The sequence below is a fragment of the Armigeres subalbatus genome, chromosome 3 (assembly GCF_024139115.2).
Source record: "Armigeres subalbatus isolate Guangzhou_Male chromosome 3, GZ_Asu_2, whole genome shotgun sequence".
Lineage (NCBI taxonomy): Eukaryota > Metazoa > Arthropoda > Insecta > Diptera > Culicidae > Armigeres > Armigeres subalbatus.
The window spans coordinates 108,585,417-108,873,774 of record NC_085141.1 but is presented as its reverse complement, the minus strand read 5'-3'; the positions used below and the strand labels follow the sequence as shown (position 1 = coordinate 108,873,774).

The 288,358-nt window shown below is 39.6% G+C and overlaps 14 protein-coding genes and 2 long non-coding RNA genes across 28 annotated transcripts; 8 read left to right on the top strand and 8 right to left on the bottom strand.

Moving 5' to 3' along the window:
• Nucleotides 1-14,956: 14,956 nt before the first annotated feature.
• LOC134226118 (ribosome production factor 2 homolog) lies at nt 14,957-16,877 on the bottom strand. The gene is made up of 3 exons (XM_062706685.1): nt 16,688-16,877; nt 16,403-16,618; nt 14,957-15,866 (listed from the first exon to the last, which is right to left on the bottom strand). Exons 1-3 carry the CDS (start codon nt 16,705-16,707, stop codon nt 15,095-15,097), a joined length of 1,008 nt encoding a protein of 335 aa, XP_062562669.1. The 5' UTR covers nt 16,708-16,877; the 3' UTR covers nt 14,957-15,094.
• A 3,732-nt stretch (nt 16,878-20,609) lies between these two features.
• LOC134225779 (RRP15-like protein) lies at nt 20,610-21,693 on the top strand. Its single transcript, XM_062706134.1, has 2 exons — nt 20,610-20,770; nt 20,833-21,693. The coding sequence occupies exons 1-2, from the start codon at nt 20,734-20,736 to the stop codon at nt 21,672-21,674; spliced, it is 879 nt and encodes a 292-aa protein (XP_062562118.1). The 5' UTR covers nt 20,610-20,733; the 3' UTR covers nt 21,675-21,693.
• LOC134225778 (RAB6A-GEF complex partner protein 2) lies at nt 21,665-24,958 on the bottom strand. The gene is made up of 3 exons (XM_062706133.1): nt 24,734-24,958; nt 23,503-23,735; nt 21,665-22,966 (listed from the first exon to the last, which is right to left on the bottom strand). Exons 1-3 carry the CDS (start codon nt 24,859-24,861, stop codon nt 22,107-22,109), a joined length of 1,221 nt encoding a protein of 406 aa, XP_062562117.1. The 5' UTR covers nt 24,862-24,958; the 3' UTR covers nt 21,665-22,106.
• A 981-nt stretch (nt 24,959-25,939) lies between these two features.
• Nucleotides 25,940-26,544, bottom strand: LOC134220062 (uncharacterized). The gene is made up of 3 exons (XR_009981757.1): nt 26,413-26,544; nt 26,186-26,339; nt 25,940-26,128 (listed from the first exon to the last, which is right to left on the bottom strand). It is a non-coding gene; the product is annotated as an uncharacterized LOC134220062 (long non-coding RNA).
• An 8,779-nt stretch (nt 26,545-35,323) lies between these two features.
• LOC134223480 (ATP-dependent RNA helicase bel) lies at nt 35,324-60,485 on the top strand. Of its 3 annotated transcripts, none has more exons than XM_062702625.1 (4): nt 35,324-35,473; nt 35,651-36,014; nt 55,598-57,803; nt 59,360-60,485. In XM_062702625.1, the coding sequence occupies exons 2-4, from the start codon at nt 35,970-35,972 to the stop codon at nt 59,479-59,481; spliced, it is 2,373 nt and encodes a 790-aa protein (XP_062558609.1). In that variant the 5' UTR covers nt 35,324-35,473; nt 35,651-35,969; the 3' UTR covers nt 59,482-60,485. The 3 variants fall into 3 exon arrangements, with proteins under 3 accessions (XP_062558609.1, XP_062558610.1, XP_062558608.1); XM_062702626.1 differs by having other exon boundaries at nt 35,353-35,473; nt 35,898-36,014; XM_062702624.1 differs by having other exon boundaries at nt 35,393-35,578.
• A 5,485-nt stretch (nt 60,486-65,970) lies between these two features.
• LOC134225782 (uncharacterized) lies at nt 65,971-67,324 on the bottom strand. Its single transcript, XR_009983322.1, has 2 exons — nt 67,288-67,324; nt 65,971-66,855 (listed from the first exon to the last, which is right to left on the bottom strand). It is a non-coding gene; the product is annotated as an uncharacterized LOC134225782 (long non-coding RNA).
• A 292-nt stretch (nt 67,325-67,616) lies between these two features.
• LOC134225775 (golgin subfamily B member 1) lies at nt 67,617-100,636 on the bottom strand. 3 transcript variants are annotated; one of them, XM_062706129.1, is made up of 10 exons: nt 100,419-100,636; nt 92,009-92,544; nt 91,622-91,780; nt 90,735-91,559; nt 90,598-90,673; nt 83,320-83,705; nt 73,794-73,895; nt 73,172-73,705; nt 72,341-72,703; nt 67,617-68,537 (listed from the first exon to the last, which is right to left on the bottom strand). In XM_062706129.1, exons 2-9 carry the CDS (start codon nt 92,423-92,425, stop codon nt 72,584-72,586), a joined length of 2,619 nt encoding a protein of 872 aa, XP_062562113.1. In that variant the 5' UTR covers nt 92,426-92,544; nt 100,419-100,636; the 3' UTR covers nt 67,617-68,537; nt 72,341-72,583. The 3 variants fall into 3 exon arrangements, with proteins under 3 accessions (XP_062562113.1, XP_062562114.1, XP_062562115.1); XM_062706130.1 differs by lacking the exon at nt 100,419-100,636 and adding an exon at nt 100,172-100,354; XM_062706131.1 differs by lacking the exon at nt 73,794-73,895 and having other exon boundaries at nt 100,419-100,634.
• Nucleotides 69,164-70,277, top strand: LOC134221872 (uncharacterized). The gene is made up of 2 exons (XM_062701041.1): nt 69,164-69,497; nt 69,562-70,277. Exons 1-2 carry the CDS (start codon nt 69,164-69,166, stop codon nt 70,275-70,277), a joined length of 1,050 nt encoding a protein of 349 aa, XP_062557025.1.
• LOC134225781 (uncharacterized) lies at nt 70,218-72,334 on the top strand. The gene is made up of 2 exons (XM_062706136.1): nt 70,218-70,742; nt 70,860-72,334. Exons 1-2 carry the CDS (start codon nt 70,505-70,507, stop codon nt 71,225-71,227), a joined length of 606 nt encoding a protein of 201 aa, XP_062562120.1. The 5' UTR covers nt 70,218-70,504; the 3' UTR covers nt 71,228-72,334.
• A 6,772-nt stretch (nt 100,637-107,408) lies between the features above and the next one.
• Nucleotides 107,409-108,381, top strand: LOC134227225 (actin-related protein 2/3 complex subunit 3). The gene is made up of 2 exons (XM_062708575.1): nt 107,409-107,650; nt 107,765-108,381. Exons 1-2 carry the CDS (start codon nt 107,645-107,647, stop codon nt 108,293-108,295), a joined length of 537 nt encoding a protein of 178 aa, XP_062564559.1. The 5' UTR covers nt 107,409-107,644; the 3' UTR covers nt 108,296-108,381.
• Nucleotides 108,382-121,359: 12,978 nt separating this feature from the next.
• On the bottom strand, nt 121,360-142,974 carry LOC134225777 (cell division cycle 7-related protein kinase). Its single transcript, XM_062706132.1, has 2 exons — nt 142,591-142,974; nt 121,360-123,366 (listed from the first exon to the last, which is right to left on the bottom strand). Exons 1-2 carry the CDS (start codon nt 142,712-142,714, stop codon nt 121,772-121,774), a joined length of 1,719 nt encoding a protein of 572 aa, XP_062562116.1. The 5' UTR covers nt 142,715-142,974; the 3' UTR covers nt 121,360-121,771.
• Nucleotides 142,975-143,784: 810 nt separating this feature from the next.
• LOC134226156 (zinc finger CCCH-type with G patch domain-containing protein) lies at nt 143,785-145,635 on the top strand. 3 transcript variants are annotated; one of them, XM_062706744.1, is made up of 3 exons: nt 143,814-143,881; nt 143,941-144,052; nt 144,119-145,635. In XM_062706744.1, the coding sequence occupies exons 2-3, from the start codon at nt 144,002-144,004 to the stop codon at nt 145,613-145,615; spliced, it is 1,548 nt and encodes a 515-aa protein (XP_062562728.1). In that variant the 5' UTR covers nt 143,814-143,881; nt 143,941-144,001; the 3' UTR covers nt 145,616-145,635. The 3 variants fall into 3 exon arrangements, with proteins under 3 accessions (XP_062562727.1, XP_062562728.1, XP_062562729.1); XM_062706745.1 differs by having other exon boundaries at nt 143,841-143,859; XM_062706743.1 differs by having other exon boundaries at nt 143,785-144,052.
• Nucleotides 145,636-155,379: 9,744 nt separating this feature from the next.
• LOC134226969 (FK506-binding protein 15) lies at nt 155,380-160,833 on the bottom strand. Its single transcript, XM_062708120.1, has 4 exons — nt 160,736-160,833; nt 160,514-160,670; nt 160,220-160,450; nt 155,380-156,905 (listed from the first exon to the last, which is right to left on the bottom strand). The coding sequence occupies exons 2-4, from the start codon at nt 160,573-160,575 to the stop codon at nt 155,519-155,521; spliced, it is 1,680 nt and encodes a 559-aa protein (XP_062564104.1). The 5' UTR covers nt 160,576-160,670; nt 160,736-160,833; the 3' UTR covers nt 155,380-155,518.
• A 1,130-nt stretch (nt 160,834-161,963) lies between these two features.
• LOC134226970 (cytochrome b5-like) lies at nt 161,964-174,619 on the top strand. 2 transcript variants are annotated; one of them, XM_062708121.1, is made up of 5 exons: nt 161,964-162,023; nt 162,088-162,227; nt 162,319-162,407; nt 162,690-162,761; nt 174,429-174,619. In XM_062708121.1, the coding sequence occupies exons 2-5, from the start codon at nt 162,114-162,116 to the stop codon at nt 174,511-174,513; spliced, it is 360 nt and encodes a 119-aa protein (XP_062564105.1). In that variant the 5' UTR covers nt 161,964-162,023; nt 162,088-162,113; the 3' UTR covers nt 174,514-174,619. The 2 variants fall into 2 exon arrangements, with proteins under 2 accessions (XP_062564105.1, XP_062564106.1); XM_062708122.1 differs by lacking the exon at nt 174,429-174,619 and adding an exon at nt 163,019-163,432.
• A 4,617-nt stretch (nt 174,620-179,236) lies between these two features.
• On the bottom strand, nt 179,237-259,981 carry LOC134224635 (fizzy-related protein homolog). Of its 4 annotated transcripts, none has more exons than XM_062704072.1 (6): nt 259,849-259,981; nt 253,273-253,819; nt 239,292-239,544; nt 188,728-188,961; nt 188,511-188,645; nt 179,237-181,576 (listed from the first exon to the last, which is right to left on the bottom strand). In XM_062704072.1, exons 2-6 carry the CDS (start codon nt 253,386-253,388, stop codon nt 180,884-180,886), a joined length of 1,431 nt encoding a protein of 476 aa, XP_062560056.1. In that variant the 5' UTR covers nt 253,389-253,819; nt 259,849-259,981; the 3' UTR covers nt 179,237-180,883. The 4 variants fall into 4 exon arrangements, with proteins under 4 accessions (XP_062560056.1, XP_062560058.1, XP_062560057.1 ...); XM_062704074.1 differs by having other exon boundaries at nt 253,273-253,790; nt 259,849-259,979; XM_062704073.1 differs by lacking the exon at nt 259,849-259,981 and adding an exon at nt 259,679-259,798.
• An 880-nt stretch (nt 259,982-260,861) lies between these two features.
• On the top strand, nt 260,862-287,852 carry LOC134225129 (uncharacterized). 3 transcript variants are annotated; one of them, XM_062704933.1, is made up of 7 exons: nt 260,862-261,026; nt 261,072-261,935; nt 274,367-276,242; nt 279,020-279,184; nt 284,977-285,662; nt 285,728-286,140; nt 286,209-287,852. In XM_062704933.1, the coding sequence occupies exons 1-7, from the start codon at nt 261,024-261,026 to the stop codon at nt 287,611-287,613; spliced, it is 5,412 nt and encodes a 1,803-aa protein (XP_062560917.1). In that variant the 5' UTR covers nt 260,862-261,023; the 3' UTR covers nt 287,614-287,852. The 3 variants fall into 3 exon arrangements, with proteins under 3 accessions (XP_062560917.1, XP_062560918.1, XP_062560916.1); XM_062704934.1 differs by having other exon boundaries at nt 260,863-261,026; nt 261,099-261,935; nt 274,364-276,242; XM_062704932.1 differs by having other exon boundaries at nt 260,863-261,026; nt 274,364-276,242.
• Nucleotides 287,853-288,358: the final 506 nt, after the last annotated feature.

The window sequence follows — 288,358 nt, the reverse complement described above, 5'->3', positions numbered from 1 at the left end:
ACTTTGAGTACTGTTTATTACGCTTTATAATACATCATTAGTATAAAGAAATCAATTAAAAGTACATAAATAACGACCTGATACTAGAATGTTTGGCATTGATTATTCGATTTTTGAAGGTGAACGATCGTAATGACTTTCGCGAACTTTGAGTAATTGAGGACAATCGAATATTTCTAACTATGTGAACAGAGCTCGGTAAAAAAATATCCCCAATAAAGCAAACATATCATTAACTTAATTAGATTAATTCATGGACAATACACTTAGTGTTTTAACAATGTTTGGGAGATAGATAATTAAATAAATCTTAATGCAACAATAAACGGGAAGGTGCAGTATGTATAAAAAAAAAACAACGGAATATATACATTGGTCCTGAAAAATAATAATACATTATATTTTACGTTTGATGACTAAAAATATTAGAAAAAAAAATCAAGAGAAGTACAAAACAGTCGCTAAGAACGATTCAAAGAGTATTCTATAGTATGTAGTTTGATCAAAGATATTGAAACAAAAACAAAAGTGTATAGATGGGGAGTAATGTAGTGATGTATAGATGGTTGGATAATTGGATTAAGAAATATGGTACTAAAATATATTTACAATGTGATTGAAAAATGGATTTAAAAATACATAGATACCTTTGAAAAAATAAATAATAGATGAAAATGATCCATCCTTCAATCATCAGCCATTCAACGAATTTGGATGAGTTTTGAAGGATGATTCAATAAGCCCAAGCAAAATATGAATGGGAGATTTGGATACCTCCGGTCACAACAGTACTGTCTGAAGCAACCATGGCCTGTAAGGACCTGGGTCAAGTGGAAAGTGATTTCCCCATGGCGCCTCTTGACCCACGTACCTATCTCCGGTATCAACCTATGTGTCCATCTACCCTTAGTGGAACTGTCCCACGCACGCTGCCATTTGACCATTGAGGCCAACCTGACAGTCAGTCCTGCGGATGCCTCTCGTGCCGCGCATTTCAAAGCACTCTATGTCTTCACCGATAACGATGTCAATAGGCATCATACCGGTGATGATGTGTGTGTGTGTGTGTGTATGTGTGTGTGTGTGTGTGAGTGTGTGTGTGTGTGTGTGAGTGTGTGTGTGTGTGTGTGTGTGTGTGTGTGTGTGTGTGTGTGTGTGTGTGTGTGTGTGTGTGTGTGTGTGTGCACCAAAAGTGCGAAAAGTTTACCTCACTTTTTTGGTACTTATCCTCAACCGATTTACTTGCAACAAGTTTAAGGGTGCTTGGTGGCCTTGTGTCACTGCTTCTGCCTCATAAGCAGGAAATTAAGGGTTTGATCCCTGGCCCTTTCCAATTTCCTATTAGATAATTTCGTTAATCATATAACTTAATCTCTTTGCAAATCAAATTTTCATTGCTAGCAAGTATGATTCTAAATATAGAATTGTTATAAAAAGCTGCCTGTTACACGTAAAAAAATAACCTTATATGTTATGGCAAAAAACCATTCGAAAATACTTATACTCTTCATTATGCCACCTAATGAATGATCCCATATCAAAAAGTTAATAACATTCATAAGTTAATGAAAAGTATAAGTTTCCGATTGTATGTGACTAATGCGATGTATAAGCTTTTTCTTATACATGTCATTAAGCGCCTGCTTTGGCAAAAAAGTATTAGAAATATTAATAATAAACAACATTAAATTTTTTTACGTGTACTTAGTAGCAGTAAATAAAAATGTAAAAATAGATTGGTATTCATTTGTACCCGCATACGAATGCTATATACGGTCGCTATGCTCGTGCAGGCCTCATACAAGTAAGAATGTGTGAGGTTAATGTGCGGGTAGCGATGGTGTGGTAGACGTGTGCGTGGTATTAGAATCCAATAGCATTCAAATTCTAATTGTAAAAATGAATCCCATTAGAATTCACTTTAATACTTTCTCATTACTCTAGTACTTCTAATTCTCATTCATATATTCCTATCCCATAGATCGCATCACTTACCAAAGTGAATCCAGATAATATATCCCTTCATACTAACACAATATCCTATCCTAAGACTATCGTGGAGATGCAGAGGTATACTCGGTCTCTAGTAGCAACGAGAGTTGAACTAATAATCCTTCCTTCCCTTGATGACCGTAAGGACGTGGCCGGCGCCGTAATTGACTTAGTAAAATGCATTGAATTTCCGAAATTTGCACATTGAGAATGATAGCTAAACCCAAGCTCCATTCAATTGGTTCCCTGTGCAATTTCGCAAGTTCTAGTCAATCACGGAGTAGCAACTACGAATTGTACGGTTATCCTGCTCATGCTCAACCGATTTACTTGCAAGTTCAATGTGACGCGGAATCCTGTCGTATTGTTTTCTATTGAAAATTTGAAAGATCGGACTATGGGCACAGAAATTATGGCCAAAATACTTTGTGTTATAAAAAAGCGCGTAGAAAAGCCTAGCTCACTTTTAATGCACTTACCCTCGATCGATTTACTCACAACAAATTGCATTGAACGCGGAATCCTGTTCTATTATTTTCTATTGAAAATTGGCCAGATTGGACTATTACCTTAGAAATTGGCCTTAATTTTTGCCTTTCTTGTGCAACAAAGTTGTACCGAAAGGCTATAATTTCTCTTCGAAAGCGAACTATCGGATGCTTCCACACTGATACACTTCCCTCCCTCTTCATACGGGAGTTTGGCAGAAGGACGGTCATGAGATTTATATCATAACAAATATTGCCCTCCGCTCGCTTGATGGGAATGACATTTTCGTTTTCTTTTTGTGTAGTCGGTGCTTCAGTTTAACAAACATCCAAAAGTAATATCCTTAAAATATATGACTAGGTAAAATAAAACAGGGGTATGTACGTCAAAACGATTGGAAAAGGATAAAAATTGTCGAAATTCTTATTAGCATATTGTAGATCAAGTTGAAAACCGAACTGAGGTCTCGCGACAATCGCATTTTCTGGCATTTCCGGATGTTGCAACTGCATCGCGAGTGGTGGGCATCTATGCCATAGTCGTGCACTACTCGCGATGCGGTTGCGACATCCGGGAATGGGACAAAATACGATTTTCGGTTTTCAACTGGATCTACAATATTGACCAATGGATTCAAAGGTCGGTTCACTTGCCTATTTCAAACGTTCCCTTTTCCTGCAAGGTTTGCCAAACTCAATAAATGTTTGGTAGATTACCTTGTTTTTTTCTCCTTGTCTATCAAAACAGATGTCAAAACATCGGAAAAAGAAAGAGAAGTCCGAGGGAAACAGCAATAACCACGTGGCAGACTTGGCAGTTTAGACAGATTTTACTATGAAGACGGGTGTGAAAATGAAAACGGCGATTTCAACGACCGTTCAAGGAGCAACTATTTCGAAGGGTCGGGTCCAATAGGGAAATCCACGTACAATACACCCCGCATGACGAAAAACAGCATATTAAATGGTTCAGAATCATTATTACGATGTGAGATAGAGCGTCACATTTTACGTCACAGTTATCAAATAAATTTCAGTCGATTCAACCGTAACTACTCAACATCTCAACATTACCACTAAATGTTAATATATTACGCATCTCGAGATAAAATAGAATACTGCGGCCACTAAACGGTCACTAAACACAACAGAGTCAATGAAAATCTCACCCACCATATGCACTTGCCATGATAAACACTCTCCATGATGTACTCAGTGACTCCGGTTGCCTCTCACTAATACAATCGAACATGGTTTGACATTGTTCTCTGTTAAACCTCTATAAAAAGCTGCATGTATCCGCAAGTAGGCTCCTCCAAAGCGACCGTGTGCCACTCAAAGCGCACAAGCCCAAGTCCTGGTGTTAAGGTTGGACGCTGAACAGAGCTGACACGACGGCCCACCGACGAGACAGGAGGTTTGTGCAGACCCAATCAGCCGCCTTTAGAAACAATCATTACGAACGACATAGAAGATAATACCGACTCGATACAATCGGCAACGACCTAGGCGACGAATAAAGGATCACGAATGGAAGCTTGGACCATGGAATTGTAAGTCGCTAGACTTCGCATGTTGCGAAGGATAATCTACGATGAATTACATCTCCGCAACTTCGACGTCGTAGCGCTGCAAGAAATCTGCTGGACAGGACAGAAAGTGTGGAAAAGCCGGCACCGAACGGCTGCCTTCTACCAAAGCTGTGACACCACCGACAAGCTGGGAACCGGCTTCATAGTGTTGGGCAAGATTTGCCAACGCGTGATTTGGTGGCAGCCAAATAACGCAAGGATGTGCAAGCTAAGGATAAAAGGCCGTTTCTTCAACTATCCAGTTTTCCGCGAGCAGTAATGGCCGCCAACTTTCCTGCTGGTTAGTCTCTGATTTGACGTTTGTGGAGGTCAACTGCACCCAATGAGCTAGACTTTACTAATGTCGAATTCGTTTTTAAACCTGGGTCAGTGCCAACCCGAACTCGGAGTAAAAAAAACATTTTCAGTTCCATCTGTCATTGAATATGTTGGTGTGTGTAGCATTGTGTTTGTTTTGATTCGAAACATATGATCACCCAAGCGGACTGACAGTGCGTTGGCCGCGACTAATCATATCATGATAAAAAAGTACTCGCACTGTACGGTATTCTATGATCCTGTGCTTTCACCAAGAATTCCGTCAATCGTCTAAGATGAGTTTAGTACTTTCCATTAAATTCCACTACGTTTTATTATCTTTGCAGATACGTGAAGCCGTCTTTCGTGTCTCGTACTTGACTCGATTTCTGGAGGAATTCCTGAAGGAATTCGCGGAGGAATTCCTGAAAGAACTTCCGGATGAATTACTGAAGGATCTTTCGGAAGAATTCCTGAAGAACTTCCGTAGGAATTCCTGGAGAAACTTCAGGAGGAATTCCTGGAGGAACTTCCGGAGGCATTCCTGAAAAATCTATCGGAAGAATTTCTGAAAGAACTTCCGGAGCGATTTTTGGAAGAGCTGCTGAAGGAACTCCTGAAAGATCATCTGGAGGAACTCCTAGAGGATCTTCCGGTGGGATTTCTGAAGGAACTTCCAGAGAAATCCCTGAAAGAATTCCAACGGAATGCTTGGAGAAAAATAAATAGTAATTTCTGAAAGAGCTTCAGAAAGTATTCCAGAGGGGTTGTCTGGAGGAATTCTTGCAGGAATTTCCATAATAACTTCTGGAGCGACGTCCAGAGAAAGTGCTCAAAATATTTCTAGAAAAATTACCAAAAGAATTCCCCACGAAGGAATTCCTTGAAAAAAATATGCCTGAATGATGTATGCCTGGAAGACATCGTCATGGACTACAGAATATTCCAGAAAGCATAACAAGAAGATTTCTGGCTGAGTTTTCGAATAAAATCCTGAAAGAACGCATAACTATCACCAATCGTAAGATAGTTCGTGGAGCAGTACCAGGCGGGATTTATGGATGAACACTTTACCATAGACCAGGTGTTCGTCGTACGTCAGGTATTGCAGAAATGCCGCGAATACGACGTGCCCACACATCATCTATTTATCGACTTCAAAGCCGCATATTGCAGCGTGGTGTGTACGTCAAGCAGTTTGACGAACATTGACTCCGCCCCCAAGGAAACGCTTTGGTTGCTGCTTTGTTTGAACGTGGATGAAGTTGTTCGAACAACCATTTGACAGTTGGCGGCTCGGTTGGAGAAAAATAAAACGGTTTGATTATGGTTTGACTTATTGGGGGCGGAGTCAGGGTTCGTCGAACATGTTTGAGCATTTGTAGTGAAGTTGCACAAACTCTCATATATGTTTGATGGTTGGTGCTCAAGTTGGTCGTTCGTGTGTGATATTGTTGGTCGAATAAATTGATTGTTCGTGCCGCTGTTGGTAAAACTTGATGGATGTTTGAATAAACGAGAGGTGGGTGGCGTCAATGTTGGTCAAACTGCTTGATCGTGTGTACTTTTCATATGATACAATGGATACAATCGATCGGGACCAGCTATGGCAGCTAATGCACGAAAACGGATTTTCGGATAAACTGATACGGTTGATCAAAGCGACAATGGATCGGGTGATGTGCATAGTTCGAGTTTCAGGGGCAATCTGGAGTCCCTTCGAAACGCGCAGAGGGTTACGGCAAGGGTATGGTCTTTCGTGTCTGCTTTTCAACCTCGATTTGGAGGGAGTAATACGAAGGGCTGACACGAGTGGTACGATTTTCACGAAGTCCGTCCAGTTATTTGGTTTCGCCGATGACATTGATATTATGGCACGCAACTTTGAGAGAATGGAGGAAGCCTACATCAGACTGAAAAGCGAAGCTAGCGAAGCGGATTGGACTAGTCATCAACACGTCGGAGACGAAATGCATGATAGAAAGAGGCGCAGAGGACAAAGTAAGCCACCCACCACGAGTTTGTATTGGTGGTGACGAAATCGAGGGGGTTGTAGAATTCGTGTACTTGGGCTCACTGGTGACCTCCGATAACGATACCAGCAGAGAAATTCGGAGACGCATCATGGCAGGAAATCGTACATAATTTGGACTCCACAAAACGCTCCGATCGAATAGAGTTCGCCGCCGGACAAATCTGACTATCTACAAAACGCTTATTAGACCGGTAGTTCTTGTGTGGCAGTGAAATAGTGCTGATATGAACTATGCAAATACAATATGCAATTGCTTTTAACTTATCGCAGTAGGCCATGCATGAACGTTAACTGAAAGTCACGCCAACAACAATCGAAGCAATCGAAGCCGTTGATCAGTCATACGAAGTGAGTGATCAGAATCAGGAGACTCCCGCTTGCCTATCACAATAATAAACTCCACATTTGGCGATCCTGCCGGATTTTTTCGCACATTTTAAAATTACTTTTTAAAGAATCTGCAAGCGGGGGTGTCCATGATTGAATCGTTTGGTTTTCATTGCTGATTGTCACGCGAGTGAAAGTGAAGTGATGGTGAAAAAACAATGTTATTTGTGGTGCAGTGCAAATTTTCACATAATTAGGGTGAAGTAAAACAAAAAAAAGCCTACAACTAGTTAAGTTGTAAGCTCACCTTGCGCATCTAGTTATCCCATTGTATGTGGAACCCAGACTAATGCGACTTAGGGGCCGGGCAAATGCGATTTGAAGGTAACAATTCATCAATATGCGGGACCTTTGCTCATGGTATGTATGGCTTTCCAATGCCAGCAAATCAATCAACTTCTGAATACGTTTCACTAAAATCTGTCCTATTATGCGTGATGTTGAAAATAAGCGTTAAGTTTGAATTTAAGGGTGAAACGGTGAAAAATGATATACAAAATATTTCACTAAAATCGTCACAATCTTTTGCACAAAGATTATTGTAGGATCTATTTTTTTCGTTAGTTAATTTCCAAGCCAAGTCACAAGAAAATATTTGTTTTCGTCTATTGAAAAAGCAATGAGGAAAGGAACCCAGAAATTGCATCAAAAAGAGTCAAAAATAATTTTGTTTTTAAGATTTTAATTAAAGATATTTTAATCTATTTCTTTCGTGTGTGGGCTAACAAATGGTTATTGGCTTCAGCTGCTTTTGATTTTGAGACGAAGAGAACTCGAGAGAGACGGATTCGGGTTATTAACATAGAAAATAGAGTGGCGCATTGTTGAAAAAAAAAACTCATTGCCGAGTAGAAAATGAGCAAGAGCAAGAGGTTATTTTGAGGAGCAGTAATAAATAAGCATCAAAATTCACAACATTGTGCATCATTAAACCCGAGCTTGTGCATCGCAAAACAAGAGCAAGTCTATCTGTTCATCTTTTTCTTGTGGTATGTCAATCACTTACACTAACATTCAAAACAGCCTCCAAGAAGGCAGCATTTTACTGATGATGATTTTATTTTACTCGAGGAGTTTTGTCAAGCCTAAGTAGACGCAGCTTTCTTTGTATTATCACTAATGAGAAAAAAAAGAGTAAGAATTTTTCTTACTAATGGGTGAAAAGTTCAAGCTGTTTGCATTGATCAATGTTTTTCAACTTCTATTTAAGTGAAATTTTTATTAATTCTTAGGGTTTTTTTTTATTGGCCAGCGTCAATCAGTCAGTAATCGTTTAGTGTAGATTCAATCGATAAGTTATGCATAAGGTGCTCAGTGCGACTTAGTGTTGCTTAGTTTTGTAATGAGCGCGAGTGGTGCTCGCATAAGGTGCTCAGTGCGACTTAGTGTTGCTTAATTTTGTAATGAGCGCGAGTGGTGCTCGCATAAGGTGCTCAGTGCGACTTAGTGTTGCTTAATTTTGTAATGAGCGCGGGTGGTGCTCGCAGAAGGTGCTCAGTGCGACCAAGTGTTGCTTAATTTTGTAATGAGCGCGAGTGGTGCTCGCATAAGGTGCTCAGTGCGACTTAGTGTTGCTTAATTTTGTAATGAGCGCGAGTGGTGCTCGCAGAAGGTGCTCAGTGCGACCAAGTGTTGCTTAATTTTGTAATGAGCGCGAGTGGTGCTCGCATAAGGTGCTCAGTGCGACTTAGTGTTGCTTAATTTTGTAATGAGCGCGAGTGGTGCTCGCATAAGGTGCTCAGTGCGACTTAGTGTTGCTTAATTTTGTAATGAGCGCGAGTGGTGCTCGCATAAGGTGCTCAGTGCGACTTAGTGTTGCTTAATTTTGTAATGAGCGCGAGTGGTGCTCGCATAAGGTGCTCAGTGCGACTTAGTGTTGCTTAATTTTGTAATGAGCGCGGGTGGTGCTCGCAGAAGGTGCTCAGTGCGACCAAGTGTTGCTTAATTTTGTAATGAGCGCGAGTGGTGCTCGCATAAGGTGCTCAGTGCGACTTAGTGTTGCTTAATTTTGTAATGAGCGCGAGTGGTGCTCGCAGAAGGTGCTCAGTGCGACCAAGTGTTGCTTAATTTTGTAATGAGCGCGAGTGGTGCTCGCATAAGGTGCTCAGTGCGACTTAGTGTTGCTTAATTTTGTAATGAGCGCGAGTGGTGCTCGCAGAAGGTGCTCAGTGCGACCAAGTGTTGCTTAATTTTGTAATGAGCGCGAGTGGTGCTCGCATAAGGTGCTCAGTGCGACTTAGTGTTGCTTAATTTTGTAATGAGCGCGAGTGGTGCTCGCATAAGGTGCTCAGTGCGACTTAGTATTGCTTAATTTTGTAATGAGCGCGAGTGGTGCTCGCATAAGGTGCTCAGTGTGACTTAGTGTTGCTTAATTTTGTAATGAGCGCGAGTGGTGCTCGCATAAGGTGCTCAGTGCGGTTTAGTGTTGCTTAATTTTGTAATGAGTTGCTTAATTTTGTAATTTTTTAATGAGCGCGAGTGGTGCTCGCATATGGTGCTCAGTGCGACTTAGTGTTGCTGAACCTTTCAATGATCGTAAACTATATGTATTGAAATTGATAATAGGTGAATTAGTAAAGCATCTGTTTTGACTAAAATGGCAAACATGTGCGTTGATACTCTGTGAGATATGCCAAACTCAATTCAACAGGTCAAATCTACGGTTGAATATTATGGATTTTATTCTCAATTCGGTAGAGAGGAGGCAATAATTTAGTTTTTGCTGGATCGTGTATATGTGTTGCTCGTTGATTCAGTTAAGAGAAGCGTGATCCCCTGTTAAGGAATGTGATAACAATACGGATAATAAAAAATAAATAAATAAATTTACACAACACCCAGTGGACCAGTGGAAAGCTTTTCACTTTACGAAAAGTTTTCTCCTTACCGGGCGGGAATCGAACCCACACTCCACAACACATGCGTCTAGACGATTGACGTCGCTAACCGCATGGCCACGAAGCCCAAAACAAAATTACAGTAACAATAATAATAATACCATCATGTGTCAAAATTGGTACAGAATATTCTGTCAGTTTCATACAACTGCACGTTCCAAACGAGCAGGAGACCTGTCAAACGTGAAACAAATATGTACTCTTCTGATAGGACTGTACCCTAGACATTACTCACAACCAGCGAAAAAAACGGACATTGAAACGGACCTGAATTTCGAAGGAAGTGACAGCGAAGAGATGAAAAAAAGAGGAATCGGGTAATCTGTCATGTGCTGGCCGAGCGTGTAGAAGAAATAAATTGTAAGTCTTCGAATTCAACCTTTACTCTGGGAAACTGGCTTACGAACACGTCGGACAGCAGGAGGAGAATGTTACATATCAACAATTGAAAAATAAAATCTCTAATTGTATATTCCCTAGATGCTTTAACGTAAAAATAAAATCTGCGCCAAACTGTTATACTAGATTTCACATTCGCCACTGGTTTTTGTCTTGCCACTGGCGTTCGTGCCACAGTTCGTTCATTCGTTATTGCCTAAAAGACATTGGAAAATAATACGTGTTGAAATGTGCCCAAGCTACTAGATATTGTTGTCGAGTAGTAGTAGTATTTTCCATGGACATAGTATAAAATAAGTGAAATACAGAATTACACCTTCTTATATTAAAAAAAAACAAAAAAAAACCTGACAAGGGGGGGAATGTGTGGCAGTGAAATAGTGCTGATATGAACTATGCAAATACAATATGCAATTGCTTTTAACTTATCGCAGTAGGCCATGCATGAACGTTAACTGAAAGTCACGCCAACAACAATCGAAGCAATCGAAGCCGTTGAGCAGTCATACGAAGTGAGTGATCAGAATCAGGAGACTCCCGCTTGCCTATCACAATAATAAACTCCACAGTTCTCTACGGACACGAGACCTGGACAATGCTCGTGGAGGACCAACGCGCACTGGGAGTTGTCGAAAGGGAAGTGCTGCGTACCATCTATGATGGGGTGCAGATGGCGGACGGTACGTGGCGAATGAACCACGATTTACATCAGCTGTTGGGAGAGCCATCCATCGTTCACACCGCAAAAATCGGAAGACTGCGGTGGGCCGGGCACGTAGCCAGAATGTCGGACAGTAATCCGGTAAAAATGGTTCTCGACAACGATCCGACGGGAACAAGAAGGCGAGGTGCACAGCGGGCAAGGTGGATCGATCAGGTGGAGGACGATTTGCGGACCCTCCGCAGACTGCGTGGTTGGCGAAGTGCAGCCATGGACCGAGCTGAATGGATAAGACTTTTATGTGCAGCACAGGCCACTCCGGCCTTAGACTGATGATAAATAAATAAAATAAGGGCTGAAAGCCTGTTAGCTAAATTTTTGAGCACCCCCACTTTACATTCCATGCATGTTCATCCAACATGCCACTCTTGTTTTACTTTTCGTAATGTATATTTCCCTTTTTTGCTAATACATCAGTTCATTCCTATCGTTCGTGACAAACGGTCGTACATCGATGTACTCTCGAATCCGAAAACACCCCGATAGTAGAAAATACAGTCCACTGCTTCCGGCATGCGGACAAAGCCTTTCACGGATAGATTCGTAAACTCATTAATGAGTAAAAATTTAACCATTTTTTGATCTTGTATTGGACTGTCAGAAAATGAGGAAAATTTGACAACTTGAAATGGGTGAAAAAACACCCATTTTGAGAATGGTAACCAACTTCAAAAACGTTTATTTTTAAACCCATAAATGGGTGAAAAAAGTCTTTAGAAGTTTTTGTTTAAAAATTAGCTGCCTGCTGCATTTCGTGGCGGACAAGGTTTATTATTATTTACTTGTACGCGGGAATCCTGGAGAAACTTGAACGTAAGTAATTAAAAACATTTTAAATTGAATGTCGATAGCCTATATATAGTTCGTTGTTTTAATTAATTAGGATCTAAACTGATGGAAGTGCATCTTCGACAAAACCACGATGAGGGTTGCCTGGGATTACCTAACCTCACTTATGTCATTAGTGTCATTATATCAACAAATAGCTTATTAGAATGTAACGATATGTATTGTGAAATAAATAAATGAGCTTCAGCATTTCATTTGTCATACTTATCTTTAAATACGCAAAAAAATCCCATTTTTATTATTATTCTCCAATATATCTCCGTTCTCAAAAATGAGAGTTTTTTACCCATTTTCAACAAAAACCGGATTCTAAAAATGGGTAAAAATGCTACATTTTTTGACACATATTGCGTTTACTCATTTATGAGTAAAACGTGTTTTACTCATTAAATGAGTAGATCCACTTATTCTTCAAAATGAGGGAAAATTTACCCATTAATGAGTTTACGAGGTTCTCCGTGTTTATAAAGACAATAACAATAATAATAATAATAAATTTCCGTGGGGGCAATACAATTTTGCTTAGTCACTGAGTAGATAAAATTTAGCGTGTACGATTTTCGTTTCTTTTCTGAGTTCGTTCTGACTTCGAATTCTGAGTGGAGACTGAAAGATGTTTTCCGCCTCAAATTACGGAAAAAAAGATTCTCCTTCGACCCAAAAACGCTTGACTTTGTCTCATCGAACTTGCAACTGAAACTGAATGTCACTATTTGGTCACTTTTTCTGCAGCTGAAAGTCACTATTCGGTCCCTATTTTCGTCAGCTTTGGTCACTAAAGTCACTATTTTGAGCGGCATCGATCGCTACCAGCCCTGAAATGGACTAAGCGTTAATCCAAGCAAATGCTCGGTGATTACTTACACCAGGAGAGTTCAGCCAATATCATTCACGTACAGTTTGGGACATGCAATTCTTCAACGAGTAGATAACGTTCGGGATTTGGGCGTAATAATAGATCAGTCACTGACATTCAACGACCATATCAATGGAGTCATTAAAGAGTCACTGCAACTTTTTGCGCTTATCCGACGGTTTGGCCGTGATCTTACCGATTCTCACGCAATCCTAACAATATATACCGGGCTCGTTATGACTAAACTGGACTTCGCGAATGTGGTGTGGCGGCCCCAATACGACGTACGCATTCAACGGCTGGAAGCAGTACAGCGGAAGTTTTTGAAATTTGCTGTGAGAAATCTTGGATGGAGAGAACAGTTACCGGAGTATGAAGATCTATGCTCATTGGTTGATTTCGACACCATCAATAGCAGGCACAAGATCGCTGATATAGTGTTTTTCTGCAACATCTTGAGAGGGCGGATCAGCAGTCCGTATCTTTACAACCGGCTTCACTTCAACACTAGTCCGGTTACTGTTCGTCGTCGGAGAGCCTTTGATCCTCCATTCAGATCGAAGAACTACACGCAGTATGAGCCAACTAGTAGGTTCATGAATGATTTCAACAGACTACAGGATGCTATTTCCACAACTATGACAACAGAAGTGATTCGTAATAAGTCAAGATTATATTTAAGAGGACAACTGTAGTAGGGGCAGTAGGGGCAATATGAACATACGGGGCAATATGAGCCACCCTCAATTTGAGCTTATTGACAAGTTTTATCATGTAAAAGTTATATGATCTTTAAGAGGATGCTCCACATATGCATCAACGTGAAAACCGCATTAAAATTCAATTCAAACATGAAAATATACTTGAAAATGTAAATTTTCACTGCATAGGCAAAATTATTATAAGATTTCAAGTTTATAAATAAGGTTTTGACACAAAACTGATTAAAATACAGGTCAAAAATACACTTTAATCAAAAGATATATTAAAATTGAATATTGTGCACACATGTTTATATTGATACAAATCTGAATTTATCATAAAACTTTTTTATCCCAAAACCAGTCTCTATGGGGCAATATGGGCATACCTGCATAGAACAAGATATCTGGCCTTAAAATGCGAACAAGTTCAAATGTCAGTAGTCAAATACAAGAATATTATCATATATGTAAGATTCATTACGGAAAAAATACAACAGCGCATTACTGCGATAGAAACAGAACAAAAGACCATTGACCAATTGAAATGTGGCTATTCAAACGGTGAGGAGTGGCAAATCAGTTCAGTCCGCTGTTGTGCAGTTTTTTTTCATTTTATTTGGTATGGAATACTCACAACTGTTGTAGGAGTATCTTATTCTTCCATATTACGATACTTCTTTCTCCTAAATAAAGGTTTTGGAAGGGTGGCCCGTACTGCCCCAAATGGTGGCTCATATTGCCCCGTATAGTCGGGAACACACATTGAAATCAATACATTTTCAAAAGTGCATTCCAACAATTTCCAAACGCATTTTTCGTCATTCATCGACGTAATATGAAAGGTAACATTCTCTAGTATAAGTCAACTAGGGTAAACTGACCAATAGTGGACCCCTAACCAATAGTGGACCCTCCAGCCATTTTTGCATTATTACTGCACAATGTCAACATTTCGCTATGAAATTCTATCGGGAGAACCTACCTTACAGTCCTATGATTTTATTACATGCGTTGGAAATGCTATAAAAAGTCAAATTAGATGATTTTTTAAAATTCTATAAAAAATAAACACGAGAGTGTCCATTATAGGAATATTTTGGGGGGTCCATAATAGGGAAGAAGAACGTCCCGAAACGGGACATGAAAATCAAGTGAAGTGTCGACTATAGGGAAGCAATTTCCTATTATGGACCCCCAGGGGGTCTACTATAGGGCGAATTCAGTTAGACTTTAAAATGTTAATTTCAACGAATAACGTCGTGTATTCGGGTGTTTTATGTATGTATCGTGAAGAGGGGATGCAGAGCTTGTTGTTAGATATCAAGCAGAGTTAATATTTTGAAAATTTCTAAGCCGTTTGACAGGAAGAGCAAAATTTCGCTACTAGGGGGTCCACTATTGGGCATTTTACCCTACATTTGAACGATGCTTTTTTGAGCTTTTCAGCGCTTTTCGGAACGATTTCCTTAGGTGGCCCATATTGCCCCGATCACCCCTATGTGTAACGTTAATTTTGTGTATAATATTTAAGCAGGGTAACGGGCTTACAGCCTATAGTCCAATAAACCAAACCAAAATTCACCATTATACACATGTTAACTAGTTCGACAAATGCATTCAAGTTTACATATTCAAATAAAAAAAGCACATTTTTATCAATAGTGAAAAAAAAGTAGCAAAATACAGTCTCAACTCGCTAGTAAATGTTTTCTTTCAATTAAGAAAATGCCCAAATCATCTGTTTTTGTTAAGAAGTTATTTCATTCTATTATATAAATTGTGAGCTTTTTCTTATGAACAAATTAAATTTTGTATGTATACCATTCATGAATTTCTCCAATAAATCAAGCTTCTGAAATGTACACATTTTTTCATACTTACTCATCGCTATCTACATCCATTCCTGGTCCATCGCTGTTATCACCCATACCATCCTCATCATATTCCTGATCTGTTCCTTCCCCGGCTGAGCCGCTCGAGGATAGGCGCTTCTTGTTGGCACGATCTAACTTTTTCTCCTCGGCCGACTTCTTCAAACCCTTCATCTTTCTGGTCTGGATGGCGTTGATGTCCTGCTTGCCGACGTGCACCCGACCATGAACGTTGCCCAGTTCATCCCGCGAAACGTTCTTTCGTTTGGCCACCTTCAGGATCGCTGGCTGCTTCATGGCCGTTTTGAACAAATCCTCCGAAGCTATCTTTGTTCGTCTGATAGACAAATCCATCGATGGTCCCATTTCTTGCAGCTCAATTCGAGGTGTTCTTTGTCCACTTTTCTTCAACTGAATTCTGTAAGAACGCATCAGAATCGACAAATCCTCGGTAATCGTAAAACTGATCACGTGCTCAATGCCTTGTAATCGCATGGTAGAAACGTTGTCGATGTGAAACATGTCCAACAGAAGACTGCGTAGGCGCCGCAACTCCTCCGTCAACTTCCATTTGTAGCCATTAAACACGACTACTGGCTTGACAAATGCGGAGATCTTCTCGTTTTTAAAATCTTGCAGGCTTTTGAAATTAGAAATGCCGAGTTCAACCATATCCAGAACCTGTTCGTCATAAATTCGCCCCAAGATAAGATTATTCGGGCGCTTCTTCGACGACGAACCAAACATGAAAAGGTGACAATCATTTGATTTGGCTAATCTGGAAAGTTATTATTCAATTATTTCCAATAAAATCCCAGATTATTTTTTTCTTACTCAAAATCATGATCATAAATGTTTTGTCCACGTCTATGCATACGTAATTATACAAAGGTTCTTCAGTTAGCTTTGTGTTGGGAACAATATATAGAGCATTAAGAGTTCAATTTGGACTTTCGGTCCAGTTGATTCGCAAATTTCGGTAAAATTGCATTTTTTTAACAGCAGAATCATTAGTTTACAGGTTTTCTGTGAAGCTCATAGCACAATCTGTAGAACGGTTACCAAACAATGCTCTACCACGCTCTACTGTTGAGAAATCGGTGAAATCTGTAGAATACTATAAAACGAGTAAACTGTCTTCTTTTTTAGTACTTCAGGTAATTCCAATTTTGTTGGCATGCCTGTGATAACTGCAAGATACCGTCCTACTTAACCACGGATACAAAACAAGTTTTAAACCACGAAACGGACGAAGCGTTTATGATCATCGTTTTTGATTTCGGGAAACCCTCTGCAATGCTACGGGGAACTTACTGCTCTAGCGGTGTCGCATCTTCGAACAATGTGACGTCGTTATTCCTTCTCATCAGCCTCACCAGTGGTTTTTTCAGCAGATTGAAATCCTTGAGCGCCTGTCGAATTTCGTTCGAACATTTCCGACCTTCCATTATCAGCGTTTTCTTGGTATTTTCGATGGTTTTCGGTTCACGTTCGTCCAGAAACCGCTTACCCCGACGCGTGGCTGGCTTCCTGGTGTAAATGCATAACATCATTAAATATTGTTTCAACAAACCCAAACTTGAATTGAGCAAAATTTACTTTATTCTGGTAGATGCCATATCTAGGCAAGAGTTCCAATCAAATCAGATTTTTTTCAAATACCTAATTCTAATAAATTGTACGAATTCTATAGAACAGAAATTCAAAACAGCACTGAAACACGTTGTTTTGAACTTTTTCTCGCACTGAAGCTGATGCGAACTGCGGTTGATGATGGCTGAAAAGAAAGTGATGATGACAGCCGTGATTTCAGTTTAGTGGAGACTCACATCCAACGAAATGCCAACAGTTGAAAGAAAAACGCACTTCAATACACCGCATATTTTTCATTGGTGTGAAACATTTCAATTGCCGTTAAGCTTAAGGGCCACTCAATAAATACGTCAGAAGTTTGAGGAGGGATCGGAGGAATACAGGGGGTGTAATTAGCTGGTTGTCAAACTGAAGCCAAAATTTTCTATTGTGCCGGAGCCAAACATTAAAGATTGTGGTTATGTTCGTTTCAGATCCTACTATTAGTGAGACCATCGCTACAATCACACTTATTCTCTTCAATTATAACAGATGCGGTCTACGTATGGTCCATGATTATGCGGGATATCTTATGTAGATATTTTTGGCAGTGAACTAGAACTGAAACTACACTCAAAAAAATGTTGCGGTCGAAACTACCATTCCGAGGGTTAATTTTAGAATACGCACCGACGATTTTCAGCAGACAACAAACCCGTTTGATTTTACCATGCGCGCAGTAAAAATCAACTGTGGTCCTGGTAGAATGTTGTTGCATGAGCTGAATCAGTGGTGAATTTTTCCGAATGCGTGGTTAATTTAACTGAAAATTTGTGGTTGTTTTAAAAACATGGCGTAGTCTACAAAATAGTAACCGTTACCATGGAATTTTTTTTTGTGTAGCAGTGCGCAACGCAGAGTTGCAATATTTTTTCGAGCACTTTTTGAAACTGATTTGCAACTGCTCGACTGGTTTAGGCCAGTATCGACTTAAAAAGTAGAGAGGTTAACGGAATTTTGTTCAATACCGTGGACCCCCGATAATTTGAACGGTACCTCATTCAAATTAACGGGGTTCATTTTTAATTTGAACTTCTGGTTACTCTATTAGCATCAGAAAAACTGGTTTCTGGCTGCTCTCTTTGCTGGTTTGTTTTGATTCTGCATTCCGTTTCACGATGTTCCATTTTTCTTTTCTCGATTCCACGTGTTAAATGACGTTTGAACCATTTTTAATTTGAACGATGTTCAAACGAACGGGGTTCAAATTAAAAAGTGTTCAGATTAAAAGCGGTCATATTAACGGTATTACCAAGAGGAATTTTGACAACTGATCTGCATGGAGCAAATTGTCACTTTTACTTACGGAATAATCGAGCAGACTATTTTTCCGAAAGTAAAGTGACAGCTCCCATTACTTTGCGTGGGAACCTTTTACAAATGCCAATTTTGTTTTTTGTTCTTTTCATGTGGATACTGCTGTAAGAATTTTGTTTCGATTCTTTACTTTTCCGATTCAGTGAACGGAATTTAACATGTGATTGAGATAGAAAAAGAAATTTCTTTTGAACACGATATTGTGGATTTACTTGACCAATGGATTCGAAGGTCGGTTCACTTGGCTATTTCAAACGTTCCCTTTTGCAGCAAGGTTTGCCAAACTCAATAAATGTTTGGTAGATTACCTTGTTTTTTGCTCCTTGTCTATCAAAACAGATGTCAAAACATCGGAAAAAGAAAGAGAAGTCCGAGGGAAACAGCAAAAAGCACGTGGCAGACTTGTCAGTTTTGACAGATTTTACTATGACAACCGGTGTGAAGGTGAAAACGGCGATTCCAACGACCGTTCAAGGAGCGACTATTTCGAACGGTCGGGTCCAATACAATGCGCCATTTTGCTCCCGACGCTAGCGCTTAAATCTTTTGGTCGGTGAATGCTATAGGAAGACATTCAGTCGGTCATTTAATTCAAGTCTTGATCAAATGCATGGCATGTGTCGCAAGTATGCTTATTATGAGAGTCAAATGAATTTGATGAGAATAATAATTTTAGTATGAAAAGTATGAAAGTATGAAAAATGACACATACATTTAAGGGGCCAATTTTCTTGCGTGTAGGGAAATCCACGTACAATACCAAACTTTTGTTGTAAATATGGCCTGATTTGAAACTGGAATGCAACTGAGTTTCAAATTTATTTAATAGTGTGTGGGCCTGTTCAAATATTACGTAACGCAAAAAACGTTGTATTTGAGAACCCCCCACCCCTCGTAAGAATCCGTAACAATTTTCAGAATCACCCCCACCCCTATGCGTAACGTGTAACAAATACAATATTTTGAAAAATATTTTTTTTAAAATATATATGAAGGGCAGTGCTAAAAATAATTATCTATTGTATATTTCATGCGTTTTTGGGGATAATAAATATATTTTGAAAAAAAAAATAATATTTTTTCTCTATGCAAACAACTTGTTACGCGTAACAATTTTTCGATCGACCCCCACTCCCCATATTTTGCGTAACAAAACGTAACAAAAATCAAATAGTCCCCCACCCCCTATTGCGTTACGTAATATTTGAACAGACAGAGAAATGTTAGTGTGTTTTGTAAAGACTAATCATTCGAATCTCGTAAAAGTGGATGATATCTAACAGATTGGACAGTTAGCCCATATATTTTATATCGAATTATCCGTTTCCGTCGCCGTTCCGCTGAATTGCGTAATATGAATGGTGTATACCGTTCAAATTATCGTGGGTCCACTGTAACAGGTTTTCGTGTCTAAATAAATAATAATAATAAATAAAAATAAACAAATTACAAATTTCAAAAAAAAAACAGCTGGTTTTAAAAAAAGATGTTTTAGTCACAAAGATAAAGATTGTCGCTTCGGTTCCTTTTGTTCTGCTGTCCGAAACATGTTGGGTACCGAACTGTCAAATCGTATGTATTTTTCCTTCGTTGATATTATTCAGCACAAAAGATATTTTAGTTATTTACTAGATAAAGATTGTCGCTTCGGTTCCCTTTGTTCTGCTGTCCGGAACATGTTGGGTACCAAGCTGTCAAATCGTATGGATTTTCCTTCTTTGACATTTAGCTCCCCTATATCCTCGCAAGCAAAAGATGTTCCGGACAGCGACGACAGCGACAATAGACCTGTGCAGGAGTTCATGAAATTCACTCACCCGATGGATTTTGACATTTGAGCGGGTCGTCTTCTCGAACAAAAGTTCATTTTGTGTTCATTATGCGACCCGCTCAAATGTCATAATTTCTTGGGGGAGTTCATTTTGCGTTAGTCTATCTCTGGGTACTGCGGATAGAGCCGCTTTTCTGCGCTCAAGCGAGCAGAGGGATATTTTGAAATCACTCCCATAAACAAAATTATTTTGCAGTTACTTGGCTGTCAAACATTTCCCGCTCTTCGAATTTCTCTTTCCACGCTGCATGAGAGCGCACAAATGCGCTAGACTCTACATGACTTTACGATTGTTTACATACATTCATGCTCCGATCAGCTGCTGAATCTCGTGAAATTTCGTAACGAATGCTTTTTAGTTGCATTCCCACTAATTTTCCACTCGAAATATAATGTGAGAATATTTGTTACAAAGAATACAAAACTCAAACAAAGTTTATTTTTATTTTTTCCCAAAATAATAACAATACTTCTCAATATTAGATCAGAAACGAACATAACCACAATCTTCAATGTTTGGCTCCGGCACAATAGAAAATTTTGGCTTCAGTTTGACAACCAAATCGATTCTATCCGCACCACCCAGGTCTATCTTTATCTTGTGACTAAAATATCTTTTCTTATAAACGTCTATACGGAAAAGGCCTATTTATATTACCCCCCTGCGTAATAACATCATCATCATTGCATGCTTTCATCATCAGTAAGGAAGTGAACCACGTTTGTTTGGTTCATGATGAAACCGAGACAAAAAAGAAGAAAAAGGAAAACAATCAATTTGCTTGTGCTTCACACGTGCGTTCGTATGCTAACTGCGTTTTTCAAAACTGATTTTCTGTGATTAGTGTAATTTATTTCCTAAATAATGACGGCTAAATTGAAAACAAATAAACAATTTCATGGTAGGTTAATACGTTTTTTGTTTGAAATGTTATTCGCACGGTTAATTTTCAAAATCCTATAGTGTCTCATCAGGAGCCAGACACCGACAGTGCAAGTGATCAGTCCGACAACGATGACCAGCATATGTCCGATGAGGAATTTCCCATGTCGGATGATGACCAGATGCAAGCAGATTCCGACGAAGAAAAGAATCCTTCGAAATGGACCTTGACGCTGGCCAAATACCTGAGAAAGTCAGGAGAGGTCCAGATTCTTTCGAAGGCTGTTAAAGAAGCTGATTTGGAAAAGAAGCGCAAGGAAGAGAAACCTACCTACAAATTTGAAATTGTTGGAGAGCAAAAATCAAAAGATGCGGGGGATCATGGCCAGGATGAAAAGCCAGGTGATCTGGAAATGACGAAAGAGTTACTACGCCAAAAAGCGTTGCTCAGGAAAGAAAGACAAAGGGACATTTTGGGTCTACGAATCAAACCCTCGGTAGGCCAGTACGAGCGAGAGAAAGCGTTGAAGAAAATCGCTACCCGAGGAACTGTTCAGCTGTTCAACGCGGTCCGGCAACAGCAGCGGGATGTCAGTAAAAAGCTCGATGATGCCGGAAAACTGGAATATAAGCGAGATAAAGTACTGAAAAATCTCAGTAAAAAGGAATTCCTGAATGCGCTAATGAGCGGGCCCCGGGCAAAATCGGAACTGGTTGACAATCTGGTTAAAAAGGAAGAAGTCAAGGATGAAATCAAATCGGAAGAGGAGTCTGATGATGACGATGATGAACCCAAGTCAACGTGGGGAGCACTGAGAGCGGATTTCCTAACAGGTAAGAAATCAGGCTGGGATAAGGCGGATAGCGATAAAGATGGAAGTTTCGGCAATTCCGACATGGATGGTGGTTCAGATTCAGATTAAAGTAACTATATTAATTGTATTTAGCGTTTTTCAGTTTGCATAACTTCTTCGAAATTGTCCCTCTTCTATTAGCATAGGCTCAACCGATTCAAATACCCCATTTGATTTTGGGAACACAAAAGATAAATATATTTTTAATGTTCAAAAATGCATATATGTACTGCGTACTGTAGTCTGATTCAAGTGTGGTGCAGTTTCGACACTGCCCTATTTGGGCTGTTTTGCTTAACATTTTCAGTACGGTTCGATTTTGGCAACATGTGCTGTGTAAAACTGATTTTGAAAAATTTTGCCTAATTTTTCAGTTACCAGCACCTATTCTTATATTCTCACCAAAAATAATGATGTATGATTTAATCACAATATGCGAAGAAATGGGGAGTATCATGGAAAATCAAATGGGGTTTGAATATTAATATTTGGAATCAGATCCTACTTTATGTTTAACGTAAATGTTCCACTAGCTTGCGGGATCTGAACGGGTGCTGTGGGGTAGATTGTCACCGGGAGATTCCAGATCATGGTTTCTATGGAAATATCTGTAGGCGCTTGCCACTCCAGCGTATCCTTATTGGTTTCCATATTCAGCTCATCGTTGGTGCTGGTCACGAATTGAAAATGGAGACGCCACCGTACATCCACCAGGTCAGTTTCGAAGGTCGGGGTAACGTGTAATGGGATGGATATGATCATCTGGGTTTGTAGTAAGCCAAGACATACCTCGTGATGTTTTGTATAGTTTGTAATGCGTCCAACAGGGACTGCAACATTGTTTTTATCTTGCCCAGGTAAATTTGGTTGTTCCATCGGTTTCGGATTTCTCTTTTTTATGATTTCCTCACATTGCAAAGTAACCGAAAGTTGCGCACATTTAACGGTTCCGCAACTAAAATCCAGCGTTCCAACAATGTCCTCTCCCAGTTTGTAAATCGGTTTGAATAAGCAAAATCGACCAACTTTGCCTCTTTTATTAGAAATCAGATAGAAGTTCGGCCTCCTTCGTGCAGTAATGTTCTGGAGATAATGCAAAGCGTACTCAATTTTTGAAGGAGCTTTTTTTCTTTCTATGAATGGATTATTCGGAGCAAGGTCTTCGTTGGATTCATCATTCAATGTGATTGCCTCATCGCTACAATTGATGGGCGGTAATGGAAGCACACGAATTGGAATATGCAATGCTTGGACCGTGGAACCAACGCGTTGAGTGGCCACCGTTATCTTGTAGTAGTATTTTACCATCACTCCTCGGTACGTTGGTGGGGTATTTACAGATAATGTTTCGCGAAAAATAACTAAAACGTAAGAAGAATGTTAATATAATATCACTATTAAAAATGTGCGTTATACAAAAAGTAAAAGAGACAGCACCTCACACTAAGGAACATAGGGCTAATTGAAGAGATCGCATTATTTACGACGGCTTTTTATCAATTTGGTAATACCGTTAATACAGTATCCTCTGCCAATTCTCTCTCTGCATTTACGTCTTAATGATACTAAGCGTGATATATAGTTTGTTAGCGTCCAAAAAAGGTTCATGTGTTAAAGTACTCTCACACTTCAGGAAAATTTTTCCAGAGGATTTTCATACGTATGTACTTTAAATGGTGCCGGTGCCGAAATTTTGTCAATCACACCCATTTAAAAATACAATGGTACACAATCCAAGAACAAGATTCCCGATGCATGAGGCTATTAATGTTAAGTGCGTCTATAGATTACTATTTATAGTGTGAAGCATTAAAGTCAAAACATATTCTTAGCCTTTCGTAAATTTTAAGCTTGTTTAATACTGTCTTTATACTAAACGACATCGATTTGCGCTTACATTGTCTGGATTCCCCCGGGGATAGACGTAGGTCGCAAAATAGGATTCTAGGATCAGTGGATTTTAGTACTTCTCCTTTCAGTTGATTGCTGGCGTTCAGGGATGTCGAACCGCTAACATTCTTATGCATAGAAACCACCGTTTCCGAACCAACACCACCACGATCCTGAACGGTGGAATTGCAATAGCAATGGATTTGTACTGTTGCCCACGCCAAATTTTCCACTATATCACTGCAACGATAATTGAGTTGAATTGTAAATTAATTTTCTGAAATTATTGCATTTTTTTGGAATAGTTAGTAATTGTTATCATCTACAAAAATAACTAATGGTTAGGTCTTTTCTTTGTTCAATAAGTCTTTAATTTGACAGTGTTTATACAGTGGAGGAAATAAGTATTTAACATTTTCACTGTTTTTTTTATTCAAAATAGTCATGTTTGTGGATCAATATCTTGATTCCAATCGATTAGGTTGGTTTTATTTTTTGTCGTCCAGCATAAAATTACTTGAATTTTAACCCAATGAATGTTATTTGTATGCGGTTTTTTTTTTTGACGTTTTACCCCTAACGGTCATTCACGTCTGATGCAGTTTTGTTGCTCATATGGAGCTCCATATAAAAGTGGTGCACGTTATAATTATTTTGCGCTGAAAAGGTCATAAGCAACAAAACTGCATACAAATTCATTGGGGTAAAATTAAAGTCATTTTAGGCTGTTGTCGTCCAATAAAACAATCTAATCGCTAGGAATCAAGATATTGATCCTCAAACATGACCATTTTACATGGAAAACAGGGCTGTACGGTTTACTTATTTCGGGTGGTGTACCTACATGGAAAAGTGAGGACATTTTTACGGGAAAAGATGGAAATTGGCGAATCTTCTGGCGAGTCTTGGGCAGTTGTGAAGAAATCTATATAATAGTTGTAGGTACAATACACGCTGTAAACATATATTATTTGGAATTTTCAGAGCACAGTCCAGCTAGTACCACATACAAATTGGAAAATTGAGTTGGAAACTCAATTGGATTGTCTATAATTTGGCTAAGAAATATGCAGATACCTTGACCTGATTAGAAGCTAAGTACTACAGGCTAACATATTATTCAATCAATTCAAATGCAAGTTTCCTTGACCAGATTTGAAGCCCTGACTAACAGGCTATCTAACTAGGCTTATTTATACGATAAAGGTAAATTAAAGTTAAAATTTTTCATGTTGTACCTATTACTCTGGCTAATTTTGTGTTCGGGAAGGGTAGGATTTGTGAATGTTATCAGGCACTCCACTGTTTCTCCGCACAAGAAAACTGCACTTTGATCACGTATTAGCTTTGCTGTAATTTCAATCATCTTTACAATAAAATTCACACAAATTTATTTAAAGGGTCTCAATCACAAAAGCATTCATGGATGTCTGTAGACAAGTTTTATTTTGATGACACGTCGATTTGATGATGATAATTGACTACGCCTGATGATTGAGACAGTCATTTTCTATCATTTTCATTATGCACTGAACCAAAACTTCATCCTACTGATAGGCCTTTTCATGTGACACTGCCGAAACTGAACTTGATGCATGTTTACAACTGCTGAACAATATTTCAAGCAAAATTTTTCAGAACAACGTATGTAACAAAAGTAAACAAAACGGGGTTTTTAATACAACGTGACAATCACACGTGGCTTTATATAATACGCATCGATTTTACTGATTTCAGATCTTAAAATTCTTTAATTCGATCTTTTTGCGAATCGGCGTATGTAAAAATTTCCATTTTTGAAGTCTCACTGTTACATACGTCGCTTTAACATATGGGAACTGAGAGCGACCTATGTAACAAAAAAAGCAAAACAAAACAAAACTGCAGTTGCGTCAATCGTGCAACTATGGAAAACCGACCAATGTACACCGACGTACGTGTAGCATACCGGTGTACACAGAAAGAAAAATCGTTATTGAAAATAAAAAAACCGTTGGTTAAAATAAAAAGTTGCGTTGGTTCTTTTTCGTAGAGAGTAGCGAATGTTCAAAATAAAAGTGCTTAAACTTTTATTTCAAATAAGAGTTTAACAGTCACCGTTTCTCCAGAATTAAAAGTTTGTACTTTTAAAAATAAATTGCAGAACTGTCAGATCAAACATATTGTACTATGATAAATAAAAGTACATGATATTTATATTGAAAGCTCTTACTACTGATGTTTTTAGAGGGAATTTTTCGAATAAAAATAATTCATTCATACATAAATTTTGAAAAGGTTGTAGGCCTAAAGCGAAAGTATTTCCACTTTCTTTTTCGCCAAGTCGGAAAAGAAAATCGAAAAAAAAAACTTTTGGGACCTACGATCTTTCTAAAATTGATGTTTGTATTAGTCTGGCAATATTACAGAAACAGTAAATATTTATTACACAACACTTCATTTTTATATTTTTTTTTCGTTTTATTCATTTCTCACGGAATTGCCTTGTGGCTGGTGTAGATCGCCTGACCCGAGGCCTGACCAATCAATTCTGCTGATCCGAAGGCACATGCTGCCAACAGCTTGGGCGAGTTCACCAAAAAACTGTCCCTCGGGGTAAATAGTGTCTTTGCTGTGATTCCAAATGGCGTAATCTGATCGCAAATAATAAGTTATTAGGCGATTCATTTGGGCGTATAATTTATACTCACCTATATAAATCTATATAAATATTGTTCCGCCAAACAGAAAGGAACTCAATGAAGATGTGTCTGAACTTAATTTACAAGGCCATCATTGACACAGTCGACATCGCCAATGGTGAGATTCTCATAGCTCCACATCATATCTGGGGAGCTGCAATGGCTGAAATATAATGCATCACAAGTTTGACGAATCAACTTTGGGAGCGTTTAATAGCAGCTGCAATGTTACTCACCTCATAATCACTGTAATTATGTATATAATTCAACGATAAGCGGGCTGGAATTCATTTTTACTTTCTATGTGAATCAAAAACTAAATATAAAATTGTTCACAAGAGTGCAGGTAAAAGTATGTCAACAAAAATATTTCATTTTCTTTCGATTTCGAATAACCTGTCACGGTGAATGATATTTTTTCCACATTGTATGTTTTGAAAATAAAAGTTTAAAAACTTTTTAGTTCATAAGACAAATTTCAAAATTTGGATTCAGACCCGATGAAAAATATGTTTGAATTAAACAGATAACTTTCGATTCCAAAGTTTTAACTTTTATTTTAAAGAAAAAATATCACTTTTTAAAACGAGAGTGCAATATATTTAATAAAATAATGTTTGTTCTTTCTGTGTATGTATAATTTTATCGTTTTTCACAGTGAATTTGAATGAACTGAGCTTTGCTGTGAAGCACGCTTATTACGTGTCATGTAATGATGCATGCCAGCGGAAAAAAGTATTGAAAAAAGATTTAGTTTTAAAACAGTTTTAGAAAAAGTTTTGCCAACTTTCTGCAAAGGATTTCTCGAATCCTTATAATTGTTACATACGTCGTTATGAAAAATTATGCTTGATTTATTAGTTGGTTGAACATCTGGTTGCGAACAATGTGCACTAGTTGCGCAATGATGCGCTATAAGTTGAACGCGAATAAAATCGATTTTCGCGAGTTCGAAATTCGATTTTCAACTGGAATCATAATACAATCCCATTTAATTCCACCACTTAATTGTACCTTGACAGATACGTATTTCGACCTCATCAGTAAGGTGATGTAACCACATGTAACTATGGTCACAGCGAAACAGACGTCTCACTCAACACATGTTCCATCGTTCACCTTTTCACCGATGGCTTACTTACTTACTTATGGATCCTGTACACCTCCGGTTGTGCAAAGGGCCGACTTGAAAGATCTCCATCCTGAGCGATGCCCGGCTATCGCTTTAACCTGTTGCCAGGTTAGATTTCGGTCGACTTCTTTTATTTCTTTATTGAGGCTTCGCCGCCATGAGCCTCTGGGTCTGCCTCTGCTGCGATGTCCCGCTGGGTTCCAGTCTAATGCTTGCTTACAGATTTCGTTTCCGCCCCTACGTAGAGTGTGGCCGACCCAGCCCCACTTCCGATCCCGAATTTCTGTTGCTATCGGCCTCTGGTGACAACGACGATGGAGCTCGTTGTTTGAGATCCAGTTGTGAGGCCACCAGGCCCGAATTATATACCGCAGGCATCTGTTAATGAACACCTGCAGCCGTTGAGTGTTCTCCACTGATACACACCATGTTTCGCTAGCGTATAACAGCACAGATTTCACGTTAGAGTTGAAAATTCGTATTTTGGTGCGTTCACTTATCTGCCTGTTTTTCCAGATATTTCTTAAACTCGCAAAGGCAGCCCTTGCTTTCTTGATCCGTGCGCCTATGTCGATCTTGGTACCGCCGTCTGACGCCATTTGGCTACCAAGATATTGGAAGCTTTCAACATTCTCCACTGGTTGCCCGGCTACTGTGAAACTGGAAGGAGTCACCGTGTTTACATCCAACGATTTGACTAAACCTGCCGAGGAGGAGCGATCGGCAAGGTCGTTGAGCTTACTCTGCATATCAGAGCGCCGTTGCGCGAGGAGTGCAACGTCATCCGCCAATTCGAAGTCGTTTAGGTGCTCCATGGTTATAGGCTGCCATAACAGCCCGCGGTTTGGTTCACGGTCAATCGCATCTACCAGAATCTCATCGATTACGATGAGGAACAGTAACGGTGATAGAATACATCCTTGCCTCACACCAGCTACGACCCGCATAGGGTCGGACAGGACCCCATTGTGCAGCACTCTACACGAAAAGGCCTCGTACTGTGCTTCGATGAGGCCGATGATTTTCTCAGGAACCCCCTTGCGTCTCAGGGCGCCCCACATATTCTCGTGATTGAGACGGTCGAAAGCTTTTTCGTAGTCAATGAATACCAAGTAAAGGGACTCTTGGAATTCGTTAACCTGCTCCAAAATGATGCGGAGCGTGACAATATGGTCCACACAGGATCTTCCGGCACGGAATCCGGCTTCCTGCCGCCGGAGAGTCGCATCGATCTTCTCCTGAATCCTAGCTAGGATAATTTTGCACAGAACTTTGAGAACGGTACACAGCAACATAATGCCTCGCCAGTTATCGCATACAGTCAGGTCACCCTTTTTGGGCACCTTCACTAAGATACCTTGCATTCAGTCGACCGGGAAAGTTGCGGTGTCCCAGATATTACGAAATAAACGATGCAGTAGTTGAGCGGATGTCATGGGGTCAGCTTTGAGCATCTCGGCTGATATGCGGTCGACCCCTGGGGCTTTATTCGATTTCATGCTTTGGATGGCTGTTTGAATCTCTAGCAGTGATGGAGCTTCGGTATTGACACGTGTTATACGTCGGATCCTAGGCAGATCATGCCGTGGTGGTGATGGCCTGGTTGGCACTTGAAAAAGTTGTTCGAAGTGCTCGAACCAGCGTTTCAGCTGGTCAGTTGGGTCGGTCAATAACTGATCATTCGCGTCTTTCACAGGCATCGTTGCATTCATCTTCGCCCCGCTTAAGCGTCGTGAGATATCGTAGAGGAGGCGAATGTCCCCGGTTGCGGCGGCTCTCTCTCCTTCGTCGGCCAGAGAGTCTGCCCACGCTCGCTTGTCCCGTCGACATGAGCGTTTTACTTCCTTCTCAAGAGCCGTGTATCGTTGACGGGCTAAAGCCCCAAACGCAATACAACGGAACGGCGACGGAAACGGCAAATTTGACAGAAAATATATGGGCTAACTGTCAAATTTTCCGTTTCCGTCGCCGTTCCGTTGTATTGCGTTTGGGGCTTAAGACTTTGGCTCCTCTGGTTTTCGATCGCTCTATCGCGGCTTTGGCTTCTCTTCGCTCCTCTATCTTCCTCCAGGTCTCATCGGTGATCCATTGTTTTCTCTGGGTGCGTAGTTCGCCCAGATTGTTCTCGCTGGTGGCGATGAAGGCATTCTTGATGGCGGTCCATTGGTCTTCCACGCTGCCACCTTCCGGAATATCTGCAGCACGCGTCTCCAGTTCTTCAACGAAGGACCGTTTCACTGTGGCATCTTCCAGTCGGCGTGTGTTGAATCGTCGTCCACCGATGGCGCTTCTATCGATTTTGCTTGTGTTTGACGTTTTCACACTACCATCATCTGGTTGCCGATTTTCCAATCACAGTGCATTTGGTATTGGACGATAATGTTTCATTGACGATGATTTTGATTGCATTTTGTTCGAAGTGAGACGTCTGTTTCTCTGTGCTATGGTGATCAGCGATTGTAAATTTTTCACTCAGTTCAGTATAATACTTTTTTAGTAATAAATGCGCTTGTACTAACTGCAGCTGTAACTGAAGACGGGTGCTGTTCGTTTGAATTTTGGTAACTACGACCTGTGCCAAACAATTACTGGTTCGTGAAGGTTTGTAGCATGTGGTTGTCAATGATCTACCACCGAAAAAACAGAAAGGACAGAAGCATGGATCGACAAGGACGAGCGTGCAGCCGCTACTATTGGTTACTTGGTGGAGATTAGCCAATTGCAACTCATCAAGAACGTCCGTCTGCCAGAGAATCGTGGAACATCCTTCATGACTATCACGTGAAGCAAACATCGGCTGGTAGAGTAGGTTTATTGAAGCGCATGAGTCGGTTAGAGCTGGAAGACCAAGGTAGTGTAGAAGAACATTTGATCACAATGGACGTGATGTTTGACAAGCTGGCGAAAGTAGGATCCCGAATAGAAAATACAATAGAATTACATTAAAATATCATAAAATTACAATACATTTTATTTATGAACAATCAATTCTATTGTTCTTCTATTGTACCAATTAATTTTCCTTATTATTGTTCCAATAAACGCACAATAAAATCTATTGACAGAAAAATGTTGACAATAGAATTACAATAAATTCTATTGTAATTGCAAAAATTTGTTCGAGAAATAAACGATTTTTGCCTTTCTCGTACAACAAAGTTGTACCGAAAGCAAGGGGTGTCTCACAGCTATCGATCGCAGCGAATATCAATCGAAATAAAGTCGATTTAAAGTAAAGTGCTGTTTGATCAATATTGCAACACACCTTCTATGACATTGAACTGAAATTTTTGTCCAAGCAAGCGTGGTTTTTCGCGTTACCAATAACATCAAAAAGTTGGTTATTGATCCCTCAACAACAACAAAAAATGGGTAGATCTTCTGAAGTCACAATTGTTCATTACATATCAACTAATAATAGATTTCCTTCTTATTTCAGACATTATTGTAACTGGAATAAACAGTAATAAAATGCGGTCTTTCGTAGCTCATTGGTTCACCAGATTCGTATTAGTTACAAAGACTGTTAAAGCATGCACTAAAGGACAACATAATCCCATGCGAAGATGATTCACAATAAAAACCCACTAAAGCTGGGGTGTTGGCGTTTCATCGGAGATTAAACTCTTGCAAATGAGTCACTTGCAAATGTGATATTATTTTATTGTCGGACTTCAGATTTTAATAAATATAGCACGAATTTTGTATTCGAGACTCAAGTTATTTATAAGCTCTAACATTGGTGGAAACTCTTGGGTCTCTTGTCTTTCCATGTGCCAAATCGTCTTTATTCGAAAACATATTTTCATTTTTTGAGTTTTTCTTTAAAATTTGCTTACACAGCTTTGATACTAAACGTATGGCATATAACGTGTGACGTAGTTTTGGACGCATCCACTAACAAGAAACTAGGACATATTCCTGCTACTGAAATCTGATTTAAACTACTGAAAATGTATAGGTATAATATGCCGCAAATTTCAATATTTTCTCTTTTTCGATGTACCTAGTTGATCTATGTTTCTTGAATAGGCAGCGATGGATACACAGCTTTTGCTAAGTTAAGCGATTAACGACGACTATTTTATGTATGTCTTTGTTCAAAATAAATGCTCTCTCGAAACACAAATTCGGGAATTCTAAAGAACTATTTATAAAGAGTAGGCAACCATCAATACTAATTTATATAAAATATGCAATGTAGGTACTTCTCAAGTTTAACTTGGGTTACCAAATAATTTTCTTGTAAGCATTATCTATAAATGAAACGTGTTTACTTTAAAACTGTCATCGTTCGATGTGACAGATAATGACGTTACGTTGCTAAAATCAGCAATAGCACTTTTAATTGGTTTTGATTTACATCGAAATAAAGTCGCTTTGGTTACTTGGTTAATTTTCAGCAGATATATTCAATTTAATCTATGTGAGACACCCCTTGACCGAAAGGCTATCATTTCACTCTGAAAACGAACTTTTTACAGGAACATCTGATAGTAAAGTTTCTTATACCATTCGACTCAGTTTGATGAATCGAGGTGATGTCTGTGTGTGTGTATGTATGTGTGTGTATGTTTGTGTGTCTGTATGGTCACTTTTTCAACCTCAAAAACTCACACGATTTTTATGTACTTAGACTTAACTGATTTTACCGCAACAAGTTGCATTCCGCAGAGCCACTCTTCTAATTTCATGCTATTTAATTTCATCAAGATTGATTAATGCGTCCGCAGCTGACAAGGAAAATGGTTTAGGCAGTTTTCCATTTTTTCCCATATAATCGGGACTACGAGCATTGAGCAGCTACCATGCTGTAATATAAATTACGTTTGCTCAATGGGTTAGAATCCTCGCTACGGCAATATCGATAACGCTAACGCAACGAGCAAAGCTTTTCAAAGCTTGTAATGTGGAACGTGTTGAACACGAAAACTAATCGACGAACAACGTACGCGCTTTTAAAGTTAGAGCCGACTCGATGATGTTTATTGCCATTATACTTTATCGGAGCATTCGCACCAACACAGTTGTAAGTTTCATCGTTGGCAACAGAAATTGCACTCGATAACGACACGGCTCGTGGGCATGGTGGTGTTTGCGTTTGTTTTGTGTCATACATTGGAAGAGGAAAAAGAGGGGTTTCATTGATGCTTCAACATGCTGTTTGGTTTGGGTGGTGTGGAGTAATGGTGAAGTTTGGGTGATTTCAAGGGCAAATTGGAATATAGTTTTCATTTTATACATCTCCTTATTTCCATATTATATTATGTATGCGGTTTTGTTAGTCTTCTATTTATATTTAGGAATCGTTCAAAAATGGCATCGGAGCCTTGGCGAAGGGGGGTGGGGGTGTCGTTGGTTGAATAATCTTAAATGTATTTGACGTCATATTTTAGTCGGCCTTGAGAGTTATTGGCTTAATTTTCAAAATGTTCGTGTACATTTCACTCCGAAATCGAACCTTTTATAGAAGTCTTGGAGACCCATGATGTTACCCGAGATGTTACCAACCCGACCAGTTAGTCATAACAATTATATCATTATGTGTTACAAATAACAATACTTGAAATAATTTCTCTGTCAAGAATGAATGAAAGAAAATTTCACGATCGTCATAACTTGATTATAACATATTGTATTCTGCTTATTTTACAGAAAAACAAAATTGCCAACATTTTTGGTAGGGTAACTGTACCAATTTTGGCCATGTTCCTAATTTGGCCAGTTTCTCGAATAACTCCAAAACTCGCTCCAAAAAATAAAGCAATTTTTGCGGATTTTATTAGCTGTAACAGGAGATATATCCCTTACGATTCTTCGCTATGAAAAATGATCGAAATTTTTTTGGAAAATATGCACTTTTCAGGATTGGTCAAATTAGGCACTAAGGTGGCCAAAACCGGTACACTTCCCCTAGATAGGAATTGGAAAAAATGAAGTTACCACCTTTAGTATATCTTGATTTAACCGAGAAAGGCATCGTCACCGCTAGGTGGATTAATTTGGTTTTTTTTTTGTTACGGTAACTAACAACCCCTATTTTCTATTGTAAAACTTCCATTTACAATAGTATTTATGGTGAAAAACAATATTCCTTATTTTTATTCTATTGTGAGCAACAATAGAGTTTATTGTAATTACAATTGATTTTATCGTATTGTTACAATAATTTCTATTGTAATTCTATTGGACTTTTTTATTCGGGATGTGACATGGCAGATGAGTTGAAAGGTGCTTTCATACTGGCTAGTTTACCAGTTTGATTACATGCATTGAAAATGCTATAAAAAGTAAAATTAGTTGATTTTTTACAGTTCTATAAAAAATAAACACGAGAGTGTCCATTATAGGAATATTTTGGGAGGTCCATAATAGGAAAGAAGAACGTCCCGAAACGAAACATGAAAATCAAATGAAGTGTCGACTACAGGGAACCAATTTCCTATTATGGACCCCCAGAGGGTTTACTATAGGGGAAATTTAGTCCGACTTTACAATGTTAATTTTAAAGAATAACGTCGAGTATTTGAGCGTTTTATGTATGTATCGTGAAGAGGAGATGCAGAGCTTGATATTAGATATTATAAATTCAGTAGAAAACCGAATTATAGCCGCTATCGAAATTGGATTTTTCTCACAATCCATACGTTAAACCTAATTTCGGAAGTAGTGCGCTGTATAGCACATCACCAAATGAAAACAGCGCACCACTTCTGAAGTTAGGTTTAACGTATGGATTGTGAGAAAAATCCAACTTTGTTAGCGGCTATAATTCGGTTTTGCACCGAATTGATAATATACCGGATTATCACGTCATATGACATGGGATAGAAAGTTTTTTTTACAAGCAATAAACAACGAAGGGACGGTATCAAACTTGCGGATGGAAGAGAGTTGGTGTTTATCGGAGTCGGAGATGGTGTCCTAATCGGCATAGGTGATGACGGCAAGGCAACTAAAGTGAAACTAAATGATGTTCTCTTTGTTCCCAATTTAAATGCTAGTCTCATTTCCGTTAGATTGGTTACCGCATCGGGAGCTAATGTTAGGTTTGGATCTAATCATTGTTTTATTGATAGTAAACGACAAAAATATTTTGTTTTGTTAACTCTGGTTATTTTTTCACTCAGTTCAGTATAAGTGGCGTTGAAGTGGCGTTTTTCACTAAGTTCAGTGGCGTTGAAAAAACGCAGGTGTGCATCGGTGCGGCGACGCTGTGTTAGGGAAGATCCATTAATTACGTAACGCAAAAACTGGAATTTTTCAACCCCCCCTCCCCCCTATGTCACACTTTTTGTATAAAGCTTCTAAAAATTTTGTATGGATCGTCACACTTTACTCAACCCCCCCTCCCCCCTCTAAGCGTTACGTAATTTATGGACGTTCCCTTACCGCTTTTTCCCGATGCACACATGCGTCCTTTTAACGCCGAGGTGTAAGGTACCCTTTACTTCTTCCTTCCTGGGCCGATGTCCACGTAGCGGTTTTTCACGCTGCGTGCATGCCGCGTTCACGCAAAGTAAATACCCAGCATAAAATGGAGTAATGCACACGTAAACATACCTTGCGTGGGCGCGGCGTGCACGCAGCTTAAAAAAACGTAGCGGTTTTTTAAGCTGCGCCCTGAAACGGGCGTGGTACAGTCGGGATTCGCTGGTTGGGATCTTAATACTTGGGTCACTTTTTAGTTGGGCCTCCGCTGGTTGGGCCATGGCCCAACTAAAAAGCAATCGTACGTCAAAATTCAATGTAAACACGGAAAACGGGATTGGGCATCACTGGACATCATTTGTGATGTTCAAGTCGAAATACACGTGTTCAAATGGCTGTCAGTTGGCCCAACTAAAAAACCGAATTCGTTAGTTGGGCCGAGGTCGTGACCCAACCAGCGAATCGTGACTGTACATAACTCTTCGAATTGGTGAAATCGGCAATATTTTGAACTCAAATTTTAGGGGAATTTCTGTCCGTGTAATCCGATGTGAAATATTTCACTGGAATGTGATGCGGCAACGTTTCATATTACCAACATTAACGATACAATCGTACAACGAACGCAAAGCCTTGCAAGTAAACTACGACCGGCCCTGGTGCCACCCATTCCCTTTGGAGAAAACTCCGAACAGTGCATAAGTTGGACGAATTCGTCATAGAATTCTTTTGAGGTACAAATTCGCGTTAAAACCGTTTTGCCTGGAAGCAGGAAGGCCAGCAATTTGTGGCAGAAGTGCTGCGCATTGCGCGTGTGATATTTGCAGTAACCGGAAGTGGTTAGAAGTGCCCGAAAATCGGGTTCGAAGTTTGTGAAATTGAGACTACCTTCAATCGTCTTTTTTTTCTAGTGCGTGGAGTGTTGGAAGGAAGAAGAAGAATAAGTATAGTGGGACAGCTGAGAAGAAGAAGAAGAACAAGCGAAGCGAAAAAAGAGCTTTCATTGTGTGTGAATTGAGAAATCCCAAGCCCTGCAAGTTCATTTCGGTCAATCGATAGAAAGAACCGCTACGGAATAAAGTGTTCCCTGGTGGCCTCAACCGAGCCAAGTGAACTTTGTCGAATTAAAATAAGACTTTAATTTGTGATTCCCGTCAGTTTTATAGCACGTTTCACTTCAGCATCGCAGGAACGCAGAAGACAAAAAACAATACGAACGCTGGTAGTAATATGAGTAATGCTATTAACCAAAATGGTACAGGTCTAGAGCAGCAGGTAAGTGTATCTACATTTTTTTACATTTCGGATTGTACTCAAACTTGCGATTAGTGGGGGGAGAAAGTTGCACAATTCTAACCCGATTTCCCTCTTGGTGCCTTCCAATTCCAACTGGATGCAAGCCAGTGTTGCTAGTTTATAACCAAGCTTTGTTGGAAAAGTATGTTACTAATCTATAATAGGGTGGATCCAAATTTCTATTTATAATTGAGTAGTCAAGGAAGGGGTACATAGAGGCCCCTACGCAATACAGCGGAACGGCGAAGAGTGAGCCAATATATTTTCTGTAAAATTTTACGTTTCCATCGCCGTCCCGCTTAATTGCGTTTGGACCTTAATGGTGCACACGAAAGGCTTAGAAAGTGCAAATCTAACATAAGGTTGGAAAAACAAACGGCTCGCAAGAAACAAATTTAAATGCTAGAGGGCGATCCTTGTTATTGAATTTAGATTTATTTGGAAATTTCATTTTTTACAATTCAGCACGAGAAATTTGGCAGCATAAAATAGGACACGGCATTATTTATTGCTATTGGTTATTAGATGTTGCATGAAGATGACAGGGCAGCGAATAGTATTCACGCAGGGTCTTATTTCCAGCACAAGCTCTAAAACCAAATATAGAAACATTTTACCAAAAGTCCTCTGTAATTGTGTATGGGGCGTGAAGAAGCGTAATGGCATGTCGAGAATACCTGCCGATACCCTATTTAAAAAAAATCTGCTCAATATTTTCTCTATTACTCGATGGTCCACCTGATATCAAAGTAATATGCTAGATACCTGTATTCTTATTCACAGACGAAAAAAGCCCTAACTTCGAAAACCATAGTTCGATCTGTTCAATTTTCAATACGAAACAATAGGACAAGATTTTGCGTCGAATGAAACTTGTTGCGAGTAAATCAGCTAAGTACCTAAGTAGGGTAAGGGAGGTATTTTAGACCACCAGTTCGACGGCTCATATTTTGGACCACTGAGTGCAAATTCCTCTTGGTGGTCCAAAATAAGAGCTCCCGTAAGGGTGGTCCAAAATACATCCTTTACCCTACCTAAAAATATATTTTGGTTTGGCCATAACTCCGAAGCCCATAGTCCGATTGGGCCAATTTTCAATACGAAACAATGGGATTAGATTCCGCGTCGAATGCGACTTGTGGGCAAATCGGTTAAGGATAAGTGCCTGAAAAATGAGTGAGATTATTTGGCGCACACACATACACACACAGATATCACCTCAATTCGTCGAGCTGAGTCGATTGGTATATAACACTATGGGTCTCCAAGCCTTCTATAAAAAGTTCGGTCTTGGAGCCGGGAAAATTCGTGATTCAAATGAAGAAATAATGTACATACTAATTTGCCTTATTCCTGACACATGTGATTTCAAGTTTTTTTTTCAAATGCGTGCTCTTCCAATGGAGGAATGATCTACTCATTAGAATTATTCCAAGCAAATGCATGCATTCTTTCTCGTTATAAAGGAGAAATTGTGTGCTTTAAAAGATGGAATCATCTGCTCATTTGTATTATTCCGATCGTATGCGTAGAAAAAAAATCATAATATATTATACGCTTTGACTTTTTCCGGGCGAATGCATTCTCAAGAAGTAGGGTCATCTACGCCTAGGCAAAAAACATTGTACTTCTAAAAATTGAATTCATATATTCATACGATTAAGTGTGTGGGCATTGTGGCAAATTGTCGTTATGCCAAATGACCTCGAGGTACCCAACACATTATGCCATTTACATGCCTGGTAGTGGGTCACTTTTTAGTGACTTGGTCACTTTTTTCGGGCTAGTCACTAAAAAGTCTCTTTTTTCGACCTCAACTCAAATCACTAAAGTCACTTTTTCTCGCAAAAAGTCACAATTTTCAACTATTTTGAAACTATTGACCAAGATTTTTTATAAAGCTTTATGTATCCATCGGATAATCCTTTTTTCATGGCAGAAATGATCTCGGATCTTGGAAAAATTATCGCTCGGAAACTTAGCAAGCCATTTAACTCACTGCTCTTATAGGTATTTTACCATTTCATTGAAGGTGTTTTATGTCCAATTTATAAATTGGTATACAGTCATGCAAGCTGAAGACCTGTCGATTTCAACCTTTTTTAAGCTCAATCTTTATACAGTAGGGGAAGGACCCGTAACGCTGGGTAGACACCTTTACATGGTGTGTTACGGGGTAAGATCTACCACGGTTACATTGCCAGCTACAGGCAAATCCTGACCCAACGAATACCTTCCTCATTATCCAACTCCGTGGTATTTATGAGGGTGTCGCTAAGTCGGTGGCCTCTCGTTAAGTAAGTACCACATCAAAAGTAAAACATAAGTATGCTAAAAATCTTTATACAGTAGGGGAAGGTGTGGAGACAAATGATCGTTATGCGGCGAGTTATTTTTTTTTAATAGACAACCTTATATACTCTATTATTTACTGTGTTGTAAAGTTGTTTTTTAGTGGCCACGCAAAATTAGAACAACTTCTCCCGATAATTACCAAATGCTATCATTTTGTTACAGCAAAAATCCATAAATATACTTAATGAAGAGATAAAAATGCCAACACTCCACCGCAATTTCAGGATTTTTGGATTTTGAGTTGTTGCATCAATTTCAGGAGACTTGATCCCTCATCATCCATATATAATATAATATAAAAATTTGTCTAAAAAAATCAAGAAAATATAATTTGTTCTAATTTTTTTTTGTAATTGGACAGATGTAATGAAGGGTTTGCTCTAAAAAGTAGAAAGGAGATCAAGTCTCCCCAATTTTGAAGATTGCATGCGCTGTCGAATTCCATAGCAAAAATCTTTCATGAATACGCACAGCAAGTCGGAAAATCTGCGGAAGGAGGAAAAAATTTGAATGTTTAGAGAGCATGGTCCTCATTACAAGCAGGAGGTCGAGCGTCCAATCCCAAGCTCGTTGAACATGAATCTTCATATTTTTTTTGTTTCTTTGTCTACCAAAACGATCCGTACTGTTGTTCCTGTCGCACTAAAAATTACAAAAACTTCCGTGGCACCAGTGACAAATCGTATAATTCTCTGCATCTTTCTAAACTAGGTGGTCAGCTAATCCAATGATCGTAATTTTCACTCATTCTCAAGAGAAGAAAATGCTCATTCACGCAGATTTTCGCCGAGAAATCTTTTTTCGGGAAAGAAAAACAGGTGTTCTGAGTTTTGAGCAGTCCTGCTTTTGACTGATATTGAGTAAAATTTTCGTGGGGTTAAAAGAGAGGGCAATACAATTTTACTTAGTCACTGAGTAGATAAAAGTTAGCGTGTACGATTTTCGTTTCTCTCCTGAGTCTGTTCTAAGAGAAAAGAGTGGTGAGTGAAAAGATGTTTTTCGCCACAAACTATTTTCCTTCGACCCAAAAACGCTTAATTTCGTCTCATTGAACTTGCAACACTATTTGGTCACTTTTTCTGCAACTAAAAGTCACTATTTGGTCCCTTTTTTCGTCAGCTTTGGTCACTAAAGTCACTATTTTAAATGGCTTCGGAAAAGCACTACACACCGTGTTATTTTTCCTATCTTTTGGCTCCATCTAGCATTATGACCTCGTAACTTTGGAGCGGCGTATTTCGGTTTTCAGTTGTTTGATGTAACTGTAAATGTATCAGCATGTAGATTGCGAGTAAGCACGCGCCGCTGATACTTTTTCAAAACCATATTTGTTGTGGAAAAAAAAGCATTCAATGATGAAAATACTGACGATTTGATGATTTTTCGTGCTTCCCGTATCCCCTAAAGTCGTTATGTCAAATGGCATTATGTCATTTTCGAGATATTTCAGTTTTTATGTCATTGTAATAAAGTATTATTAGAAAATACACCCTTTTAAGTGATTCGTGATTCTCCATATTAACCAAATAACCTCCAATACGATGTTTACAAGAGTTCCGCATGTATTCTTGGATCATTTCCTGCAGGTGCTGGAGAAATTTACTTTTTAAGTAAAGTTTAATTTAAGTTCCAAAATGTGTGTCTGCAAAATTTGTATACACCCGATTCTGGTTTTACACGGATTTTTTTTACACGGCCGTGTTAAAAAATCCCATACAAAATTTTTGCAAAGTTGCTCCATTTTGCATGATTTGTCGAGAAATCATAAAACTTTTTTTACACGGATTTTCAGATTTTAAACTGAAAACTTTTTTTTACACGGAACACATCCCCCGTGTAAATGAAGAATCGGGTGAACATACACACACATACAGACATCATCTCAGTTCGTCAAGCAATTTTTTTTTATTACCAGACTAAGGCCGGAGTGGCCTGTGCAATACATAAAAGTTTTCTTCGTTCAGGTCGGTCCATGGCTGCACGTCGCCAACCACGCAGTCTGCGGAGGGTCCGCAAATTGTCCTCCACCTGATCGATCCACCTTGCCCGCTGTGAACCTCGCCTTCTTGTTCACGTTGGATCGTTGTCAAGAACCATTTACACCGGATTACACCGACATTCTGGCTACATGCCCGGCCCACCGCAGTCTTCCGATTTTCGCGGTGTGAACAATGGATGGTTCTCCCAACAGCTTATGCAACTCGTGGTTTATTCGCCTCCTCCACGTACCGTCCGCCATCTTCACCCCACCATAGATGGTACGCAGCACTTTCCTTTTGACTCCCAGTGCGGGTTGATCCTCCACGGGCATCGTCCAGGTCTCGTGTCCGTAGAGAACTACCGGTCTAATAAGCGTTTTGTAGATAGTCAGTTTGGTACGGCCGTGAACTCTATTCGATCGGAGTGTTTTGCGGATTTCGTCACCACCTCGATTTCATCACCACCAATACAAACTCGTGGTTTGTGACATTGTCCTTTCTTGCGCCTTTACCTATCATGTACTTCGTCTTCGACGTGTTGATGACTAGTCCAATCCGTTTAGCTTCGCTTTTCAGTCTGATGTAGGCTTCCTCCATCCTCTCAAAGTTACGTGCCATAATAACTATGTCATCGGCGAAACCAAAAAACTGGACGGACTTCGTGAAAATCTTATCACTCGTGTAAATCCCAGCCCTTCTATATTACTTCCTCCAAAGCGATGTTGAATAACAGACATAAGAAAGACCGTCACCTTGCCGTAACCCTCTGCGTGTTTCGAAGGGACTCGAGAATGCCCCTGGAACTCGAACTACGCACATCACCCGATCCATCGTCGCCTTGATCAACCTTATCAGTTTATCCGGAAATCCGTTTTCGTGCATTAGCTGCCATAGCTGGTCCCGATCGATTGTATCATATGCCGCTTTGAAGTCAATAAATAGATGATGTGTGAGCACGTTGTAATCGTGGGCATTTCTGCAATACCTGACGTACGGAGAACACCTGGTCTGTGGTTGGTAGAGCGTTCACCCATAAATCCCGCATGGTACTGCCCCACGAACTATCTTGCAATTGATGTTAGTCGGCGGCATACAATTTGGGAGAGTACCTTGTAGGAGGCGTTCAGCAATATGATTGCGCGGTAGTTGCTACAATCCAGCTTATCGTCCTTTTTGTAGATGGGACACACGATACCTTCCATCCACTCCTGCGGCAGAACCTCATCCTCCCAAACCTTGGTAATCACCCAGTGCAGCGCTCTAGCCAGTGCATCACCACCGTGTTTCCTGGTAGTTGGTCAACTCCAGGGGCTTTGTTGTTTTTCAGCCGGCCGATCTCCTCCTGCATTTTCTGGAGATTCGGATCCGGAAGTCGTGTGTCATATCACCACCGTTGTCTGCCACATCGCCATTCAGGTGCTCTTCGTAGTGCTGCCGTCACCTTTGGATAACCTCACACTCGTTTGTAAGAAGTTTATGTCCTTACACATATCGGGCTGTGGCACGTGGCCCTTACGTGAACTGTTTAACTTCTCATAGAACTTTCGTGCGTTATTAACGCGGTACAGTTGATCCGTCTCTTCACGGTCTCGATCTTCCTGCTGGCGCTTTTTCTTCTGAACAATCGAGTTTTGTCTGTTCCGCGCCCGTTTATATCGTGCCTCGTTCGCCCTCGTGCGGTGTTGCAGCAATAACAGTTATCTAATGATCACCAAACATCACGCCGATCAGTTCAGTTTCCGAGTCTATAAGGGTCAGACAAACATAAATTCGTTTTTAAAACGTCCTATCGTTGTGGTATGCCCTAATGTTGCGGTAGTGTTAAAATAGTACATTATGGATATAATAGCATTAAAAACAATTGTGGATACACTAAATCTAAAACTTTTTGAATTAACGGCTAGAACAACTTTTGTTTGAACAGCGATAGGCAAGTGCGTCGTATTATTGCGTTAGTTTTATTGTGATAAAAACAAAACGACTTAAGTTCAGGACAATTGACGTCATATTTACGAAACTATAGTTAAGGAGCATCCTATTCGACTACTGCAATGTGGAAAAGACCAACAGGTAGTTTAAAAAAAATTTAGAAATCAATTTTGTTTTGAGGTACTGCGAGGTGGCAATGGTCCAGTGTGAGATGTAGGGATTTCTCAAAACTATATTGTATTTCGACAATTTTCAACTTTTTCCGTCAAATTTGCATACTTTTTGTAGATATAAACACAGCTGACCTCAAGTCGAATCGATTAGTGATAAAATATTGCAAATCTGTCCATCCGTTCGTGAATTATATTGCCTCAAAGGAAATGCAAACTCATATTTATATATAGAAGATTTTATATGTAGATAGATAAGAAGAAGAAAAAAAGAAGAAATATTAATTCAATTCGTTCATGTAATGTTATCCCTGTAATCGTAAGGACAAGTTAGCCATTACTCCTTCTTCATCTTCGACTTTGGATTGACTTACGCTCTCTATGTCTCATCAAACACTGTGAAATGAAAAATGGAAATATAAAATCAATAATTGCATCAAAGTTTTAATCTATTCCTGTTCTTGACTGCACTGTATCGTCGCAGTATTTCAGAATACCTATGACTTCTCTGACGCTGCAAGCTAGGTAATCACGATACAAATGAACTCAAAGCAGAATAGCAACAAAAACTCAAGTTTAAACATTTCGTCACGAGTTGACCGCGTGATTCAAATACTTGTGCATAGTGCGCACCCAGTTCAATTGAATACCAACGACTTATCAAATAACATCAATGGTTGAAGTTATGATGTTTAGCCCGTGTGCGGCTGCACAACGTAACAAAGGAATTGACGGATAAACTTTCTCAAAACACATTCATCATTCATCAGCGATATTGCGCGAAAATCGTTACGTGGCCTAACAAAGGGAATGGCAACGAGTAGCATATGATAACAGATAATGAATGATAATAGATAGATAACTTAGCTATAGGCATGCAAACCTATGAATATTCGTAGCACGCAAATTGTGTCGGAGAAATTGTCTGTTCGTTTCGTTACGGAACGTTATCTCTGAGGCACAAGCTGAATGAATCTATAATACCCTTATAATGAGCCAAGTATCACTCGAGTTGTTCGACGAAGGCATTCGTTCGCGGTCAAGTGCAAAAAGCGAATAATGTCTTACTCATCGACCGGTCTGCAGTGACTAGACTTCATTTTAAAATAAGCGAAGCCGGTTTTTTCCAGCTTTGGGTCGTACTCGGTGGCCGCTATACGCTATAAAATAAATTGTACGTTTACGTTTTCAGCTGATGCGAAAATGTGCTTCGGTCAGCACGTATGCTGTCGTTGACGTCGTTCATCAACGTTTCAGTTCGTTCGTAACCTAGCCCATTCCTATCACAGCGCGCTCGCTCAAGGCTTCACTCGTAAGTTCGTAATGTTAGTCAATGTGTTTCATGCATCTTGCTTCGAGTTGACCGGTTGGTTTTAAAGCGAAAGCAAATTCAACTAAGTAGTGTGTTCTTCGCCATTCCTTTGTCCGTTAGTTTGCATTGAAGAATTAAAGCGCTTTTGTGAATAAGCAGAACGGAAGAAAAATACTTTGGGAGAAAGGGCTTTTGCGAAGACTACGATAATGCAATTGGATCACACAAGTCAAAGTTTAATAACCTAATTTTAGGCGGCAATGTACAGTGCTGTTCAAGGTTTTGTTATATTGCATCTGTATTTTGGGATGCAGCCGATCATTCAGTCGGAGCTTCACTCGTTTGGTAATTCCAGAGGCTTTTTTCATACAAGGTCGGGACAGTCTTGTTGCAATGTGGTCGTTTTTCTGTGATTTTTGCCAAAATATATTTCAACAGGAAACATTCACTGACTGGCATGGATTAATTCTAAATTAAGCAATTAATCGCAATTTTGAAAGATCAAAAAGAGAATTATTCGATTCTTTATCTTATTGTATTTAATGCATCTACTAAAGGAAGCATTTCCTGGGAAAATTTAGGTATAGTGGTGTTTGTATTAATAGCAGCAAAGGCCCATTTTCATACAAAATTACCAACTTTGGCATGCTGTAGCTTTGTTCCTCTATGGCAATTGAGCTGAAATTTTGGCAGTGAACTTCAAATATGTTAAAATTTGCATACACGAAATATCAGATTTATTGAACAGCTTGTTAAAAATAACATACTAGGCAATTTTTTTCGGAAAAATAGCAGTGCTTATTTTTGATATATTGTTCAATTTAAAATGTCATATTCCACAACTCATATTATTTACATAATCTTCTAGGTATCCTGTATCACCTAAGGACTGTATCGAAAATAAGTTATCCACATTATTTTATTTGAATAAAATCGGATGGATTTTAAAAATTTATTAAAATGTGTCTAGCAATATATGTTAATTCTGTTTGTTAAGTTTTATGAAAAAATATAATACTGAATAAATATTGCCATATTACAACGTTTATTCAAGTATTTTTCTTCCTGGTCACAAATCGGCATAAATTTGCCTCGTTCTAAAACATGATTAATTTCTGGTCCAAATTCCGGTCAATTGATTTTGATTTTCTTCCTTTTTCCGACAGATTAGCAAGCGTATAGTTCCCCAAGCTTGTTGACCATGAATTTTTACCTTTGGGGGTGGATAGCGAAACGCTTGATCAAATTATCCATCTTGATGTCCTTCTTACGGAGCCATGTGTCCAAAACTCAAATTTCCATATCACTTTCACTTTGAGATACATCGGAAACAACAAATTTTCAAACAAATTTTGATTTGAAACTTAACATACGAATACGTCGAATGCAGGGTAAAACCAACCAATACCTTCATGAGTTTCTGAGTATCAACACTTTGAAAGTGGATAACTTATTTTCGATACAGTCCTTACAATCAAGTTAGTAACTATTCATTCAGTTGTTTTTCCGATCTATAAAAAACGAAAATTATTATTGTTTTGCTGCTATTAATACGAACACCACTGTATATATCCGACTAAATAACTTTCCTGTATCACATAAGGGGTCTCCATTAGCCTTACCTGCAAAGGCGTAGGATTGCCAATCCGGATATGGCGAGTTCGATTCTCGGTCCGGTCTAGCATGTTTTCGGTTTGGAAACATTCTCGACTCCTTGGGCATAGTGTATCCATTGTACTTGCCATACAAGATACATACTAGGGTGCCAATGAAAATCGACTTTTCGAATTTCAAAAACGGGTACTGCTCAAAAGTTTCATCTCCTCGAAAAAAGTCCCCATGCAAAATTTCAGCTCAATCGAACTTCGTTAAGTGTTTGACCAAAGCGGTCAAAGTTTGACTATTTTTAAACACAAAAATTTCCCAGGGGAGAATGGAGGTGTGCAGGAAAAATTCGAAATCGATATTTTTTTGATGCCAGATGTCTTTGAAATGCATGAAACGTCGAGAACATTAAACAATTTTAGAACCTATTTTTTTTCGAAATTAAAAAAAAAAATGATGCCAAATGTCTCAAAAAAGTATGAAACTTCGAGATCTAGTGTGACCCCGAAAAAAAATTTTTGGAAAAAAATGACTTTTTGGAACTTTGGGAATTCGATTTTTTTTAGGAATAGGGTAAATCACTACTTGGGCCTATGGACCCCATTCCCGGCTCACTGCAAAGAAAACTAATGATTTATACTGTTTAGCAGCCGTAGGTTTATGATTGATCATTTTAAAAAAGTCTCCTATTTATCTCGCACAATACTCAATATTTTTCAACCGTTTATTTCACTCCTAATCGATCCAATTATAGAAAATAAAAATGTAGATTTCAAACTTTTGCTCTTCGTTGCAACACCACTGAGCCGGAGTGATTCTTTCCACTTTTACAAAACGGTATCATCAAATAAACACCTACCTGAAAATCGTCACAGTGCTCGATACAACCATTGCTTCAGGCTTTTTATCACCACACAATAATGCTAAACTCACGCACTTCAATCTTTTGTAATTATTCGTATCACTAGATTTTAAATAAACATATTGGAATACATTTAAAAATGTATCCTCAAACCGAACAAAAAATCACTTCGGCCCAAGAACTTCTAGCTGTACAGTGCTGCCAAAAGGCCATAAGTCTTATTTTAGTATGAAGATAATCCTTCATCGTTAATAGGAAAACTGTCTAATACGTTGACGCTATCATGTTATTTATAATTCTCTCGATTTCAAAAGGTGGAAAAGATATTGTTTTTAAGTGTTTGGAAGAAATTTGGATGAGTAAATAGGGTAAAACGACCTATTATGGAGGGGTTAAGCACCGTTTCAAAATGAAATTAATTACAAAAAATCTTAAAAATTAACTGTTGGTCGAATTCTATATTGTAGTAGTTGAATAGGATGCTCGTTAACTATAGTTTCGTAAATATTACGTGAATTGTGCTGAACTTATGTTGTTTTGTTTTTATCACAATAAAAACAAACTACCGCAATAATAGGACGCAGTTGCCTATCGTTGCGATATTTTTTGAAGGTCAGTCCTATTGTTGCGGTATTGCATGTAATTCTTATGGAGAGCGATACCGCAACAATAGGACCTTAGCACTACCGCAATAATAGGCTCAAGGGATTCAAATTTTTAACGAAAAATGTTGATTTTTCATCATTTTGAACGAAATTTTGTCAAACAAAAGCTGTTCTAGTCGTTAATTCGAAGAGTTTTAGCGTACCCACAATTGTTTTCAATGGTATTATATCCAGAATGGACTACTTTAACACTACCGCAACATTAGGGCATACCACAACGATAGGACGTTTTACCCTATATCTTCTCAACCAAATAAAAATGATTATGAATAATACCATCTGGCATCTTGTTGTCGTGGAACGTGCATATTTTTGTTTACGTCGCATTTTCTGCCGTCCCGAGAGAGAGAGAATGAGAGTAAGATGTTGAGAGATTGAGTAAAATATTGCGTATGCCGAGGAGATTTTGGGTATGCCGGATAAGCAATCGCCTATGACTGAAATGAGTGCTGCACCATGTTAATTTAAATCAAATAAAAGCTTTTTCAAGCGGTGTTTAGCAAGAATAACTATTTATGAAGCAGAGGTGAACCCCATCGCAATATTACACGGCCCACAAAATTCAGAAAAGTTGCCCCTAGTCATAAATATCAATTAAATAATGCAGTCGTGCGCATGTTAGGCCGGGAATGGGGTGAGAAACCCTAGATTAATTCACCATAGAAACATTTCTTGTCTTAAAAAATTCCTACATGCAAAATTTGGTTTTATTTGCTTAATTATTTCTCGAGTTATGCATAAATTTATGTTTTATTTGTATGGAAGCCCCCCTTCCAGAGGGGGGGGGATCTCGAACAATCTTCCGGCCCCAAAAACCTCTGCATAGAATTTTTTACGCTGATCGGTTTTGTAGTCTGTAAGGGTCAGGCAGGCAGAAATTAATTTTTATCTAGGCGAACGGTTCGGCAGTTCATTCCATAGCTCCTATTTCCATCCCATCAAAAACAAAGCAATGAAAAGGAATTTTGTTTGTTTCTTATTTTTGTGATTTTTTTCACCAGTGAGCACGCTTGTTAGCAAAAAAAAGCGACAAGATTGGTGCAGAATTTCTGTGTGTTGCGATGAGATGATTATATGTTCAGTGAGATGGAAAACAAAACAGTTCCCCTATATAAGTTTTATTCAAAATTTAAAAAGTTTTGTAAAAAATACACTCTTGATTGTGAATATTTAGCTGATCTGGTCCAAAATTATTTGGCATGTATGTAACATTAGCGTGTCCGTAGTGGAAAAAAAAGCTGTGACTTTTTTCAACTTCGCTCAATTAAACTCCCTTATTCTAACTAACTTACACTTGATACTTGATTGGCTACAGCTCTTCGATGATCCTACGCCGAATGGAGTATCCTTGTCCAATCCTTGCTGTCTCCCTCTTAAAAGGCGCAAAAGCCTCTTCCACGGCACGGCGATCAATCCTGATATTATTGATATCGTTCGCAAATCTCTGGAGCATATGCGATTTTGTGATAATGGTACCGCTTCTTTGCACACCAGTTCTCCTAATCGGTCCCTCGAGCGCTATATTGAACAGTAGATTCGAGAGTGCATCACCCTGCTTTAATCCGTCTAAGGTAACAAATGACGTCGATATTGCATCCGCAACCCTTACACTTGATTTCGATCCGTCCAACGTTATACGAATCAGCCGTGTCAGTTTCGCCGGAAAACCATGTTCTAGCATAATTTGCCATAATTCATTCCGTTTCACTGAATCGTACGCCGCATGGAAATCAATAAACAGATGATGTGTCTGTAAGTTGTACTCCCGGAATTTATCAAGTATTTGTCTTAGGGTAAACATTTGATCCGTCGTTGATCGTCCCTCACGAAAACCTGCCTGGTATTCGCCGACGAAGGACTCTTCAAGCGGACTCAATCTGTTGAACAGAATACGGGACATAATTTTGTACGCCGAATTAAGGAGAGTTATTCCTCGATAATTGGCGCACTCCAGTCTGTGCCCTTTCTTAAAGAGAGGGCAGATGAGGCCGTTCAACCAGCTAGCAGGCAATTCTTCGTCTTCCCATATTTTGGACATCATATGGTGCAGAACTTCATAAAGCTGCTCAATGCCATGTTTGAGAAGTTCAGCTGGGAGCTAGTCCTTCCCCGCAGCCTTATTGTTTTTCAGCTCTTTAATAGCTTTTCTAACCTCATCTAGTGTAGGCGGCTCCACAGCTTGTCCATCGTCGCTAATATTTATTCTGTTCGACGATGCACCGATGTCATTTCCACTATTCAACAAATTCTCGAAGTGCTGCTTCCACCTTGCAGCCACTTCGGTTTTATCTGTCAGCAAATTTCCTTCTTGGTCGTTGCACATGACGGGAGATGGCGCTGTCTCTCTCCGCACGCCATTGACAGTCTCATGAAACCTCCACATATCATTCTGCTCCATTCTTTTCTGCGCCTCACTAATAACTTGTTCTTCGTACTCTTTTTCTTCCTGCGATGGGTTCGTTTTTCGGCTGCTCTTGCTTCCTTGTACCGATTTCTTTTCGATCGGGTACCTGACACCAACATCCGACTTCTGGCAATAACATCCGAGAAATGGCGCCTATCTACCAGAACATGGTCTATTTGTTTGCAAGTTTCACCATTTGGGTGTCTCCAGGTGGGCTTCCGGATGTTCTTTCGGCAGCAGCGAAATTCACTAGCCGTAGGTAGTTGTCATTGGTAGCAGAGTGAAGGCCCTCCCTACTGATTATGGGACGGAAAAAGTCCTCTCTACCGACCTGAGCGTTAGCGTTAACAATTTCCTCGTCATGCTTTGGGCACTCTCCATAGGCTTTATCAAAACATTCATAAACGTGTCCTTCACGTCGTCGGATTTATCGTTTGTCGGTGCGTAAACGTTGATTAGGCTGTAATTGAAGAATTTGCCCCGTATCCTCAACACACAGATTCGTTCGCTAATGGGTTTCCACCGCATCACTCGCTTCATATGCTCGCCGGGGCCCTCCTCAGCCGTGCGGTAAAATGCGCGGCTACAAAGCAAGACCATGCTGAGGGTGGCTGGGTTCGATTCCCGGTGCCGGTCTAGGCAATTTTCGGATTGGAAATCGTCTCGACTTCCCTGGGCATTCAAGTATCATCGTGCTAGCCTCATGATATACGAATGCAAAAATGGTAACCTGGCTTAGAAACCTCGCAGTTAATAACTGTGGAAGTGCTTAATGAACATTAAGGCGGCTCTGTCCCAGTGTGGGGACGTAATGCCAATAAGAAGAAGAAGAATATGCTTGCCCATCATTACGAAACCAATTCCATGCTCTGCTTTTCCGCCGTCGCTGTGATAGATGTTATATTTGAATGCAGTGTTGGTCGTGGGGTCCACGGCTCGGAATTCTCCAGATCTAGGCCATCGGACTTCTTGAATAGCGGCCACATTCACTCCAACCTTCTGCAGTTCACGAGCCAGAAGGCTCACTGGTACAGGTTCATTTAGGGTCCTGACTTTCCAGGTACCGAGTTTCCTATCATAGTCCTTATTAAACGAAATTTTCGTTGCCGGGTCGGTTGCCAAAAATAACGTTCTCTTTATCTTCTATCTCAATTTTTCGTGGTATTTGAGAGTCTTCAGTAAGCTACCTTATCGGGGTCGCGTTACCTACATCGTGCTGATGGGACTGCCACCTTAGGTATAGCTGACGCGATACAGCATTTCATTTCTCAGCCGCTGGGTACCAGGCAGACGCTGTTTGAGCCGCACCTCCTGGTGAACAGACGATCGAGACGTACTTTCTCACTCTAGCTGATGTCAGAAGGACAACAGTGCCCAGTCTACACTGCCAGCTAAGTACACAACCCTTACCTGGCGGTCTTTTGTCATCGGACGACCCGTGGAAGCGTGAGATAAGAACTTATGGGGAGCAGAGCTATGTTGGGCGCTCCTTCCTTGAATACACAATTCAAAAAAATATTTGCGGACGCGAAACAACGGAAAATTGTCAAAAGATTTCAATTGACATTTTCTCCACTTACTGTTTTTCGCTATGGGACGTGCATGTGAAGAGGGGCAGTAGGCATAGAGAATTGTTAAAATCACAATCTTGAATTTGAATTTTTCAAATAAGTATTTTCGGATTAATTGGTTCAGTGTGAATGCTTCGAATTAGGGGTCTCCAGTTAGCCAAGCAAATACGTAGGATTGCCAATCCGAAGATGGCGAGTTCGATGCTCGGTCCGGTTTCGGGTGGGAAACATTCTTGACTCTCTAGTACTTGCCACACAATATACATACTCATGCAATAGCGAGCAATGAAAAGCTTTCAATTAATAATAACTGAGGAAATGCTTCAGAGGTTCCCAAACTTTTAGGATAGGCGACCCACCTAGTAGAATCCCATATTGCTTGCGTTGCCAAATGCCAAATGCCTTTATTTTTAGAAAGTGGATGAAATTGAATTTGCGTTAGATTGCTGAAATTGTTTCATACCTCTTCATTGTACATATTTGCTAAAATCTCAGTCATTTTATATTCTATTCGGAATAGATTTAAATTGGATTTGAGTTGGGTTTGTATTGGATTGAATTTGAATTGGATTCGATTTACATTCGATTTGGAGTTGGCTTTGGATCTAATTTGAATTGGATTAGATTAAGATTGCATTTAGATCAGATTTGAATTGGATTTGGATAAGATTTGGATTAGATTTAGATTGGATTACGATCGGATTTGAATTTAATTTTAAATGGATTTGGATTGGATTTACATTCGATTTGGATTGAATTTGAATTGGATTTGGAGGATTTGGATTAGATTTGGATTGATTTTAGATCAGATTTGGATTGGATTGAGATTAAATTTGGAATGGATTTGGAATTGGGTTGGAATCGGATTGAGATTGAATTTGGAGTGGATTTTGATTTGGGTTGAAATTGAATTTGATTTACATTCGATTTGGATTTGGATTGATTTTGGATTTGGAATGGATTATGATTGGAACAAAGTTGGATTTGAATTCGATTTACATTCGATTTGAATATGTATTTGGATTGAATTTGAATTTTATTTAGTTTTGGATTGGTGTTGGAATGAATTTCGATTGGACTTGGATTGGATTTGAATTGGATATGGATTGAATTTGGATCGGATTTAGAATGGATTTGGATTGGATTAAGGTTGGATTTGGGTTGTATTTGGATTGTAGTGGGAAAAGATTTGGATTGGAGTTGAGTAAGATTTTGATTGTATTGTATTTGCAAAAATCTCTGCAACTTTTTTATTCTATTTCTGTGTGTTTGCCTCTGTCCAGCATTCATAATTCCATCCTTTTTGGGTAACGGATTTAGATTGTAGTTGGATTTATTTTGAGTTAGATTTTAATTGTACTGTATTGGCAAAAATCTCTGCAATTTTTCATTCTATTTCTGAGTGTATGCCTCTGTCCAGCATTCATAACTTCATCTTTTTCGGATTACAAAAAAAGGCCATTGATTTCGTAAAATTGGTTGTACTCTAGTCACCAATTAATTCCGTAGATCCATATCTAATTCCTTGAATAGATTTGTGGTACAAAATAGGATCAAAAGTATGAATCAAAATTAGTCTTTCGCGACCCACCAATGATCGATCCACGACCCCCCTTGGGGTCGCGACCCACAGTTTGGGAACCCATGGCTTATAGAATACTAAGTTGAAATGCAGGCCGTTAGACTGCAAATATTATAAATTGTGAGAACAAATAGCTAAACTATTGAAAACAATCACTTAACTATTGATTTACAATCAAAAACTTTTTTCTATTTTCACTAATTTAAGCAATGTCAAAAAACTTTTGTTCTCGCATTTTCTCAAATATGTATCCTTGATATGTTTGAAAAAAGTCGTGGGCGGGAAAGGATTAATTAGGTATGTAGTCTACTTTGTTTGACGAAATAAATAAATTGCGAATGCATTTCCTTCTTAGAAATACATAATAACAATCTGGATGAAGATTTCGAAGGAAACACACAAAGTACACCTACACAACACTGCCTATGATCGCATATTTGTAACATTTGCATATTAATTGATTTTGTAAATTGTTTGTCAATCCTCCCCACAAACTCAATCATTTCAAACTTACTGTTGTGGGATTAGATGCCGTAAATTGAGCTTTCTTAACGATTCGCAGGCTTTCTACAGAATAAAGAAAAATGCGAGTGTTACATACAATGCTGTGCACCATCACCATCAACACCTTTTAACACCCTGATATAGACACGCTTATTCTTCTGCATTCCACACTCTCCTCAACCATCATAGTAACACAAAGCTATTTATTGTGACATGCCTATTGAAATGATTGGATTTGCTTCTTCCATCATTCTCCAAAATATAAAAGAGTGGCACGATACAGGATCATCATTTCACTTGCCTTCGAAAAGATACTCATCACCATCAATTTGCAGTTGTATTGCCATTGGGCCGTGCACACATATAAAGCTAATCGTGTGAAAATTAATGCAAAGCATAGAACACAATATCTTGTGCAGCGGGGATACACATTTTCGCATGTTCTTCATCAGCACGAGCTTCGTTCCATTTGGTTGTCTTGGACGCTCTTTGTGCAATGATGGTTAGCCATATAGAAAGAGTATCATTTTAAGTTTTCTATGAATGTACAAAGAGCATCCTGACATTGCACAACCCTGGTTACATACACATTAACATTATACATTATACATACACATATGCGATCATGGTCCATGGGTAGAAATTGCATGTATTCTGAGGTATATTATGTTTTACTTTGGGACACCTAAACAGTATATCAGTTTGCTTGTTTTACTTTTTCAGAACTTACTGGCCATGCTTTATTTCTGAAATGCTCTGGATTCAAAATCTGAAACACGATATTTGACATTTTCATTTTAAAATTTCCGCGTTCAATTCTAAGGAATCTAACGAATCCCGGATTCTAACGAATCCCGGAGGATTCTAACGAATCCCTTAGAATCCTCCGGGATTCCTTAGAATCCTCCGGGATTCCTTAGAATCCTCCGGGATTCCTTAGAATCCTCCGGGATTCCTTAGAATCCTCCGGGATTCCTTAGAATCCTCCGGGATTCCTTAGAATCCTCCGGATTCCTTAGAATTGAACGCGGAAATTTTAAAATGAAAATGTCACCAACACCATTGTTTCCGGATTTTTACGAATCCACGCAGGTTTCTCCAGAATCCATCCAGAGCCTTATAAATTTATCCACATGCACCCGGATTCCCAAAACCCACAAAGACTCTCAGGAGATTCAATCGTATTTCTAAAAAGCAGATTGTAGTTTCATTAGAACAAACTGAATTCACAGAAATTTATCAGAGCCCAAAAACCCCCACAAATTCATAGAAATTTTAAAATAAATTGATTAGTCGAATTCTCATGCATCACCTCCCGAAAGTACCCACGGACGACTCTTAATCGGATTCCCATAAATACCATTTTGTTTAGTTTAAGAATACACTAAAATGTCCATGACCCGGAATCACTGAAATTAAAATAATTCCAAAAAAGTAAAGTACCCGCATAAACAAATCATGCCATATCGTCACCGCAGGACGACTACAACTGAATGAAAATTTTCCACCCCCCTACCAGAAGCAACCAAGGCAAATACGAAGTCATTCGTCAATCGTTTGCCTACATGCGTCGGATTTTATTATCAAGGTATCATCCGATTTAAGGAAAACAAAATAAAAATGATAGGTAATTACTGATGAAAAGCATTATCTGTAAATAAATTATGGCCGCTTCTAACAGATAAGCCCTTACATCAGACAGCGTGGATAGTTTGCAAATTTAACACTTATGCTTTTCAAAGTTAATCACACAAACGTGCGATTTATTTAAACAATTTACGCCCTGGTTAAAAATAACCAATTTTTCTATCAGCTGATCCATTGTTTTTTGAACCTCACTTCTGCACGGCATTAGTGGCATGCATGGTGTTTACAAACGATCGCACCACGTGCAAGCAACGAACGCCCGAACAGGTAGGGTTGCCAACCAACATTTTGAAGCAAACATCGCGATGAAAATTGCCGTTCGATGATTTTTCTTAATTATTTTAAATTGAAAATTACGGGTAAACTACAAACCATACAATGTTCCACCAAAGGACATTTTGGAAGCAAAGAAGCATAAGAATGTTTTGTAGAAGAAATTTTTTCATAATATCGAATGTATTGATGAAAAATCACTAAATTATAAGAAAAAAGCACGTTATTTTTGACACTTTTTCGAAAGTTTGCATAATTACTGTACTTAAAACCACTTTTATCAACATAAGGTCAACGAAGCTAACCAAGCTTAGACTTTAAGCTTTCGTTCTGTGTGCTGACTGAGATTATACGATCAATGGTTAATGAGATAGAGGTTGGTAAAGTTGACCAAAAATTAAAACATAGAATTTTGAATAACTCACTTAGCAGTGATTTCCGACCCTATGTTCCATGGGCACTTTTTCATGTTTTGGGGTCCCCAAGCTGCCCCCAAAATATGCACACTCAGGAAACAAACACCCTGTATATCGTATAAAAATGTGAATTATTCGGGGTCGTATGACACTTAGAAAGCTTTCATGGGTTGTAATTATCAGATTAGGAATTTTGATTCAAGATTTCGTGCGAACCGCTCCCAAAGTGCTTGCCAATTAATGATGTCCTTGTCTAACGTCTTTCGTTTTCCTTTTCTTTCATTCTAGTTTGCTGGTCTGGACTTGCAGCAGCCGCAGTGCGCGCAAGATTCGGGTAATTTGAAATCTTCGTCTGCTCGTTACGTTCCACCTCAGCTGAGAAGTGGCCGTGGTGGTGGTGGCGGCGGCGGTCCTGAGAACGATAATCAGTCCGGCCGTGGAGGAGGTTACGATCGCGGCGGCCGTGGTGGCGACGATTATTCCGGAGGATCAAGATACGGCGACCGTGACCGCGGAGATTACTACGGTAACCGTGACTTCAACCGTGGTCGTGGTGGTGGCGGCGGTGGACGCTACCAAAACGATCGAAGAGACAACTACAACCGTGGTGGTGGCGGCGGTGGATATAATCGTGGACCTCCACCAGACCGTGCCCCAGAACAAGATTTACAACCCCAACCGGAGGAGTATCAGCAAAATGGCGGCGAACCAACTATCGATTCATTTGTCGATCGTGGCGAGCAACCGAGAAATGATGGTAATTGGAATAACAATGCTCGCGGTGGTCGCCAAGGAGATTTCCGTGATCGGCGAATGGATAATCCTCCGCCGCAAAATGACAGATGGCAAGAACCTTCCTCGAACGGAGAGAATAGAGGAGGATACGGAGGAGGTGGCTACGGAGGCTACCGCGGCGGCAGAGACGAACGCGGACCCGGCATGGGTGGACGCTGGAACGAACGCTCCAGAGGAGACATCGACTACACGCAACTTACCGAGCGCGACGAGCGCTTGGAAATGGAGCTCTTCAAACACGGTAACACCGGTATCAATTTCAGCAAGTACGAAGATATTCCCGTGGAGGCGACGGGTGAAGCCGTGCCACCGAATATTAACACTTTCGATGACATTGAGCTGACAGAGATTATCGAGAACAACGTAAAACTGGCGCGCTACGATGTACCAACACCGGTTCAGAAGTACGCTATCCCTATTATTATTACCGGACGTGATTTGATGGCTTGTGCTCAGACGGGATCCGGAAAGACGGCCGCATTCCTGGTTCCAATTTTGAATCAGATGTACAAGCATGGAGTTGCTCCACCACCGAATCGTCCATCCAATCGCCGCAAGCAGTTCCCGCTTGGACTAGTGCTGGCTCCAACTCGTGAACTGGCAACTCAAATTTTCGAAGAATCTAAGAAATTCTGTTATCGCTCTCGCATGCGCCCTTGCGTCCTCTATGGTGGAAACAATACTCAGGAACAAATGCGCGAACTAGATCGCGGTTGTCATCTAGTTGTTGCTACACCTGGACGTCTGGAAGATATGATCATGCGCGGTAAGGTTGGACTCGACAATATACGTTTTCTCGTTCTTGATGAGGCCGATCGTATGCTGGACATGGGATTCGAGCCTCAAATTCGTCGTATAGTTGAAGAATGCAAAATGCCACCGACCGGAGAACGCCAAACTCTGATGTTCTCAGCCACGTTCCCGAAAGCGATCCAAGAGCTAGCAAGCGATTTTCTTCACAAATATATCTTTTTGGCCGTTGGTCGTGTAGGATCCACTTCCGTCAACATCACTCAGTCAATCTTCTGGGTAGAAGAACACGACAAACGCTCACATTTGTTGGATTTACTCTCAAACATCAAAGCACAGAACGAAGGTGACGAAAAAGACTGTCTAACGCTAATCTTCGTTGAAACGAAGAAATCCGCCGATTCATTGGAAGAATTTTTATACAATTACAGTCACCCTGTCACTAGCATTCATGGTGATCGCACCCAAAAGGAACGTGAGGACGCACTCAAGTGTTTCCGCTCTGGTCGCTGCCCAGTTCTAGTTGCAACGGCGGTAGCGGCCCGTGGCTTGGATATTCCAAATGTCAAACATGTCATCAACTTTGATTTGCCAGCAGAAATCGAAGAATACGTGCACCGCATCGGTCGTACCGGCCGTATGGGTAATCTCGGCATCGCTACCAGTTTCTTCAATGATAAGAACCGGAACGTGGCTAACGGCCTAGTTAGACTACTACAGGAGACCCAACAAGAGATTCCGTCATTCCTGGAAGATATGACCAGTGATCGTTCGTGGGCAAGCCGTAGTCGTGGTGGCGGTCGCAATCAGCGCTATGGTGGATCAAGTTCTACTTTCGGTTCTAGGGATTACCGTCAACAAAGCAACAATCGTGGCAATAACCGTGATCAACGAGGCGGTGGAGGGGGCCGAAGCGGTGGTTATGGCGGTGGAGGTGGAGGTGGATATGGTGAGTTGATTTCCTTAGTCTGTATATATAAAGCTGAATAAGTGTGTGTTAGTATCTACATAATTTGAGAACGGCTGGATGGATGTTGTCCATTCATTCAGCAATTATGTTCATTGTTCATTCTGATCTCCGATGGTTTATAGAAAGGCAGGAAAGCATTTACCTAGGGGAAATGACGGCTTTGGCAGGTTTTGTTCTATTATTGTCAGGGGGATTTTCTATAACCAATTATGCTCAAATTTGGCCTGAACATTTTTTTGCATATCAAGTGCATATGAGTGCACCAATGAGTGCAAATTCCTCTTGGTGGTCCAAAATAAGAGCCCACGTAAGGGTGGAAACAAATCCTCCCCTTTTCTCTGCGCTTCAAAGAGAAACTTTTTTTTCTTATCATTTATTCATAAGCGTAATTGTTTAATTGAAAATTCCACGGAACCGCAAATCTTTTGAAATATAACTATAATCTAATATTTTAATAAAATCAAAAATTCAATTCACGACCGGACAAATTTGAACTTACTCGGATGGAATTGATCTTTATGCATGTCTGTCTTCCAGAGGGTCGTTGTAGACAAGAATACTACTAACGACTCGAGCGATGCGGAGCGCGTTCAAGCACTCATAAAGCAGACACGTACACGCGTCAGCATGTCATCGGCCTAACAGTAAGCTCCACTAGCTGTGAAAATGTCTTCGTGTAGGTGCCTTTTTAATTAAGGGGTTCAAAGCTGAATCCAGGCAGCGGTTCCCCCAGCACCAGCCAGGCGGTTAAGGTACCTTACAGAGGGTGCTCCAGTCCGATGCCTCACTGCCCGCTGGTTCTCACTCATTGAAATAGTTCCCTCGTCCTGCACAAGAGAACACTACTTGTCCACAAATTCAAGAAGGAGGTGACCGTGACTGGCACCCTGTTGCTCAATACCTCGCCACGAGAGCACTTCCCCGGCATTAGTAGACCACTCACTCTAGTGTAATAATAGATAATACTCTCATACGTGCGGGTGCGTATGTGTGTTTGTAGTTAGTAGTTTGAATTCTTCAACACTTTTTATGCAGTTAGATTCAACCTATATGAATGCAACAAAGTTCCATTCGGCTTCCTTGTTTGACACTATTATAATTTTAAGACGATCAATCGCTGAAAAAAATAGATCCCATTCACAGAGGATTGTGTTTATGCTAAACACGGAAAGGCTGTATTTTGACTAGGCTAGGTGGAACAATAGTTTTTAGGATTATGATAGAAAACTTAATTTTATAGGCAAACTGTGAACATATTCTCAAAACTCTGGATTTTCCGGACTCCTGAATGTTTCAAAGTCCTAATCATTTGCTGAAGAATTCGAATAAAATTCTAGGGAAACCTTTAGTGGTCGAATATGTACAATTGTTATGCGGAAAATAAAAGTAACCGAATAGCACTTCGCTAGCCTGGTAGTTACGCCAGTTGAAAACGTAGACTTTTTCATTACAAACATTGATACCTACCCTTCCGACAGTAATCGCACAGATAAAATTCTTTAATTAAAATACCGGTGTACATTTTTTTCTTACAGGTCGTGAGGAAGGAAGCTACTACCGCAACGGAGGCGGAGGCGGTGGTGGTGGCGGTGGCGGCGGCAATTATGGTGGCAGCTACAGCAACAGCGGTGGCGCCAGTGATTGGTGGAACGAGTAAGGCAACAATTTCCGCGTCGGAGAACCGGGAATCGAATTTCCAACATGCTTATGGAAATAATGAAGAAAAAACGAATACACAAACACAACATCTAAACATACATAGTACACAACAGATATAAATGAATCCACTCTAAATTATCGTTACAAAACAATACAGAAGAATAATATGGAATAGTTTATATTCATTCAGACAACCATAAGAGTAGAGAAAATGTCATCCCGTGAAACGACAAACTGTGTTTATTTTCAATCTATTCAGCCGTCTTAAAGGAGTAGAAAATAAATGAAAAATACGCCCTCAAAAATAAAATGTTTTGCGTTTGGGGAAAATATAAAGTTAGAAAACATATTATTTATATTGATCTAAATAACCAACAAACACGATTTTAAACAACTTACCAACAACTAGATCGCTTCGAAACAATGTTCAAAATGGATAACAAGCATGCAAAATTCAGAACAAACAGGAAACTGTCTTCTACACACAAAAACACAAACACACATGCTAATATATACAGCAAACATAGAAAATCCAAAATCTAACGACAACAAAAAAAACTACATTTTGAAATTCGTTGGACAAAAAAAATCAAACATGGGTTACCTTCGCGGAAATTCTGCCAATCGCTTCTTCCAAATCGTTGATTCTGTTCTGGACGGGTTGACACATGAACTCGAGAACTGTGAAGAGAATTTGTGACGCGCGGTGATACACACACACACAAAGTACTATTAAAACAAAAAAGAAGTGATATTGTGCAGAATAAAAAATGACTGTCTGTGAACATCAGAATTAGGAAGTATATAAACAAATGGTAGAATTGGTATAACATCGCCTGGTACATTAACAAATTGGAATGAACATTTGATAAAAAAAAATGTTGCACTTTCTCCAGTACTATGTTGAATAATAGAAACAATACTGACAGGATAACACATCAGAAATAGATGCAACAAATGATAAGAAATAGACAATTCAATGCAGAAGGTAAACAAGAAAAACTTATTTCTTTTTATTTTTTACAATTTTCTTCGAACTCCCTTGTTAAATAATAATGTCGCGTCGTACGGATATGTAGGGTGGAGCGGGGCAAGATGAGCACCCTAAGCTCATTGGTCGTTTTAACTTGAAAAATCAAATCGAAACCCTTTCAGATCTAGCGGAACAAGTTTTTAGGTTTCTTTCAGTAACCTATGTACTAATTGGAGAAAATCAACACATTTTGTGCTGTAAAACAATCGATAAAAAATTCCTTGTTTTTCAATCTATTTCTAGACACCCGGGGCAAGATGAGCAGGGTTGTTACGACTACGTGTATTTCGCGATTTTCGCGGATTTGGCGCGGATTTACATCACGATGATAGAGTTTCGCGGCGATTTGGCGCGGATTTAGTTTTAAGAGGAAATTTAATAAATAAAATACTAGATCTAAGGACGACAATTTAAAAATTATTTTTAAGCCTATCTAGATGGGCCTTATTTTTATTAGCAAATGTTGTTCGAGAACAAAATCATGTTTGAATGCTGTTAACCTTTTTTAGGAATTGTCCAAGCCCTTAACGAATAAGGGGCTATACAACAATTGAAAAGACAAAAATGTTCTTTGATTTGATGCCTCATTCTATTAAGTGCTTCTGCAGAAGTCGTTCAAAAATTAGAAGATGATTCTCAAAAGTTATTTCTGGACTCTGGAGTATTTCTTGCGATATTTTCGGATAACTCCGATGGTATTTTTACAGGATTACCAACAGAAACTAAGAGGAACCTTGCATAAATTCCTTGTAAATAAATTTCCACAGCCTAAAGAGGATTTCTGCAGCATTTAAAATTCGAAAAATTATGATTAATATTTTGAAAGAATTTCCTCAGAATTTCTTGGAGCGGTGACCGCAGGAATGACTTTAAAAAATCCCCAAGAATGCCTTGAATATACAAGAAAAAAAATCAGGAAGGTTTTAAAGATGATCACAGGAATTTCTTTAAAAAGTCCTCAAAAATAACACCGGGACGCGGAGACGAGCCAGCCTCTGGCTGAAAGTCTCCTTAATAAAGACACAAAAAAAAGCACCGGGAGTTTTTCGCAAGGAAATTACCAATCAATTTCTACAACAATTTCTGAAGCGATTACCGCAGGAGTTCATAAAGGGATTTCTGCAAGCAGGCTCTGAAGATTTTCCGCATGTTATTTTTAAATAATATACTTAAACTTACGATGAAATTCCCAAATGAATTTCTGCATAATTTCCCTGGAGAAATTTTGTAAGAATATCCGGATAAATTTCCACAGAAGTTCTCGGAAGAATTTCCGCAGACAATTTTGGAGCAACTTCTGCAGCAGATCCAAGAGCAGTTGGATTTCTGCCAACATTTGTAGGAAAATTTCCGCTAGAATTCCCGGAGGATTAATCACCGAAATTTTTGGGTTGAACCTGCGCACAAATGATAAATTTGTGCAGGAATTCTCGGAAGATCGCAGATATTCTTGAAGATTTTAGCGGAAATTCCGGTAAAAACGATCAAATAATTGTTTTACAGAAGTTTTGTTTCATCTAATTCCTGCATTATCTTATTCCTTAATATCTACGCAAGTTTGTCTTGTGATCAATAATTACAACAAAGTTGCATACTTTATTACTTCAGAAGAAGTTACGGTTTTGGCAGATTTTTCATGATTTGCCAAGTTTGTCTATAATCAATTATGCATATTGTGCCGAATTGTATAAAGTTCGATCAACAAAAAATCCACTGACAATAACAGAACAAAACATGCTAAAATCATCATCTCATCGAAAAAGCTATGCTTATTGAAATAGTTTTGGATGTTTAGTTCATGTTTACTTAGCTTCAGTACTTCTAGTGGTAAATAGGGTCATCTAGAAGGGTTGTAATACTGACTGCGGTTTTCTTAGTCGTGTCTTCAATTTGGAAGTAACATATGTAAAGTTGCAGTTTAAAATCATATTTGAAATCAGTAATATTACAAAAAAGAACTTTAAAGAAGATGATCAGTAAATTGTGATAACAAAATTGATATTTCACGTGTCAGAATTTAATTGTGAGTCGCGCGGAATGGATTTCGTGTCACGCGGAATGGATTTCGTGTCACGCGGAAATGGCGCGGATTTGATTTTAGTCGGCGCGGAAAATATTTCAGGATCTCCGTAACAACCCTGGATGAGCATTTTTCTCAAACCTCTTATCCTTCACAGTTTAAATTTCCTGTTAAAATATATAATGGGTGAATGAAGGTTAATATTGTACCCATTTAAAGCACAGCATTCTCTCAACTTTAGATTATAAAAAAATCAAATGGCTTTCAAAGCATACATTTATTCAAAACAATTTCTAACAAATCCATTTATTTAATGTGGATATAATATGTACACCCAGTTCTTTTTTTACACGGGTGGGTTTAAGTTGATTACGACCTTTAGCGTTAATGAAACTATGAGTTAATCCTATGAAAAAATTCACAAAAAATCAAAGAAAATTCAGATGGTATTTAAAAAGCTGTGGAAAATCAGGTTAACCGGGAAATTAAATAATACCAACCGTGTAAAAAAATATTGGAAGTAACATCTAATTACAACAAACGAGGCACGATACAAACGGTCGCGGAACAGACAAAATTCGATTTTTCGGAGGAAAAAGCGCCAGCAGGAAGATCGAGACCGTGAAGAGACGGAGGAACTGTACCGCGCTAATAACGCACGAAAGTTCTATGAGAAGTTGAACCGTTCACGTAAATGCCACGTGCCACAGCCCGATATGTGTAAGGACATAAACGGGAACCTTCTTACAAACGAGCGTGAGATGATCCAAAGGTGGCGGCAGCACTACGAAGAGCACCTGAATAGCGATATGGTAGACAACGGTGGCTGTATGGTAATGAATTTGGGAGCACGCGCGCAGGACATGCGACTTCCGGCTCCGAATCTCCAGGAAATCCAGGAGGAGATCGGCCGGCTGAAAAACAACAAAGCCCCTGGAGTTGACCAACTACCAGGAGAGCTGTTTAAACACGGTGGTGAAGCACTGGCTAGAGCGCTGCACTGGGTGATTACCAAGGTTTGGGAGGATGAGGTTCTGCCGCAGGAGTGGATGGAAGGTGTCGTGTTTCCCATCTACAAAAAGGGCGATAAGCTGGATTGTAGCAACTATCGCGCAATCACATTGCTGAACGCCGCCTACAAGGTACTCTCCCAAATTTTATGCCGCCGACTAACACCAATTGCAAGAGAGTTCGTGGGGCAGTACCAGGCGGGATTTTTGGGTGAACGCTCTACCACAGACCAGGTGTTCGCCATACGTCAGGTATTGCAGAAATGCCCGAATACAACGTGCCCACACAAGGGGGGGGGGGTCCCGTAGCGTAGTTGGCTACACGTTCGCCTTTCAAGCGAATGGTCATGGGTTCGATTCCCAGCCCCTCCACCAAAACCCTCGTCAGTCGCCGGTTGCGCAGCCTATGCGGTGGCGTATTGGGGTGCACGCCTTACCGTCACGGCTGCCTGATGGCGACTGCCAACTTGTTCTTCTCGGAGGCATTCCTCCAACGTTACCCGAATAAATGGCAACCGGATAATGCAACGATCATTGGATACACGACATGGACAAAACGAACACAATGGACTCACGACGAGATGGACCAGCAACGACGACAACAATGAATAATGGAAAAAAATCTAAAAATAGATTCTGTGTGGATTCTGGCTGCAGAATATCACAGTAGATCTCGGCACAGTAGCGGTTAAGTAACACAGAGTGCCTACCAAATAAACAAAGGAATAAAAAAAAAAAAAAAGTGCCCACACATCATCTATTTATCGACTTCAAAGCCGCATATGATACAATCGATCGGGACCAGCTATGGCAGCTAATGCACGAAAACGGATTTCCGGATAAACTGATACGGTTGATCAAGGCGACGATGGATCGGATGATGTGCGTAGTTTGAGTTTCAGGGGCATTCTCGAGTCCCTTCGAAACGCGTAGAGGGTTACGGCAAGGTGATGGTCTTCCGTGTCTGCTATTCAACATCGCTTTGGAGGGAGTAATACGAAGGGCAGGGATTGACACGAGTGGTACGATTTTCACGAAGTCCGTCCAGTTATTTGATTTCGCCGACGACATTGATATCATGGCACGTAACTTTGAGAGGATGGAGGAAGCCTACATCAGACTGAAAAGCGAAGCTAAACGGATTGGACTAGTCATCAACACGTCGAAGACGAAGTACATGATAGAAAGAGGCTCAAGAGAGGTCAATGTAAGCCACCCACCACGAGTTTCTATCGGTGGTGACGACCGCCGATAACGATACCAGCAGAGAAATTCGGAGGCGCATAGTGGCTGGAAATCGTACGTACTTTGGACTCCGTAAGACGCTCCGATCGAATAGAGATCGCCGCCGTACCAAACTGACTATCTACAAAACGCTTATAAGACCGGTAGTTCTCTACGGACACGAGACCTGGACGATGCTCGTGGAGGACCAACGCGCACTGGGAGTTTTCGAAAGGAAAGTGTTGCGTACCATCTATGGTGGGGTGCAGATGGCGGACGGTACGTGGAGGAGGCGAATGAACCACGAGTTGCATCAGCTGTTGGGAGAACCATTCATCGTTCACACCGCGAAAATCGGAAGACTGCGGTGGGCCGGGCACGTAGCCAGATCCGACGGGAACAAGAAGGCGAGGTGCATAGCGGGCAAGGTGGATCGATCAGGTGGAGGACGATTTGCGGACCCTCCGCAGACTGCGCGGTTGGCGAAGTGCAGCCATGGACCGAGTGAATGGAGAAGACTTTTATGTGCAGCACAGGCCACTCCTGCATTAGTCTGATAATAAATAAATAAATCTAATTACAATTCAACAATATGGACAAGTTGTTTTGTTACACAAGTGATACCACTTGTCGCACTTATAATATTTGTTCAATTTTCTTCATCGTGGCGAAACTCTTATTTGTCACTTTCATTTTTTCTGAACAGTCTTTAATTTGAGAGGAATCGGAAAAATAAAATTCTTCAGGAAATGTCTTTGGGGGGGGGGGGGGTTGGTTGCTTTAAGCCCCTTATCTGTTCCGTCATCCTCGTTCTGGGAAAAATTAGCATAGGCGATATACTTTGCAGCTGACATGCAAATCGCTACCTTTGTTAGAACACCCCTCTCAGCTGTAGAAATGCATCCTATCTGACACCTTCCGCGAAGAGCCAACACCTTGCTCTTCTTCGTCCGGTCCTGAATATGAACAACTCGATACAATATGTAGATGCGAGAAGCAGGAAACCTCACCGTAGAAATTGTGACCTCTAGATCTAGAAGATCGAAAAAGTTACCGACGCCTACTCGGTTAAATCCTCGAGCTCGTGCGACGAAAGTAGCTTCAGATGTTCACAAAACAATGTTAGGATGACGTTTCCGGAATATATTCGGATAATTTCGGATTGTAAAATTCTAATACATAAAAAAAAACAAAATAAAATTATGCGTTAGAATTCATGTATTTGTTTTCGTCATTTATCACCTGTCCTCGAAAAAAAAAACAATTTTATTCACAAATATTTTATGGTTGCCAATATTGCCTTGCAGGGTTGGTTTTTACTCTGCGCTGGGTGTGAACGTATTTGTCATTAATCCGAAAAATGGAGTCTGATTTCATTGTCTCTGTTGCTTTCTTAATGGAAAGCTTAAAATGTATTATATTATTAATTTTTAAATCTTTTCTCAGTTGACTTTCTAATATGGTTTGTTTTCACTTCTGAATTACCGTTCGTGTACACAACACCTACCCGCATGTTTTTTTCTGGTTTGCGCGTGGTTTCTTTTCGTGTTGTTTAGATATTTCTCCTAGAAGATAAAGTATATATGTGTATAGCTAATTTTTTATTTTAAGAATTCTAGTTTTTCTGCTTTATATATAAAAAATAATATTTCACGTGTCTTTTCGGCGACCTTTTTCGTTTGCACCTAACCGATGTATTAGAATTCCCGTATGAGGTTGAGGAAAATTCTAATTTTTAAATCCACTCAACTTAGATGGGTAAGATTATGCAAGTTTGTAACAATAATATTAATAATAATAATCATAGTTCTCGGAAATAAATAAGAAACGTTTCGTTGCTGAACATGGAGTACGCTTCTTCTGGTCTTTCTTTTAGCAGGCAATCAAACAGTAATATGACGATTACAATGAACTGGAGTCTTATAACATAGGCAGGATAATAAATGAAGGATATGAAGTTAGTCAATATTTAGTACTTTAGTGGTAGTAACATTGTTTGATTGCTTGAGGTTCCCAAGGATTGACATTTCAGATGCGTATCATGACGATTCAAAAATACTTGTAGAATTGCAGTACAGTTATCACCTGAGACGAGACCTGCAAAGACGCTGCTTCTTTTCTCTTGTTTTGACACTTATTCTTCTTTTCATCACAGTTGACCATCGAGCTTCAACTGTTTACTTGACTGTTCCACCTAAGCCCCAGGTGGATCCTTCTGAGCACAATAAAAGTGTATCCAATTCACGAATTAGTAAATTCATTTTCATAAGGATTTTTATACCGGGAACAAAACACAGGTTTATTACTGATTATTAACAAGCTAAACGGATGGTTTGGAATACTCGTTAAAGTAAAAAGTCTTCGTAAAACAAAAATGATGCGGAATATTTTATTTGGGATACCAATACTTTCACTCAAAAAGGTGCTGGCTGCACCTGACAGTTCGTGACAGCAGTTGACTGGCAGCAGCTGAAGTTACATTTTTTCCTCTTTGCAAGTCCCGTCCCAGGTTATCACTACCTTCTCTATTAACGGAAGCAACGAGTATACTGCCGCTAACCGCAAGTCGAGCATATCTGTATATGGGCCTCCATATACAGATGTGCTCGACTTGCGGTTAGCGGCAGTATAGTGATGTAAGATGAGTCAATTTGAACTATTTTTGCGTGAATGCATCGTGGAGTTCGACTGGAAGCATGCCACTATCACCCTTATTATTGTGAAATAGTCGCCTTTAGATCTTTCAACATTTGTCATGTGAATCGCCGTACCTACAAGTTTGGATTTTTAAGAGTTCACGTTGCTTCAATGACTTTTTATAGGTATTTGAAAAAAAAATTGGAAACTCTTAGGAACACGTAGTGAAACATATATTTGAAAAACACTTCTACAAGTTTGTTCAAATCCACCATAATTTTTACACATCATTGCCATTTTAGAGGAGTACATGCGCTTTATTATTTTTTCTACAACAATTGTTGCTTTAATGTTCAGGTTTTGTAAACTCTAATAAAAACTTTATTCTGTAATTACTTTGAAACAATTGTTACCCACAAATATAACGTACAACAATGTTTCTCTTACGAGCGACGGTCTGAACAAAATGCAATATAAATTATTGGATCACTCTTAATTATCGTTTTCGGTCTTATAAAAAAATCAAAGTTTCTCCCTCAACTTGTTCGACTGTTCTACAAGTTCCTTCAGAAGTGCTGCACTTCTTCCAGATTGTTTTCTTTGTTAACCTATAGTAGCTTTCGACGGATGTCTTCTTGTCTCCTGTCTGCAGTTTCCACGATTCGTAGTCATATCGCGTAGGAGCAAATCTAAGTGGAGTGTGGGTGTACTATTTTCTATTGTTGTTTGTTCTTACTTATGGAAACGGTTTTTTTTGTAGGAGAATCTAGGAATGCGATACGCGTTTGCCGCGCAGTTAAATGTATGTCGGAACATCGCAGGATGCCAACTGTAAAAGCGCACACATCAAGACCGGCTTTCAGTGCAACGTTTTGCATACGGATATTGCGAGCATATTTGTCACTGCATTTGATCGGAAGAGGCGCACTGGAGATTGATATGGGGACGTGAGCCATGTACCCTTGTTTGACATTTGTTTCGAGGCGAAATGAAATTGGGTAAGAGGAAAACAGAAATTATTTAGGATTTGATACATAGGAGAAGCTAAAGGAAAATTGAAAAAAGGCAGCCTGAATCAAAAACACAATGGTCTTCGAAAATAGTTTTCATTTCCGTCTCACCTCAGTGGTCTGAAAAAGAGAAGAACGAAAAATATATAAGATATGGTATAGAAGACATTTTTAATATGGGTAAATGAGTAAATTTAAATTTTCACATGCCATGAATTCAGACAGTACAGTCACTCCACAGTTATGGATAACCCACAGTTATGAATCAACATTGATAAAAAAAACATTTTTTAAAGACAAATTAGTTAAAATATAAACAGAATTATTTTCCCCGTGTAAATGTACTATCTACACATCAGTAATAATCAATTTTATTCATGATTACTGCAGTTAATGCTGCACGAAACGTCAAACTTGTTAAGCGAAGTGATGCGCTTACTGTTTTGTCGATTTTGCTGAGCTTGGTTAAAGGTGCTGCTCTTCTATCAGAAGTTATTTTCTGCTTCAATTTGTGAAACTTATTCAAAATATCTGGACATATCATCAACTACAGGTAATATAAACCAAAAACAGGTGTACTAACACCAATTGTTTGAGCAAAAGATATTTTTAAAGTGAATTTGATTTGATCCATATTTGTGGGAAAAATAGCCAAGATCCACAATTGTGAATCAAACAAAGTAGCTTGGTCGTATTGGGAATCCGAAGTAAAAAGTGGACTAACTCTTTAGTTTCATACCAGAACAATGGGACGTATCGTCAAGATCCGGAAGCAATACGACGCGCAGACTCTTTCCGATGCAATTTGCGAAGCCAGGAGGACCAGCAACATCAGAGCTACATCGAAGAAATACAACATCCCCTTTACGACGCTTTTCCGACGAGTAAAAAACGAGAAAAGGAAGCTGCTACCTGGTCCCAATCCCACCTTGCTGCCGGAGGAAGAAAACCGTATTAAAAACTGGGTGATTTACATGGCGAAGGCTGGATTTCCTGTTTGTGAAGTTGATCTGAAGCATACGGTTAAAGATTACGCGGACAAAATAAGGAAACACCGTTCCATTCCAGAGACTTTCCCAAGTAAAAATGTCTCAATTTGATCAACTGAATAATTATTAATGATTTTTTTTGTGCTAAATTTCAGGTAAGAACTGGAGCAGTCGTTTTTTGGCACGACATCCGGATATTAAAAAAAAGCTGGTCAACAACCTGTCGAAAGCTGCAGCAAAGGTTACTGAGCCTCAGTTGCGTAATTGGTTCGCAGAGGTAGAGAAATTACTGTTGGAGGACGGCATCGATATGGCTATTTTTGATAATCCAGATCGTGTATTGAATTTCGATGAATCTGGATTTCAACTTGTACCAAAGCGCTACAAGGCGTTGTGTTCGGATGTAGAGAACTCGTATCTTGTGACCAATAATTCGGAAAAGGAGAGTTATACTGCTTTGTTTGGAAGTACTGCAGCTGGTGATTTGACACCCCCAATGATCCTGTATCCGGGAAAACGAATAAGCAAGGAAATGGTTGAGAACATACCCAAAGGTTGGTCAGTTGGAGTCTCCGACGAGGGATGGCAAACTTCGAAAACCTTTTACGAATACATTGTCAATGACTTGTATGCGTGGTTAAAGGATAAAGGAACTGAATTTCCGGTTCTGATTTTCGTCGATGGGCACAAGAGCCATGTAAGCGTCGAGTTGGTTGAGTTCTGCGCACAACAAGGATTGATTTTGATCTCTTTGTACCCGAACGCGACACGAATTTTGCAGCCACTGGACAGAAACTTTTCGGCCCGTTCAAGCAAATTTGGAGCAAGGTGCTCCGACAACGTTTGTTGGGAAACAGCAGTGCACGTGTGAACAAGGCTAATTTTGGTAGTCTACTGCATACGGCACTACAAAATTTTACAAATTCTAAGGAGTGTCTCAAAAAAGCTTTCCAACTTTGTGGTCTCTTTCCGTGGAATGTTGATGCCATCGACTTTAGTACCCTGCCAGCAAACGCCGATGATTCACAACGCAGCACTGATACATCTGTTACTGAGGAACCTGTAATTGATTATGTACGACAACTTGAATACGTTGAAATGGGCCTAAATCAAACTCAGCTCCAGATATTTGCTGAAAATCGTGACAAGGATTTCTGGTACGGCCCATATGAGGAACTGGCTTTATTCAACTTCTGGAAAAGCATTAAAGATAAATCCGAAGGACTTATGTTCACAAGACGTTTGGAGCAATACACTTTAATTACCTGTAACTTCACTTCAGCTGATCCGACAGAACCTGTACTGTCGTTTTCCGGTGATGCAATTGTAATTAACGGTAAGTACTATAATTATTGGTGACAATAATGGGTCTATTATCACATTGTCCATTATCAATGGGCCCATTATCACAAAAAAGACGGTACTTAAATTTTAGCAACTTTTTGTTCTACAGACGAAGTCAATACAGAAAATGTACCTCCTAACTGTGATTCAGTGCAACTTCCTTTGAATGGCCATACTACAAATACAGCAAACGAGGACGATCCGTTTGTTGATGTGCTAATTTGGCCAAAAGTCAACGATGCTGCAGGAAAAGGCCCGAGGAAGAAGGTGGAGCACATCCCCTCTGTGGCTACAAGTAGCAAATGGCTAGAGTGGCACAACAAAAAGGAAAATGATAAGAAAGAGAAAGAAAATGCGAAACTTGCCCGAATGGAAAAACGTCGTCTACTAAAGGAGCAAAAACTACTCATGCAAAAGGAAAAGAATAAGAAAAAGAGCAATCGCAAAACTGATTCTCAAGTTACGCTTCGGAATTGATTGTTTGTTAATAACTTCTTTTTTTCATTTCAAACAATTTTATTGATAATTTCAAAGATCATTTAGGTTGATTCATAATATGTGCCTACTTGATTCATAACTGTGACGATATATCGAGCTGATCCATAATTGTGGGTTGGTCAAAGAGAGAATACTTGAATAAAAATGAGATTCACCTTCATTATTTGGTGAAAACAATACATTTTCTTGAAAATCAATATTGTTTTATTATTGTTTCGCCCACAAAACCTGTGATGACGTGACAATTTATTATTTCATGAGTTGATTGGTTGTGCAGTATACCTTAGCCTATTCATATCTGTGGGATGACTGTACCGAGCAAGTCATACGTTTTTCATTTTAAGTCTTTAAGGGATTTTTGATATATTTTTTGTTATTTTAACAACTAACCAGCCAAATTTAAACACATTTTGTTACAATATTTTTCTGAAATAACTAACTCCCCTTGTTATGGAATGTAAAACTTCCGGAAACGGTGGACGTCTCATCTTATCAGTTGTGTTATAGAAAATTTTAATTTTCAGAACAGATTCTGAACATAAAAATGTGCAATGGTATTACACTTTCAATTTACTGAAGCCGAGTTAAGTACGAGACAGCGAAAACGACCTAACGGTTGAGGTCAAAATACGTATCTGTAAATTACATTACAAAGCTCTGAATTATTTTCCATGTGTCTACTATTGTTATAAAAAAACCATCCCTTGAATTAGGTATTTTTGAAATAAAAGATAACATCCACTTAGATTTTGCTACACTACTCTTCGATTTTTCACACAATATTGCTTGTATTCGGACCAAAAATATTTCCTGTATATTTTTGTGATACATTTGTTTTGGATGTGCACCACCTAAATTGAAAAGCAATTCGGGCCGCAAAACCTAATCTTGTCTCCTGCTCTGTCTATAGGGCGCCTATTGATTCTATCTATTGGGGACATAACTGTATCAAAACTTTTTGACAAGCATAAAAAACAATCTATTGTTTGAATTGCGGCTGAATAATAGCACCCGAAATCGAGATTTGTTTTACCTTCCTACTTAAATACCGAGGTAAAGAAAAAGGAAAAATAATGAGAAAACTGAACTTACCTTCATTTCCCAGCGACAGCATTATGGTTTCACAAACACAGACTATATATCGCAGTTGCCAGTGCACAATCTCACGTTTAGTTTGCTTATTGCCAATATCTAGGTAGGTACCTCTCAACTGCCGCTTCTCCCGACGCCGATTGGCAAATTCACAATTTTTGTTCTGTTGACGGACACCGACCGGAGCTTTCTGGTTGTTGTTGTCATTACTACTAAGATGGTTGTTACTACAAACTACTAGTACTACTGTAACGCACCGGCCGATTTGAGCAGATTTAATTCTTTATCCTTAGCTTGCACCACCGACCTCCAATGGATGTCCTGTTCGATTACTTTCGATTCTAGGTTTTTCAGCATAATTTCCTGTTGGCGATATAAGAGAATTCTTATTTATATACTATCTACGCTGCTTTCAAGAAAACCATTTGCTTTTTACAATTTCCAGAAAGTAATAACACAGGAAAGCCACAATTAATTGCATATTATTCGGCAACTCGCCGTACGAAAATCATTTTTTTTTGTTAAATATTTTGGATGTGCATATGCACAGCACATGTTTCGAAATGGACATATTGATATGAAATTTGCGAAAAAGAATCCATGTGTCTTGGGGATAAACGAACCCTCAACCTACTACTCTCTTGATAGGCGTTAAATTGTACGCATCAGAAATGTCGAACGTAGGAATAGTTTCAATATAGAAGGTAGAATCGAATTGTGTCAAAAGGTTACAGAAGTTTTATTCTGAACATGAGGACACTTTTTAGAGCAGACTGGCAAATGGTTTTCTGAAAATGGTTAGTCCATTATTCTCACACAACTCATACTTACAGTATCAGCTATAATTAATTTATATTGATCTACTGATTTCTGCAGCTGTTCATTCCGTAGTGTCAGCGCTTGCTGATCCTCGGGAGTGTCCTCTGCTAGCTCCGGGGCACCGTTTTTGCTACTGCCCTCGTCGGTTTTCCCGCCGTGAACATCGATTTGATCATTTAAACTACTATTATTGTTAGTACTATTGTTACTACTCCTACTAGTATTGTTGAAGCTATGGTGCACCGACTCGGTGCTATTGTTACTGGGAGTGGCGGCAACGACGCTGGCATTGCTAGCGGCCAACAGGCGAACACTCTCCTGTTGCTCTCGGATGCATGTGACCGTAGATTCCAGCCAACTGTGGAAGTTAGTGGCGTCCAGCGGAAGAGCCGAAACTATTTCCTGCGGAAGCAGCTTCACAAGCAGGTCCTTTGTTCGATTTTGCTCTTCCAAGATTACCTTGTCGATGTCGACCTTTGGGACTGGAACAACTTCGGCAATGTGGTTCGCCGCTTGTTGTGCTTTGCTAGCAGCTACAGCGAGTTCCTGAAAATTAAAAGGAATAAATGTGTGTTTAGAAAAGTGTGCAAGAAATAAGAATGAGGGAAGATCTGCAAGCATTTTTGAAACTTACAACTTTACTACTTTGATTCGTGTTAGTGGTGCTTTGTTTGGTAGTGTTATTTTGCGCAACTTGCAGTGCTTCTACCAACTTCCAGTTCTTCATGCGTAAATCCTGTGGCAGTGCAATCGAGGAAGTCAAAATGGGGAAAGGAACGTTTGAAACGTGAAGGATATTGCCGGGTCCAGTTCCAGCGTTGAAGGGTACGGGTTGATGGCGTATATAAGGTTGAAAACAGAAAGAAACAGAACAAAAGTAGGTTGTAATGCTAATCGCTTTTTATGGATTATAATATTATCTAACGTAATTTTTTTTCGGGCTGTCATTAATCTTACTGTATTAGATTTGTTCTATCATGGCATGGTAGTCACATTCCAGATTTTCAAACCACCGTGACCTGCCCTAATTTCGAGCGGTTTTCATTAAAATTGGTGTATATTTTACATAACTCTGTTAATATGTAAAAAGTAAATGCAATAATGTATGTATATGCCACAAACAGTTAAAATATTCATGGGCTTATCAAAACGTTTTAAACGGGATCAGTACAAAAAGGAGGATAGGAGGCTCGGAGACCCATAGTGTTATATACCAATCGACTCAGATCGAAAAACTGAGCAAATGTCCGTCTGTGTGTGTGTGTATGTGTGTAGCCCGGGATTTTTTTTGTTAAACACGTTTCATATAGAAGGACTTGACCGATTCGAGTGCAACTAGTTTCATTCGACAGAGAAACGTTCCTAGTTGGACACTATTGTTTTTGTTTGCTAATAACTCATGCGGTTTGAATAATATTACTATTTTTCTATTTTTCTTTTAACAATTACGCTATTTACTACATGCACACTTTAAATCATTAATCAATTTAGCCGTGGCGCAATCCATTACTCTCATAGTTGAGTAATTCTTAAGCAGCGTGATATAATCGCATCAAAGCTTTTAACCTTGCTTTTAACCGCTAAAATGTAGGCAATTTACGTTGCATTTACCAAACTAATTCAGTTTCAACACATTTAATCGAGAAAGGCATAATCACCACCTGGGGGGACAAATTTGTTTTTTTAATAACTCCGGAACGCAATGGTCTATTGGGCCAATTTTCAATAGCAAAAAAACAAGGAAGGATTCCGCGTCGAAGGCAACCTCTTGCAAGCAAATCCGATATTCGAAGTACAAAAAATGTGAGTCCATTGTGTCCGTTTGTCCATGTCGTGCATCCAATGATCGTTGCATTCTTCGGTTGTCATTTATCCGGGTACGTTGGAGGAAAGCCTCCAAGAAGAACAAGTTGTCAGTCGTCATCAGGCCGCCGTGGCGATAAGGCGCGTCTCTCAATACGCTACCGTATGAGGTGCGCATCTGACGACTGACGAGGGTTTGGTGGAGGGGCTGGGAATAAAACCCATGACCATTCGCTTGTAAGGCGAACGTGTAGCCAACTACGCTACGGGACCACTTGTACTACCAGCGATCTAATCAATCTTATTCAGTTGAGATATTTAACGTGAATTCAACGTCGAAGATCAATCTTTCAATTGAAAGAAGTTATATGACGGTGTTTACATTTGCATTACCCAACGTTTCAGCCGTTTATTGGGTAATTAACCAATCTTCATTGCCATAATAAAAGGATGAATATAACTGAACACTGTATACATACAAATATTAAGCTAGCACTTTGCAGTAACTGAGTAGGGTATCCAATCATGGTTTGAACCAAATGGCGGGTTTCAGATGAGCCGTCAAAGTAAAGTTGATTTATTCCATTAAAGGGACATGTTAGAACTGCGATTTCTAGTTTGTATGGAAGCTTAGTTCATTATCTTTCTAAAAACATCCTGGGTGCACATATTTATGCTTAGTTTCATTGAAAAAACTTAATAATTACATAACTTTGATTCGTATCATGGTTTAAACTACACTGTTCATGGTTTGAACTAAATTCGTACCATGGTTTGAACTACTGCAACAGCCAGCAGCTCCTAAATATAATACTAATCACATGCATGAAATGCTGAGGAAATCTGTAGAAAAGCAAATTTGTTTTACTACACCCAGGTTTTTTTTTACACGGTTTGGTTTTAGTCGTTTAAGACCTTCAGCGTCAATGAAACAATGAGTTAACCCCATGAAAAAATTCACAAAAAATCAAAGAAAAATCAGGTGGTATTTAAAAAGCTCTAAAAGTTCGAGTTGACCGAGAAATTAATGAACACCAACCGCGTAAAAAAAAACCTGGGTGTATTCATCTTCTCGCATTCGATTAGTAACTCGAAACGTGTGAAAATCGTCTAAATTATCGATATGAAAATTGCGATTTTCTCATATTGGAAATGTAAACAAAATGCTCCACCTGTCATAAGACGAGTTTATACAATAATACGTCGAAATACGTATCTGTCAAGATACAATTAAGTGGTGGAATTCAATGGGATTGTATAAACTCGTCTTATGACAGGTGAAAACATTCCACTAAAAAGCTCAAAATAATTTTCTTATCAAAATGCTCCAGCTAGGCGCATGCAGCGCTCCTAGCGGACAGCAGCAGAACATTACTGCATTTACAAGTTCAAACCATGGTACGAATTTAGTTCAAACCATGATCAGTTTTTACCTTGTATAAATGTTACTATATTAACTATTTAAAACTGTTTCTCAATTGTATGATGACGTCAATCGATTACAGATGAAAATAGCGTTCTTTTGATATATTGATCTTACTCCTGTGTCATAAAATGCGTCCTTTACGAGTTTTCTGAAATTATGCCACTGGTAGGGGGGATTTGGCGCAAATTCAGGACGTTTTTAAATCGCTTTATTTTATTACTCAAACAATATGTACGAATGTTTAAATAAACTCTATCACTTCCAGTATACTTAAATATTCCATTCATACTGTTTTAGGTTTATTTCCTGCCAATGAGATGGTAATTTCTACTGATTGCAAAATGGTTCAAACCATGATACGCTTTTTACTAGTTCAAACCATGATTGGATACCCTAATAAAAAGGTTCTTTTTTTTATTAATTGTTTATTCGTCTTCGATTGGATCGTACAGACTATTCACTTTGTCAGATTACGGCAGCACAAACGTCAAATCAGAGACTAATCCGCAGGCAAGCTGGCGGCCATTACCGCTTGTGGGTAACTGGATAGCTTACGGTAACGCGGAGTTCCCAAGTGCATTTCCTTTTCCTCCAAATTTAAGAGAAACTGACTTTTGGTAAAAAAAATCACAAAGTAATCTGAATACTCTTAATTATATTAAGTATTTGAATTGAAAAAGTTCAAATAAACTCGACAGAGTAACTAACTGGACAAGAGACAAAATGTTCAATAATATGATAAAAACATGCTTCTGTGCTAAAATCAGGGATTTCAAGGTTTGAAAGCTTCTATTCGAGATACATGGAGGCATTTACTGAAAAGCTCAGTAGCTTCGTTGCAAAAACTTGGAAGCCTCCTTCTAGGTGCCTCGGAAGCCATCTTCCAAGCACCTCGAGGGCCTTCTTTCAAGAGACTCCGAAGCCTTCTTCCTAGCATCTAGTAAAGACTCCTTTCAAGAGGCTCGGAAGCCTTTTTTCAAAAGGCTCGGAAGTATCCGTTTTCAATAAGCTCGGAAACCTTCTTTCAAGCATTCTTCAAGGCTCGAAAGCCTCCTTCCAAGCAGCTAGTAAGTCTCCTTTCAAGAGGCTCGGAAACCCCTTTTAAGAGGATCGGAAGTCTCCTTTCAAGAGGCTCGAAAGCCTCCTATCAAGAAACTCCAAGCAGCTAGTAAGCCTTCTTTTTTGAGAGGCACGGAAGCCTCTTTTCAAAAGGCTCGAAAGTCCCCTTTCAAAAGGTTCGAAAGTCTCCTTTCAAGAAGCTTGAAAGTCTGTTTCTAAGAGGCTAGAAAGCTTCTTTTCAAAAGGCTCTAAGGGGTACCTCTCAAGAAAAAGGCTGTGCTATCACAATTGATGTAGATGATGGAACCCCCATCAGGAAATACGTCTACTGTTCGGTTTATCTACCTATCACATGTTGAACCGTCCTCAACGAATACTTTTAAACAAGTTGTTTGATACAGCCCTGCTTAATGGCTTGATGTAGTACTTAATTAGTACCGTTCGTGGTTTACTTAAGGCTCAAATTACCGTCATCGGGTCATTGACGAGAAAGACAGCCACGTGCTTGTACCACCTCCCAGTAATAAAACCACCCACCGAGGAGAAAAAGCAGTCTCCAGCTGAATGAGGGAAGTATTTTTGTTTCAAAACTACATCATCCAATAGCGAAGACATAATTATGTCCGGTGGATGCTTCATTTGGTTGTATTTCGCTTTAGTTTTCAAAAAAAAACTGCCTTTTGCAACATTTTTTTCCAAGAGGGGAAATCGACGATTTATACTCACGCTCTCTTATATATGAGAAACGTGAGAGTAAATCGTCGATTTCCCCTCTTGGGAAAAAAATTGCAAATGCGTTTTTTTTTTTTTTTGAATACTAAAGCGAAATACAACCAAATTAGGCAACCACCGGACATAATTATGTCTTCGCTATTGGATGATGTAGTTTTGAAACAAAAATACTTCCCTCATTCAGCTGGAGACTGCTTTTTCTCCTCGGTGGGTGGTTTTATTACTGGGAGGTGGTACGAGCACGTGGCTGTCTTTCTCGTCAATGACCCGATGACGGTAATTTGAGCCTTAACCTAGGCTATCGTCTGCCCTCTATGGTATCTTCTAGAAGACATAACTCTTTGCTCCTCACTGAGGAAAATGGACGTATGATTTTCAATCAAACGCCTTATGAAAATTTGCCACAAGGAATCGGTATGAATTTCAATATGTTGCCTTATGAATGATGATTTTTATTTGAAAAAAAGTAAAGTGCGGCAGACTGGGTTCGAACCATGGACGTCGGGGTTAGGAGGCCGGTATTTAGACCACACGCCCATCGACGCTTGAATACTCGAGGAGGTAACTTTGTATAAAAAGCAATGTTGGTGGAATAATCAGTCGGAGATTCATAAGGCGCAAGTTATGAATCTCGATAGTCCAGTTCGCTGAGTGGCACGAGAATCAGTCACGAGTTGACGATTTGGCATGTGTAAGATGAGGAATCTATGCCTGACCATCGTTACATCTACTTTGATCACTCGAATATTATTTTACAGATCTTGTGGGTCAGACCAACTAGGATCTCTATGCAGGTTTGCTCTCTTCCAAGCTTTATGGATAACTGCTGTCCATTGGAAGTTATCCTCAATTCATTCAAAGTTTATTTCCTATGTTCCGGGTATTAAGCTAATTACTATGCCTGAAACTCGATTTATGCATATGCACAACATGTGATAAAACTAGTTCAGAAAAGGTGTTGGAGGGTAATCGCTCCCTTCGGTGGGGTTTGATTCCACAAAACCAGTACGCTAGACAGGTGCTTTCCCTACTAAGCTACGAAGGACCTCCGTCGTCCTCCACATCCTAGCGGGTGTTGTACTGATGAAACCAAAATCCCAGCATCAGGCACGTAGTCGAACATCGCAATACATTCTCAGAACTAACTCTCTCATATGTATTTTTGTACAATGCCAACCAAGTAGGATTGTCTGGCTCCTACACCCTTGCTTCATCAGCAACTGCGCTCGATGATGTATGATTGTGTAAGGTTTCGCCAGTTGATCGTCAGATCCCAAGTCGACCACATAAGTGAAGGTAGATCGCCACTCGAGTTCAGTTCATTCAAAGTTAATTGCCTATGTTCCGGGTATTAAGCCACCAGGAGTGGAGTCAGTCAATACTAACTACTCATCCTACTTGGTTTTTTTAACTTGTCTTTATTTTATTTGCTCAAGCACCAATAGGCATAACGGAGCCGTTACAATCATGATTTGCATCTTATTTCATAATATTAGTTTTGGGGAGCCAAAAAACTCGCGGCTTGGTCGAGGTTAAAAAGTACAAGAAATAAAAAAGGGAATGGGATAGGGCCTAGGTAGCATTGTTGCGATGTTCTCACTGCTGATTGACAGGGAACAAACTGTAATGATACAAACCTTTTTTTCCTGGCGGAGCGGGTGGGGATGAGGTGGACATGACCTTACAATAGACAGGGAGGTCAGACAAAAACATTGATTTGTTTTAAGATGTTATGCACGATGGCCATGTACTCTAGATCAAGCTTACCCAGCACATCTCTAAAGTCTACCTTATCTGATTTCCCTCGGGCCCGGAGAGATGCACATAAATCGGACCTGGCAACGTCGTAATCCTACTTGGTTGGCATTGTACAAAAATACATATGAGAGAGTTATTTCTTAAAATGTATTGCGAGAGTTCGACTACGTGCTTGGTGCTGGGAATTTGGTTTCATCAGTACCCGCTAAGCTGCGTAGAACGACGGAGGTCGGGAAAGCACCTGCCTAGCGTACTGGTTTCGTGGGATCAAACTCCACCGAAGGGAGCGGGTACCCTCCAATACCTTTTCCGAACTAAATTTATCATATGTTGTGCATGCATATGCATAAATCGAGTTTCAGACATTTAGGGAGGAAGTGAATTCAGTCAATATTTTACACCTTATATTGGTACCAGGTCATTCTTTTCTAGCTTGAAATGGGCTGATGAATTAGCTCACAAGACTTTGTGAAGTATCTATGTGTTGGGTGAAGCTAATTAATTGTAAAAAAAAAACTATTTAACTATTCTATCTAAAAGGAACTGCGGTGTCGGGTCTTCCACGAAAGGCTGATTCACATAAGGCTGAAAACCCATAAGGCTGAACACGAAAGGCTGAAAAAGATAAAATCTTACATAAGGCTGAAATAACAAAAGGCTGAAACTCGAAAGGCTGAAAAATCGTGAGAAACCAATTTTAGTGGAAGAATTCACATTTGACGCTAATAGGAGCACAAACTAAAATGATCCGCAACCTTCTTGCGACTTCGTGTTGTCTTTCAATTTTTATATGGAATTCTTATTTTTTGATCTATACAGCTAAAAATGTTGAGGTAACATAGAAAGGAACAAGACTTTGTTGTTCTTTGTTCTTGTATTTGTTTTTTTTATTCTTGCCAAGATTATTTTCTTATTTATTATTGTTTATTCTTCTCTCTTCTTTCTTCTTCTTTTCCCTTCTTTATTCTTCTTTTTTTTAAACTTCCTTCTCCCTTTTTTCTTTTTCCTTTATTTATTCCATTTTTTTTTCATTTTTTTTCTTCTTTCTTCTTCAACCTTTTCTAGTTCCTTCTTCCTGTTTCTTTCTTGCTTCTTTTTCTACCTTTCTTAGTTCTTCCTCCATAGTTCTTCCTTCTTAATTCCTTCTTCCTTGTTCCTATTTCCTTCTTCTGCCTTCCTTGTTCCTTTTTTCTTCTTCTCACTCCTTTTTTCTGGTTTCTTCTTCCTTCATCTTTCTTTGTTCTTCTTCTTCCTTCTCCATTCATTCCTTAGACTTTTTTAGTTCTTCCTTTTCATTGTTTTTTTCTTTTTTCTTCCTTCTTTTATTTCATTGTTTTTCCTTCCTTTCTGTCTTATTTCCTCTACCTTCTTCCTTTTCCTAGTTTCTTCTTCCTTTTTCCTTATTCCTTTTTCTCTATTTTTTCTTTATTCTACCTTCTTTCTTCTTTCTTCCTTCTTTCAACCTATTTTTCCTTTTCTTTCTTTCGTCCTTTCTTCTTTTTTCTTTTATTTTTTCTTTCTTGTCCCTTGTTTCTTCACCTTTCTTTCTTCATCCGTTCTGTTTTCTTTTTCCATTATTTTCCTTCCTTTTTCCATTTTTCCTTCGTTCTTGTTCCTTCTTCTTTCTTCCTTCTTCATTCTTTCATCTTTATTCTTTCTTCTTGTCTTCCTTATTCCTTTATGCTTCATAATTATGCCTTCTTCCATCTTTATCTTACTTTTTCCTTCTGCTTTCTTCTATGTTTTTTCTTCAATCTTTCATCTTTTTTTCTTCTCCCTTCTTCCGTCTTCTCTCTCCCTTCTTCAATTTTCTTCTTTTTTTCCTTCTATCTTCCTTCTTCCTTGTTTCTTCTTGCTTCATCGTTATTCCTTCTTTCATCATCTTTATTCTTTATTTTTTATTCTTTATTCTTTTTTCTTTTTTCTTTATTATTTATTCTTTTTTCTTTATTTTTTATTCCTTATTATTTATTCTTTATTCTTTAATCTTCTTTATTCTTTATTCTTCTTTATTTTTTATTCATCATTCTGTATTCTTTATTCATCATTCTTTAAGTTTAGTCAATCATTCTCTATTCTTCAAACATTATTCACTATCCAACCACTCAACATAGTTGGTACAACATATCGTATGGTTGGGATTAATTTCATCCCATCAATTTCAGCCTTTCGATACATTTCAGCCTTCTTCAGCCTTCAGCCTTTCGTAGGGCACCCGCGGTGGCTTAGTCAAAGCATTGACCGTTCACTGCCAATTCGACTATCACATGACAAATATTCAACACGTCTGTGAAAGTTGTGCATCCTATTATGGAACTTCTTATCATTTGATGTCATTTGCGCAACTGCGTTTCCAAACATTTTATAATCACTTATTAAGTGAACTTGACTTCAAAAACTTGAAACAAGGTAACCTGCCATTTATAATCCTATGTGGTAACCAGCTCTTATACGCTTGTGCTATGTAGGCCCTCTTCAATGACCCCTTTCCAACACTCTCATCTTCCTCCCATCCACATTCGTTTCGTTTTTGCCTTTTTCGTATACAAAAAGTATACAAAAGCGCGTAAGAAGCTTCTCACTAATTTTTCGCACTTAACGTCAACCTGTAAAATTTTGGTTTACGCAACCGAAAAATCATATGCTGTATAAAAATACCGGCATTTTTTGACTTGGACATTTTTGTTGAAAAATATAAAAAACGAAATATAGTAAATTAGCAACACAAATAATTATTACACTAAACTTTTGGCAGTATTTCAGTCCAAATTGTGGCACATTATAAAACATAATAATATATTGGAAAGCCTCCGATTTTTACAGATGAAAACATGTGATTCACTGTAGCCACCCGGATATCATAAATAAAGCAAATTTAAAACATATTTTGATGTCGACATCAAAGTAAAATCATGATTTGTTTTCAAATTCTAATTTTCGAGATTTATTAGGGGAACTGTTTCGATCTCCATCTCCTACCTGGGTACCTGTTTTCTATAGTTTGATCTGGTTGTCATTCGTAAAAATAGGCCGACGAAAAATAAAACGCAAATTGGTATAGGGAAAAACATTGACACTATTCAAACCTAACTCACTCTCACTCACTGTTCCATTTTTGTTGTTTCCTAATCATATGAAACCAATATGTGATTACAGCCAGCATAGATCCCGTGCAGCAAATGGGTACGCAGGGCCAGCTACCCAAAAACCTAAACCATCTTCTAGGACAAGCATTTTCTACGTCTTATTCAAAGAATCTTTATGTGATTCTAGTTTAAAGATTTAAATTTTTGCGTTAAAAATGTTTATACAAAAGCAATAAAAACACGCGAAACTACACAAAAGTTGTAAGAATCAAAAATAAAAATCCCATTGTACTCACATTGTTCTTTGCTTTCTGCTCTTCGATTTGCTTTTGCAAGTCTTCCTCCCGTGCACGCAACTCCTTGGTATGTTGCTCTTGCTCGGCATGCTTCAGCTTATACTCCGCAAGCTCCGAACGATACACAGTTAGTTCGGTTTTGCTCGAATCTAAGGCATTCTGGAGATTACGTATTTCCACTTTGCTGCTCTCTTCGGCCTGGGTGTTAGCAGCAGTAGTAGCCGCCATAACGGCAGCAGCCTGCTTCTGCTTGTTCTGCAGTTCACCAACTTGAGCATTCAATTGCTCCAGCTCGTAGTTTTGCTGCTGGCAAGTGGCAACCAGTTCCTCATTCTGTACAGCCACAGCACGCAATTGCTTCGCTTCATTTTCGTACGTTTTAAGTTCTAATTAAAGAGGAAGAGGGGAAATAATATGGATTTGAGTTTAATAAGAATTATAAGAATAGGACGACCGAATCGTTTTTATTAGTTATGCCCATCTAAATCACTTTTCAAGTCTATATGCCACATAGATTTGAAAACTGATTGAACCGCAAGTCAGCCTCATCTGCATTTTAATCAATTTCGAGTTAGTACCGTGATTCACTTTTTTTGTGTAGGTGCATATAACATCGAGATTCAAAAACAAATTTTTGATATCTATTTTGGATTCTTTATTTAGGTACTGTCGTTATTGGCGAGTATAAAAATACCTTTAGGGCCGATGTCTACGTAGCGGTTTTTTAAGTTGTGTGCACGCAGCTTGAAAAAACGCTACGTAGACGTCGGTCATAAGCAAAAAAGCTTTTCAGGGGATGAGCCAGCTGTAGTGAATACGATTGACCATCTGACTATTTATAATATGTTTAGACAATGTATGTGAATTTCTCTGAGTGTTATAAAAACCACTGTTTCAGAGCTTTCAATTTTAAAAAGCCTAGAAGGAAAGCACACACGTTGATGCGCAGATTGACGAATGCGAAAAACGTTATTCAATCGTGAGGGTGCGACTTGTTAATGAAGGAATGAAGGTATGAAAGAGATGAAATTTGAATATGACGATATGAGCAGGACAGATGAAAGCTTGTGAAAGCAGAAATGTGCATGAGAGAGGGTCAGTCTATTCTTTTGACGTTGTTTTAATCGATCGGTTGTATTTTGTTGATTCTTCGGCTGAGTCAAGTGCGTATACGACACCAGCCTCGGCCTGAAAATCTTTTTAATAAAGACAAAAAAAGCTTTTCTCTTTTCAGATATATATTCCATTGGGGCAGCCAGGAATCCATCACTTTCAATCTGTTTTATTTGCTGTTTCGTAAATCCATCCATATGGGTTCTTTGGGAAAGTTGACCTTAAGAGCCAGTTCGCGAGAAGCGCGACCCCCTTGCCAAGGGAGGTTGCAACGATGTTCTCCGATTTGGATGAAATTTTCAGGGTTTGTTCATATATGTAAGAGAAGGCATTTTGCAAATTTTCAGATTTTTTCATTAAGGGAAGTGGGTAAAACGGCCCTTCAAAAATTTTTGTTCAAAATCGCCAAAACCAAAAAAATGCAATAACTTTGGCAATGAGTGTCCGATTTTGTTTAAATTTTGCACGCTTTTTCTACTCAATTAGTACTTTATACCAAGTGGTTAATAGGGTTATAAAATTGTTTACCCCCGACGCCATATGACCGGATGAGCTGCTGAAATTCCTTGATTATGATGATTCCCTGATTCCCGAATCCTAATCCCCATCCATCCTTAAACATTGTAAACCTAACCTCGAGTCACCACGAGTACGTTGGCTTATTTCCCTCTCTTACTAATTTAATAATAAGATTATGTCGATTGTACATATCACAAAGAAACGTGGCTCCGTAAAGTGTTATACACGCCTGAGCCTACCAAATAAACGAACTTGGAAAAAAAAAAAAAAATTGTTTACTTTAGGAGAAAAATGACTTTTTCGATAAAAAATGGTCGTTTTTCCAAAGGGAATATTTTTCACCAACAGATCTAGGATAAAAAACTAAACCCGTAAGGCAATAAGGGACTAAAGAGCTTTCATTTCATATATAATTCAGAAGCGCCAACTCAAGAATTTCTAAGAAAATCGCAATTTTCTGCAACACTGTTTATTCAAAAGAAAGTTCGCACAAATTTAGACCCTACTTAAGTTGATGTTTTCCGATCTGGTGAAAACTGTCCAAACTTTTTTGTCTAAGTTGAAATTAAAAATCAGAATTTTCTTTTAGGGGAGTGTAGGGTAAAATAGTCCTTTAAAAATAAATGTCAAAAAACACATCATTTTTTTTATGTGAGTTCTAACAGAAAATACATAAGTTTAAAAACACTATTTCTTCTTCCTTTCAATTCATCTATATTTTTCGTCCTAATATATACGTATATCCTTCGCTGGTCTATATTAGATAGCAAACTATTTGCAGAACAAATTTCAACAGAAGTAAAATAGAACCAAAACAAGTGCCTTAAACATTATTGGTCTGGTGGCCAAAGACGAAAGAGAAGAGTGCTCAGATGAAGCTCGAAAAACTTCAACGATTAGCGACTATCTCAATTACAGGTGCAATGAGCAGTACACCATCGAGTGCACTAAATGCTTTACTGTACATGCTTCCTCTGCATCAAATTGTACAATTAGAAGCTGAAAAGATTGCCTTGAGGATCAGAAGATCCGAAAACCTCTTAGGAGGTGACCTTAAGGGTCATCTTAGCATTCTAAAAAACTTCAGTATAAACTTCCTAGTAATAAACAATGAGGACTGGATGGAGAAAAATACAATTTCAATAGACTGTTCAAAGTAATTGATCCTGGGCACAATACATGGTCGAATGGAAGACCAACACTTCGTTCAGGATCCATTAAGTTTTATACTGACAGCTCTAAATTGAACACCCATGTGGGAGCAGGAGTTACTGGCCCTGGGATAGACATATCGATTCCCATGGGAAGTTGGCCATCCGTATTCCAAGCGGAAGTTCACGCAATTCTAGAGTGTTCTGTAATATGTTTGCGTAGGAACTACAGACACTCAAATATATGCATAATGTCCGACAGCCAAGCAGCTTTGAATGCTCTGAAGTCGGCAACATGCACTTCAAAACAAGTTTGGGAATGCATTCAGTCCCTCCAAATATTGGCTTGTCGGAACCAAGTTAACCTATAGTGACTTCCAGGACACTGTCGAATAGATGGTAACGAAAATCCGATATGCTGGCGAGACTCGGATAATCGAGCCGGCTTACAGGACCGGAACCTTTTGCAGCTTACCAACTTCTTCTCTTCGCATGGAGCTGAAGGTATGGGAATCTATGAAAATAGAAACCAATTTAGGAACGCAACTAATGCCAGGCAATCGAAACGTTTTATCACTCCGAATGTTTCCATGACTCGCAACATCTTAGAATTATCTAAAAGAGACCTAAGCACTTATACGGGTCTCATTACAGGTCATTGTCCGAGTCGATATCATTTGAAGCTTATAGGAAACTTCAGAATGATCTATGTCGCTTCTGCGACATAGAAAAAGAAGATTCGGAGCATCTGTTATGCCGTTGTCCGGCAATTTTTCGAACAAGACAAAAGTTCTTCACCAAGGGGCTTATAGAACCACTTGAGCTTGGTAGAACAAATCCCAATTCGGTGATGCATTTCATTCGAAAAGCTGAGCCGTGTTGGGGAGAAGCTGTTAGTCAAACAATGACGATCACTTCCAATAGCGATACGCCATAATGACATAGCAAGAAAAAAAAGGGGAATATATTACAATAGATCAAAAAAATGGTCGCAGTAATAAAATATACCCGACAAGGAAAAAAAAAAAAAAAAAACATTAGCACGTCTTTCGCAAACTGAAACAAAAATGAACGAATTCGGCGAACGTGCTTGTTGATTTTTTTTTTTTGAATAAGCTACAATTAATGTGGGTACCGGTAGTGATGTTGCTTTTACATCTATGCGAAAAAAAAACAATTATTCTTAACGACAAATGAGCAATTTCGATAAATTGGGTAAATAGGGGCCCTCCTTAGCCGTGCGGTAAGACGCGCGGCTACAAAGCAAGACCATGCTGAGGGTGGCTGGGTTCGATTCCCGGTGCCGGTCTGGACAATTTTCGGATTGGAAATTGTCTCGACTTCCCTGGGCATAAAAGTATCATCGTGCTAGCCTCATGATATACGAATGCAAAAATGGTAACTTGGCTTAGAAACCTTGCAGTTAATAACTGTGGAAGTGCTTAATGAACACTAAGCTGCGAGGCGGCTCTGTCCCAGTGTGGGGATGTAATGCCAATAAGAAGAAGAAGAAGAAGAAGCCTTGTAAAAATAAAATGTCAAAAGTTCATAAATTTTTATATGAGAGCTCAAGCAGAATATACATCAAACTTATTGAAACTTATTTTAGTCCGCCGACTTAAGAACAATCAATCAAATTATGAGTTTCTGCACATTGCAATGTTTGTTTGCAAGCCAGTTTGTGAGAATCGCAACTCAATTTTATCGATGTTTCAGCATCTGGCTGAAACTTACAAGGTTTATTTAAGGTTATATCTACATATATGTAGATGAAACTATTTGGCAAAATATTGGGATGGGGAGAGAGGGGCAAAATAGATCTCCAGATATAAATAATGTTACGAAACAAGATAATCGTAACCACACTTCTTAGATTTGATTATTCCTACCCAACTGGCAACTAATCTAGTATTTTTATGGTTTTTTATCTGTCAACAATTAAATCCTTCACAATCTCTCAATCTCAAAAAATAACGTGAACTAGTCAACTAGTCACATGTCATTTCTATAATATTCCGGCGGAGGTATTGTAAACTTAGCGCTGTCTTAAACTCCCGTTCAAAAATATTGTTCCACCAAAATAAATGCTTTAGCTAGTTTCCATCCATTCGGAAGTGAGAACATTTGTTTTGGTACTTCAACACGGTAGTCTATTCCTCGGTGAAGAAAGCAATAGATAGATTTCTCAAAAAGTATTGCAAGCTGTTACTACCCAAGTACTACTTCTTAGCAAACCACACCTTATGGTTGGCTGGAAATATGTTCATATAAGGTTAGTAAAGATTTCAAGAGAAAAAGGCTGATATTTAAAGCATCATTTTTACAATCAACTACACAGTCTTGTTGAGGTAGTCAAGCACTTTCAGGTGGTGTAAATAAGGCCGAGAATAAAACACCTTTGCTTGGTAATCTTTTAATTAATTGATTAAGCGATCTACAATTTATATATTTTATCTATGAGTGTAGAAACGTGTATCCTAAAATTTGAAGTATTTTCATGAGGGGTGTGTTTTCTAATCGTCAGACAATTGATACTCTATCCTATTCAATAGTATACACATTACATTGTTACGCTCTCCGTGTAAAAAATCGGCTCGTTGTAGAAAAAAAAGGTTTTTCCCGTATTGTGCAAAATGAATGCAACTTTGTTAAACTTTGGAGTGTTTTTCACACAGTTGTGTAAACAAAGAATCAATGGTATTCCATTACCTATGAGATAAAATTGTCCAACCCTTGAAAATATATACACCTGATTAGAACTGGTATAGTCCATTCAGTCAAACATTTCGTTTAGATTGTATCTCTGTAATATTAGCTAGCAGTTTAAAGGTTAGTAATTCAAAATGCATGAATGGTACACGGTTTGACAATAAACTTGCAGAATTTGGTTTAAACTGATAATGATGGAAGATGAAAGAGAGTTATGAATACCGCACAATCGCTACAAGCTACAAAAACAAGCCTATGGTAACCTGATGCAAGTAGGTACAAAAGAAAAATATAATCTGAGAAGCAGCTCCACCAACAAGCTATGTTTAAACGCTACGAAATTGCTCATTTGCCGTTAAGAATAATTGTTTTTTTTTTCGCATAGCTGTTAAATCAACATCAGTACCGGTACCCACAGTAATTGTAGCTGATTCAAAAAAATATCGAATCCGTTCATTTTTGTTTCAGTTTGCGAAAGGCGTGCTAATGTTTAAGGCACTTATTTTGGTTCTATTTTACTTCTGTTGAAAATTGTTCTGCAAATAGTTTGCTACCGCCATCGGGGGTGACAATGGGTCTGGGGGTGAGAATGGGTCATCGCTCTCACCGGCAGCCTGGCGGTCGTAGAGCAAAATCGTTCAAAAAGGTCTCTTATATTTTAGCCTTCTTGCCCTCAGATACATTCAATATTTCTACAAGGTTTCTAAGTAGTTGAAACAGTGACCCATTCTCACCCCCATTTGACCCATTGTCACCCCCGACGACGGTATCTAATATAGATCAGCGAAGGATATACGTATCTATTAAGACGAAAAATATAGATGAATTGAAAGGAAGAAGAAACAGTTTTTTATTAAACTCATGTATTTTCTGCTAGAACTCACATAAAAAAATGATGTATTTTTTGACATTTATTTTTAAAGGACTATTTTACCCTACACTCCCCTAATGGAAAATTCTGATTTTTAATTTCAACTTAGACAAAAAAGTTTGGACAGTTTTCTCCAGATTGGAAAACATCAACTTAAGTAGGGTCTAAATTTGTGCGAACTTTATTTTGAATAAACAGTGTTGCAGAAAATTGCGATTTTCTTAGAAATTCTTGAGTTGGCGCTTCTGAATTATATATGAGATGAAAGCTCTTTAGTTCCTTAATTGCCTTACGGGTTTAGTTTTTTATCCTAGATCTGTTGGTGAAAAATATTCCCTTTGGAAAAACGACCATTTTTTATCGAAAAAGTCATTTTTCTCCTAAAGTAAACAACTTTATAACCCTATTAACCACTTGGTATAAAGTACTAACTGCGTAGAAAAAGCGTGCAAAATTTAAACAAAATCGGTCACTCATTGCCAAAGTTATTGCATTTTTTTGGTTTTGGCGATTTTTGAACAATAATTTTTGAAGGGCCGTTTTACCCCACTTACCCTCAAAGAAAAAATCTGAAAATTTGCAAAATGCCTTCTCTTACATATATGAACAAACCCTGAAAATTTCATCCAAATCGGAGAATATCGATACAAGAGGGGGTCGCGCTTCTCGCGAACTGGCTCTTAATAAAATAAAGTTCAAATACGATACTTTTGAACTATCAAGTAAACCTGTAGACGTAGACTTTAATAAATAAATAACGAGCTCTATAACTTGATATCACATTAATTTCAAATAATGGAAAATCTGGCAAATAGGACTGATATGCGTTTGCAGGCTGTATTCTGATGACCCGGGTAAATAAATAGATTCTCAGCGCCAATTAGCGTTCAAAAGTTCTTTTTTTGTTGGATTTACCTTGCAAGCGTTGCTGAATCAACTCATCCTTTTGGTGCAACAAAATCTCGTATTCAGTCTTTTTATTGAGCAACTCCTGAAAAAGGGACAATCATTAGGTGCTAAAACTCAATTCCAAAATTTGGTGTTTTTCTTACCTCCTCCGTTTGCAGTTTCTCATTCAGCAACTGTCCCTTGGTTATCAGTTCACGCTGAAGCAACTGCATATTTTCGTTCAGTTGGACGACGGTTGAGGCGTTCTCCTTGGCTGCGGCATGCTTCTCGGACAATTGCACATACTTGGTATGCAGCTGTTGATATTGGTGGGAAAGGGATTGCTTTTCGGAAGCAAACTTTTCCGAAACAAGTTGCATCTGCTGGTTGAGATTTTGTACTTCCATTCGTTTAGCATTAAGTTCTTCAGTGAAGCTCTTGAGCATAGCACCGTTATGATTTTTCTCGTTGTTCAATTCTTGCCGAAGTTCTTTCAACTTGGCATGCAACCCAGAAGAAGCAGTATGTTCTTCAAGTAGTTGATTTTCCTTTTCTTGAAGTTGTTTTTTCAGTTTCTGCAAAGGATCGGATGGGTCATTCCACTCGGATGGATCCTTAGTCAGAGTATCCTGCTGCTTATTAAGCAGGAAGTCAATTAAAATTTGTATGTCATTACGGGGAAGGTCCGCCTTGGCGAGAATTCGCACCAACGATTGAACGTTGGCAGCATCCTGGACCTCAGCAGCTAACTGTTTGGTGATCAACTCGTTCTTCTTCTTCTTGTTTGGCTTCTCCTTACTGGGTTGAACGTTGACAGTAGCTGGCTTCGGTTCAATGGGAGCGACGGCGACGGCGACAACGGGAGCTACAGCAGGGACAATTGGGATCTCTTCGACTCGACTGCTTTTCGGCGATTGTTTAACATGGTCTTTATTCTTGTTTTTGCGTTGCTCTTTTGGAGCCGATTTGGTCTTGGAGTCTTCTTCCTTCTGAAAAACAATAAGTTGTAATGAAATATAAACTCATTTAACTAATTTCAATTGACAAATACCTGTTGACGAGCAATTTCGAGGGCGTCCTTCGGGTGTATCTGTTCAAAATGGTTTATCTCTTGAGCTGGTTCCTGTTTGACAAGAACTGGTTCTGCTTTATTAACAAGAATTCCTCCCTTCTGTTTGTTCTTCTTGCCATGGCTCGGTTTCTCCTTTTTCTAATTAAAGTAAAAGAAAAAAGTGTAATAATTAATATTTACACGTGCATAGTACAGACGGCGCTTTTAATATTGTAATTTATGTAATTTAAAGTTAGTTGCAATCATTATTAGCTACTTTTAATTTGAAAATTACAATCACTCAATATCAGGATACAAAGTTTACATTGCGACGTTGAAGAAGAGGAAATAATCAGGAATTGAATTGAAATAGACATTTATTTTTACCTTATTCTGAGATTCAGTCAGAGCAAATGCCTCCGTCTCAACGTACTCGACACTGGCATTAACCTTCTTCTTGGCATAGGTCAATGGGTTGATCTCTTCTTCCATTTGGCTTCCGGAAGTATTGGAATCACTTTCAACCTCGCCGGAATCTAAATCGGAATCCTTGACGGCGACCTTTTGCTTCTGTTGTTGGGGTTTCTTGTTCATTTTTTTGCTCTTCTTGTTCGCATTATCTTTACCGGTGGAGGAAGATTTAGAAGTCCCGGCAGTGCCAAGAATCTTCTCACGCATTTCGCGTTTCTCCTTTAGTTCCTCTTCGAATGATTTGCTTGATAGTGGTTTGAGCAGGAAGAAATGCAGTCCCAAAAGCACGGCTAAGGTCCCAACGAGAATTACGACGAATATAAATAGGTCCATATTTGCATGATTCGTTTAACGAACAACGAGTTGAAAATACGACGATTCCGGTCGAAGTAAATGGACTACTACACGATAACAAGTACACAAACACGAAGCGGCGCAAGCACCGCGAGTCACTGAAATGAAAAAAAGAAATGACGGTTTAATTGGATTTTTTTTGTAATTCAATTTTTGGAGATACTCAATTGAGCGAACATCGTCACTTGACTGATACGAAAATATTGCATTGAACAGGAAAACCCAGCGAAGTTCATACTAATTGAAAACTTTGTAGGCTCAATAGCAGTGTACGTTTGGTGGACATGCTCCGATCAAACTAACTTGATTATGGAAATATGATTCGTTGATCAAAAAACTTGCGCTGTATTTGCACAATTTAAAGACGAAGCATGTAGGTATGTTTCATCAATCAAAAAGAAAAATTAGATCATCACCCCGAACGTCATATGTGTTTTGTTTAATGTTATCGAGAAAACGTAGCAGTGGTCGAAGAATAAGCCTATAAGCCGGAATGTTTGAAGAACAGCATCAGCACTGCACCCGTCATAGTCCATCCACCTCCCACGACCGTTTTTCGACCCCCCCCCCCCCCCACACACACACACACACACACACACACACACACACACACACACACACACACACACACACACACACACACACACACACACACACACACACACACACACACACACACACACACACACACACACACACACACACACACACACACACACACACACACACACACACACACACACACACACACACACACACACACACACACACGCACGCACGCGTCGGGACAGTTGTCTTATATGTTTGCATATTTGTATCGCAAACTCCAACAAATAAACCAACAGCATTCAGCCGCTGGATTCCCCTAGTTCCTGACTATTCTTATCATTCATTCTACACGCACGTATCAAGCAAATGTGATTATGCAAAAACCAATCTTCATTAAATTAGAAAAACCAGCATTTTTATCTACGGCCAGCAGTAAACCAGCAGCACGATCCTTCAAAACAAATGAATATAAATTAAGCAGTATAGCTCGGTCTTGTTGATGTAACTGTGTTTGTCTATTTACCATCATCATGCCGAAACAATTTAATTGATGTTACAGACATAGCCCAATGAAACGATCGAACTCTGCTGCTCAACATCACCAGCCTGGCGCCGCACCGAATGAGCAATTCATTCTAAGCCCGTTCTATTGAATGCAGCAGCACGACTATATGCGTAACACGTTGGAAATCCCGTTGCTCAATCAGTCAATGGACTCGTCCGTCAATTTAATCTATCAAGTTGTTCGTCTCTCGCTTAATATTTTATGGCCTTTCGCACACACCAGTCGCATCTTACATCGTAAGCTTTTTTTTAGCGTATAGGACCTACATACCGGTCATTTGTTGACCAGAGGTTTGTCGGTTTGTCTGTTCGTAAATTTACCGTTTCTCATAAGCGACTCTCACTCTCTCGCGTTTCGCAGCTTTCAACTCAAATTTAAACTGAATCGACTCGTTAAGTATTGAATCATCATGGCAATATGTTAATTTGTAGTGAAAAATACCATGTTGAATTAATCATAGAAATGAGGTATGTCATAGCCCATTAAAATGTCATAAGGCCCTAGTCTTAACGTAGTACAAATTACCACCTAGATTTAATTCGCGTTAGAGCACAGCAATGAATGGAATGGCGTATACTGATATCAAGGAGCACAAGATAAGCAACAATCAGCTGATGCCGTCAAGCTATAAGTAGATCTAGGTTCGAGTTTATTTAAAACCCAATTTATCCACCTAGCGCTAAGACTGTCTTTCCCGTAATTAGCCGAGATCCCTCTGTCGAAAGGAACCTACTGCATTAAAAACGACCCAAGTACATTGACACTGTGTAATACAGTATATTGCCAGTAGGACAGTCATGTGTTCAACGTTTTCTATTCTACCCGACGCGACTATGCTTGTCGGCAAGCAAAGCAAACCTGATGACGATTACGGCTTTTTCAGTCCTACGCTATATTCACCATACTCACGCCGCACAAATGTTTCACAATTTTCGAGCTATGATGAGCGAATAAGCAAAACGGCCATTACCAAGCGTGGTAGACTTGACCGTAAGGCTAGTTGTATGCGAATGCGATGTACAGTAGGACCAATTCAAAGAATTTGAATCGAAAATGCGGGCTTCATCACGGTGCAAATTTCAATAATTTTGGTTTATAATTTTTGGTGGAATTTATAAAAAATCTTATTTAGTTTTTATGGCAAAAGCGAAACAAAAATCGCTTAAACAACATAGAATTCGTATGTCATCAGTTCCTTCTTCTTCTTATTGGCACTACATCCCCCACTGGGACATTGCCGCCTTGCTGCTTGGGGTTCATTCAGCACTTCCACAGTTATTAACTGTGAGGTTTCTAAGCCAAGTTACCATTTATACATTCGTATATTTCCTAGACCGGACCGGGAATCAAACCCAGCCACCTTCACCATGGTCTTGCTTTGTAGTCGCGCATTTTACCACACGGCTAAGGAAGGTCATCAGTTTCATCAGGTCTTAAATCATAATGTAGATACATAAATGTTAATGATGTGAACTCTAAACAAAATTTTGCTATTTTCGTTAATGATGAAGCCATCGTTAGATCATGGTCTTGAAAACTCATGATAAATACATACAGCATCCGTTCGCTAACTGGGCTAAAACACCAGCCCAGTTAACGAACGCCGCTTTTTAACTGGGCTGACGAGGGAATTCACGATGCATTGTTGTGATCGTGTTTTACATGAAGCTTAGAGAATATGCCATTCCGAGTCCCCTCGTCAACGAGTCTTTGTTGTTGTTTTTTGACGGATAACTGCTTTTTAACTGGGCTTTGGCCCAGTTAGCGAACGCCCAGTTAAAAAACAGTCCAGTTAAAACGCGCCCAGTTAGCGAACTGTTGCTGTATTTTAATAATATGTATCCCTAAATTAGGTCAAACCGTCAAGAAGAATCATAACAAAAATATTACTTAATTTTTGATTAATCGGAATTCGTTCCACTGTGCAAAACCAAGGAGAGTTCATTCGCTTCTCCTTTCTGCGGACATCCCTCGTTAGGTTAGTAACCATTTCCCATGGGTTCCCAAGCGTTCATTGATTTGTTTGTTATGAGGTGCTCTTGATACAACGGGAAATCTTTGTATATTGTGTACACTAGAGTCGGATTTAACCCCTTCATACATAATTTGATTTTAACCCTTTATAAGGCAGTGGCAACTATGGCATTGTCTATGCTGCCTAATAAGACTCTAGACCAGTACTGGTAGTTTTCGTGACTGTCATGTGAAAGCGAAAACAGTTGCATTTTCATTTTCAAGAGACCAAATGAAAATGTAGCGGGCTCCCTGTCCCATGATGGGAATGTTGCTTTGTTTTGCTCAAAATTTCTAAATAGATCTGTGCAAATAACGATGACTAGTCGATAAAATAATTACATTATATTGATAGAAGAAACACCTTGTTCACAATAGTTTGATGCGCTTTCATGAAATACAAATCCGTGAAAAATTGGCAGAATTCCTTTCATTGTTTATTGTTTTCAATGAAAGCGGGAGAGAATAAAATGTAAATATCGCCTGACATCCCTCAATGAAAATGAAAATCTCAGTACTGCTCCAGACAGTAATAATTAGCAATTATTGAATTCAAATGAGAATGAAAAAGTCTCTCACTTAACTATCATCTCTATATACATATAGCATACCGCGAGATTTTTTTTCACAATCTGCCATGATAAAGAACTGATTCTGGAGGCTATATATCATGATAATTTTTTGCCTTTCGCGTATACCAAGTATGTATACGTAAAGACTATAGGATCACTCCAAAACCGAACTTTTGATAGAAGGCTCAGAGACCCATAGTGTTATATACCAATAGACTCAGATCGACTAATTGAGGTGATGTCTGTATGTATGTATGTGTGCATGTGTACACACTTTTTGTACTTAGCCTTATCCGATTTGGTTGCAACAGGTTGCATTCGACGCGTAATCCTAATTTTTCGTGCTCTAACCAACTAAGCTACGAAGGACATCCGTCGGCCTTCGCAACCTAGCGGCTATGTTTGGGTAATGTTTTTAACCAGTGGCGTTTCCCTAACCTCAATATACCCGTTCACTGAGTCTAAATTTAAGGATTGGTGTGCGGTAATGCCTAGAATAACTAGATTTTGATAAGTATAAACGACTCTGATAATTTTCTTTCCCATTTAGGCTATCAAAATATCAACATTTTCACTTTTTGGGCAGTGTAAAAGGCAGGTAAAAAGTGAGGTTACGCGACGCCACTGTTTTTAACATAACCGCGAGTAGACGTAGGACTTGTATAAACGTAACGTATCTACATATAACTTTTAACTTTTGGATCTATGGAGTTTGATTATAGGTATAGGTATGCTGTGTAGAATTAATTATTAAATAATTTTTAAGAAAATGTAGGGCATTTATAGATTTTTTTTTTAAAGTTTATTTAAAGTTTAAAAATTCTATTAAGAAGTTTTTCAGACTTGGACAAAATGTGCTATTTTAGAGGAAACTGTCCCGTTTTCCAAACAAAGAAATACAGCACCATTTTCGTTGCTTCTTTTTGCTAACATTGCAAGTAATTTAACCAATGCCAAGCTCCAAAAAGTGTGTCTACAAAATTATGTACACATACACAAATAACAGACATCACCTCAATTCGTCGAGCTGAGTCTATGGGTCTCCGAGCCTTCTATCAAAAGTTTGATTTTGGTGTGGTCATATAGCCTTTTCGTCTTTATGGGGCCCTCCTTAGCCGTGCGGTAAGACGCGCGGCTACAAAGCAAGACCATGCTGAGGGTGGCTGGGTTCGATTCCCGGTGCCGGTCTAGGCAGTTTTCGGATTGGAAATTGTCTCGACTTCCCTGGGCATAAATGTATCATCGTGTTAGCCTCATGATATACGAATGCAAAAATGGTAACCTGGCTTAGAAACCTCGCAGTTAATAACTGTGTGGAAGTGCTTGATGAACATTAAGCTGCGAGGCGGCTCTGTCCCAGTGTGGGGATGTAATGCCAATAAGAAGAAGAAGAAGAAGATATAGCCTTTTCGTATACTTAGTATTAGAGAAAGGAAAAAAACTCCTCAAATTTGTTAATGTTTTAAAAATTCTTAAAATTTTCCAAGTTTATTGTTGCCCCCCAAATTATAATGTTTGGGCTAAAAATCCGAATATATTTGTATCCGCCTAAATAGAATTTGAAAAAAGTTTGCGATATTTTTACGGTATTTTTCGCTGCCCTTCAGTAATATTATTTTGTGCTGATTTTTTCAGCACAAGAAAATTTAAAGAAATTTTGCTAGTTGTCAGCGATAAAATTGTTATGGTTGTATCAGTTGTATGCATTGTGGGTGTAATGGGAATTACATAAAAACCCTTATTAATCCACCTAACGCCAATGGTGTAATTCATGTGCATTATAGTGTATGTTGAGAAGCAAATTTTAGAAAGGTCGAAATAGCATATTAAGAAAAGAAGAATCATGATTTTCATCATTGCACATTTATATTTGTATTCTTTCAATTCAGCAATTTGTGAAATAAAAAAAATCTAGATTCTTTAAAAAACAGCGATTTTATAATTAATTCTGACACATTACGAGCGATCAGATCAATTTTCAACAAGGAAACAATATGTTCGGATTCCCCGTCGGATATACGTGTAACTTGTTTCATTTTCATTCTCATTTTGCAGCTTTGGTGGGACCATGGGAGAGCAAGTCAATCCAAGGTCGATAATAGCGAGGGTAATGGCAGAAGATTTTTTGCAGTCCACTTGAAAGCCACGGATAGAGAGAGATAGAGACATATAGCCTATGATATAGGGAGGTTATCGAGATATAGAAATCCCAAATGTTTGTAGATTGAAGGGACCGAGGAAACCATCAACGCTATCAACAGGAGAGCTACAGTACAGCGAGGTGCAGAGAGTCGACTGTATTAAAACCAAATCTAGGGTACTTATTCAAAAGGACGTATGAGATTTTGTAAACAAAGATTCAAACGTCGATTTGTCCGATCTCATGGCACTCCCACGCAAACCAACACAATTAACAGGTAGCCGAAGCCTCACCCCCTATCTGTCTATGGTGATGGTTTGCGTGGGAGGGCAATCAGATCGGACAAATCGACGTCTGAATCTTTGTTTAGAAAATCACATACGTCGTTTTGAATAAGTACCCGAGAAATGTTGCTTGTGTAATGTACTGGGATGGGATCATGTGTTGTGTACCCACCAAAGGATATATGTTTGTCTATCTATTTAATCAGCTTCAACATTGTGCATATGAATTCAAAAAAAAAAAAAAAACTTTTCAATGAGCAAGGCCGGAAACACCCAGCTGGTTTTTATACAGAGGCTCAACGAAACTATTGTATTAATTGACCTTTTCCGTTCTTATTTAAATGTTTTCGCTCAGTCGACGTTAACTTATTAAAAGTTAGATTTCCCAAATAACAACATCCAACAACATTTTCAAATATTTAGATCAGAAAATAGGATATTTTTTAGAAAAGTAGCCCTTAAATAAGCTAATGTGCCATCCAGACTACGAGCTATGTATATCATTTTATATAGTAAATCTTGATATGAAAAGTCATATGCATTATTTCCTGTGACAACTGCGAACATTTATATCAAGTAACTCTATATCAAGTGTAGTCTGAATCGTAGAATAATTCTATGATCCAGACTACACTTGATATTAAGTTACTTACTTACATTTGATAGATATAAAACTAGCCTAAATATTAGCAAAAGAGAGTAATAAAAGAGTCTCTCATTTGGACATTCGACGTTTTTAAGAATCATGCTAGAATTGATCTATAGAATCGATTGAGACAACTAAAACCCCAACTTAATTCACCGAGTGGTGATACTGCCTTTCTCGCATTTAGCCAAGACACCAACCTTATATGGCGCCTATAAAGTAACTTCGGAAGTGGTGCGCTGAATAGCGCTTCGGGATATTAAAACAGCGCACCCCTTCCGAAGTTAGGTTTAACGTACGGATTGTGAGAAAACTCCAACTTCGCTAGCCCCCAATTTAGGGTTTCAACTGGATTGAGAATATATAACATCATGGGTCTCCGAGACTTCTATAAAAAGTTCGATTTTGGAGTGAAATCTCGCTTATCTTTTCAAAAGGACCTAAGTAACATTTTTTTCATAAATTAATTTGAATACTGCAATCAATAGCTTTCATGTTGTTCTGTTAATTGCGCTATTCAAATAATTTCATGAAAAAAAATGTTACTTAGGACCTTTTGAAAAGTTAAGCGAGAAATGATAACCTTTCAGTACAGCTTTGTTGTACGAGAAAGGCAAAAAGATAATAAATTGTTTCTAACGCAAAAAGGCAATCAGAACTTTCATTGCAATATGGGATACATAGGAGTTGGAAACCACTGATCATGACTATCGTGAGAACGCTGGGCCTCAAATCTCACTCGTCAATTTGCTTGGGCATTTTCCGGTTTTGCCTATCGATTGAGATTGTACTTTTTTGCATAGCAAATATTCGTGAAAATCACTTTAAAACCGTTAGTATCACATCGCTGCGGAATGTACAAAAATATTCAATTTATACACAACACGGCCGCCATCATGCTTCACGGTATTCAGGGCTGTCTCTCTCTCTCCAGGGGATAGGCGAAAGAATTTTACCATTCGTCGACGAAAAGTTTGTTTCCAGGTTTCTTAACTGATCAGCTTCCAAGAATGCGAGACGAAGCACTGCGTTGTTGGCACTTCCTCAAATTAGTTATAAACTTATCTGCTCAACTCGGTTAATCACTCAATCTTGCGAGAAGCTTGAAAAGCTCAAACCGAAAGGGAACTGGCACTTTTAGATTTTTCTTTTCGTTTGTCTTCGCCCTATCGGAAGTGGGCCATTTGCCGGAACGAGCCTCACCTTTCTATGCTGCTGGTGGATGCAGGAGCAGAGCTTCCACGTCCTTAGAACCACCGGCTACGCGAAACAATCAAATCACTTGATCTCCACCGTGAAAGCCAGGATTAATGAACACACAGAAAAAACTGTCGGAAACAGAACGATAGCGATGATGATCAAACGGCTAGTGACAAAATTATTACACTCTTCGTCGCCGCACACGCAAGTAAATTGACCACGTAGGAGCACAACACATTCGAACAGCGTCAAGACGAGAGAGAAGTAGTCGCACACACACAACGCTATGGCTAATGGTGGATTCTGCATATCGTGATTCTTGTTGCTATCTCTTTTTAACTCGTTATGGTTTTGTATAGGTCTTCTCATTCTTCTGCTCTGTTCAAATATGGGCACTAACATTTTTCGGTAAAACGTAAAACGCCTGAGTAACGGGGGTTTGTGTTTTTCCCCGAAAATAAAATGTTACGACGTTACACGGTAGCATGCAAGTACCCAATAATGGGTATTTTCATACCCATTTCAAACAAAAGCGGCATAAACTCATTTAATGAGTAAATCGCTTTTACTCATTAATGAGTACGTGCTCCGAACTTCAAAAAATGGGTTTTTATGATTCTTAATCATTGCTTAGGAAAAGGGTAAAATATCCTCATTTTATCAAAATGAAAGGATTGAGGTTAGGATAAATTAGATTCAATCCAAATGAAATACAGTCGCGATTCGCTTGTTGGGCCACGACCTCGGCCCAACTAACGAATTCGGTTTTTTAGTTGGGCCAACTGACAGCCATTTGAACACGTGTATTTCGACTTGAACATCACAAATGATGTCCAGTGACGCCCAATCCCGTTTTCCGTGTTTACATTGAATTTTGACGTACGGTTGCTTTTTAGTTGGGCCATGGCCCAACCAGCGGAGGCCCAACTAAAAAGTGACCCAAGTATTAAAATCCCAACCAGCGAATCCCGACTGTATTTACTTTGTGAAGTAATTTTGAAACGCATGAAAATGTTCATTTTTTATTTATATCACAATTTCGAAAATCAACAAATGAATAACTTATATTCTATACATTCAAGTACTCAACCTCCTCGTCCCTTTCCTCAAACCAATCCGGTTCGGAGGCTTCGATTCAGACCGCCCTTGACCAGGGAATCAATATTCGAGCAACGCCTAACAATATACTCTTTGCCATCAACAGAGTTTGTTACTGACATATGCACTTCGCAACAAGCCTTTGTCAGAACCCGAAAGCAACATAACAAGAATCATTTCCATTGCATGCTCTGATATTTACGAAAATACGATGCTACTTTCGTAATCAGAGTTAGATTCTCGAATATTTTCATAATAGCAGAAACTACGATAGCGTAAAACCGAAATTTGCTGTAAAGATAATGCAAAATAACGGTATGAAAAGTTGGCAACAAAATTGTCTTCTTTTTTGTTTCTGACAAAAAAAATCGGTTCTTGGTCAATATCATCTCAGACAAAAACAAAGCATTGTCGTTGATTCTCTTTTGTCGCTTGTTTCGCAAGCGCATCCAAGAAAAAATGATCCCCCGCCCTTGACTGTTTCTCCTGATGATGCAACCGGCAACCTGGATGATGCCCCCATTAGAGCCCCTGTTGGGACCATCCTTAATCGATGAGACTGGCAATTCTGATGTGGTCTCGGATCCTCGGATTATTTGGTAATGAAAATAATACCCATTTTATGACATCTCAGTATAATTTCAAAAAATGGGTGAATTTGCCTTCTTTAATGGGTTTTCCAGACCAATGCAAGATCTTTACTCAGGAAAATCGACACATACTTTATGGCACAAATCCATGTATTTTGAAATAGGCATATCATGCGTCGACGCATACTTAATTGCATACAAATTCACACATGGATACTATGACCCACATGGATAGTATGTGTGAACACTCATGCAATGCATGTGGGTGCATGAAATATATACGTCGAAAATATGGAATCCATTTCGCTAACCCCATTGCAAAAACCATATGTGAACTCATGAATATAATGCGGAGTTTTTTTTGAGAATATTGACTTAACCTCAATTATTTGACAGTTCACAGAGCTTGTTTACAAGGTGTTACAATTAAAATCGATCAGCTGGAAATGAAAATCCGTAATTTTCGTTCAAAATCATTTTGATTGATATTCTAGTGATATATATGCTTTAATTCCTACCATAAATCAAGACAAAATTTTCAAAACGACTTATCTGCTTTTGTAAACAAAGATTAAAACAACGAGATTTGTCTATCTGATAGCCCTCCCACGCAAACCAACACCACCAATTGGTAGGTGAAGGTTTCCGCTACCTGTTGATGGTGTTGGTTTGCGTGGGAGAGCTATCAGATTCGTCAAATCGTCGTTTGAATATTTGTTTACAAAAGCAGATAAGTCGTTTTGAAAATTTTGACTTGAAACCAACCACAGCAGACATCAATATTCTTATAAGTCCTATATAAGAGGTAAGTTTCATTCATCATACAAGAATATAAACAGTTAAAAGTGCCGACACTCGTTCCAGCCACCAAAAGTAGAGCCTAGCTCCGGAGATTCTATGACGAGAACGAAGGTAGGCGCCGCTTTTGCTGGTTGAACCGTCTGAATCTGAGCGTGATCTTTACTTGTAATTTTTCTTTTCTTACAGATTGTGATACTTGAATAATTTCTATTATAAAAACCACTTCCGTTCACTTCAGACACTAGATTTATTCTGCAGATCAAATTCATTTTTTCCATAGCTTGCTTATCTACGATAAACACCACATCTTCCTTTTTATATATATATTTTTTTTATACATTTTGTTTATATACGATTCTGAATTACATTATTATTTAAATTTAGTTACATTACATAATCTTTATAACGTCTAGGTATTTCTCGAATGCGTGGACCAAATGGCAATCCTTTCATTACAGTATCATTTTCTTCATCATTGAAACCTACAAAATCTTCTTCAGAAACGATACTGGCTTCATTTCCGGACGATGAGCATTCTCTTGATTCTTGATTTGTTGGACTCCGCGGAATAGAATAGTACATCTTGTACTTTTTTCAAATGACCGACATTTCTTTCAAATTGTTTACCGGTTCCTAGATCTTCGACTGTTGCTTTAGGACCGGATCTTTGCAATACAGTATATCTGTTGCGATCAAAGGTAGTTTGCAACTTATTCGATGGTGTTAAGTGTTGCATCAATACAGTGTCCCCTTCGTGAATACTAGATTGCTTCGCATGTCGTCTTGCATCTTCGCACTCCTTCCCCTTTTTCTTTTGTAGCAAATCTCGATCCCGATAGTCAGAGCTTGGTACAGCAGTCTCAATATCTTCAATAGATGGAAGCTTAGAGCGGATCGTTCGGCCGAAACACAATTGTGTTGGCGTTTTTCCGGTAGACGAGTGTGGAGTAGTGTAATACATTATCAAATAATCTTCTAAATCCTTCTTCCAGTTCCTTTCCAAAGCGTGGCTTATTTGTAAACGTTTTAATAACGATCGATTCTGTCTCTCCACCAGGCCATTTTCTTGAGGCCAATACGGAGCGGAATGGTTCAAAAAAATTCCGTGAATTTTACAGTATTCTTCGAATTCTTTACCGATGAATTGTTTGGCGTTATCTAGAGTTATTGTTCTTGGATAACCAAGCCTGGTGAAAATTCGATTAAGCCTCATCCACGGTATCTCGGAAGTTATTCTCGTCATTATTTCTACCTCCTTGTATCTGCTAAAATAATCAATTATTACCAGCAGATATTCTCCCGATGGAAGTGGACCCATGAAATCAATCGCAATATCAACCCAAGGTTTCGATGGCAGTTCACGCCGACTCATTGGTACAGGTTTGCTCGGAAGTCCAACCAATTGACATCCTTCGCATTTCACAACACAGTCTTTTGCCTCTTTGTCCATAGAAGGCCACCATGCTCGATCCCTCAAACGTTTTTTCATAACTGTCCCTCATGCGCAAGCTGGATCATTCTGTATCGTAAAGATTTTGGTACTACTAGTTTATTTCCTCGAACCATGGTGTCTCCCACAAATCCTAACTCGTTCTTGAATGGTTCAAACGGCTTCACTCTGGGATCATTCCAATTTCCAGATTTCAAACTTTCTTTTACAGCAATAAGTTCTAAATCTGCATGCGATGCGTTTTCAATTTCTTCTACGTCAATTGCTACTGATTCTTGAATAGCTAGAACCATAAAACTACTTTCCTGTTCAAAATCTTTTGAATTTTCAGTACAGGCAACCAATCTGGATAAGGAATCCGCTACGTTTCCACTACCCTTTCGATATTTTACGGTAAATTTAAACGATTGCAGTCGTAGAACCCACCTTTCAATCCGAGCACAAGGAGTTGAAGTTGGTGCAAATATGATTTCCAAAGGCTTGTGGTCTGTTTCAAGCTCAAAGTTTCTTCCAATTAGGTACACTGCAAACTTTTCAACCGACCAAACTAACGCCAGTGCTTCCTTTTCGGTTTGACAGTACCGTTTCTCAGTGCTAGTTAAACTTTTGCTAGCATAACATATTATTCGCGGTTCAGTATCAGACTCATCTTTGAACTGTACTAATATAGCTCCAAGTGCAACAGGAGATGCATCAGCTATTACTCTCGTTCGCAACGTGTTATCGAAATAGCAAAGCGTTTTTACATCGGAAATCGCCCTCTTAAGTTCCTCAAAGCAATGTTGATGTTCATTTTCCCATTTGAACTGATTTTGGGTACAAATCAGTGACCTAAGAGGAGCTGTTTTCGTAGCAAGGTCCGGGAGAAATTTTCCAAGATTTATTCTGCAGATCAAATTCATTTTTTTTCATAGCTTGCTTATCTACGATAAACACCACACAGATAAATAGAATATTTCTGCAAAATGATTGGAGGAAACGGCTGTATCAATATTCTTAGATGCGCGGCCCGACAAGTGGCCCGGAAGAGTTTGCCTTGGCAATATAGTTTTAAGAGTAAATCTCAGGCTTCAAATAATGAAATAAAACCACAAAACTAAGCCGATTACTATTCAATTCAACTTGAAATATGAAAAAACAGTAATGGGTCGGGAGGTTCTTTTTGGGGCAAAATGAAAGGTATACAGTCGCGATTCGCTGGTTGGGCCACGACCTCGGCCCAACTAACGAATTCGGTTTTTTAGTTGGGTCAGCTGACAGCCATTTGAACACGTGTATTTCGATTTGAACATCACAAATGATGTCCAGTGACGCCCAATCCCGTTTTCCGTGTTTACATCGAATTTTGACGTACGGTTGCTTTTTAGTTGGGCCATTGCCCAACCAGCGGAGGCCCAACTAAAAAGTGACCCAAGTATTAAGATCCCAACCAGCAAATCCCGACTGTACTTCCGAATGAAATTATCCGCCTTTTTCACAGTGTGACCATTTGAATTTGACAGTTATAAAGTATCATTTTAAAAGTTCAAATTTTTAATTTCAGAGTGACGTGCTACTTTTGAACCATCGTTGACGCAAAAGTTGGTGCACTTTTATTTTAAACATACACAACTTTTCATTTTAACCAATGGTTTTTTAAATTTAATTAATGGTTTTTCTTTCTGTGTAATTATTCGCAAAACAGTTTTTCCGGAAGCTGCTCCAGAGACTAATGGGCCAAACACAATTGGTACGTTTGCGTGCGTTTTGACAGTTTTTCCATGGGAAAACTGTCAAAACGCACGCAAACGTATCAATTGTGTTTGGCCCATAAGGCTTTGGTCCGATTCGCGAATTAAAATCAAATTAAACTTAAAAATGACAGTTCAATAATTCTCAAATAACCCTGCTCGCAGAGCAAGATTACTTTTGACAGATGTTGAATCATTTTTGATAGATGTTTTGTTGGTCTTGCTGGGTAGCACCAGCCATTCTTATGAGCGGGGGATTTCATAATTTCCGAACTGTCACTTTTAAGTTGAATTTGATTTTAATTCGCGAATCGGACCAAAGCCTAAGTCCATGTAAACAAGCTCTGTGAACTGTCAACCTACGTCATCATGCACTGGTCTATTAAAGAGTATAAGACTATCTGACGTTTATCGGCTTTCACTTGCATGCGCACAGACGAGATATGGGCCAAACACAATTGATACGTTTTGACAGTTTTCCCATGAGAAAACTGTCAAAACGCACGCAAACGTATCAATTGTGTTTGGCCCAATAGGGTTTGTTTTCATACGGAAACGCTTCCGAAGCGTCCACTTTGTTCCACTTTTTACGAAAATTGAGTAACTTTTCTGTGGGAAAAAAGAGACGGCAATACAACTTCACTCAGTCTCTGAGTGATTTGAAACGGGTGTGTAGTACATGCGAGAGTACATGTACTGTCACAAAATCTTAGACCCCCTCCTTCCCTAAAACCTGTGACATCATTTTTGAACGACCCCTTTCCGTGCGCGTGCAAGAGAGCTTGCTGACGTCCAATCAACTTTATCTTTCAAGCGCATAAGAAGAATAGGATACACACCCGTTTCAAATCACTCAGAGACTGAGTGAAATTGTATTGCCGTCTCTTTTTTTCCTACAGAAAAGTTACTCAATTTTCGTAAAAAGTGGAACTACTCAAAATTTGAGTAGTTCCACTTTTTACGAAAAATGAGTAAGATTTCCGTGAGAAAAAAAGAGACGGCAATACAATTTCACTCAGTCTCTGAGTGATTTGAAACGGGCGTGTAGGAAAACAAATCCTATCCCGTCTATGCGCTTGAAAGAGAAAGATGATAAGACGTCAGCAAGCTCAAGAGAAAGATAATTATTAAACGTCGCCGAGTTGGCCTGTCCCTTGTCACACGTGTGTCACACTTGTAACGCTCGGTAAAATAGAATTTATTTCGCTTTTCTGTTCTGGCTGCCCTAATTTTGACTGTCATCATCCATCATCATCATATGACATGACATGAAGTCATGTTTCTTTAGTGCTGTCCATTGATCAGCTCGAAGTTGTTCCTGTCCTGCTCGTTCTTTTTTGTCAACAAATGGGCATGAGCAGGAGAGGGAGAAACTTCGAGTTGCTTCAAGCTCTCATTGGACAGCACTTTTGTGTCATTCGTTTATCAAAACAACCAGAAGGAAAGTTTTCAGTGAAAAAAAATCTTTCTCAAATTCATGATAAACTTGATTAATTTGTGATACAGAAAAAAGAGCATATTCCCAATCAAATCGGCATTTTTAAGATTACTTTTGCAATAATGCCGGTAGGTACACATTTGTTTACTATAACTTTCAGATTAGTCATCATTGCATACAGGCCCAACAGGGTGTGTCTTGGATATGAATGGTCGCTTATCTCTTACTTCTTTTTGGATTAGGCATATCATTCTCAAATCAAAGAATACAGTCAATCTGTGGGCAATATGGCAGTTCTGCCATTGCGTACACAGGCCAGAGGACCTGCTCCTACGAACGCCAGCATCGAGCAAGATATCATCGACGAATCGCTGTACTATTTCAAGGCTAACGTCTTCTTCCGGACCTACGAAATAAAGTCTGAAGTAGACCGGGTCTTGATTTATATCACCCTGTACATTACGGAGTGTCTGAAACGCCTGCAACGTTGTTCCAACAAAAGCCAAGGTCTCCAGGAGATGTACACGCTAGCTATTTCCAAGTTCGATATTCCTGGCGAGGCCGGATTTCCGCTAAACGCGGTGTATGCAAAGCCAACGTCTACGGCTGAAGCGGACTTGATGAAGCAATATTTGCAGCAATTACGACAGGAAATCGGAATTCGGGTTTGCGAGAAAGTTTTCTCCGGAGAGGATGGAAAGCCCAGCAAATGGTGGCTCTGCTTTGCTAAGAAGAAGTTCATGGACAAATCACTCTCCGGACCAGGGCAGTAAAAAGAAACTTCACTCAAGACAAGGTAATGTGCATTTAAAATGATATACCTACTACCTTGTCTTTTGATTAAATAATGGGAAAAGCTCGCGGCATTTAAAACGATGCATAATGTAGAATCTTCGAAATGCCTTGGTTTGGGGATTATGTTATTCGAAACAGTATTTGCTTTTCTTTTATCGTTGTTCGTTATCTATTGAGCGATTTCGGCAAAACCCGGCCAGGTCTAATGATTTCACTTGAATTTGAAATGGTCACTAAAGTCACTATTTTTGCATTGTCTGTTGGGAAAAGGTTTAAAACAAAAATCATGTTTGTACCTATTATTATCATCCAAATCAAATGTGAATTTGGTAGCAATATATTTAATTTAGGAAATATGCACCTAGTGTGTTGTGAAAATCTTGAGGTTATTTCCTATTCATAGGCCTGGTAGCGAGTCTTTTTTTAGTGACTTGGACACTATTTTGAGTATATTCACTAAAAAGTCGCTATTTGCACCCAAAAGTCACTATTTTTAGGAAAATGGTCACTAAAGTCACTATTTTTGCATTGCCTATTGTAAAAAAAAATATTATAGAAATCATTTGTACCTACTATTATTATTAACCAAACCAAATGTGAATCTGATAGCAATGTAGGTATAAAATTTGGAAAATATGCACCGAAAAAGTTCCAAATGTGTTTATTTCCGATTCATGTCAACTATGATCCCTTTCTCCACAAGTGGAATTTTTTAAAATGCGAAAAGCTGACCTCGACCGTAGTTAAATAACCGGAAAAATCGTATTTTTTTAAATTTCTTCATTATTTTAATTACTTTTTATTTTTCAAACAAATGGTCCTACCAAAGATTTATAAGCTTTGTGAGTCCGAATAGTTCTCCGCCTGGTAACCAATTAAATCATTTTATATCACCCTTTTACTGTTATACAGAAAACTTCGAGCTCATATTAAACAACAAATGTTGCTGTAATTATCAACATAATTTTGGGTAACAACTTGTAACGCACTATCCGTTTCTCGTTAGGCCGGATAGATACCTTCTCGTGATGTGTTACCTAATATGAGGTACCATGGCCACATTGCTAGCTTCTGGCTGATCCAACAAATACCATCCTCAATATCCAACTCCGTGGTACTTATGAGAGTTTCGCACTCGCTGGCCTTTTGCTTCTATCCTCTCCATCATTACGGTGAAGATGGGCGTGACCAGTAGCAGTAATTTTCATGCTTTTGTTATTTTTGCCTTTTCTTTATTTCTGATAGCATTCTTGATAAGGATTTCAAAAATAAAACACTAGTTTGCAATCTACGAATTATGCCGTAGATGGCATCTTTAGTAATGTTACAGTTCCAGTTATACTTTTTCCTCGATTTACAGATTTTACATCTGTCAAAGATATAAAACAAGAGATGCATATTCAGTAGCAGTTACAAACTGCACATTCATTCATTTATTTAGTTAACATCTAAACAGATAACACTGAATCAACAATTTGACGCCACAATGCACGGTTCAAGGCCGCATCTCTCCATCTTCGGATACGCCCCACGCTCGCCAAGTCGTTCTGCACCTGGTCTGCCCATCTCGCTCGCTGCGCTCCACGCCGTCTCGTACCTGCCGGTTCGTAAGCGAACACACACTTTGCAGGGTTGCTGTCCGGCATTCTTGCAACATGTCCTGCCCATCGTACCCTTCCGGCTTTAGCTACCTTCTGGATACTGGGTTCGCCGTAGAGTTGGGCGAGCTCATGGTTCATTCTTCGCCGCCACACACCGTCTTCTTGCACACCGCCAAAGATGGTCCTAAGCACCCGTCTCTCGAATACTCCGAGTGCTTGCAAGTCCTCCTCGAGCATTGTCCATGTTTCATGTCCGTAGAGGACTACCGGTAGTCTTGTACATGACACATTTGGTGCGGTGGCGAATCTTTTTCGACCGCAGTTTCTTCTGGAGCCCGTAGTAGGCCCGACTTCCACAGATGATGCGCCTTCGTATTTTACGACTAACGTTGTTGTCAGCCGTTAGCAAGGATCCGAGGTAGACGAATTCCTCGACCACCTCGAAGGTATCCCCGTCTATCGTAACACTGCTTCCCAGGCGGGCCCTGTCGCGCTCGGTTCCGCCCACAAGCATGTACTTTGTCTTTGACGCATTCACCACCAGTCCAACTTTTGTTGCTTCACGTTTCAGGCGGGTGTACAGTTCTGCCACCTTTGCAAATGTTCGGCCGACAATGTCCATGTCATCCGCGAAGCAAATAAATTGACTGGATCTGTTGAAAATCGTACCCCGGCTGTTACACCCGGCTCTCCGCATGACACCTTCTAGCGCAATGTTGAACAACAGGCACGAAAGTCCATCACCTTGTCTTAGTCCCCGGCGTGATTCAAACGAACTGGAGTGTTCGCCCGAAATCTTCACACAGTTTTGCACACCATCCACCGTTGCTTTGATCAGTCTGGTAAGCTTCCCAGGGAAGCTGTTCTCGTCCATAATTTTCCATAGCTCTACGCGGTCTATACTGTCGTATGCCGCCTTGAAATCAACGAACAGATGGTGCGTTGGGACCTGGTATTCACGGCATTTTTGAAGGATTTGCCGTACAGTAAAGATCTGGTCCGTTGTCGAGCGGCCGTCAACGAAGCCGGCTTGATAACTTCCCACGAACTCGTTCACTAATGGTGACAGACGACGGAAGATGATCTGGGATATCACTTTGTAGGCGGCATTAAGGATGGTGATCGCTCGAAAGTTCTCACACTCCAGTTTGTCGCCTTTCTTGTAGATGGGGCATATAATCCCTTCCTTCCACTCCTCCGGTAGCTGTTCGGTTTCCCAGATTCTGACTATCAGTATGTGCAGGCAAGTGGCCAGCTTTTCCGGGCCCATCTTGATGAGCTCAGCTCCGATACCATCCTTATCAGCTGCTTTATTGGTCTTTAGCTGTTGAATGGCATCCTTAACTTCCCTCAAGGTGGGGACTAGTTGGCTTCCATCGTCCGCTGAACTGACGTAGTCATCTCTGTCGTAACCGGACACAAAAATCTTCAACAGATTGCACGCATGCAACTGTGTCGAGATTCGCCAACAGAATGACCTCTTTGACTCTGTATCCAGAGAACCTCAACGAAATGCCGGTTCACCGAATACCAACACTAATACAGTATCGAACGATGAGTCGCTCGCGAAGTGCGTGCATCAAAACATCAGCACATACACATTCACACTTGTTTCGCTTCCCATTTCATTGCTATGTCATCTTCTATGTCATCATCGTCATAATCATTAACATCATTTTGGTTCGAAACTAGCTCGACAACAAAATCGATCCAAATTCAAAACTGAAATCGATTAACTCATTTTTATCAAGAATTCAATTTCAATTATATCTACCACATTATCCTTTGCCTGTACTCTTGCACGTTCAAATTCTATCTAAAAAAATCTAAATTCAATTAAAATACAATACAATCCAAATCCAATCTAAATTCAATTCAAATTAAATCCATTTCCAAACAAAATCCAATTCAAATACAATCCAAATTCCAATCCAATCGTAACTCCAATCCAAATCTATTCAAAATCCATTTCAAATTCAAAATCCAACCCAAATCCAATTTAATCCAATCCAAATCAAATCCAATCCGAATCCAGTCCAAATCCAATCCAAGTCCAATCCAAATCCAAATCCAATCTAAATATAATCCGAATATAATCCGAATCCAATCCAAGTCCAATCCAAATCCAAATCCAAATCTAATCCAATTCCAATCCAATTCCAATCCAAATCCAATCCAAATCCAATCCAAATCCAATCCAAATCCAATCCAAATCCAATCCAAATCCAATCCAAATCCAATCCAAATCCAATCCAAATCCAATCCAAATCCAATCCAAATCCAATCCAACTCCAATACAAATCCAATCCAAATCCAATCCAACTCCAATACAAATCCAATCCAAATCCGAATCCAAATCCAATCCAAATCCAATCCAAATCCAATCCAAATCCAATCCAAATCCAATCCAAATCCAATCCAATCCAAATCCAATCCAAATCCAATACAAATTCAATCCAAATCCAATTCAAATACAATCCAAATCAAAATTTAATTCTAATCCAATGCAAATCCATTCCCAATCCAATCAAAATCCTATACAATACAAATCCAATCCAAATCCAATCCAAATCCAATCCAATTCAAATCCAAATCCAATCCAAATCCAATCGAAATCCGATCCAAATCCAATCCAAATCCAATCCAAATTCAACCCAAATCCAATCGATATGCAATCCAAATTCAATCCAAGCGAGTTAATAAATTTGCAATTCAATGCGAAACCAATCCAAATAATATCCAAATCCAATCACAATCTTATTCAAATTCAATTAAATTCTAACAAAATCCAAATCTAATCAAATCAACCTTGAAATCATTTGTGATATTTACATAAAATCCTAATATGGTTAATAAATTTCTAATTCATCACACCATTTAAAATCTAATCAAATCTAGCTTCAAACCATATACCAAAAAAATGCATTGGTCATAAAATTCTTTCTTCATGAGCATAATAATGATAAATGTTGCTTATTTTTTTTCAACTTCGTCAACTTCCAATAAACAATCATTCAGATTCATAATATTTTTGCTTGCCACGCATTGCCATACTTATATCACACATTGTACTAATCATTCATATTTCACCCATCAGAAAAGTTCCATTAGTTGTAGCTTAATTATTAGCTTTGAAAGTAAATCTACACTCATCGCATCTCTACTTTTGTTGTTGTTTATTACAATTTTTTCCAGCCTAGGAACATTCGCAGCCTACTCACCACCGTTATTGCGTCATGGCGAGCCTACTGGAACTCCTTTACTCTTTCTAAATTTTACTGCCATCGACACTTTTTTTTGCTTTGGCCTTGGATCATTCGCAGCCTACTCATCACCGCATCGGCGTCATGATGAGCCTACTGGAACTCCTTTACTCTTTCTAAATTTTACTGCCATCGACACTTTTTTTTTTTGCTTTGGCCTTGGATCATTCGCAGCCTACTCATCACCGCATCGGCGTCATGATGAGCCTACTGGAACTCCTTTACTCTTTCTAAATTTTACTGCCATCGACACTTTTTTTTTTTTGCTTTGGCCTTGGATCATTCGCAGCCTACTCATCACCGCATCGGCGTCATGATGAGCCTACTGGAACTCCTTTATTCTTTTTCTTCATTTTGTCAATTCGATTTTTTTTTTCGTTTTAGCCTCGGATCGTTCGCAGTCTACTCACCACCGCATCAATCAGAATCAGAACTCCTTTATTTTCACCAAACACATTATTTAAACATTGCGACTACCGCAATTACTCCCTTGATATCGGTTAACACACAATAATACTTACTTAATCCTACCAACTGCGCCAATTGTCGTAACCGGACACAAAAATCTTCAACAGATTGCACGCATGCAACTGTGTCAAGATTCGCCAACAGAATGACCTCTTTGACTCTGTATCCAGAGAACCTCAACGAAATGCCGGTTCACCGAATACCAACACTAATACAGTATCGAACGATGAGTCGCTCGCGAAGTGCGTGCATCAAAACATCAGCACATACACATTCACACTTGTTTCGCTTCCCATTTCATTGCTATGTCATCTTCTATGTCATCATCGTCATAATCATTAACATCATTTTGGTTCGAAACTAGCTCGACAACAAAATCGATCCAAATTCAAAACTGAAATCGATTAACTCATTTTTATCAAGAATTTAATTTCAATTATATCTACCACAATCTCCTCCGCTGCCTTGACTTTCACTGCCTGTACTCTCAGCGCCATTCAGATGTTCCTCGTAGTGCTGCTTCCACCTTTCGATCACCACACGTTCGTCCGTCAAGATGCTCCCATCCTTATCCCGGCACATTTCGGCTCGCGGCACGAAGCCTTTGCGGGATGCGTTGAGCTTCTGATAGAATTTGCGTGTATCTTGAGAACGGCACAGCTGTTCCATCTCCTCGCACTCCGCTTCTTCCAGGCGGCGTTTCTTCTCCTGAAAAGGCGGGTCTGCTGTCTCCACTTCCGTCTATAACGTTCCACGTTCTGCCGGATACCTTGCTGCAGCGCGACCGCCCGCGCTGCGTCCTTCTCCTCCAGAATCTATCTGCACTCTTCGTCGAACCAATCGTTCCGTCGACTGCGACCCATATACCCGACGTTGTTCTCCGCTGCGTCGTTAATGGCTGCTTTGACTGTATTCCAGCAGTCCTCAAGAGGGGCCCCATCGAGCTCACCCTTTTCCGGCAACGCTGCCTCGAGATGCTGCGCGTATGCAGTGGCGACATCAGGTTGCTTCAGTCGCTCTAGGTCGTACCGCGGTCGTCGGTACCGAACATTGTTGATGACGGATAGTTTTGGGCGCAGTTTAACCATCACCAGATAGTGGTCCGAGTCGATGTTAGCGCCACGATATGTCCTGACGTCGATAATGTCGGAGAAGTGCCGTCCATCAATCAGAACGTGGTCGATTTGTGATTCTGTCTGCAGTGGTGATCTCCAGGTGTACCGATACAGGAGGCTGTGTTGGAAGTAGGTGCTACGAATGGCCATATTCTTGGAGGCGGCGAAATCAATTAGTCGTAGGCCGTTTTCGTTCGTCAGCCGGTGAGCGCTGAACTTTCCAATAGTCGGTCTAAACTCCTCCTCTTGGCCAACCTGAGCGTTCAAATCTCCTATGATGATTTTGACGTCGTGGCTTGGGCAGCTGTCGTACTCACGTCGTACAAACTGCACATGTTTCATACTGAAAAACAAAAATGTCTTCCGATACCAATTCAAATGTCAAACTGCTGAGATGTCGATGAAACTGATTTTTTTGAACCTGATGCTCTATTTTTGTTTTGCACAAAATATAACTCGAGTAAATGCTGTTGCAAATTCGTGCAAAAATACAACTGAGCAGCATTCCAGTTATAAATTTTCTAACGAAAAACTACAACGTCTGTTGAAGATGGCATTTTTACAGTTTCAATTTCATTTCCTTACTTGCTTGCAACAAGTTGCATTCGACGCGAAATCCTTCCTAATTTTTTGTTAATGAAAATTGGCTCAATCGGCCATTGCGTTCCGAAATTATTAGAAAAACATTGTTTTATTCCCCATTTTTCTCAAGGGTTCCCCCTTAGAAAAACAAATTTCAAAATCGAAAAAAAAATTGTTTTCAAAAACTGCTGCAATGCAATCAAATGAACGCAAATAAATGTGAATTGATGAACATAACTGAATTTATCTCCCTAAAGTGCAATTTTGATCTCTCTTATGTGCTTTTATTATTACTCTTTATGTGTTTTCTTATTTTATAATACACGAGAAAGGTACCACCACCGCTAGGTGCATGGTGACCAGCGAACCGGGAAAACCGGGAGAACCGGGAAAAAACCGGGAATTGAAAATCACCGGGAAAATGTCGGGAAATATGCGGGAAATTCAATAACCACCGGGAAATTTTTCAAATCTGCATTTGACTATTTGTAAAAAATAGTGCAGTAATCTAAAACATTTTTTTTGTCTTTATTATCGAGACTTTCAGCCCAAGGCTGGCTCGTCTCGATGAATCTAAAACATCATGAGAGAATTGGTAGACTCATTCGCTCATTCCATTCTATTTCAGAGTTTACAATTTTACAAATTACTAAAGCAGGTCATGTATTTATGAAATTATATACCTACCTATACCTACCTAGATAGTAGATACCCTGAATTTATATACCCTAGATTCAATCAAAGATCAATCCTCACCAAAGTTGAGTTTCAGACATAGTAATTAATTTTACCACTCCTGGTTACTTCTACCCGGAATATGAGCAATCAACTTTGATTGCACCGATTTTTTATCCGATTATTAAAATCTCATTTGAACTTTCCCTAATTTTTAATTATCTCAATCGGTTCCTTCTAGGTTCTCCAATTTGTCCAATTAAATATATTTGGTATTTCTCCTCTTTTATTTCAAATATTGCAAAATTTCCAAAGTCAATAAAAAAGGTGAAAAACACCTACGTTTTCAACAATAATCTTGTATTCAACAAAAAAAACAAGTTTGTCTTTCACGATCCTCATGATGCATCAAAGAGTTAAGACGATGGAAATTTTATTCACAGTTACACATTATATTAATTTGTGACATCACAGTTTAGACATCAGGTTTAGGCTCGGTAAAGAAGTTTTTTTAAAAATTTCATCCGTATTCTTGTTTACTGACGAACTACACTTTCAAACGTTAACAAGAATATGAATTTTCGATTATTAGAACATTGTACACATGTTCTATGAAAATTAGGTTTATTATCAAATTGTCGAATGATTTGAATAAATGCGATTTGAATAAATGATTTGAATAGAGGCGATGTTTAAACATTTTACGTAAAAATCGTATTTAGTCTGCTACCTTTGCAAGTTCTTGCTTACAATTCCTTCCAGAAATTTCGCAATGAGATACCGATTGGTTTAATTCCGCGCATCGCCTAATACTGTGGTTTTTATAAAAAGTCAGAACCTGGCTAACATGGACATCACATTATTTGGTGGAATGTTTACAAATAATATGTTTGAACATTTCACCAAATAATACGATGTCCATGATAGCCAGGTTCTGATTTTTGATGAAAACCACGGTATTAGGCGATGCACGGAATTAGGGCAGGTCACGGTATAAGTTTTGGATTAAAATATGTACGTACAGCAAATTCAGTCTTGGAAGGCCTTGTTTCTGATAGCGTATTCGTGGACACAGATAAATATAAATTTAAATAATTAATAGAAGTATGTATGACAAGTTTCTCAAAGCAATCAAATAATACCTAAGCTTTGTTCTTTTTTTGAAAAAGTCTATAATTCTATTTAAAATGTTCAATACAAATTTGTTACCATATTATCTTTATTTCAATTATGTATAAAATATCCAACCAAGATAATTTGAAAAAACTCAAAACTTAGAATTCATGGACGATTTAAACGAAATTATGTAGATTCGATCAACCGTTTTGATTTGTGATATTAGTTGCAGGAATTTTACGTTCTTGGCATAGCATAAATATGTGAAAAATAAAGTGTTTATTTGTTAGTTTGATGTTGAGAAAAAAAAATTTCTGACAAATGATAGGATAACATTTTGCATGAAAAATTCAACCGCGATATTTTTTCTGCAGAATCGCAATGTCTCAATAATTTGTCATGAGCTCATATTTACTTACTTGAATAAAAAAATCAAACTAATGAAGCTTAAAAAAATAGTATTATTTAGGCGAGCAAAAATCACTCTTCTACATTTAATTTCACAGTTGCAGTATAATTGTTTGTATGGAAATTCTTTTCTATTTTTAATATTTACAAATCCGTGGGTTATTGGAATTTTTTTCTAATAGTTATATATTTTTTTGTATCGGGAAATTTTCTATAATACCGGGAGAAAACCGGGAAATAACCGGGAATTTGAAATTCAAAATCCACTGGCCACCCTGTAGGTGGATTATTCGGGGTTTTTTCGCTTTTTCGTTTTCTTTTTACCTTTCTCGTATACTAAGTATGCGTAAAGGCTATATGATCGCTCCCTAAAACAAACTTTTTTATAAAAGGCCCGGAGACCCTTAAGCCCCAAATGCAATACAACAGAACGGCGACGGAAACGGCAAATTTGACAGAAAATATATGGGCTAACTGTCAAATTTTCCGTTTCCGTCGCCGTTCCGTTGTATTGCGTTTGGGGCTTTAGGCCCGATGCCCACGTAGGTCTTTTCAACGCTGCGTGCACACGGCGTTAAAAGGACGCATGTGTGCATCGGGAAAAAGCGGTAACGCAGCGTCGCCGCACCAATGCACAACGGCGTTTTTTCAACGCCACGTGCACGCAACGTTGAAAAAAACGCTACGTGGTCATCGGCCCTTAGTGTTATATACCGGATCGACTCAGTTCGACAAATTGAGGTGATGATATCTGTGTGTATGTCTGTGCGCAGCGCACCCACCCAACAAAATGTAGTAAAAGTGTCAGTCAGTCAGGCACTTATTCTCAACCAATTTGCTTGCATTCGACGTTTCCTATTGAAAATTGGCTAGATCGGACTATGGGCTCGGAAGTTATGGCCCAAATTCCATTTTTGCCTTTCTAGTATACTAACAAACTTTTTATAGCAGACCCGGAGACCCATAGTGTTATACATATACCATTCAACTCTGTTCGATGAATTGAGGTGATATCTGTTTGTGTGTGTGCAAAAAGCTTCAAAAAGTCTAGCTCATTTTTTGGTAATTACCCTTATGGAACGTACACACGGTCAAGCAGTTTGACCAACATTGACTCCACCTCTCGTTTATTCAAACATCCATCGAGTTTTACCAACAGCGGCACGAACAATCAATTTATTCGACCAACAATATCACACACGAACGACCGAAGCGCCAACTTAACCGATTTACTCGCAACAAGTTGCATTCGACGTAGAATTTTGTGTTTCCTATTGAAAATTGACCGGATCGGACCATGGGCTTAGAAGTTAGCCAAAATACTACATATAATACTATTTTTATAACACACGAGAAAGGCTCCATTACCGCTGGGTTGAATAATCTTGCTTTTAGAAAGAAAAGGATGTTGAACTATTTGTTCATACAAACTTGATTTTGTCGTAGTTACATGCAGTTTTGGGAAAAGTACAGTAAACACTATGATTTTCTGAATGGTTAGATTTTATCAGGTCAAACTTCATGCACCGATCAAACCAAAACAATTTCCATTGTTTCCTTCTCCCACAGACTGTTTAATTGCTGCTGTGTCAGTCTCCTGTCGACTAGCCGCAAGCATTTGCATGGATGTTCTTGATTCGGTTCGTGTGCAGCGCAAACAGAACAGAATCGAAAAAAAATACCTGTGGCGCACAGCCTAGGAAAGAGTGCCAACCACAGGTATTGGTTTATTGATTCTAATCTCTAAAATGAGCAAGAAGTAATGAAATAAATATTTACCCCAAAACGTTTTTTACGTGAAATTATTGTACGAAAACATTAAATAAAAGTGGGGGGAGAAAATGGTAAAAGCGATTGTATGTCATACCCCAGAAACCCATTGCCCAGAAAGTGATTCCCCAGAAATTAATTCCCCTGAATGCACTACTCCCTAGAAAACCATTCCCCAGAATACCACAATCCCCAGAAATACATTCCCCAGAATGCCCCTATCCCCCGAAAAACATTTCCCAGAATGCCTCCATCCCCCGAAAGACATTCCCCAGAATGTCCTAATCCCCAGAATACCATACCCCAGAATGCACCATTTCCTAGCTTAGACTAAATACTTCGTAATTGCTTCATCCCGGGCAAATGCGTACTTTTAAAGAAGGAGTCATCTACTCTTTTGCCTTATTCCGGGCAAATGCATACTTTTAAAGAAGGAGTCATTTACTCTTCTGCCTTTTTTCCTGACAAATGCATACTTTTGAAGAAGTAGTTATCTACTCGTTTGCCTTTTTCCGGGCAAACGCATACTTTTGAAGAAGTCATCTGCTCTTTTGCATTATCCCGGGCAAATGCGTACTTTTAAAGAAGGAGTCATCTACTCTTTTGCATTATCCCGGGCAAATGCGTACTTTAAAAAAATGAATGATTTACTCTTTTACCTTTTCCGGGCAAATGTATACTTTTGAAGAAGTAGTTATCTACTCGTTTGCCTTTTTCCGGGCAAACGCATACTTTTAAAGAAGTAGTCATCTACTCTTTTGTCTTATTCCAGGTAAATACATACTTCTAAAAATGGAAATCATATATTCTTACGACCCATTGCATTTCATACTCTTTTCAACGATTATGCCAAATGGTCATTATGCCAAACGGCTTTATGCCAAACGGCATTATGCCAAACGGCATTATGCCAAATGGCATTATGCCATATGAACTTCCCCCAATATGAACAACGAGTATAATGGATTATATGCTCCTTCGTATTATATGTGAGCCCTAACAAACATATCAAATGGGCTTCATTCCGGGCAAATGCGTGCTTTAAAATAAGGCAGCATATGTCGTTTTGCCTTATTCCGGCCAAATGCGTACTTCAATATAAGTATTTTTGCATAGAAATATAGTATCTAGAACTTTTAATTTATAGAAATGACAGCGAAAAACATAGCTTCTTAGACTGATACCTTTTTCTGGGGAACGGGTCATTCTGGGTTTTTGGTTTCTGGGGAATGGGTCATTCGGGTTTTTTTTCTGGGGAATAGGTCATTCTGGGGATTTCTTTTCGGGGAAATGGTGCATTCTGGGGAATATCATTCTGGAGAATTGGTCGTTCTGGGAAATGGAATTCTGGGAAATACCATTCTGGGGATTGGTATTCTGGGCATTGACATACAACCGGTAAAAGCATGTGCTGACTATCGTCGACTTCAGGGATTGAATCCTAAAGAGAAAGAACAAGTCTCTCACTTATCATCTCTGTATACATATACGATATGTGGATACCGCCAGAGGCTTTTTTCGCATGCTGTCATGATAGAGAACTGATTCGGGAGGCTATACCCCATGATAAATTTCTTTTAGCAAGCTCCAAATGTGGGGAGCACTGGCTCTGATGATGCATTTCAACTTGTTCTGCACAGCTCTGCAGTAACCAACACGAAAGGAGTAAAAACAAAGCGAGAATCACCAATTTTCTGTGGGGGCTGCCTATCCGATTCTGTTTTTTCGCACTTGTATACAAGTTTGATAAATTTGTTATCATGGCTTGTTATGATTCGGAACAGTTTTTGCCTATCTTTTATCGTTGTTCATTATCTATTGAGAGCGATTTCTGCAAACCCTGGTCGACTTGGCCGTGGCTGCTGCCAAGGTTTTGTTTGTCTTTAACTGCATGGCAGGATGAAAAGTAAAAAGAAAATGTCAACCATTCCCGTCCCACGACTCGTCAATCGCCTGCAATTTGGTTCAAATCATGAGTGGATACCCTAATCATTCCCAAAACGATCTTTCGATAGGATGCCCAGAGACCCATAACGCAATACTATTTGATTTCTTTTGTTACATTTATTGCCTCATTTGTAGTGTTATCATTAGAAACTAGTTTTCATGTTACTCCTCGACTTATAAGTGCTGTTCACTTAATTTCAGTTCTCTCAATGGGATGTATTTAAAATGACAAAACAGCACGCATTCATGTTGTCGGTTTCAATAAATAATTTAGAATCAATTAAAATAATTTAAACAAATTTTACATTCACACTGAATTTTGACTCGTTCTACAAGAATGAGTGAATTTTGCTAAAATCTCTATAAGAAATGTTCTTTGTTTCGCTAATTTTACCTACGACTGATTTATAATTTAGATAGAATATATTCGCAAAGAATGTTGGCATTTGTGTTCTCGGTCTAGATATAAATTTATAATACTTTATTTTTCATTCAGCCTGATACGCATTCTAGAGAGCCTCCTGGAAATAGGGATGCTTTAGAGCTTCCTCAGCGGAGATGCGATTGTGTGGATTGATCTCCAACAGTTTGTACAGCAAATCGTAGGCACTGTCAGAGTATTCATCTTCCGAGAAATCTCTGTTTGATTCAGAATGCTCACATAGACATTCGTCCAAACGTTGCTGACAATTGTCACAGCTGTTAGCAAACGTGGCGCCAGATTCCTCGTCTTGTTGTTGCTGTTGTTGCCGAGCACGCAGGCGTCGAAAGCGGAAACGAAGTCGCAGTGACAGTTTCCGGAGATCCAGTGGTTGCTTCCGTTGGGCAGTTTTGACGTGACGTCCTAATATGTTAGCAGTCTTTTTAATACGCTGATCGCCGAAAATACTGACAATCTCAGCCAATGAGTGGAAATCATCCGAGTTCTGGAAAAAGGGATAACATCGCGAGAGAATACTAAGAAACATGACGCCAGCAGCCCAAACGTCGACGACGGTGGTTTGGTCCGGGTATTTCAACAAAACTTCCGGTGGACGGTATCCTGGGGTTCCAGCACGGGATGCCTGTATTTCTTTCTTAACCAGGCAAATGTTGCAGACCTGACTTTTACCGAAGCATCTGCATACAGCGTCAAGCTTCGCTGCAGCACTAATCGACGAAGAAGTGTTATATTGGTGGGTTATTGATCCACCGTTAGCCATTCTCTGGGGGATTGGTGCTACCGCGGTTGAGTTGCTGCTTCTGCTTTGCTGCGGGCGTTGAGCCGCCTTTAGATTGCTACTAATACCCAGAACGGTGGACTTGACTTGTCGCACAAGCGGCGAGCTATACAGATCTTTTGTTATATTCGAGAGTTTCATCGGTGAGATGATTTGATTAGATTGTTTTAACGGTGTTTTAAACACCGGTGGTGGTTGTTGCTCCTGCTCCACAGCGCTAACGAGAGTTGTACTATTCTCCAAGTTATCATGCAGTTTCACTTTTTTCTGCACTTGCACAACGGCATCCGAGTCCTGCGGATTTCCTTCCGTGACGTTGCCCGAAAGCCTTCGTTTTCCAGTCTTATCCTCTGCTTCAACTAGTGCTTCTCTGACGACTCGGTTACTAATATCCTGAGCCAACCCGAAATCAACTAGCAAGAAAGTCTGCTTCTTCCGATTGTACAAGAAGTTGCTTGGTTTTACATCCCGATGAATCACGTTGAATTCATGTACCCGCTTCAACGCAATCAATAGATTCTTCATGTACAGCTGAGTTTCAGTCGGTGTCATTTTATCATAGTACACATGAAACTGATCATGGGCGATGAATGGCATCACAAATGCCACCGACTCCTGTCGTCGGAGGCATAAATCAACTCCAACTACATTGCTAGCTCCACCGATAAGCATCATACATTTCAGCTCCCGTTCGATACGACTCGGATGACTAGTAGGAACCAGATGCTTGATGGCAAACAGTTTACGCTTCTCCTTCGGGAGTCGCTCGTGGCATTTCAGTGTACCAAGGAAAACCGAGCTGAACGTACCGTGACCGATCTTCCGATGGATGTTGAAGATATTGTCGATGTCTGGAATCTGCTGACGCAAATTCGCCACCAATTCTGCAATATAAAATGATGAATTAGATAGTGGAAAACAGTCATAATTAATTAGTCAGCTACATATCAACTAAAATTTGTTTTTTTCTTTTTAATTTTAGCTGTTTTAATAATTTCTAAACAGTAAGTTCTGGGTATCCAAATCGCCAAATAATATGCAATTAATTGGGATATCAAGTGTCGGTCTTCTTCTCTTCTTCTTCGTTGGCATTACATCCCCCACTGGGACATTGCTGCCTCGCAGCTTAGTGTTCATTAAGCACTTCCACAGTTATTAACTGCGAGGCTTCTGAGCCAAGTTACCATTTCTGCATTCGTATATCATGAGGCTAACACGATGATACTTTTATGCCCAGGGAAGTCGAGACAATTTCCAATCCGAAAATTGTCTAGACCGGCACCGGGAATCGAACCCAGCCACCCTCAGCATGGTCTTGCTTTGTAGCCGCGCATCTTACCGCACGGCTAAGGAGGGCCCCACTAAGTGTCGGTCTTCTGTTGTTATTAATCGTCTGATCACATCGCTATTGCGGATACGACAGGGACTTTAGGCCAACAACCCACTGCTCTTAAAACATACAAACCGCTCGAGAAACCAACAATCAAAGATCGAGAACTGATTTAAAAGCGTCGACTTTTGGAATGAAACTAAGGTCACGAATTAGAACATTGAATGTTTTAACGTTAGCTCAGTAAGGTAAACTGGCACAACTCACCGGTGAGGCACGGGACATGATGAAGCTCGAATCCTTATTAACCTCGACGCAAGAAGGCTTTTCTAGTGTTTTCTAAATTAGATTAACAATTTTAAATTTGGTATTGCATATGAATTATGCCAAAAGGCAATTAATTTGGAATCATGTAAATTGTGCCAAATGCCCAATATGCCAAACAGCCCTTATGCCAAATAGCCATTATACCAAATGGCCTTCAATTTAACAACACATACAAATTATGCAAAATGGCCATTATGCCAAACGGCACCGGTGTATCGCCATGTTACAAGATAGTGTCACTTCAAGATCTCAATAGTTTGCTTACTCATTGAGCTATCTCAACTATAAGCGGAAGCTGAAATATTGGCATGGAATGCATTGCACATCAATCGGATAATGGATCCAGGTAATATCTCCAAATTCGAACAAAATTTACCAACTAAAGATTCGAACTTTTTTTCGAGAATAAAATCACAGTTATTTGCAGGAGGGTGAAACGCCTGTCATCCGCGGTACAATGGCACTCTACCCAGCATCGTTTTTGGTACCCTGTTTCTGGGTAGTATACCCGAATGCAGCGCTCGTTTTGGGTGATTGGTTCGTACGCAGTTAGTGCCAATTATCGGCAATTAACTTCACATGGCGAAAACTTGCAATTAGTTGAGGTACATCGAGCCTTTTGTGTTTGTATGGCTTCTTTATGTCGATAAATAGCTAGTGGATACTTCCGAAGTTTTGTTATCATGAATTAAACAAAATTAGAACAAAAACATTGTACGCCATATTGAATGAATGGTGAGTAGGCGTAAGGGCCTTCTCTTCAGTCCCCTGGTTATTTGTTATCCAATTAAAGGTCATATTTATGCATAGAAATTGTTATATGCACTGTACCCACCCTGGGCTTTGGATTATAATTCTCCACAAATATTGATATATTCTAGGAAAATTGTAATCTGTGCTGGTAGGAGTCTACGAACTGGGGTTGGAATCTATTTGAATACACATGAAGAAAGTGGTGTAGATTATGGGAATTGAATTGTAAGTTCGTATACTCCTATTCGGTTTCCTCAATGACCGACAGGGTGCGTGCTACATGTCGCGGATGAAGCTAAGGGAGGTGTGGTATAATTCGACTGAATTTATTGAATAAAGAGCCTTTAATAGTCAGTCAATTGTGCTTAGCCTCCTATTGTGTTGTAACTGAATAATGTCAAAATAGATAATCGATACAGACACCTCCTTTCACAACAATCTATAATTCATTTGAAGGTATTCAACATTGGCTCCGTAGCTTAATGTCCTATGCGACGTAGTTTTGAAGATACTATTTAGCTGATCCAAGTCTAGCATCCTGTACTAGAGAGTTACTTTAGAAGAGACTTCTCATAATTTTATCGTAGTCAACGTTTATGTTAAAAATAAGTTATAAAATGGAGTGCTAATTATTTCCTGCTAGATCAGTTACAAGACAACGTGGACCACATTGAGGAAAAATTATTCAATAAATCGATATTATCTTCGAAAGGCCCAGCTATGCTGTAACCAAATTAATCACTTATTATATAAATCTCTAACTGAAATTAGAAAAAATAAGCTACTTAATTAAATCCGACTGATATTAAATATAACACTACACTAATTTGAGAATTTCATTTAAAAGAACCTCATAAATAATAAAATGACATTTACTAATATCCATTCTTTTCATTATTTTCCTCACTATCTAACCCGATCTCAACTATAATAAATTATGATGGAGCTTCGAAATTGAGAAGAATCCGAGCCAACACCAAATGCAGCATGATCCTACTAATATCGTCAGGAATCGGAAGAATCTGAAATCTGGTAAACACTTATTAAAGCTAATAAGTGGTAAGTAGATAGAAAGAATACATACATGGTAAGTGCAAATAACTTATAAATTTATCACATTTTTATTCCATTGCGTAAATGTATATATCATATGTGTTTACTTTGTAAACGATAACCGTACTTTGTTTATATATATGCACATTTGTGAAAAACGTATGTGTTTCTGTGAGTGTGTGTGTATATTATATCAAAACAATAACCTAAAAATTGATTTAGGAAATAGGTGGAAAATTATGCTTAAGTGTTGTTTAGGATGGTTACTGAGAAGTGCAAAATATAGTTGATGTAGCGGTGTTGGCAGTCATGGGTGAAGTGAATTAAGTGAATCGACTCATCATTAAACACACGACTGCAATATATGCTCAACAAAATCGTAAGCAGTGACTTATATACTTATTAATACTATGTTTGCACTACGGCATGAATAACATGTTATTCAAATTATTGACAAAAGAAAGCTCATCAAGATAGCCGAATAACATGTTACAAGGCCCTAGTGTGAACATAGTATAAGTCGTGACGTGAATTTGGAAAGGTTGAACGGAATTATGAACAAAGATGGTGCCGACGATTTAGTACCTAATTTGGTTTTGACCGTTTGGTGATTTTTCGGTGACTCGTTTCTGAGGCTGGTTTCCTGCTTAAGAGAGTTAAGATAGTGGAGAAGTTGTGAATGTGAAGAAAGAACGATACGGTGATAGTGACCGCAATAATTTTCGGTGATCATGATGACTATGTTAACATTAACGTAATGATAGTAGGTGAATATGATGCGTGATTTCATTGCTTATACTGAGTGAAATGATTCGTAGTGGCAGAAAAACTTATATACTTTTGTAACGGTAAAGAAGAAGAAAAGAGTGATGTTGATATTAGTGATGGTAGTTTGACAATACTAAGTGCTTATAATGATGGGGGTGGGCTGTTATACAAATCCTTGTTTTCATCAACACGGCCCATAACAGTGACCACATGAGCAACATCGCTTAGGAACGTCTGTGTGATGATGAAAAACGGGAGGCTCATAGAAGCCAATATGGGCGGGGTACAGTGTAGATTAATAGCAAGGGACAGCTGCCATTGTAACCACCACAAAAAAAAAAAAAAAAAGAAATTGTTATATGCACTGTACCCACAACCTTCACTGTTTAGGTGGATTAAGTCGTGTTTTTCCTTTTTCGCGTGCTGCAAATGAAGGAATAATCTACTTTGTTACCTTATTCAGTACCAATGCCGTAAAAAGAAAAATTTATCTATTCCTCTGCCTTATTTTGAACATACGCGTGCGTAGCACACAAAAAATAGACTCATTTGATTTATTTCGGAAAAATGCGCTTCTTAAAAGAAGGATTCATCGATTTATTTGCCTTTTTCCGGGCAAATGCGTGGGTCCCTATTTATTTCCTCATTCCTCAATCAAGTCATGCTTCAAAATAAGAAGAAATTCACTTTTTCTGTTTGATGGTCATTATGCCCAAAGGCCCATTGTATTTTAAACCATACTGCCTATGACCGCATATCAGTCCCATGTTTGCTGGATTTCCTATTAATATGGGACAAAAATGCGATTGTGGACAGTATAGCTTCTAACAAATACCATAATGGTCCTTGCCAAGGATGTTATCGATCATTTAGTAATCTGCGTTCGATCATTTGGTAGTTTGTCAATAACACATTCCAGAGGCTAGATTTTAAAATGTGTGGATTTCTAATTCAAAGGTTTATCTACAACTCTGCCTAACAGTTCGATGTTTGAATTTTACTGATAATAGAGCTATAGAGCTAGTAGCAGTAGCTTATACTGAATGATTGGAATTTTGTTATCATTTAGTATAAGTTACTGCAACTAGCACTGTAACTCCTTCAATGGTGGAATTTAAACATCGATATATTAGGCAGATATATAAAAAAAACCTTCGCACTAGAAGTCCACCATACAACACATTTTGGAATTCAGCCTCTGGAATGAGTTATAGACAAACTACTAAATGATCGAACGCAGATTACTAAATGATCGATAACATCCTTGGTCCTTGCACATCCAACTCATCAAGACAAATGATTTCATGTACAATTGAAAGCTCCGTTTGTGTTAAATTATATGGTCTTGCAATGATGTTAAATAAGAAAACAAGAAAATGAAAACCGCATTTGCTCATCGGTTACAAGGATGTGAAATATATATGGACCAACAGGTCTGTGCCACAAAAGGGAAGGATGTAAAATACATGGATGGAAGGATGTAAAATGCAAAATGCAACCTTCTAAACAGTTGACGCACATTCTTGAAAGGAGGCTTCGAGCCTCTTGAAAGGAGGCTTCTGAGCCTCTTGAAAGGAGGCTTCTGAGCCTCTTGAAAGGCGGCTTCGAGCCTCTTGAAAGGAGGCTTTCGAGCCTCTTGAAAGGAGGCTTCCGAGCCTCTTGAAAGGAGGCTTCCGAGCCTCTTGAAAGGAGGCTTCCGAGCCTCTTGAAAGAAGGCTTCCGAGCCTCTTGAAAGGAGGCTTCCGAGCCTCTTGAAAGGAGGCTTCCGAGCCTCTTGAAATAAGGCATCCGAGCTTCTTGAAAGAAGGCTTTCGAGCCTTTTGAAAGGAGGCTCCCGAGGCTTTTGAAAGGAGGCTTCCGAGCCTTTTGAAAGGAGGCTTCCGAATCTCTTGAAGGGAGGCTTCCTAGCCTCTTGAAAAGAGGCTTCCGAGCCTCTTGAAAGGAGGCTTCCGAGCCTCTTGAAAGGAGGCTTCCGAGCCTCTTGAAAGGAAGCTGCCGAGCCTCTTGAAAGGAGGTATCCGAGCCTTATTTATTTTTCAACAGTAATTCTGCCGTAATCTGAAAAAGTGACGTATGCGCCATTTTACAACATACATGATTTCCAGTTTTCTGTTAAAGAGTACGATGAGTACTACTCGTTAACCTCATTTTTGGAAAATGGCGTATACGTCACTTTGACAGATTACGGCGGAATATGGATCGTTTCATTTATTTGTATATTTTGAAGGATAACTTTAAAGCAAGTGCCGTTAAATTGGGTCATATGTAGTTTAATTTTTTAATTGGTACAAATCAACGTACAGTAACGTCCCATATCCTCATCAATCTTTAGATCCCATATAGAAAACTTGTGGGAACCTTGAACAATAAGCTCGAGATCATGTCTCCCCGAGAGCAAACTAAAACAGACAAAATGGAAAGGCGTAACAATGTTTTGAGCAAGTTCTGAGTTCTGTGTCAATTTTACGGCGTCAATTTTGTATCTATCCTCTGTTAATTGACTTAAAAAAAAGATTGGATTGTTTATTTGGTAAATTCATTGTCAAAAAGGCATAAGCAAATATCCTACTTTCTACTGAAACGAATATGACGCTTAATTTATGAAATATGCTTTGAAATTGGTTTTATATCCGAGCCATCACTGTGTGGACAATATTTTAACTCAGTGTATGTATGTACCTTTATTTTGTTGTCAGATGACAGGTGAAGTTATTAAGGTGAAGCTCTTGAATTAAAGGTCCTTCAAGTTATAGGATATGACTAATATGGTATTGAGCCACAAGCGTAATGTCACAAAGAAATTGGCCGTCCTTGCCAAGACAACTTTTATGACAAACGGATTGTATGCCAATCCGAGGTAGATAAAATATCTACCCGCCACTCCAGATGATAGCAACAGTCCGCGAGTGAGAAACCACTCTGACTGCTTGATGGTTGACTGGTTCGAAGCGTTGACGTGATGGAAATGCGAAGTCTTGTTTACATTCCCGTACCCGTATTAATATCTGCAGATTGCTACGAACGACCCCGCAGCAATGATGCAACGTGATGCAGTGGAAAGTCTGATTGGAAGCCGTGTGGCGAGTCCAGTGGGAAACCTCTTCGAACCAGAGCGGCGCGCGGGTGGTGCAGGAGTACAGTTTTCATCCATCATTAGCTATTCTGCGCCATGCATTAGGCATAATTCACTAATGCACAAATGTTATTTGGGTGGTTTATAATATTGAATTTTAATTAATTTGTTATCGAACGGAAATTTAATTAGCATACATAGAGCCAACAGGCCACATCGCCGCATGCAGCACGATTCTGGTGGGCGAGTGAGTGCATCGAAAAATGATTCAGTGCCCGGTCCCGGTCAGTAACTGATAGGCACTGACGTGGCCCGATCCGGCACTACGTGCATCTAATAGGGCAATCTAATTATGGCTCGACATCGTGATATACACGCTTGTTCTTGTTTATTTACTAACGCGCAGGGATTGCAGAAATCGCTTGCAATAGGTCATTGCACGAATCTTTGCTATCTCTTTCCCACTTGATAAAAATTAGAAAACAACAGGACCACTACCTGTCAAATTTGACAAGTACTGGTCCTGTTGTTTTCTAATTTTCAACTGGTGGAAAAGAGATAGACGATATGATGACGTCACCGTGCAATGGAGTATAGATAACGAACAACGATAAAAAAAGGCAAAAACCAGAGTCTATTATATAGAGTTGCGCAAAGAGTGAAGCCAAATCTACCTATTGAACTGTCAAAGTCAAACCGAAACATCAATAAGATACCGCGGGGCAAGTGAAAATACGGGGTAAGTGGGTACTATGACTGCAGTTGAATCAATGAACGTTTTTAATGGTAACAATGTTCTAGGAAGATAAAGCAGAACTATAAACGAACTCACCCGACACAAAAATTATTGGGAATCAAAACTATTTGAGGTACCATACTAATCCTATTGCTTGATCATGACTTTAAACTACCGGGAAAATCTAATACTTTTATTTTAATTCAATTAATTTCCAACTAAATAGTCGTTTCTAAATTTATCATTGACGTGGAAAGTGAATATTTTGAGCAATTAAATAATTGTGTGACATCGAAAATGATTTTAAATTTTTAATTAAAGTCAAAATCTGCAATTTTCATATGCCCTTGAGTTTCAACATACACGGGGCAAGTGGGACATATTTCAACAACATTTTTGATAAAGCTATTTTAATTGTTTTTAGATGGTTGTCTAGTGAAAAATACCTTGAAAAATACCAGATGCAGTTTGATTTCGTTGTTAAAAAGTGTTGTACAGTAAATTACCAAATGTATATTTTACATTGTCAAAATTATCTCCCGCATGAAGAAAAGCAATGGTTATAACTATGCGATATTCTTCTGCTTACAGTGCAAATAATCTATTTATTCTACAATAGGTCAACAGGATTTGTCTTGTGTTTGGTTATTTTCAAACTTTGCATCAGATTTTCAGATAAATAAAGTGCTTAACACATAAATTGGCTATCTTGTTCTGTTACAAATTAAGGAGAACACCTGAATAAAAACGTTTCTTCTGCAGTAGTGATTTATGTAATAATTTGTGTTCCAAAAAGAGAAATATTTATTCATACATAAAGTGAATAAAGATTTGCTTATCCTTGCCACCTAAAAAAGTAAGCTAATGGAAAACAAGACAACAGCCAGACAAACATTAAATCGGCTGTTGTCTTGTTTTCATATCTGCTAACATTATAATCCCTTCCTTGTTGCAAAAATAAAGTCCGACATGCAACCAATCTCCATCCATGATCTGAAAATACTAATACTCAGAAATAATATGAACAGAAATCTCAGAAATAATTTTTTTTTTTTTTTTTTTCGAGAGTTGACCAGCTGTAGTCTTAATAGACTGGTATCTCGGCTGGGCTCTCCATGTGATACACAACACTAGCAGACGACTCAAGCTATGTTGCTCACTAGGTCACTGCGGCCTGGGTTTGTATTGTGATCATACCGATACATTATTCTTTCTATCTACAGTCTGTCAATTATAAACCGAACAAATAATGGAAGCTCAACATGTACATAGATGTTTTCTGAATAAGTAGTTAACATGTAAATTTAATTATTAGTTACTTGGAGCCGACATTCAATACCTAATAGTAGTCTATGTTGACAACGGGTGGTACTGTTGCCATTTCCAAGTAACAATTTCGAATAAAGATGTAATGATATCATTCTGGTAGGGTAGTTTCAAAATAGATTAATTTAAGTACTATTGTAATAAATGGACACATTGAAGAGCTTCCCTTATTTTAACACGGTTGAGTATCGGATGTTTGTCAATACGTCGTCGAGTTAATTGTATCCTATCAGTCACAGTAATGTCATATGTTAAAGTTTCAGTAGTCTAATAGTGATCATTATACAAAATTTCTGTCCAGTTGTTCCGTAATTGCTTTTTTGGTCAAGTTCTATTCCCTTTTCTAATATTCAAACCTTTATTATTTATTAAAATAATGAGGTCTAAAATTCAGTTATTCAGATTCAGGGTATACAATATTCAACGCATCATATGGTCTATCCTCATTTCCGTAAGTGGTCAAGTTATTAGTCTTTGTAGCAATAATAGTGGTACTAGTTATTCTCTATCTTGTGAGTGCAATGGTCTCAATTAACTGTTCTAAACAGAACTCTGTCTCTTATCTTTCTGTCCACCGATGGTCATGTATTTATTTTCGTTTTTTATTATTTATTTGATATCTTTAAATTTCAGTCATTTATTTTACTATCGGTCATTTATTTTATTATAAGGTAAAGGTCAGCGAATTTGTCTTAATACGAGAAACACTAAGTCATGTCCCCTATATATCCGCTAATTTTTCTAACTAACCTAATAGAAGGAAGAGAGAAACAGTTTTTTTTTTGCGTTGATCCATGCAGCTAGAGAGACTAAAATAAAAAGATTATCGAGAAGATATAATAGATACATTCACTATCTCCAATGCCAAATTAGTAAATCTACAAATTCTACTTTTCACTACTAAAATTCTACTTCAGCTATACGGGTACAAAATGAATTATTGTTAGCTACTACTACAAGTATAAATAGATGTATGCTATTTGGATAAGCGTTTGTTTCAGGGTCTTGTTAGTATTAGAGTTATGTTAGTTAGACCCCTACTGAGCCCTGCCGGCACCTCCAAATTTACTAATAGGCAGTTGTTGTTAGATCAAAGCGACACTAACCATTAGTTAACTTGGAGGCATGGTACCTCAAGTGTTTGGTATAACTGTTGACCTTATTTAAGTAAGATGTGATAAAAGTTTCTCTACGGAGTTTATTTTCAAACCATTACCATTAAAATAACGATATTCTTGTGAAAGAGATATAAAAAATGGAAAAATATCCTAATTTTTTTAATTTAGTGTTGAACTTAACCTTTGTTTGAAAAAAGCACTCTATTAAACAACAAAAATAAAAATAAAATAAAAATCTTTTTAAGACACTTGAAATATCAACGTCAAGCCCCTTATCCATGGACAGGGATTTTGGAATTCAGCCTCTGGACTGAGTTATAGACAAACTACTAAATGGTCGAACGCAGATTACTAAATGATCGATAACATCCTTGGTCCTTGCACATCCAACTCATCAAGACAAATGATTTCATGTACAATTGAAAGCTCCATTTGTGTTAAATTATATGGTCTTGCAATGATGTTCAATAAGAAAACAAGAAAATGAAAACCGCATCGATTTTGCTCATCGGTTACAAGGATGTAAAATATATATGGACCAACAGGTCTGTGCCACAAAAAGGGAAGGATGTAAAATACATGGATGGAAGGATGTAAAAAATGCAAAATGCAACCTTCTAAACAGTTGACGCACATTCTTGAAAGGAGGCTTCCGAGCCTCTTGAAAGGAAGCTTCCGAGCCTCTTGAAAGAAGGCTTCCGAGCCTCTTGAAAGAAGGCTTCCGAGCCTCTTGAAAGGAGGCTTCCGAGCCTCTTGAAAGGAGGCTTCCGAGCCTCTTGAAAGCAGGCTTCCGAGCCCCTTGAAAGGAGGCTTACGAGCCTCTTGAAAGAAGGCTTCCACCTTTTGAGAGGAGGCTTTCGAGCCTTTTGAAAGGAGAATTCTGAGCTTCTTGAAGGAGGTCTTTCGAGCCTCTTAAAGAAGTTTACGAGCCTATTGAAAGTAGGTTTACAAGCCTCTTGAAAGAAGAATTCTGAGCCTCTTGAAAGGTGGTTTCCGAGATTCTTGAAAGGAGGCTCTGAGCCTCTTGAAAGGAGGCTTCCTGAGCCTCTTGAAAGGAGGCTTCCTGAGCCTCTTGAAAGGAGGCTTCTGAGCCTCTTGAAAGGAGGCTTCTGAGCCTCTTGAAAGGAGGCTTCTGAGCCTCTTGAAAGGAGGCTTCTGAGCCTCTTGAAAGGAGGCTTCTGGAGCCTCTTGAAAGGAGGCTTCCTGAGCTCTTGAAAGGAGGCTTCCTGAGCCTCTTGAAAGGAGGCTTCTGAGCCTCTTGAAAGGAGGCCTGAGCCCTCTTGAAAGGAGGCTTCCAGAGCTCTTGAAAGGAGGCCTGAGCCTCTTGAAAGGAGGCTTCTGAGCCTCTTGAAAGGAGGCTTCTGAGCCTCTTGAAAGGAGGCTTCTGAGCCTCTTGAAAGGAGGCTTCTGAGCCTCTTGAAATGAGGCTTCTGAGGCCTCTTGAAAGGAGGCTTACGAGCTCTTGAAAGGAGGCTTACGAGCCTCTTGAAAGGAGGCCACGAGCCTCTTGAAAGGAGGCTTCTGAGCCTCTTGAAAGGAGGCCTGGAGCCTCTTGAAAGGAGGCTCTGAGCCTCTTGAAAGGGAGGCTTCCGAGCTCTTGGAAAGGAGGCTTCTGAGCTCTCTTGAAAGGAGGCCTGAGCCTCTTGAAAGGAGGCTCTGAGCTCTTGAAAGGAGGCTTCTGAGCCTCTTGAAAGGAGGCTTCCTGAGCCTCTTGAAAGGAGGCTCTGGAGCCTCTTGAAAGGAGGCTTCCGAGCCTCTTGAAAGGAGGCTTCCTGAGCCTCTTGAAAGGAGGCTTCCTGAGCCTCTTGAAAGGAGGCTTCCAGGCCTCTTGAAAGGAGGCTTCCTGAGCCTCTTGGAAAGGAGGCTTCTGAGCCTCTTGAAAGGAGGCTTGAGCCTCTTGAAAGGAGGCTTCTGAGCCTCTTGAAAGGAGGCTTCTGAGCCTCTTGAAAGGAGGCTTCTGAGCCTCTTGAAAGGAGGCTTCGAGCCTCTTGAAAGGAGGCTTGGAGCCTCTTGAAAGGAGGCTCTGAGCCTCTTCAGAAAGGAGGCTTCCTGAGCTCTTGAAAGGAGGCTGAGCCCTCTTGAAAGGAGGCTTCCGAGCCTCTTGAAAGGAGGCTTCCTGAGCCTCTTGAAAGGAGGCTCTGAGCCTCTTGAAAGGAGGCTTCTGAGCCTCTTGAAAGGAGGCTTCTGAGCCTCTTGAAAGGAGGCTTGAGCCTCTTGAAAGGAGGCTTCTGAGCCTCTTGAAAGGAGGCTTCTGAGCCTCTTGAAAGGAGGCTTCCGAGCCTCTTGAAAGGAGGCTTCCTGAGCTCTTGAAAGGAGGCTTCTGAGCCTCTTGAAAGGAGGCTCTGAGCCTCTTGAAAGGAGGCTTCTGGAGCCTTGAAAGGGAGGCCTGAGCCTCTTGAAAGGAGGCTCTGAGCCTCTTGAAAGGAGGCTTCTGAGCCTCTTGAAAGGAGGCTTCGAGCCTCTTGAAAGGAGGCTTGAGCCTCTTGGAAAGGAGGCTCTGAGCCTCTTGAAAGGAGGCTCTGAGCCTCTTGAAAGGAGGCTTCTGAGCCTCTTGAAAGGAGGCTTCTGAGCCTCTTGAAAGGGAGGCTTCTGAGCCTCTTGAAAGGAGGCTTGAGCCTCTTGAAAGGAGGCTCTGAGCCTCTTGAAAGGAGGCTCTGAGCTCTTGAAAGGAGGCTTCCTGAGCCTCTTGAAAGGAGGCTCTGAGCCTCTTGAAAGGAGGCTTCTGAGCCTCTTTGAAAGGAGGCTTGAGCTCTTGAAAGGAGGCTTCCTGAGCCTCTTGAAAGGAGGCTTCCTGAGCCTCTTGAAAGGAGGCTTCCTGAGCCTCTTGAAAGGAGGCTTCTGAGCCTCTTGAAAGGAGGCCTGAGCCTCTTGAAAGGAGGCTTGGAGCTCTTGAAAGGAGGCTTCTGAGCTCTCTTGAAAGGAGGCTTCTGAGCCTCTTGAAAGGAGGCCTGAGCCTCTGAAAGGAGGCTCTGAGCCTCTTGAAAGGAGGCTTCTGAGCCTCTTGAAAGGAGGCTTGAGCCTCTTGGAAAGGGAGGCTTCCTGAGCTCTTGAAAGGAGGCCTGAGCCTCTTGAAAGGAGGCCTGAGCCTCTTGAAAGGAGGCTTCTGAGCCTCTTGAAAGGAGGCTTGAGCCTCTTGAAAGGAGGCTTCCGAGCTCTTGAAAGGAGGCTTCTGAGCCTCTTGAAAAAAAGTTTCAGGGCCTCTTGAAAGGAGGTTTCCGAGCTCTTGGAAAGGAGGCTCTGAGCTCTTGAAAGGAGGCTTCTGAGCCTCTTGGAAGGAGGCTTCCGAGCCTCTTGAACGGAGGCTTCTGAGCCTTGAAAGGAGGCTTGAGCCTCTTGAAAGGAGGCTTCCGAGCCTCTTGAAAGGAGGCTTCCGAGTCACTTGAAAGGAGGCTTCCGAGCTTCTTGAAAGGAGGCTTCCGAGCCTCTTGAAAGGAGGCTTCCAAGCCTTTTGAAGGAGGCTTCTGAGCCTCTTGAAAGGAGGCTTTGGAATTTCTTGAAAGAAGGCTTCCGAGCCTCTTGAAAGAAGGCCTCCAAGTCTCTTGAAAGGAGGCTTCCGAGAATCTTGAAAGGAGGCTTCCGAGCCTTTTGAAAGAAGACTTCCGAGCTTCTTGAAAGGAGGCTTCTGAGCCTCTTGAAAGGAGGCTTCTGAGCCTCCTGAAAGGAGGCTTCTGAGCCTCCTGAAAGGAGGCTTCCGAGCCTCTTGGAAGGAGGCTTCCGAGCCTCTTGGAAGGAGGCTTCCGAGCCTCTTGAAAGGAGGCTCTGAGCCTCTTGAAAGGAGGCTTCTGAGCCTCTTGAAAGGAGGCTTCCTGAGCCTCTTGAAAGGAGGCTTCTGAGCCTTCTTGAAAGGAGGCTTCCGAGCCTCTTGAAAGGAGGCTTCCTGAGCCTCTTGAAAGGAGGCTTCCTGAGCCTCTTGAAAGGAAGCTGCTGAGCCTCTTGAAAGGAGGTATCCGAGCCTTATTTATTTTTCAACAGTAATTCTGCTGTAATCTGAAAAAGTGACGTATGCGCCATTTTACAACATACATGATTTCCAGTTTTCTGTTAAAGAGTACGATGAGTACTACTCGTTAACCTCATTTTTGGAAAATGGCGTATACGTCACTTTGACAGATTACGGCGGAATATGGATCGTTTCATTTATTTGTATATTTTGAAGGATAACTTTAAAGCAAGTGCCGTTAAATTGGGTCATATGTAGTTTAATTTTTTAATTGGTACAAATCAACGTACAGTAACGTCCCATATCCTCATCAATCTTTAGATCCCATATAGAACACTTGTGGGAACCTTGAACAATAAGCTCGAGATCATGTCTCCCCGAGAGCAAACTAAAACAGACAAAATGGAAAGGCGTAACAATGTTTTGAGCAAGTTCTGAGTTCTGTGTCAATTTTACGGCGTCAATTTTGTATCTATCCTCTGTTAATTGACTTAAAAAAAAGATTGGATTGTTTATTTGGTAAATTCATTGTCAAAAAGGCATAAGCAAATATCCTACTTTCTACTGAAACGAATATGACGCTTAATTTATGAAATATGCTTTGAAATTGGTTTTATATCCGAGCCATCACTGTGTGGACAATATTTTAACTCAGTGTATGTACCTTTATTTTGTTGTCAGATGACAGGTGAAGTTATTAAGGTGAAGCTCTTGAATTAAAGGTCCTTCAAGTTATAGGATATGACTAATATGGTATTGAGCCACAAGCGTAATGTCACAAAGAAATTGGCCGTCCTTGCCAAGACAACTTTTATGACAAACGGATTGTATGCCAATCCGAGGTAGATAAAATATCTACCCGCCACTCCAGATGATAGCAACAGTCCGCGAGTGAGAAACCACTCTGACTGCTTGATGGTTGACTGGTTCGAAGCGTTGACGTGATGGAAATGCGAAGTCTTGTTTACATTCCCGTACCCGTATTAATATCTGCAGATTGCTACGAACGACCCCGCAGCAATTATGCAACGTGATGCAGTGGAAAGTCTGATTGGAAGCCGTGTGGCGAGTCCAGTGGTCCTCTTCGAACCAGAGCGGCGCGCGGGTGGTGCAGGAGTACAGTTTTCATCCATCATTAGCTATTCTGCTTCTGCGCCATGCATTAGGCATAATTCACTAATGCACAAATGTTATTAGGGTGGTTTATAATATTGAATTTTAATTAATTTGTTATCGAACGGAAATTTAATTAGCATACATAGAGCCAACAGGCCACATCGCCGCATGCAGCACGATTCTGGTGGGCGAGTGAGTGCATCGAAAAATGATTCAGTGCCCGGTCCCGGTCAGTAACTGATAGGCACTGACGTGGCCCGATCCGGCACTACGTGCAGCTAATAGGGCAATCTAATTATGGCTCGACATCGTGATATACACGCTTGTTCTTGTTTATTTACTAACGCGCAGGGATTGCAGAAATCGCTTGCAATAGATAACGAACAACGATAAAAAAAGGCAAAAACCAGAGTCTATTATATAGAGTTGCGCAAAGAGTGAAGCCAAATCTACCTATTGAACTGTCAAAGTCAAACCGAAACATCAATAAGATACCGCGGGGCAAGTGAAAATACAGGGTAAGTGGGTACTATGACTGCAGTTGAATCAATGAACGTTTTTAATGGTAACAATGTTCTAGGAAGATAAAGCAGAACTATAAACGAACTCACCCGACACAAAAATTATTGGGAATCAAAACTATTTGAGGTACCATACTAATCCTATTGCTTGATCATGACTTTAAACTACCGGGAAAATCTATTACTTTTATTTTAATTCAATGGATTTCCAACTAAATAGTCGTTTCTAAATTTATCATTGACGTGGAAAGTGAATATTTTGAGCAATTAAATAATTGTGTGACATCGAAAATGATTTAAAAGTTTTAATTAAAGTCAAAATCTGCTATTATCATTTTCCCTTGAGTTTCAACATACACGGGGCAGGTGGGACATTTTTGAACATCATTTCGATAAAACCATTTAAATTGTTTTTAGATGGTTGTCTAGTGAAAAATACCTTGAAAAATACCAGATGCAGTTTGATTTCGTTGTTAAAAAGTGTTGTACAGTAAATTACCAAATGTATATTTTACATTTTCAAAATTATCTCCCGCATGAAGAAAAGCAATGGTTATAACTATGCGATATTCTTCTGCTTACAGTGCAAATAATCTATTTATTACACAGGTCAACAGGATTTGTCTTGTGTTTGGTTATTTTCAAACTTTGCATCAGATTTTCAGATAAATAAAGTGCTTAACACATAAATTGGCTATCTTGTTCTATTACAAATTAAGAAGAACACCTGAATAAAAACGTTTCTGCTGCAGTAGTGATTTATGTAATAATTTGTGTTCCAAAAAGAGAAATATTTTTTCATACATAAAGTGAATAAAGATTTGCTTATCCTTGCCACCTAAAAAAGTAAGCTAATGGAAAACAAGACAACAGCCAGACAAACATTAAATCGGCTGTTGTCTTGTTTTCATATCTGCTAACATTATATTCCCTTCCTTGTTGCAAAAATAAAGTCCGACATGCAACCAATCTCCATCCATGATCTGAAAATACTAATACTCAGAAATAATATGAACAGTATATCTATATTCCTTGAATAAGTTTCGTTCGACAGTAGAAAACAGAATAGGTCCCACTTGCCCCGTTTGAAGGGGTAAGTCGGTCCTGAAGGTAAATTTATTTCTTGCACTACCAATATTTTTATAATTGAATAAATTACTTCCAACACCTCTGCACTTCAACAATGGAAGCATATAATGATGTATCAGTGGCTAATGTTCTGAAATAACCTGTTTTCTAAGTACCGTCGTGCGGGGCTTCTTTTGAAAAATCGGTGGCTACTTTGGACATTTTGAAACAAGAACTATAACGTAAACCACTATCAAATTGCCATTATCACCATTCGGGTGTCTTGTTGAAAGTTGGATGGCAACTTTCTGTTTCAAATTTGGTATTTTTTTCGTTTAGTTTTTTTAGAAAATCAAAAATCCAAAGTAGCCCCCGGAGTCAAAAGAAGCCCCGCACGACGGTATGCGTTACCAATTTTGCTGAACTAGCGTTTTTTTAGGTCCCACTTGCCCCGGGGTACCTTACATTCCCAAATAAAGTAGCAACAAGAAACTCACGTGTTTGCACTCTGTGGGTGACTAGGTTATCGAATTAAAAAGCTTTAGAAGTGAACGCTCCCGTGAAATCACTTGAAGGGTTGAACAAAAGTGAAAGTTGGCAACAGAATAACAAGAGCATCATTCAGAACAAGTGTAAGAAGATCCTCTTTGCGTAACTCTATATAATAGACTCTGGCAAAATCCTCTTCGAATCATAACAAGAACGAGCCATGAAAATAAAACTCTCGCACTTGTATACAAGTTGGAAACAAACTGATTCGGATAGGCGGCCCCCAACGATTTCATGGGGTTTGATACAACGATTTGTTCTCGCTTATTTTATGTTGGGGAGCACATTTTGTTCGCAGAGCTGTGTAAAACAGGCTGAAATGCCGAACCGGTGCCCCCCCCCGCATTTGGGGCTTATCAAAAGAAATGTATCATGGGTTGTAGCCAGGGATATAGCGCAGCTGTCAACCCCATACAGATGCACCGTAGTAAACATGAATTTGACATTTTTGGAAATTCTGACAGTTTTGGGCATTCTGACATTTTCGGTTTGTGCACGCTTAATTCAGTTGACCCTTTTCCATACGGAACCGCGAAACAACTCACTTGACGGTTCCTTTCACTCAAATCCGCCCTTGCGTGGAAGAAGCCAAAAATAAGTAAAATGCTAAAAAATCCGGTGAGTTTTTTGCCTTTACTCCCGTGTTTAATTTTCACCCACTATGAAGTTTCACCAACTCAAATTTATGTTATTTTCACTCACTCGAGACTATGGTGAAAACAACTCAAATTTGGCTTATTCCACGGAACAGCACACGTTGGGTGGATGCAGCTCTTTTTGTTTATAATATCATTCATGGGAGGGAGTGAGAAAACTACCTAATATTGAGTTAAAAATTTGAACTTCGTACTCAAAGTTGAGTTCTTTAAACTTTTTTTTAGGTTCTTTATTTTTTCTGTGTGAGTTTTAACGGGGTTAACTCCTGTAAACGACTCGTTTTTTTTAGCGTGCACGTGCATTGAAAGAAGCGGCCTCATAGCTTATTCAGATTACGTGCGACATGATAAAGGGTACCTATCTAGATGTGAAAGTTCACTCAGTCAATAACTTCAATTTTTCAACTGGAACTACAACATAAGCTGTTCAAATAATAGTGACTTCAAGACTTATAGGACTCTAGTTCATTTTTACCTTTCTTGTATACTAAGTTCGCTCCAAAAATGAACTTTTTATAGGAAGCCCGGAGACCCATAGTGTTATATACCAATCGACTCAGTTCGACGAATTGAGGTGATGTCTGTGTGTCTGTGCGCACCCACGTACCAAAATGTAGCAAAAAAGTCACTTATTTTACGGGCACTTATCCTCAACCAAGTTGCATTCGACGCAGAATTCTATTCTATTGTTTCCTATTAAAAATTGGCCAGATCGGACTATGGGATCGGAGGTTATGGCCAAAATACTTTTTGCTTTTCTCGTATACTAAGTATACGTAAAGGCTATATGCTCGCTCCAAAAATGAACTTTTTATATGAGGGTCAGGCCGAACACCCATAGTGTTATATACCGATCGACTCAGTTCGACGAAATAAGGTGATGTCTGTGTGTATGTGTGTGTGTGTCTGTTCGCACCCACGTACCATAATGTAGCAAAATTGTCACTCATTTTTCGGACACTTATCCTCAACCGATTTGCTCGCAACAAGCTGCATTCGACGCAGAATTGGTTAAAATACTATTTTTATAATGCACAATACATATTTAACTTTGGAATACGAACTCAATCCTTTCTAGGATCTTTTGTTATAAGACGAGTTTGCACTAACTCGAAGTCGAGTCAAGTACGAGACACTGGAGACGATCTTACTGTTGAGGTCGAAATACGTATCTGTCAAGGTAGAATCAAGTGGTGGATTTTAATGGGATAGTACAAACACGTCTTATGACAAGTGAAGACATTCCACTAAAAAGCTCAACATAATTTTCAACTTTCTAAGATGTTTTTGATGATGCTGGAAAACATTTTGGAATCCCTGGGCACGGTTGTGCTTGCCACATACCCAATATACAATAGAGGTAAGGGTAATTACTACCTCTATTCAATATACATAATTATGCAATAGGAATAGAAAAGCTTTCAAATAAAAACTGAGGAAATGCTAATTAAATACTAAATTGAAAAACAAGCCTAATAGGCTCTATTTAAATTAGGAGCCGTTCATAAAGAATTTTTACTAGACAAAATAGTTACGCAAACTTTATTAATCTCAAATAGTTCAGTCGGTCAAAAAATTGCTCTTTAGAATAGATACACGAAACAAAACATAGTTTTATACAAAATAGTTTCAATACAAGATATTCTTGAAAAATCACAACCGGTGAAGGAACCTTTTTTTTGTTTACAGCATTCTGCAATTCAGACTCATAAAAGTCAATTGCACAGCCTTGTAAAATTCAATACTCTTTTGATACCAGCAGACAAGTACTTACTTTCATCCTTTTCCGAGGATTCCGCGACGGATACAGCGGGTTGTTCAGCAGCCGGCTGACGATCCTCAGCCGGTTTGGTAGGCGTATTTTCTACGCTCTTCTGGTTTCCATTGCTAACCTCCATGACGGTGCTGGCCTGGTTTCCTTTTTCCAACAAAACAAACACGCGTTCCAATATCTAATAGAATTTACGCAACGTCTAAAATTGTTCAAATTATGCAGCAATGAATATGTTTTGCACTTTCGATCAACCGGAGCTAAAGAACTTCGTATGTAGGGCAGCAATGAGAAAATTTTATTGCGTTTCTTTGTTTCCTCGTGTGACTGCAGGAAGGGCAGGAAGCTTCACTTCTCGAAATCAAGAGCGTGACAAGAGACTAATGCAAAATGAACTCCCCCAAGAAATTATGACGTTTGAGCGGGTCGCATAATGAACTCAAAATGAACTTTAAAACCCGCTTAAGCCGCTGGACGACCCGTTAAAATGTCAAAATCCATCGGGTGAGTGAATTTGATGATGTGCGCGAAATGAACTCATATAGGCTTTTTCACGAGACGTTTAAAATCAGCTGGTTTTATCGTCAATTGACAGTTCTTCTATGAAACTGACAGCTTCGGACTTGCGGGCCTGTTCAGCGGTTGTAAACAAGTGCAGTCTCGGCAGTGTCACATGAAAAGGCCTATAGGCTTTTTCACTAAATCGGCACCAACATTTCAAAAGGGCGAAACTGCTTTTGTAAACAAGAGCTTCTTACGGGGCTGGTGGGTTAATTTGAGCCCACCCACGCAATCCAACACCACTGACGGAAGCAGCGAATCCTCTTCTTTCATTCAATGACGCTTAATTGCGTGGATGGGCACACATTAACCCATCAGCAATGTGAGAAGCTTTTGTTTACAAAAGCAGTTTCACCCTTTTGAAATGTTGATGCCGAAATATTTCAGCTGATTTTACCGTCAATTGACAGTTCTATGAAAGTGACTGCTTCGGGTTTGCGCGAAAGGGCTTGTGTTCATTACAAATGAATTCGGCAATGGTCCAATGCACCGAGTTCATCATTGACGTTTGAGACGGGCGCTGTTTACTAAGAATGAATACTTTTTCATTCATCGAGTTCATGCAAGTGTTCATTTTTAGTAAACAGCGCCCGTCTCAAACGTCATTGTGTTCATTCGGTGCATTGGACCATAATGTTTACTAACAAAGTTTTTTTTTTATATAATATAAAATTTATATTTTTTGTCTGAATAAGTCGAATAAGTTATTAGGTATCTATACCTATACGATAAAGTACAACAGTTACTGAATCAGCTTAAAACAACTTGTAGCTAATTCCATCTATCCACCAGATCCACCACTACAATTTGAATGATATATCGAACTAAGACATTTTTATTATAAAACTTAATAATGAGTGATGCCCAAAATTTGAACGAATCATTAGAGCTCTACAGAAATCAGGTAAGTTAGAATCTCAATATTAAATATTGAATTTTGTGAATTACACCAGACTCAATAATTTTGCAGCTTGCACAGGTCAATCGAGTCCTGGAAAATGTTGGCGAAGGTTCAGAAAAAGATTCTCTTCTGAATTTGAAAAACGATCTCGAGGAATTGCTCAAGCTCACTCTCGAGACAATTCAACATGAAGAAAGGAGTGATGATGATTTGGATGACACAGCTGCACCTGTTAATAGCAATGAGGACGACGAGTTTGATTTGTTTATGTCGGAAATACAGGCATTAGAGGATCCACAAAAGAACGCAGTGCTATCACCGTCGAAAGGTACTAACGGGGAAGAACACGAGTCTTTTAAAGATCTCGTCAGTAGTAAGTGCTCCGCTCCGCACATGCACAAATGGGGATCGAAGTCCTATCATAATGCATTGATATGCAGTGTAGACTCTTCCGATTTGGAAAATGTAACCGCAAAGGTATTATTTATAAACCCTACTCATCAGGAAATGGTTCCATGTATGTACTTCTTAGAAGGTAACTGCAAATTTGAAGAACAGAAGTGCCGTTTTTCGCACGGTGAGGTGATTTTGATTAACGAACTAAAGGAGTACCGTGAACCTCAATTTGATCTTTTGCGTAAAAAGGGTTGTAGAGTTCTAGCTAAACAGAAAAATCGTATGTGGAGTAAAGGAACGATTAGACAGGCGGATTTTGAAAATCAAACATGTATAATTCAAATGGATGAAGGGAGACACGAGCTAGAATTGCCATTTGAGGATGTGTTACCTTTGGAGGGTGATGATGTATCGAGCTCTGATTCAGAGTCGGACTCGAACAGTTTTGATGAAAATGAAGATGATGTTGCTTCAATTCGACAAGCACAGATTATTCAACGAAGTCTATTGAATCCTGCTCCGGATCAACGACTGGGTGATTGGGAGAAATACACCAAGGGCATTGGATCAAAAATTATGTTAAAGATGGGATATGTCGTTGGAGCTGGTCTTGGAAGCCGGGGCGAAGGAATAGTGGTACCCGTTAGTGCACAAGTTTTACCTCAAGGTAGATCTCTGGACTATTGTATGCAACTTCGAGAACAGGCGAATGGCGATAAAGATCTATTCAGTGTTGAAAAGAAACTAATACGACAAAAAAAGATTCAGGAGAAACGAGATTCAAAAAATTATGCCAAAAATAAAGCCAAGAAGGATGTTTTCAATTTCCTGAACAGCGAAATTTTTGGATCGAACAGCAGTGCATCGAGCTCTTGTGGTAGTAGGAAGTCTACAGGGAGTCAAAATAGCATTGATCTGCCGGCTTGCTCTTCAAAAAACCTGAACATTGCCAGTTTGAAACTTACCGAACAAATTCGACGACTAGAAATGGACATTGAGAAGCTGTCGCACAGCCTGAAGCGGCACCAGCCGGGATCAAAAATTTATTCCAATCTGATGAAACAGATTGCCGACAAGCGGCAGGAAATTTCCGAAATTAAAAAAGCGGAAAATTCTATTTCAAAGGAACAACAGCTTCGAACTGATAAGCGAAAAATGACAGTATTTTAAAAGAAAAATAATCACATTCATGCGCATGTTTAACAATCGAGTTTTTTACGATGACTTCCCATTTATAATATACATTCTAAGAATATATATGTATTCAAAAATTAGGAAAGGTCTGCATTAACCGTTGCGAGCAAACATGTATAGGTCAATGCGTATGTATGTTGTTATTCGACACACACGGCGATACACATGGAACGCCGTTTTATCGGCTATCGTCCAAATCGTCTCGGAGCTACACAGAAGGTGGTGCGTGGACTCGAGGAATGGCTAGTTCAGGCGCAAATAAGAGGTAGTCCAAGGTCCAAGGGTTCTGAGTTGGCTTCATGGGTCATACCGGTGCCCTGTGGTCGAACTCGATCCTTTTATCGAACAAGTGGCCGCGCGAAGAACAACATGGTATCGTCGCTTTCGCGGCGTCGGTCAACCGGTCGGGTTCCGAGTCTGAGGACGGAAAGGGTTCCCCTCCAAGGCTGGGCCAGGCGTAGGAACCGCCTCGGAAAGTCCCTCTGTGTGTTGGCGAATAGGCCCTATCGCAGAGAGGTCAATTTGGGGTGCAAGCGGCATCATCATTCTTGATACCAGTCGTGCAGAGGTAAGCAGGCGCGAAGTCGACCCTTCCTACCTTCCGATGACATAAGGCTTGGTAAGGCCACCTGGAAAGCCGACAATGCGCTGGCACGATACCATGGTGTTCTTCTAAAAAAGCGAGTCACGATGTTCGATCCTGCAAGGACACGCAGCTAACCTCGAGGATGCGAAGCATTACTTTCTGGTTGTGCCGAAGGGATGATGGGCTTGGCGGCAATGGAAACGGTTTATCGGGTCGGGGATGTAGTCCTGCCTCCCTCGTTTGCTGTTGTACGTGGTCCCTAACCCCGCTCTTCCTGGACAACCCAAGATGTCTGTTGAGCAGATTCCCCCTCCATTGCTAAGGAAGAAGAAAAAAATACACACGGCTGTTCGGCCACATTGAGAGTTGACATAAAGTCAATGTCAACTTCTCTCCCGAACAGCCAAGATAGCTGTGTGGTGTCGGCAGCCAGTTATCTGGCTAAAAATAACGCTACGGATTGCCTGTTCCGGTGGTAGAAGTCCACCATACAGGTGACCCCAAATTCTTGGTGTGATGCGGCTTTATGCTTACCGTGCCTACGAATGAATGGTTAGAGGGGTCTAAAAAGAACCTAACCGCTAACGGAGCCTGTGAAGCACCAGAGCACCCTTCACAGTATCTAGCCCTTACTGCGCTAACCGGAGCTATGGCGTAGTTGACTTTTTGCTTCTCCGAAATAATCGGCTACTCTTATTCAATCTCAACTTGAGGTTAAATAAAAGTGGGATTATGAGCATGTTTTTATTTAGTTTTTCAACAAATTGTCACCTATATGGATTCGCTTTATGCGTTATACACATTGTACTCTGTGTTTCGTCTTTGACTTTCTTGATAAGATACCAATTTGGTTTCATCGTTGCTGTTCATATTAATGCTGAAGTGGTGGAGTGCATTATCTTAATTTGCAATGGCTTCAGTTAAGATAGCTCAAATCAATCTTCAGCATAAAAGAACAGCAACGATTAATCTTTGTAGACTCATGCAAAATGGCAAATCCCAAGTGGCTTTGGTGCAGGAACCCTATTTTCGCAAGGGTAGCTTCTACCTAGGTAACCTAGTGAACCCGGGTTTTGCTGCTTTCAGTAAAGAAATGGCAAACTCTCGATCAATGCCGCGTGCATGTGTGCTTGTTAACAATGCTATTGTTGCTACACTTATCTCTGAACTAACAACCAGAGATGTATGTGCTGTCACAATTGATGCAACTGGCGGAACCCCCGACAGGAAATACGTCTATTGTTCGGTTTATTTACCACATGATGAACCATCCCCTACGGATGCTTTCAAACGAGTTGTCATATATTGCACTTCAAAAGGCCTTCCGCTAATTGTCGGCAGTGATGCTAATGCTCATCACATCATCTGGGGTAGCTCGGATATCAATCTGAGAGGCTCCAGCTTGATGGAATACTTAAGTAGTATCGAACTTAGTTTACTTAACATAGGAAATCGCCCAACCTTTATGGTATCTAATAGAGCAGAAGTGTTAGACATAACCCTTTGCTCCAATAGAATCAGTCACGAATTGACGAATTGGCATGTGTCAGATGAGGAATCGATATCTGACCATCGCTATATCTACTTTGATCATTTGAATGTTACTTTACACAGAGTTGCTCTCTACCAAATTTCATGGATATCTACCTTCTATAGAAACTCCTACCGACTTGGATGATGCAGTTGATACTTCAACGTTGCACATCGTGGAAGCTTTCGAAGAAGCTTGCCATTTACGTTCTGTAAAAACCTCAAGAGGAACCCATTGGTGGAATTCCGATTTGGCTAAGCTAAGGAAGCAGTGCAGAAGGAGTTGGAACAGACGCCATTCAACAGGGACGGATTCTTTCAAGTTGGCTCGCAAAGCTTACAAGAAGGCTCTACGATCTGCTGAACGATCCGGCTGGAAAAACCTTTGTGCAAATGTTTCCAATTTGAGTGAAGCCAGTCGATTGAATAAAATTCTTGCGAGATCCAAGGATTTCCAAGTTGGCGAAATTCGCAAGCCAAATGGCGACTACACTTCTTCTGATGAAGAATCGTTAGAGCACTTATTTGATACGCACTTCCTTGATGTGTCGATATAACATCTTCGGATGATCCTGATGTCTTTCATGTAGCTATGGGTCTTGGGCTCAAGCACGTAGAATCATAACTACTGAATCGATTCAATGGGCACTTAACAGTTTTGCTCCTACAAATCTCCAGGGAGGATGGGATTTATCCCGTTCTACTTCAGAGAGGTTTTGAACATATCAAACATGTTTTGAAAAAGCTTTTAGTATGCAGTTTTGCTACTGGGTATATTCCCATATCCTGGCGGGATGTCACTGTAAAGTTTATCCCAAAAGGAGGACGTGCTTCGTATGAAGAAGCGAAGAGTTTTAGACCCATCAGTCCACCGTGACTCTTCTACACAAGGTTGTGTACGATATCGAGAAAGCATTCGCTCAAAAGCAATCGTGCTTGGGTGCTTTCTTAGATATTGAAGGTGCTTTCGACAACGTGTCTTTCGATGTAATATTGGAAGCCGCACGTTGTCATGGGCTACCTAATATTATTACCAAATGGATTCACCAGATGCTTAAAAACCGACATCTCTACTCGACATTACGTCAAGCAGCGATTAGGAAATTAAGTGTCTGCGGATGCCCTCAAGGGGGAGTATTATCTCCACTTTTGTGGAATCTCGTGGCAGATACGCTATTGAGGTTACTCAATAATGGCGGTTTTCCTACCTATGGATTTGCCGACGACTATCTTACATTGATAGTGGGTTTGTGCATTACTACCTTATTCGACCTGATGCAAAATGCTCTTCAGGTAGTTGAAAGTTGGTGTCGCCAATACGGCCTTTCGGTCAATCCGAATACAACATCTATTGTTCTTTTCATGGAAAAACGTAATCGTAATGGTATTCGTCCATTACATCTTTTTGAAATCAATGTAACTGATCAAGTAAAGTATGTGGGTCTAATTTTGGATTCAAAGCTTTCCTGGACTCCTAATATTGAGTTCAGAATCAAAAAGGCGTGTATGGCTTTCGGCCAATGTCGACGAATCTTTGGTAAAACTTGGGGACTTAAACCCAAATATATCAAATGGATTTACACAACAGTTGTACGACCAATTTTGGCTTATGGATGTCTTGTGTGGTGGCAAAAGGGGGAAGTGAGGACAATTCAGTCTAAATTAGGCCATCTTCAAAGGATGTGCCTAATGGCAATGACTGGTGCGTTCTCTTCAACTCCCACGGCTGCTCTCGAAGTTCTCTTCGACGTGGCCCCACTACACATACAACTCAAACAAGAAGCATTTTCTTGTACTTATCGACTATGAGTTCTCGGTTTTATGGAAGAGAATCCTGTAAACCGCAGTTCTACACACACTTCGTTGTTACCGCTTATGGTTAATTGGGACAAAATTTTCCTTGCTCCAAGTGATCTCACACAAGTTAGTAGTTTGCCTTATAGGACATTTGACTTCAGAAACCTGAACCTTCAGAGTATTTTGTTGTTCATAACCCGTTGTGGTAAGGAGCTATAAGCTCTTGTACGCTTATGCGTTGTATGCCCTCTTCAAGGGCCCTTTTCCAAACATTCCCTTTTTTCTCCCACCCACATTCCTTTCCTTTTTGTTCCTTATGGAACTTCTTATCATCTAATATGTAACTGCCCAGTCTATGCACAATTGCGCTTCCAAATATTTGGTAAACACTTACTTAGTGAAATTGACTTCAGAAACCTGAACCTTCAGAGTATTTTGTTGTTCATAACCCGTTGTGGTAAGGAGCTATAAGCTCTTGTACGCTTATGCGTTGTATGCCCTCTTCAAGAGCCCTTTTCCAAACATTCCCTTTTTTCTCCCACCCACATTCCTTTCCTTTTTGTTCACTTCCTTTTCCGTCAGGTGTGTGATGAAAAAGGCTTTGAAGGCGATGGCACAAATCTCCCAAATTGAGGTGAACGTGCCCCTGGAGCCGACGTTCTGATACCTGATACCTAGATATCGAGGAATGGAAGGAAAATTGAAATGGGTACTAGATCCAAAAAAGTTCGTTGCTATGAAAAACGACATCAAAACAAATGTCGTTTCCTGTTATTGATGTGTTTGTTATTGTCCAAAGATGGACTAGTAGCCTGAAAACTTGAACATATCGACATAAGGAGAGTGAATCCAGAACAAAATATGATCAGAACACATCGAGATAGAGAGATATCGAGATAGGGAGGTTATCGAGATGTAGAAAGCCCAAATGTATGTAGCTTGAAGGGACTGAGGAAACCATCGACATAGGGAGAGATATCGAGAAGTAGAGAGTCGAATGTATATACCAATCGACTCAGCTCGACGAATTGAGCAAATGTCTGTCTGTCCGTGTGTATGTATGTGTGTGCACAAAAGCTAAAAAAAAACATTGAACAACTTTTCGGTAGACACGGTAGACAACTACCGTAATGAACTTATAGAAACTTATAAAAAATCACGAAAATAAAGCAATAAAAAAAAGTAACCCTCAACCGATTTTTTTCTCGCAACAAGTTTTATTCAACAGGGGACAAAGCCTTGTTGATGACTATTGAATTTGATAACGATCGGTCATTGCGTTTAAAAGTTATGAAGACAATGGTACATTGGACCATATAAACCCCATACATGTATAATGTTGGTGTCTTAACTAAATACGAGAAAGGCACCACCAACGCTGGGTGGATTAATCTGGGTTTTTTCCATTACGCTGGGATATGGATGGATACTCTGAAATAGTGCGTAACGGTGTAAACCCGGTCATATCGCTAGGCTCGGTACGACTTTTCATTTTTTTTAACGAAGGTAATGGAAATCTGCTACCAGACACCTGGGGAGGCGAACCCAGGTAGTGTGGGGATGGGATCACCACTCCCGACCCACTAAAACCAACTCCTTCCTCTCCAGTCATTCCCCCGGCCAGCAATTAAGCAATACTTCGGGGGATGACTATTGGGAATTGCGCCCCCTTCATGACGTACACAAGTGCACGTATGCGCCTCGACTCTCCGACACTCCCTCCCATGCAACACATTTGCACAAGACACACTGGCACCACATGTAACTCAACACTCACCTGCCTATGCCGCTTGAATGATTGCAAGAGGACCAACAGGTATCCTGCAGGGGGTACCCCATGCCGTCATCTCACAACATAGACAGTCCTCATTCAGTATGGTGTTCACCCCGTCCTGCAACAGGGTGGCACCACTTGTCTGCCAAGCCGGAGGCGACCCTAGGTTGGTGGCTCCTATGCCGCTCCTACCTCAGCTACGAGGCAGACCCTTTCATGTCTCCTATTTCTGAGGTACCGCAGAAGCATCAACCCTCCGACACTCCTGCCAGTCATAGCGAGACTTTCGTGTCCCCTACTTCTGAGGTGCCGCAGAGATATCTGCCCCCCGACACTCCTGCCAGGCCTAGCGAGATTTTACTCAATCCGTCCCTGGCAGCCGGATCCCACTACTGCCTAAGCAGCCACTCTGGCCACACGTACCATGCGAGTTTGACTTGTGTGCTCGGTCATACATTCAGTCCCAATCGCTTGCACCACTCTCCTGACATTTAGTCTCTCACTCAGTGGGGATTGTAATACCCCCATCTCCCATTTATATCCACTCTGTGCATCGTTTGGGCATGGAACACCCGGCACGTCACGCGTGTCTAATACTCACCTACTCGGGCTTCGATGCTGGCAATAGGTTGTAACATGCGCACTACTACTGATTTTGTTTTGTACCGCGGAAGCAATTTTTGAGCTTCTAGTCTAGTGTACGGAACGAAGGTATGGGTCAATTTTCTTACCATTTTTGTAATCCACCTACACTAAACAACACGACAACAGAACATATCCACAACTCTTCATAGTCCATGACCTGCCAATATACCCTATTTGGCAAGATCATCGTGCCAGCGCATATGAAACGCTGCGGTGTGATAGAATCTGAATTCTGAGCTGATCCATATATCTGCAGATCAAACATACATACATGCCACCGGTTAGTCGACTAAACTGTATGCCATGTGGGAGATCATCTCCAATTGCCAGCATTATCTTGTGAAACAGCCATTGCTCTCCTTATCTGATAAAACTAAGAGATAAGAGAATGACCACTGACCACTACAACTAGGACCAACGTTATATCCCGAACGGAACTGTGATCAGATCAGTCGCTAGTTAAATTCCAAGCAGGCAATACCGATTTTGTGCTCTGTGCCTGACTAGCAGTATTTATTTGACCGATAGTATAGTCATAGTGTATCAACGTGGTGCTATAGAGGGTGAGCCGAGATAGGCCGTGTAGGAGGTAAAGTGTGGTGATTATTTCATTGGCTGGGAATAATTTGCTGAATTTTGAACCTACAGCCTCAAGCCCTCAGACCCCCAAACAATGCATGACGATGCATGTAGCAATGGCAGAGTAGAGTGATGGTGATTACATGAGATCGGTAAGCAAGGCAGATGAACAGTTAAATAGTTTCCGAAAATTATTCGACTGGAGTGCTAAAGTGATCATTTAATGCTGTTCCCATGCAGGCCCGTCTTTTCTATCCAAAATTCTGCATGGCGGTGACATTCATCGCTCTGGTGGTGTGGTGACGTAGCATCCCACCATGGCCACTGAATTACTGGATCTCGGAGTTGCTGGCTTCCCGCCAGTAGTCATGGACTTTCTGTTCCGGGCCAATTCCGCGACAGGGCCCGCCTGGGAAGCAGTGTTACGATAGACGGGGATACCTTCGAGGTGGTTGAGGAATTCGTCTACCTCGGATCCTTGCTAACGGCTGACAACAAGGTTAGTCGTGAAATACGAAGACGCATCATCTGTGGAAGTCGGGCCTACTACGGGCTCCAGAAGAAACTGCGGTCGAAAATGATTCGCCACCACACCAAATGTGTCATGTACAAGACGTTAATAAGACCGGTTGTCCTCTACGGACATGAAACTTGACAATGCTCGAGGAGGAATTACAAGCACTCGGAGTATTCGAGAGACGGGTGCTTAGGACCATCTTTGGCGGTGTGCAAGAAGACGATGTGTGGCGGCGAAGAATGAACCATGAGCTCGCCCAACTCTACGGCGAACCCAGTATCCAGAAGGTAGCTAAAGCCGGAAGGGTACGATGGGCAGGACATGTTGCAAGAATGCCGGACAGCAACCCTGCAAAGATGGTGTTCGCTTCCGATCCGGCAGGTACGAGACGGCGTGGAGCGCAGCGAGCGAGATGGGCAGACCAGGTGCAAAACGACTTGGCGAGCGTGGGGCGTATCCGAGGATGGAGAGATGCAGCCTCGAACCGTGCATTGTGGCGTCAAATTGTTGATTCAGTGTTATCTGTTTAGATGTTAACTAAATGAAATGAATGAAATGAAACGTGGGATACACGCACGACACGGACACCATACAGTAGGATAAGTACTAAAACTTAGAATGTAAGTACACCTAGGATATAAGTAACACTTTAATAAACATCACCTACAGTTTTGCATGTAAAATTTATACTTTTGCTTTGGAACACGATGACTCGATACGTCTTCTTTTTTGTTGGTTTCGCTGTACTTATTTCGAACCAGGTTTGTAGGCAGAATTGGTAAGTGGGTCAATGGGACCAGTATCAGTACACCTTCTTTCCACCTATTTTGTCTTCGTCTCATGCGACTCCCCCCTTTCCTCGGGCGGGGAGATGACAAGATCTCGGACAGGTACTTTGCAGGCAGCACCCACCTATTGATATTTCGAAGCCCAGATAGTCCTCAGTCAGTGTGGTGGTCTCCCCATTCTGCAACGAGGTGGCACCACTTACCTTACATGTCTTCAATTTCTGAGGTGCCGCGGAGGTATCTGCCCCCGACACTCCTGCCAGGCCTCACCAGACTTCAGTCATTCTAACACTACCGACCATGCGTACCATGCGAGTCTTACTTGCGTGCTCACCCATACACTCGGTCCCTCACTCTGTGGGGGTATTACGAGTAATACCCCCAACTCCCATTCGCTTGCAGCACATGTGCACCACTTGGGGGTGTGTGGGTACCACCCGCTTGCCGCGGGTACCTCCACAGGCTCCGTTAACGACCTGGCTAATTGTTTCACCCCCAGGTCATTCATCCCCTCGGCACGGGTCGCCTGACACCTTGGGATTCGGGGTTAGGGACGCCATATTGTCAGCTTCAGTGTTATACTGAGTCTGACGATATGGTCGGATTTACACCGTTACGCACTACTTCCAAGTAACCATATCCCAACGCAACGGAATCGGTTCGACTCTAAAGCTGACAATATGATGCCCCAAAAAACCCCAAGGTTGTTACCACTTCGGTAGGATAGCGCGTGGACTGCTTCGGCAGTACAAGGAGTGATCTGCTTATGCCGAAGGAGAAGTGTCGTAGCTGGTAGCCACTATTGTCACCTCGAGGCATGGCATAAGTTTGAGTGTGGACTGCTCATGCTAAGGCAGGATTTCCGTAGCGTAGTATCGTTTATTGGTCCCTATCCCTACATACCGCTTAGTCCTTAATTTTTCGGATTTCAGAATATTTATCCCAACGAGTATTCTTATACACATTAGCGCCGCCATGCAGATGAATTCCAAAATAATATGATCTATTACAACATGGGTTTGACTCCTCGAACATCGATCTGATGATTTTTTTTTCCACTTTATTTAAATGATTTTTTAATTTTAAAATTCAGTTCATCACTAATCGATCTGATGAGTCTGAGCCCCACCCCACGCATTTTATATAAAAATCGTGACTTGCTCTGCCGTTTTGAGGTCCAGGAAAGGTCATGTTTGGTCCGATCAGAGGTCTCAACGTCTTAGACAAATCTAGAAGGACAGGAAAATTTGGGACTCACATTGTTCAAAAATCGGCTCACTAACGGCTAAAGATATAGCGATTTGGAAATAACGTTCTGACTGTTTCCGAGGATGCGTCCCAACACAGCATGCGTCAAATTTACTCAAAGCATTTACAATGTATTATACAATATTATATCACACTTCTCGACTAACACTACAGTGATATACGGATATGACTGATGAATCTATCTTGAGATCTATCAGTGTGACTCTTTATACGTATGGCTTTCGGTCAAAATTGAAACAGCACAATGGCGTACTCTTTGGTATCTACAGTTTTACGATCATTCACCTCTATTATCGCTAACGGGGGATATTATAAACACTCGTTAAAATTGAGAAACTAATACCGTTCGAAAGTAAATTCGAACGTCAACAAGAATACACGTGACTACCTTGACTTATTCTGTCCGTCGCCGGGCCAACGCAGCTTTGGTTTCTTGTTTGATTGTTTGACCCACAATCTTCAGTGTTCGGGCATCGCTAATCTGGTCACACATCCGCTGGAAACAGTTGTTCATAATAGTTTTGACAAGCTCGTCGAAATGCAATTCGGTTTCCGATGATTTCGTTTGTATTGTGCTCAGTTCCTGCGCCATGGTTTTATTCGTTGCTTGTAATTCCTCGTTTTGTTTCATCAACATTGAATTGTTTTCCTGCAACGTTAGGATCTTTTTGTGAACATCTTTGAGCTGTTCAGTCAATAATTCGATTTCTTTGGATTTATTTTGCACCATTTCGATGTTTGCCTCTTGTTCTTTTTTTATTCGTTCGAATTCTCTGAAATCTGATTTATTTGTATCACGACTAGCTACCAAATCTTTCTGAAGTGCTTCCACCATTAGTTGTAATTCTGTATATCGAATCTCTGATTCGGATAGTTTTTGCTTGAGTACATCTTCATTTTTTGTACTAACTTTGGTTTCCATGGCACGAACTTTTGCTTTCAATGCTAGGTTTTCTTTTTTTAGCTCCAGGATTTTTTCTTCTAGTAGTAACATATCTTGGTCCTTATCAGTAGACGATTTTCCATCATCTGCACTATTCAAATTTAACAAATCGATTTTATCTAATACACGATCAAGTTTCGATTCCAGTTTCGATAAGTTCATTCGTACCTCCGTACCTTGCATTCGGCTCTCTGTCATGAATAGATTGAAATTAACATCAGTGGCTGTGTGTAGCAAGTTCTGTCCTGCAATTGCAGTTGTGAGGGCATTTGCGGCCGATGGAATCATTTGTAGCCCAATCGGTGCTTGATGAATTTTCCCAGTGGTACTGGCACCGCCTGTCCGACGATGAGGAATGTTTGGACGAGCAATCGTTTCGAAATGAGCATCCGTATCGGAGGAGTCGCTGACTTCTGTAGTCGATACGGGATTATCCTGGGGCAAAATAGGTTTGCCTACTCGGGCCATTCGCGAGATCAAACTAGCTTTGCCTTTTTCAGCGTCAGAATCTGGTTCCTCAACTATTGGAACAGTTCTCGATGCCGGAATTGGAGGAACTCTCTGCTGAGGTTGCTCAAGTTCTAAAATACAAACATCTTGGATTGTGTTGAGCAACCGATCGCGCTCGTCGGCAGCTTCAAACAACACACTCCAGAATCCATCGTCATCACTTCGAAATTGAAGGTATTCATTTTTCAGGAACAGTTTAGTACCAACTTGTAAATTGAGTGTTGTCAGGGCGTCGGTTTTGGTTCGATAAATCAGAATCCTAAACGCGAATTCGGAACGGAGCAATGCTAAGCCCAGTTTCCCTTGTGGTGTGTTCGTTTCATTGATTCTGGAATATAGAACATACAATTACAATTTAAGAATGATAATTGATGTACCTTGTGGTAGTCGCGTGTGGTCATCATGCGAGTGTATAAAAGACGGAAAGCTGTATAGCATTAGCAAGCTTTCACTATCGCATCGCTGGTCACCGGTCAAGCAGTGTGGCGCATACAGATGTACTATAGTATGCGTACAGTGCGAACCAGGACTAATAAGTATAAGCATCCAAATGATTGAAGCACCAGTCACCACATCCTCCTTTCTTTAAATTGGATATGTTTGTCAGCATCGAGAAAGCAGCCCCTTCAACGCGATGTAGGTAGCGCAACCCTGGTAAGGTAGCCTACCGAGGATTCTACAGTAGATTGTAGAGCAAACGGATTGATTCAACGGCAACAGACCCGGCAACGAATAAAGGACAACGATTGGAAAGTCGGATCATGGAACGTGAGAACTTTGAATGAAACCGCTACCGCACGTGTTGGGCTCCTGGCTCGTGAGTGTGGCAGCAATCTAGGAAATACGGTGGCCCAGAACTGGAGAACGTGAATTCCGGGCGGTAGATCCCATAGCAAACACTTCATTCAAGTACCACATCTACTATAGCGACGGTGACAGAGCAGAACGAGGAGTTGGCTTCATGGTGATCGAGAAGCAGATGGGACGAGCGGATAGGATATGTCATCGGATCTGGCGACGTCAACAGATTGTGGGAAAATATCCACGAAGCTGTGACTACAACAGCGCAAGAAGTGTTGGGCACTGCACAGCAACGCCAACGAAATGGTTGGTTTGACGAGGAATGCCAGCCAGTGATTGACGAGAAAAATGTTGCTAGGAGTCGAATGCTAGTGGCTCGTACCCGTTCCAACAGAGAGCGGTACATTGTAGCAAGGGCAGAGGACAAACGAGCCCACCGCAGAAAAAAGGCAACACGAAGATAGTGTGATAGCTGAAGCGCAAGAGAACATGGATAGAAACGATATGCGGAGGTTTCACCCAACTGTCAATGGCGCGCGGCATAAGACTGCGCCAGTGCCCGCCATGTGCAATGACCAGGCATTGAAAGCGTGAGTGAAGCGGACGAGCATTGATCTAATTCAATCATAGCATCCTATGCCAGTGAGTGAACAGCCTTGCTCAGATGGATACCAAACAACGATTATGAGCGATCGTTGCTGCGTAAACAACGAGCAACAGAGTTCGCCAAGCCATACTTGGTATGGTATCCACGGAAGCTACGAACAAACATTAGCGAAAAGGCTTGAAAAGTAATGTCGAAAGACTTCTAGATTACCAGCATATTCAACAGATTTGCAGGAACTGTTATCTACCGGATTAGGGTAGATTAGTATTGATTTTCGTTAATCAATTTTGCCAAATTGTGTCTATTTTATTTCAAAAGTTTGCATGTTGGATCATGAAAGTTCAACGTTTTGATCCCTGACTTGCAACTTAATGTTCAAGTCATTGAGATGTTTAGTGACATGTAAAGGCCAAGCCATTCAGGATCATGCAACTCAGGCATTGGTTTTGCTTTGTCTTGTAAAAATAATGTGATTTTCTTCGCTCTTAAGCAAGATATCACGATTTAGCCAACGAACTAACGCAACAAATCTCCGATCATGCAACTCAGGCATTGGTTTTGCTTTGTCTTGTAAAAATAATGTGATTTTCTTCGCTCTTAAGCAAGGTATCACGGTTTAGCCAACGAACTAACGCAACAAATCTCCGTATTCTGTTTCCATTTCCATCCACATAATTCTGAATAAGTGGTGGTTGAGTTTCTTCGCGTAGGTAAAGTTGATTTTCTTAATAACGAGCGACGCTACATCACGATCAGGCTTGTAAAATGTCATCTGCATGTCATTTGACTAATTTGTTCATAACTTTCTTTAGAAGCAAAATTTCTTCCATAATTTTGAATGTACTCATAACGCTTGAGTAGGGTTATATTTTTGTCCAAGGGTACATTGCTCTAAGTATAACATCAAAGGCTGGAGAGTGAAAACTCTCCAAAATGTCACGTGTCATTTGACATAATGTCATTTGAATGACATTTTGCCTCCCACGCCCCAGATTACATATTTACAGCAAAGTCTCGTTAGACAAAGTTGTAGGCCCATTTAACCGCTATAAGTTCGTCATACAACATGAATTGATAGCTACCGTCTGAAAAAAGTTCTGGGAAAATTATACAAACGAATGCAAATGACATTTTACAACACTGATCACGATTATTGATCGTTTTTGTACATAGATCCTTTTCGGTGAAAAATTAAAAAATGATTAACAATTGAATAAGAAAAACAATAAACAAATTGCTTTAATTTCCAAGTGTCACAACGCCAGTGTTCTTTTTTGTCGGTGCCAGACCTCCATCAGTTGTTAGGCCTTCAGTTTTTAAAGAAGAATTCAAGCTCTTTCATGCAGGTCTTGAAGCTTTCCCCAGGTCGATACCGGTAGTCGTTTTCTTCATTGGGATCAAGACTGCTAATTTCTCTGTGATAAATATGAAGATGATCATAAATTCCCCTTATTCAGACAGCTATATGTACCTTGTTTTTTACATTAAGTATTTTCATCGATTGCGAGCAGGTAGAATCAGGTGGCTTTTTCACGTAACGTAGTTTTCAAATCTTCTGTGAGAACTGTAACTCTTCATCGTGCTTTACGACAAACTAATGCAACTGAAGCCGACAGCCGATTTCCTAGCAAGCTCTCCGTTCTGGAAAGGTGTCATCTGCAATGCCAAAATTGTATTAACAGCAAAACTGGCCTGTGCTGCATTGTTCGACTCCGTGCTTGCACAGATTTTTATCTTTTAATCAGTAATAACTTACAGTATAATGAGAAGAAGCTTCTCATGCCAGATAGAAAAGCATTCGGGGCGGTTATGAAGTATTTACAAAACGTAGTACAAGTAGTACAAAACATTGAGCCACGCGGGCCGTACGTTGGGCAGCCCTGAGCTATACTATCTGTTAAAAAGTAGCTTGATGTCAAAGTTATTATTTTCTCTCCACCTTCCGAAACTCGGATCACTCATGCAGTCCCGCCCGCCCCTCTTGTGAACGACAAGCGAGTTTTTTTAAGGTGCTGTATAGCGGTGCGAGTCTTGGAACATTAATTATAATTTATCGAATACGCTCGATATAAGTCTTATGGGCCGGCCAGACTACAAACTGAACCACATGTTATTTAAATTTTAGTCACTTTTAGACATAGGTAAAAGAATATGTTACAAGCGCATAGTCTGAACGTTATATATGTACCTAGTATCATCGCCTAGTTAAGAAATTTAATGAAAAAAATACTTACAGTTTGTATGCGGTTACCACACTAGCTTGTAACAAGTTCCATTCTGGCGGCCGCTTATGCTCCGGATGATCACCATCGGTAGTTGAATCAATGGCTTGCTGTGGCGGAATGTATCGAAAGGAGGATGCCCCATAGCGATCCGACACCTTACTCTGATTTGCGGTTTCAGGAGATTTTCTGCTCGCAGCAGTACTGTTTTTCGAAACACCAAAAATTTTGGCTAGAGTTGAGCTGGAATCAGAGTAATAAAGTTTATGGTGTTTACGACATTTTATCAGCTGTTTTCAAACTTACTTGGAAGCGGGTTTGAAAAAGTCATCGTCGTCGGATGCTGGACTTCCTTTTCCGGTAAGCATCTCTACTGAAGGATTTCAAAATTAGTTTACTAGATGCGCAGCGACAATTAGAAGTTCTTAACGATTATCATATTCATTATATTTAAAACCGATGCCTGAAATGTAAACAAAAAGCTTGATGCGGTTCGGGTTTTTTTTATGTGACAGCACCTTCACGCACCAACTAATCAGCTGATTGTACCGTCAATTCTCTGATACTTATTCAAAAGGACGTATGCGATTTAATAAACAAAGATCCAAACGTCGATTTGTCCAATCTGTTGGCACTCCCACGCAAACCAACACCACCAATAGGTAGCCGAAGGCTTCCCCTTTCTGTCTGTGGTGATGGTTTGCGTGGGAGAGCTGTCAGATTGGACAAATCGACGTTTGAATCTTTGTTTACAAAATCACATACGTCCTTTTGAATAAGTACCCGAGAATTGATAATTCTAATGTGAAGTGACAGCACGCTGGACAAATTTTCAAAACGACTCATCTGCTTTTGTTAATAAATATTCAAGCGTCCAATCCTGTCCAATCTAATCGCACCACACGTAAACTAACAAAATTGAAAGGGGAAAGCTCGGAAGGCCTAATTCTGTTAGTGTTGTTTTGTGCGGATTTGCCATCCATTTTAATTCCAATCGATATTTACATTTTTGGTTACAAAATCAGATAAGTCGTTTTGAAAATTTGTTATTGAATTGTAAACTCCATCACCCCCACCCCATCACCCAACAGTATTTCTGAACTCTCGCTTAACAATTGATTAGGGCCTACAATGAAAAGTAAACAAATTCAATTTTAACACCCTTCGATAGCATCCTCTAATAGCTACTAATAGTATAAAAATGTTCCGCATCTTCAATTAAATTACTTAGAAAAACTAATTTTTAATTGGGCCTACAATGTGTTATTTTCAAAATATTTGTAGGTCCACCCTAAAAAACGGCCAAGCCACTCGTTTTTTTCTGTCTGGGATAAGCCTTCTCCAAACTTCGGGCCGATAACGAGATTTTTTTCCGAACCGTCATCGGCCCGACCTCGGAGAGAGAAAATTTTCCCTCCCGAAAAGCCTTATCCCGTGTTTACTTTCGAAAAATGCCATAAACAAAGGGTCTATGAATGACAAGCAAATGCAGAATGACTTATCAAGAGGGCCTATCCCGGAGAAAAAAATTAAAATAGACTTAAACTTTTATTTTAACGATTTCGACACATTTTTGCATGTTTTCGATGCAATTAAGGTTATGGATGGATAAATAGTGCTGATTATGTGCTTTTAGGAGTTTATGCTGCTTAAAATATCATAAACCTGGGAAATAGGAATAGAAATTGTGATGCATTTTTTCGAACGGCATTTTCTCAGTATTTACGTTTTGGCTGTAGGCCCTTTTCAAATGTTACGCGAGAACTGTTCAGTCAGTGTCGTTGGTTTTGTTCAATAATCACCAAGTCTTCAACAAGTGTGTGACTGTATTCAAATCATCATTTTATCTGCTCACTAAAGTTGAGTCTTGATTGTTACAGATCTCAAATAATCCTAAAATCGTAATATGGCAACGTTGAAACAGTTTTCATATGCCGAGGTGGAAAAGCACAACACACCCGAAAATTTATGGATGGTCATCGACAACAAAGTATATGACGTCACCAAATTCCAAAATGAGGTGAAATGTCTATCTAATTGCTAACCACAATATGAATACTACCTATGTACTTCAGAGTACCTCATAATCCTGTTATCTATATGTTTCACAGCACCCAGGAGGAGAGGAAGTTTTGATCGAGCACGCTGGGAAAGATGCTACTAATGAATTCAACGATGTCGGCCACAGTACCGATGCCAAGTAAGTTTCGCACTCCCGGAACTAAGCCAAATATCTTCTACCGCTTATTGGCATTACATCCCCCACTGGGACATTGCCGCCTCGCTGCTTAGTGTTCATTCAGCATTTCCACAGTTATTAACCGCGAGGCTTCCTAAGCCAGCATGGTCTTGCTTTATAGCCGCGCCATCTTACCGCTAGGCTAAGAAGGACCCAAATATGCTATCTTCAATTTAATAATTGTGAAATTGTACAACATATCTAATTTCATATATAAGATCATAAAAAACGTTTTTATTCTAGGGAACAAATGAAACAATTTGTTGTTGGAGAAATCATTGAAGCTGAACGAAAGAAAAAGGCAACGAATCAAGAGTAAGTAACTTACATTTCATTCGGCTACGTACAATACCGCTAACCACCGTGAGTCGTGCACTTTTGAGTTTACTAAAGAAGCGCCCGACTTACGGGTGGGTGCAGTAATATGACTTAGTAGTGCTTGTCTAGTTTAGTCTCCATGGTATGATTACAGCGTCTAATTTGTTTTTTTTTGTGCGCACTCAACATGTCTGTTAGTAGCAGTAGTACGTTTCTTTATTTAACCTATCGTTGTTCTTTTCCTTTTAATTTAGTGCCAACTCTCCGTCCTCCTCATCCGGAAACTGGTTTGGAAATTTAAAAACTAAATTTTTTGGATAGAACCTATATGGGCACAATTGCATTGCTGTTGTCCCGTTTTTTTTATTCAATTTTGGCTTTCGGTTTCAATGCACAAACGAATCAACCTCACGAAAAAACAGGTGGCATTTAAAAAGTTAAGAAATACTAGATAGATCGGGAAATTATTGGAATCCATCTGCGTAATGTACAACTATGGCATGAATCAAAACTCTAGTTTCAATCTACTCTCAATATTTGAAAAAAGTAATTCGTTTACCAATCTTAAACTATGCAATATTAAGCTAATAAACTGTGGTACTAGATATGTTAACCTTTTGGGAAAATAAACGTTTATATTTACAATTGCCAAGCAATTGTGCTCGTCATTCATTCGAATCCTTCGATCATAAACCCTGTCCCTTCAATTAACATGTTGATAATTATGTGGTTATAAATAATGGCTATTTCGTAGATTTGCAGTGGCAAAGAAGATCATGACTCATGATAAATGTAACTGGATTCGACTCCTTCTCTGTCGTAATCTAGAGGAGTGGCGCATACAACATTACAAGTTTTTGATTTTTCTGGAGCTCGATGATAGTACTCAACACTCAACCCAATAATGTTACTAAAATTTCTTATACGTCACTATGTTAGATTACAACAGTTGTCACTCAGGTCTCAGAGCATTTTATTATATTATGCTAGCCACGTGATACAAGAAAACTAAGATGTCTATTGGCATCACATACCACATTGTAGCTTAATATTCTTTTAGTACTACGACTACTACATTTATTAACTATTAACTCTATTGTCTATTCAAGCATTTCTCGCTTAACTTTTCAAAAGGACCTAAGTAACATTTTTTTCATGAATTAATTTGAATACTGCAATCAATAGCTTTCATGTTGTTCTGTTGATTGCGCTATTCAAATTAATTCATGAAAAAAATGTTACTTAGGTCCTTTTGAAAAGTTAAGCGAGATTTGTATATCAAGTGACTGACACGAATACTTTATGTCCCTTGAGAAGTCTAGGAAGTTTACCTGACCGGACCGAGATACGAAATCAGTCATTTTCAGTGTGATCTGCTTTGTAATCGTAATCATCAGGGTTTGCAGAAATCAATAGAAGAATAGAAATCTCAATAGAAGTAATAATTTTCGCTTTGTTTTCGCTCATTTTGTGTTCGGAGCCCCACAGCTGTGTAGAATAAGTTGAAATGCATTATCACAACAAGTGCTCCCCGCACTTATAGCTTTAAAAAAAATGTATCATAGGGTAGGTCTCCGAATCAGTGCTTTATCATGACAGCTTGCGAAAAAAGTCTCTCACGGTATGCCACATATCGTTTGAATACAAACCATTTCCCAGAATGAAACATACCCCCGGAAACCTTTCCCCAGAATGCACCATATCACAGAATTTTTGTTCAAACCTTCAAAAAGATTCTTGCAATGAAGAAAAAAGATTTTGGCAACTAAAAAAAATGTAATGAAAATAATTTTGGAATGCTGCTTCTGAGTTGTTTCGTGACTTTGGCCTTACAATCACCTTTGCATACGACGGAGCTTAGTTCACCAAAAAATGCTATTACAGTTTTCGAAACATTTTCACGCTTAAAATGTTCGACCGTGTACTTTTCCCATGATCTTGGTTCGCTTGATAAAATTTACAATGCGCGTAGCAATACTTTCTGTTTCGACGGCATAAGTAAGCAATGCTGAAGTGAAAGTGTGCGTCATATTTCTGTGAAAGCATTATTATTCTGATAGAAAGCGGACAAACGCACAAAAATTATACACTTAGCCCTATTTAGAGAAATTCGCGTTTTAAAAGAAGGAATCATCGACTTAATTGCCTTATTCCGGGCAAATGCGTGGGTCCCAATTTGTTTCCTCAATCAAGGCGTGCTGCGAAATAAGAAGATTTTTTTTTCTGTTTTGTGGTGAGCTAGAATAGACGTGACCATATGCTATGCGATACGACGTGACGTGACAGTGCAGTTTGACAGTTCATTGATAATAATTGTTATTCCTTTGCGTGAATCGCGTCGCATCGCACGTCTTGTTTACCCTGGCGGGCACCTTCCCGAGCAGCACCCATGTTTCAAATAGATCACTGCATCATCTATATGACCAGATTCCGCCACAATTAAGTCGCAGCAACCAAATTTGCATCAATTGTGCTGTTTGAGTTATGGGCATTATGCCAAAAGGCACATTGTTTTTTAAACTATGGAGAGAACGATACATTCTGGCCTTTGGTTTTCTGGGGAATTGTACATTCTGGGGTATAATTTTCTGGGGAATAGTACAGAACCATCTTATATGTATACAGAGAAGATAGGTGAGAGACCTTTTCATACTCTTTTAAATTCAAACCCTGGTAATCACCCATTTTTACCGCTGAGCTACGTATAAAGGCTCCCCCAGACCTAAGCGATTTCATCGCCGCGACGCACTATGGGGGATCCCCATACAAGCGAGCGGTCAAAAATAAAATTGGACTTTTAAAGTGATTTTCCACTTAGTTTTAGCTGTGTATGGTCGAAATAGCATGAATATACAATTTCCACCCCCCCCCCCCCTTTGGGGATCGTCTATGAATTACGTAATTATTTTTTTCATAGGTTCGATTAACGTGACAAAGCAAACCTATTTGGGAAGTTGAAATTTCGTGCGTTTTCTTAAGGAGAAGGAAGGGGCTGTACAAAAACTAAGTTCAGCAATTTATGGACATTATGGCGGCGATCATGTTAAATGACATTAATTTCATGACATTCCGTGATATTTTTTGTTCTCACTCTCATGCCTCACAATTTGTATTTAGAACAATTTGTTTGACAAAGTACTAGGATCTGAAGGATCATAAAGCATTAAATGTTAATCAAATAATCAGAATTTAAAATAACTTTTGAAAAATTGTATTAGCAAATTAGAAATCGCAAGCCCATGACATATTTACGTGTACAAGTTATTCAAAAATGAGATTAATATATTCTCAAAAAATGTGGACATTCATTGTGGAATGTAAGAATGCTCCATTCTTCCGAAAAGCAAAATTCTTTTAATTTAAATAACAACACTATTTGAATTACTTTTGATTTGTTTTCATGATTTCTACAAGTTATATACAGCATCATTCTTTTTCTGTGTCAAGGTTTAAGTCTTCAATGATATTTTCTTCAATTCCATCAACGATGGAAGATGAGATAAATTCATCTAAAGTATTAGAAGATAAAGAACTTTTGAAAATCTTCAAATATTACAAAATTACGCATGGCATAAGAATAACTAAGTGAAAAATTTTTTCCAACGTCTCCTCGTTATCCAAATCGAGCTTAAAATGGATCTGATTCATGTAAGGCACGAAGGAAAATGTCAACATTTGCCTCTCTTGATCATTTTCTTGCATTATGAGTTCTAAATTTCTTCAACTGTTTATATTGACTTTCCGCTGGTTGTTCAGCCAGTGAACCTCAAAGTGTAGATGAGTGAATAAATATTTCCCTACCATTAGCCAGACATTCATGAACACTAGCAGGAATTTCATACGCTCCGTTCTAACTAAGATATTGTTCGTCTTTACTTTTGCAATAAACATGTCGGGAATTATTGATTCCAGGAGATTTATAAATATTTACATATTATGAAATCTCATATTTAGTTCTCCATCAGTAGCTAATGAATAGCTCAGAAAATTAGGTTTAGAGAATGACTCAAACCACTCAAGCCCCAAACGCATTTCAGCGGAATGGCGACGGAAACAGTAAAATTTGACAGGAAATATATGAGCGAACTGTTAAATCCTTCCGTTACCGTTGTGCTGCATTGCATTGGGGTTTTATTCATTTACTCCTTTGAAAAGTTAATTAAATGAGCTCAAATGGTTATAAATAAAGTCGAAGTTATTACCAATAAATGTATTTTGACCATACCCTTTGAGCGCATAGTTCAGTCTGACCCATTTTCAATAGGAAACGATGGGACTAGATTTCCCGTCGAATGAAACTTGTTGCGAGAAAATCGGACACAAATAAGTGTCTAAATGGCGATTGCGTTCTTTTTGCGCACATACATACAGACGCGCATGCACACACATACAGACATCACCTCAATTCTTCGCGCTGAGTTAGTTGATATATACCACTAGGGGTCTCCGGGCCTTCTATCAAACATTCGTTTTTGGAATGAGCATTAACCTTGGAGTACGAGAGAGGCAAAACACGGTAAAAAACAAATGAAAAAAAATCAGAGTGACTTAACTCTGTTAATTGCAAATACTGGCAAGAAATTCTTTCAGGACATTTTAGTCGAAGCTTTGTCCTTGATGTGTATCATAAAAGAACCCGGGGATTCCTGAGGAAAAAAGTTCTTCACTATCAAAGTTGAAAATAGCGTCGTTTTTGGAAAAAATATTGCTTCCGCATTTTTTCAATTTTTTTCACAGTGTAACCATTAGTTTTTGCACACCATTTAAAAGCTTATACAATAACCTTTGTAATGATGTATTAACATTGAAGAAAAAACATTTAAAAATATTTCAATAAATAGTTGAAAATAAAATATTTTTTCAGAAAATTTGCTAACTTTTTTACCCATTTCTGACTTTGCCACCTTATATCTTTGGAACTAGTGCACCTAGAGACTTCAAATTCAGAATTTCTCTTAATTAGAGTATTGACAATGGAGAGAAAATATTTTAAAATAATTCGGAAGACATGACATTTTCGATTAATGACCGCCCGAAATCCTATAGTGCGACGGCGACAACTAGCCGACGCGATTCTATCGTTCGGTCGCTGCCGGCAATGTTCTATTTACGCTTCTATAGCAACGGCGACAGAATCGCTGTCGCCAAGCGATAGAATCGCGTCGCGACTGTCGCATCGCGTGTGTTTGGGGGAACCTTAAGGCTCCTAAGAAGTGCGAGGCGATAATGTTCCGGTTGGGAGATGCAACAAATAAAACGAGAATTGTTAATTAGTAGGTATACTATAAGTAAAGTATACATATCAGTCAACGCTGCATGATTTGGCGTTCGTTTGAGGATGATTGTAAACTGTTTGTAAATTTTGCAACAGTTCAGATCAGTGGTTCTCAACCTTTTCTTTGAGAGGTACCCCTTCGAACTTTTGCATTAATTTAGGTAATGCCCCCCCCTATTTTTAGGTGTAAATGAAAATAAGCGTAGCTAAGATATATGAAAAACGGACATCATCATTAACGGGATATATGGCTCTCTATAAGGTTGACTAAAATTTTCCTTATTACGTAAATTAAATTAATTGCATATTATTCGGCAACTTGTCGGAGTTGCCGAATTATATGCAATTAATTGTAATCAAGTGTCGGTCTTCCACCGTCATTAGTCGTCTGAGTACACGCGACCGCATACGTAAGGCAATCAAACTCATCAAATGCTTTAGCCAAGCAAGCCTTTGGCACAGCAGAGTGCGATTGATTCGCACTCTATACAAATCCGCCCAGCCCGTTGTTGGGGGCATGGAGTGCGATCCTCTCGTTTAATAAACAATGTGCACTCGCTTGACTGTGGATATACAACAGTAAAGCACATGTGGAGATTGGACAAATCAAGCATCCGAAAGATATTCAATTTGCAAAAAAGAGCTAACCGCGGTGGAGGTTGGTGACTTTTCTATAAACATGATTTTTAAGTGGTCTTGTTGTGTAGGGGTTATCACGCCTATCTAGAGAGTAGGAGGTTGACGGTTCTAGTTCCTCCAAGGCACGTGGATTCTTTTTCGCAAATTTCATATCAATTTGTCCATTTCGAAACATGTGCTGTGCATATGCACAGCCAAGATATTTAATAAATTTACTGTTTAAGTCAAGCTTCCTACAGGACTTCCGAGACTCGGAAGGGAGGTTCCCGAGATTCTTGGAAGGTGGCTTTATAGCACCTGCAAGGGGGTTTCCGAGCTTCTTGGTAGGAGGCTTCCAAGCCTCTCGAAAGGTGGCACCCAAGTCTAATAAAAACAAGGTTCCACACGTACACGCCTACGAGCCTCTTGAAAGGAGGCATTCGATCCTCTCGAAAGGGAGGCTTCCAAGACCCTTGAAAGGCGGCTTTCGAGTCATGTAAAAGAAGGCTTCTGAGCAGGGATTGAATCCAAAAGAGAATGAGAATATCTCTCACTAATCATCTCTGTATACATATACGATATGTAGCATATCGCGAGAAACTTTTTTCGCAAGCTTTCATGAAAAAGAACTGATTCTGGAGGCTATACCGCATGATAAATTTATTTTAAAAAGTTTCAAACGCGGGGAACACTAGTTCTGATGACGCATTTCAACTTGTTCTACATAGCTGTGCGATCTCCAATATAAAATGAGCTAGAACCAGTGGCGTAGCCACGGGGGGGGGGGGCGGTGGATTGGACATAAAACCCCCCCAAGAGACAAAATTTGAAGTAGAAAAAAATTTTAGAAGGAAAAAAATGTTCAGAAACCACCACCCTCCCCGACCAATTTTCTGGCTACACCACTGGCTAGAACAATTCGAGTATCATCACTTCTCTGTGGTTTTTCGCACTTGTATACAAGTTTGATAAATTTGTTATCATGGCTTGTTATGATTCGGAACAGTTTTTGCCTTTCTTTTATCGTTGTTGTTATCTATTCCAAGCATCTTGAAAGAAAAATTTCGGGTTACGGCACTTAAGGCTTACGAGACACTTAAAAGGAAACTTACGAAGCTCTCGAAAAAAGCTTCCTAGTCTTCTGAAAAGAGCATTCTGAGCCTCTTATAAAGGTAGGCTTCCGAGCCTCTTGAAAGTAAGCTTCCATGCGTCTTGAAAGGCGGCTTTCGAGCCACTTAAAAGAAGGTTTCTGAGTCTCTCAAAAGTACACTATCAAGCCTCTTGAAAAAAATTTCTGAGCCTCTGGGAATGACGCTTTCGAGCCTCTTGAAAGGGGTCTTCCGAGTTTTCTGAACGGAGGCTTTTGAACCTCTCGAAAGTACGCTTCCAAGTCTCTCGAAAAGCTTCTCGAGCCGCTTGAAAGTAGGCTTCCGCGGCCTCCCGCGGAAGGGAGGCTTCGAATCCTCTTGAAAGGCAGCTTTCAAGCCACTTTACAGGATGCTTCTGAACCTCTTGAAAATAGGCTTCCGCGCCTCTTGTAGGGACCCTTACGAGTCTTCTGAAAGAAGCCTCCCGAGCTTTTTAGCTTCCGAGCCACTTAAAAAGAGGCGTCTGAGAATCTTGAAAGAACGTCTCTGAGCCTTTTGAAAGTAGGCTTCCGCGACTTTTTCAAGAGGCTTCCGAGCCTTTTAAAGGGAAGCTAGGTGTTCCGGAAACCACTAGGTGTTCCAATCTGCCAAATTCACGATTCAGCCATCTTGGATTTTAGTATGGGAGAGCCAGCCGGTTTGTTGTCGTTTTGCACTGAAAATGAATTTTTCACCCCCGCCTTCTTCTCTCCCGTAAACTTGGCAGATTGGAGCACCTACTATTGTATTCATCTTGGTCGAGCCTTTTGAAAGGAGTCCTTCGAAATTTGTTCATTAGACGTTTTGTACTTTTGATTTTTCATCGCATAGTGGAGGGCTGAGCTCATGAGGATTGTAGTGTGCGCTGTTAAAATACGGACGCGTAAATTTTTGTTCCGTCAAAATTTTGCCAGATTTTTACAATTAGTTGAAAGTGCAAAAATAATTAATTTTTAAAGTGCACAATTAAAATAGCATCTCTATGAAATTGAGAGTGATACAAGTAAATCGTGAAGTTGATCTGGGTCTAGACGCCGCAAATATTTGTTGTTTTTACTACTAGCTATATGATCGAAGCCTGTGTTTGGTGCTCCTGCTGCGACCAATATGCCGCGTTTGGCGACAGGATGCACATGTGCGGCGGGGAACCGCATCACGGAATTCCGGAATCCGGTGACTATTCTATATTTGGTGAGACTGTTCCAATATGTTTTTACGTTGTTTCCAATACCAAAACTAAATACGCGCTGGATTAGAGAATCCAGAAGTTTGTTTATGAGTCCATTATCCAATTGATAATGATAGCATAAACAGGCGGGGCTTATTGTAAGCAAAATTGACCTCGGACTGGTCATGAAATACCAGGCAGTCTAAAATGGGTCACTGGAGCTGCAATAGAGCTAGCACTTTCTAACTCCCGGATTAAATCTGACCGTTGAACTATGTAATACAGACAGCTTTCTTCCATAACATCACTACCAGACAGTGGGGGTTAGTTTGGACACAAACATACACATACACATAGTGGAGGGCTGAGCTCATCAGGCTTAGATTCGCTGATCGCTATGCATATTATGTACAAGGCAAAGTTTCAAAATAAAAAAAATACCCAATTGTCGAAAATAAATTCGCCATTATACATTATTGTCCGAGGAACCCCCTGGACCTAGCGAACTTTCGTTCCGAACTAGCCTTGCCAACGGAAAGCGAAGCGCTTGATTTCGGTCCTAAAAATTGGCCAGATCAACCGGCAAAAATAATTTTTGCCAAGGATATTTTTCAGAAATTACTGCTTGATGGATTGCAGTAATTAATTAATGATATGGAAATGCTAATATCATCTTCCAAACTTGGACGTACATGTTCATGATAGCATTAGAGACGAAAGTATAGAATTGATAGTTCCGTTAGGATACGGCAGGCATGAAGAATGTTTTTATAGAAGTCGATTTGAAAGCGAGCGGAGGGCAATATTTGTGATCCCAACTAACATTTAATGTCAATGTAAATGTTATTTCAACTCGTCTATACGGCTTCAAGCTGAATATGTGTGCTATACATATGATCAAGAACTTCTATTCAATGCTTTTACCAGCAAATCTGGCGAATCTATTCAGCTGTTTTTGGCGTGCCTGCACAACTACTTTACAGCATGTTACACAGTTTTTTCTCAATCTTTATTAAACCATTTAGTAATATAATTCGCTTCAATGGCGCTTATTCAGATTTTTTAAATCTGTTAAATAAGTTTTATACAGCCACTGAATTCATTTTGATTAAATATTATTTGAGAGGAGAGTAAATTTCGGAGTTTATTCAATGTTTTTTTTGTGAAAACTCAATTATCAATTTTGATGCTACCTAGATTCGAACTCCTGATCTCCTGATTCAATGGCCGCTGCTCTGTCATCACCGTCACTTTGACATATGTAAATAACAAAGAAAATTATGGATGTGCTTCTTCGCATACCCTACAGGTTGGTTTACTAACGCAATTTTCAGATTCATGCTGTATAAACGTTAGAAAGAGGCATACATGCTGCTTTCAGCACATAAGCTTAAAAAGTATGTTTTCAGCATTATTTCAACCATTATTCAAACATCTGTTAGCATGTTCTGTGGGCTAACTTTTATGCATCATCAATCGCTGAAATTGTTTTTAGGCAACATTTTCTCGATCTGTATAGATGTTACTCTGCTGCTAATCGTTTAACAGTAGCCGTCAACAGCAATATCGCTTCTAAATGGCTTGTTTTCTAACACTATCTGTTAGCATTAATGACAGCGCTTTGTCAATTGCTATAAAAGCAGGTGAATACCTCTGTAGCTGCGTTACAGAAATCAATAGCTAATACTCAGCTCCGGCAACAAAAATCAAATGTAAACATTGCGGTTTGACGTTCCATACTGATAAGCTATTAAAAGGAGCAGTATAAGGTTTACTTAAACGTTGTGTAATCTTCAAAGATACAGAAGTTGCCTAAAAGCTTCGTTAGTTCATTTATAGCGCCATTACGCTATATTGTTAGTGCTATAACAACAGCGAAAGCATTTTCATTGTGAATGCTACTCACCGTAATATAGGAAGTTGCTAACAAGCAACTTAATTACATACATGAGCTCTTAACCGATAAGCTTTGTTGCTAATTCAAACAGAGCTGTTATATGACTATATGAAAGCTGCATAAACGATAAAGGATGAAATATATTCGGCACAAACTGACTAGCTGATAGATATTTGGGTAATAGTCGAGTTGAAGTTTAAGGGATTATTTGCGGAGGCTTTTCTTTTATTCAGCATTGGCTGCTTTTATTCAAATATTATACAGCGAAAGGCTAGAAGTTGAAGCTTTTAGCACCAAAATTGTTAGTTGGGATGGCACATATCACACGACCTTCCTTCTGCCAAGCTCCCGTATGAAGGGGGAGGGAAGAATATCAGCGTGGAAGCTGATATATCTCCACTGGCAAAAGGAAGGTGGTTTGACTTGCTCATATGCCATCGCGTGCGGAAGGATTTGCTATCGACGAGTACTGTCTCCAAATTTCTCGTCGATAGCAAATCCTTCCGCACGCGATGGCATATGAGCAAGTCAAACCACCTTCCTTTTGCCAGTGGAGATATATCAGCTTCCACGCTGATATTCTTCCCTCCCCCTTCATACGGGAGCTTGGCAGAAGGAAGGTCGTGTGATATGTGCCATCACAAATATTGCCCTCCGCTCGCTTTCAAATCGACTTCTATAAAAACATTCTTCATGCCTGCCGTATCCTAACGGAACTATCAATTCTATACTTTCGCCTCTAATGCTATCATGAACATGTACGTCCAAGTTTGGAAGATGATATTAGCATTTCCATATCATTGTAAATCGTTTAACTTCACGTAGAAGTAACACACACGAAATCATTAATTTAGAGTAATTAATTTTTAGTATTAAGTTTGTCATTGGGGTGTTTTTTTAGCCTGTTGACTGTATCAAAAAAAATTAATTGACCTCTCCCGTCAACAATTGTATCTCATTTTATTGTCTCAGTCGATTCTTTGGCTTATTTAAGGTCAACTTTCACAAAGAACCCATATTGTCTGAAGCCTCTAATTATTTTTAAATCGAAAACAAAAACCGAAAAAGTGCTGCACGTGTGAAGCGGCCTGAAAAATTCTCCCGATGTTCGTTCAAAATCGGGTCAATCTTAAAAAAACAGCACTTTTTCGATTTTTGTTTTAAATTTCAAAAATATAAGAGGCGTCAAAAAATATTGGTTATTTGGGAAAGTTGGCTTTAAATAAGCCAAAAAATCATGTCAACGGATGGTTAAGTTTATGTCTAAACATAACTGATACTTATTTAACCAAAAACATCATCGAAAACCGACTACTTCTCTATATGCGCGGCAGGTGATCATTGTCCTATTTCTGTTGCAGTTTGGGACACACGCTTATTGCGAGTTGAGTTTGTCCCAAGATTTACAAGAGAGGACAATGTTGCTGTCATTGGCAATGTAGTTATTTTACATTCCCTGCCTGTCTTCCTAATGTGCTATTTTTACCTCTTTTAAGTGTTTTTCTATTTAAATTTTGTAACACACGAAATAGGCACCTTCACCACTAGGTGGATTAATCTGGATTTTTTTACATTTCAGCTGTCAGAAAGCCGTCATCATTGTTGGATCAGCGTTTGCCCTAGGACTAGGCTTGGTTTTGCTTTACAAAGCCCTAAGGAAGTAAATCTTTGAGTGTTATTTGATGTTAATGCATTTTTTTTACATTTATAATCTATATCATCTGATAATAGATTAAAAAGCACAATAAATGGTATATATTTTATCTGTAACTTTTGTTTTGTATCAGTTTTGAGAATTTCATTTTCATTAGGAGAAGTCACGCGCCATTTATATTTAGCTCCCTCTCACTCTCTTGGAAAAAATAAATTATGAAAAGAATTTAGAACAGTAGATTCGAGAGTGCATCACCCTGCTTCAATCCCTTACACTTGATTTCGATCCGTCCAACATTACACGAATCAGCCGTATCAGTTTCGCAGGAAAACCATGTTCTAGCATAATATTCCATAATTCATTCCGTTTTACTGAATCTTACGACTTGAAATCAATAAACAGATGATGTATCTGCAAATACCATCTACCAGAGCTGCGGCAACACACACGAGCTGGGAACAGCTTTCATAGTGATGGGCGATATGCAAAGGCGCGTGATCGGGTGGTGGCCGATCAATGAAAGAATATGCAGGTTGAGGATCAAAGGCCGGTTCTTCAACTTCAGCATAATCAAGCCCACACTCCGGAAGCACTGATGATGATAAGGACGCATTCTACGCGCAGCTGGAACGTGAGTACGACAGCTGCCCAAGCCACGACGTCAAAATCATCATAGGAGATTTGAACGCTCAGGTTGGCCAAGAGGAGGAGTTTAGACCGACTATTGGAAAGTTCAGCGCTCACCGGCTGACGAACGAAAACGGCCTACGACTAATTGATTTCGCCGCCTCCAAGAATATGGCCATTCGTAGCACCTACTTCCAACACAGCCTCCCGTATCGGTACACCTGGAGATCACCACTGCAGACAGAATCACAAATCGACCACGTTCTGATTGATGGACGGCACTTCTCCGACATTATCGACGTCAGGACATATCGTGGCGCTAACATCGACTCGGACCACTATCTGGTGATGGTTAAACTGCGCCCAAAACTATCCGTCATCAACAATGTTCGGTACCGACGACCGCCGCGGTACGACCTAGAGCGACTGAAGCAACCTGATGTCGCCACTGCATACGCGCAGCATCTCGAGGCAGCGTTGCCGGAAGAGGGTGAGCTCGATGGGGCCCCTCTTGAGGACTGCTGGAATACAGTCAAAGCAGCCATTAACGACGCAGCGGAGAACAACGTCGGGTATATGGGTCGAAGTCGACGGAACGATTCGCGATTGGTTCGACGAAGAGTGCAGACAGATTCTGGAGGAGAAGGGCGCAGCGCGGGCGGTCGCGCTGCAGCAAGGTACCCGGCAGAACGTGGAACGTTATAGACGGAAGCGGAGACAGCAGACCCGCCTTTTTCAGGAGAAGAAACGCCGCCTGGAAGAAGCGGAGTGCGAGGAGATGGAACAGCTGTGCCGTTCTCAAGATACACGCAAGTTCTATCAGAAGCTCAACGCATCCCGCAAAGGCTTCGTGCCGCGAGCCGAAATGTGCCGGGATAAGGATGGGAGCATCTTGACGGACGAACGTGTGGTGATCGAAAGGTGGAAGCAGCACTACGAGGAACATCTGAATGGCGCTGAGAGTACAGGCAGTGAAAGTCAAGGCAGCGGAGGAGATGACTACGTCAGTTCAGCGGACGATGGAAGCCAACCAGCCCCCACCTTGAGGGAAGTTAAGGATGCTATTCAACAGCTAAAGACCAATAAAGCAGCTGGTAAGGATGGTATCGGAGCTGAGCTCATCAAGATGGGCCCGGAAAAGCTGGCCACTTGCCTGCACATACTGATAGTCAGAATCTGGGAAACCGAACAGCTACCGGAGGAGTGGAAGGAAGGGGTTATATGCCCCATCTACAAGAAAGGCGATAAACTGGAGTGTGAGAACTTTCGAGCGATCACCATCCTTAATGCCGCCTACAAAGTGATATCCCAGATCATCTTCCGTCGTCTGTCACCATTAGTGAACGAGTTCGTGGGAAGTTATCAAGCCGGCTTCGTTGACGGCCGCTTGACAACGGACCAGATCTTTACTGTACGGCAAAATTCCGTGATGAACTTACTTTCAAGATAAAAAATCGCGTTAATAAAGTAATAATAAAAAAAAAAAAAAAATGTACGGCAAATCCTTCAAAAATGCCGTGAATACCAGGTCCCAACCATCTGTTCGTTGATTTCAAGGCGGCATACGACAGTATAGACCGCGTAGAGCTATGGAAAACTATGGACGAGAACAGCTTCCCTGAGAAGCTTACCAGACTGATCAAAGCAACGGTGGATGGTGTGCAAAACTGTGTGAAGATTTCGGGCGAACACTCCAGTTCGTCGGGGACTAAGACAAGGTGATGGACTTTCGTGCCTGTTGTTCAACATTGCGCTAGAAGGTGTCATGCGGAGAGCCGGGTGCAACAGCCGGGGTACGATTTTCAACAGATCCAGTCAATTTATTTGCTTCGCGGATGACATGGACATTGTCGGCCGAACATTTGCAAAGGTGGCAGAACTGTACACCCGCCTGAAACGTGAAGCAACAAAAGTTGGACTGGTGGTGAATGCGTCAAAGACAAAGTACATGCTTGTGGGCGGAACCGAGCGCGACAGGGCCCGCCTGGGAAGCAGTGTTACGATAGACGGGGATACCTTCGAGGTAGTCGAGGAATTCGTCTACCTCGGATCCTTGCTAACGGCTGACAACAACGTTAGTCGTGAAATACGAAGGCGCATCATCTGTGGAAGTCGGGCCTACTACGGGCTCCAGAAGAAACTGCGGTCGAAAAAGATTCGCCACCGCACCAAATGTGTCATGTACAAGACGTTAATAAGACCGGTAGTCCTCTACGGACATGAAACATGGACAATGCTCGAGGAGGACTTGCAAGCACTCGCAGTATTCGAGAGACGGCTGCTTAGGACCATCTTTGGCGGTGTGCAAGAAGACGGTGTGTGGCGGCGAAGAATGAACCATGAGCTCGCCCAACTCTACGGCGAACCCAGTATCCAGAAGGTAGCTAAAGCCGGAAGGGTACGATGGGCAGGACATGTTGCAAGAATGCCGGACAGCAACCCTGCAAAGATGGTGTTTGCTTCCGATCCGGCAGGTACGAGACGGCGAGCGAGCGAGATGGGCAGACCAGGTGCAGAACGACTTGGCGAGCGTGGGGCGTATCCGAGGATGGAGAGATGCGGCCTCGAACCGTGCATTGTGGCGTCAAATTGTTGATTCAGTGTTATCTGTTTAGATGTTAACTAAATAAATGAAATGTATCTGCAAATTGTACTCCCGGAATTTACCAAGCATTTATCTCAGGGTAAACATTTGATCCTTCCTTGATCGACCCTCACGAAAACCTGCCTGTTGAACATAATATGGGACATAATTTTGTACACCGAATTAAGGAGGGTTATTCCTCGATAATTGGCACACTCCAGTCTGTGCCCTTTTTTAAAGGGAGGGCAAATGAGGTCATCCAAACAGCTAGAAGGCAATTCCTTGTCTTCCCATATTTTCGACATAATCTGGCGCAGAACTTCATGAAGCTGCTCACTGCCATGTTTGAGAAGTTCAGAGCTGGTCCTTCCCGCAGCCTTATTTTGTTTGTCTTTATTGGCGAGACTTTCAGCCCAAGGCTGGCTCGTCTCGTGCAGCCTCTTTAATAGTTTTCTAACCTCATCAAGTGCAGGCGATTCCACACCTTGTCCATCGTCGCTAATATCTACTCTGTTCACCGATATCCGTCACTTCCACTATTCAACAAAGTCTCAAAGTGTTGCTTCCACCTGGCAGCCACTTCGGTTTTATCTATCAGCAAATTCCCTTCTTGGTCGTACTTGGGTTCCTTGTAATGGTCTCTATTCGATCGGGTATTCGACACCAACGGCTTCGGGCAACTTCTTCTCGTCTGTCACTCTCTGACACTCCACATTGAATCAACCCACTCTGGGTCGCCTCTGTGAAGTGCCTACCACTTCTCGTGCTTCTCGTGCTGTTATGCTCACCGCTCCATGGATCGACTCCCATAGATCGTTGATGTTGTCGCTCACGTTGATTGCACTTACCCGTTCGTCGAGCTTCTGGCGGTACTCAGCCGATACTCCTTCCGCCGACAATCGCTGGATATTGTAACGCATCGTTCGCTGTGATCTGTCGTTCGACACAGTTGACAACCGTGATCGAATTTTACTGACAACGAGCTAGTGATCAGAGTCAATGTTCGGACCTCTGAATGTCCGTACATCGATAACATCCGAGAAATGGCTTCTATCCACCAGAACATGGTCTATCTGATTGCAAGTTTCACTAGTTGGGTGTCTCCAGGTGTGCTTTCGGATATTCTTTCGTGCAAAGTAGGTGCTACTGATGGCCATCCCTCTGACGATGCTTTTTGTCTATGATTGTCTAATGCCTCCAACACGGTACCTTCACGAAGTTCTACACCTATGATGTTTTCCAGCAATGACCAAGGTATTTTCTGTTATTATCAACGTAAATAACCAAGGTATTTTGTTTCTACATTCAACATAATCAAGTCTTTTATTCTTAGCAACAAACTGAGACCGCTTGAAGAGTGCTTCGCCGACACGATGACGGCGTTATAAGAGAAGATTTAAGCTCTTGAATTTCTCTATACTTTCCATTGGAATAAATAATTATTTCTTGTTTCCACAAAGTATGTATTTCTTCTTCACAGATGTTCCGGTAGCCGACACATGCAATTCAAAACACATTTGAAGACATTTTAACAGTTCGATTTATTTAGCCTGTTATATGAAAACGCAGTTGTTTTCTGGGCATTATGATGCAGTATGTTACAGAATATCTAGTACTTTCTTTATAAACGCATGTTTGGTTGCAATATGTTATGCTCTGAAAAGTTAAATATATATTACACAAAAGTCACAAAATCCTAAGTGCGCAGTCATAAAGGGCTTAGCATGTCTACTATTTACAAGTTAAAATATAATCAACAACAATAAACGATTGTTACTTGAAAATTCTACAAAATTAGCTTCTTGAGGAAGCACAATTAGGACGAATATTTCCAAGTAATAATCGATTGACAGTACGATAATATAAGTAATCTATTGAAGCGAAAAATGCTTCCAACGAGTTCTGCCCAAGGTGGTGATACACACCCGTATTCTTGTTTCCGAACGAGTCATTCGATTTTTACCATTCGAAGAATAAAGGTGATAGGCGAAAAGCGTTGTAAGTATTTTCGCTAGTACACTCGAATTGCAGCTATTTTATGCAAATAAAAATAATCCTACATGCAACTTTGTTTATGATTTGGTAGCTGATGAGTTACAAGGTTGGGGCAAAGGGGTTATCCACGAATTATGTAAGTGTTATTTTAATGATTCAAATCCTCACTTATCTCCACCTTGAGCAAGGCTTATCAAACAAAATTTTGAAGGACACCCAACATCCTTTGCCCTTGCCCTAAATAGATATACCCCTAATGAACTTAAACATGCTTTTTTTTTCAATACATTTTACCTATTTCGCCCGTTATGAAAGCAATTCAGTCCATGCAGATACAAATATTTGGAGAGGAAAAGTAGATGCTCTAAAAATTATGTAAAAGATATGCTGAATCTTGCTGAAAGAAAATTATAGATATAAATCACCTAATAACTCGTAAAATATATTATTTACAGATACATTCATAATATTCGACTTTTGCTCACTCAAATACTCATACCTATGTGGCTGAAAGCTCTCTTAGAGTGAAAATAATAAAAATCATTCAAAATATACAATAAAAAATAGTACTCTTGCATTCAATCTCTAGGCGGTATCTGGTTAATCTTCTTCTTACCTCGGATAATGACCTCTGAAGTTAGTATAAAATCTAAACGATTGGTTCGTTTCCTTGTTTTTGAAAACAAGATCGAATATATCTCCAGATCGTAGCTACAGCATAAATCAGGAAAAGTATTCAAGCGTGTTTCCCATAGAGACTAAAAATGTGGACAATTTTGTAAAATATATAAAAATGAACAAATAAATTTAAGTGCAAAAATGTTCGTTTTTTCACACATTCAGTTAGAAAATACACTTTGCTGTTTCAATAATCACACTACAATCTACTGATGGTTTCATTCAAAAATATAACACTTCACTACGAATTCGTATTCTATTTCTTCTAAAAAAGAAAAAAAATTATAATTGTACAAATATACACTACTAGCATAATAAATTAATGACCGCGGGTGATTTATGCCTAACGATGAAAATCTTAAGCAACAGGTTCGAAAAAATGGTGGTTATGTGTTAAATTTTGCCGTCGACTTAGACCTACTATCGCTATTTATGGAAGCTTGGAACTCAGTTGTGTTCCTATAAAGTCTGCTTCAAAATTCTCAAATGTTTGCCCTTATCGAATGTTTGTAAATAAATTTAGAACACTTTTATTTTCTTTCTGGCTGCGTGCTTTACTGAATACGTTCCAAAAGCGTAGGGTTTCGTCGCCGGCACCGGTAACGATCGCCTCTCCATCGGGACTTAGCGCCAAGTATAGCACTCGATAGGAATGTCCCGTGAGCTTAGCTACCTGTGTTAGGGATGGATATTTCCACACCAGAATCTGGTTTTGTGAATAACCATGGGTGGACACCAGCTCCGACGAATGTTTTGACCAGGCTAAGTTACAAACTTGCGATCCCGTATCCACGCACTGCATCGGTTGCCCCGTTAGAGTGTTCCAGAAGCGTATACAACGATCAGCCGTACCGCCTCCGCTGGCTAACAGTCCGTGATGATGGGGTGACCACGCGATCGCTTTCACCGCCGCCATATGCTCCGAATATGATTGCACCGGGTTGGACGAGTGCTGGTTCCACACGTAGAGCCTATTGTCGTTGCCTCCACTGGCCAGATACTGATTATCGGGAGACCACTTGAGACCGCAAACCTCCTGCCTGTGGCCGACCAACCGCCGCTCGGATACTTGAGCCGGGGTCCGAGTATCCCGCTGCATAATTAGACGATCTCGAGACCCGCTCGAGAGGACATCACCGTTCCAAGCCAGTGCTCCTACGCGGGCTGAATGACCTTGCAATTTGTTGACCTGTTTGATTGGGGCGAGAGATGGCAAAAAAATGAGCGGAGGCACGCACTTCGCGCAAAAAACATTGCGAATTAAATTAGAGAGGTGTCACCGTTTGTTCAAGTCACGTTTTGCAATATATAAAAAAACGGGTGCGTAAGAAGAGTGTGCGTTATTATTCCTTCTGCAAACACTTTATGGTGTCATCGTCGGACAGTGCGTAGAAACGTGTCGTGGCGTTTAGTTATCTATTGGGGTATTTATCATCTTAATAGATGCGCATTAATCTTTTCAGGCAGACTAGATAATTGAGAGGAGAGTCAATAAAACTCATGAAATACCACGGTTGTGTATAACGTTGCAATTTTCTTCAGCGAGACATATTGCATGCGTATTTCGGTCTCCTTGTAGTATAAGTTTTTTTTTGGTTTTCAGACTGGTATGAAAACATAATTTGCCTTCTTTATAAAAAAGCATAATTTTCAAGCTCCAGTGTTGATAGAATATTATCGATTTGCAAATTTTGTTCACAAAAGGTGAATTCCTGCCGTAGAATTAACCTATTGGCATTATATCCCTACACTGCACTGCGACAGAGCCGCCTCGCAGCTTAGTGTTTATTAAGCATTTCCACAGTTATTAACCGCGAGGTTTCTGAGCCAGGTTACCATTTTTGCATTCGTATACCATGAGACTAGCACGATGGATACTGTTATGCCCAGGGAAGTCGAGACAATTTCCAATCCGAAAATTGCCTAGACCGGCACCGGAAATCGAACCCAGCCATCCTCAGCATGGTCTTGCTTTGTAGCCGCGCGTCTTACCGCACGGATAAGGAGGGCCCCAAGAAGGAACGGAACTAGTGTGCCATAATATTAAAACATAATATGTATTATAATTATTAATAAACATTGAAAATCCTAGGATTTCCTAGCCTCCAATAACTCATAGCTTCACTGACGCTAAAGGTCGTAATCGACTAAAACCCAATCGTGTAAAAAAAGAACTGGGTGTATACAGATTGCATGAGAAAGAAAAAGAGTATCTTATTGCAACTATATTCGGTACAAATAGGGGAATATACGGCGAGAGGATCAAATAGAAAAATACGGCCTTTTTTTAGCACAAAATCGATGTGTATCATTATTTTAAGTACTGCCATCGGGGGTGACAATGGGCATGGGTTGAGATTGGGCCATCGCTCTTATGAACAGGCTGTAGATTGGATAACTAAATTGTTCAAAAAGGTCTTTTATATTTTAGTATTTTTGTCCTCATATACATTAATTCTTCTATACAGACATTCTAAGTTGTTAAAACATTTATTCTCACTCCCATTTGGCCAAATAGCCATTTCGGTCATTCAGCATCTATTTTCTCTATTTTGAGCTTCTTTTCAAAAATTCTCAAACATTTTACCACCTCATTAAGTTACCTTAGGGGTAATTTGATAGATACGGTCCAACCACATAAGGCAATTGCGGATCAATCACACTCATCCATCCATATTCTCTTTTCTCAAGCATTTGTTTTCTGTTGTAACTCACAGTATCGCAGTGTTTGGTCCCCCGTAACGTTGGGTAGACACCTTTGCGTGGTGTGTTACGGTGTAAGATCTACCATGGTCACATTGTCAGCTACAGGCAAATCCTGACCCATCGAATACCTTCACCAATATCCAACTCCGTGGTAATCCTCATACTTTTGTGATTTTTATCCTAGATTTAAATCAAGGACCACACCAACCTTGATTTCTGATAGCAATCTGAATAAGGATTTCAAAAGAAAAACATGAGTATCACTAGTGTCCTATGAAGTACACCGTAACTATGCTATGCAATGCTAGCTCACAGTATCGAAGTTTTGGCCGATGATTGCTTCTTCTTCTTCAATGGCTCTACATTGCAACTGGCCTGCTTTTCAACTCAGTATTCTATTAGCATTTCCTCAGTTATCAATTGAAAGCTTTTCTTTGCCCGCCATTGCATGAATATGTATCTTGTGTGGCAAGTATAATGGATACACTATGCCCAGGGAGTCGAGAATGTTTCCCACCCGAAAATATCCTAGACCGAATTGAGAATCGAACTCGCCATCTCCGGATTGGCAATCCTACGCCTTTACTCGCAAAGCTACTGGAGACCCGATGATTGCTACAACGACTTAAATTGATAGCGTATGGCTAAGGCTAAGTGTAGTAACGTTCGGCTTTCTCCCGCACAATCAAAGAACAATAGGTGACAGATCGCCGTCAGATTACCACTGGTAGGCAGTGGATATTCTTGCATATTTCATAAATATTCTATCTATTTCTAATGAAAAAAATAAAATAAATAATGCAACATTCCTGCCTATGAGAATCCTTTAGTGATTCCGACGGGAATGTTGCATGGATTTCGATGGGAATCCGCAGACGTTTCGACAGGAATCCTCCAAGCATATCGAAAGGAACCTCCAGGGATTCTGAAGGGAATTCACCAGGGAATCCAACGGGAATATTTCATGGAGTCCGAAGGAAATGTTCCAGGAATTCCAATATCTTCGGGATGTCGACGGGAAATAATTAAAATATTCCAACGGGAATATTCCAGGGTTTCCGACGGAAATGATCCAAAGAATCCGCAAGGATGGATGCATGGAACTGCATGGAGTCCAATTAAAAACTCTCTAGAGATTCCGAATAAAATCCTCCTTATGACGGGAATATTCCAGGAATTCCAACGGGAATGTTTAAGAGATTCCGTCGGAAATCCTCTTAGGCAATGTTCCAGGGATGTAGAAACAAATCGTGAAGGATTTTGAAGCAATTTGTCCAAAGATCCCGAAGCAAATCGTCGAGGGACTCTGAATTAATCCTACAGGGATTCCAGGAATCCCGAGAAGAATCCCCCAGCGATTCCGAAAGGAATCCTTCAGGGATGTTGAAGCAAATCGTTGAGGGATTCTGAAGCAAACCATCGATGTATTCCGATGCGAGTCGTCGAATGATCGTCAGAGGGATTCCGATCGTCGAGGGATTGAGGGCTTCCCAGGCAAAACGTTGAGAGACTCCGAATGAAATCTTCAAGAAATTCCGAAGCAAATCGTCGAAGGATTCCGAAACAAATCGTGAAAGAATTCCGAAGCAAATCTCAGAATGATCCCGAAATAAATTTTCTAACGATTCTGGATGAATTCCGAAGGAAATCAACGAGAGATTCTGAAGCAAATCCTCCATAAACTATAGAGGGTATATTTATTCATGCCAATGGTAATGATGTTTTCGTCCGAAGACTTTTCAGTCAAAAGTCCTGTTCAGCCGAACGTCATTTTCAACCACATAACATAGGGAGTAAGTGCTAGTAATGGACCCCTAGTAACGACTGAAATTTACTTCAGTCGCTCCGCTAGAACGAGCCTCTTGACAAATTACAATTCTGCTGCACCAGATGACAAGCAACAGGTTTCAGCATCGTGTTTCGTACATAAAACTAGTCAAAACATTAATTTTAATACTAAAGCATTTAAAATTATGTAGCTAGCATGCCTATTATGGCCACCCCCGGGTCCATAATACGCAACGTCAAGTTTGTTTATATACGTACGTATGGGGGGATTTGATTTACATATTCCATTCCCACATGTTCCTTTTGCCTATAATGGACCCCCCCCTTGTGTGCTAGTAATGAACCCTTTAGCATATTTACATTAACAAATTATTTAATGGGTCGTATGAATAAAAAGTAGTAAGTTCGAGTTTACTACATTTTGAGTAGTAAACGTCACTTGTGGAACATGTTCGAATGAATAAAAGAGACTTTACTACACTACACATTTCGAACATACTACAAACAACTGTTTCTGTATGAATAAAAGAAGAGTTTACTACTGATTTCTTGTAGTCTGCTCAAGACGTTGCTACTCATGTTAAAAATGCAAATTATTCATCAGAATCGAAGCGAATCGGCTTTGTTCTTGAAAATAGAAGTCCAATTTAAGAAAAACAAACAAAACAGACATGTCTTTTGTTGATTAGCTGCAAAAAAATGATGAAATCATCATCGTCATCATGGGGTCTATTTTGTTTTGACGTTTCTGCATGTAGTAAATGGTAGTAAACTGTACACTCAAAATAATCCAAACGTAAATGCTACGTGAAAACATATGTGACTTTTTCCATCATACTTTTCACGTAAAGGCTACGTAGAACGTAGGTGACTACAAATGAACTCATAAATTCTTGATCTACTGGTGTGTCACGTAATAGCTACGTGACTTTTCGGTAGATTCCACTCTATGTTTTGGTATATATTAATTAGTGTTGTGATGAAAATCATATCAAACATGTTTAAAATCCATTGTATTGCTGGTTGATTTTTATCAGTTTCATTTATATTTTGAAATGGTTTTCAATGTCAATACATAGAAATAAAATTGAGGCCATCAAAATTATTGAAACAATGATCAAAATACGATTTATTGCACAATAATAAATCATAAGTACAAATACTGCCAAAGTAATGTGGATCGGAACAGCCGCGAAAGAAATCCACAAAATTGCTTCATTTTATCTCGCTTATTTTGGTGCTGGTCATATAGCCCCGGTAGACCAGCTCACGGAAAGCTGATAAATTGATAATCTTACTTTCCTGGAATAAAGTCTTATTTATTCGTTTGCAATAATCAATTTATATGTTTTACCTGTGTTGATCTTGTGTCACCAACATGCTCGAACGAATCTTCTTCTGGCGTTTTGTGACAAAAAAAAAACAATCTGTTTAGTGATCAAACTTGTGATACTTTTCACAACAAACATAAAATGAACAGTTTGGCTGTCAAAGTGAACTGCAAGCCTTCATGGGATTTTCACGTAGAAGTGACCAGGTGTCCGCAGTAAAATCCACCGATGCCTCATTTAGTATGCATCAAATACTTCATGATTGTTATCTTCTGCAGATGAACTTGCAGAAAAGTTCATTTTCAGCCATCTACGTGAATTTCCAGGTAGCAATAACGTGTGGATTATTTTGAGTGTAGTAAAGGCTAAGTTCGAATGTAGCATATGCCATAAGTTCGAAAAAGTTTTTATTCATATCAAACATGTACAAGCGTTGAGTTTTGCTACTTTTTATTCATACGACCCAATATAACTAAATTTCTGCTTCCCTTTCCATAACAAATATATGGAACTGCTGTCCTGTTATATGAAGCACTTCATCCGACGGAAGTTTGCTGAAAATAGCCGATTCCAACGGTAAATTTGGGATTTTGTTAAGGAGGTCCATTATACGCACGGGGTCCATTACTAGCACTCACTCCCTAAATCAAAAACACAGATGATTCTTGGAAAGCACGTGTTAGCATGGAGCTTTTATAATTGTTTTAATTTGTATGCCAAATGGCCCAAAAAGTAGCCTTACACCTCGGGAGAATTTTCCGCCGGATGTTTGGGCCCGTTTATTTTAAATGGGTCCGGGATTTTGATTTTCCGTGCTCAAATCTCAAAAACATCGCATATGGAAAAATACATGGGGAAAAAATCTGCGTACCAAATTCCCGAGGTGTGAGGCTACCTTAATGGAGGATTCCTTTAGATTAGTTTGGAATATACAATAATCGGAATGTATTTACAGATAACACATATTTATTCCCTGTATAATGATCAAAACATTAGTTTGCATCGAATGCAACAACAACACGAAGACATTTCAGACCACGAAGTTTCGCAGAAATACCTAGAAATCTCGTCAGGTTTACCTGACTAAACACGAAACTACTTCCAAGCATCTCTTCATTACTGCCACTTCATCACTGATTCAGTCAGTTTCACCTGGTTAATCATGCTAAACAAACGCAGCCAATTTTTGTATGGTGAATGAGAACCCCATTTGTTTTCAGGTAATTATGACGTGAGCATTTTTCAGTGTAGTTCAAATTGAAATTCATGGCAATAAAGCTATAAAAAAGTATGGCTGAGAACAATGTAAATAATGTAATTTTATGGAAATAATTTTTGATTAGGAAACAGAAAATATAGTAAGTGTAACTAGAACGTCAATCCGTCGAACATAATTTGTTCCACCCAAATCAATCAGAGTTCATGAAAATCGTTTATATTCATAATAACCTTTCGGTACGAGTGATCATGTTTCTAGGAGAGACCTGAAGGCACACACAAGTACCTTTAAAGTGTTAACTACAAGGATATAGTGGGTTTTTATGCGTACCGCAAAAATTAAATCCGCGTTCAAAATTACTTCAACAAAAATCGATTTTTCGTTGTTTTCACGTAGCTATTCCACAACCTTTTTGAAAAATCGCGTACAAAGACTGGCTCATCAAGAGACACAGGTTACTGTCGTAGAAGACCTAACTGTATTTGAAAACTAATGCTACGACCACAAAAGCCGATAGATCAGTTCTTTTAGCGCCTATGCACCGTGCATTGGACTGTATTAGTGTATGCGCAAATATATCTACAGAAGTTCCCCGGAACAGGAAAATCAAGTGTTGATCACTCTATTCAAATATTGACAGGAATGTTCAGGAATAGCTTCAATCTATCTTTACTGACCGAGTGCGTTGACTCATGTGCAAACGGAATTGTTAAATCATCATTCGAAAGAAGGCTTGAGTGCAAATAAATAAATAAATGTCAATTAAAGTCACTGCTTCTGCTCCGGTTTTATGCAATGTTTGCATACAACGGACCCATTTTGTCCGAGTGCATTGAAAGTCGCTTTGGTCAATAAGTAACCAGCCGATGGATGCGCTACCTACTTGTCCACGTTCAGTCAGATCAGATGCCACTTATTTCGTCCTGTGTTTGTCACTTTATCCGATCCATCGACCGGAGGTCTTCCCGCGGGAATATTTACCCGCCACAAACAATAAATATTTGCGCCACCATCTGTGCGAGCGTGTTTCATTTCACCGCGATTGCTATACATTATACCATGTTTGTGGTCGAACGTACCTGTTTGCTAGCGGCCACGTCCCACACGGTGACGTAGCCATGGTGTGTCCCCACAGCAAGCTGATGGCCCCGTTCACTCCACGACACGGAGGTGACGGTGTTTGCATCGGAGCTCAAATCGCACAATCGGGTCACCTAAAAATGCAAACACAAAAGTATATCAATTTAGTTCAGCTTTTTTTTTCGAAACCGGAACCCGGACCGATAAGCAACACACCTGACTTGTACAAGCGCTCCATAGATACACGCAGCTACCCAATCCCACCGCCAGCACATTCTGAGCCGACCAATCGACTAGGTTCAGGTAAAAATCATCCTGAAGTTCCGGAGCGTCCAGCACCTTGAAGGGGATTTTGGAAATTTTGCGGGTGGCCTTCCGGGGCGATCGTAACAGTTTCTGACTTTTGATGCTAACCGGCGACAGCGAGTACGGGCATTGTTCATTGTAGTCCTGCAGGGCGAAACGAGAAAGATGGAAAATGTTATTGATAATGAATCGTGCACTTTGATCTTGATGCATTCAGGTCGGTGCACTGTCGCGGCTGGACGCAAGCCACGAGTATGGAGAATGCACTTCAAATTCAACTCAAGTCCGGCCGGTCGTTTTGAAAAGCAAATGAATCGCCGTCTGCGCGTTTATTAAACTGGATACCGTTTGCATTCGAGTAATATGAACTCTTGCAATATATGTACATATGCAAGCCGGTTGCAGTTCAACTAACTGTTGATTTTGAATTCATTTGCGGTAGAAAATAAGTGTTGAATACACTGAATGTTGTTAAATGTTGGGTTTTTGATGTTGGATGTTTTATACAGCTTGTATAAAAGAAGAGCATGCTTGAGTTCAATATGGTGGAATCATACTCAAATCTCAATCATCGAGGTCTCATGTGCAAACTAACTAGTTTACATTTCTGCAAGGAGAGTAACACGCTTGAACTTGCCGGCAAAGTCACTCATTCGCCATTCATTCTCGTGCATTATAAAAAATAGTATTTTGGTCACTTTTGAGCCCATAGTCCGATTCAGCAAATTTTCAGTAGAAAACAGTAGGACAGTATTCTGCATCGAATGTAACTTGTTAAATATAAGTGCTTGAAAAATGAGTGACAAATTCTTATTGATTTTTTTTTGTAAAAAATGGTGTTTCGGCCATAATTTCCGATTCCATAGTCCGATCCGGCCAATTTCCAATAGGAAACAATGGGATAGAAGTCTGCGCCGAATGCAATTTATTGTGAGGAAATCGGTTGCGGATAAGTACACGAAAAATGAGGGACACTTTTTTACGCGATTATTTCATTAAAAAAGTATTTTGGCCATAGAAGTCTGCGTCGAAAGCAACTTGTTGCGAGCAAATCGGGCGAGGATATGTGCCCGAAATATTTTGCAACATTTTAGTACGTGGGTGCGCACATACACACACACACACACAGACATCACCTAAATTCGTCGAACTGAGTCGTGTCTCAGGAGGGACTCGAACTCTCAACCTCCTACTCTCTAGATAGGCGTGATAACCCCTACACAACGAGACCACTTAAAGGTCACGTTTGCGGAAAAGCCATCAGAATCCGAGTACCAACCTCCACCGCGGTTAGCTCTCTTTTTTGCAAATTGAATATCTTTCGGATGCTTGATTTGTCCAATCTCCACATGCGCTTTACTATTGTATATCCACAGTCAAGCGAGGGCACATTGTTTATTAAACGAGAGGATCGCACTCCATGCCCCCCAACAACGGGCTGGGCGGGCTGGTATAGAATGCGAATTAATCGCACTCTGCTGTGCCAGATATTTAACAAAAAAAATCAAACATATTTTTATCAAAATTTAAAACAATTGTTCCAAATATAAGGCCTGATGAATATTACGTAAACAAATTACTCCAAGAGAAACTATGGAAGAATTTAGAGAATATCTGAAAAAAAAATGCGGTGCTAAAGAAATTGTGACCAAATTCTTATGGAAGAATATGTTTATTTATTAACAGAAAAAAATAAAATAATGTAATTATTTTACATAAGAACTATAACTTTCAAAAGAACATATTCTGGAAATCTTTTAGTGACGAATATATTATAGAAATCATTTTTTCTTGTTATTCCTATGAAATCGGTTAAAAAGCTTCTTGAAACCGATTGATGTTGAGAATTAACTTAAGAGTAGAGTGGGGTAAGAGTACGTTTTCGATTTTTTGTAGTTATAAAAAAAATATAGTTTATAATATTTTTAAGCCAACCAACGTTAAAATTGTTGCTGGAGGGGAAGTTTTTGGATCGGAAAATCGTGGCTGAAAATTACGCGTCGAAAAATCAGGTTGGAGAAAATAATAATTCATTTGAAAGTCTCAGTTATTTCTTCTCATGTCATGGTGAACTTCAGCTCATAGCTTCTATATTATTCCCACGAAAAACAAAGCAATGAGAAAGTATTTGATTTGTTTCTTATTTCTGTGATTTTTTTCAGCAGTGAGCACGCATTTGGTGCCGTATTTCTTAGTTTCGCTTTGAGATGAATATATGTTCAGTGAAATGGAAAACGAAGCAGTTCCCCTATATGCAAATCCGAAACGTACTGTTTCAGAACATTGGAACTGCGAACAAATTGTTTAAAGGAGCTATATATGTAGCTTGAATTCAAATATATTATTACACATCTTCAATACTGGGTTACGTGATTTTTTCCCTGACTTCAATTAAAATTATATGATTTTCCCGATTTCCAGGTTTTTTTTTCAGATAGACAGACAGCTTGAATAATATTGAAATGTGGCATATAAATATCCATGTGACGAGTATTCGGAATATGTATGATTCTGTTCTGTTCGTGCGAGTCAAAACGGTATTTTTGTAGCATATGGTATTAATAACAATTGATTTAAGTGAAGAAAGTTAATTCGATGCATTGAATAAAGAGAAACACGTAAAAATCAAAAATGATGCAAATTGCAAAAAAAAAAACATATTTTAATGAGGTTTTATGATAACCACCATTGTTTCATTTGGTTTGCAATTCTCGTACAAAAAAGTTTTACCGAAAGGCTATCATTGCATTCCGAAATCGAACTATTTATAGAAGCCTCGGCGACCCATAGTGTTACACACTTAAATCATTTCACAGATTTCGGTGAATTTTGCTTCAATTCACCGAAATCTCAACAGCAGATTTGTTCGGTAATTATTTCAACGATTTTCTGCGGTATTTTCCTTTGTTCAACTATCAAAACTACCAGAAAAATCTGTAAAATTTTTACCGAACAGTTCTGCTGTTGAGATTTCGGTGAAATTTCACAGCAATCTGCGATTTATTTTAAGTGTGTATATACCAATCAACTCATCTCGACTAGATGTGTATGTGTGTGCACAAAAGCTAAAAAAACATTAGACAACTTTTTATATAATCATCCTTAATCATGAAATCTATTTAAGTTATTTTAGTGTAATGTCTTCAACTGTCTAAGACAAGTTTAGTACTTTTCATTTAATTTCACTACGTTTTGTTATCTTTACAGATACAACAAGTTCCATTCGACAGGGGAAAAAGCCTAATTGATCACTATTGAATTTGACCCCATTAAATTATTAAATAGAAGTAGGTTTTTAATAGAGAATATCGTTGTATAATGCAAATAAGATCGAAAATCGATCGAGTAGTCATCGCGTGTAGTGTTGAGAACAGAACAATAAGAAGAAAATCCCCAAACAGTAGAATGTTTGTCAATGTCATTGCCAAAGGCTGATAGCATGTAATTAAATGCAAACCGGGTTTTGGAAATTCAAATATGCTGCTGCTTCAATTGACCTTTGGCAACGAACTACACAAATCGACCGGTGCCGAACTGGTAAGCTCAGGGCTTGGTCCAAAAAATAAACGCTTCAATTAACGTCAGTCGTTGCTCACAAAATCTACCTCTGTCGGGAAGTCACGGCCAATTATGTTTTATTGTCGAATGTATCACTTATTCGACGATAAATTTGATACTGAACAGATAAACTAGGGCAGCAGCACCGTTTCATTTTCCTAAATGGAAATTAATGTTGCATCCAATTTGGTCGATGCAGCTCAGGTTTGCCTTATCGCTGCATCCGACCGGAAGAAGTTTGTGTACAATAATGTAGTTGCTTTAGTCTGTCCAACGGGATCCATAAAACAGATTGGTTGATAAACCGTATGATTCTGATATTGTTAGATTCGTTGAGCATCGCATTACCTACGATGTGCATTGAATGGAACGAAAACCTTCTGTGATTTATCATTGCTTTTAGTGCAACCTCATTGAGATGTCTCTATTTAGAACACTGAAAGAAGGGATTCGACGAAACCATTAGAAACTTTTTATTAGAACCCTTAGATCAATAGTACATCAGGAACATTCAAGTGTTTAAGTAGAAAAAAAGAATAACTTTAATTATTCTTCGTTCACACTAAATAGATGTATTTATCTCTACATATCCGAATATTAATTATCATCATTCGTAAGAATCATTAGCAAGTCACTTGAAAGCTCATTACAAATGTAAGTAAACAACTCTATTCAACCCACTTGAATTGAAATAAGTTGAACATGCTCAACTTTTGTCAAGTCAATAGAAATCGTCTCAATATGTACACCTGCACCGTAGAACCGAATTATAAGAAAGAACAAAACATTCAAACATCGAACCCAAACCGACTCACGGAGTCAATGAACGCTATTACTATACTTCACTTCTGTAGTACTACATATCTACTCGCATTGCTGTCGTTGCAATTCTTGCCGTTTTATTGAACTTTAGAACTACTTTTGACGTTGCCTGTGAAATAGAATGAATGGGCAAAAAATGTTGTTTATTTTGGTTGCTGTCTTGCGCAATGACTGACTGCTGTATTACTTGTTCGACGAAACGCGATATGCTGTCCAGTCTCGAGATATTGGATACCTTCGACGACGTACCTCATTGTTTGTCTCCTATAGTTGGAAATATGAATAACGAGTTTTTCTACATCACGGGAAGACAGGGTGAGATCGCCCACCCCAAAACCAGTTGGGCAGTTGAGATTTTGTTATGTTTAACTTAGAACAATATTTCAAACGAACTATTGTATTTTGTTTCTGAATAATAAACAGAAGCATAATTTGTTTGTAAAATTAACATTGTGCAACTTTCATAATCATAACATTTTGAGTTTTGACTTTTTAATAAATAGGGTAACCGTAGTAGGTAGTAGGGTTTTAATGAGATTTATCATAATTATACAAGATTTTGCTTGAAAAACTATTGAAAACAATGATTTTCTTTTATACAATTGACCCCACTGCACTTATAGTAGTGCAACTGTACCAATAGTGGCGAGTCTCATAAGAAATCAATGGATAGCACCACTATGGGAACTAACTAAAGGAACATTGTACATATTAGTGGTGTAAGTAATGTTTTGTAGTTATTGATGTTAAATAACATCAATCTCATCTCTCAAATTTTCTCCTGTGGATCTACTAATACCTCCACAATTGGTACCGTTACCCTAGAAGAAATTTTTCTCCAACAGTCGCATAAAACATTATTTTTAGAGCTTTTTAATAAAATGTGTTCACTTATCGTAAGGAAAGTTCGTACTATGTATTCCATGCCATGTAACATCTTGATACGTATTTCTACCTCAACAGTGCAGTACTTGATTCGACTAGTCTAGCCAACCAGATCAAGTGACTTAAGTTAGAATGAATCGCCTGCTTTGAGCGTGCTTACAGCGGCACAGGAGGAGTTAACTTTCTGAAATCAGTATGGCGAAAGGCATCTAAGGTTCGATTTCTCAACATTAGACATCTTTATCGACAAAATATTTGGTAGGTGTAGTAGCGGACACCATCCTTCATAAGGGCTTCGTAAGGGCTGTTCAACGACGGATCAGATGTTTAGCCTGCGGATGATCCTTGATAAATTCCGGGATTACAACTTGCAAACTCCCTTAGGGGGCCCTCCTTAGTAGTGCGGTAAGACGCGCGGCTACAAAGCAAGACCATGCTGAGGGTGGCTGGGTTCGATTCCCGGTGCCGGTCTAGGCAATTTTCGGATTGGAAATTGTCTCGACTTCCCTGGGCATAAAAGTATCATCGTGTTAGCCTCATGATATACGAATGCAAAACTGGTAACTTGGCTTAGAAACCTCGCAGTTGATAACTGTGGAAGTGCTTAATGAACACTAAGCTGCGAGGCGGCTCTGTCCCAGTGTGGGGATGTAATGCCAATAAGAAGAAGAAGAAGAAGAACTTGCAAACTCACCATCTGTTCATTGATTTCAAAGCAGCGTACGATTCAGTGAAGAGAAATGAGCTGTGGCAGATAATGTCGGAACATGGTTTTCCGGCGAAACTGATTAGACTTATACGGGCAACGCTGGATGGCTCGAAATTAAGTACAGTAGAGTGAGGCAAGAGTACGCACTTAGTTTTCAATCGATCATGTGGACCTTATGAAACAAGCTTCTGCATATCAAATCTATGTCGATGATTCATATACTCTTCCTATATGTTACCCAGCGGAAAAAATAATTAAATGATTGAGATTCGTTTTAGTAGAACCCTGATTGCAAGACAAGTGAAAAACGCACTCTTTCCCCACCGTTGGGGTAAGAGTACGCATTTATCCATTCATGTGCTCTAAGTATATATTAACACAAATAAGAGTTAATAACATTTAATTGATGTTTAATGAACATTTCTCGCGCTTAGTTTCATAGGGGCGTAACTGTATTGATCGATTTCTTTTCGTCGATTTTTTCTTTTTATTATTGTAGCGAATTGCGCTAGTTTGTCGATGATTTAATGGTTTGGTGCGATAAAAGATGAATGTATCTTGCACCAGAATCAATAATCACGGTTGTAGCTTTTGAAACAATTGAGTTATTAACCAAATATAAAATCGATTAAGAGAAATCGATCAATACAGTTACGCCCCTATGAAACTAAGCGCGAGATTTATTAGGAAATGTTTAAAGATTACGTAACTTATAAAGGGGGAAGGGTTCTAGAAATTTGCACTTTGATACGAAAAACCATTGTTATATTGTTATTATATACCAACAACTATAGAGAAATATATCAGGTTTCGCGTGGCGTAAACAAAGAAATTTTCCTCAAAGCAAGTCCACCAATCACGTAACGTAAAATTTGGCTATGTAATCACCCCTACCCTTATCTTACACTTTTTGTATGAATCCTCTAAAAATTATATGGATCGTCATTCATCTCGCAACCCTTCCCAGCTAAGCGTTGCGTAATTTATGGATGTTTCTTTTGATTAAATGAAATTATCATTTAGATGAAATTGTGTTTTCGTGTACAACAAGTCCTAATACAATTTCATTATTTCGCTTCAGTGTTTTGTCCTTTCTAACACCAAATTACTTCAACTTATCTAAAAACTGGTGATTATTTTCGATGTCTGTCCCTTTTTACTTAGTTGTGGATTTTCACACTTTGGAAGTAGTCTTATTTCGGCCGGAGAAACGGGTTTGACATCAGAACTTGAAGATTCACATGCGTACTCTTGCCCCACCCGTTCCTGCGTACTTTTACCCCACAGTCCCAAAATTCATTCAAGTAATGGTTATGACTTCTTGGAAAACCGACTGGATTGGTGTTCTGCACCATAAAGTACTCTATACAATAGGTTATCGAAATGGTATATGTTATAAATGTAAATGTTCGTAATAAAGGGAAATGTTCGCCTGATCGAACGTATATACGGTAATGAAATACTAGTTGCGGAAACACAATTATGTTTAGAAAAATGACCAAAAAATTAACTAATTACGTAACCAGCTTAGGTCCCTTAACATGCAGACGGAAAAAAAATGCTCTATACAAAGCTCTGATTCTACCTGTGGCCCTTTATGGACATGAAGCATGGACGTTAAAAGAGGCGGACCGGAGAGCTTTCGAGGTTTTCGAGCGAAAAGTGCGGCGTACAGTGCTCGGAGGGAAACCAGAAAATGGTGTGTGGCGCAAACTCATGAATCATGAGCTGTATCTAGTTTACAAAGAAGAAAATATTGTGAATCGTAAAAAATACGGCAGACTTCAGTGGGCTGGTCACTTAGTGCGAATGTCGGAAGAAAGAATAGCGAAAACATTATTTAACAGAGAACCAGATAGGGGCCGGCGACTCCGTGGAAGGCCACAAACACGCTGGCTGCACGCGGTGGAATCGGACCTGGGGACCCTGAACGTTCGGGGAAACTGGAGGAGCATCGCCCAAGACCGACGATTATGGAGCTCTACAATACGCCAGTTTAGGGTCATTTGGCCGAACGCCATCTGGCCGAATGCCGTTTGGCCGACTAGTTGAAATTCTCTGAATGAAGAATAAACGAAGAAGAAGGAAAGAGAAAGAAGAAAGAACCATAGAAGAAGAAAGAATCAAGGAAGAAGAAATAATCAAGAAAAAAAGAAAAACAAAAGAACTAGAAAGAATAAAGAAGAAAGAAGGAAGAAAGAAGACGGAAGAAAGAAGACGGAAGAAGGAAGAAGAAGGAAGGAAAAAAGAAGGAAGATGAAAGAAGAAAGGAGAAAGAAGGAAGAAGTAAGTAGAAAGAAGGAAGAAGGAAAAAAGAAGAAGGGAGAAGGAAGATGGAAGAAGGAAGAAGGAAGAAAGAAGGAAGGGTGAAGTAGGAAGAAGGGAGAAAGAAGATGGAAGAAGGAAGAAGGAAGAAAGAAGAAGAAAGAAGGAAGGGTGAAGTAGGAAGAAGGAAGTAGAAAGTAGGAAGAAGGAAGAAGGAAGAAAGAAGAAGGAAGAAGGAAGAAGGAGGAAGGAAGAAGGAAGAGGAAAGAAGGAAGAAGGAAGAAGAAAGAAGAAAGAAGGAAAAAGGAAGAAAGAAGAAGGAAGAAGGAAGAGGAAAGAAGGAAGAAGGAAAAAGGAAGAAGAAAGAAGAAAGAAGGAAAAAGGAAGAAGGAAGAAGGAAGAAAGAAAAAGAAAGAAGGAACAATGAATAAAGAAGAAGGAGGAAAGAAGAAAAATGAAGAAGAGGGAAGGAAGAAGGAATTAGAAAGAAGGAAGAAGAAAGAAGAAAGAAAGAGGAATGAAGAAGGAAGAAAGAAAAGGAAGGAAAAAGAAAAAAGAAAGAAAAGGAAGGAAAAAGAAAAAAGAAAGAAAAGGAAGGAAAAAGAAAAAAGAAAGAAAAGGAAGGAAAAAGAAAAAAGAAAGAAGGAAAAAAAGACGGAAGAAGGAAGAAGGAGAAGATAGAAGGAGAAAGAAGAAGGAAGAAGGAGAAAGAAGAAGGAAGAAGTTCTATGTTCACTTTTCTCTTCCCACTTTTCACATTTCACTTCTCACTTCTTACTTCTCATTACTCACTTTTCATTTCTCACTCTTCGCTACTCGTAATTTGAGGTTTATTTTTTATTAACTATTCGGCCAAACGGCATTCGGCCAAATGGCCTGACACCCAATACGCCAGGCATAGGTGTATCGAGGCTGTAGCCAACCAGGTATCCAGGTAGGTACACAAGTGCGATAGACTTGTTTTCATGGCTTGTTATGAGTCGAAGAGGTTTGTGCCTCTCTTTTATCGTTGTTCGTTATCTATTGAGAGCAATTTCTGCAAACCCTTAGTATGATACATAGCCGTTTAAATATTTTTTTGAGATTTTGTACCCGATGTAAGATGATGAGGAACGCTTCGGAGCACCGATAAAATAAAGCCTGTAATACCGAAATTGAAGCTGCCCTTCTACCACTCCACATATTCTGTAAAAAACAAATCTACTTTGATGGAATAAATGCCGGCTTCATAAATATCATTAACGTTGGGCTTATTTTTTTCAACTCGCTTCTCTAGCCGCATCAGTGCATACTGACTATACCTTGCTCTACTTTACTACCATTCAAAAGCATAAAAATAGTTCATGTATGTCAACTATACAGTGTCCAGTTCCGTCCTGTGCGAGATGGCAACTACAGTGTGCTAAAATGCAATTCCATTAACACACTTTTTTAACATCTCAGACAGCGCCAACTTTCCATGGTACAGTGCCTAAAAAGAATGCAGTTGTACACAAACACCCATTTGATGCAACTAGGGTAGACTGCCCTTTTGTCGAAGCTCGAAACTGATACGAACGCTAAAAAGAAACTATCCATTATGGGTAAGTCTACACTATAACTGTTATCATGTGATGACTCGCTCGAAAGAAAAACTAGTTGAATGGTTACTGTTGATTAGCACAAGCTAACTTATGTTTTTCAAACACGGCGTTTGTTGGAGATTTGTTTTGATTGTGCCGCAACCATGCACATCATCGGTAGTTTCCTACCTCCCGTACTAATGCAGGCAATTCTACTTATCTGAGCAGATTTTTTACCGCCGTAACCGCTCGTGGGGAGTTTTGGAATGCATCTACCACTTGCCACAAAACTGGTGGACGATGGACTCCGGATAAAAGTATGTCTCATCACAGCAATTGCTTGCGTGAGGCTCTAAGTGCTCTACGCCCGCTTGGCCGTAAATCGCCAGTTGGAGATTCGCCGGTAGAGTAATAAAATTTGCATTTCGCGAAGTAAATGAAACTCAAATAAAAAGTGCGATAAAATTAAGCCTTTACTGCCGACGAGGACAATATGGATTCGCAAATGCACAAATATGCAACTAAGTAAGCAAGCAGGTTTGCTCGCGAAGGTAGGTAGGTACTAGTATGAAAGTCGTTTGGGTATGGTGGGTGGGAAAGCGCTTACCGGTAGTGAAGCACCGAAATTAACCATTCGGTACTCCATATATAGGGAAATGCGGTTGACTGAACTCTGCACACCCGCATGGTATCTGTCGCATGTCTGGTGGAAGTGTCGATACGTGGGAGTGGAAGCCGCGCTCCAGAATGGAACGACACTTTTATTACGTCCAACGCCATACTCTTCGTCGAGCAATTTACATTTCAACGAACGTCGAAGACTGCGCATATTTGGCACTGCCTATTGCAAAAATTAGGAATGGTGAAAGCTGAAACCAGCTCCTCCTCCCCCCCTATCTATTGAGTCGATATTCTTGTCGACTATGTCACCGGCCGAGAGGGGAGTTATTTGAAACAATTTAGCAAACATTCGAATGACGAAGCATTCGCACAAAAAAGCAAAACTCGCGAATAATGGCCTGCGGAATAGATTTTCTGCGGAATCGTTACTCATACAGATGTGTTAATTAGCTATGCAGAGCCACCTCAAGATCGGTGGAGTAGATCGTTTGGAAAGCGGTAACTCGCCATTTTTCCTAACTTTTACTGGAATAGGCTTCTGCCGAGTGAATACGAAAGTAGATCATAAGGAACAATTTCACACCGTTCAATAGACCATAATGCGACACGTGACTTTGTGCATCCAAATATACTGAAATAAAATCGAACAATTTGTGCCTGGAAATAGTTCGTAAACAGTTAAATGTGCTGAACTTGTTGGCAAAATTTTCACAAGCGTCATTGAAATAATCACAGTTCGTTTGGATTCCAAGCAAAACAGCTTGAAATAAATCCGATTAGAAAAATTGTCTTTTAATATAGTAAATAAGATGAAGCGTCTGAATCTGAAATGCATTAAGCTGTGTGGCTGTGTTAAGCAGAAGTGTGGGAACAGCAAATTCCGAATTACGAATTTTGACAAATCGGAGATGCTTGGAAGTGAATTTAAAGAAATCTTTATTTACTAATTTCCTTCACATGTTTGTCATGCGGTCCATTAAGTCTAGTTTACGCTTTATGTGTTATTTGTCAATGCGTTGAAAACAGTCAAAACGAACTCCTTGAAAAAGTCTAAAAAATATTTAGGACAGAGATTCTCAATCTGGGGTACCTAAGACAAACATGGGGAATGGCGTTTGTGGTTGTATGACATCCGCCAGAAAGTAATTTGCCAAAGCGTCAGAAGGGAGGGCCATTTGGCATTTTTTCGTGTTTTAATGTTATAGTCCTTTATTTAAAAGGCTCAATCGCTCGAAGGCTTCACGGAGCCGGAAAGGGTTTTTTTTAAATCTTAGTTATTATTACTATAATCTTTCGTAGAGAAAGCCATTCAGATATTATTTTTTATCAGATAATCTAACACCACTTGAACTCCTGTTTCTCTTACTAATGCTAAGTTGGTAGAAATTCTGAGAACCCTGGATTGATTTTTTTTCGTTTTCATTAAATAAGTTGTTGAAAAAACCCGGAATGTCCGGATTAAAGCAATGGTGGTTATGAACCCTTTCAAAAAAGATTCAAAAGTTAAAAAAAACCATAGTAGATATGATTCATTCTTTGAAACAAAGTCTGCGTTCAGAATGAGGCAAATAAATATGATATTCATTCGGAAACAGATTGTTTTGTATTAGGCGAATACGAATGTTTGACTCCCTCAATTATTTCTCTATTCTTTAACCACCAATAATAATCGAAATTTCCAGTTTAACTATTTCTGGGGAATGGTACATTCTGGCAAATGGTTTTCTGACAAATGTCATACAATCGCGTACCAGTTGGTATCCTTTGTGAGGACAAGTACTATTTTTTCATACAACATCTACCCGTCCTCCTTTACTCCAAAAATGTCCTTCTTTTGATTAAATGAATTTATTATATTACACAAACAGCTGCTGCAAATAAAACTCCAAAGTGCATGTATCCATTAGTTTTCGATAAGGCCTTCAAGGCATTCTTATATCATTATTCTACAAGTCCACGGATTGTTCGATTATATCGACGCGGTAACTATTTCACGACAGCAAACTATTAATTTCACGTTTGCTTCAAACTTGAGTAAATTGCGATTGCTTCAAATGGAATTCCGGAATAATTGTTATCAGTTTTTGCAGAGCAGCGACAGCAAAATCAATGGAGAACTACGTTTTGACCCAAGGTTGCCTTTCGTAAAAGACTTTTAATTCGTCCTGGTTGACTTTATTATTTATTTATTCAGACTAAGGCCGAAGTGGCCTGTGCGGTATATAAGAGTCTTCTCCATTCGGCTCGGTCCATGGCTACACGTCGCCAACCACGCAGTCTACGGAGGGTCCGCAAGTCATCTTCCACCTGATCGATCCACCTTGCCCGCTGCGCACCTCGCCTTCTTGTGCCCGTCGGATCGTTGTCGAGAACCATTTTCACCGGGTTACTGCCCGACATTCTGGCTACGTGCCCGGCCCATCGCAGTCGTCCGATTTTCGCGGTGTGAACGATGGATGGTTCTCCCAACAGCTGATGCAACTCGTGGTTCATTCACCTTCTCCACGTACCGTCCGCCATCTGCACCCCACCATAGATGGTACGCAGCACTTTCCTTTCGAAAACTCCAAGTGCGCGTTGGTACTCCACGAGCATCGTCCAGGTCTCGTGTCCGTAGAGGACTACCGGTCTAATGAGCGTTTTGTAGATTGTCAGTTTGGTACGGCGGCGAACTCTATTCGATCGGAGCGTCTTGCGGAGTCCAAAGTACGTACGATTTCCAGCCACTATGCGTCTCCGATTTTCTCTGCTATTGTCATTTTCGGCAGTCACCAGTGAGCCCAAGTACACAAATTCTTCTACCACCTCGATTGCGTCACCACCGATGCAAACTCGCAGTGGGTGGCTCACATTGTCGTCTCTTGAACCTCTTCCTATCATGTACTTTGTCTTCGACGTGTTGATGACTAGTTCGATCCGCTTAGCTTCTCTCTTCAGTCTGATGTAGGCTTCCTCCATCTTCTCAAAGTTACGTGCCATAATATCTATGTCGTCGGCGAAGCCAAATAGCTGGACGGACTTATTGAAAACTGTACCACTCGTGTTAATCCCTGCTCTTCGTATTACCCCTTCCAAAGCGATGTTGAATAGCAGACACGAAAGACCATCACCTTGCCGTAACCCTCTGCGGGTTTCGAAGGGACACGAGAATGCCCCTGAAACTCGAACTACGCACATCACCCGATCCATCGTCGCTTTGATCAACCGTGTCAGTTTATCCGGAAAACCGTGTTCGTGCATTAGCTGCCATAGCTGGTCCCGATCGATTGTATCATATGCGGCTTTGAAGTCGATGAATAGATGATGTGTGGGCACGTTGTATTCGCGGCATTTCTGCAGTACTTGGCGAATGGCGAACACCTGGTCCGTGGTGGAGCGTTCGCCCATAAAACCCGCCTGGTACTGCCCCACGAACTCCCTTGCAGTTGGTGCTAGTCGACGGCATAAAATTTGGGAGAGTACCTTGTAGGCGGCGTTCAGCAATGTGATTGCGCGGTAGTTGCTACAATCCAGCTTATCGCCCTTTTTGTAGATGGGACACACGACACCTTCCATCCACTCTTCCGGCAAAACTTCCTCCTCCCAAAATCTTGGTAATGACCCAGTGCAGCGCTCTAGCCAGTGCCTCACCACCGTGTTTAAATAGTTCTCCTGGTAGTTGGTCAACCCCAGGGGCTTTGTTGTTCTTCAGCCGGCCAATCTCCTCCTGGATTTCCTGGAGATCCGGGGCCGGTAGAATCATGTTCTGCGCGCGTTCTCCCAGGTCCATCACCATACCGCCATCTTCGTCTGCCACATCGCCATTCAGGTGTTCTTCGTAGTGCTGCCGCCACCTTTGGATCACCTCACGCTCGTTCGTAAGAAGGTTCCCGTTTATGTCCTTGCACATATCAGGCTGTGGCACGTGGCCCTTACGTGAACGGTTTAACTTCTCATAGAACTTTCGTGTGTTATTAGCGCGGTACAGTTGCTCCGTCTCTTCACGGTCTCGATCTTCCTGCTGGCGCTTTTTCCTCCGGAAAATCGAGTTTTGTCTGTTCCGCGCCTGTTTATATCGTGCCTCGTTCGCCCTCGTGCGGTGTTGCAGCAATCTCACCCATGCTGCATTCTTCTCTTCCACTAACTGCTCACATTCGCCGTCGTACCAGTCGTTTCTCTGTTCCGGGGGCACCATGCCAAGTGCAGCGGTTGCGGTGCTACCAATGGCGGATCGAATATCTCTCCAGCCATTTTCAAGAGACGCTGCGCCTAGCTGCTCTTCCGTTGGAAGTGTCACTTCCAGCTGCTGCGCGTATTCTTGGGCTAGTCTACCGTCTTGTAGCCGCCCAATGTTAAGCCGCGGCGTCCGACTTCGACGCGTGGTGTACACCGTCGAGAGTTTTGAGCGCAGGCATACTGCAACGAGGTAGTGGTCGGATTCAATATTCGCACTGCGGTAAGTGCGAACGTTCGTGATGTCGGAGAAGAATTTACCGTCGATTAGAACGTGGTCGATTTGGTTTTCCGTTTCTTGGTTAGGTGATCTCCATGTGGCCTTGTGGATATTTTTGCGGGGAAAGAAGGTGCTTCGGACTACCATTCCGCGGGAGGCTGCGAAGTTTATGCATCGTTGGCCGTTGTCATTCGATATGGTGTGCAGACTATCCGGTCCGATGACCGGTCTATACATTTCCTCCCTTCCTACCTGTGCGTTCATGTCACCGATGACGATTTTGACGTCCCGCAGTGGGCATCCATCGTATGTCTGCTCCAGCTGTGCATAGAACGCTTCTTTCTCGTCGTCGGGTCTCCCTTCGTGTGGGCAGTGCACGTTGATGATGCTATAGTTGAAGAAACGGCCTTTAATCCTCAGCTTGCACATTCTTGCGTTGATTGGCTGCCACCCAATCACGCGTTGACGCATCTTACCCAGCACTATGAAGCCGGTTCCCAGCTCGTTGGTGGTGCCACAGCTTTGGTAGAAGATAGCCGCTCGATGCCCGCTTTTCCACACTTTCTGTCCTGTCCAGCAAATCTCCTGCAGCGCCACGACGTCGAAGTTGCGGGGATGTAATTCATCGTAGATCATCCTGTCGCAACTTGCGAAACCTAGCGACTTGCAATTCCATGTTCCAAGCTTCCAATCGTGATCCTGTATTCGTCGCCTAGGTCTTTGCCGATTATATTGAGTCGCATTATCTCTTACATTGTTCGTAATGATTGGATTTCCAGGCGGCTTATTGGGCCTGCGCAAACCTCCTGTCTCGTCGGAGGGCCGTCGTGTCAGGGCTGTTTAGCGTCCCACCTAACACCAGGACTTGGGCTTGTGCGCTTTGAGCGGCACACGGTCGCTTTGGTGAGGCCTACTGTCAAACCCACTGTCAAACCCCACCACATCCTAGGCAAGCCCCACAACTCGCAGATGGCCTGGGGAGGGATCGTCAAGCCCTTGGACATAGTCCCTGCTGCCCGCTGGTTGACTTTATCCAAGCTTATATTCTTAGGGTAATCATTAGGGTGGCTCAAATTAGTATGGGAAAAACTTTGGCCGCCGTCTTCGGTTCCATTTGAAGCCCTGATGCTCTGGACAAAATTTCAGCCAAATCGGTCAACGTTTGGGTGGTGCTGAACTCGTTGGAAGTTTATATGAAAAAAAATGTATGCAGAAACATCCCAAAACAGTGAATTGCAGCTGGACGGCACAACTTACGATGAAGAACTATGATACTCATTCAGATCTTGAAGAATTTGATACAGAATGTTATGCAGAAAACCACGAGAAGATTAGAGTTTGCCAGAGCATTTCTCTGAAGTGGGGTTTGAGCAAATTTCGTTTCTTTTACCTTTGAAAAGAAATAAATTCACCCCTACTTCTTCTTCTTCTTATTGGCATTACATCCCCACACTGGGACAGAGCCGCCTTGCAGCTTAGTGTTCATTAAGCACTTCCACAGTTAACTGCGAGATTTCTAAGCCAAGTTACCATTTTTGCATTCGTATATCATGAGGCTAGCACGATGATACTTTTATGCCCAGGGAAGTCGAAACAATTTCCAATCCGAAAATTGTCTAGACCGGCACCGGGAATCGAACCCAGCCACCCTCAGCATGGTCTTGCTTTGTAGCCACGCGTCTTACCGCACGGCTAAGGAGATCCCCTACCCCTACTACACTTCAGTAAATGCTAATATCTTTGCCAAATAAACTCTAATCTTTCCGCGGTTTTCAACATAACATTCTGTATTTAATTCTACAAGAACTGAATGAGTATCATGGTTCTAGATCGTAAATTGTGCCGTCCAACTGCAAACTGAAATTTTGTCCAGAGCATCAGGGCACCAAATAGAACCGAATAAGAGGGCGGATTTATTCCTAGCACCTTTACGACTCTGATCTTGTCCTTAGATTTCTATAACAAACGGATTAGAGAAAGGAAGCTTTCTAGGACAAATCTGAAGCATGTCATTTTTCTTGTGTTGAGCAGATGGGATCAAAATTTCGAATGGTTTTGAATTTTCAAAAATAAATCGATAATTTGCTTCGTTTTATGTGAAACCAGCATTCGAAATAAAAAAGTTTGGTATGTCATAGCCTTGATGATGAATGTTATGTGAAAAGCGAAAATGTAAAGTAGAGAATATTTACATAAAATCACACATTAAAACACGTATTTTTTTCAAATGTCCTCCTTTCATTAAAATTTATTTAATAAGCCTGATCGCCTTTTTTTCTTACAAAAGATTTAAACACAAAAGTGTACAGATACAATTCAGCATTCCGACAATCCAGAAGTGCAATGTAACCAATCTGAAAATTTAACAGATTGTCTATCTTAAAAACCTTAACCATCAATCCAATGATTGGAGGATATTCGAATACCATTTCTCGCTTAACTTTTCAAAAGGACCTAAGTAACATTTTTTTCATGAATTAATTTGAATACTGCAATCAATAGCTTTCATGTTGTTCTGTTAATTGCGCTATTCAAATTAATTCATGAAAAAAATGTTACTTAGGTCCTTTTGAAAAGTTAAGCGAGATTTGTTTAAATCTAACATTTAAAGAAAACGTGATTTTCGTGTCTGAAACAGACATTAGTGGAACAGCGTGCAGATGGAAATGCAGAAGCATTAAACAAGAAGAGTAATTTGCCGTCCTATACTTTATTCTTCCCCGAATACATATTGTTATTACGAGCCAATAGTTCAATAGAAAGCTGAAGAAAGTGTGTCCAATTAGTGTTCGACTAGAACAATCGCAATTGCACAGGAAGGAAGCATGGGATTTGGTCTTCAACCTCAATATGCACAGTCCGAGAGTTCTGATACTTTGGATGGTCGATAACGGCGCTGGCCACGTCCTCACGGTCATTAAAAAGACAGGAACACCGTCTTCGACCAGAGGTCGTACAGACTGAACACTTAACACCTAGACAACGGACAGGACACATAACACCGGTGGAGAATTTTTCGATCACGAAAAGTTTTCTCCTTACCGGGGGCGGGAATCGAACCCACGCTCCATAACCCATGCGTCTAGACGATTGACGTCGATAGCCGCACGGTCACGAAGCCCACGGTCATTGGGGATGGGACACCACTGCACTCGCCACGAGTTCCTGCGGAATTTTATTGGAATCTGGGGTCAGGTTTTACGGCAGAGGTTCGTCTTGGTTAACGGGTTGCCAATGTGATAGTAATGAAAGGGTGGTGTATATTCTAATTGGATGCCGAAACAAGTTTTTTGGCTTTTTTCGAATTCTAACAGTTACCTGTAATAGAACAGGGTGTCGACTCAAATTTGAGAATGAAATTCCCTGACTTTCCCTGACTTTCCAGACCATTTCTCGAAAAGTTCCAGGTATGAAAAATGTTTTTTTTTTCTATTCCTAGAAGCACATGAAAATCTCTGCATGTTTGATTCCTATCGCCTAAGTTACTGGAAGCTTTATGACTTCTAGAAGCAGAACATTAAGGATATGTTGAATTTCGTAAGAAATTCTGGTTGTTCACAAAGAATCAAGTAAATGCGCAGAACTCCTGAAAAGTTTTCATAATTCACACCTTTCCAAAATTTACTCCAATGTTATAAACTTTCTGGTGCATTCATCCACCATTGGAAATTTCCACGGACTTCCTGAAGTCGCAATAGACCTCCAAGACTACTGACACGACTCTTTTGACACGACTTTTGAACAATTTTTTTAACTATCGTGGGAGCTTCTAGAAATCCTTCTAATTCCGTTAAAAAAAAACTTACGGGTTAGGTATTGTTGTAGACATTTTTGTAGAGAAATCTCCATTGGGTCTCAAGAATACTTACGAAGTCAGAATTCTTATTCACTCTCTGTGGAGTTAATGGACTTCTAAAAATATTCACGAACGCTGCAATTTTCCAGATAATCAAGAATACAATCCTCACAAGATCACATAAATCCATGCAGCACTTACAGCCTAGAAAAACATTCTAGCCATGCAATACTTTAAATATGTTGGTCTAAATACACTCAGGTCGTTTGATATTTGTCGATTGTGGCATTTGCCAATGGCCCCATGGAAAAATATAAAAAGTTCATGTTTGTGAAGAACTGCCCTAACTAGTCTCATATGCTAAGGAGCCTACTCAATTTATTTTATCGAATTTTAGTTGTTTGCCAAAAGTGAATCGATTGTCTTGGAATTCCAGGATTGTTTTATTTATAGAAAAGTTCAACTAGGGTAATTCGCCAAATGTTGAACGGCTAATTTCTTCGCCTATTTTTGAACGCACGTGCATTTCTTATGGCAGTTCAACAATAGGCGACAAAATTAGCTGTTCAATATTTGGCGGTTTCCCCTACTATCAACTAGATGTCAGACAAGTACAACAAGCAATGAAACTTTATAAGGAACATCTAATGGAGTTTTTTGAAGAACTCGTGGAAACATGTTTGAAGATTCCTTGGCATATTTTTCGTATGAATACTTCCACGAAGACATTTCAATGCAAATTTGAATAACACTATACAATCTAGCGAGCGGAGCTTTGAAAAAAAATCTATTAAACATCCATCAAGGAGCTCCAGGATTAAACTATTGAGCGAGCTCTTGGAAATCCACTAGGATTTTTCTTAATGTTTCAGTGAGAATTCTGAAGTAATTTAGAAAATTTTCTGAAGGGAATAATTATTTTCACAAGATATCCTAAAGCATTTTCACTGGAGTAATTTCTGGACAAAATTCTCAAAGATCAACCAGAATATTTCCTGATAAAATTGTTTTATAAACATCAGAAGGAGCGAATGTAAAACTGAAACATTTCCATTGACAAAAACATTATCCTCTTCTTGCGTCCGACTATGGTTATGGAGTATCGAGAAAACGTTTTATTGAGACCATCGCCACCTACGTACATGAGGTAGATTATATGATGCTTTAATCCACTGTCATTCTCTCTACATGACTAGTACCTAAGGATGTGAGGATCGACCAATGACTTTAAAAGCCCATCATCAAATGAAAGTTCACAAAATGTTTTTAAAACATTCCCTACAGAATCTTGTTTGGGGATGATGCCGATGCTGTGGAGTGTTGTCAAAGGTCCACAAAGATAGTATTCGGCGTTTTATTTCAACAAGCTTTTGAATATCTAGGTTTTTGGTTGTAGGTTAAACATTATTGATGATTATTTGTGGATCGGTTCTGAACTATGGCACATTTCAGCCATTTGATTCAAATTTCAATTTGATTCAATTCGATTTTCAAATAATTGGGCGCTGAATTTTCATCAAAAGGTAATATGATATATTGTTGGTTACTAATCAGCAATTTAAATTTATCACGATAGATCGCATTTTTTCAATATCATAAGCACATTAATATAATTAGGACTCTCGCGATGGATGAATAAGTATTTGAACGCTAGATGAGGAAACTGCAAAAAAAAAAAATCAAAAACGACTCTGACACAAAACCACTCAGTCTATTTGTATCAGGCCTCAACAGTGATCATTTGAACAACATGGATTTGGAACCTGTGTTATTGCTTAGAGATTAATAGAAACAAACTCGATTACCATGGGTACATGGAATGGGCCCGGAGTAAACTTTTAATCTAGAGACTGTCAACGGTTACACGAAAAAAGCTTCAAAGCTTGATAGTGAAAGTGATTGTCGACTGTAACTGCCTCGGAGTATTGTTTTGTTTATCGGCTAGGGTAAAGTGTCCAATAGTGGACCCCCAACCAATAGTGGACCCTTCAGCTATTTTTGCATTATTACAGCACAATCTAAACATTTTGCTATGAACTTCCATCGGGAGAACCTACCTTACAGTCCTATGATTTGATTACATGCATTGGAAATGCTATGGAAAGTAAATTTAGATGATTTTTTACAATTTTATAAAAAATAAACACGAGAGTGTCCATTATAGGAATATTTTGGGGGGTCCATAATAGGGAAGAAGAACGTCCCGAAACGGAACATAAAAATCAAATGAAGTGTCGACTATAGGGAAGCAATTTCCTATTATGGACCCCCTGGGGGTTTACTATAGGGCGAATTCAGTCAGCCTTTAAAATGTTAATTTCAACGAATAACGTCGAATATTTGAGTGTTTTATGTATGTATCGTGAAGACGAGATGTAGAGCTTGATATTAGATGTTACGCAAAATTAATATTTTGAAAATTTCCACTCTTTATGCCAGGAAGAGCAAAATTTCGCTACTAGGGGGTCCACTATTGGGCATTTTACCTATGCAGTCTGATTACCAGATAAAACGCTATATTAATTCTGATCCGAAGTTTCGGTACTTTTATTGATCCTATTTCAATGGATTAAAATGGTTCAGCATTTCATTGTCATAATTTAATTGTCATTGTCATTGCATATTGTTCGAAATAAAAAAAAAATCACCATAAATTTTAAACATTGGGTTTTGTGGTTTTTTCCCTGACCTTAATCGAAATTTCCTGACTTTCCCTGACATTCCAGGTCCAAATTTTAATTCCCTGACTTTCCAGGTTTTTCCAGGTAGTCGACACCTTGTAAGAACTAATCAAGTTGTAGAGATAGAAGATGGACTCACATTTCCAGTTCTAGCGATTGCTAGAACATGAGAAATATACGAAAAGATACAAAGTAGGAGGAATGGAACGAGCCTAGGATTAAACCCACGACAAGCCCGTTTGAAGAAAGTGTGTCCAATTAGTTGTCACGAAAGTTTTCGCAAATGAAAAACAATAATTTGTTTATTTACTATGGTTATTTTCGTAAACATCGATTACAAGCTCTCATAAGCCGTCCAAGGACTGAATTGGAACAGACAGTAACGAATTGACGACAGTAAACTGCATTTTTTCTAAAAATTTTGTGGGGGGGGGGGGTTATGTCCAAAACCACCCCCGTGGCTACGCCACTGCTCCCAATAACTGGTAGAATGAGGTGCACTCCGAGCGACGCGCCAGACGCTTTGCTCCACGTGCTTCATTCTCCATTGGATCAATTTATTCGATTGAAAGCAGAGAAGAGTGCTCTGAAGATTAGAGAAGAATCAAACCTCATCGAAGGTGACCTAAAAGGACATCTTAGTGTTCTAAACAAAATAAATGAAGACTCGCTGATCAAAACAATGCTGACTAAATGATGAAAAAATAAAACTTTTATTGATGTTTTGATATACTTGAGCGAAGTTTAGCATTAGCATTAGCATTGAGCAATTCGCACAAATTCGTAGGTGGTACAAGCCAAGACTATTGTATGAGAGTAGCATCACTTTCATCCGTTACCACAGATATTGATTTGGGACTAATCACTATCTCTTAGATGGAAACAATGTACTCTCCAATAGTCGAGATCTGTCCTGGCCACGTCCTTGCGAATGCTGAGGAAGGGGAAGGATGGTTAGTTGGACACCTACTTAAGAAAGATGCAGAGAACTCTACGACCTCTCATAGGTGCCACGGGAGGTTTTGGGATTGTGTGGGAGGTTATTAACAGTAGGAATCGTTTTGGTAGAACGTGAAACACAGAAAGAACTAAGATAGAAATACAAAGTAGGAAAGGGACGAGCCTGGAATTGAACCCACGACCTCCTGCTTATAAGGCAGAAGCAGTAGCCACTAGACCACCGAGCTTGTCATTTGATATACTTGAGCGAAGTTTATGGACAAAAGTGGACCAAAACTTCGCCCTGTGATAAATATTTCGATTTCCAATTGTTTTCCAAGCTGAAGTTCAAGTTATTCTGGACTGCTTTAATTCATGTTTCCGGCAAAATTATAGACATTCAAATATTTCCATAACGTTCAACAGGCTACTTGACTGTTTGAATCTTTTGAATTCTTGAATCTTTTGAATTGAATTGAATCTTTCGAAAATTGCAACATACACATTAGGGTGGCTCAAAAAACACTTTTTCAAATTTATTCCTCTTATTCAGTTCTATTTGATGCTTTGATGGACAAAATTTCAGCCAAATCGGTCAACGTTTAGGCGGTGCTAAACTCGTTGGAAGTTTATATGGAAAAATGTATGCAGAAACATCCAAAAACAGTGATTTGCAGTTGGACGGCACAATTTACGATCAAGAACAATGATACTCATTCAGTTCTTGTAGAATTAAATACAGAATGGTATGCTGAAAACCGCCAGAAGATTAGAGTTTATTAGGCAAAGATATTAGCATTTTACTGGAGTGTTGTAGGGGTAAATTTATTTCTTTTCAAAGGTAAAAGAAACGAAATTTGCTCAAACCCCACTTTAAAGAAATGCTAATAACTTAGCCAGGCAAACTATAATCTTCTCGCGGTTTTCTGCATAACATTCTGTAATAAATTCTTCAAGATCTGAATGAGTATCATAGTTCTTCATCGTAAGTTGTGCCGTCCAACTGCAATTCACTGTTTTTGCATTGTTTTGCATACATTTTTTTATCAAAAAATTTCAACGAGTTTAGCACCGCCCAAACGTTGACCGATTTGGCTGAAATTTTGTCCAGAGCATCAGGGCATCAAATAGAACCGAATAAGAGGGCGGCCCATAAAAAAAATTAAAAAAAGTTTTTCCCATACTAATTTGAGCCAATTGTGAAGCGTTGTGACACTCGAATTTGTATGTAATTGTGCCATAGGAATCATCAACCGTGGATTTGTAGTGGTGGAAACTTCCAATACCAATTCAGTAGGCATACACGTGGGATTAATTTTTTGTTAACATCCGACAACAGTAAACATTGCATGCATTCGCAAGAATTCAGCCCAATTTAGGCGCAGTAATAATCAATACAGTCTAAGTATGGGAATCGCTGATGGAATTTGTTAGAAAAGCATTAGTTTCTCTTTGATTTAGGTGAATATTCATGGATTATGTTTTCACGATGCTGGCTGTTTATGTTTACATCCTCAACCGTTGTTGCCAGCTGCTCAAACGCACCAATAACAAGATCATATTTTGCTCCGATTTTTCAATTTTTACAACGCACTTCAAAACAGATTCAATAAGATATTATTATTGCATCAATACCTTATGCGTTAGGAAAAGATTGATTAATTTTATCGATATTTTACATGTTTCTGCTATGATTTCACAATAGTTCATATCGACATCACTGTCTGCTGCTGATCAATGATTGCTTGCATACGACGCTACCGACGCCGTGCCGAGTGTTGAAACCGGCGACGTCGTTGGCATGGTGCGTTACTGGGGGGAATTTTTTCACTTTGTTCATTTGCTTATATATCTTCCCTAAATTAGCGCTATGTGATAATATCCTTATATCGCCGCATAGATTGAACTTAGAACTAATTTCAGATTTACTTTTTTAGTGAGAAGATGGTCAGGTATGTTGGCAATATATGAATTAAATTTATCTGTGTATATCGGGGTGGGTGGGGTAGGTGATTGTTTGACTGTGTTGGTAAGCCGCAAGGCAGCCATTCTGAATGACATGTCATGAAGCCTTAATTCGTTTGGTAATTTGTTCAGTCACTCCAATTCTGACACCGAAGGCAATGAATAAGCTGACATGCTGACAAGAATTGATTCATTTTGAGAATTCATAGATCCTGAACCATTTTGTAGTTTTTCTGCGTGTTCTCTAAGAATGGAGCATTCAGAATTAGTGGACATTTACTTCCCCTACTGTGCATGTTTCTTTTATTTCGTCAAACCATTCTTCAGCCTAGTTTCTTTCGATTCAAGTAGAATGTATCTACATTAACATTCAGCACCAAGTGAAGCTTCCGATTCTGCCGACGTTCTTTGGAAAGGAAGTGATACATTACAAAAACTAAATGAATAAAGGAAGTACATATTTGGGTACACATAGCTGTTGTCTACCGTTATCACGCATAAAATTGATGCACGAACGTTGGCTCAATCTGTGGACGGCACCGTCCAGACAATTCCACCCATTCCGTATAGACACCAAACAGCGGCTGAATGCATAGTTCGGTTGACCCCTGCCGGGTAGTAGCGACACAGCATAATTAAAATATCACGGTTTGACTTTCGGCTCGTCAGATTTAATTGATTAACATGCTAATAGCTGTCATTTAGTAGCGATAAGCGATAAATTTCATAATTAATTGCAACCACCTAGCTTTCGGTGGAGCGATCGAATCGTGAACGCTTCGGGATTGAGTTCGCAAAATTTTGTCACATCCAAAAAGGCCGCATTTTAAAATTCGCAAAAGCTTTGTCGTTCGCAAAAAAATCGTACAGTAGCGCACATATCCAGGGTGCGTGAATGCGTAACGCACTGCGCTTCTTCTTCCACGGCAAAATTAAGACAAAAGGAAACCCGCCCGGCTTCTCTGCATACTAATGGCTTACCTTGTTGTTAGCTTTTCCGCGCAGGTTTGCAAAAATTGAAATTCGCAAAATCGAATGCGTTCGGTTGCAATCTCACTTTCGCTAGGCGGAAGGTGGGCGAAGGGGTGTTGGACGGAGCAACGGAGATGCGTTTGCTAATATTAATTTAGCCACGCATTCGGGTGCGTATGGATTGATAACAATTCGCATGCAAACGATCCGCATTTGATTGGCAGTAGGGCAATTTCGCCAAATGGATGTGACGCCGTTTGTTTTTTATTCGCAAATATTATCGCACATTGGTGACGGTTTTTGCAAATCGGTCGGCTTAATTACGAAACGGTTGACTTTTCAGAAGAAGACATCTTAATTGCTCTACTTTTAAAATTCGCAAAAATTATGCAATCGATACGTTTTATGAAAGTCGAGTCAAGTACGAGACACTGAAACGGTCTTACTGTTGTGGTAGAAATACGTACCGTCATCTGGGGGAAGATGATCATTTTCTAGACAAAACATGCAATAACAATGTGTGTTTACATTTTAAATCGAAAAAAAAAACATTTCAAAATATGTACTGCTATACGTTGCAATAATCAACAAATTTAGTTTCCTGAAATGCGATCGCATTTATTAAAATAAATTAAATTATCACAATTTTTTGAGTAATCTGGTTTGGGGTGAAGTTGATCAAGACAACTCTACTAAAATCATTATGACCTAGCCGTCAAAATCCACTAGGTTATTTGTATGAATGTTGAATTTACCACGTAAAGAAGTCTACGAAGTCAATATTTGAAACGAAAATAGCGTCATTTATTCTTTCTTCCACGAAATACACTTTTATGATAATAATCGAAAAACTCGGATTTTATACCTAGCGGTAACATAACTTGACCTACAGATAATATGGTTGACCTACTAGACTGCCGTTTCATAAAATCTTCGCCTCAATGATCATCTTCCCCCCATATTACGGTACTTGGAAAGAAAAATCAACAATCAATATGAAACTGCATAATTTTTCTTGATTCCAGTTTCATAGGCTATCCAGTTTTCCACGAGCGGTAATGGCCGCCAGCTTGCTTGCGGGTTAGTCTCTGATTTGACATTTCTGGAGATCAACTGCACCCACCGTTCGAGAATTTTGATCAATGTGGTATATAAAAAGGCTTGAATTCACTTAATCAGCACCTTCTTTTATACCACATTGGTCAGAATGCTCGGAGCGGTGGGTGCAGTTGACCTCCAGAAATATCAAATCAGAGACTAACCCGCAGGCAAGCTGGCGGCCATTACCGCTCGCGGAAAACTGGATAAACGATCCAAGGTACCCATAAATGTCATCTGTTCCCAGTACGTAATTTATTATTTGTACATGTTAACATTGCTTCAATGGGAACATTTACGAGAGTTGTTTTTTCAGCAATCATAAACAGCTTTCACCGATGGAAGCAAGGAATGTTTGGAATACGTTTTAAAGTTTACTAATTACCTATGTTTAAGAAAAAATATTAAATTTCTAGCTGAATTTACTAATGGCATGCGTTTATGAGATGGCGGTTGTTATCAGACAAAAACAAAAGGAATGCTTGAATTTTATAACGAATACGAGCTTTTAACTTTACGACAATCTTTGTCCCGATTTATCGAAACATCAGGGCTTACTACCCCTTTACACTCACTTGCCGCCCCATATTGTACGGTTTGGAATCTACGGTTTCGTATCCCTCATCGAAAATCGTCCTAACCATTCTCACTAGAGCCGCTATCTTCTGGCACTCACTTGCCGCCTAGTATGGTAGTGGATCCCATCTATACAATTATCTTTACTCTAGCACAGAATAGGTGCTCTACCGATAACAGCGTCACAAATAATCGGAACATTTAACGCAACCGAATTATCGCTCTTCACTGTCCCGGTCCTGGTAGAATATAGAGTATCACCATCTATCACCATGTGTTTAACCATTTGCACGAGAGTACCAGCACTATTCTACGGTAGAAACTCGAGCTACCAGCTGGTTGGCCTGATCTCGTCAAACACACGTATCGTGGAAACAGCGACCCGACCCATCTGACCGAACAGTATCAGAGTCTAATGGATATGAAAAAGTATTCCGTTTAGCTTTTCAAGACTGTTAAGTGTTAACTGCTGAATGTTAAATACAATAATTTCGAAAATACCCTGGCCTGGGAGCGGGCCATTTGGCATAAAGTCATTTGGCATAACGCCATTTGGCATAAGGTCATTTGGCATAAAGGCCATTTGGCATAACGGTCATTTGGCATAACGGACATTTGGCATAATTGTAACCAACGTCAAAAGTGAGGGTCTTTTGGCATAACGGACATTTGGCATAATTTTTCTTTGCGTTCGCTAAATGGTGACTAAGTGGTGCAGGAAACACCCCGGAATAGTAAATATAACACCCGTCGATAACAATATTAAAAAGACATTGTCCTCTCGTGGAAAGAATGCTTTTGTAATGCAATGCAAAAGTAGGCGCATGCCCGGATTAGAGCAATGGTGGATATAATCTACTCTTTAAAAGAAGGCGTGTTGACGGATTATGGCAATGAAGGATGTGATCCTTTCTTTAAAAGTAGGTGCTTGCCCGGATTATGGCAATGGAGGATATGATCTCTTCTTTAAAACTAGGCGCTTGCCCGGAGTAAGGTCATGGTGGATCCGATCGCTTCTTTAAAGGTAGGCGCTTGCATGGATTATGGCAATTGATGAAGTGATCCCTTCTTTAAAATTTGGCACTTGGCCGGATTATTATAATGGTGGATGTGATTCCTTCTTTAAAGTAGGTGCTTGACCGGATCATGACGATGGAGGATATGATCTCTTCTTTAAAAGTAAGCGCTTGCCCGGATTAAGGTCATGGTGGATGCGATCCCTTCTTTAAAGGTAGGCGCTTGCATAGATTATGGCAATGGATGATGTGATCCCTTCTTTAAAAGTAGGCGCTTGTCCGGATTATGACAATGGTGGATGTGATGCCTTTTTTAAAAGAAGACGTTTGCCCGGATTAAGGCAATGGTGGAAGTGATCCCTTCTTTAAAAGTAGGCGCATGCCCGGATTAAGGCCATGGTGGATGCGATCCCTTCTTTAAAAGTAGGCGCTTGCATGGATTATGGCAATGGAGGATGTGATCCCTTTTTTAAAAGTATGCGCTTGCCCGGATTATGACAATGTTGGATGTGATTCCTTCTTTAAAAAAAGGCGTTTGCCCGGATTGAGGCAATGGTGGAAGTGATCCCTTCTTTAAAAGTAGGCGCTTGCCCGGATTAAGGCCATGGTGGATGCAATCCCTTCTTTAAAAGTAGGCGGTTGCATGGACTATGGCAATGGAGGATGTAATCCCTTCTCTAAAAGTAGGTGTGTGGCCAATGCAATGGTGGATGTAATCCCTTCTTTAAAAGTAGGCCCTGCCCGGAATATGGCAATGGTAGATGTGACTCCTTCTTTATAAGTAGGCTCTTGTCGGGAATAAATCAATGGTAGATGTGATCTCTTCCCCGAAAAGCACAATTCAGATTGATTTGGATGTAATAACTCATATGTGACTTGATTGATTTTAGTAACTCGTCTACAACAAGTGTGTTGCTTGAGTTTTTAAAGTTAGGCGCTTACCCGGATTAAGGCAATGGTGGCTTTGATCTGGTCTTACGGCGCATGCTCGGATTGAAGCGATGGTGGGCGAATCCCTACTTTAAAAGTAGGCATGTGGCCGGAATAAGTCATTGATGAATGTGATCCCTCTCTCGGAAGTAATTCTGCCGTTTTGTTGTTTCGTTCTTCCGGAAAATTTCTACCATCAATCTAAATTTATCAGAAAACAGCCTCGACCTACTTTATCTACGCTAAACATTACATGAAATATCTCTTTCGCTTTCACAGCTCGAAATTATGCCAAATGTCCGTTATGCCAAATGACCCACTCTTTTCTTACAGTTTAAAATTATGCCAAATGTCCGTTATGCCAAATGACCATTATGCCAAATGGCCTTTATGCCAAATGACCTTATGCCAAATAGCGTTATGCCAAATGACTTTATGCCAAATGACCCAGACCCCCCTGGCCTTGAGACTTTCTTGTGATATTTTAGTAGCGGGTTAAGATAGGGGAAAGACATGCCAAAAGCAAAGGGCAATGGACGGCATTCTCGATAATCTTTCAATAATTACCAAGTTGATTTGGAACCCTCTGCACTACCGGTGGCATTACAACAATTTCGCGGAATAAATGCACTGTTCGGCGCTTTTCTAAATAGAACTAACACTTCATTTCATAAGCTAGGTTTAACTTATAAACTGCTGTAAAATTTAGTCTTCAATATTTAGTCATCTTTTGGATCGCCAAAGATAAGAAAAATGGATGGAAATACGGGAATTTTCACAGAAGTAATAAGTGAAATGTGGACCGAATTATTCAAAAAGCTGATTCTTGCTTATAATGCAGTTATTTTGCAGTACAAAGCGTCATCAGCAGGAGTCCACGATCATTGACGAATACAGCATGTGAATGTATCCAATTAATCGTAATAGTAGAGATTTTTCAATTTTTCCCGGGTCAATCTTTTGAAATTATACTTTAAGCCACAATCAACAACATGAAGTCGAGTCAAGTACGAGACACTGAAGACGACCTTACTGTTGAGGTCGAAATACGTATCTGTCAACAAGGTACAATCGAGTGGTGGAATTAAATGGGATGGTACAAACTCGTCTTATGACAGGTGAACATGAAGAACTTATTCTTCAAACGGGTTTAGTTGCGAATGTAAAGCTAGGGAAAACAAACATTAGATTTTTTTCTGTTGATTGGTGTTGATCTCGTTACAAAGTAACGAAAAATTGCAAGAAAAATGTTCGAAATGCAAGGGGTAAAACAAAGATATAATTATCATGATGTTGGAGTCAGAGTAATTTAGTACTCATAATGTGGTTCCAATGTACTAATATTTCGGTACAAAGCGGTTATTAATTTGAATTTGTTCTAACTGTTCCAGTCGTCATGGGTAACACCACATTTGTTCGTTAACCGTTTTGTTCTCCGATGGATGTCGGGGCAATCATAAGATTTGCATGATCAAATTATTTGCTAATTCATTTTCTAATTTATTATTTTCTCTTGTTTCAGATTAAATAAGAGTTAATCTACATTCACGCGAATCTAATACTTAATATTAATATGCTCAACTTGCTACTTGTTTCAATTATGTCTGGTGTCAGTGTCGGCGATATCTAAACGTAAAAACTTAAAAACGCCTTATTCTAAATCCCAGATTCTAAATAGTTCTACTCGGATTCAAACGCAGGAATGATCGGCGTTTGGTAGAGTTTTCTTTCAGTAAATGTGTGACCTTGCTTCTCCAGTAATATTGGCTTCTGTAAACTTGCCGGTCACAGAATTTTGTTCATTTGTTCATTAATTTTTAGTACCCTGTTCGTGGTTATATAATACAGCTAAAACTTCATCAGAATCTATATAGCGTTTAGCTGGTATTTAGACTGCATAGCTCGCTGCATAGATACGAGTGTATCTATTACAAATAAATGACTAAAATAAGGAATAGCATTATAAGTAGCTCTTTAAAGTTTTCATCATTCAAAACTAGTTCACTTACAAATACATCTGATTTTCTTGTGCCTGTTTAAATGAGCGAGTAGGTTAAAACAATAAGTGAATTGTATGGATTCAGGTTTAAGAAAGTACCACAGAGTTAGTTCAGATTTGTTCGTTTCTGAAAGTTTTCTAAAGCGGATATTACATTTCCCATTTAAAGAGCGTAGACGTGAGGAATATGAGATTCAATACGCGTATATCAAGACAAGTTTTCCTCTGTTATTTTTCTAAAAGCAATGTTTTTTTTTAAATACTGATACAAGTAGCCAAAAGCAAAAGGATGAAGTCAAAGAAAGGCAAACATTTTATCCGTATAAAAGAAGTGATATTCAACCCTAATGCGAGCGGAGTCTATAAAACATGTAGCAATGGCTGAAGTGCGCAAGGGGAACAACACAAGTTTTTTCAAGCAAAAAAAAATCCGAAAAAGACGACATATCCCACAAAAAGATACAACTCACACGAGATATGCCATCTTTATGAGGGATGTGCCTTATTTTTCGGAATTTACGGCTTGGGAGAGTTTGTGCCATTCTCCTCGAAAGTGGGAGTAATATGGATATAGGAAATTTACTTTACGAATTGTGAGAATTTTACATGAGAAATTGTAAGAAATTAAAAGATCCATACAATATAAAATTTAAAGCAATTTCCAAGTAAATTTGTAAGGAATTTCAATAAGAAATTGCAGGCAATTTCCATAAGAGTAAGAAAGTAAGGAATTTCATCGCGTAATTGTGAGGAATTTCCATAAAAAAGAGGATTTCAATATGAAATTTCAAGGAATTTCCATGGAAAACTGTTGTAATAAATTTTCTTTAGAAATTGTAACGAATTTCCATTAGAATTTGTAAGAAAATTCAATGAGGAATTTTAATATGAAATTGTAATGAAATTCAAATATAAATTGTTAGGAATTTCCACGAGATATTGCAAATAAATTCCATGGAAAACTATTAGGCAGTTCCATGGAAAATTGTGAGTAGTATCTATGGAAAACTGCGTGTAATTTCTGCGGGAAATTGTAAGGAATTTCGACAATTTCCAATTTTGAGAAATTCCTTTGGCAATTTATATGGGAAATTTTAAGCCATCTCCATGGGGATTTGAAAGGGATTTATATCGGAAACTGTTCAAATTTTCAATGGTGAATAGAGTGTAATTTCCATGCAAAATTGTAAGGCATTTCCATGAGAAACTCTTAGGAAATTTCCAATGGAATTCCTAGAGAAAATTCCGGAGGAACTTTCGTAGGAGTCAGGGAAGAGCTTCCAAATAAATCCTTTGAAAGAACTTATTGAGATATTCTTGAAGGATTTTTGAAACCTCCGGAGTAATTACTGGAAGAACTTCCGGGGGAGTTCCTGGAGAAACTTCTGAAGCAACTCTTGGAGCAACTTCCGAGGGGGAAGAGCCGTTCGGCCGAATAGACCATTAGGCCGAGAGTCATTTGGCCAATAGGGTCATATTGGCGAATAGGTCATTTGGTCGTTCGGCCGAATGTGTCATTTGACGTCTCACATCTCACTGTGAAAAGTGATAAAGTTAGAAGTGATGAGTGAGAACAGAGAAGATGCCTCACTGGGGGAACTTCCGAAGGAATTCCTGGAGGAATTTTCGAAAAAATTCTAGGAGAAATTTTAGAAGGAATGCCTAGAGGAACTTCCGAAGAAATTGCATTGATGTGTAATGAATGTTCATGCCAAATTTGATCAAAATTGATTATAGATTAATTTGACAATAATCAGGAAAAACCGCCGATCTCGGCCTAAGCCGAGAACTCCTGGAACTATAAATTATGCAACTTTGTTGTATTCTCCAGAGTCCAGGGAGAAATAATTCAAAATCTTTCATAATTTCTCAAGTTTCGTTGAATGCAATTCAGCAATCCTGAACTTGAGGCGGAAATTTCTTCGGCAATTTCAGAGCAAGGCTTTCAGAAGTTTCACCTGAAATTTGCTTAGGAATTTTTGGGTGAAGTCTCCAGAAATTCCTTAGAAAATAAGTCTGAAATTTGTGTGAAAAATCCTTCTTTGGTCCTTGTTAAACTTCCTTCGGAAGCTCATGCAAAGAATTTTATCGGAAATTTTACTGGAACTTTAGCGGAAATCTCCTAAAATATCTGCGCGAAAATTTCTCATCATTGTGCAAATTTCTCCCGGAATTTCAGCGAAGTTTTTTTCTCAGAAATTCTTGCGGTGAAGCTTCCCAAAACTTTTGTTGGTGAAGATAATATACAGGGCATGTCCAAAATAACTGGGATAGGCAAATTTTGGGCATAATAGAACCGACCATGGCCATCGGATACCGGAGATATTCCGGGTTTTTCGAAGGTAGGTTTAGAACCGTAAATTTGAGGTGGGTATTAGGAAACAGAGTAATATTAGTAACCACAAATAAAGTAGTGCTTGGAACAAAGTCGTCAATGGTCCATTTTATATTCATTCCTCGCTTCCTGATGGAAAACCATGAAAAAATAACCGTCGAATAACTAGCTTTGGAGACAAAACCGAAATGTCTCCTCTACGTCTTCCGTCTTTTTAGTTGGTTTTTCCTTCCTTACGTGTCAGAAGACTTCTGGAATGTAATCATAATAGAAGATCGGTCAAAAAGCTTGATTCAAATGAATTCGTGGGCTGGTCCCTTTTAAAACTCCTGATTGACACCGATTCTAAGCAAATGGTCATATCTCACTTGATTCTGGTCCGATTTTGAATTTCAACATATGGTTCCAATCAGAAAAAACCACTTACTAATATTATTCTGTTCTGTGTACTATACACATGTGGACGTGATGGCTTAACAAATGGATTGCAAATGGTTTGACTATGTGTTGGCTTGACAAATGGATTGCGAGTGATTTGACTATGCAACTCGACTATGGAATCTCGAGCTCATTCAGTAGCCGCTAGTTTGCGAAGGCCGACGGAGGTCCTTCGTACCTTAGTTGATTAAAGCACCAGTCTAGCGTACTGAGAGTCGTGGGTTCGAGTCCCATCTAAGGGAAAGTGGTTACCTCCAATACATTTTTCAAATCATAATCTTCCACATAATGTACATATTCACATATGAGTTTTCATAACATTGTAAATTAATGTTTAAGTTAAATCCCCGGAATATAGGCAATTAACTTTGATTGAACTGATTATTCTGTTTTTAACCAAAACTTATCCTAATACCCACCTCAAATTTACGGTTCTGAATCTACCTTCGAAAAACCCGGAATATCTTCGGTATCCGATGGCCATGGTCGGTTCCTTGAACATATGGTGAAACTACATTAAATTCCTAGTTTAGGCATTCTTGAATTGTCGAATAGCTACAACAGTTACAACAACATATCTAATTATACCCTAAATTTGCCTATCCCAGTTATTTTGGACATCCCTTGTACATACTGGTGGGAAACCGAGCACGACAAGGCCCGCCTTGGAAGCAATGTTACGAATTACGATGAACGATGGGCGCGGGATATATTCGAGGTGTTCGAGGGAGTCGTCTATCTTGGATTACTAACGTTTCGTAATTTGCAATGGCTACAGTTAGGATAGCTCAAATCAATCTTCAGCACAAAAGAACAGCAACGATTAATCTTTGTAGACTTATGCAAAATGGCAAATCCCAAGTGGCTTTCGTGCAGGAACCCTATTTTCGCAAGGGTAGCTTTTACCTAGGTAACCTAGTGAACCCGGTTTTTGCTGCTTTCAGTAATGAAATGGCAAACTCTCGATCAATGCCGCGTGCATGTGTGCTTGTTAACAATGCTATCGTTGCTACACTTATCTCTGAACTAACAACCAGAGATGTTTGTGCTGTCACAATTGATGCAACTGGCGGATCCCCAGTCAGGAAATACGTCTATTGTTCGGTTTATTTACCACATGATGATGACTCAGCATCCCCTACGGATGCTTTCAAACAAGTTGTCAGTTATTGCACATCAAAAGGCCTTCCGCTAATTGTAGGTAATGATGCTAATGCTCATCACATCATCTGGGGTAGCTCGGATATCAATCTGAGAGACTCCAGCTTGATGGAATACTTAAGTAGTACCGAACTTGGTTTACTTAACATAGGCAATCGCCCAACCTTTATGGTATCTAATAGAGCAGAAGTATTAGACATAACTCTCTGCTCCAATAGAATCAGTCACGAGTTGACGAATTGGCATGTGTCAGATGAGGAATCCATATCTGACCATCGCTACATCTATTTTGATCAGTTGAATGTTTCTTCGCAGACCTTGCGTTTTAGAAATCCCCGTTCAACCAACTGGGATCTCTATACAGAGTTGCTCTCAACAAAATTTCATGGATATCTACCATCCATTGAAACTCCTACCGACTTGGATGATGCCGTTGATACTACAACGTTGCATATCGTGGAAGCTTTTGAAGAAGCTTTGCTTTCTGTGAAAGTCTCAAGAGGAACCCCGTGGTGGAATTCCGATTTGGCTAAGCTCAGGAAGCAGTGTAGAAGGAGTTGGAACAGACGCCATTCAGCAGGGACGGATTCTTTCAAGTTGGCTCGCAAAGCTTACAAGAAGGCTCTACGATCTGCTGAACGATTCGGCTGGAAAAACCTTTGTGCAAATGTTTCCAATTTGAGTGAAGCCACTCGATTGAACAAAATTCTTGCGAGATCCAAGGATTTCCAAGTTGGCGAAATTCGCAAGCCAAATGGCGACTACACTTCTTCTGACGAAGAAGCGTTAGAGCACTTATTTGATACACACTTCCCTGGATGTGTAGATATTGCATCTTCGGATGTTCCTGATGTCTTTTCATGTAGTTATGGGTCTTGGGCTCAGGCTCGTAGAATCATAACTACTGAATCGATTCAATGGGCTCTTAATAGTTTTGCTCCTTACAAATCTCCATGGGAAGATGGGATCTATCCCGTTCTTATTAAGAAGGGTTTGAGCATATCAAACATGTTTTGAAAAAACTTTTAGTATGCAGTTTTGCTACTGGGTATATTCCCATATCCTGGCGGGATGTCACTGTAAAGTTTATCCCAAAAGGAGGACGTGCTTCGTATGAAGAAGCGAAGAGTTTTAGACCCATCAGTCTGACCTCATTTCTTCTGAAATGCTTAGAACGCATTATCGATCATCACATTCGTGATGACTGTTTGGCAAACATGCCTCTTCATGTTAATCAACATGCTTACCAATCTGGAAAGTCCACCGTGACTCTTCTACACAAGGTTGTCTACGACATCGAAAAAGCATTTGCTCAAAAGCAATCATGCTTGGGTGCGTTCTTAGATATTGAGGGTGCTTTTGACAACGTGTCTTTCGATGCAATATTGGAAGCCGCACGTTGTCATGGGCTACCTAATATAATTACCAAATGGATTCACCAGATGCTTAAAACCGACATCTCTACTCGACATTACGTCAAGCAGCGATTAGGAAATTAAGTGTCTGTGGCTGCCCTCAAGGGGAGTATTATCTCCACTTTTGTGGAACCTCGTTGCAGATACGCTATTGAGATTACTCAATAATGGCGGTTTTCCTACCTATGGATTTGCCGACGACTATCTAATATTAATAGCCGGTTTGTGTATTACTACTTTATTCGACCTGATGCAAAATGCTCTTCAGGCAGTCGAAAGTTGGTGTCGCCAATATGGCCTTTCGGTTAATCCGAATAAAACATCTATTGTACTTTTCACGGAAAAACGTAACCGTAATGGTATTCGCCCATTACATCTTTTGACTCTGAAATCAATGTAACGGATCAGGTAAAGTATGTGGGACTAATTCTTGATTCCAAGCTCTCCTGGACTCTAACATTGAGTTCAGAGTCAAAAAAACGTGTATAACTTTCGGTCAATGCCGACGAACTTTTGGTAAAACTTGGGGTCTTAAACCTAAATATATCAAATGGATTTACACAACAGTTGTACGACCAATTTTGGCTTATGGATGTCTTGTGTGGTGGCAAAAGGGTGAAGTGAGGACAATTCAGTCTAAATTAGGCCATCTTCAAAGGATGTGCCTAATGGCAATGACTGGTGCGTTCTCTTCGACTCCACGGCTGCTCTCGAGGTTCTTCTCGACGTTGTCCCACTACACATACATCTCAAACAAGAAGCACTTTCTTGTACTTACCGATTATGGGTTCTCGGTTTCATGGAAGAGAATCCTGTAAACCGCAGTTCTACACACACTTCGTTGTTACAACTCATGGTTGATTGGGACAGAACAGTCCTTGCTCCAAGTGATCTCACACTCGCTAGTAGTTTCCCTTATAGGACATTTTCAACACAATTCCCCTCGCGGGATGAGTGGACATCTGGCTATTTGGAGAGAAGTATGTCGGACAGCATTGTTTGTTATACTGACGGCTCCCTCTTCGAAGGTAGAGCAGGTGCAGGTGTCTACTCGCGTGAGCTAAGATTGGAACAGTCCCACTCACTGGGTAGACACTGCACTGTCTTTCAAGCGGAAATATTTGCCATTATGTGTGGAGTGCAATCCGCACTGCAGAAACACATAATGGGCAAAGTAATATACTTCTGTTCAGATAGTCAAGCAGCTATCAAAGCCCTCGCTTCGGCCAACTCAAGGTCGAAGTTAGTAATCGCATGTCGAACTCAAATAGAGGAACTGAATTCAGTTAATACATTGCACCTTATATGGGTACCTGGCCATTCTTCCATAGCTGGAAACGAATTGGCTGATGAGTTAGCTGGAGCATCACAAGACTTTTTTGGTGATGAGCCCGCTATTCCAATGTCTAAGTGTTGGGTGAAGCGTTTGATTAGCTCTTGGGCTTCCACTCAGCACAAACGGTATTGGAGTAGTTTGGATTCATGTCGACAAACAAAATTGTATATCCGAGAGCCATCTCCGGTAGTAGCTAGCTATTTAGCTAATCTGTCTAAACAGAATTGCAGTGTCTTAGTCAAGGCCTTGACAGGTCACTGCCGACTCAACTATCACATGGCAAATATTCAACGTGTTGAATCCTTTGTCTGTGATGGTTGTGAATCCGATTATGGAACTTCTTATCATCTGATATGTAACTGCCCAGTTTATGCGCAACTGCGTTTCCAAATATTTGGTAAACACTTACTAAGTGAAATTGACTACAGAAACCTGAACCTTCAAAGTATTCTGTTGTTCATAACCCGTTGTGGTAAGGAGCTATGAGCTTTTGTACGTGTTGTATACGTTGTATGCCCTCTTCAAGGGTACCTTTCCCAAACTTCCCATTTTTCTCCCATCCATATTCCTTTCTTTTTTGTTCACTTCCTTTTCCGTCAGGTGCGTGATGAGAAAGGCTGTGAAGGCGATGGCACAAATCTCCCGAATTGAGGTGAACGTGCCCCTGGAGCCGACGTTCTGATACCTGATACAACAACATATCTAATTTTTCCCTAAATTTGCCTATCCCAGTTATTTTGAACATCCCTTGTACATACTGGTGGGAAACCGAGCACGACAAGGCCCGCCTTGGAAGCAATGTTACGAATTACGATGAACGATGGGCGCGGGATATATTCGAGGTGTTCGAGGGAGTCGTCTATCTTGGATTACTAACGTTTGATAATAATATTCGTTGTGAATTACGAAGGCGCATTTTCTGTGCAAGTCGAACCAGAATAAACGTTAAAAAAGATTTACACGCGTTCCATGAAACTTGGACCATGCCGAGGAGGACGCCCAAGAATTCGGGGTATTCGAGAGACGTGTGCTTATGACCATCTTTGGCGGTGTGCAAGAGAACGGTGTGTTGTTGCGAAGAATGAATCACGAACTCGCTCAATTATACGACGAATAAAGTATTCAAAAAGTGCGTATTATATGACGTCACTACTATCTTCGCATAAGCTGAAATGAGCTGCATACGTTTGCGCACCAACGTGTTGCGATAAAGCATGCACTAGAAATGTCATTTTTCTTACGAGCCTACCTGGTTTTGTATACCTAACATTTTGTTAATCCGAACTAACACGCCTAAAAATGAATGGAACATGTTGATAAAATATCGGTGTTGAATTGATTAAATTAATGATTGGTTTATCTCATTTATCTTATCAAAACTTTCCACCGCGGATAATATTTACGAGTATAATATACGACCACCGGGTGTGACAGCCTCATACACCACAAATTAATTATACCAGTTCCGAATTAGTCCACATTGTAATTGTCATTCATGCAAAAAGTTCAACGCGTCGATTTGAGGGGACTGACCGGATCATATACCGCTTGAGGCTCAGCGCCCGAAGACGCTTCATTCTGTTTGTGTTTTATTGTTTTATTGAACGTTTACGAAAGCGCGTGTTAACCTTCTGTCTGTGCTCAAAAAAACTTACGTTGTCTGTGCTCTGGGGTCAAATTGACCCCAAATTGAAATTGCTATAACTTTTTTAATGTTTGGCCAATTTTTGATTTTTTGGGCTGTTTCGAAAGATAATTTAATCATCTTTCAGGTCGTTACCAAAGATTGACTATAGGTGGGCGGGTACATCGCAGGGAGGGGTTTTAGTGAACAAGGGTACAAAAACAGTGATTTTTCATGATTATTTTACTTATACCCGAAAATCCTACCCATTTTGAACTGCAACTTTTAAAAAAAGGCTATGCAGGAAGGCATGTGCTTTGGCATGAGGCGTTGATAAGTTTAGAACTCGGCCGCCAGGTTTTGGTATATTTGAATTCATTATTTTAGACTACTCAAGATATTCCGATATATAGAATTCTCCTCAGTGTAAATATTCTTATCGCACAAAATAAAAAATGGGAAGAACTGCTCATTATATTGAGCACCGCTTTGTAGTGCTAGACATCCTGAACAATGTTGTCGAATACAACTTGGGTGTAGGTCTGAGGGATCTCAAGCTAAAGCAATATTTCATATATGCAAGAATATTGCAAGTACACTAGCGCCGCCTATTTGTAAATTTCCTTATTATTTATTCCGTCACATGACAGTCTATTATCAGACGAACTTTGTTACAGACGTCATCTTTACAAATTTCAAAATTGTGCGATAAGAATATTTACAATGAGGAAAATTCCATACATCGGAGTTACTTGAGTAATCTAAAATAATGAATTCAAATATACCGCCACCTGGCGACCAAGCGCTAAACTAATCAATGTCTCATGTCAAAGCAGACGCCTTCTTGCATAACCTTTTTGAAAAGATGCAGTCCAAAATGGGTAGGATTTTGAGATATAATAAAATAAGCATAAAAAATCACTGTTTTTGTACCCTTTTTTACGAAAACCCCTCCCCGCGATGTACCCGCCCACCTATAGTCAATATCTGGTAACGACCTGAAAGATGATTAAATTATCTTTCGAAACAGCCCCAAAAATCCAAAATTGGCCAAACATTAAAATAGTTATAGAAATTTCAATTTGGGGTCAATTTGACCCCAGAGCACAGACAACGTAAGTTTTTTGAAAAAAGGACACTGTAGCGCATATTTTCAAGATTTTTCAAGCGAATTTGCACCTAGGAGACAGATCTCGGCGAGTTTTACCAAACTACCAAAAATTAGGAGAATCGGTTGAAAACTTAAAAAATGGCAGCCACTCAAAGTGGCCTGGGGTCATATTGACCCCAGAGCACAGACAAAAGGTTAATATCATCGCACCTATGATATCAGAAGAGGGACCACGGGGGCTGACGAATTCGCTGCGTAGCGTACCAAGTGCCAACCGACCGAGTACGCTCACCTACGTACATATGTACATCCATTGCGGTGCGTTGCATTTTATGGTCAGACTTCAAGATTTATTTTTATGGCAAACTTTTATTAGGAAAGTATGTACACTTATGGGAGACTAATGGGGCTTCTGGTTTTTGCTAATATATTTTCAGCGAATTGCGGGTGCGTAACTTTAAGTGCTTTATATTTAGTCTCGAATGGGCCGGTTCAGCTAAGCAAAAGAAAAGTACTTCGTTCTGGAAAATGTGTAGGTATTATGTACTGTACATGGTACAATCGTCTAACCGTTTCCGGGATATTTATCCAATTATGGCTGAGATTTATTGTTTCATTTTTATATGTTTTCAAAATCTTTAAGCTATGTTGTGCAACATGGGTCAATCTACTGCCGTACGCACTCTACCGTTTTTTTGCGACCCGATAGATATCTCATATACGTTTAATTTATTGCTTGTCAGAAACTTAATGTTTTCAAGATGAACCTTTTAGCCAATTACACACTTTGTTGAATCAACCTGTTTGATACTGCAAACAAACTTCTTTTCTGTTTCTTCTGTGACAGTGACTTACGCACCCGTGGTGCATTGCCTATGTTTGCTCACCGTACTTCAACGGACATCGCGATAACGAACGCCAGACTTCGAATAGGTGTGCCTGCCGTCACCAGGTGCGTTGGTTTCGAGTAAATTCCTATTATGAAATCATTTTCGAAAGAATAAACAGCCCCGGCTAATGAACGTGTCTGCCAAGTGCGAATCGAACTAACTGCAGAAGGAAGAAGCGCGTCGTGTTTCCAGCAATATGCCAGCCGAAAATTGAATTCGATGCGTTTTGATATAACTACATTTGAGTCAACAACTGGTCGTTACGCACATGATAGGTCAGATAGATGCACGCATTAGGTACGTACGAGATCCATCTTTTGTGGAGCAAGGTGTCACTGCAACGCGCTCCAATAAACTTGATATACAATCAATCAATCTAACGTTAGCTGAGGGTACCATTAGCGTGGTGTATCGTCTGAGTGGTTTTTTGCACGTTATGCGCAATGTTGAACGAACATACAAAAAGTAAATTATTCATTTTATAGGAATATCATGTTTAATCTCATTGGGATACATTAGACCGACTCAGCCTAGTATGGAGGGAAAAAAAGGGGTTGAATTTTATGTTTTCGACAGGATTTTAAAAATTACGATTCTATCGGCTGGCGCATTTGATTCCCGTTGTATCATTCAAATTTGGAAGATGTATGCTTGTAAAAGCATGGACGATTTTGATCAGCTTAGACTCTTATAATTTTATTGTCTATTTCGACCAACAAAATTTTAAAAATTTACATAGGGGAACTGCTCCTTGAATTCATACCATGTACCCAAATCAATACCATTCGAAAACAAAGAATTGGTGCGCAAATTGTTTTATTTCTAATTTTTGTGATGTTTTTCAGCAGTGAGCACGCCCGATAACAACAAAACACGACACAAATTGAGCCTAAATAGCCTGTTTTGCGAATGTTATTGATATAGGAGCACGTTATTAATAATGGAACAGATACCCTATTTGGATCGCAGAACACTATTCAGTGAACAGGTAAGAAAATAGTTACGCGATGCCACTGGTGCATTTTCCCATATTTTTGGCCGAAAACTTTAGATAATGTTCAAATGAAATGCGCCAGCTGATGCAACAACCGATAGAAATTTTCAGAGAATGATTTTCTCACCCAAAACCAAAATCCTGGGGATGCTCCCTTAATATGTTTTCCCCTTATTATGGCGGGAATCTAACCCACACTCCGCAGCACGCAAATGAGCCCGGACGACTAACGCCACTAACCGCACGGAATGATAAGTTTTATCACATTTGACCTTATGAAATCTCATAGGCGCGCTGCGTCTTACAAAACAAATATTAAGATGTTTTTAAGAATAGTTTTAATTTATAGTGATAGTAAAACATGCTCATGGAAACGCGTCGTGCTTGTATAAAATGCTGCATCTTCCTAGCTAGCAAAACTCTATTGCTAGCCGATGAACTTCAAGGAAGAATAGATTGCCAAAAAATATATAAACCAGTCAACATGAACGTTCAACCAAGACCGCTACGGAACAATTTGATGGTAAGGCTCCCTCTTCGTCGCACTAACTACGGTGCAGAAACTAGAATTCACGGCCTCCATAGAACATTTAATGAAGTTTCATCCATGTTCGACCTCAACTTGACGCAAAATGTTCTTCGTCGTAGATTTTTAGATTTTTTTCGTTGATTGTTTGTTATAAGTCTGCATTGTATTCGTTATCGTTTTTCTTTTCTCTCGACGATGCTTCTATGTTATATCTTCTTGACAATGTACGTATATATCATTAGTATTAGTTATTATTTATATACATCATTAGGATCAAAATGTAGTCTGTTGATAAACTTTGGATCAGATTTCGTTGACAATAATAAATATGTATAAATTTGAATATTGTCTTCTTCTTATTATTATTGGCATTACATCCCCACACTGGGACAGAGCCGCCTCGCAGCTTAGTGTTCATTAAGCACTTCCACAGTTATTAACTGCGAGGTTTCTAAGCCAGGTTACCATTTGTGCATTCGTACACTGAAAACCAAAACTACCCAAAAGTGGGTTGTTTGCACTCAAAACCGTGGTTTGGGCCAATAACCCAAATTTGAGTAAAATGACTTTTCTGGCAATAGGTAGTTTGCCTTTAATCCCATGTAAACAATTTACCCAAAGCTGAGTTTAATTTATCCAAAGCGGACCTTAATCAACCCAAAATAGAGAATATTGAATTTACTCAAATTTGGGTTATTGGGCTGAGCAACCTCGGTGAGGTGTTTGCATCTTGCTCTAGTTTTGATAGCAATCATGGGAAAGAAAGGGAAAACTACCCAAATTTGGGTAAATTTTTTCTGCGATATTCTCAATAGTGCGTATATTGAACTCAAAGTTTGGGTTGATTTATCTGTCCGTGTATATCATGAGGCTGGCACGATTATACTTTTATGTCCAGGGAAGTCGAGACAATTTCCAATCCGAAAATTGTCATGACCAGTACCGGGAATCGAACCCAGCCAGCCTCAGCATGGTCTTGCTTTGTAGCTGTGCGTCTTACCGCACGGCTAAGGAGGGCCCCATAAATAAATTTGAATATTGTATGCAAGGATAATCCATACTCTATGTGCCGAATTTAGAAATAAAAAAATTATCCCAAAACATGCCTGATCTGGATGGGAATTCAAACCCTCAAAACCTGGTAGTTGTAGCTTACTCAGAATGTGGTAGGGTTTGATGCGAACAAGGAAAATATTTTTTTCATCGAAAAATATTCTTGCAGTCAAATGGATATCGTCGGACCAAGAAAAGAAGTAAAATAGATCAGCAGCGCTTTGAAGGTAAGTACTTCTCCAACAGCACAAACGTACTGCCCATGATCGCATAAATATGTTTCCAACGGAATTTCTTTGGATTTCTACGTGAAATTGCTTATGTTTTCTATTAGTAATTCTTCGGAAATTCTAAGGGAAAATTTTCAAAACACGAAGGGTCGTTTGGTTGAAAGTCATTTGACCGAATACAACATGGCCGAATAATACGTTGAGCCGAAAGCTATCTAGCCAAATTCTATTTGTCCGATACGGTTATTATGTGGAAAATGGTTTGATGGTACGACCAAATTGGTAATTTGGCCGAAAAATCCATATGCCCTATCAGGTCGTTTGGTCGAATAGGCCTTGTCATCGAAAATTCCATTTGACCGAAACGGTAGTTTAGCAGAGAGGGCAATTTGGCCGAAAATGTTATTCGGCTGATCGGATTATACGGCGAAAAACGTCGACCGTTCAGCCAAACGCCATTTTCGAACAAATGAGCTGTCGGAGCAAACGACTTTTTCGCCCAAATTATCAGTTCGGCCGTATGATCTTCACCCGTACGTCGCAAACCGTTTTCGACCTTATGTCAGCTCGTCCGGCCAAGCAGCATTTTCGGTCAAACGATTTTTTTAGCAGCTCGGGCAATCAACACCATATGTCCATCTCGGCCAAATGGCCCTTTTCTACCAAACGACCATCTAGGCCTTTTTGGCTAAATGACCTATTCGATTAGACGACTTTTCAGTCAAATGACCTGTTCGGCCGAACGACATTATCGGCCATATGTCTATTTCGGCCAAATGATTTTATGCCAGTCGAGTTTCGGATTAATAACATATTCGGCCAAACAACAAACGGCCCTTCCCCGTCAAAACATTTGATTTCAACTTGAAATTCTGTGGATTTCAACAGGAAATCCTTGGAAATTTACGCAGCTAATTCTTCAAGATTTCCAAAGGAATTTTTTATAATTTACCCGAGGAAATATCTGGAATTTGCATTGTTAGTGACGTCAGTCGTCTAAGCGTATTTGCAAGCCATGGAGTGTGAGTTTGATACCCGCCCTAGTAAGGAGAAAACATTTCGTGAAGCGGGAAACGCTCCACTAGGTGCTAGGTTAGGTATTCAGTCTGTGCGAGCTCTGGTCAAAGATGGTGATCCAGTCTTTCTTTCTTTTAAATTCTACAAAAAGATCTTCCTATTTTTTTACAAAGAGATCTTCCTAATATTTAGGGAAATTTACTCAGAATTTCAATGGTAGTGTTTTTGAGATTACGAAGAATATTCTTCAGAATTTTCATTAAATTTTCTAAGCTTTTACGAAAAGCTTTTTAGATTTTTGAACGAAAAAATGTAAGGAATTTTCAAGAGCCTTTTCACAAGAAATCCTCTGGAGTTTCAACGGCATTGCCAACAACTGTGGGCGGTGACCGCGCACACCTCTAACCATTGTGTGGTTCTCCGAGAAATCTGGAGCATCTAAAAAAATGAAAACTTCTAAATTTTATCGTTAAGCACCAAGATTTTTCTGGTGCATTTGTTTTTGTATTATGAGTATTCACTTAATGTTATGGCTTATACATGCTGTGGCCTTAAACATCCGTGAAATAAAACAAAAAATAATGAATTTCATTGCATAGCATCATTTGACATTCTAACTACGGAATTTATTTCATTTGATTTATTCAAACTAAGGCCTCTGCAGTACATAAAATTCGTCTACATTCAGCTCGGTCAGTATTTCGCCAAGGAACCGGGGAAACCTTAAATCGAACCACCTTGCTCTCTGCGCACCTCGCCTTCTTGTCCTCTGCGGATCCCTATCAGGAACAATTTTCACCGGGTTATTGTCCGATATTCTGAGCATGACATTGTGTATAGATCACCTTGGCCACCGAGTGATTCTTTAGAAAACGAAAATATTCATTTCATAATTAAGGGAAGATCCATTAATTACATAACGCAAAAAATGGCAATTTTCAATCCCACTCCCCCTATGCCACACTTTTTGTATGAGGTATCTAAAAAAATGGTAAGGATTGTCACACTACATATAAATATTGAGGCTGTTCACAAATTACAAAACGCTGGAAGGAGAGGCAGCCGGTCAGACCGTGCGTCACGAGTAATACAAACCAATTAAACCTTCCATAAAAAAGCGTTACGATGGGGAGGATGGAGGTTCAAAATCGTCAAATTTAGCGTTACGTAATTTGCGAACGAGCACATTCCGGATATTCCGGATGAGCATTTGGTAGCATGAGTCACAATGTCAATGCTGTACTCATAATGTACATACGAATGCTTAAAAAATATCGATGCTTTGAATTGAAATTCATAAATTTGCCATTTTTATGAATGTTCTTGATTTACGTTCCCTTAGGGTTATTTCACAAAATTAGTAACGCTGAATTTGATAATTTTGATACCCCACTCTCCCTCACGCAACCCTTTTTTATGGAAGACGCGGAATCCTTCCTTATTTTTCGCTATTGAAAATCGGCCCAATCCACAGTGTTTTCTAACCCAGGAATTCGTGATCGAAAATGTTTTGGCCATGAAAAGTTGATTTTAGAGGCTCAGTGACTTCGGAGAAACGTTTCAGTATGTTAAGCTCCATATTTTGGAAACAAATTTTTTTTTTACTTATCCCCCTAAAAGTGAGATGGAAATTCTCTTTCCTCCAATTATGAAGATACATCATTGGTGTCTTCGAAAAAGTTGTAGAAAAAGTTTCTAGGAAAAATTTTGCTATATAAACTTTATTTCTATCTGCTATAGAAGTCGAGATATGGGTCGTTATTTATGAACGACCACCAAAAAACAGGTTTTTACGATACTTTCGTCAATATATTTTTTAGATTTTTCAAATGTTCTACAAAGACCTCCGTCACGATAAAAAACATGAACCTTTCGAAGACAGTTTCTTCTTATTTTCAATATTGATGAAGTTATTGACGATTTTTTGTTCAAAAATGAGCATTTTGACATTAATTGCATACATGTAGGGGCAAAATGGGGCAGAATTTTAATTAGGAGATTAAAAGTATAACTCATGCACTAACGGTTGCATTGCAACATATATGTGACTTAGCTTTCCGTAAGTACCGTATGGATATGTTTTCTTCTTCTTCTTGTTATATCTAAAAATGAATTGGTATGTATTCCGCATAACTAAGAAACGGCTGGGTTCAAATTTCTTCATCACAATTTCCTATGGGCTTAATATTATGCTTATGTAAAAGTCACGACTTAAACTGAAAAAATATGAAAAATTCACATTAGAATTTGTATGGGTATTTTGTATAGGCAGATGACAACACGCATTCTCACCTACTGTGCAAGACAACGTCTGCCGGGTCATCTAGTTCATGATAATAACACTTACGCCAGACCTATGTCTTGTTTTAATGTCCAAATTTTGAAAATGATTATCGAATCGACGGATATTTTACAGAGAAATACCAATATATCGGGATATTGGTATTTCCAGAGAATTCTAAATGAAAAGAAATAAACTAAAAATTTTGGAACACTTTTCTGTTAACCTGTTTTGCAATATTGTGATGTTTTAGACGTAGCAAACCGGCTTTTTATTATTCCGGGATATTTCGAAAAGTAAATAGGTAAAACAAGTACCTTCGAATTGTTTTCATAAAATTATATTTAAACTTATGATGTTTGAGGCGTCGCTAACCATAGTTTCCATTCAATAAAGATTACTGATTTACCCGATACTGCATTTCCTCTCATCAGCATTCCTGGTTGTTTGGTGATTTCTAAAATAATACAATTTGCCCAAATACACTGGGGTCGCTTTTTGATGATTTTGTTCTAAATACGCGTTGTTTCTTCCCGCGGAATTTGAAATTCATGTCAGTTCTGTAAAACATCCATCCATAATCATTTAGAAAATTTTGTATTTGGCTAAATCATAGGTCTGGCGTAAGTGTAAAGACTTAAGATGACCCTGCAGACGTTGTCCTGCACAGTAGGCGAGAATGCGATCTACATTTTTAAAATTTCCATACAAATTTTATTTTCAATTTTTCTTATTTTTCCAATTTTGGTCGAGATTCTTACATGAGAAAACATTCTCTAAATCCGTCGGACATGTTGATAAACAAATTTGCTGAAGAAATGAAGAAAATCTATCCTAATCTAACATCTTTGTAGAACATTTGAAAAATCTAAAAAATATATTGACGAAAGTATCGTGAAAACCCTGTTTTTTGGTGGTCGTTCATAAATAACGACCCATATCTCGACTTCTATAGCAGATAGAAATAAAATTTATATTGAAATTTTTTTCCTAGAAACTTTTTCTACAACTTTCTCGAAGACACCAATGATGTATCTTCATAATTGGAGGAAAGAGAATTTCCATCACACTTTTAGGGGGGGAAAAGTCAAAAAAAAAATTTTTTCCAGAATATGGAGCTAAACATACTGAAACTTTTCTCCGAAGTCACTGAGACTCTAAAATCAACTTTTCATGGCCAAAACATTTTCGATCACGAATTCCTGGGTTAGAAAACACTGTGCAATCGGCCATTGCGTTCCGGAGATATTGAAAAAACATTGTTTTTTTTCCCATTTTTCCTAAGGGTCCTCTCTTGGAAAAAAAAAATATAATACACGAGAAAGGCAGCATCACCACTAGGTGGATTATTCTGGGTTTTTATACCAAAAAATCTATTCAAAAACCCACTTATTTCTAGGGCCCTTATCTTTAACCGATTTTCTCACAACAAGTTGCATTCGACGGGGAATCCTGTCCTATTGTTTCCTGCTGGCCTCCGGCCTTAGTCTGGTAACTAATAAATAAACGTCCCGAAATGAAACATGAAAATCAAATGAAGTGTCGACTATAGGGAAGCAATTTCCTATTACGGATTGGGTCTACTATAGGGCGAATTCGGTCAGGCTTTAAAATGTTTATTTCAACGAATAAAGTCGTGTATTTGAGTGTTTATGTATGTATCGTGAAGAGGAGATGCAGAACTTGTAATTAGATATCAAGCATAATTAATATGTTGAAATGTGTTACTGCTTATAACAGGAAGATCAAAATTCCGCTACTAGGGGGTGTACTATTGGGCATTTTACCCTATTTTCTTTAATCGGTTTCTACAATTTTTTGATTATTTTCGATGCAAATAAGGCTATCGATGAATAAACAGTGTTGATTATTTGCTTTTAGAAGTTTTTGCTGCTCGAAATATCATAATCCTGCGAAATGGAAATTGAAATTGTGATTGTGATTTCGGACGAGCTCGGTGGTCTAGTGGCTACCGTTTCTGCCTTATAAGCATGAGGTCGTGGGTTCAATTCCAGGCTCGTCCCTTTCCTACTTTGTATTTCTATCTTGGTTCTTTCTGTGTTTCACGTTCTACCAAAACGATTTCTGTTATAACCTTCCACACAATCCCAAAACCACCCGTGGCACATATGAGAGGTCGTAGAGTTCTCTGCATCTTTCTTAAGTAGGTGTCCAACTAACCATCCTTCCCCTTCCTACGCATTCGCAAGGCCAGGACAGATCTCAACTATTGTAGAGTGCATTGCTTCCATCTAAGAGATAGTGATTAGTCCCAAATCAATATCTGTGGTAACGGATGAAAGTGCTGCTACTCTCATACAATAGTCTTGGCTTGTACCACCTACGAATTTGTGCGAATTGCTCAATGCTAATGCTAATGAAATTGTGATTGTGATTTCGAACGACATGGATGGATGTAGGCCCTTTTCACATGTTATCTATATATAAAAAAATGAAATGGTCTGTGTTCGTATCCACATAACTCGAAAACGGCTGGATGGATTTTCTCCATTTCTTCAGCAGATATGTTCGTTATCGTTTCCGACGGGTTTATATGATATTTCCTCATGCGAAAATTACGAGTAGAGTTAAATAAATTGTGAAAAACTAGAATTTAGATTCGTATGGAAATTTCGCATAGGCAGTTCACAACACGTATTTTCGCCTACTATGCAGGACAACGTCTGCCGGGTCGACTAGTCAAATATAAAACTCGGTTATCAAGAAAAGATTGCAGAAATTGGCGACTAACAGAGTTATTTTTTTTCTCCCAATTATATATTCACCAAAAGCTACATAGGTTCATTGGAAGAAATGCTGACGTAAACTCTAGAATACATATATTCATAAGTGCAATCGACATTATCATAAGAAAATAGTCATGGAGAGCATTATCAGTTTCAATTGGAAAAGCCTTATCATACATATCTTTGTCTCTTCGACTAACGACTAACGAACGATGTATGACCCAAAAACTACTGAAGCGCTGATAAGTCTATCTTCAACATTCCCAATTAGGTACGTAGAAACTTGCTTGTGCAAGCCAATCGCAACATTCAGAACGGCACACGACTCCGGCAAGTATGAGTCAATAATCTTGAACATGAAATTGAACGTAAATGAATTGCATTTTAATTGCACTTTGTTTTTGTGGCTGTCCGCTTTTATCTCCTTCGTCCGAGTGCACTCGGTCAATCGCCTCTAGTGAGTGAAATTCTTCCCAAACCCACCTACCTGCTTTGTCGGTGACTGATACTTGAACAGGCCGGGCCGATTGCTGTTCGACAGGAGTCCAACCTTGTCTTCTGCCACGGATTTGACGTCCTCGATCCCGGTGCCGAGCAGTTCGTTCTTCAGCAAACAGCTGTAGGCTATGCTGTCCCGTGCCGTTTCACCGCAATCGCGCTGTTTCTTGTTCGATTGTGGGGAGTTTTCGTTTGATTTGGTACTAAGCGAGGCGAAATTGGTCTGCCAGTTGTTGTTGGCCCTGCGTTAATGAGAGGAGGAAAACACACATTTCGGTTAGAACATTAACGATTTTACCTTGGCCTAGATGCAGGTGTGGGTGACCCACATCTGGATAATTTGTTCAATTATTGTATGATGTGGGCTATAAAGAATTGAATTATAATGTAACACAATACGGAAGTGTCACATACGTATTCGACGATTTTGCTTTTGTTGTGCAACATTGATGTACATTAACGCTTCAATATCACTACAACCTACTTAAATCTATAGATGTTAAAACATTGGGATCTTAGTTGAGGTTTACATTTTAAAATATAACCCAAATATCACAGTTCAACAAACTACTATCGGAAACATTGTTCATTTTATTTGTTTGTACGGTTGTTGTTCTTACAATCAGCATTCAAAAAGTCCCTATTTTGTAAGAGGATGAGATTGGGGCAATTGGGGCAAAATACGTATTTCTAAGTGTGTAGTACGTGACAACATACAATTCCTTTTGATATTTTTCAATTTGAATACATTATGAAAACTGCCTTCAGCACTTATTTTTTAAGAGGGTTACTGCCGAAGTTCTGAGGAGGGGTGAAACATATTTAAGCAGTTCGCGAGCCATTCAGAGATAATGTCGTCTACTAGGACACTGTTTTAACTATCCAGAAATAAACTACATGCACAATGCATACATGCATTGCATCTGCCGTTTAATTGATCTATTGTTTTGTCCGTCATTGGTATTTATATTTTTTGATTATAAGCTTTTCTGATTATCTCGGTAGTCTTATTCTGTGAATGTCGGAATGAAAGTCGTACTGAAAGTGCTGAATAGTTTCAGAGAATGTACAGAATTGGAGAAAATATTTGCAACTAATCGAATGCAGTCATTAATATGGGTAAAAGTATGCTTGAAATGAATAAAATTTAGTGGAAAACAACATAATTGGTTTTTAATTTTGAAAACATTTTTGTTATCCATTTCATAGAGCACCTTTTTCTCAGCTGCAACATATTTTTTCCAACTCGTAGACCCTAAATTTGATGTTTAAAATCCATTTAAAAAGTTTTTGGAAATTTAACTGTTTGGCACTTAGCTCACAGGTTGGCAGGTCGTCCCATAGTAAAATCGAGTTAGGGGTGTTCAATAAGCTAAATTAATAAGTTTTCCAAAATTGATTTAAAATAGTTCCCGTGCACTTAAATTCTTAAAAGTTAAGTTAAGAGAGTTCAAATATTAGGGACAAAATGCTACCTATGCAGTGCACAGGTTGCACATGCGGAAGCGACACCTCTGATACAATGTTCTGCTTAGAATGAGAATAGACATAGAAAAAAAAAGAACAACAGGCTGTGTGATGTTTTTATAACAATTGCAAAATATGGAGGGAGGTTGGCTAAGTGAACGTTACGTAATTAAAGTGGGGGGGGGTCTGGTCATGCGTTACTTGTTGTTACATGAGGGGAGAGGGAGTTCAAAATCCACATTTTTTGCGTTACGTAATATCGTAGTTTCTGCTTTTATAGAAATATATAAGAATTAAACTATGTTTACAAGATTAGCATCGTATTCTGGGAAATATCAGAGCATATGAGGCAAATGATTCTTGTTATATTGTGTTTGGGTACTGATAAAAGCTTGTTGCGAGGTGTGTTTGTCAGTAACAAATTCTGATGACAACAAAGTTAGGCGTTGCTCGAATATTGATTCCCTGATGTTGACATAAATGAGTTTACTGCTCCTTGGATTCATAACATGTAAATCAAAAATAATCAAAAACGAAGAATTGGAGCACACGCAGGATAGCAAAAAAAAAAACTACGTAAGTTAAGCCAAAATTGTCTGTTTCGTCGATGTTATTAAAACAGAAGCGTTATTAATAATAGAACAGATACCCTACTTTTCCTAAAAGTCTTGTTGCATCGATTAGAAAGTTGCAACTGATGCCATTGTTATATGAGGGATGCCTCATGAAATACTGAATACTGTTATCAAGAAAATTAATTAGCTCTTTTTTAGTGTAATGTTTTCACTGTCATAAGACGAGTTTAGTCTTCTTCTTATTATTATTATTAGCATTACATCCCCACACTTGGACAGAGTCGCCTTGCAGTTTAGTGTTCATTAAGCACTTCCACAGTTGTTAAATGCGAGGTTTCTAAGCCAGGTTACTATTTCTGCATTCGTATATCAGCTAACACGATGATACTTTTATCCGAAAATTGCCTAGACAGGCACCGGGAATCGAACCCAGCCACCTTCAGCATGGTCTTGCTTTGTAGCCGCGCATCTTACCGCACGGCTAAGGAGGGCCCGAGGGACGAGTTTAGTACAATTACATTTAATTCCACCAAATCGTATTGGCAATTAAAAGTGAGGTTAGGTTTCGAAAAATTTCAAAACTGGAATCAAAATTTACGAACTCTTATCACTTCAATTGTATGAATCAAAGCAGGGTTTTCATTATCAAACATTTTCTTCCATTTTAAGCACAAGAAACAGTGCATATAACGTGTCAATCATCAATTTGTCGAATGATGATCCTTCGTTTTTAACCTCACTTTTATCTGCCAATTACTTTTACATATACGTATTTCGATCTCAGCTGTAAGGTCGTCTTCAGTGTCTCGTACTTGACTCGACTTGAAGACTCATCGGAGAAGCTCGAGTAAAGACAGTAAACCCAGTGTTACCAAGGATGAAAGCACAGACAAACAGACATAACACTCGTGAAATGCTCATCGCTCACTGATTTACTGGTCAATTTAAGTAATCATTAATTGGCCAATTGCCACCCACCCACCGCGAGTTTGCATCGGTGGTGACGAAATCGAGGTGGTAGAAGAATTTGTGTACTTGGGCTCACTGGTGACTGCCGAAAATGACACCAGCAGAGAAATTCGGAGACGCATAGTGGCTGGAAATCGTACGTACTTTGGACTCCGCAAGACGCTCCGATCGAATAGAGTTCGCCGCCGTACCAAACTGACAATCTACAAAACGCTAATTAGACCGGTAGTCCTCTACGGACACGAGACCTGGACGATGCTCGTGGAGGACCAACGCGCACTTGGAGTTTTCGAAAGGAAAGTGCTGCGTACCATCTATGGTGGGGTGCAGATGGCGGACGGTACGTGGAGGAGGCGAATGAACCACGAATTGCATCAGCTGTTGGGAGAACCATCCATCGTTCACACCGCGAAAATCGGACGACTGCGATGGGCCGAGCACGTAGCCAGAATGTCGGACAGTAACCCGGTGAAAATGGTTCTCGACAACGATCCGACGGGCACAAGAAGGCGAGGTGCGCAGCGGGCAAGGTGGATCGATCAGGTGGAAGATGACTTGCGGACCCTCCGTAGACTGCGTGGTTGGCGACGTGTAGCCATGGACCGAGTCGAATGGAGAAGACTCTTATATACCGCACGGGCCACTTCGGCCTTAAACTGAAAAAAAAAATAGTTGGCAAATTGATCACTCGTGGCGCATGCATCGGATTTGCTCGAGTTAGACGTTTGCTCACTATTGCCATCTGGTACGTGATTTGCCCAACTTAGTGAAAACTACAGATGTCGTTAGTGTGTGTACGACGATTAATTTAATGAGTGAATGTTCAATGTGTTATGTCTGTTTATCTGTGATGAAAGGATTACCAAAGATCCATAAACCAAGAAAGGAGATGCGAGAGATAGTTTCATCAGTGGGTTCCCCTACGCAAAACCTGGCCAAATGGTTAGTGAAGGAGTTGCAAAGTATGCCGAAACCATTCCCCAGCAGGTCAGTTATCAACACCCAGGAGTGCGCCCAGAAGCTATTGGACACATCAAATAAGAGGACATAATGGTATCTTTCTACGTAGCGGCATTGTTTCCAAGCGTTCCAGTTGAAGACGCTCTGAATCTTTTGGAGGATTGGTTGCTTACATAAAGGACAGAAACAGTATGGCGAAGAAAGGTGAAGATGTACCTAAATCTGGCAAGAATATGCATGACGGATAACCACTATACATTCCGAGAAAACTACTACAAACAGACGAAAGGAGCACCTATGGGAAATCCGCTATCACCGTTTTTTGTGCGAACTTTTCATGGCGAACTTGGAAAATAACCTGCAGGATCAATGAGTACTACCCAAGAAATGGTGGAGATACGTCGACGACATTTTCAGCATCATCAATCAAAAGGATCTACCCAGGATTTTGGAAGCGATAAACAACGTGCATAATGACATCAAGTTTACCCATGAGGAAGAAAAGGAAGGTAAATTACCTTTCTTGGATTTACTGGTCATCAGGGAAGCAAGTACGACATTGAGCCTCGAAATCTACAGGAAGCCAACGAACACCATCCCATATACATCGAGCCACTCGTATCAACATAAAATGGCAGCGTTTCATCACATGATCCACAGGATGCAGACGATACCTCTGAGCGAAGAAGAAAAAACGAAGGAACTACAACATATGTTGGAAACAGCGAAGATCAACGGATACCAGGAGAGGACTATACGAGCAGGGATTGAACTTATCATTTAGTATTCAGCCAATAACTCATTCCAGAGGCGGAATTCCGAAAAGTGTTGTATGGCGGACTCCTAGCGCTGATTCCCCTCTACAACTTTGTCTAAGGGTACTTTGCTCTATGTCTAATATTTACCGCGGAAAACGCTAGGAACACTCAATATACTAAATGATAATAAGTGTTATTATCATTTAGTATATAAAATGATACAAAGTTGTAGAGGGGAATCAGCGCTAGAAGTCCGCCATACAACACTTTTCGGAATTCCGCCTCTGGATTGAGTTATTGGCTGAATACTAAATGATAATGAAATGATAGGTTCAATCCCTGTATACGAGCAATCATCAACAAGAAGGAAAGAAATACGAAAAAAACTATGTAGGCCAAACAAAAAGATCATTAGATGTAAGGTTCAAGGAGAATATGGCGGAAGTAAGCAAGGCGAAAAGGGAAAATGATAAGGGATTGCATTACAAATTTAGATCCAAGGTAGCAGAACATGTATATAAGGAAAATCATTCAATTACGACATCAAATATTAGAATTTTATGAAACGTCTCTACACCGTGGAAACTTGATGTGGTTGAGAGCTCGGAGATCTATCGACAGGTACAAACCTCGCTGTTGAATAAAGATCATCAAGTTTCTACCTAATAGCCTATTCAGATTGGGCTATTTATGACTTTGTTAAATGAGAGGGTATCCAATTATTACGAGGTGTTCAGACTGCAGCAAGATAATATATCTTGACGTTTCTATGTTTCCTCATTTGCACGCTAATACAGGGTTGAATTCAAGAAGAGTTTTAAAATTTAATTTGCGAAATCAAGCATTTGTGTGGCGACAATCGAACATTTTTTCTGAACAAAGTTTCTACGAAAAAAAAATATAAAAAAAAATATGAAAAGGGATTTTCGAAGAATATTTTAAGCTCTCATTAAGGATAATGAGCGAAGCTACATTCATTAGTTGGGTGCACCGTTCTTCGGGGAATCAGACTATTCCTCAATTTATTTTTAAGTTTAAAAAGTATTTTGATTCTGTACTTTGATCGAACGGAGATTTGAAAGAAAAATTTAGATACTTTTGGGAATTCTCACAAATAAATAAAAAAAGGACGATTGGACCAATTTTCAAGAAATATTATCGAACTAAAATGTATTTCCTCCAGTATCTCCATGTATGAAGGGCAACTCAGCAATTTAATTTTTTTTCAAAATGGAAACTGAACCATTGCGTTCTACTCGACAATAAATGATACAGCTTCTAACAAAATCGAATCGTGTGAATGTGATATAATTTAAACTGGATTTTGGATGAATTAATGCATTACTAATCCATGTTTTATTAAAAGGTTATTCTACTTTATATATACATCCCATTCAAATCGTACAGTTGTCCCACGTGAAAAATGTTGAAATCCAAAGTATATTAAGCCATTCAAGGAGCAGAATTGAAACAATTTATGAAATCATGTTTATTCATCAAATATATTCGTTTTACAACCATTCCTACGATTTAAATTGTCTTCCGCATTGGCCCTTGAACTTTGAAAATTTATTCGATTTGTTCTATTAAATCTAGGTTTAAGTTGAATACTTTATGTTAATTCTAGAGAGCATCTGTTTTTTAAACAATTCATGTTGAATAAGTGGAGAATAAATAATTATCATCATTATTTTTCATCATATAAAATGCTTTCCACAAAACCATCACAATCCGAGTTATTCTTCAGCGCTCAGAAGATTTCCATATAACATGCATTCGACCCTGCTGCGATAGAAAGAGCATGACTGTCAACTACAAAACGAAATGAAAACAGAGAGAATTTTCTCTCTGGCAAAGAGAGCGTGACGCTTGTCAGTTTTGTTTTGTTGAATTTCTCCCTGCATTCCAGTTAGAACGAAAGCTCTCTCGTAATAATTGTTCATAATAAATTCTTTATGCCTCTTTTTAGCGGGTATCTTTTGACAGCGCAAAATGTATGGAATATTCGTAAATAATGACATCATAAAGCGTATTTACCCTGAAACGCCAATTATTATGTCATTAATGGCGTAATCTGAATAGGCTATAAGCAATAAGATAATCTTCTTCTTCTCTTCTATATACATAAAAATGAATTTCTGTCTGTCTGACCCTTATAGACTCGGAAACTACTAAACCGATTGGTGTGAAAATTTGTATGCAGAGGTTTTTGAGGCCGGGGAAGGTTCTTAAGATGGTTCGAGACCCCTCCCCTCTTTGAAAAGGGGGGCTTCCATACAATTAAACTAGGCATTTCTGAATAACTCGAGAAGTCGTCAAAGAATAAATCACTTTTAGGAGAAACGGAGTTCGTCGGGTCTGCTAGTTATTAATAAGAAGCACAGTACGAGGCCTTTTCGTGTAGAGTGCTGCACAATGGGGTCCTGTCGGACCCCATCCGGGTCGGAGCTAGTGTGAGGCAAGGATGTATTCTATCACCGTTACTGTTCTTCATCGTAATCTACGAGATTCTGGTAGATGCGATTGACCGTGAACCAAACCGCGGGCTGTTATGGCAGCCTATAACCATTGAGCACCTAAACGACTTCGAATTGACTGATGACGTTGCACTCCTCGCGCAACGGCGCTCTGATATGCAGAGTAAGCTCAACGACCTTGCCGAGCGCTCCTCTTCGGCAGGTTTAGTCATAAACGTCAACAAAATTAAATCGTTGAATGTAAACACGGTGACTCCTTCCAGTTTCACAGTAGCCGGGCAACCAGTGGAGAATGTTGAAAGCTTCCAATATCTTGGTTTGGAATTGGATTCATAATTAAAGTAATAAGATAATTAGTTAGTTTAGATATATAAGGCAATTAGATTAGGTCCTTCGTAGCTTAGTATGGAAAGCACCTGTCTAGCGTACTGGTTTCGTGGGATCAAACCCCACCGAAGGGAGCGGTTACCCTCCAATACCTTTTTCGAACTAAATCTATCACATGTTGTGCATATGCATAATCGAGTTTCAGACATAGTAAAATTAATTTCCACTCCGGGTGGCTTAATACCCGGCATATAGGCAATTAACTTTGAATGTACTATTATTTTAGTTATTTTAGTAACTATATCAAACAAACTAACATGAGATTTTGCAATTTTGTTGTTCATATATTAATGATAAAATTTGATATTCTTTTACTATTTTCTATTACCTGGGAATGCAATTTTTTGTTTTTAAGTAATACATCACGTAATCAAAATTCGGGACTGATTTGTAAACAAACATTGGAAGGCGAATTCCAATTCCAATTCGGTATGTATCCAAGAGAATAGACTTTCCTCTGCCAGGTAAGGGAACTAGTTCTAGAGAAAAATGCTTGCATTCTACGGAATCCGTAAAACCATCTTTGTTTACAAAATAAGTTACGTCCAAATCTCAAATCGGTCCCGAATTATGCGAAATTCGAAAATTTGCTATTGAACAAAATCCTTACAAGAATTAAATTTTATCAATATTACGGGAAAAGTGTTATTTTTTGCCCGAGACAAGAAAACAAGTCGAGATGGGACTCTTTAATTCCATGCTTTAAGCCTCATTTAACTGGTTACGTGTTGAAATGTTCGAAATTTGGGATGTTTGTCCTTAAATCATACCAAATACATGCGTTTCAGAATCGTTTTGGGACCCCAATCAACTGTGCAAAATATGGGCTCGATTGGTTGCGACCTCGCATGCCGCATCGCGTTTTAAATTTACAAGGAGATTAGTATGGGAAAACGTACTTTTTCATATTTTTGCTATTAGCGGCTTCAATTTATCATCAATCACGTGACTCATTACGTTAGCATATAGTCTGGAAGATGCCGAAGAAGGTACGTAGCTGGAAGGTCTACAAAAAATGTTATTACGTTTCGAAAATTGATTGTTGAAATTGATGCAAGAAATCAATGTTTCTGCCAGCACTACCGGACGACCTATAGTTATCGAAGGGCAAACCCATCTTCCTTCTTGTTGGATTTTTTTTCTTTGTGAAATAATTCAGGATAGCTCCCATGAGCTCTAAAACCCTATAAGATCAATTATTTTGAAATAACACTCAGTTAAATTATTGGTCTACGTAGTTCGGCAGTGCTGGCAGAATAAACGATTTTTTGCATATGGTTTGAACACTCAATCTTCGAAGCGTTATAACTTTTTTGTTGACGTTACAGCAACGTGCCTTCTTCAGCAAAGTTGTTCGGTATCCTTTGGGTTATACTTTAACGCAATGTGTCACTTGGTTTACGATGAACTGAAACCTCTAGTAGTAGAAATGTAAAAATATACGTTCTCCCATACTAATTTCCATACAAACTTCAAACGCGATGCGGAAAGCGAGGAAGCAACCAATCGGTCCCAAATTCTGCACAGCTGTTCAGGACCCAGAATGGCTTCGAAAAAAAAATGAATCAGCGGTTCTCAACTTGGGGTACATGTACCCCTGGGGTACCTTCGTTGAACCCAGGGGGTACCTCGAACAAAAATGCATAATGGCGGATTAATTACGATTCCAACAAAACTTTTTGTACAATTTTTATTTTTGTTTATTCTAAAACTTTGTATTGTACATCATATGCATGGCGATGAGAAAATCAAAGACTTTCCTGTCAAAGAAATCCTGTCCACTTCAAGCAGAACAGTATATGAAGGGCTGCTGTACAAAAGATCAAAGGACAAAATGTCGAAAGAACAATTTCTAAAAATCTCCAAAGTAATCTACCTAATCGAGACAACATGTTGAATAATATGCTTCGGAACTGAAATCTAGAATCTGGAGGTTCGGAAGCCTTCAGTTGAGAGACATGAAGGCCTTTTTTCGAAAAGCTCAGTAGCTTTGTTACATGAAGATTGGAAGCCTCCTTTCAAGAAGCTCCTCTCAAAGCACATCATAAGCCTCCTGCCAATAGGTTCGGAAGCTTCCTGCTAAGAAACTCGGAAACCTCCTGCCAAGAGGATCGAAAGCCTTTTTTAGGGGCTCGGAAGCATTCTTTTATGTGACTCGGAAGCCTACTTTAAAGAAGTTCCGAAGCCTCCTTTCAAAAGGCTCGAAAGCTTTCTTTCAAGAGCCTCGAAAGCCTCCCTTCGAGAGGTTCGCATTTTTTTTTTCAAGCAGAGGCTTGGAAGCTTATTTTCAAAATGCTGGGAAGCGTCCTTTCAATGTGCTTATAAGTCTTCTTTTAAAATGCGCGGAAACCTCTTTTCAAGAGGCTCGGAAGCTTGCTTTCAAGAGACTCAAAATCTTCCTTTCAAGAGGCTCGGAAGCTTGCTTTCAAGAGACTCGGAAGCCTCCTTTCAAGAGGTTCAGAAGCTTTCTTTCAAGAGGCTCGTAAGCTTTCTTACAAGAGACTCAAAATCTTTCTTTCAAGAGGCTCGTAAGCTTTCTTTCAAGAGACTCAAAATCTTCCTTTCAAGAGGCTCGGAAGCTTCCTTTCAAGTAGCTCGAAAACCTTCTTTCAAGAGGCTCGGAAACCGCTTTTCAAGAGGCTCGGAAGCTTTCTTTCAAGAGACTCGGAAGCCTCCTTTCAAGAGGCCTGTTTTTTTTCAAGAGGCTCCTTTCAAGAGGCCCGTTAGCCTCCTTTCAAAAGGCTGGGAAGCTTCCTTTCAAGAGCCTCGGAAACATCCCTTCAAGAGGTTTGCATTTTTTACAAGACGCTGGTGAGCTTACTTTCAAAATGCTGAGAAGCGTCCTTTGAAGGTGCTTGGAAGTCTTCTTCTAAAATGCGTGGAAACATCCTTTCAAGGAAGGGGCTCGGAAGCTTTCTTTCAAGTGGCTCGGAAGTCTCCTTTCAAGAGGCTCGGAAACCTCCTTTCAAGAAGTTCGGAAGCTTTCTTTCAAGAGACTCGGAAGCCTTCTTTCAAGAGGTCCTCCTTCCGGAAGGCTCCTTTTAAAAGGCTCGGAAGGCTTACTTTCTAGCGGCTCGAAAGCCCCCAATCAAGCGAATCGGCATCCTACTTTCAGGAGGCATGGAAGGTTTTTTTTCAAGAGGCTCGGAAGCCTCCCAAAGTCTACGAAGTCTTGTGGTAAGCTTGATTTTTTTTTTATTCGTTCTGTTTATTTGGTAGACACTTTGTGTTCTTGACCGCTACTGTGCCGTGATCTACTGTGGTACTCTGCTGTACAGAGTCCACACAGAATCTATTTTTAGATGTCCATAATTCGTTATTGTTGTCGTTGCCAGTCCATATCATCGTGAGTCCATTGTGTTCATTTGACCATGTGGTGAATCCAGTGATCGTTGCTTTGTTCGGTTGCCATTAATCGAAGTACTTTGGAGGAATGCCTCCGAGAAGAACAGATTTGTCAGTCGTCATTAGGCAGCCGTGTTGGTGAGGCGCGTTCCCCAAAACGCCACCGTACGGACTGCGCTTCTGGCGACTGGCAAGGGTTTGGTGGAGGGGCTGGGAATCGAACCCATGACCATTCTCTAATGAGGCGAACGTGTAGCCAACTACGCTACGGGACCCCCCAGGTAAGCTTGATGTATAAAATAAATTTTAATTGGAAACTTTCACGGAATAACGAAAATTTCAGACAACTTTATAGAGATATATAGCTCTCCAGAATACGCTTATTTTCAAATACAGCAAAATAAATAGCGAAAGCATAAGGTCAAAGGGGTACCTCTCAAGAAAAAGGTTGAGAATCGCTGATATATATTAACGAAAAACGTAATATATTTTCTAGAAGCGATTGAAAGGTGACATGACGGCAATTAAAATCAGTTAAAAATGTATAACAACAACAAGAAGTATCTTTGACATGATTTAAACAAAGCTATTCTCCTTTGAAATATAACCTGGCTATACCCAATGGATTCGATAATTAATGATAATTAGAAGACACCTAAAAATGTGAATTTGTGAGTGATGCCATCTTTGCTACCATGAAGCTACGATACCGGCTAAAAATCAATAAATCATTGAGTTCAATGGCACAAAATTGCCCCCGATGCTGAATAAGTCAAGCGTTTCATATACAATGTGTATACATCCATACACGAATGCTCAAAAATTTAGCAGAACATTAGCTACAATTAGTATCTAATACCGGAAGCAGACAGCATAGTTAAGACGGCGCAAAAATCAGAAGCCTCAGTCCCAACTAGGGAAAGTTGACTTGAGCAAACAATAAAATGTGCCCTACCCACTAGACAAACTACATATACCACATATATGTAGTTCGTTTCGCACTCTACGTCGCACAGCAATTCCAGCTAATAGGGTTTTGAAAGGGTGGCTATCACCTAACAAGTTTATAACGATCGCGCTTAGCGCCTATCGGATTAGTAATCTGACGATTTACGTTTTTAATGTTCTTATTTTCTTTTAACGACTAAGGGCATCGTTCAACCGTAAACGACGAGATAATAATCAGAAGCCGTTTCACGAGTATCGTACACGTGAAATAATTAGTGAATTTAATCGTCACAGACCTACCATGTACACATAAATATTCGCATCAGAATTCAATCTAATGAAAAAAACTTTAATGAATCACAAATTGCCGAACATTTTTAATATAACGAAGCCTAACCATATGAAGGCGGGTTGGGTCTGGTGAGCGACCTACATAAAATTTTATGGGAAACCGTGGGATGTCCATTCAAAATTCATATCTATAAATTTTCGTTCCAGGCTGGTTATAAAATCCTTGCACCGTGCAAGCCAAATGCATATGCATATATAGTATATACAGTTTGATACAAAAAATCTGGGAAGCATGTTTAAGCTTTTCTGACTCACTTTTGAATACAATTCCCAATAGACCAACACTTACTTAGTTTCATTGGGTTTCAAATCCACCAATAGTCGCCAAACTGCGACGGCCGACGGAAGTCCTGTTACCGAAGATCAGTTTAACGTTCAACGTAATAAGACTAACGTACTTGAAACTGTTAACTGAGTTAGATATCTTGGGACAGTGGACAAACGCCCAGGATGGGGATAATTCATTTTGGCCCTAATGCGGCATTACAGCGAGACTTGCGAAAGGAATTTTGGGCAATGCATTCTACTAGGTAATTCAACTGCTGGAAATCAGGTACGTAGCAAAATTGTCGTACAATAATCCGGTGAGAATGATTCTCGACAAAGATCCGACGGGCAAACGAAGACGAGGTGCGTAGATCGACCAGGTCAGGTGGTAGACGATTCTCGGACCCCCCTTAGACTGCGTGACTGGCAACGTACAGCCATGGACCGTGCTGAATGAAGACGAATGTTATGTACTGTGACGACCTGAATCAAAATATGTATCTGATCAAAACGTTTAGGAGACTCGAATGATTCAATCCATTAGATTTCTTAAAAGTTTGAACGTAACGTAAAAATTTTAACGTCATTGGCTATAATGACTGACATGGAAGAATCGTCATTATCATTGTATTAAAATCTTAATAGAACTGTTTTTTAGTGCTTTTTAGTATCAATATAGGACAAACTAGTTTTAGTTGTTTTGGACAAAGACACATTTTTCCTGGTATCGAGCAACTTTAGATTTTTTTTTATTAATCTCAAGTGACGGAAATTGAAATGTTATTGTCCATACTCGCATATCATTTCCATTTTATTTCATTACTCACTTATTATTTGTTCTAGTCTTCTGGACAGCATTTAACATCGTGTAGACATACAAATTTCAATTATTTTTCTTTTTTCGACATATTTTTTCAATTGGCCCTACGATAAGACATCCAGAAATCCCACCTATTTTTAATCTTTATTACTCGAAGACTAAATGTTGGAAACAGTTGAAGATCAAGTTTTTCATATGTGCTTATTTTGCGCCTCGTATGAGGTGAGGTTCCCACCTCATATTTAAATTACACGGTCGTCTCAAGTAAGACGTGTCGGAATCAACAATTTTCGAGTCATTCGAGACGCAGTATAAGCACAATAATTATTGTTTGATAGTTGTATGTAAAAACTTCAACTTTAGCTGTTTTTAACAACTGTTTTCTAGAAATGAATATTATAAAATAGGTGAGCGAAAACTGTGGTTAGGGTAATTTCTGGGTGTTTTACCCTACATGATTCAATGTGTGCTATGCAATTTACTTGGTTACTATGATGGTCCCATTCGAAAAGCTTCCCAAAGATTTTGTCTGGATATTTCCAGCACTATAGATGGTTCCTCCAATATCGACTCATGAACGGTTAATTGTATAGTAACAATTATAGGGATTCTATTTCTAAAATAAAAAATGGTATTCATAACTTACCGGCAAGGAATGAAACGATCCAACGATGACGACGATTCGCCACTATTGTTAAAAAGGCTCCGAGCTACCGGACTGTAGTGCTTCAGAATCCGTTTCTCATAATCTGGGCTAAACATCGTATACACTGTTGAGTCTAATTTTTTTTGCTGCGACAATTCTTCACTGGTTAAAATTTATCACACTCAACCACAGCTTCAGCCACCGCAAAACTCAAACCCCTCACTGCCCAAATTTATCACTCGTTATTTTTTTCTCGGTGATCCGTTGTTGTTGTCGCCAGACTACCAACGACAGATTTCAGCTGCTGTCCAGTTTTGCGTGTGGGAGAAAAGGGGAACACGGTCGGCTCACTACGGTTTCTAACAGGACGTGTTTTATTTAACCACAATGTGGGAAACCATTAGTGGGTGGTAGCTGCTCTGGCTCGTTTTGATGTAATCCACTTTCTTCGCAGTTATCTTTTCGTTTGAAACCAGTTTCTTCAGAATGAATGCTACTGTCAACTTCTAACTAATCCTCTACCGAATATAGCAATAAAGATCCTCTGCTGTATTGGACAACCTGATTCTTGAACCCAACAACGGACAAACCCAACTAACCATCTGCCGCCGACGAGTTTTGATTCTGAAGTGAGGCACTTCTGGCTTTGGGAGCTATTTGTTTTGGTCTCTTACTGCGAATATGCACGGAAATAAAAACGCACACGGCTGCTTTCGTTTGACGCACCATCTCACCACCACATGTGCGCAACGCGAAAGAAGAAAACGGTAAAAATGTGGAAAATGCGCCGGCACCTCATCGGTGGATGCACCGAGAATCGACGAAACCCGATCAAAAAGTCGTCGTACTGAATAACATGTTATTCAAATTATATTGCCTATAGGCAAAGGAAATGCCATCAAGATAACTGAATAATATCACGCAAAATAATCGAAACCTGCGATCCAAGACCTGTTACACATGGATGTAAATGTAAGTCTATCGTTTGATTCCAAAATTATTTCTTTACAGTTCAAACATTTTCACTATTTACATTCGAGTAATATAATATTTGGGAACTCAGCTATCAGCCACTCTTCGATTTCAAGTTTTTTCATAATAATAAAATTTATTTATTTATTTTTTTAATTTAAATTGAAATACACTTCTAGCATGAGAGACTCTCTTTCATTACGCACTCTTTCATTAATATCGAAGTTAGTTTTGCATTTATTGCAATATTTCCACCTCAGCACGCTAGACAAAGCTATTTTCTTCAGATCACTGTGAAAAAATCCAATGTAATTGTTAGTATGGTTTCGTAATAATCGAAAGAGAAAGTAAACAAAGAGAGCATCTCTTTTGGACTTACGTTTTCAAGAATCACGCGGGACTTGATTTTTCCCTACTGGTTAGCTGTGTTAGCCAACACTAATAAATGTTAGCTATGTTACAACCCGGATAAAAGTGTACCATAGGCTCAACAGTGTAAACAATTGAATTACCATACTCTCTACGGTGTACAATAGGATATATTGTTTCTTGATGGTTGTCCATATTGTATCAACACCGTGGATATAATACGTCAACATAGTTCTCTAATGTAACAATACTTCCAATTGTTTTTAGAACATTTAGTGCATAAATTTTAATCATTGATAACTTCTGAAAATTTTGTTCAAATTGCATATAAGCAATATAACAATATTTATCCCATTGCCGCAAATATGCATTATTTTTCTTCAAATTTCATTGTTGAACGGTAAAGCCGTCATAATTAAGAAATCCAATATCGTATTGTTTTACTATAAAAATACAATTCAATCTAATGTAATTTGAACGGTTTTCTTTGGATATTTACACAATATATTTACGATACACTCTATTGTTTGACAAACAAAAGTGTATGCAAAAATCTCAGATTTTGTATAGTTACGATACTTAACAACCCGTACGTTTTAATGCGAAAACTTCATTTACAATTTAATGAATGGTTCATAAAAATACATTCTAATGTATTTCTATTATTTCATCTATAATAAAATCTATTGTAAATTTATTGTGTTGTATAGTGATGTTACAATAAATTCTATTGTTTTTTTATAATATTTTTTATTCGGGAAGGGCTTCAATTTTTAATGTTAATTATGTTGAATACAAATTATTTCAGCAAATTTGGCGTTTTGTATTTACTAGAAATGCGAGGCTCATCGAACTTAGTTTTAACAATATACCTACTGGATGGCACTTGATAAATCGAATGAAAATGGAAGATTCCTTCATTAGAGAAATAAGGAAAAAGCATTCATTTTTTATAAAATAAGGAAAATGCATTTAAATAATACAAGAATTATTACTTGTTTTGTTGGTAAATTAAACAAATATTATTCATTTTGAGCAGATAATAGCTCGGTTACAGGTGCTCGAATTCACTCCATATACCGAACAAAATTTATTTAAAAATTTAATCGGTTCGTTTGACAGATAAACACTTGAATCAAACTTAATCGAGATTAATTTTGTATATAAGTATGCCGGTCATTGCATTAATCAGATAGTAGAGAAGTGATTTTAGTTACTTAAGCCTAGTACGCTGCTGATACGGAATGGGTTTACCATCAAATTACCACAGTAAAAAACAGTTGTTTCAATGGGAGAAATCTCACTTTTCCGTATGGAATATTTTTCCGTAAGAAAAAGCGCCAGCTCCATTTGCTTTACTCAGCAGGCGTTATTAGCATTACGATAGGCTTTATAATATTGTGTTACCTAACAGTTAATAAGAGCCGTGAGATAAGTGGTCTGATGGTATAGTTGCGGTAATTAATATAATTTCAAATCTACGAATTTATCGCACCAATATACTTCTCCAGTTGATTGCTTTTCCTATAAAAACTTTTCAAAGACATCACGGAATTCATGGTGCAAATGAATACAAAGCATTTCGCAACTATAGAAAAATAAGATGCATACTATTATTACGATACGCAATAAAATTAATTACAAAAGTTATCACCTTTGCTTAACTTTAGATCATTGCGTATTAATGATACGTTAAGCTTGGATTAAAATCATGGATGTATCGGCCCTAATTTGAAAAACCTTCAAATGCCGCCGAAAGGTACGAGCGAATCAAAAAAACGAACAGTGGGTAATGTCTGTGACATAACCGCTAAGTGGACGTAGGACTTGACTTGACCATGCCTTTAAGATACATAATATGTCCAAATTTCTCACGTCAACTATTTTGGATAAATAATCGGCGTTGCATACCATTCCTTGGCAAAATCTTCTCATCAAACCGACACAGAAATCAAATCTACCTCGAACAAGGATCATCAAAAAAAAATTCAGAAAGTATCTGTCCGGTCACGAAATATTAGCCTCCACAGTGTCAACCTTCCCACTGAAGGACTGCCTGAAATAAACCACAAGTTGGCTCAGCAGAGGATGTAGACTGTATGTAGGCCCTTCCACTGAAGAGCGTTCTAATCCGTGCAATAGCGACTGAAGGAGAACATTATTTTTAACTCTTAGAGCCTTGAAAAAGGCTGTTTGCTTCGGCTGAGTGAAAAAGTAAGAAAACGATCTTTTCAAATAACCGCGAATTTCTAGTGATGGTATAAAAAAGACTGAATGCTCTGCGAGCGAATGCACTTTTCTTTTATACCTTATTTTGAATCTTCTCTGCTTCCCAATAGGGGAGGAGCAGACCACCAGCTGTCATCGAGAGGAAAAGTAGAATCATTGAAATTCCACACGGTGTGGTATAGGAAATTAAGTATATTTTTGTTATAAAACAAAAATTAAGGAAATTTCTCAAAAAAAATTTGGTCTACGGGGTTAGAAATCGAAAAGCCCACACAATAGACATGATATCTCTATTTTTATATTTTTTTCGAATAAGCAGATAATGCTTAAGATTGTTGAATTTCTAACCCCACAAACTAAAAATTGTTTGGTAAAAAAAATTCTATAACGCTCTAAAGACATTTTAATTCTGATTTTCTATATCATGCCATGTCAAATTTGCATGGTTCTGCTTTTTCTCTAAACTTTTCCAGGTGGCAGCACTGATGAAGGAACCTCCCCCATTGGTGGGCCAATCAGCTAGTGTCTTGTATCCCGCTTCTTTGTCAGCCAAAGCGTCATCATCATCAACGCGTTCGAGAAGGGCTTCTTCTTTTTTACGCTTGTTGCTCGCTGCTGGCGTCTATTTCCTAACGGGACTTTTCGCTAGATACAGGCTAATAAGCCGGGCAAGCGAGCTTAGAATTGCATTTCAGGTGGGAAGTACGTGTTCTTTTCTGAGACAACATTGTTAGTAGTAGATGGAATGAAACTGGAAGGACCCGGACATGGGATTTCGGGTGATAAGATTAATAATTGGTAACATGGGACGATCATTCAGTCACGTTCGCTTTGTGTGTGGTCAGTATCAAACAATGTTTATCTACATATTGTTTTATCAATGCCAAAAAATCCAACATTTGATGAAAAATCGATTGATAGTTTATTAATGTTTGAGCTGTTATCTGTGTTTTTTTTATCCAAATAAGATTATGTGAGAGATTTGGACATCTTATGAATCTTTAAAGGCATGGTCAAGCGCAGTCCTTCGTCCACTTCGCGGTTAAATCAGAAAAATTATCCACTGTTAGTTTTGAATTTAGTTTTGAAAACCACGCATAACATTTTATCTCTAGAATATTGGATTTGGCACCCAAGTACAATTTCTATCCCGAAGGGTATTGAAAGCATTGATATTGATCTCTATTATTGGCTCTCTGAAGAACCGTTTGTTTTTTGGACATACATGCTGCATCATGTGGCTTTTATTCAGGCTGTCTGGGCTCAGCACCGATGCCGGCCGGTCTCGGCTCGACTCTGCTGCTGCTGCCGGTATCTGCTCAGCATTGCTGCTTTGTCGGGTGTGTAGGGTGGACTGCTGATGTACTGGCTAGGTTTTGGCTGATGATGGTCGCTTCGATGGTGTCGAGCCGAAAAAGCGGTCGGTGCAGACTTCATTCCCTGCTAAAAGGTGTGAGTGCTGTTCAATCGATGATGCGGTTGCTTCGCTTGTCCCGGTCAGAATGAAAGGAAAAAATCGCGTTGCGCCATTTTATGGCTTCTCGACAGACCCAGCGGCTGCTCATTCGCTGGTGTCTGCACCAATCAGAACGTGGTAATGGAATGATGCAAGAATTATGCGGTACCCATATTTATAGGTTCCCTTGATCTCAATGTTTTTCATTGAAAACAGTTTCATGCCTATTGAAACAAGTTTTTCGGGTCTTATCAAGCATGGACATGGAAGACATACTTGAAATCTGTCGATTGAGGGACTTACCGCAGGAATTCGTCCACTGAGACGAACGCTATTAACGTTTAACCCTTAAAGGCGCAAAGCGAATGTTTTACAAATCGTCGGAAATATTTTTAACGTAAATAACTATTGAAATCATTAACATTAAACGTATTTTCGGTTTGTTGTTTTAAAACAACATTGCGCATTTAAGGGTTAAAATCTTTCAACACAGCGTAACGCAGTCGATTTGAATATTTTGAAATGACACCCGGTATAGTAAAGAGAGACGTAAGTCCTACGTCAAAAAAACTCAAAGGTGCAGCCCAATCGGGTTGTACGCAAAGGTGACGTTGAACTACGTGGCAGTATTGGTGGTTTTCCTGATTGTCTGCTGAGATTGAGTGAGTTGAAAGCAGGCCAAGTTCCAGTTGGAATGTAGTGTTATGGAAGAAGAAGCTTGCGATGCATTTACGAGTTTGACTGATTCACCAAAACCGATTGCTAAACTGTTAGCAAGTGTTCAGTAGTAAATAATCATACATAAATATTGTAACACACTGGAGTCAGCTTTTACGCGGAGGATATGGTCCGCGTAAATTAAAACAACGTAAAAAACCGCATAAATTCCAAAATATGTCTAAATGAATCGCGTTAATCCCGAAATTCTAGTGAAAAAAATCGCATAAAAAGCGATTCGTGTAAAAAAAAACGAGTAAAAACGACTTCATATCTGGAATGAAGCGTTGACTCTTTCTTGATCGGATGGTCCAAGAAAATTGAAAATCCATTGAGAAACGGCTGAGATATTAACGATCAAAGTCTATCATATTTTCGTGACGTTTTTCGATTTTTTTGCAATCGTAAAGTGTACCCCAATATAGAAAAGACAGACGTAGTTCTACGTCAAAAAATGTTAACGCTTTTTGAAACTGTGCTTAGTTCCTCCATTTTTGCGTCATTTACCCTACTAAAGAGTTGTGTAGACAGACGTTTGTTGCACTCCGCAGTGCGGATCACCATACTTTTTTTTTTATTGTTGCACAATATACACCAAAAGTGAATGATTTTCAGTAGAATACTTTCGAAACTAACATAAATGGATTTCATCTATGTACCTACATGAAAAATTGAATCGAATTCAGAATGGCACAAGCAGATGGATAATTGAGAAGCCTTTGCTTCTTTTGAAAACATCACTGTCGAATTTCGAATGCAGTGCGTAGCAGCACCCCGCATCAAAACACTTTTTTACCACTCGCGCAAATAATTCGTACAGAAAATTCGCATACCCGTTAGTTCACACATCCGTGGGAATACGATTTCAATATCACTGATCCCGAAAATGCTTGATTTTCCGAATAAACTTCGATTTTCCATCAGATTATTACCAAACTCACACGTCCACCGTTCCGAAAAAAATAACACGAAAAATAAAAGCACAACATCAACGAAGAAGAAACGAAGGATGGAGAGAAAAGCTTTCGTCGATTTTTTACTGTCGAAAACTCCGTTGGCCAGTACGAGAAAAAGATACAAAACAATATCCTCTTTCTTTGTTGCACTACCTACAATAACCATCAGCGTTCGTTAGCCCCTGCGCATTTTGATGACCGTTAACAAACTTGCGTTCCCATCTGAACTTCCCATATGGTAACACTACACGGTTGAAATGAAAAATGTGATTTCAGTTGAAAATCAAATTCTGTATAATCGCATAAACCGATTTTATTCACACAAATAATGCAAACATAACATAAATTTCTCGCTTAACTTTTCAAAAGGTCCTAAGTAACATTTTTTCCATGAATTAATTTGAATAGCGCAATCAACAGAACAACATGAAAGCTTTTGATTGCAGTACTCAAATTAATTCATGAAAAAAATGTTACTTAGGACCTTCTGAAAAGTTAAGCGAGATTTCATAATTTATAATTTATTCATGATGAGCAATTAGATATCATCACTCATGGATTTGTCTTGGATAAATCTCGCTTAACTTTTCAAAAGGTCCTAAGTAACATTTTTTCCATGAATTAATTTGAATAGCGCAATCAACAGAACAACATGAAAGCTTTTGATTGCAGTACTCAAATTAATTCATGAAAAAAATGTTACTTAGGACCTTCTGAAAAGTTAAGCGAGAATCTTGATTTTTCAGATAATTTTTAAACAGCTCATCTACATTTTGTAAACTGAACACGAGGTTTTGTGTCAAATAAAACGTGTGTGTACCTTTTACCGCTGTTGTGCTTTTATCCTGAGACTTTTATCCGTTTGAAAGCTTGAAAGAAAATTCAAGATAATATCAAACAAAAACCTCCAAAATTCTATAGAACGTTGACGACGCGAAGAAAAATGTGTTTCGTTATATTTTCCTGGTGAAATTATCATCTTGTTTATTCCAATTTCCAAAATTGGTCAATTACATTCCAGTAACAGCTTATCCGGTCGTTCGGCACCGGAAATGGTAAGTAATAAAACGAATTAGTTGGTTAATTACCATATTGCAAAGAACAACAAATTTCATTTACCCGACGAGCTAAATATGGCCGAAAACAGCATGGAGAAAAAACAGGAGGCGCCGTGTACTGTTATTGATCCTTCTGATGAAGATCAAAAAGCGCCGGATGAAAAAGCTGAACGTACGGAAGATTCGAATGCTAAAGAGAATGCACATACGGAAGAATCGCAGGATCAAGAAACAGATCCACTCGCGGAAGACGATGATCTGGATGTGATCGATTGTTACACGGATGATTTTGATAGCGACATGGAGAACGATTACTGCAAAAAGGAGGCGAAAAAAGACAAGGACCGGAAGTCGAGAAAAAAGGAACAATTTAACACCACTGATACGGTGGATCCAACCAGCACCGTTGAAACGGCGCATCCGATCAGCACCCTTAAGACGGCGATTCAGACAATGAAACAAAATAATGGAAACGAAGAGCGCGATCCATTAGATGTTTCGCAAGAAAAAGATCTTGACGATGAGGTCGACGAAGACGTGATTCAACTGTGCGATGACATTTCGGACACATTTTTGGACGAGACGAGCAGCACTTCGGTAGCCATCCCGGCCAAACCGGAAGTACCACCGACGATTCAAAACAAATCGGAAAAGGATCGCATTCTTAGCGAACCACTGGTCAAACAGATGATAGTTCCGGAGATTTGCGTTTCGGACGAGGAAGACGAGAAGATTTCCGTGGGCAGCCAGGAGTCGCTGAGTTTGCAAATTGTTCACTGTTTGGAGAAAGCTGGAAAAGTGGTAGATGAGGTGAGAAGAAAGTCTCACGATAATACAGCGGATGGTACGGTGAAAAAAGCCTTGAACAGTAGCAACTGTAGCGATAGCGGTCTTCATGGATGTCATGTAAGTATCAAGTTTAATTATCTTTGCATCGATTTTTTAGGTATCTTTTATCGCGTTCCAACAATGCTCAAATTTTATTTTAGTGTAAACTAAAAAGTTGTCGTACCCAATAAAAATTACAATTACAATTACAATAACGATACAATATCCTAAATTCTTATAGTTAGAAGACGATTTTTTGCCTTTCTCGTACAACTAAGTTGTACCAAAAGGCTATCATTTCTCTCCGAAAACGAACTTTTTATATAAGTCTCGGTGACCCATAGTGTTATATACCAATCGACTTAGCTCGACGAGCTGAGCACATGTATGTGTGTCCGTGCGTTTGTATGATGTGCACAAAAGCTAAGAAAAGCATTAGACAATGTTTTATATAGTCATATTCAACCCATTTTCCTTAGGAGGTTGTTAAGAAAATGGTACTTCAATCTACATTAGCTCCATAGGAAACGTCTACAAATAACGCAACGCTTAGAGGGGGGAGGGGCGATTCGGTGAAGTGTGACGACCTATACAAAAATTTCAGACGCTTCATACAAAAAGTGTGACAGGGAGAAAGTGGTTGAAAATGCCCATTTTTTGCGTTACGTAATTAATGGATTTTTGGTGTCTTGGCTAAATGCGGAAAGGCATTATCAAGATGAATAGAAACCCTGGGCAGTATCACTACTCAGTGAATTAAGTTGGGTTTTTATTTGATTGTGTCGATTTATCCTAATTTATTGCTGGGAAATACCATGGGATTACTATTATTATTTTCTTCAAAAGTTATTATATTTAGGGACCAATCAACCATACTACTCTACGACACCCCTGCCTCAGCATGCGCAGTCCACACTCAAACTTCTGCCGTGCTTCGAGGTGACAATAGTGGTGACACACTATGACACTTCGCCTCAACACAAGGATATCACTGATGTGCTAACGCCAACCTCCTTGATCGCCCTCTCCCTCTTCAACCTCTATTAAGGATCACTCTCCAACAACTTACCAATTTTGTTGAGCAGGCAGATTGTTCTGTATGCCGAAGGCTTCCCGGGCTTAGGTAACAGCACAAGTTTCTGCCGTTTCCAACTATCTGGAAAGTTTCCATCATCCAGGCAACTCTCGTTCAACAGGACCACGTTCAATCTCAATAGCGACTCTAGCAGGTTATTACCTCTGGCGTTAGTGAACCGGGATCCTCAGTCCACTGCCCACGTATTGAAGTCACCTGCTACAACTCAAGACAAAATTTTCAAAACGACTTATCTGCTTTTGTAAACAAAGATTCAAACGACGATTTGACGAATCTGATAGCTCTCCCACGCAAACCAACACCATTAACAGGTAGCGGAAATCTTAACCTACCTATTGGTGTTGTTGGTTTGCGTGGAAGAGCTATCAGATTCGTCAAATCGTCGTTTGAATCTTTGTTTACAAAAGTAGATAAGTCGTTTTGAAAATTTTGTCTTGAACTAATGGTTTCATACCAGTTAGTGCGCCTACAAGGCTATCTAAAACCCTAGTGCACTGCTCTGTATTCCATCTTCTTCTTCTTCTTATTGGTATTACTTCCCCACACTTAGTAACACGCAGCTTAGTGTTCATTAAGCACTTTCACAGTTATTAACTGCGAGGTTTCTAAGCCAAGTTACCATTTTTGCATTCGTATATCATGTGGCTAATATGGTGATACTTTTATGCCCAGGGAAGTCGAGACAATTTCCAATCCGAAAATTGCCTAGACCGGCACCGGGAATCGAACCCAGCCACCCTCAGCATGGTCTTGCTTTGTAGAGGCGCGTCTTACTGCACGGCTAAGGAGGGCCCCATATTCCATCTACAAAAGTAAATACCGTTTACTTTGGCTATTACGAAACTCGCATCGTCAGGAGATGGAACTATTTCCTAGATTGGGTACTTCCCGCATGTCCAGATTGACACTGTTCTGAACTTGACCGCAATCTAACTGCCGTTCCCAGCAGGGGTGCAGTACAGGTCCGATAGCAGGGATAGTCTTGTTCCCATGGTGTCAGGCCATTTGGCCGAATGCCGTTTGGCCGAACGGGTCGTAAAATACCGGCTGAATGGCTGAATATCGTTTGGCCGAATAATTAAAAAAAATTACCTCAGTTTCCGAGTGATCCTTCATTCTTCTCCTTCTTCATTCTTCCTTCCTTCTACTTCCTGCTTTCTTCTTTTTTCCTTCTTTTTTTTCCACTCTATCTTCTTTCTTCCTTATTCCTTCTTTTTTCTTCCTTCGTTCTTCTTCCTTCTGTCTTTTTCCTTCTTACTGTTTCCTTCTTCTTCATTCGTCTTTCTTCCTTTTTCCTTATTCCTTTTTTCTTCATTTTTACGTGAGGAACTTATAGTTAATAAAAAATCACGATTATAAAGAAAAAAATTCTTCCTTTTTCTTTTATCTTCTTCAGTCTTCTTTCTTCCTACTTTCCTCTTCCTTCTTCCTTCTTTTAATTCCTTCCTCCTTCTTTCTTCTTCCTCCTTCTTTCTTCACCCTTCTTCCTTCCTCCTTCTCCCTTCTTCCTTCTTACTTTTTTCTTCTTTTCTTTCTTATCTCTTCCTTCCTATTTCTTCCTTCTACTTTCTTTTTTTTCCTTCTTCTTTCTTTTTTCTTCCTGCCTCCTTCCTTCTTCCTTCTTCTATCTTCCTTCACTTTTCTTTCTTCTTTCTTCTTCCCTCACCCTTCTTCCTTCCTCCTTCTCCCTTCTTCCTTCATACTTTTTCCTTCTTTACTCCTCCTTCTTCCTACTTCCTTTTTCCTTTTATCTTCTTCTCTTTTTTTCTTCCTTTTCCATTCTTCCTTTTTCCTTCTTCCTTTCCTTTCTTCTTTCTTTCCTTTCTTATTCCTCTCTTCAATCTTCTTCCTTCTTCATTCTTCATCCTTCCTTCTTCCTTCTTCTTCTCTCTTCAATTTTCCTTCTTCCTTCTTACTTTTCTTTCTTCTTCCTTTCTCTTTTTTCTTCTTCTTCCTTCTCCTTCTTCTTCCTTTTCCTTCTTATTCAGAGATTCAGAAATGATCTTGCTTCGTATTGCTACTTGCTATCTCACTTATCACTTCTTACCTATCACATTTCTTCTCTTCTTCTTCTTACACTACTCATTTCTCATTTGGAACTTCCCACTTCTTGCTTCTCACTACTCACTTCTTGCTTCATAAGAAAACGTATTTCAACTATTCGGCCAAATGGCGTTCTGCCAAATGACCCTTTCGACCAAACGGCGCTTCCTAGCAGTGGTTGAGATTCAACTGCATGTCCGGAAGAAACTGTTTGGAAGCTGGACAGGCCAGCCCACGGGATGGTGGAAGGATATAACGTGCACTCAAAGTCAAAAATTTGTTCGAGCACCATTCACCCAGGCAGTCAAGAAGTAGCTGATGATTTTCGCAGTCTTGCGATTTTTTCACAGTTTGATTTAGCTTCAAGTCATCAGCATAGAATATTCGGTATTCGTCTTTACCCGGTATAATTTTGCCTTCTTTAAATGCTTGCATTTGCCCGGTATAAGGCGAAATGTGATGTTTTGCATTCTTTAAAAGTTCGCATTCACTCAGTATAAGGCAAAATGTGATGTTTTGCCTTCTTGTTTTGGCATTCTTTAAAAACCCAAATGCAATTCAGCAAAACGGAGATGGAAACAGCACGATTTCACAGAAGATATATTCTTGTCGTTTCCGTCACCGTTCCGCTGCAACGCGTGCCCGGTAAAATCGTGGGTGGGCTCGAATTAACCCACCAGCGACGTGAGAAGCTTTTGTTTACAAAAGCAGTTACGCCCTTTTGAAATGTTGGTGCCGAAATATGTTTTGCTTTGGCACCTCCACGGGAGTCCTCATCGCTATTCTGTTTACAGCGCTCCTTCCAGAGTCCTATTTCAGGATAGCGCCACATCTTCCCACCGGAGATTTTTATTTTAGGTAAGCGACTTCATAAACATATTAAGTTCTCACCGGGCGTTGCTAAAAGTAGTCATATTTCTCTGCAATGGGTCTACATTCTAACTAGAACTGGGCTAGCTGGTCAACTTAGTATTTTTATTCTATTAGCATTTCGTCAGTTATTAATTGAAAGTTTTTCTATACACGCCATTGCATGAGGATGTATTTTGTGTTACAGGATTTTACACTTTTTTTTATCAATACCAAAGGTACGTTTCACAAAATAACAACAACAACCCTGTATGGAAATTTATCAACCCAGTATGGGGCGCTCAATTTGGAAACTCACGGCTGATTTTGAATTGCGTTCTTATTTTACATTACCCTTCAGATACCTCCGATGTAAAAGTGGGTCTCTATGAAAGGTCCGGAGATAGCGTTAGAGACCCAGATGGGGACAACAACTTTTTTTTTCGTTTTTCTACTAATTCAGGGGCGTCTCGTGGACTTTTGCTACACCTGTTCTACCATGCTGATAAAAAATATTCATCAAGCTGAGTGGTTTCGAATGAAAGTTGTGCATTTAATTTAATATTACAACCTTTTCTTGTACAACCAAATATTAGAAAAAAAAAACAATTTAAATAGAAAGGATTTACAAAACAATAAATAGCTTATTTATCTCTTTTGTTACAAAAATGTTTTAAATTTAGATGCACTTAAAATTTTAAACTCTCGCAAATCGTCTTAAATCTAACTTGGTAACAGTTGGCAATAACTGGATATTGCTCAGAATAGAGATCTTTCAAATCGGCTCATTCCACAATTCGGGGTACACGGGTCCCATCGCCGCTAATATTTAAACTCTCACATATTTTGTTGCTATAAAAGAAATGTTATTAACCATTATTAGTATAATAATTATAGTATATAATTAGTATACAATTCAGGGGCGTCTCGTGGACTTTTGTTACACCTGTTCTACCATGCTGGTAAAAAAAGATTCATCAAGCTGAGTGGTTTCGAATGAAAATTGTGCATTTAATCTAATATTACAACATTTTCTTGTACAACTTAACCAAATATTAGAAAAAAAAACAATTTAAATAGAAAGGATTTACAAAACAATAAATAGCTTATTAATCTCTTTTGTTACAAAAATGTTTTAAATTTAGATGCACTTAAAATTTTAAACTCTCGCAAATCGTCTAAAATCTAACTTGGTAACAGTTGGCAATAACTGGATATTGCTCAGAATAGAGATCTTTCAAATCGGCTCATTCCACCATTCGGGGTACACGGGTCCCATCGCCGCTAATATTTAAACTCTCACATATTTTGTTGCTATAAAAGAAATGTTATTAACCATTATTAGTATAATAATTATAGTATATAATTATACAATTATTGTTTGATGCGACCCCAGATTGTGACGACCAATGAGTCACATTTAGAAGCTGAAATGTGTTCCAGTTATTTAATTCTTCAAATTTAGTGAAAACTATACCTTTTTCTCTATGTTGATTGATTTTGAGTATTCGTAAAAAAGCATTATTTAATGTCTCTTTTGAAAACGCAAACATTAATTTAATATTTAATCTTGATGCATTGCATATTCATCAGGAGAAAAAAGAAAAACAAACTGTTTCTAATCATCGAAGTATGAACGAAATCGTGCGCGGTGGCGCTTTCGGCAAAGCACAGCCCGACACTACGATCGAGTCTAACCGAATGTGCGTCGCGTCGTTGATTGTTCTCGCAGCGCGTCGAACGGGTTCGACTCCTGCTGCGTGCATAGCAGAACTTGCATCCAAACGTGCCTGCTTTGCATGAGAAAGAGTATGATGTGAGGAAACGGAGAAAGCTGGCAACGCTCACGCTGGTTCTCTGCGCGCGGAGAACGAGTGAGCATATTTACCAAGGAGGAAATTATTTCAATTAATCATTTTGTCATGGCGCAAAACTTTAAATTTGACTTCTGGCAGCGCTGCTATTGGTTCTTCATTATGGATCGTACGACTGGCAAAAGCTTTCTTTGTGATGGGGTGTGGTGTGTCGGGGAAACACACATTTAGCTGCAAATTGACTGTACGCTAAGCATGTGGCGTTAACTTGATCTGCCTACGAAATATTTTGTTTTTTAGATGTTTAGATGTTAAAATCATTGGAAATATTACGTGAAACTTTGTTTTAAAAATTTACTGAGTAAATTATTTGCCCTAATAATTAATTGCCAAGACATTAATTTCCTACTTCTGACCTAAAAATGGTTACCTGTTCCATGAACAGGTAGAACGTATGGACGAGTCGCCTCTGATACAATTATTGTTTGATGCGACCCCAGATTGTGACGACCAATTAGTCACATTTAGAAGCTGAAATGTGTTCCAGTTATTTAATTCTTCAAATTTAGTGAAAACTATACGTTTTTCTCTATGTTGATTGATTTTAAGTATTCTTAAAAAACCATTATTTAATGTCTCTTTTGAAAACGCGAACATTAATTTAATACTGTTCTTGATGCATTGCATATTCATCAGGAGAAAAAAAGAAAAACAAACTTTTTCTAATCATCGAAGTATGAACGAAAGCGTACGGCGGTGCGCCTTTCGGCAAAGCACAGCACAGTCGACACTACGATCGAGTCTATACTTGTGACAGATATATGATGCGAAAATCACAGTACAGCATAAAATCATATATCTGTCACCCAGAATCACGTTGGTATTACCCAAGCAATGATGATTCTACGCTGATACGTACCCTGCTCTGCGCCCGTTGTATACAACGTTACAGGTACAGCGCAAAGCAAATTTGAATGCAAGCAATGCTAGTAACGCATACAATGGCGTCATCTGGTTGCGGTCACTACCCATCACTGACGTTAAAACATAATAAGAAAAATGAGTTTTTTCTTGTTGGAATATGAAAACGACCAATGAACGAAATATTTGTATATTCCATTTTAGTTCAAACTACATATTTTACAAATTTATATGCCACATCATATCACTAAATTTACTAAAACTAAATGATTTGTTCAGTAGGCATATTGTATCTGTTTGTCCTGGATATACTTGATGACCTTAAATAATTTTCTTTTGCTATTATCCGCTTTTTTGAATTCTGAGTTTCAGACAAGTCTGGAACGCTGATCTTTTTTCTTAGTTTCTTGTAAATATTTCTTATAAAAAGGAAACGTCAACATATTTTCTATTTATATTTGAACTAATTATTTCCCAACAATTAAATGAATTTTATTAATTTTAACATTGCAGTCCTGGATTCACTGATTCAGCCTGCTCGATCCGAATTGCCCGGAGAATGTCTCGCATTACCACATGATGAATCTCTAAATTCTGGATGAGCTATGGAATTCGTAAGAAATTGGATTAAAAAAATGGTCCACATCCTAAAAACCAGGAGAAAAAAGAAATCTTGGACACTCTACTGGGTCTACTGAACTTGGAGAATGGAGGTTTAAATAATTTTGAGAATCTAGGCCATTTCCGTATATGTACTGAAAAATCAACGAAAATTGAAATAATTTGTCAAACTCTGAATAACGCAGGAATCTAAGGAATGTGAAGTATTTGATTACCCGGGAGGGTTTAAAGAATGTGGGAATATTAAGAATTTGTATGATTCACAGAGTTAAACGTGTCTGAAGATATTCTGTAAAGTTAAGATCATGACAATGATCCAATCGAAGCTGTAGAATCTAAGAAAATGGGATATCAGGAAATGTGAGAAATCCTTTTCGAGTATCCTTATATTAGCAAATATCTACAAAGTTAGGAAAACGCCTTCAAAATCCGAAGAATGAAAAAAATCACAGTGATTGTTCAGACTGAACACTTACATTTTTTTTAAATCACGATAATAAAGAATATAATAATAAATACTTACATATTTTGTAAGACAACGGACAATGCCAGAAAATTTTGCATATCGAAGTGTTTCCAGAGGGGGAACAGTTTTTAATAGATATTTTGTTTGGGCGTAAATAGGATGTTTACGTTTTTTGTCAATCCCAATAATCAAAAAAGCTGTACATATTGAATTATAATAATTTTGATAACGACAAATGTACTTTTTAGCAATTTTACAGATAGTAGTGTTTCTTGACATCAATCGAAAATTCACCAAGTGTGTTTTGAACAACAATAAAAATGTTTAAAATAATCAGCAAAAGGCCGGATTTTAATAAAGTATGTATTTACATTTTAATAATATATTTACAGGTCATGTAAAAATGGAAAATATTTTTTATATTATTTTGTAAGAAAAATCTATATGTAACGCAAATAATACTATAGTAACGCAGCGCATGGTAAAAAAATATGTGTGTCATCCTGCTGCTGTACGTGTACAACATAATACCTGTATCATTGTACAGAAATCATATGTCTGTCGATAGTATAACCGAAGGTGCGTCGCGTCATTGATTGTTCTCGCAGCGCGTCGAACGGGTTCTACTTGTGACACATATATGATACCAATATCACTGTACAGCGTAAAATCATATGTCTGTCACCCAGAATCACGCTGGTATCACGATAGCACGATGATTTCCGTACCCTGCCCTGCGACCGTTGTATTGTACGAAACAGAACATAATTTGTTGTTTTGAAATGTCAAATACGCCGTTTGACATATGAAATAAAAACAAACATTTGCAAGCTGACTGAGTAAAATTCGTTTTTCTGCAATTCCGGATGATGTTTTTCACAACATTGGCAAAATAATTATTCGTAAGCCCATTATTTGCTACAATTACGCTCTGAAGATGTCTTCCTATTGATTTTGCCAGTTCTTGGGTTGTTTCCTGGAAGATCTACCGTCACTTTTGCATGATATTCAATGGTTTGAGTTCTGTATCGTGTGATTTCGAACATTTTGTGCAAGGATCCCATGGGTTTTAATTGGAATGAGGTCTAAGGATTGGAAACGATGCGGGCTCTTTGATTTGCCATTAGTCAGCATCTACGTGCGGGGCTTTTTTTGACTTCAGTAGCTACTTTGGATTTTAGATTTCCTGAAAAAATTAAGCGAAAAAAATACCAAATTTGAAACAGAAAGTTAGCATCCAACTATCAACAAGATACCCAAATGGTAATAGTGGCGATTTGATAGTAATTTGCGTTACAATTCTTGTTTCAAAATATCCAAAGTAGCCTCCGATTTGTCAAAAGAAGCTTCGCTCGGCGGTACTTTTGTTTTAGATGGGAACAATGTTTTGTACCGTTGATTTGGACAAATTCAAAATTGGATCTGTAGTGTTTGGAGAGGGAGGGAAGGATCTCGTGGAGGTAAAAGTGGAGTGTAGAAATAAACGGTAGTCAGCGCGAAATAAATAAGTTTTTGAAAAACCCGGGGTTCCGTATCCGAATAAACCTGTTACAGGATCTATGACCCAATTGAACGATGCTGGTTTTATCCTTCAAAATGTTCAAATGAATAAAACGATCAGTGCCGTTTGCACTGAAATCACCCCAAACCATAGAATAGAGTGATTAACGTCCGCAGAAATAATTGCCTTGCGGAATATTTGCAAGAACTCGCATATTTCTGCTAAAATACCTATACGAAGAATTGGAAAACTATGACGTTTTCATATCGATGAATGAACTGCTGACGTGAATTCACAATTTATTCTAAAAATATGGATAATACTCATAAAAACTATAGTAACAGTTTATGATTTCTATATATTTTGATGCAAAATATAGTTTTGGAAAGCTGTAGAATCAGTTTCAAAACAAGCTGTCAAATAGATTCAACGGTGGAAAGAAAAGATGTGTGTCATCTTGTCACTGTACGCGTACAGCGTGATACGAAAATCATTGTGCGGAAATCATATATCTGTCGATAGTATTCGACTCGACTCCTGCTGCGCGCATAGCAGAACTTGCATCTAAACGTGCTTGCTTCGCATGCGAAAGAGTATGATGTGAGGATACGGAGAAAGCTGGCAACGCTCACGCTGGTTCTCTGCGCGCGGAGAACGAGTGAGCATACCAAGGAGGAAATTATTTCAAATCATTTGTCATAGCGCAAAACATAAAATTTGTCTTTTGGCAGCGCTGCTGTTGGTTCTTCATTATGGATCGTACGACTGGCAAAAGCTTTCTTTGTGATGGGGTGTGGTGTGTCGGGGAAACACACATTTAGCTGCAAATTGACTGTACGCCAAGCATGTGGCGTTAACTTGATCTGCCTACGAAATATTATATTTTGTTTCTTTAGATGTTTAGATGTTAAAATCATTGGAAATATTACGTGAAACTTTGTTTAAAAAATTTACTGAGTAAATTATTTGCCCTAATAATTAATTACCAAGAGTCAAGACATTAATTTCCTACTTCTGACCTAAAAATGGTTACCTGTTCCATGACGAGTCGCCTCAACTAATTTTATAGCTATGCCAAATATTTTTTGTTTTAGCATTTTTTCAGATTGTGCCACGTTTGGCCTAAAGTCGTTTGGCCTAATGCCGTTAGGCATAAGGTCGTTTGGCCTAAAGTTATTTGGCCTAATGGTTATTTGGCCTAATGGTCGATTGGCCTAATGGTCGTTTGGCCTAATAGGTACATATAGGCGTAAACGGTTGAAATATATTGTTATATGAAATTCTTTTTGTGGGGGCCCTCCTTGGCCGTGCGGTAAGACGCGCGGCTACAAAGCAAGACCATGCTGAGGGTGGATGGGTTCGATTCCCGGTGCCGGTCTAGGCTATTTTCGGATTGGAAATTGTCTCGACTTCCCTGGGCATAAAAGTATCATCGTGTTAGCCTCATGATATACGAATGCGAAAATGGTAACTTGGCTTAGAAACCTCGCAGTTAATAACTGTGGAAGTGCTTAATGAACACTAAGCTGCGAGACAGCTCTGTCACAGTGTGGGGATGTAATGCCAATAAGAAGAAGAAAGAAATTCTTTTTGTAGGTGCAAAATAAAGCCATGTGCATGTGATCAAAAAGCGTAATACAAACTAATGTTAAAATATTGCAAATCACTTTTATAATACAATAAAACCAGGAATTTATAAAAAGGAAGGTATAAAAAACAATGAATCAGATATATTTTGGCAATGTCGACCTATGAAAACAGTATAACTTGAAAGAACTGATCATGCTTCAAAGAAGGCATCAATATTTTTGGAAAATGCTTGTCATATGCAATACCAAAGCAACATGCAGTAAAACTAGAAAGAACAGCTCATGCTTTAAAGAAGGTGTCAACCATATTGTAAAGATTGTATGTTACCTATACAATATGTCAAAACTCAGACCCCATTCGATTTTGGCATCACGTTCGGAACATTTATGTTGTCAAAATCGAATGGTTTTTGTTTTCTTATGATACTTTAACATTTCTTCACTTTTTGTGACGCTAGACACACTGTGACCTTTTTTTACATTAAGATACTGATTTTTCTTATATTTATGTTGTAAAAATATGTTGATTTTTCTCAAAATTGAGCCCACAGAATTTTATTTCGAAATGAAAAGTGAAATGAAACCCAATTTTAATCATCTTTTTTAGTATAATTTCAGGCAAAATATACATTGAAGAAAGTGAGTTTCCAAACAAAACATCAAGAACTGTACTGCCGTGAATCGCATATCTGTCCCATCTTTGCTGGGTTTCCTATTCATATGGGAAAAATATGCGATTCACGGCAGTGTACTTCAGACAATATTCGGCTAAATAAGTGAACCCAAACTTTTGGCCAATGCATACTATACACTTGAGTAAACATTTAGATTTTTAAAAATAAAACAATTTTTTTCCGCCTAAAAATTATCAACGTCCCTCAAAGATGATTGAAAATTGGTTCCATCTCACTTTTCATTTCGAAATTTTGGGCTCAATTTAGATGAAAATCAACATATTTTTACAACATAATAATAAGACAAATGAGTATCTTAATGTAATAGTACACAAAAAATTGGAAATTATTAGTTTCAAATACCTACGGTGCAAGATCTACTAAAATTCTTTGAATCGAGCTAACAATACCCGAAATCGGATGTAAGACGGCGAAAATACGACCAAAAACTTTTGCCTGAGGGTGAACCCAAACTTTTGGCCGGGAGTGTACATATCGTATGTGACTGACGATGATTATCGGATGATGTTGTTATACACCAATAATAGTAATGTGGATTTCCAACAGTAGCATTAAATAAAATATTAACATTTTCACATATTTTACTACAAAGAATAATTCACGTTTTTCAAATTATGCCAAACGACCATTAGGCCAAACAACTATTAGGCCAAACAACCATTAGGCCAAACGACTTTAGGCCAAATGACCATTAGGCCAAACGGCCTTATGCCAAACGTCATTAGGCCAAACGACTTTAGGCCAAATGACCTACAACCTTTTTTCATAGGTGATTCCTGAAAAACATGAAACATTGTGAAAACATTGAAAAAAGTCGTGGGAAAGAGAGGGTTAAGAAGGGCAGTGATGCAGTACCTTATCTCAAATATTCAACTTGTATCATTTCATAAATCTATTTTTTCTGTTTTCAGCAGGAGGATCCTGATGTTTTGAAGCTAAAATTGGACCTTTACCAGGATATGGGTGGCATGGACTATGAGACGGATGATAAAACCGATGATTGCGAAAAGCTGCCATCTGCCAGAATCAAACAAGAGCCGTGTCCACAACCAAATAGTCCCGAAGAAATCCCTACCATTGAACTGAGTTCGACAGAAGATGAACCAGAACCAATTTCTTACAAGCAAATGGCAAAATCGCCGCCAGTTGAGAAGCGTAAAAAACGAAAATCCAAGAAGAAAGCATCAAAAGAATGCTCTGAAATCAGAATGGTTTCATCGGAAGATTCTTTCCCAATAGTAGTAGATTCAACAGTGTCGATCGATTCGCGTCGTACCAGGAACGATTCAGAAGGATCTTTGGACGATTCTATGATCTACAGTGATGGGCGAATGAAGGCATTGCGTAATCGGACAGTTGCCATCTTCCCTGAATTTCCATGTGGCAAAAAGACAAAGTACCATCGAAGATCCACTGATACAGATCCTTTGGAAGCACCAGTCAAGAAGAAGAAAAAGATCGACCCCTCCATGATGGGCTATCATAAACGCCGCAAAACAACCCCGTATCGATCTGGTTCAAAATGTAGTATAATTTCCGCTTCCACGACCACGTCTTCGATTCCCGATGAGGATATGATTGTGTTATCTGCAAATGACGTGCTACTTGCAGATCCAATTCAAGCGGGATTGACTAAAGATATTGAGAACAATAAACTGCAGCAAGAGGAAACGAATGACACAGCAGATATCATGAAGGATAAATCAGTCAATGACTCAAAAGAAGAATTGATGCATTCCTTAGATTTGAAAGAAACTATTTCAAAGGAATTTGAACAGGATGCTCCATCGAATTCCGAGAAAAATGAGTCTAACGAAAATGATTTTCCGATACCCACAACCGATATTGCACTGGAAGATATGTTGGATTCATTTATCGATAAAGAACAAAATGATTGTGATGCAGCTGTTGTATTCCACTCTATATCCCCGGAGGAAAAGTTTCTGATGGATTCCTTGTTCGCAGACTGTGAAAAACAAACGCAACAGGCTCCCAGCCATGAACACCTAGAGTCACTTAATACCATAATGGATGACGGAAAGCCCTTGGTGGAACCTTCGAGTGTTGAACAGTTTGCAATCAGTTACACTATTTGTGACGGTAGTGTTCAACCTGCAACTGTTCTTATGCCACTGGACAACGTGGCACCAGTGGCAGGAAATGCGCCTAATACTATTAAAGTTCCCAAAGCACCAAATATCAAAATAATACAAAACTATCAAAAATATCCCTTCCAAGCGAAACCTCCCAAGAAGCAGCAGTCTAAAGCGACCAATGCTAACGGCCAACCGCGCAGAGGAAGAGGTCGGAAGAAGCGGGAAGCCAAAGATGGAACAGACGAGGAATATATTCCTTCAAGTAGTCGCACGGGTAAACGCAATTCGAAAGCACAAAAGTCCAGAAAGAACAATCCTACGGCGACGAAACATCCAGTCGCGGCAAACAGCAATCATGAAGAGGAGCCCAACGCTGATTACCAACGTTACAGACAAGAAAACTTTCATCAGCCTCAGTCAGGGAATCACCACGATCTGAAATTCGACAACGGGGAAGATGATGATGATGGAACGGGCACGACATCAACAGCATGTCGTAACATGCCAACCCTGGAGATGGACCTGGCCTTGACCAGCTCGGATGAATCATTCGGCACGATCAGCAAGGAACTTATTGCCACATCGACGTCCAAAATAAGTTCTTCCAGTCATGAGGATGGTACGAACATTGGAAAGCTACAGCAAGTCCAGCCAACATCACAATGCGTAGAGAAAGGCGTTTTGGGTAGTAGAGGTAAGTGTTATAACATCTATGCAGGGTTCCTATGTGATGTTATTAATAGTAAATCGGTTGTTTAAAAAACGGCCCGCAACGTTGATTACTCGGGCGCATTACAGTCGAATTGATTCTTAGCCCAGGGATAGTATGTATGTGTAGTGATGTGCAAAAAATCAAACTATCTGTTTTCAGGAATCTTCTAACAATACTGCAAGTTCCAATAACCACTGTCTGTTGGGTGCTATTAGGGTAACGGTACCAATAGTGGAGGTATTAGTAGATCCACAAAAGAAAATATTTTTTAAAAATTGATAATTAGGGGGGATCGGGGCAATATGGGCCACCTAAGGAAATCGTTCCGAAAAGCTCAAAAAAACATCGTTTAAATGTAGTTGACTTATACTAGAGAATGTTACCTTTCATATTACGTCGATGAATGACGAAAAATGCGTTTGGAAATTGTTGGAATGCACTTTTGAAAATGTATTGATTTCAATGTGTGTTCCAGGCTATACGGGGCAATATGAGCCACCATTTGGGGCAGTATGGGCCACCCATCCAAAACGTTTATTTAGGCGAAAAAAGTATCGTAATATGGAAGAATATGATATTCCTACAACAGTTGTGAGTATTCCATACCAAATAAAATTAAAAAACCGCACAACAGCGGTTTGTCACCCTTCACTGTTTGAACAGCCACATTTCAATTAGTCAATGGTCATTTTTTCTGTTTCAATCGCAGTAATGCGCTGTTGATAATGATAATATTCTTGTATTTGACTACTGAAATTTGAAATCGTTCGCATTTTAAGGCCTGATATCTTGCTCTGTGCAGGTATGCCCATTATGCCCCATAGATACTGTGTTTGGGAAAAAAAAAAAGTTTTATGATAAATTCAGAGTTGTATCAATACAAACATGTGTGCACAATATTCAATTTTAATATATCTTTTGATTGTGGTGTATTTTTGACCTGTATTTTAATCAGTTTTGTGTCAAAACCTTATTTATAAACTTCAAATCTTATAATAATTTTGCCTATGCAGCGAAAATTTACAATTTCAAGTGTATTTCCATGTTTGAATTGAATTTTAATGCGGGTTTCACGTTGATGCATATGTGGAGCATCCTTTTAAAGATCATGTAACTTTTACATGATAAAACTTGTCAATAAGCTCAAAATGAGGGTGGCTCATATTGCCCCGTATGTTCATATTGCCCCTACTGCCCCTATAGAAAATTTACAACTTTAATATCTTAGCCAATAGATAAACTAATAAATTTGCTAACAAAACTGAGATAGATGTCATTTAACATCAACAATTACCAAATATTGCTTGCACCACTATGGGTACACTGTTCCTTTAGTGGCGGTAAAAAATAATTTTGGTTCCTATAGTGGTGCTATCCTTTGGTTTCTTATGAGACTCGCCACTATTGGTACAGTTGCACCACTATAGATGCAAGGGAGTCAATTTTGTTAAGGAAAATCATTGTTTTCAATAGTTTTTCAAGCGAAATCTTAAGGTAAGTTGCATTTAACAGGATATTTAAAGCACGGCGCATCAACTGAAACCATCGTAAAGTCTATAAATATGATAAATCTCATTAAAACCCCACTACCTCCACTATTGGTGCTACCTCCACTAAGGGTACGGTTACCCTATAGAAGATATGAGACAGTTCCATATCTTACTAGCACTTTTGTTGTGAAACACTAAAAATCATCCGCATACTGCAGATTTGTCTCTAACCCATCTATTTTGTGTCTTTCCTATAATATTAAAAAAAATATTAGGCCGATACAAATATTTAAAATCTATTTTGTCTCCCCCCCCTTGGATTTTTTAGCCAAAAAGTAATATTTTGAGGAAAAAACAAAATAAAATTTGGATAATTTTGAGGATTTTCAAAACATTCTTCAACAAATCCGAGGAGTTTTTGATTTTTTTTTCATTTTAATATATATTTTTTATTATCTCACCCACCCCCCCTTGACCCGTCGGAGACCAGTAGGACAAAATGTTAATTAAATATTTGTAACGGCCTTATTACAAGAAAAAAATGGTTTATCAAACCATATACAGTTGGTTGGTTGTTTCGCTATACAGCAAGACAAGGTAGGCAATCATTTTTGATATGCATCCTACTATGGTCCGATGCCCACGTAGCGTCTTTTTAAGCTGCGTGCACGCCGCTTCCACGCAAGGTACCCAGCATCAAATGAAGCAATGCACACGTTTACGTTTACGTGTGCATTACTCCATTTGCTGCTGGGTACCTTGCGTGAACGCGGCGTGCACGCAGCGTAAAAAACCGCATCCGTGGACATCGGCCCTAAGGTGAAACCAAACAATTGAATCGAGATTAATCTGGGTTTTTCTTTAAAAATTACGCCAATGCCATTCAACGTATTTCAGCGGCCCAACTCTAAAGGTTTTGTTGTTGATTTTCGTTTGGACTTTCTGAGATTGGAGCCAAGCATTTTGTGTGTTCGTTACCGTGTCACTTTCGTTCAGATTCAATATCAAGATCAATTTAACAATTCTATGCAGCATGTATTTTACGATTAAACAACTCAAACTAATATATCTGCTTTGTCCGCCAACGAACAATGAAGAACTCTTCGATGTGGTGAAGCATGATGGTGATGGTTTAAAGCTTACTATTTCGATCCCCAAGCGAGGTCGACCCAAGATCGACCGGACTCAACCACAGTCAAGTGTGTTTGTATTAATGTTATCGTATGTTCCATATTAACTAATTATTTTATTTTCTACTTTCAACAACAGCGTTCACCAGAGAAAAGCCGCTTGGTGTTTTACCAAAGCGAGGTCGTCCCAAAACCAGTAAAAACCAGAAAATTTCCGATTTCTACGATCCCGTCGGCAATCGCAAGTACACAAAAGCCCAAGATGTCTCCAAAGAGTCCCCAACGAAACAGTTGCTGGATAAAGGTAATAATTACTTATTGTATAAAACGGTTGTAAAAGGAAAGAACGGAAACTAAAATAATTAGTGCGCGTTCGAATGTTCTCCTTTTGCTTCTCTACACCTTGCGCACCGTTTACCAAGATTTTCCAGTAAGCAGAGCGATCGGCCGGTCGTTGAAATTTAGTTTTGCTTTGTGCGGAAAGCAAAACGATCGGCAGGTCATCGAAATTTTGTTCTGCATTGTGCGAGTGAGTGAATTAATCATAAAGTGTAAATTTGTTTCTTGTCCAGTCGTGTTTCTCCTGTAAGCAGGACTATCGGCCGGACGTCGAAATTTAGTTTTGCTTTGTGCGGAAAGCAAAACGATCGGCTGGTCACCGAAATTTTGTTCTGCATTGTGCGGGGGAGTAAATTTATCAGAAAGTGAAAATTTAGTTCGCATCCAGTTGTGTAGTGCAGTCGATAATTAAAATAATAAGCGTTCGTTCGATTGTTTTTGTTTTAAATGAAAGTACACGCTATACACGGCATACCGTTTACCAAAACGAACCCTGCCACACTCCCTACCCCATATATCCAACATCCCAGTGATTTCTCGTTGAAGTGCAGATGACTCGTCGGCTTCTATCAAAGCGAGTATCACGTCAACAATTTCCTACCTATTCCTCAATTGACCTGCATTCGGACACGGCCGGCGCTGGTATTGCTTATTTTTGGGTCATCATTTCTTACACATTGGTTCTCTGTGTAATTACAGCTGACCTGGCAATAACGAAGTAGCAACCGTGGGCGGTCAATCATGCTCATGCTCAAAACGGTTGTAAAAGGAAAGAAGTGGTCGCCTATAGTTTCCATTCTTACTGGATTTGCAAACTTATATGTAACTGATATGCGATCACGAATAGCGAAAGTCACGGGAAAACAACAAATAGGCTGATTGCTGACCATCGAACTGTGAGCCCTTCTGGAACCTAATCCGCAACATTAAGTGGTGTTTATTTTTAAATGAGTGGGGTTGTGGCAGAATTTAATCTCAATAATTCATTAAATGGCCTCATGGGCCTCGTGGCCGTGTGATTAGCGACGTCAATCGTCTAGACGCATGAGCTATGGAGCGTGGGTTCGATTTCCGCCCCGGTAAAAAGGAAACTTTTCGTGATCGAAAACTTCTCCACCGGGTGTTATGTGTCCTGTCCGTAGTCTAGTTGTTAAGTATTCAGTCCGTACGACCACTGGTCGAAGACGATGTTCCTGTCTTTTTTTTTTAAGTTAGATAAAACTATAATTCTCATTATTATCCGAAAACTTTCATAGTCTGGCTAATACAAATCGAATAATTTGGTAAAAAGCCACCTCATGACTTTCATTTTTTTTTTTTCAAACATTCAACTGCCGAAGCGCTACTATAAAATCTTCGACGTGAGATCAGTGTTCATTCGATTTTAAACCAAAGATGCGTTCTGCTACCTTGGGTCACCACAAGCCCTTTGTATCCAGGAAACGCACTGGTTCTTCAGAAATAGGCCAGCTTGGCTCTTCGGCCCTTTAACTAGGGTCCGAATGATGCACTGCACTTAAAAAGGAAACCGAGGTCCCACCGCGAGGGAGTAATATAAATAAATTAATTTCCCTTGACCGTGCTGTGTGATAGAGGGAATAACGACACTGAGATCGACCGTACGTCCGTTTGACTTCGTATATTATTTGGAACTGATTTGGGCACTATACAATTGTGCACATTTGCTTTGTGCGGTATTCTTATGAAGAGTCCATTGCAGGTGGACAGTGGCTACAGTGCCTTTGCACTCTTTCGTTGCTAACGAGTTCAGCGATGGTTAATTCAGTTGGGGGAATTGTGGTACAAAATGGGATCAACTTATATAATGTATTATAGTTTAAATAATGATACTTGGGTCCGGCTCCAACATTCCGGCCACGAACACGTAGGGGTTCCAACAATTGAGCGTTGGACGAATTCAGATGTAGATCTTAGATAGTTGTGGTTGTGGTAGACATTGGTTTGGTGATCGCTCTGCAGTAGATCCTCGCAGTTAGTTGACCGGGAACAAAAAAGAAGACCAGGTAGATCGAACGACTTGGCTTGAAAAGAATGGAACTGCAATTACCTGTGCTAAGCGCAGGTGCGCTTCGAGCAAGTTCTCCCTTGCGAGCGATCTTGGCTACGGCACGAACGATGTCCTTCCCCGGAGCAGTACGTAGAGTTACGACGCGGACGACCCCGTCCTTGCCTGGGTGCAGCTTTATGATTCGCCCGAGTGGCTAGCTGGCAGGAGGAACGTTGTCCTCCTTCACGACGATAATGCGGCCTACCTCAACGGTGACCGGGGGATTGCAGCCTTTGGTTGCCCGTGACTGCAGCTGTTGAAGATACTCTGGGTACCAGCGGGCCAAGATATTCTAAAGATGCTTCTGGACCACATCGTAAGCTTCCAAACGGTTGTCAGGAATCCCACGAAAATCGGCATCGGATACTGCTTGAAGGTTGGCCCCGACGAGAAAATGTCCTGGAGTTAGGACCTCCAGATCGGATGGTGCTTTGGTGTTGCCTACTGTTTGCAACGTTGGTGTTGCCTACTGTTTTCAGGAGGTGCTTCTTTGATGACTTGACGGCAGCCTCCCAGAACCCGCCAAACTGCGGTGCACGTAACGGAATGAACTTTCACCGAATCTCGTTCTCCGCACACCAACTGAACATCCGATCCCGATCGTTGTTGTCCACCTTCAGCATCCGGTAGATGCGGTTGAATGCGTGAGACGCACCCTTGAAAGTTGTCGCATTGTCCGAGTGCAGCTGGGCAATTCTTCCTCTTCTAGCTATCACACGACGGAGGGCTGCTAGGAAAGCAGCTGTTGTAAGATCGCTAACAAGCTCGATGTGTACGGCTCTCGTGGCGAAGCAAACGAAGATTGCCACGTAAGCCTTGGTTGGAGCACGATTGCGGACCGTTGCCTTCAGGAAGAACGGTCCACAGTAGTCGACGCCACAGACAGAGAAGGGGCGAGTTGGTGAGACTCGCGATGCTGGAAGATCTGCTGTACTCTGCTGGACTAGTGTGGGCTTGTTACGAAAGCAGGGCTTGGATGAATGAAGCAATGAAGATGAGGACCGATGCTTCAGCACCAGATATACTCCCGAGGAAGGTAGCTTCATGAGAGTACAGTTTCAAAGTGCTTAGTGAAGAATGCTTCCTCGCTTCATATGACACTGCTGTACGAAACAGTTGGAGAGTGAAATCAAACACCCGCTAATTCAGAGAATATTTAACTCTCCTGCCTCACTTATACTGAGTTGCGCATTTCTGTTGGAATGGATGTGTTAAAGAGAGGTTTATAATGCAGGCTTTCTCGCTAATACGGTTTTGTATTTACATAACACTCACTCGCATCTGAAACATTACCGATGAACGAAGGAAGCATCCTCATTTCACGCTGCCCTACTGAACGATGCCTCCTCGGCACTACCCGGCTTGTGAGGATGCCACGTTTAAAACTCCCCCCTGTGGGCTAAAAACAAAGCATTCGTTCGTTTTTGAACAAATTTTCCAAGGCCTGTGCGAAAGCAAGTGTGGCAATGGTGGAAAACGGATTTAGACAAATTTCTGCCGCCAAGAATCCATAACTTCTGGCGCAGTGTGGCTAGCAGGAGTTGCGGCCCTGCGTGCAGTAGTTTCGAGTGAAAGAAACTAGCCAGCAGAGTCGACAGCGGGTGTTTGGCAGAGAGTACGATAGGATGGTTGACATAATCGGAGAGTGTGGCGTTCCGCAGCCGGCCACCGACGCGAAAAATGCGATCTTCGTCGATGTATGGCTTCACCGCTTGATAGGTGAGAAATCTCTGCAGGAAACGACTGTTGTTGAGCTAGCCGACACAGATGAAGTTCAGCACGTTGCAATTCTTCGGTGGAGACTGGAGAAACGGTATCATTGCGAATACTGAGTTGATGATAGCTGTCTGCGTCGGTGCTCGTAAGGATTGCAGGTTTCGTAAACAGAATGCAGTAACGCTACGAAGCTTGGAGAAACTGGAGTAGCGTGCGAACAGATTGTCGTGGAAATCGTTCTGAATGACTCAATGCAACGTGTGACACATTGCGTTCTTCGGCGGTAGTCTACTTCTTCAGTGGGAATGAGATTTGGCCAGTGATCTGGATCTAGTGACAACCAGATTGGGCCGTTCCATCAGCGCTTGCATTGTAGCATGTCGACAGGGTTGAGTCCACGTGAAATATCGTCAGCGGGGATACGTGCTTCCAGTGACTGACATCGGTCGAGTGCTGGATTTGTGACACTCGGTTCGGTACGAAAGTCTTCCAACTGCTTGGAGGAAATCGTAGCCAATGAAGAACGGTAGTGGAACAGGTGGTGAAATCTTGAAGGCAAAGATCACTTTCTTCGTTTATAGTCGTGCAGCACAGAGTTCCAGCCGGGCGATGGAATGTCGACTGGATAACGGCGCGAACTTTGATTTTGCCGTCAGTAGCTGAACAGATACTCTGCCGCTGGTTTCTGCTCGTACGTAGCAACAGGATCCGTATGCTCCTTGAGAGGCATCGGCGAAGAAGTGGAGTTGGAGATTGACGGCGTTTGGAAGCGAAACAAATCGTGGGACACGAACTTCGCTCAGTAAATGTAGAGTGCTAGGAAACGCCTTCCACTCCTCCTGTAGCTTGGTTGGGAGTGCTGTATCCCATTCACAGGCTTCTCCATTCAGCTTCAGTGCCCATAAACGCTGCATGAAGAGTTTGGCTACCACAATTGTAGTATTGCATGCAGTTCGGACTGCCATGCTGACATTGGGAGGAGTGGAGCTCCGAGTGCCCACACTAGTGGACGGAGACGGTTGTTGAACGGGAATAGTAGATGACTCGGTTGAACTCGATGACGACTTGGATGAAGCAGGATCGTGAAGCAGCGAATGGTGTCTTTCGTGGCTCGTACGACATAAGAACTTCGACTTACACTTCTCCGACTGATGTCCGCTGCACATACAGTTCCAACACAACCGCTTTATCCTTCCCGAGGAAGATAGGGCAGTTGCATAGGACGTGACAGGGCCCGACTGGGATACGGGGATACCTTCGAGGTGGTCGAGGAATTCGTCTACCTTGGATCCTTGCTAACGGCTGATAACAATGTTAGTCGTGAAATAGGCGCATCATCTGTGGAAGTCACCACCGCACCAAATGTGTCATGTATAAGACGCTGATAAAACCGGTCGTAGTCCTCTACGGACATGAAACATGTACAATGCTCGAGGGAGACTTGCAAGCACTCGGAGTATTCGAGAGACGGGTGCTTAGGACCATCTTTGGCGGTGTGCAAGAATGAAGAATGAACCAAGAGCTCGCCCAGCTCTAGCTCTACCCAGTATTCAGAAGGTAGCCAAAGCCGGAAGGGTATGATGGGCAGGGCATGTTGCAAGAATGCCGGACAGGAATTCTGCAAAGATGGTGTTCGCTTCCGATCCGGCAGGTACGAGAAGGTTCTTAAGTTGGTTTGGGACCCCTCTCTCTTGAAGGGGACGGGGGCTCCCATACAAATGAAACACAAATTTCTGCATAACTGAAAAACTAATCAAGCAAATGAAACCAAATTTGGAACGTGGAGGTTTTTGAAGGCAACAAATGTATTTAAGGCAGTTCGAGACCCCTCCCCGCTCTAAAGGAGTTTCCATACAAATGAAACACGCATTTTGAAAATTATCAATTTTTGGCGAGACGAAGTTAGGCGGGGCAGCTAGTTTAAAATTTATTACAAACTTCTACATTTAATCAGTGTATAACATGTTTTGCAGGGATTAATGTGAGCAAAAAGACTGCCCTGAAGCGGAAGCTTAGACGTTTATTCAGCAGCAGTGAGGATGAGGCCGGTCCATTAAGCCACTATTCCGCCACAGAAATGTATCCAGATCTACAACCGAGCGCGTCTTCCTTTGGATCAGTTATTGAACCAACCTACGAGGATAATCAGTTGGATAAAACTCAAGCCGCTGCCGACAAGATGGATAGTCTACAAGTTGTAATATCACCGCTTACCGAAGATAAGATACGCAAAATCAACACGCCACAAAAGAAGCCTAAAGCGCTGGCGAAGGCTAGTCAAACGGAAATCTCCGGTCTGACATGGTCCGTCGATCTCGCTCAGATAGATTTTCAATCTGAATACTTTGAAAAACTGCGGATCCTGTTGAACAATGGTGCAGTTCGAAATGTTATGCGTGGAACAAAAACAGAAAGGCATAAAAAGTCTGGCTTGCGCGAAATTGAATCGTCTACCAGTGTACGCTCGTTCAACGGCGTGGACATGCCATGCCGTTCAATTTTGCAGGGGTGTCTCGATTCAACATCTCCGGCGCAACCCCCGTCTATTCCGGATGGATACAACCGGAGTTCTACCGAGGACTTGCTATTCCAACGTGCACTTGATGAAGTCGATACAGGAACTAGCCATACAGAGGACCGTTCGGCAGTTAAAAGATTGGTAACAAAAAAAAATAATTGTAAATGCAGTTTAATTTATATTTGACAACCGACTCTTCATTTCAGGAGCGAGTAGTTAATACCGTACGAACAAGTTTCCGTATACCGAAATTGAATAAGCAAGCATCAACATCACCACAAGTGGTGACATCGTCTACTTCACATGTAGCTGAACGAGCTACAGATGATATGGTTGTCGAGGAGCTACCATCGACGTCCCGGTCTGCAGATCAACTGCAACAGAACAACAGGCCATTCGGCAGTTTGAGGTTGCCATGTGGTGCTGGAGTAGTGCAAAGAACAATTTCTAATGAGTATGTCAATGATCAAAGTGGGTATCAGGAAAACAGCGATACTATTTCACGTCAAGACCATCAAGAAATGAGACAAAGCATCATGATGCAAGAAAGATTTGAGGCACCCTCAATACGGAGTGGCAACTCTGGTCGAAACAGTCCACAGATTTTTGAAAATTCTCTGTAAGTATATTTAATTTGTAGAACGGACCTGTACAGAAATCGTCTAATGTATCGAATTGTTTCCACAGAAGTTCCGGCTATGTGCCACCGTCAAATGCTGTGAATGGACCACAAGCAAACGGACACCCCTCCTCTAATCAGGAAGCCAGGTCAGTTTCTGTTCCGAGTTCTTTGGAAAACCGATCGGGTCTTCCGAGCCAAGCAGAGCTTATGAACGTCAGGCGAACAATTCGCAATGACATGTCACAGCCGCAACAATTAGCAATGCCTGGACTGCCACAACCTTTTGCCCAATCATGCTTCGTTCCGGATGTGAAATATAATGCTAGCCAGCAGCAAAATCTTGGTTCGATGTTTGGGAATTTTCAACAAGCGCCGTTTGCCGCCAGTAGTAACATGTTCAACAGAGGATCTCTTTTTGGCTATCCGGGTATGGATATGATGTCAATGAACGGCTATAACGTAGGCATGCAGCAACCCCAGAATAGAGGAAACGCCTCTAATAATTTCACTGATTTCTTATCTATGATATTGGAACAACTGAAACAGCAACAGCAGATTCCCATGCAGCCACCATACGTTCAACCACCGATAAATCCGCCGGCTGTACCTATTCAAAATATCCAAAACATGTTAGTTCAGAGTGGCTCTAATCCAATGTCTGGATTCAATCAATTGTATCCACAAGTGAGCCAAAATCCAATGCAGTCATCGGCTCCCCCAGCTGAACCACAAAGGGCCAATGACCAGGTAGAAATGATATGCTCCATATTTGGGTGTATTGATTTCCTCACTGATAAATGCATCAAAACTCATTGTCGGTATTCACACAGTTTACCGAGAGAGGAAGACTTATTCCAGAAGCTCTCTGTACAAAGCCGCGACGCTATTATGGCGGCCTATCGATTTGTTGCTGGCAGGGACGATATATTCGTCAAGTACTTCCCGGTTTTCGCTACAGTGATGGGCCGAAACAACATGCGCCATCAACTTGTGAACACAATTGGCGATTGCGAGCAGTCCAAGCGCCCAATTCAGTACTACAGATACATCGTGGAAGGACTTAAAATAAGTGGCACTAGTCCGGTACAAGCCGTGCAGATAATCTTGGAGAAACATACCAAGAAAAGTTTCCATCAAATAAACGTTCTGATCGAGCTTATCATAGATACCGCTGAAGGTATCATCACATTTCTTCGCACGCTGGAGGAGTTTTCCCACGTGAAGGATTATCACTACGAGATTGTTTCCATCAATCGCTTGCTCGAGTTCTGTGTAATCTCTATGTCACCGGTCAATGAGCTGGCCGCATTCGTGTGCAAGCTGATGTTGCGGGTTTCCGTTGGGGAGGAGCATCTCGTAAATACCAGAGTCCTACTAGAGTTTATTCAGAAGGTACGTCTTGACCCGTCATTGGCACTGGACATAGAAGACATCGTTAAAAAATACGGTAGTGTTGTGATGAGGCCGTAGTTGTAAGCTACAAACAGTAATTTTGTTATTAGAACCGATAGATCGGTTTCATGTTAAGTTGTTTTGTTTTGCCTCTGGAGTGAATGTTTTTTTTTTTTTTTGAAACACATGACTAGAAGTCTACATTTCATTCGATTTCTTATTCACCCATTATCTATTAATTTGTAAGGCTGAAATTAAGATGTTGATTATTTTGTTGCAATATCAAAATTAGGAATAAAGCGATTATTCCATCTTAATTCTCAATAATTTTTGATTTTAGACAGTTTTTATAATATTATTATGTTTAGGGTGGAATAAGAACAGTCGCAACAGTACAGTCGATAGAGAACTACTGGTCGAATGAGCCTAGTCACCACCTATACAAACTCTCGGTGGGTTACTCACGTTGTCCTCTCTTGAATATCTTCCTATCATGTACTTCGACGCATTGATGACTAGTTGGATCCGCTTTGCTTCCCTCTTCAGTCTGAACGATGCCGTAATCTGAAAAAGTGATGTTTGCGCCATTTTACAACATACATGTTTTCCAGTTTTTCTGTTAAAGAGTACGATGAGTTCGGTTCTATACTATTCCCCAGAAAACCGTTCCCCAGAAAACCATACCCCAGAATTCCATTTCCCAGAATGCACCATTCCCCAGAAAATCAATCCCCAGAATGCACCGTTCCCCAGAAAACCATTCCCCAGAATGTACCGTTCCCCAGAAAACAGAATATATAGATAAACATGATTTAATTTTCTT

What these genes read in the sequence shown, in the direction of transcription:
- LOC134221872 (XM_062701041.1), top strand. Translation starts at nt 69,164, where the DNA reads ATGGGACGTATCGTCAAGATCCGGAAGCAATACGACGCGCAGACTCTT. An exon ending in CATTCCAGAGACTTTCCCAA is followed by an intron (nt 69,498 to 69,561) that starts GTAAAAATGTCT and finishes GCTAAATTTCAG; the next exon opens with GTAAGAACTGGAGCAGTCGT.
- LOC134224635 (XM_062704072.1), bottom strand. Translation starts at nt 253,388, where the DNA reads ATGTTTAGCCCAGATTATGAGAAACGGATTCTGAAGCACTACAGTCCG. An exon ending in GATCGTTTCATTCCTTGCCG is followed by an intron (nt 239,545 to 253,272) that starts GTAAGTTATGAA and finishes TCATTAACGCAG; the next exon opens with GGCCAACAACAACTGGCAGA. An exon ending in ACGTGGCCGCTAGCAAACAG is followed by an intron (nt 181,577 to 188,510) that starts GTACGTTCGACC and finishes CCAATCAAACAG; the next exon opens with GTCAACAAATTGCAAGGTCA.
- LOC134226118 (XM_062706685.1), bottom strand. Translation starts at nt 16,707, where the DNA reads ATGGCATCTACCAGAATAAA. An exon ending in ATGGCATCTACCAGAATAAA is followed by an intron (nt 16,619 to 16,687) that starts GTAAATTTTGCT and finishes CATTTACACCAG; the next exon opens with GAAGCCAGCCACGCGTCGGG. An exon ending in GATGCGACACCGCTAGAGCA is followed by an intron (nt 15,867 to 16,402) that starts GTAAGTTCCCCG and finishes ATAACTTTCCAG; the next exon opens with ATTAGCCAAATCAAATGATT.
- LOC134223480 (XM_062702625.1), top strand. Translation starts at nt 35,970, where the DNA reads ATGAGTAATGCTATTAACCAAAATGGTACAGGTCTAGAGCAGCAG. An exon ending in GTACAGGTCTAGAGCAGCAG is followed by an intron (nt 36,015 to 55,597) that starts GTAAGTGTATCT and finishes CTTTCATTCTAG; the next exon opens with TTTGCTGGTCTGGACTTGCA. An exon ending in TGGAGGTGGAGGTGGATATG is followed by an intron (nt 57,804 to 59,359) that starts GTGAGTTGATTT and finishes TTTTTCTTACAG; the next exon opens with GTCGTGAGGAAGGAAGCTAC.
- LOC134226156 (XM_062706743.1), top strand. Translation starts at nt 144,002, where the DNA reads ATGAGTGATGCCCAAAATTTGAACGAATCATTAGAGCTCTACAGAAAT. An exon ending in TAGAGCTCTACAGAAATCAG is followed by an intron (nt 144,053 to 144,118) that starts GTAAGTTAGAAT and finishes ATAATTTTGCAG; the next exon opens with CTTGCACAGGTCAATCGAGT.
- LOC134225129 (XM_062704932.1), top strand. An exon ending in GCGGTCTTCATGGATGTCAT is followed by an intron (nt 261,936 to 274,363) that starts GTAAGTATCAAG and finishes TTCTGTTTTCAG; the next exon opens with CAGGAGGATCCTGATGTTTT. An exon ending in GAAACAGTTGCTGGATAAAG is followed by an intron (nt 279,185 to 284,976) that starts GTAATAATTACT and finishes CATGTTTTGCAG; the next exon opens with GGATTAATGTGAGCAAAAAG.
- LOC134225779 (XM_062706134.1), top strand. Translation starts at nt 20,734, where the DNA reads ATGACGGCTAAATTGAAAACAAATAAACAATTTCATG. An exon ending in AACAAATAAACAATTTCATG is followed by an intron (nt 20,771 to 20,832) that starts GTAGGTTAATAC and finishes AAAATCCTATAG; the next exon opens with TGTCTCATCAGGAGCCAGAC.
- LOC134226970 (XM_062708121.1), top strand. Translation starts at nt 162,114, where the DNA reads ATGGCAACGTTGAAACAGTTTTCATATGCCGAGGTGGAAAAGCACAAC. An exon ending in TCACCAAATTCCAAAATGAG is followed by an intron (nt 162,228 to 162,318) that starts GTGAAATGTCTA and finishes TATGTTTCACAG; the next exon opens with CACCCAGGAGGAGAGGAAGT. An exon ending in AAAAAGGCAACGAATCAAGA is followed by an intron (nt 162,762 to 174,428) that starts GTAAGTAACTTA and finishes TTTACATTTCAG; the next exon opens with CTGTCAGAAAGCCGTCATCA.
- LOC134225777 (XM_062706132.1), bottom strand. Translation starts at nt 142,714, where the DNA reads ATGGAGGTTAGCAATGGAAACCAGAAGAGCGTAGAAAATACGCCTACC. An exon ending in ATCCTCGGAAAAGGATGAAA is followed by an intron (nt 123,367 to 142,590) that starts GTAAGTACTTGT and finishes TTTATATTGCAG; the next exon opens with AATTGGTGGCGAATTTGCGT.
- LOC134225778 (XM_062706133.1), bottom strand. Translation starts at nt 24,861, where the DNA reads ATGATTGAAATTACAGCAAAGCTAATACGTGATCAAAGTGCAGTTTTC. An exon ending in AAAATTAGCCAGAGTAATAG is followed by an intron (nt 23,736 to 24,733) that starts GTACAACATGAA and finishes TTATCGTTGCAG; the next exon opens with TGATATAGTGGAAAATTTGG. An exon ending in CCCGGGGGAATCCAGACAAT is followed by an intron (nt 22,967 to 23,502) that starts GTAAGCGCAAAT and finishes CTTACGTTTTAG; the next exon opens with TTATTTTTCGCGAAACATTA.
- LOC134225775 (XM_062706129.1), bottom strand. Translation starts at nt 92,425, where the DNA reads ATGGACCTATTTATATTCGTCGTAATTCTCGTTGGGACCTTAGCCGTG. An exon ending in TGACTGAATCTCAGAATAAG is followed by an intron (nt 91,781 to 92,008) that starts GTAAAAATAAAT and finishes TACTTTAATTAG; the next exon opens with AAAAAGGAGAAACCGAGCCA. An exon ending in TCGAAATTGCTCGTCAACAG is followed by an intron (nt 91,560 to 91,621) that starts GTATTTGTCAAT and finishes ATTGTTTTTCAG; the next exon opens with AAGGAAGAAGACTCCAAGAC.
- LOC134225781 (XM_062706136.1), top strand. Translation starts at nt 70,505, where the DNA reads ATGGGCCTAAATCAAACTCAGCTCCAGATATTTGCTGAAAATCGTGAC. An exon ending in TGATGCAATTGTAATTAACG is followed by an intron (nt 70,743 to 70,859) that starts GTAAGTACTATA and finishes TTTGTTCTACAG; the next exon opens with ACGAAGTCAATACAGAAAAT.
- LOC134226969 (XM_062708120.1), bottom strand. Translation starts at nt 160,575, where the DNA reads ATGCTTACCGGAAAAGGAAGTCCAGCATCCGACGACGATGACTTTTTC. An exon ending in TTTTTCAAACCCGCTTCCAA is followed by an intron (nt 160,451 to 160,513) that starts GTAAGTTTGAAA and finishes CTCTGATTCCAG; the next exon opens with CTCAACTCTAGCCAAAATTT. An exon ending in GTGGTAACCGCATACAAACT is followed by an intron (nt 156,906 to 160,219) that starts GTAAGTATTTTT and finishes TCTATATTCCAG; the next exon opens with AATCAATGAAACGAACACAC.